General features: G+C 41.5%; 1 protein-coding gene across 3 annotated transcripts; it reads left to right on the top strand.

Annotated features, from left to right (window-relative positions):
• Positions 1-3,781: 3,781 nt before the first annotated feature.
• Positions 3,782-168,852, top strand: SAMD12 (sterile alpha motif domain containing 12). Of its 3 annotated transcripts, none has more exons than XM_027684347.1 (5): positions 3,782-3,824; positions 17,595-17,770; positions 45,222-45,351; positions 85,224-85,364; positions 89,463-89,795. In XM_027684347.1, exons 1-5 carry the CDS (start codon positions 3,797-3,799, stop codon positions 89,549-89,551), a joined length of 564 nt encoding a protein of 187 aa, XP_027540148.1. In that variant the 5' UTR covers positions 3,782-3,796; the 3' UTR covers positions 89,552-89,795. The 3 variants fall into 3 exon arrangements, with proteins under 3 accessions (XP_027540148.1, XP_027540149.1, XP_027540150.1); XM_027684348.1 differs by lacking the exons at positions 3,782-3,824; positions 89,463-89,795 and adding exons at positions 11,424-11,470; positions 167,886-168,852; XM_027684349.1 differs by lacking the exons at positions 3,782-3,824; positions 89,463-89,795 and adding exons at positions 11,424-11,470; positions 113,960-113,979.
• The last annotated feature ends 34,010 nt before the right edge of the window (positions 168,853-202,862 follow it).

Here is a 202,862-nt window from a genome sequence, read left to right as displayed (position 1 = left end):
CTCGGGGCCGGGCCGCGGCTGCCGCCCCCGCCCGCGGCGGGGGAGGCGGCGGGGGCTGCACGGAGGCTTCGGTCGGCAACTTCCCGACGGGCCCGGAGGTGCCGCCTCTCCCGGCACGGGCGGCCGACCTGCGCCGCCTCCCTCCGGAGCGGCCCCGGCGGCCGCGCTCAGCCCCGGGCGCCTCCCCCCGCCCCGCCGCCGGCCGGTTCCCGCGGCCGCCGCCGTCCCTCGCTGTCGCCCCGGTCCCCGAAGTGCCCTGAGGCCGCGGTGCCCACGAAGCTCCCGCGGCCCCCGATCGCTCCCGCGTGGGCGCAGAGCTGTGCCCGAGGGCCGAGGTGTTCAGCTCCTGGGCATGCGGGAGCTGTGAGGTGTTCGCGAGGTGTGCCCGGCTCCCAGGAAAGTACCCAGTGACTGAGACGATGCCTACCAAGACCTGGAAAGGTGGATGGTTTGCGGAGGTCTTCCGGTTGATGCTGGGCTCCTGCAGCCGTCTGACATTGGCTATGTATTCCCTTTCCCTGGAGCTTTTGGGAAGTTGGAGGAGAGAGGTATCTAGGTGTATGGGAAAAAGCAGATCCGCTTTGCTGCTGTCTGCTTCCAAAATTCACTCAGTTTTCTAGTGCTTTAGAGCAAGGTATTGACAATTTTGGGTTTTGTGCCTCCTCTTGCTTTATTTGGTGCCCTTGGGAAAGTTTAAGAATTCCACAGTGTGTAACCTAGCCATATCACCTTTCTCCTGTGCTTAATGTGGAGTGTGTAGATATTTTTGGGATGTTCATCTTGAGACTACCATGAGCTTTGTTTCTCAGTTATGATGAGATTACAGTTCCATGAGAAGCACTTGCTTTATTGCTGAAAATTGTGCTGAAGCTGTCTTTTGCTGGGTACTCAAGTGAACAGTGCAAATGATAGTCCAGCAAAAACTTGGGCTTCCTTAACGCAGTGTAGAGCTTAACATCTCTGAAAACCAGCTTCCTATGCAATTTCAAATAAAGGTGAACAAGACCACTATGTCTCAAAACATATCTGTGTACCTCTCAAGTTGTTCATACTGAGCTTCTCCATGAAGCAGATTTCTTATGCACAGGCTGCTTTACTGAATGGCAGTTGAAGACTGGAATGATACAAAGGAGGAAGGTAGCGAGTGGTCCTGAGTAAAAGCATTACTTCTTTGGTGGCAAAAGCATAGTGACAAGAACTGGGCATGCGTGCCCAGTAGTGGGTAAGTAAGTAAATGAAATGGACTGCCAGATGGTTCATATGCCAGCAGCAACCCCTATTTCAGCGTGCTCACTAATGTCATCCTCCTTTATTTACTTGAAGTCCTTCTCAGTCTGTTTGCTAGATCTTTTCAGGTCTGTAATAATTCCTGTCATATCTGCAGTGCCCTCCATCTGAGAATCTCTAAAAGCTTTGTAAATATTAATGAAGAAAAGCTCTGCTAAAGCTTTGGGAAGCAGTGCTTTTTCCCTTCTCCTGAGATGGGATTTTTTTCTTTAACTCCTTCTTCCCATTTCCTTCCCTCAGGATGCATCCTGCTGTGGTGTCTCAGAACAGGCTTTCTTGTCTGTATGTTCTGCATTCCTCCCATTTTGTTTTTTTCTCTCTGAACTTTCTGGCCTTTGCATAATTCTCTTGCCCTTACACTTACCCAGGAATATGACTATTTCAGCACAGGTAGCCATGTGGCTGTGACTACTTTGTATCAACATAGTGCATGCCCATTTCAGGCCTTTTATTATCCATCGTTTTCTGTTGGAACTATGTTTCTTTGTGTGACTGTGCTTAAAAGTCTGCTTTTATCTTAATGCATCTTCTGCCGTATTGGAGCCCTGGGAGCGAGCTGTGTTCTGTTCCTGAACTGTGACTTTTGGCAGGGAACGTGGCATTACGGCTTGTATTTGGGAAGCTGAGAGGTTACTTGTTCCTCATGGCTCTCATCACCACAGTGTACAGATCCTACTTCAGTCAGAAGTAAAGTTGCCATCAAATCTTCTTCTAAATAGATAGTTTTGTAGAAAAATGGCAGTTTGCTGAACTCAAAATGTCTCCAACTCAGGAAGCACAGACAGTTGAGGTTTTTTATTCTTCTGTTTGATTTGTTTGTTTTAATTGGAAAAAACGTTTTCCTGGTTTGCGGCTTGGGATCTCAAGAGCATAACCTGTACATCGGCTCTGGACGTTTGCAAATAAGGAAAGCCCTGAAAACCTGGTTTAAGCTGAGGTTGTCTGTCCTTCCAGTTCCTGTAGTAGTCAGCTGGGAGCTTGGCTAGGATGGGCTTCCAGGGTTTTTGGAATTTTTAATAGAGTGTTGAATGGATGGGCCAACTGGCTCCTTGTGCAAACTTGCAAGTGGCTGGCTTTATGATGCAACTGGCAGGGAGTGGAAAGGTCCCTGGGGCACAAGGGAGCCTTGGATTCTGGAGCATGGGAGTTCCTGGCTGAAGCCAACATCCGCTGCCCCACCAGCTCCACCACGGCTATTGTTCTGTGGAAACTGCCTGTTTGTCAGCTTCAGCCACAAACCCAGAGAGTTTCTTTTGTTTCTCCTTTCACAAATGCTCTGTGTGGCTAAGGTGAAAATGTTTTGTAGCTTAAGCTTTGTGGAGAATCTGAGAAATTTGTTCATTTCACCAAAAAAATTGTTGAAATCTTACTCGAATTATTTTTATCCTGTCTTAGTATGGAGTGCTGGGGTCTAGTTATGGAAACAAATCTTCATCAGTTTACTTAAGGAAAATATCCAAAAATTTTTACTGGGTTATCTGACAGAGATGGACTAGCAAATATGAAGTAGGAATTTGGAGGGTACTACAGTTCCTTGCCAGTTATATATAATATGTATTTGAGTGTCGCAGAAGATTGTGTGGACTGGGAGGTCCTTTGGGCTGCATAGTGCCAGTGCTTCCAGATTGATGAAAGGATTGGTGTGTGTATGGGGAAAGTGAGTTTGCACTCCTTAATATGAGCCCATCTAGATGGGAGCACTGCCAAGGTAAGTCTATTTTTAGAGCTAACAGTTTTGACAATGTTCCTTTAAGTGGTTTTTTTCCCTCTAGTAAGAATGAAAGAACTAGGTCAGAGCCAGTAGAAAAAGGCTTTTGATCTCTGCAACAGTGTTCTCAAATTTTTTTTTTTTTCATTTTGCTCTTGTGCAGCAGAGGTAAAGAGGAAGAGAGAGAAATGATTTCTTTTCCCCACAGTGTTTATTGCATAGGAGAGTGAGAGACTGACAGCACTCACCAGATGATGTATACGCGCAGGTGATCCCACACAGTTCTGTTGGATCCCCTGCAGCTCTGACCTGTGGTATCTTTGAGATTCCTGAGCAAAAAAGTGCTGATTATATCATAGAGTTCTTTCATAATGTTTAATGAAGTTTGGTCTAACACCTTTCTTGCTGTGTACAGGCTTTGGAAAGTGCACACATACATTTGTTGCAGGTCTCCCCCTGAAAGTTTATATATAAACTTCCACTCTCCTATGGCTCTTCTGTAGTGGGCTCATGCTATTCAGACCCTGGATCTTCCTAAAGGGTAATATATTTTACTAAGAAGTGGAGCCTTGCTGACATAAAATTACAATGGCTGGTCTTACCCCTTAGTAATCCTCAAGGGGATTAAGACTTAGAGGTTAGGGCATTCTGGGGGGTGGTATCAAGGTTAATTGTTGCAGGACAGAAGTTGCTTGCAGCTTGTAACCAACCATCAAAGTGATCCTCTGAATTTCAGCAATGTGATGCACCTGGGTGGAATGCCTTCAGTGCCTAGCAACTCCATGGATATTGAATGGTGCCATGTGTTTCCTCAGAGATTGGAGATATGGTGAGCTCATAGATATGCTATGCCAACTCTGCCAGGAATGTTAAAGTGAGTTCAGGATCGCCCAAAGGACAGCTTTGGAGCAGCTTTCAGTGTAGGTACCTATCATGCTGTTCCAGGGTGTGCCCAGAAGTGCAACTCTTTTGACAGGTATTCATTTATTCAGCTTTGTCTTAGTCCTACACCCACTTCAATCTCAGACTAGATGTCTCCAAGTTTCCAGGGAACGTGATCTAATAGATAGTGTTTCAGCACACTTAACTTGCCCATGGAACAAAGAAGTAACAAACCCTCTGACTCAAAAATAGCACATGCTTCCATCATTGTTTTTGTTTTCTTCAGTAATTTCTAACCACTTCTTAGCTAGAGAGACTCCAACATGTGGCTTGGAAAGATCTGCCAATTGGAAGCTGGACTGAGAGACACATCTCATTTCAACTTTCCAGCTGAAACAGTCACATTGGGTCATAGCAGAGGAGATGATTAAGACCACTGCTGGAAGTGCACACAGGACAGCAAGGCATAAGATTTAGATGTTAGTCTTTGGTCTTGTGTTCTGTATGTTATTTTGTGACCATTTATTGCAAAAATGCATCAGCAATTATGGGATACCAGACTGGAACATAGGTCTTCTCCTACCCACATTCATGTGGCAGCTTTCTTGTTGGGCTGTGACATCTACACCCTTATTTCTTGATCAGCAACAGCACAACCTCTCTTCCACCCCTGCAGTGTGCATACAGCCTGGTGACAGTGTGTGCTTCTCTGCTTCGAACCACTGCTTAGAGCTTTCCAATGTATGTTGCTGCACTTGAAAGTCACAGTTCATGATCCCTCTCCAAAGGAGTAATGTAGCTGTTTAAGTCCAGGAGTCTGTTTTGTGTTACCAGGTTCTCATTTTGAACACCATGCTTCTCAGCCATCATGTAGGGAGACTGTGAGCTGAAGTTCAGAAGATGCATTCCATGGTGGGAATTAGAGATCTCAAAATGAAGCTGTGGCAACGAAGAACGTCACTGCATTGGAGTCTCTTTGGGTGTATTCAGACTGAGTAAAAAGTGGATATGATTGCAGTTATTTGATCATTTCCCCCTCTCTGCCTTTAGAAATGAACCTGTATTAGGTAGGAATCAAGGTATAGTATAGACTTGGTGTCACGCTGTGTTTTCCTTGGATGAAATTTCGTTGTAGGATAAGAGTGTTCCTGGAAACTCAGAAGTACTTTCAGATCAATCGATTTAGGTAGAGTTCCTTGAGTGTTTGACCTTATTCTTTAAAATACATGGAAGACTTAGAAGCACAAAGAGGACATTGATTAATATAAATTTACTATTTCAGTACAACTGAATCCCATCATGACGATAAAACTTGTCAGGTGATGGTAATACATAGTCAAAGGAATGATGCTTTGAAAGTTCATGTGTTTTTCCATCAAGATGGGAATGCAAGTGAGCAAATGACAAAAGTTAGACATTGGATGCATTTCCTAAAGTACTTCTGGAAAGTACTGACAAAACCTGTAGCAACATTGTAAGATCTCATGTTCACTGTTTAAATGGAAATTATAAAATAGAACTGTTCTCAAGAGGTTTCTTTTGTTCTTCTGTGATGTCCAAGCATGGCTGGCAACATCCAAGGAGGTTGTGTAGCTTTGTTCCTCTGTTTATAGCTCAGTATATGAGGCCAGGGCAAGCTCCTTGGAGCCGGTCTCTAGTGCTTCCCAGTAGTGCTATGTCACGAGGGTTATGGCAGGACAGCAGCAGTGACAAGCTAGAAGTAAAGCATGGTAGCTGGGTGGTGTGAGAGTTGCAGGCTGGTGCTGGTTGTTGAGTTGATAACCCTGGGGATGTTTCTGTCCAAAACATCCTCTCTGTAGGCTTGCGAGTGCAGACCTACGTATCTGTGGAGCACCATAAGTTTTTGTTTTGCCCATTGGTCTGTGAAAGTAGTACTACTAGTTTGCAGAGGTAGTAGAGCTGTTAGAAGGCTACTTTTTAGTGCACTGAGTATTGAGTTTCTGAGTCTGGTAGGGATACTGTGTCTGGTTCTGGAGCCAACTTTCTTTGCTGTCCTGGCTGAGACAGAACCACTTGTGCCCGGTTTCATCTCTTTGGTGTCTCTCTTTTTGTCCAGACTGTGTCATCTTTGATGCAAGGACGCCCCTTTCTGTGAACAAGAGATATTCAGAGTTTGGAACTGAACAATCCTATTTTGGGTTATTTCTCATGAAAGCTGTTGCCTTTGAAGGGATACAGGTATTTACCCTTGCAGGTTAACAATTGAAGGACTCAGCCCTCACTTGTCTGCTCAAAACATGCAAAAAATGTGGAGGGAGTAGTTCTGAAAGGTGGCAAAAGTAAAGGTGGAGAAAAGGGATAGAAAATTGAGAAATTTTGAAGTCTTCTGCAACGTGGCTGGTAGGTGCTGGTTAAAATAGCAAATAAGACTTCAGTAACTATGAAGAGAGCTCAAAACAAGGCAAGGAAGATCTCTGTTTCTGTATCATGGCATACTGCTCTTATATTTTTAATGCTGCCTACAATTTTTGCTTGCCACACCCCAAAAGAGGGAAAGAATACAGAAAAGGGCAGTTGGCTGGTCAGAGACAGATGTGTTCTCTGAAGGCAGGTTACAATGTTTGTCATTCTTTAACTTGGAAAGAGATGGGCAGGTTACAAAGATTCTGATTCTTTAGCTTGGAATAGAGATGATCATGAAGAGAATCCTTAGGCCTTGAGGAATGGTCTGGATGAATGGTTTGGAGGAGGTGGAAAAAGGAACTGGGTCACAAGGCAGAGCAATTAAACTGTAGGGTTTTGTGCTTTAAATAAAAAAAGGAAATAGTCTTTCATATAACACAGAGTTCCCCAGGTGCACTTTCAACCTTGGGTTATTCCTAACCTGCCGAGGCACGATCAGTTCATATATGCCCTGCTCTCACACCATTTTCTTAAGCAGTGGCATAAAGACCAAGACTTTTAGTCTGACCCAGCCTAATGACTTTTATGACAAAAGTCTAGCTCACCTGTTGTGTGTCCAGAACAATTCCCCTCACCACAAGAGCTTGATTTGCATTGAGTAACTGAGAGGAAAATTTGGCCAGGACAACCCAGAAACAGAGAGGAGATGGGGAATTAGGCACTGAGCTATAAAAATGTTAACAGACAGTCGTGATGCATAAGATATGTAGATCTCTTTTTCCCAGTGTATGAGAACTGATACTGTAAGAGGAACTGTCTGCTATGTCAGGTCAATGGGACTGGGGGGAAGGAGGGGCCCTGCATTAGGCTGCAGCTGTAGAAATGCCATCCTGGAAAATACTGATTCCCCACAGCAGCTAGGGTTGGAAACACTGGTACTGACCTGCATAAATTAGGTGAAATATGGTCTGAGAAAGACCTCCAGGAAAGCCTGAAGCAGATTAGATCTACAGATCTACCCTTAGTGGCTTCTTGGGTGGGTTATATGTTCCCTCACCTTTTTCTCTCTCCAGAAGTGCCCTGTGGCAAAAGGACTGCAAAGAGGGTAAGGGACTTGCTGTCAGTAGCTGTATGTTCTCTGTGCAGCATGAGCTAAACTTGGCATTAATGAGCAGGTTCATTACTTGAAACAAGAGTTCACTCTAGTATGTGCTGCTCCTGGATGAAGCAAGCAGGTGTGCAGGGAGCTGAACTTGAGCTGAAGTGAATACCACGTTCAATTACAGGATCTAATATGCTTGCAGGGACTATGTGACTGACCAGGAAAAGGGCGTGAGGAAGACATTTGGTGTGAATTTTAGCCTGCCTGTAGTGCAGCCCTATCCATGTGGCACTTTGCTTGCTGAACATTCAGGTCATTACTTCCCTTCATTTCCCCTCTCATTTGCTCTCCTCTGCCCTGTCTTTGTGGCTTTTTTTTTTTTAAGTTTTATTTTCTTCTGCCGGAGGGGATTTTAGTTGAGTTGATTTGCTTCTCTACAAATAAACTAGTAAAAGCAAGAAAGAGACTTTTAGTAATGCTGTTTCATAAACATAAAGAAAGAGAATTGTAATGTGTGTCAATAGAACCTTTCTCTTGGATTGTCCTCTGCATGTTCTTGGCTAAGGGTTTGTTGCTACACAAATCATCTGGGGTACTAGAGCGAGTAGGATACAGTGGTATGAGTAAGCAGTAGGAGGTGAAGAATTTTACTGGGGGAAGGAAAGAAGGCATTTCCCGACTCTTCAGTTAAATGTGCAAGGGAAGGGGCAACCTCGAACAATGATAAAGGAGGTAACTTTTAAGCAGTTGAGAGAAAACCAGGACTGGAAACAAGTCAACTGCCAGACTGCATGCTAGTTATGCCAGTGAGAATGAATATTTTCCTTTGCATTTTGATGACTGTGCATCATTCATGTGACAGGGAATAAAGCCTGGGTCCTTGGCTGAATTGCAGCCATTTCTGTGCCATGTGTTCAGCAGATACCAGCTTTCCTGGAGAAAGCAGGGTGAAGGCAGAGATCTGTGATACATGTGTGAGTCAGTGCACCTCTGGTAACATAATAAAGACTTAACCTGTGTGTATCTGAGCTGTTCTTTATGTGCTGGACAGGCTCACTAGTGTTTAAAAAAGGTTTTTGATGTAATGCTGGCTGGTCATAGAATTGAATAATAGTGCCGTTAGGACTTGAGAAGAAGTATTCTCAGAAATATAATTTGTAGTGAAGCATGACTAGCTAATTTCCTAAGCAGTCATTGCAAGACAAGTTTCTTCCAGGACTAGTGGAACTAATGAAGACTTGTTGCATACCCAAGTGTGTTAATTCTCTTTTCTATCTCTCCATATTCTCTGTGAAATCTTGAAGGCAACAGTAATACCTAGTCTGGAGTTTGCCTAAGTTGGCTGGTGACTGGCAATTGTAATGTGTGGTGAATAGTTTTCCTTGTGAGAGAGAATTATTTTAGGTCTTTTCCTCTCTATCTACCAATTCATTTACTTTGTTTTTCATACTTTTACTTCTTATCTCTTGTAGCACCCTCTTTAATTGCAAGTCTGTGCATCTCTCAGTCTTGAAATCCAGAATTCCTCACTTTTCAAGAGAAGCTCTGTAGATGCTCACACAAGCCTTCTTATTAACAGAGGATGCAATTAGTTTGCAAAACAAATTACCAACTATTTTGTACTTTAATCCGTTGCTCAAATTATGTTCTAGTGTACCTGTGATGCATGTAACTTAGTGACCTTTTTTACTTTATTCACTAAGATCCATTTTGCTCTAATCTAGTTGCATAGCTCACTAGGTCCCCTTCCGTGCCAGTATTCTCCTCTTCATCTATACCTGTACAGGATTTGTGGTAGTCTGGCCTTATTTATTCACTGACTTGGTTCATTTTTCAGTGAGCCTCTATTGCTTGTGGGAATTCAAGAACTGCTTGTACCCACTGTACCTTTATTAAAATGGAATGAGAAAATGCTTCAGAAATAATTTGGCTGTCCAATCACTGTGCCTGCTTTTTATCATGAAATCCCGTGGCTGTTGCAAAGGCTGAACTTTGCATCGCTGAGGCTTCAAGGTCTGTCTGTCATAGTGATGACATGCAGTCTGTCTTCTGAAGAGCAGGTGTAACAGAAACTGTCTTTTATGTTTACAGCATTTACTAAAGTCTGTGAGATAAGAGATAGCAAGTGGATATGGCCATACATAAAATAAGTAGCTTCCCTTAGGAAAATTGTAAAAAATGTACAAGGACATTTTTTAGCTGAAGAAACCTAAGTCCATACGTATCATGGTGGGATGAGGGTCTTAGAAGTCAAACTCAACCCATACAAGAAGAGGATTTTTTTTATTCCGGGCTTAGTGTTTCTGTTCTATAGAGAACTAAGGAGTTCTTCTTTCTCTACACTCAAAATTTGTGTGGCCTTCATCCAAATTATTAGTTTAGTTTGATTCTAGATATGAAACTGCTAAGTTACTCATTCTGGTTTCTTGATATACTCCTGATGCTGTACAAGACTTTATACCATTTTATAGCTGAAGTGTGTTTGGGAGATGTATGTGAAGTGTAGTAGATTTTCTCGGAAAACACACTTTTTCTGTGTTATTCTTTGGCTTAGTTTTGGGTACTTTTTCGTTGTTTCTGGAGAGAGCGAGTGGCTTGTAGTAGTAATTGGTTGATGACTACCCAGTTGTCTAGCTAGAGATGTTCTAGGATAGTTGCATCAGGAATGCAGTTAACTTTAAATTTTCCTGCTGATGATAATTCTAAAGGGGTAAAAAAGGCAAAAGCCCCACAACTCACAGTTACAAACTAAAATGAACACTCCTCTTGTGAACACTTTATCCCCTTCTGCCTCTGTCCTCTTCCTACACCTGTCTCCCCCTTGCTCTGCCCTCCCTGCCCATCTTGACCTGGTTCAATGTCCACTTCTTTTCTGCTGAGCTGTCTCTTGCCCTTCAAGATACCTCTCAGCTGTTGAGCAGGTCCCACTGCTTGAACCAAGTCTTGATTGTAAAATTCATATCTTGTAAGAAAGAAGCTTATTGTTTGTTAAATTGATTAATCCAGTAGATGATTAGTAGTTATGATTGAGAGGCTAGAAAGACAAGCAACTCTCTGAAGGGATCTGCAGGTACAGCAGTGTGTGTCTCTGTCTGCTAAGCCTTGCTGCCTGTGTCTGTCTGAGCTTTGGGCTCAAAGCTCCAGGCACAGCTCATCAGTAGCAGCAGTTTATAATGCACTCCACAGCTCAGCACTGGCCTGCCTTTTGGCACAGCCTGTTTGCAATTGCTTAATGCTGATTTTTGATGCTGACCAACAGAAGCAGATAGCTAGACACCAATATTACTTCAGTTAAGTACTTTGGGATTTCAGCCTAGAGGAGGTTTCTCATAAATTCATATTATCTGTACTGTAGTAGAAAACATCCTGACTGATTTGCTGGGCTTCTTTGCTCTGTGTGAATGCTGCTGATTTGGTGGCCATTAGATAGGCAGGTTTGAGAAACAGAGTGGGCAAAATCTTGAAGCTGCTTGCTCAGCAGGTTGCCAGCAGTATATACTAGGTGGCAACATAAGCAGCAGGTTGTATTCATGTGAAACCTTGACTGCAATTTCAGCTGGTCCAAAGTGATGGATTGAGGGAACTGTGCCAGTTTACATGAGGTAGAGATAGGACTGTATGGAGAAGTAATTCAAAACTAGAACCTTATTGGTGAGACAAATGGACCATCCATAGGAGTTATGGAAACTGATGACTGGGGAAAAAACTTTCTGCCAGACAAAGTAGTCAAAAAAATTCTAAATTTTATAGTACAAATTAAAGCCATCTTTATTAGCTGATTTTAATCTTGTTTTTTAGTATTGTAGCAGTGGTACTAACTGCTCAGATCAGATATAATCTTTGAAATAATCCCATGTTTTCTAGGGATATTAAGAGTTACTAATGAAGTACAAGCTTTGGGAAATACAGGAAGGGCCTGGCAGTGCAGATCTCTCTTGCTCATTTGGTCCGTGTGAGGAGTCATCTCAATCTGAATGGAGACCTCAGTGTTCTCAATGTAAATGTCTCCTCTCTGATCAACCCAGTTAAAGCAGTTTGTGAATTTGCAAGCAAAAACCTCAGGGATGCTTTTTGACTGCTTGGTATTGAAATGCAGCATCTGGAAGTGTGTAGAAATCTGATTGAAGGTGCTGACTGCAAAATTTGACGTGGTTGGAGATTTGCTTTGCTTTTGACAAATAAATGGGCAGAGATGGAAGGAATGGGTCCAGAGCTGCTGTCCAAAGATCTTTTTCCCTGAAAATACCTTGTAAATCTTCATGACCTTTGTGACTACTGAGATGACTGAAAAGATATTTGGACCCTGTTTATAAGGTCCCTGCTATGTCCAATCTGAATTTGTTAATGCTCAAACTATAGGGATGAACTTCTGTTTGTCCTTTTCACCAATGTGGCATTTTATGGTGGGAGTAGCAGGTGCACTGTATGGACTTACCTCTTAGTATTGTGCAGCTAAGTCTGTGAAATGAACACAATGAAGCTTGCAAGGTTGCCAGTATTTGACACATGAAAGTTTTCTAAGGATTGTTAGAGGTTGGATGAGTGTCTCCTGTGCCTGCTTTTTGTCTCCAAATAGCAAAAGCAAGCATATGACTATGATGCACAGAGAACAGGGCACATGAGTAAGATGATGCTATTTTTACTCGATCACTCTTTAGAATAGAACAATTGTTATTTCATGTAACTCAAGTACTTGCCAAATATGCTTTAATGTAGCCTTAATTGATCTGTTTAAAATTTTAAGCAGCCAGCAGTATTCCCACTGAAACAAGTACTTATGAAATGTTTGACACAGTAGGCAGTAGAGTGCACAGAGGTAGCAATTGATCATAGATTTATCTGCTAAGCCTTGAGCCTACAGATGGAGAGACAAAGACTTTCCATCTGCCCATGCAAAACTTTGGATGTATCAAGGCTGTGTTTTAAATGGTGCCTTCAGGCTTTTTTCCAGACAGGATTCACAGAGTACCCTCCAGGAAAAGACAAGGCTTGCCCCCAGATGCCAGTAACTTACTATGGCTCTTGGTGACTTCTGTGTACCATCAAGCGTGCTCAGACAAGCTGTCTCTTGGCTGCTTGCCACCTGGGAGGCAGGCACGTATGGGAGGGAAGGTAGGGAGGGGAGCAGAGCATTCACGTTGCCCTGCATGCTCTCCTTTCAAACTGCCTGCACGTGTTGTAAGGGATCTGTGTGGGCACGGAGCTCGGCTCACATGTATCGGGCAGCTCCTGCAGGGCAACAAATTCTCTTGCTCTTTATGCATGGAAAGGACTTGGGTTTGTGTTCCACCATGTGGATAAAAATACACTGTGTATTGCATTAATTTTGTTCCTTCCCTATTTTTTTAGGACAGACGTGGGGTCATTTTTACAATTTGGGTGCTCCACTCACTAGTTTTCTTGCAGAGCTGTTGACTCTCATAACTTGGCAGATCTCAGCAGTCTTTTCTTTAATTTCTGGAAAAGTGGATATTTTCCAGTAGATTCAGCTCTACCATTGAGTTAGGAGTACAAGAACACTTAAGTACCTTTGTTTTAAATAATAGTTTTTTTCATAAATGTAATCTGTGGATCTGTGTTGTTGTGTCTGCCAGCACCATTCATCATGTGCTTGTTGCTGTGCAGTCAGAGCTCTACAGAACATCCACCCTCCCTCTCCAAATGGAAACAAGTTCCCACCACAGAAAGCTTTCAACCCAAGTTAAATGACAATTGTTGGGGAGCATGAAGAAAGACATGGCATTAATCAACTGTGAGGTGGGGTTTTCAGCAGGGAAAGGAGAATATAAATGATCTGAAACTGGATGAAGAATTGTATTGCTGGGACATATGGATGATATATGAATATTGAGATTGTATGGAAGAATATTGGAAGAGGTTCTGTTTCAAAACCTAATTATACTGCTATCTAGTGGTATTAGGCTGATACTTTCAGCTGATTTGGAGGCTGTTTGTTGTCTTGATGGACTTTTAAAGTCTGGGACTGATGAGATGGATGTAGTTTGGTAGAATGAAGAGGTTCTGAGGCAGTAGAAATATTGTCAAAGCAGTGATGTGAGGAAATGGTCTGAATACAGAGGGTGGGATGAGCGGGTGTTAGCCAATACCAGGGTAATGACAAGTAAGGATCTGGACAATATTGTAGCAAGAAACTACTTTGTCTGTAGGTAGAATATTTTCCAGACAAATGTCATTAAGTTCTGAAAGAGATTTAAGAAGTGTCAGCTAAGAGGGTCAGAGTACTTTTGCTGTGGTAAAGTTAGTGATTTGTGATTATTTTCTGAGAGCTATTTAAACTCAGTTCTACAGAGTGTTAACCCTGGGTACTGTTAGCCCCCCAAGCCCCATTAGGTTTGATAGTTGATCCTGAGTTTACAGCTGACCTTATCTAGTTAAAATTATATAAGGTGCTGATTTAAGAGGAGAACATCGACCTCTTTCCCTACTTTTAACAAATTTTTAAAGGGAGCAATTTTGGTTTGTGCTGACATTTAAAAGGAGGTAAGAGCTCCACCTCTGTCTGCCACAGAGATGGATCTGTGTATTTCTGTGTGATAACAGGAAATAACAGACCCATGCAAGGAAATATTCTTTGCTTCCTATCCCCTGTGTAGCTGAGGGTTGGAGACAGGATTAGAAGACAACAATAGAGCTGGCCACCTGAAGATGTGTCATGACAAAGAGAGATTAGCTTTGCCAAGTGACTGAGATACTTATTCTCTTTAGGAAATAGATACCCCTAGGAAATTAAAAGAAGTTTTCTCTCCCCAGTATTCACAACTCTGCAAAGGTCTCCTGAGGCAGCCTGTGTTTCTTTTAACCAGTCACCTGTTTTCAATTAAAAGGTAATGGCCATGTATTTAATTGCTAGCAGCCTCTTCCGTTTTTTCTCTTTTGTATCCTGAAGGAGTCCAATAAAAAGCATTGCTGAAACAGCACTAACATTCATTACTCTTGAAAGAATGATGGACAGCATCTTGCCAAGTGATTCATTTTAATTTTTAAGCCATTCAGGTGATGTTATAGAATTATAGAATCATTTAAAATGAAAATGACCTTTGAGATCAAGTCCAACCCTTAACCCAGCACTGGCAAGTCCATTACTAAACCAAGTTCCCAAGTGCCACCTCTACATGTCTTTTAAATACTTAGAGGGATGGTGACTCCACCACTTCCCTGGGCAGCCTGTTCCAATGCTTGACAACCTTTCCATGAAGAAAGTTTTCCTAAAATCCAACCTAAACCTACCAACCTGAGGCCATTTCCTCTTGTCCTATTGCTTATTACTTGGGAGAAGAGACCGATCCCCACCTGGCTACAGCCTCCTTTCAGGTAGTTGTAGAGAGTGATAAGGTCCCCCTGAGCCTCCTTTTCTCCAGGCTACAGAACCCCAGCTCCTCAGCTGCTCCTTTGCTGCTTTGTTGCCCTTCTCTGGACACATTCCAAGCCCTCAATGTCTTTCTTGTAGTGAGGGGCCCAAAACTGGACACAGGATTCAAGGTGTGGCTTCACCAGTGCTGAGCACAGGGGGACAATCACTGCCCAGGTCCCACTGGCCACACTGTTTCTGATACAGGCCAGAATGCCATTGGACTTCTTGGCCTCCTGGGCACAATGATGGCTCATGTTCAGCTGCTGTCAACCAACACCCGCGGGTCCTTTTCTGCTGGGCAGCTTTCCAGCCACTGTTTCCCCAGACTTTAGTGCTGCCTTCGGTTGTTGTCACCCAAGTGCAGGACCCAGCACTTCACCTTATTGAACCTCATACAGCTGGGCTCAGCCCATTGATTCGGCCTGTCCAGATCGCTCTGTAGAGCCTTGCTAACCTCCAGCAGATCAACACTCCTGCCTAACTTGGTGTCATCTGCAAACTTTTTGAGGATGCCCTTGATCCCCTCATCCAGATCACTGATAGATATTAAACAGACGTGGCCCCAATACTGAGCCTTGGGGAACCCCACTAGTGATCGGCCACCAAGTGGATGTACTCCATTCACCACCGCTGCCTGGGCCTGGCCATCCAGCCAGCTTTATACCCAGTGAACAGAACACCCATCTGAGCCATAAGAAGCCAGTTTCTCCAGGAGAATGCTGTGGGAGACAGTATCAAAGGTTTTACTGAAGTTCCAAGTAGACAAAATCCACAGCCTTTCCCTCATCCATTAAGCAGATCACCTGGTCATATGTAGAAGGAGATAAGGTTAGTCATGTTACCATATTATCAGAAACCTCTATCATTTATAGCTTCCTGTAATGCGTGTTAAATGAGTGCTGTAACCCAGAAGGATTTCCTTGTTCATTCCCTACCACCCTCCTCCCTAATCCCTATTGTTTGGGGGCACTGGGAAGGGAGGAGTTGCAATTCACAGGAAGCTTGCTGCTGGCAGTGTTCTTCTAGGCAGGGTTAAGTCCTGCTGTGCTTTGTCATTTCTCTCATTGTCTGTTTCTGGGTGTTGCTGGGGTCTGTTAGCATTTCAAAGGTGTGTGCAGGAATCTTCAGCTAGGCAAGATCCTTGGAGAAGACAGTTGGAGGGATTTTTATGGACCACATTCCATACCAAGTGTCTTCTACTGGTAATTTCCAGCCCTTGCTGGAGCAGGGTGTACAGGGAGTACTTTTACAGGTTGGTTTGAATATCTCTCACTTTTTGTGAAGGAGTGAATTAGTTTGGCTACTAAAAGAACAGTTTCCATCCTCACTGGACTGTGAAAAAAATCTGTCTTGTTAGATCACATCCATCTTTTCTGTGGTCAAGAGGATAATCAAAGTAATTGTTAGTAATTGTTTCTTTCTTTTACGTAGGTAAATATGTTCTAGAGGAGTTAGATAATAGTAGGTGGATATGATCTAGGAAAGAGAATTTTTTTGGTGTCTTAAGACACTGATATAAATATAAAGCACAGAATCATTTCTGATTTTTAAGTTCCTATAATCTGTCCTGACTTGCAGATGTAGGTATTGTGGTGCTTGCAGAGATCACTTATCTTTTACAAATATTTGGATGTTTTTAAAAATCCCAAGGGAAAGAGGCCAACTTTTTGGCCTTTACTTTAATTCTGTACCAAGGAATTGCTGTAACTTAGGCTCAAAGTTTTCAATTAAGACTCTGGAGTATAAGGTGAATGAATTTTCAAAAGGTGTTGTGGTTAAAGAACCCTTTGCCTTCTCTGGGAGCTTGAGCGAGTTTCCCCTGAGAGGCTTTGCAGGGCTGATCTGTAGCTGGTAGAAACTGGCAGTTCTGATTCCTTCCCTGGCTCCCCACCCTTTCCTTCTAAGCCAAGCAAGGGTAAAAGGGCAGCTTTTATTTTAACTTTACATTGTGGTTTAGGTTTCTATTCAGGTCTGTCAAACATTACATCACAGTATCTGAGCAAAGTTCTTTTGCACATGGGAACTTGGGACCATTAATTACAAGTAGCACTAAAAGTAGCACAGTTACACAAGAATATAAATGCAAAAGTGGGCTAGTCCCATGAAGGGGAAGTTGCCTCAGGATCCACACATTTTAAAATTGCCATGCATGCCAAGAAGGTTGTTAAGGTTACTGTCTGTGTGAGTGCTGAAACTGTAAAAATTTGGGCAGAAAACAAACTACTGCTGTAGTTCTAAATGGGCATTTCTGTGGTATAGTTTGTATTAGTTTTATTTTTTTCTCTGGATGCTTTTCTTATTCCGCTGTCATTAGTCCACATCTCATTATATACTCACAGAGAGTACATTCTTCTTGCTTGTTAGGATGGTGTAGGTGGTAACTTGCAGTGGTACAAAGGGCTGAAGGAGAGATAATCAGCTGGATAAGTCATTACCCTGTGCAGAGAATGACTTGCTGACTTGCTGCATACAGCTTACTTATCCCACATTCTTTAGGACATAAAATGTTGTAGGGATTGAAAATGTAATAGAAAAACTTCAACTTGCTTGCCTAGAAAGGAAAAAAAGGTATGGTGGAATGATGAATACCTGATAAAAACTGTTAAGTTGAGGGTCTTGGATGGTGCAGTGAGTCTGGTGGAGCACAATTCAACACAGTAGCCTGAACTAAATAGTCTTATACAGTGCTGCATTTCTCTCATTTTCTTTCTCAATTATCTCACCCTGAATCCACATCAAGGTACAGATGGTTCATTTGCTATGGTCTGACATAGCTCTGGTTACCACATGGCACTTCTTAGCAGTTTGTGCTAAATGTTTGAAACATTGAGTACTTCTTTCCTAAGCAGTGTTTCTCTTTCTTATGTTTTATTTCCCAGCTATCCATTGCAATCTGAATCCAAATGGTATTGATCATCCTGTCCCCACAGAAGGTATTAATCTGCAACTTGAAGGTGAAGGAGTTGAATCGCCCTCAGTTAAGAACACTAGTGCTCCAAAAGGGCCTGAGTCAAAAGAGACACCTAAGAGACAAGTGGAGCCAGAAATATCTAAGGTAGGTAGGACTGGATTCTTTTTTATTTTGGTGAGTCTTAAAGAATCCAGGCTTCTCGAAGTCCTGGCTGCTGCTTAAAAAGCATTTATAATTCTGTTAAAGACATAAAAAGGTGCAAAAGTAACAGTCTGAGGAAGTGGGTGTTACAGAAGCAAAGTATTGCCATGGAGTTCTAGCACACACACATCTTGGACATTGCACCATTTTATTTTTCTCTAAATGAAGATAATTAAAATACTGCAATCGCTCTTTTTCAGCCACTAGGGAGACTTTTTTTTCCAAATGACTTGGGTAACAATCAACATGGGAACAGATATGTTTTTCTTGAGTGGTTTTTTTTTTTGTTTGCTTATTTACTTTTTCCTAGGGCAGGTAAAGGAAGAAAAAGGTTCTGTGGATATATGAGAATTTTTATAGGGGTGACTGATTTTAATAAACTGTTAACTTATTTTAGGTAAAATACTAGTCCTGTTCTTCTGTGTCTGATATGATGGTGAACAAACATAGTTCAGAGGTGAATTCCTAAAAACAAATGTAGCATCTGTTCTTATGAATAAGCTGCTGCTTTTTGTTTGAGTGCAGCAGACATGACTACCAAGTGCAGGTGAATGTGTGTGCTCCAGATACTTTGGGTATAGGACAAAAATTTGTCATATTAGATACGTTTTTTAACTAGAATGAAAAGTAGGAGAATGTTATAAAAATTATTGTGAGAGATTCTTTAAAAGCTTTATCAGCCTTTTTGATCTTGAAAAGCTTAAAACCTTTTGGTTTCGGGGTGATTTCTGCACAGTGGAAAATCGAATTTTTACTGAATCTGACACTTTGAGAGTTAATAGAGCAAATAAAATGAATGTCTTTTTTTAAGTTCAAAAAAGGCAGTAGAAACTATTTCAATGACTGAACAAGTAGAAGTATTTCCTAATGCCAACAGTACAATAAATCTAACAAGTAATACACATATGGTTGTGATGTATTTCACTTTTGAAATAAAATGTTTTGAGCAGTAGCCTTGACAATAAAGGCTTGGTATGAATTCTCCATTCTGATTTTTATCTAAAATATCTAGTTTTAAATTAATACAATTTACACTCATTCATTCTGACTTAATTCATCCAACTAGATCCACTACAGTTTGGCAATGATTAAAATCACTGCTACTTTTGCAGTGTATTTGGTGGCCATTATGAAGCATGTTGCTGACTTCTCTTGAACCCTTGGAGAACAGGTCTGTGCTTATGTGCTTTGAGTTATCCAACAAGACCACCAAATTTTGGATGGGCTTTGAGACAAAGCTCAGCTAAAAATTTGTTTACCCAGCTTTTCACAGAGAAAGACAAGCTAACCCTGCTCATGTTTTAACATCAGCAGATGAAAATAGGCCCTGTATTGAAAGCTGAGGAGGTGTGTTAAACTTGAAGCAGATCTTACAAGCTTGGGAGTGAAGAAGCTAAATGATGCAATTGGAAATGGGCTCATGTGTAGTTGATGTGGAACACAGTCATATCAACTTGTCTTTGCTTGCAAAAGACTTATCCTAATGAAAAATCAGGATGAAATATATCAGTGATTTAATGTTATGGAGCATGTTTTCCACTGTCTGAGCTGTAATCATTGGACTGATGAATAGAAAACAGGTTGTCCTTGGTTTGAGACAGCTGGGGAAGAGGGGAAGCATAGTGCTCTCAAGGTAGTGAAATCCATTATTGGTTTCCCACATTTAATTGCAGTAGCTTTATTGAGAAAATTGGGCATGCTTGACATTTAAAAACAAACAAACCAACTGAATTTTTGCTTGATGGAATAAGCTTGGCATACTAGTATCAAGCTGGTGGAATGGACTATTTTTCTGAATGTATTGCTGCCTTGTTAGTAACTTTGTCTTTTATGTGTTGTATTAATTTAGTGATGTTTTTCATCTGAATTCATATGTTATAGCCTGAGGTGGCCTGTCTTTTCTGGCTAGCTCTGCCTTAAATTTAAAAATTGTATTGCTTTATCCTCTAAAATGTAAATAAAGAGTTGGATTTTAACTTGTGTGGCTTTAAGAGTTGAATTAAGCTGTCATTATGAAACTTTATCCATGCAATCATATCTGTGCAGTGGAAAGATGAGCAGGAATAGAGGAAAGTATTGTAAATAAAACATCGTGGGCAGAGCCATTTGTTTTATAATTCCTCATTGCTCAGATGATTTTTAAAAAGATTTCTTTGCAATCCTAGGTATCCAAATAATATTAACACATATCTCATATCCGCAGTAGTGAGACTTACATTGCACAAAGCAATGCAATATATTGAATATAATTTAAGATGCCTTCTAGACCCTCTTCGCTGCTTTCAGCTTTCTGATTTGTCTTCATGGAGAACACTTCCAGCACTTTCAACAATGAATGGTTTTGCTGTCCAAAGAAACAAACAAAATCTCCTTTATAATGAAATGTGTCCTACTTTTTCTGTCCTCAGGTATAGAATTACAGAACAGTAGTAACTCATGGGTTACAGATAGATTTAAATTTCCTTTTTATGCATCTACTGTAATGTAAATATGGGAGTAAAAGTATTTGTTTCTATATTTGGGATGCAGACAACAGAAGGTGTAGTGTGAGTGAAGGATCACTCATTTATAAGTTCCTGATGAGTATGGAATCTAAGTTTTATAGGCTGACTGAGGTAGAATTTTAATGGAAAATGGAACAGTGATCTTAGCCTCCCTCAGCTGGTTCTCTAAGGAACCACCTTGTTAAAAATATAAGCAAGTCCAGAAAAGGCCAAGGTTATTATTATCTAAACTGATGTGCATAATCCAGTCAGTCTGATAATGTACAGGATATAATACAAATTAGGAAAACAGATGAAGTGTAAAAATACTTCTGTTTTTATTTCTATATATCAATATACACATTTTCTTGGTCAGTAATTGATTTTTCAGCATTTATGGTATATAAAAACAGGCAGTTGAGTGGTTACTTTTAGAGTGGAAAAAATCATTGTACAAGGCAAGGATGGTTTCTAATATAGAAATATATTCTAATATATTTTAAAATATAAATTATTTCTTTAACACCACCTACATCTAACCTCTGTTATGTGTGTTTTGTGGAATTCTTATCTTTTTTTCATTAAAATTCTACTTCTAGCTCTATGTGTGCTCTGTTTGGTTTTAATATCATAGTTACAGAGTAGACTTCTGTTAAAAACAAAAAAACAAAAAGTTTTGTTATACTTTTGGAGTCCTGTACTTCTCTGAGTATGGCTTTAACAGAAGGTGACTTTTCTAACAAGGTTCAGAAAATGATCTCTTATGGAAGTATTAACTTTTATCAAGGCCTCCCACATGTTGCACTCACAAAGCCCTCACAAAGTTCATTGTGAGCGTGAGACCCAAACCTGGTCTGTCACTTGTTAGAAGATTATTTATTCAGGGAGTTTTGAGTTCTAAGTAGGGTGTACATATCTGGTGACACACTTTGTCTCATTATGTGGTAGCAGTAGTAGCAAGTAATAAAGGCTTTCTAATGGCAACCACAGCAGTTAGACTTTTTATGTTTTATTGCAGGTTTTTTTATCCAGCTCAGGACAAATTAACAGTCCTTTAAAATGTTCATGAAAACTATGAAAAGTAAAAAAAAAAAAATGGTAAAAGAAGTGAGAAGCTTTTATCTTGTCTTCTATTTCTAAGTGCTATATAGACACAAGTAGACTATATTTTTTGTTGCAGGGTAGCTCATTAATTCTTCTGGTTGCTTTTGCTTTCTTAAAAAAAATACTTTTTTTCAAACTGACACTGAACAACACTAAAGGGCTGATGAACTCAGTAACAAGAGGAGGAGAATTTATCTCATCTTACTGGTCCCAGTTCAGCACTGACTGGGGTGGAAACAGCTCCTATGGCTTCCCCAGGAGTGGAGCTGTGCTCTGATTGGAAAGTATTTGGGATATGTGTGTTAAGTGTGTGATGAAACGTCCAAGCACAAAAGAGTGAGGCTTTTAAATAATAAGGGTGTTACAGAATTCTTAGAAATATAAAAGTTTTGTCAGTTATTTAAAGAAAAAATGTCCTGGTGCTGTTCTCTGACAAGAGACTAGAAAAAGTAATTTTCTAGAAGAATTCTGTAGGGTTTTTAATCAATGGCTTCTGTTTCACAATGTTTATCCTTATTGGTCAAGCTTATAAAATGGGTTGGATGAGAAGGACGGTATTATGCCAGACTGGATGAGGCTTTGAGGAACCTGGTCCAGCAGGAGTGTCCCTCCTCATGGCAGGGGGCTTGGAACTAGATGGTTTTTAGGATCCCTTCCATTCCAAATCATTCTACACCCCCTTCTTTTTCCTTTTTTCCTTTTTTTTGGTGGTTTGTTAAGAAACACCAATGCCCACGGAACTGGGGCAAAGATGTTTTACCATTTTGTGTTGTCTTCCTACTATCCTCATCCTCTGGTGGCCACAGGATGTGGGAACAAGAACGCAGATTGGACTGACTGAAGTTAACAAACATTTTACCTATTGAAGTGAAAGTTCAGCAAAACCCCAGCTGGGCTGTTCCACTCCTCCAGATTTTGCTGTAAAATGGTGTGACGGGGGGGAGGGTGTTTGAATTGCAGACCTCTGCGTGTTTCCCAGTGGAGGTGCTCACCCTAGATGGTGAAATGTTAGTTTACTGACAGAGTTTCCTTTTCTGAGTTGATTTTTTTTGGAGCAGTAGTTAACAGATTACCAATGTCCACATCAGCTCACCACAACGAAAGTCAATAGATATGGTGTGTGATTTATTTTTTTTCCCAATTTTTTTTCCTCTCCCCACTCTTTGACTGCAACAGTGACAAAACACCACTTATTGCATTGGGTCTTCTTTAATATGAGCAAAAATGGGTACAGAATCTGAGCATACAGTATGTCTGAAGTGGATTTAAAAATATTTGTTAAATGTTACTATCACATAGCTGAAATAATTACACTTCAGGGCAATGTGCCTTTCTAATGCCTCATTCTGTGATTATTAGTAATGCACAATAATTAGTGTGCTTGCTTCTATCTTCATTTTCAATAGACTCTTCCTTTCATGTGTTGCATAGTTAGAAGTATCCATGCTGTCTTGTTTCAGGTGTCTAAATATGGTGGTGAAACGTTTGATGTGTATGTATCTCTTCTTCTCTCAGCCTGTCATTCACAATTGTGACCTCTGGCTGAAGCCTGACGTTTCAGAACCGTGCAGCGAATAAACCTCTTATCCTGAGCTGTGAAACAGGAGTGCTGGGTGACTCTGTACATTTCAAGCAGCTGCGACTGATGTTTTGTTTATCGCTCAGGGATTTCACTGGTGTGAATGAAGTGCTGGAGTAACCCTCCCTGTAGTGCAAAATATAGCTGCTTAGTTCAGAATCCACATTCTCATGAGCCAGAAAAACAAGAAACATCTCTCTCTGTTGGGGTCCTGTAAACCAGCTTATCACAGGAGGACAAATGTCTGATTTGGAATCCAAGTGTGTTCTTGCTGTAGCATGTTTTTCACCATTGCTGTATCATCCATTATGTTATAAATAGTGTAATATGAAAGCCCACATTCTTGCAGCGAGGTTTCTACATTCAGCATAAAAGATCTGGCTTCTCCTGTTCATCCTGTTCACCTTGACTGCGTGTTGGGGGGTTCTGAAAAATATCTGCCCTGACAGCAGCCGCATGGAAGTGGGAGATCTTGCCCAACTTAGTTTGTAGCGCTCTGTCCAGGACAGTGAGGGGAAAGAAAGGCAGTTGCAAAGGACCATTATTCGTGTGCTTCTCCTTTGCCCCCCATCACCAAGTGGTATTATTTTCCTGTTGCTTTTCTCCCCATAAGAAGTCAAAATAATTAGTTCAGTGGAATACTTAGCTTTTTAGATGGGTATAAGTAGAACAGGTGAAATTTACTCACAAAGACAGTATTGATTGACCTAAAGGGATCCTTTATGAAATTCACCTGTTGTACAGGTGCTCTATCTATGCGTGTTCTACCTATCACTTCAGTCCATCAGGTGGTAACAGGAAGAGGAATTTCTCTTTTTACAGCTGGACTATGACTTTCAGAAAAAAACAAAGGATGAGAACATTTTCAGTAGCTGCTGGACACAGTGCTTGCATGTGGAGCATGTCAAGGTGTTGACCTGTGGGAAGAGGTGCAGTCTTCCTGTGACCCTGCAGTGTGCTCGGGGCTGCACAAATGCACAGCAGTGCAGTGGCTTCTGCTGCAGGGAGTGACTGCAGTCCTTGTATAGGGCTGGCCTGAGCAGATGGTTACAAAGAGGCAGCTGAGAGAGCATAAGGAGGGAAGCATAGTCTGATCTGGCTCCTGTCGTCCTGTGAAAGCTATCAATTTGTGTTCTTTCCCATTACACTAGTGTGAAAAGGAGCAGCAATTGCAGTACATATTAGCAAACATAAGCAGTAAAAAGCCATGGTAGTACTCTAGAAATAAGTGGGATGTCAATACTATAGACACATATAGACAGTTACCTTATTTAAAAGAACTTCTCTTCAGGGAAAAAGAAATATAGATAAAAAGATGGAGCAGCTTTTAGAGGAAAAAGCAATTCCATACTACGTGTGGATGCATAATGTACTTACAGTGCCAGTTCTGCTGCTTGCCTCATTGTGAAACTGCTCAACAAAGCCATCCAAACTCTCCGCTTCCACTTTGAAGCTACTTTAAGGGCTTCATAGAGATTGCTTCAAAAATAAAGCAGTATTATATCCCCAACACAGCTAGCTTGTTGAGAAAGGAAAAGTATAGAATTGCCTGGTCAAGAAAATAATAGCATTGTGATTAGAGGGATTACAAAATGTTCTATAGAACCAATTTAACCTTTAAAATGGGAAAGCAGTTTAATGCTCCACTGCTGGCACTGCAGGTCTGCAAATGGTGCATCTCACCTGAGTTATAACAATAATTGCATTAATCTGCCACATGTGATTGCCACTTCTGCCAAACTGATGGGCATTTTCTGTAGTCATCATAGAATCATGGAATGATTTGGGTTGTAAGGGACCTTTAAAGATCATCTAGTTCCAACCCACATGCCATGAGCAGGGACACTTTCCACTAGACCAGGTTGCTCAGAGCTCCATCCAACCTGACCTTGAACACTTCTGGGGATGGGGCATCCACAACTTCTATTGGCCACCTGTGCTAGTGCCTCACCACCCTCACAGTAAAGAATTTCTTCCTAATATCTAATCTAAACCTACTCTCAGTTTGTAAGCCATTCCCCCTTGTCCTATCACTACATGTCCTTGAAAAAGTTCCTCTCCATCTTCCTTGTAGGCTTCCTTCAGGTACTGGCAGGCTACAATTAAGTCACCCAGAGCCTTCTCTTTTCCAGGCTGAACAATTCCAATTCTCTCAGCCTTTCCTCATAGGAGGGGTGCTCCATCCTGCTAATCATCAGCCCTCCTCTGGACTCGCTCCAACAGGTCCATGTGCTTCCCGTGCTGGGGACCCTAGAGCTGGATGCAGTAACCAAGGTGGGGGTCTCACAAGAGTGGAGTAGAGGGGCAGAATGACCTCTGCCCTTTTCTTTAGAAGTGGGAACTTTTTTCCTTTCCACTTTGAAAAATAATATAATTGTGGAGCACTGGGAGCGAGAAGTGTCACAGTCATGAAAGGGGTTATCGGACTGTAGTAGCCTTGATAATGTCTGAAAGGAGTTTCTTGTATTATCAGTGCTAAGGAGGGAAAGGATTTCATTAGAAGTCTGGAAAAGGGTGGCCAGGGCAGAGTGGAGTCTGTCTTTCCCTGAGTTACTATGGGTAGAGTTCAGTTTGCTACTTAAATTACAAGTAGCTAGGTGTGTAAACTCCTCTTACATTTGGTGGAGATCTAGTCAGTGTGCTCAGAGGAGCATAGAGAGGGATCAGACTCCATCTGAAGTGAGCACCGCTCAGCTGAACCTGTCTGCACTTTGGGGACTGCTTTGACACTTGAATTTCAGTATTTGGATCTGGAACTCGGTTCTTTCCTCTACCCTCTACTAGCTAACCAGCCTCTGCATTTGATGTCGAAATGGTTATCCATGTCTGATAGAGGTGAGACCTTGCATTAGGAGACTGTGTTTCAGAAGCTGCATTTACCTCAAAAATCATACTTGGAACAATTAGGATAGACTCCTCCCATATATGTGGCTATGTTCAAAATTATATTCTGGCAAGCAAATACTGTGTAATCTGAAAAAAAAAAAGAGTCTGTCTTTTGGATTAAAAGGAAATGTTTGGAGTGTGTGTGTTTCGTTTTTCTCCCTTTCCTTTAATTGGACTTCAGAACCTTGTTGCTCTTCAATAGAAGTGAAGTTCTTGCTCTCTGGCTAAGTTTACCCAAATGTAGAAGGATGTTGATAATTAGGACCAGTTAAAACTGTTCTTTCAATAGAAATCTGAGATTTGGAATAAATTTGCTGACAAAATTTTGTCTTTTGCATGTGTATGTATGTAAAATTGATTGTCCAGGTCAGGGTGTCCAAGAATGACAAACGCAGCAGTACATTTGCTGCCTGTTCCCGTTCCTCTCCATGGGACAGATTCTCCAGCTGTTTTCCATGGGTAGTCGTAAGAGCCTGCACTGATGTCTGTGTTATGCCTCTGATTTTGATTGGAAGCATTTGGTGGATGGAGACTGAAGTGAACTGGGGTTTGGCTCTGAGCGGCCTCTAGGCACTGCAAGAAACACCAACAATAATGACCTCTGAAATCAAGGAGACTTTTCTGTATTCTTTCATTTCATACTATGCAAATACCAGTTCTTTTTAGCTGTTTCTGAGTGTGGACTTCAGTCAGAAGTGTTTTGGTTTTATCTCTGTTCTACAGTCAGGTGTAGATTACTGTGTAGCTGATGTGCCACTGCAGGGAGCAGGGAAACAACTCCCAGATGTTAAAGCAGATATTTTATATGATGCTGTGTATCATCCGCAGGGCAAGCAGAAGGTAAGGTGAATGTTCTGTTTAATGAGAGACAATTCTTCCCTTTTTCTCTTCAGTTTTTTTGACCAACTCATTTGTAAGTAGCATGGGGTTTCCTTGGCTGTGATGCCATTAAGTGAAACTCTGATATAGTGATTCAGCCTGGGGATGGCTTTTAGTGCTTGTGTCCTACTTTTAGTACTTTTATGCTTCTAGTTATGTTGATGAGGTGCTTTTATATTGTCATTAATCGCTCTGGGCATTTGCAGAGTTAGTTCAAAACTAAGAATGATGTCCAAGTGTGACAGACTCTTAAAGTGTTGCAAGTTTGCAATGAGAGGGCAGAGGGAGTGGGGAAGCAGTACAACAGCATGTTTCTTTGAGTTTGGGAGGTGTTAATGTGCAGCTGAGGCCTTTGGCACTTGTGTTAAGGAAACTTTCCTGTCTGACCATCCAGGACCCACTCTGTCAGTCATACTTGCACCACCTGAGCTGAGACTGAGGCCCTTTCGCAGCTACGCTCACCACACACACAGTCAGACAAGGTTTTCTTATGGGCTCGACCCCAGGTTTCCCATAACAGAGTCTCAGATGTCTGGATCTTTAAAATAACTTCATTATAGTGCAGTAACAGACTAACAGCTTGAGCTGGTGCCTACAAGGAGGGATCCTGAACAAAGGAACACCTGGGCTTTTATACCCTCACAGTCTAAGCCTGAGACAGTTGGGTCCTCAGATCCTGCTGTGTCTCTGAGTGTCTGGTCACCTGGAGGGTTCCACAGGTCCGTGTGCCCTTTGTTGGGCAAAGGGTTGGTGCCAGTTCTCAGCCTCTTGCCTCTGGCTCCCACTGCCGAGAGCTCAACCTGCAGCTCTCACTGCAGCTGCACCCCAAGCTACTGGCACTGAACACTTGGAAAAGACAAATACTGCTGGTGATAGTGGCATGAAACCTCACAAGTAAATTCCCTTTAAGAGATTATGTAATGTGAATCCAATTCTGTCAACAAATCAACAGTTTAAGAAGAGAAAATAGATTACTTTCTGGTTTTAGGCTGTTTACTTATTTTAGCTTTTGAACTAGTTTGTCTTCTGTTTGTGGAAACTTGTGATGTTTTCCTATTCTCTATGTATTCCAACTGCCATCTTCATTATGCCTTCCCTGTGAGACCCTGCAGACCAACACATAGCCATCTTCTGCCCACCAGCTCAGTCTTCCCTAGAGCCTCTATCTTTTCTCCTCATCTACACCCTTACGGAGAGCAAAGAGTTCTCTACAGTCGGAGGTAACTGACCAGTTAAGACTGATGTAATATTCAATCTTTGTAAAGTGTTGCCTGAAATGGGAGATGCTCGTCTTGGTCCCTATGCTGGAGTGCTACTAAAGCCCACCACCTATACCTGTTTCAGACTGAATAACAAGCAGAATCTGCTTAGTGCTTCCTATCAGTGTGACTGCAAGTGTGCAGTGGAAAAGCTCAACATGGGTTTGAGGCAGCCATGCCCATCTTATGTCCCTCAACAGCTCACAGGTGTGACCCTTCTTGCAACCTCAAGAGCTGCAACACTAGAAGCAGGTGGAGTGTGCAGCCCGGGCTGCTGGGGAGAGGGAGCAAGGCCACCATTTTGGGTTACAGGAAGCTGTTATATTGGACGTTATTGCCAACATGAACATTGCATTTCCTGCTCACACAACTGCTAGCAATCACTAACATGGTCTGAAGCATCAATTCTTTCATCTCCCTAACCTCCTAGTTTCATACCCAGAGATCGTAGTTGTTACTGGTAGGGGCTGTTGTCAGCAGATGTACTTGGTGGAAAGAATATTTCTAATTCTACCAATGTCTAGGAATTAATATTGTGATGACACATCAAGCTGCACTTCTAGGGTTAAATGTGTCCTTGACATGCATATCTAAAAATAGAAAACCTTCAGCACCGAACAAGGTAGAGTTACTGCATATCTTGAGGCCTTTTTTTGGTTCTTAACATAGAGAATCTCATAAGTGGGTATTATGTTCTGCCAATTTTCCTTTTTTCTCTAATGTCTGTAAGTGCATCCATCAACTACTGATGACTTTGCTGACCTAGACACCCTCTACTTTTTTTGTCTTTTTTTCCTTGCTTTAAACAAAAGCGTGACAATAGAGTCTGTACCTAATGGTTTTAGAACTGCTATTAATTCATCTTTCATTCAAGGCTGATTGCTTTCAATCTTAGCAGTATGCTTTAGATTGCAAAAAGATTTTGTGAATGTGTTTTCATTATTAAAGGGTAGATGTGACTGAACTTCAGCACACCTATGCTGAAAATATAGTCTTTTGTCTAAACAAAGCTTGTGTATAGGTTTGAAGATGTATTTTTAAATAATCAATTTTTTTTTATTGACTAAATAGAAAGACTGTTTCTGGAGATAAAGACTATCACAATCATGTGTTCTCATTCAGATATAAGGCTATCTCATACTTAGTTATCTTTTAGTAAGTCGGAATTCTTGCTTTTTTTCAGGTTTGTTTTAAAAACCAAATAGCTTAATTGTCAACATTTCAGCATTAGGTGGTAATATGTGAAGTTGATGAGGAAAACTGAGATTGTTATTCCAGGTACTAAGCTTTCCTGAAACCTTTATTGTTGACTGCAGAAGAAGAATCTGAAGTGCTTGTTAAGGTTCATGCTTATTAAACTGTCACCATGGTTTTATTTCTCTGTAGGGAAGGCTACTTTGTGGCTTGCAAACTGTAGTTAATTGTCCATACTAACAGATTATTTTGGAAAAGTTTTTTTCCTGAATAATTATCAACTTTGTTTTCTATACCTGTTGTTTCATGTTCCCTTACTGTCTGTTGAAATAATTATTGAAATACTAAATTATTGGAAGGACCTAATTTTTAAAGAATTTTTGAAGTGGAGAAAAAAATAAAGAACAGTGCCAAATGAAATGCTCAGATCAGGTCAGGGTTCAGCATGTTGAATTAAACTGTCAAATTCAGATGAAATTCAATTAGTTATGTGTGTCCATTGTACGTATTGTGCCTTCTGCCTTTTGCTGGGAGGAAAACAGTATAAGATACTACCTCTTCTGTTTGGTTTTAGTTGGATTTTTGTTTGTTTTGGTTTTTTTCCCTGTTGACCTTTTCTTTCCTGCCCTTGTTTCCAGGTTCCAAAGGACACAAAAATGCTGATATAAGCCAAAAAGAAGTATAATTGGGATGGAAGTTGTCTTAGCTTTTGATTCCAAATAGAATACTGTACAATGAGCAGGGCTGACTTTTGGAGGGAAAAACCCACACCAAGAGTGCATGCCATTATTGTGTTCTAAAATATTTTATGCAAAATGTGATTCTAAAAACACAAAATAAACTGAGCAGATGAAATTGAACTTGAAAATTAAGGTAGCTTCTCTATCTGTGGCAAAGGGATGACAAATATAACTGGGTCATTGTTGATGAAATTCTTACTTAACTCTTTTCTTCATGTTTATAATCATCTTTCTCCCATATCCCTCTGCCCTGGTTAGGTTTTTGTTCTGGATTTGTGGATTTTCATCTGTTGTTGTGTTGCCATCCTCCCCACTGTTTTTTTTTTTTTTTGTCTTACAAACCTGGTTCCCATCAGGATCTTACAAAGACTTCTACAAGGCTGGAGGGGAGATGGTATGCAGTGGAATTGGAAGTGTGTCCTAGCTGAACTGAGCTGATGATGGAGCACCGCAGTTAATGCAGTAGCACATTTCAGTCCCCAGCCCCTACCTGCTCTCATTTTATTGAGTTGACAGCTCAGCTCTGACTTGATCAATTTATCATCCACCTGAATTATTTCACTCTGGCTTTCATTAGCAATGTACTAGTTGGTCAAGAGCAACTAGTGAGAACTGTCCTCTTTGGCAGTGTTTCCTTGTTAATTTGGCTTATTTTAAACACTTTGCCATGCTGGCAGTAGTTAAGGAGAGTATTGCTTTGCTGCTTTTGTGCTGAGACAAAACTCTGTGGAAGTGCAGTCTGAATAGAGCTGGAGGGACACTAAATCAGATTAGGAGGAAGAACAGGGGATATCAATCAAAGAGTAGTAACGTAAATAACCAAGCTTTACCAAATGCTTTGGTTTGTCCTAATGCATAAGAGATGAGAATTGGGTGATCTTACAGTGAAATGTTACGAACAGTTTTTGTTCAGAGAAATGTAGCAACCCTTTGCATCCAGTGATACAATCATCTGAACAATATAATGGGGAGCAGTGAAATTATCCATCTCATAGCCTTCAATATATGATTGAGCTCCAAGTATCAAAAGAAAAAAACAAGGAAAGCGTAGGCTGCCTGCAGGGATAGTAGGTGAATGATGGAGATCAGACAAGGGAACAGAGTATGTGCAGCAAAAGGAAATTTGCAGAGGATGAAATATAGTGCAAAGGAAGAATAATTTCTAGGACAAGTCTGAATGTCCCACTGTATTTATAAATCTTAGAATTGAGAAGGAGGTAAAAACAGGAAATTGTTGCTGCTGCATGCAAATACACCAGAAGAATAAAACTGCTGTGCTGACATAAGCAAGTAGGACTATGAAACAAGACAGAACTTGAAACTTTCCTACCAAAGTGAAAGTTCCTCTCATAATTTTATTAGTGGGTATTAATCTGCCACATGTATAAACAGATTGACTGAAACCTCTCCCTTAGCAAAGCTCCTATCCGTTGTTTTTCTTTTAATCCTGGTCTAAATAGATTGACAAGGATTATTGTGTAAGAACAGTAAATTGAATTTCAGTGACCTTTGGAATCACCATGAAATGTAAAAATATAAGTGATGAACTTAGGTGTGTTACTGATGTTTGAATCAGTGAAGCAACACAAAGCATACATGAATACATGAATATTTCTTCTCTGCTTTCACTTTTGAGACTAATTATCATGTGTGGTTTTTATGATTGTTAGTGAAAGCCTGTAAGACCCGTGAATTTTGACCAATTTGTTAGAAAAGTTATTTTGATTTACTATTTTTTATCCTCTTGAAGCATGTATATATATAAAAAATTTTTGCTCTTACTGTGTTGCAACACAAATCTTGCACAGTAAGAAATTGTGATAGTGCTAGCAAGTACTTTCAAACAACATGCCAGAGTAGTTCAGTGCATCTCTATTGTGTGTGATGCCTGGGTTCAGAAGTGATTAAGATGTTATATAGCATTTGCAAAGGTTATTTCTGATAATACTAGCCAAGAGAATTTGTGGATATTGATAATATTTTGTTGTCTGTCAGGAAACAGCCTTTTCTTATGTGCACTTGCTAATAATTTTGTGTAGTACAATAATAAAAGGTTATAGTACTGTGTTCAAAGAAATAAAACAGCAGCAGGATAAAAGTGAGGAAGAAACCTCCACCTCCATGTAATGTCCTCCATGAGAACACAAAGATATTTCATCATATTAAGTAAGCCTTGAAGGAAGTTATTGTTTCTCATCTAGGGACAGCTCAAAAGTGTTTGACTTCAGTGAAAAATCCTTGTTGACTAAGGAGGTTTTAGAAATATCTTCATAAACAGCTGTAATTGTAAGGTGGTGGTACAGTAGATTTGTACAAGAGGTGAGCAGCTCCGTGTGGGAAGCTTCAGTCACAAAGTGAAGTGAGAGAGAAATGGGAAGGTGGAGGGGCTGACTGCTGGAACTGTGCTACTGCATCTTGGAGCAATTGGGCTGTCTGGTGAGCCATGAGCAGGAGAGCAGCTTAAATGGCATAGCTGAGACAGGGCAAGTGAGAAAAAGAATGTGAAAAGTATTACCCACCTCTAAGAGAAAGCTGAATTCCTTAAAAGCTAGATTATCTGGAAGGCCCATGCAGTACCTTGCAAAACTGTCTGGGGCTGTCAAAGTGCTGCCTGTCAGTAGATGGTGCTCTTTATATCAGATAATTACTCATGCTGCCTGTGTTTGGCCGTGTTTTCATGTAAAAGGTCTGGTAACATTCTTTAACAGTTCATTTCGCTGAATTCTGATGTCTGGGAGATTAGAAAACGGAGGCTTTTGAGGGACTGCCAAAAAAACAAAAAAGGAAAGAAAAAAGTGTTGAGTAGGTTCCTTTGAAAACATCTTCCATCCTGGAATTTTTTTCAACAACTTCTTTTTCTTGTGTACGTGTACTGTTTTGACTTTGTACAAATTCAGAAGCTTCTAGCATAAAAACCTTGAACAGACTTTGTGGATTGGAGAATATATAGCAGACTAATTCAATTTGGCAATTGACCTGTAAAGCACTGCAATAGCGTGGTCTAAAATAAAACTGCAAAGCTGATTTGTCATTTGCGATTTTTAAATTTTCTTTTGCATATTAACTTCGTAGTTTTACCTGCTGTTTCTGGATAGATAGGAATGAGCTTATTTCTAAATGTAATGCTTCTTAGAAAGGCTTAAATGAATCAATGCAATTGTGAGTTTTACCTGGAGTCATTTATTCATCAGTAGTTGAATGGATATAAAAAGCTGCATAAAAATGATTTCTTTATTAATGTGATTGGAGTATTACTGGACCTGTCTGCATTTTTTATTATTCAGAAAATATGCCAGCTCTGAAGGAAAAGAAGTTAAATGTGTTAATTGTGTAAAAATATCACGTGCCAAAGGCTGCTTTGAGCCAAAAGCCCTGATCTGGGCAGCAGAACAGCATGGCAGACCTAACAGGGAATTTGAGATGCTTAAAGTTATGTGTGGTTTTATGTCGTGGTCTTATGGAACATCAACTACTTAACCAAGAGTTAAATTTTGGCTTGTGAGATGAATTTGCCCCTGGAGTGAATCTTGAGAACTGCCTGCTGTTCACTGCCTGACACTACTGGTCTTTGCAAACAGAAACTGAAGGATTTTTCATGTAATCTTCAACTGCAAGAAAATGGTCCAGGAAAGAGAAGGGAACCAAGTTCCTTTAAGAAATCTAATTAAAATATTTCTAGTTCTTATTCAGGGCCAGTTTGTCTTCCCAGCACATTGATTTAGTTATCCCTTCACAGATCTCTCTCCAGAAAGGATATATATTGTATGCACTCAACACATTACGGCAGATGAATATCGTTCCTCACTATGCTTACTTTACCTTCTCTCAGCCCTTCTCTCACATTCATCTTATGACCTAAGTTCCTTGTATTTAGGCCAGGTGGGCATAATATTTTTATTGAAAGCCTGAATGCCACATTTCTGCATTCTCACATCTCATAGGAAGATGTTGCTGGGACATTTTGGGCTGTAATTGGGGTGTATTTTTTAGTGATACTTGGAACTGAAGATGCAAATCTTCACGGGCATTCTTGCCCTGCTTAGCCTCCCTGTGGTGCCTGCTGGACATTCCTGGGAAGGTCCTATTTTCCCATGAATGGCCTGATCTAGGAGGTAGATTCCCCCCCCTCATCCCTTTTGCCCCTACCCTTGAATCAAGTCCCACCTGTGTGTGCTTTATAGCTCCAAATCTTCAGATTTTTGAGCAGAGACAGTGCTGCTGTTACCTCCTTCTGTTTCCTTTTATAGGACAGGCTTCTGACCCTTTTTTTGCTTTCAAGTTTATTTGCTGTACTACAAGTAGAGATGCTTCCTATGACTGAGAAGAGATGTCTCCTGCTGGCCTGGGCTGGCCTCGATATGAATATGGAACTTGTGCTCTGTGGCTTTTTTCTGTATCTTCTTGTTGGCTAACTTGGGCTGCTTCCTAGGCAGGAGGGGCTGGCCTTTGTGGATCTCAGTTTGAGGCCTTTTTGCTTTCTCTAAGAAAGGGGATAAATGGGCATTGTAGTGCTTAAGTTCTTTTTATGAATATAGGACTTCATAAGGATGATAAGTGAATACAGGAATTCCTTTATTAGGGGGAAAAGACTAGTTTCTCAAAAGTAATTAGCAAGAAATTACATTGACGTCAAAAGCGCCCTGCTTGTTTTGAAAAGTAATGGATCTACTGTCTAGATATTTATTTGAGAAATAACTTATGACTTTCTGCATACAGGCATTGCAGTGCTATTGCATGAATCTGATGGTTGGGCTAATCTGCCTCTTCTATCAACATTTACCTTTTTTCTCTTGCTTTTGCTGAAAGTGGAAGCAATGTCTTCTTGGGAAGCAAGAGGCTGACCTGTCAGCTGAGGCTCAGAGACCTTTTCTTACTCATACTCATGTACACGTCTGGCCTATGAAGTTGTTCTCAAAATGTACTTGGCTCAAGAGAACATAGTTAAGAGTCAACTGGCAAAGATATCTAGAAAACTTTGATTGCTGTTAAGGTATAAAATGCTTTGGCTGCTGCACTTGCCTTCTGCATATGAATGAGCCTATCCATAAAGACTGAAAGTTGGCATGGAAAGGTTATACTACTTCTTACACTACAAGCCTCTTAATTGGCACATCTGCTGGAAACAAAGGTGCCAAAAATGTGATTCACTTGGAAGGAGTAAACCTTGTAAGAAAGCAACCTGTCATTATTTAATAGGGATTAAGATCCTCTCAGGATGTTAGATGTTCTCCTTGTACAAATGTACTGTTGTTGATCTAATGGTGGAATTAACCTCACTACTTGCTAATGCTGAAGTAACAGTTTCTTTTATAGCTCTTATCATATAGAAGTGCTTCACTATCTGTGTCTTTAAGATGAAAAAATGGACTGTACCTTTCACCTCTTGACATACAGCAGCTATTAAAAAATACATAGGGAGTACTCAAACCCGAGGTTGTGATGTGTCGAGTATCTTCTCAGCAGAATACTGTAATTAGAAATGGAAGGATTGAGGTGTGGTCTGTGCTGGACAGATTTACTATGTCAGGGTAACTCCATCAGTAAGTACCAAGAATAAAAAAAAACCATCTACCAGTATCATTAATGGCAAGAGAAAGGTACACTGCCTCAGCAAAAGCCATACTATGCCACAGATGTGTATTTCTTTAAAAAGCATGTCACAGAAAAATCACATAACCCCTACCGACACTCATAGGTACATGTTTCTGAGGTCAGGCTTAGCCTGTATTTGAACAGTCTTTTTATTAGAATATCCTGAATATTTAGAAACATTTGTGTTGCTACTAATGTTACCTAAAATCTCTAGAAATAGTACTGCTCTCTGCAACCTTGGTTGCATTTTTCCAGTCTAGTTTGGCTATTGGATTCTATTACTGCTACAGGCTGTATTTTAGGTAATAAATTCTTCTATTATGGCCATTTTTAAATAAGTACATGAGAAATTCCAAGAAAATCAGTGTACCTACTTATATACCTGCTTTGTATTTATATTAATGGAATTCCAGGTAAACAGTCTCAATTTAGTTCAACTGTAGATGTAGCTGCCTAAGATGTAACTTGCAGAGGTGCCAGGATTGGTTTAAAAAAAAAGGCAAAAGTGGGAATGGAGACTCATTTGTAATTGTTGATTTTATACTACAGGTAGGTTTTGGTTTATTTTTTTAATTTTTATTTTAATCTAGATGTGAAGAAAATATTTTTTTACAAATACTGAACTCTCAAATTGCAATTTCAATTGCTCTGACAGGATTTCTGAGTTCAGGAGAAACTATTGGGAAACAGGGAGCTATGTTTCATCACTGTTTTAGTTATTACATGTTCCTATTTGCTTTCCTGTATGTACCTGAATGGATTTGAACTTACAGCTTTCTCCAAGATGGGGCACTCTCTTGTGGCTACTACCAGTCTGAACAGAGTATTCTGTGATGAAGACTTATGCTATAAATCTTCTTCATAGTGGGTGTAGTACTTAGTCCTTGAGACAGGATAAAAGATGAGCTAACCTGCAAGTTATGTGTAGCACGTCAAAGGCGAATGTCTTGAATTTTTATTTTTGCTGAGATGGATGGTTAAGTGCAGTAAACATGTGCTAGTAGTAAAGTGTAGTTAATTACTTGTTGTAAGTTGCTATTAATCCAGCACTTTTCATTAAAATTCATTCCATTTCTTCTTTGCCTGAGTAGCAGTAAGAAGCAGGCTAGAGAAGTTCAAGGAGGAACCTTTTCTCTTCATAGCTGCACAAGGCACCTGCTGTGTGAACTGAAATTATTCTCCAGATCTATACAGGATAACAGAGTAAGTTTCTGTTTGTAAAACCAGGAGGATTTGTGTTTACTTGTGACAACTGTAGCCTGTGATATAAGATAGTGAGCCAGACTTGGACAGGTTTGAATTGTCTCAGGTAGAGAAGGGGAATCAGACCTGCATCAATGAAGAAGTATAAAACAGCTGACATATCTTGTGAAATAGGAACCCTCACCCTGACAAAGCAACTCTCCCTCTCTGCATTTTCTTGGGAAATATCCAAAAGCACATATTTAATTTTTGGACTGGAAGGAGTCTTTTGCGGTGAGTGAAATGGATCTTTAGTTTGGCAAGATTAAAAATGCAGTTTTTTTAGATGAAGTGAATTTTAAAAGGTTACACTCTTTGATTTGGATTTGGCTGTCAAAACCTAAAATTGATGGTGCTCCTGGACCTATTTGTGATTTTATTGTTGGCCTGTCTGTTCCAGTTGTGGCTTTCATGATTTTTGATAGCAATTAGAATGATGTCAGGCAGGATTCTTGACAATGCTGAGGAATGCTCTGTCTTCTCCTTTCTCATTCTGACACTTCAGTTCTTCACAGTTTGCTCATAGTGCCACTGCCATTTGTATCAACATCGGCATCTGCCAGTCACGATTCTTGCTTTCAGAGTGGGATATCTCATTGAAAGAGAGTACTCTCGTGTGAAACGTCACCTTATTTATCTTTGCTTGGTGTTTTGATACTGTCTTTATCCTGATTAGGACAATGCTCAGTGATATTTTTTTGGACAACTTTATCCTTTCCTGTTGATGGTTATACTTGTGACAGCCTTAAGAGGGAGTTAACTCCCTCTAACAACCTCCTTTCAGATGAATCTCATTATATTTCATAATTTGTTTCTCCTATCCCCCACCTTCCCCTTGCAGTCTGTTTGCAGTACACCTCTGTGGCACTGGTACAGAAGGTACTGGATTGGGTCAATCCCAAAGTTGCTTGAAAGCCAGGTAAAACCTCCCTCTTTGTTCATCAGTCTTTAAGCAAGTGGTGGTGCTACACTGATTTGAGACCCTGGGGTAGAATTTCTGCTTATGCAGAACTGTCTTTAAACACTGTCAGAACATTGTCTTGGCAGGGTCAGCCATTTATAGCAGTGCATTGGAGGCAACAAAGAGCAGCCACTGACTGATTGAGGCCTTGGCAGTGTGAAAAGGAGGAAACTATTAGTGAGAGATGGGAGGCTGTGGAACGCTCCTGCTACCATAGGGGGGAGGCTCTTGTAGAAGCAGCATTTGTTCCTCTCCTTTTTCTCCAGGAAGTGGAAGGATAGGAGTAGAAAATCTACTTTACAGGAACTTTTCCACTTCTTTTGTACCTTCCATGACATCCCTGCCAGTCTCCAGTCTTTCCCTTTCCTGATCCTGTTCACCTTGTGCTTGGAGCCCTGAGCTGGTGCTGCTCAGGTGTCCTCATCTCCTCTAACTCTCTTCTCTCCCTCACAATGTCAGAAGTCTGTCCCTATCTGTGCAGTGACTGAATTGAGGGGGCAGTGATATCTCTGCGGATCCACTTTCTCTCCTGGGACTTCAAGGATGTTTGAATAAAGTCAGAGTCATTGAGGATGTGGTTCTCCTGGATCCTTGGGTACCTTTTCTGGACTTCATTTGTGCTCCTGCGAGAGACGGCGAGCTGGCTGTACTGAGTTGCTTCTCTTAAAAACCCAATATATTCTTAGAATGTGGATTTAGGTAAACCAGAAGGCATTACAGCTCCAATCCTTCTGCTGACCAGTGGTGGGAAATAATACCCTCTTGTGTGTACTTGTAGCTGATCTTGTCTTTTGTGGGATCCTGTGTGTGGACCCTGATGTGAGGCAGCACAATGGGCCAGCAGACCAAACCACATGTAGGACGGCACGCGTGGGAGAGACGAGGGAAGGACTGGAACTGTGGGCTCTGTGCTGCTTCCAGCACCAGCTCTGGTGGCAACGCTCTGAGTGTCAGGCTGCATTGATAGATGTGAGTGCCCTGGGAGCTGCACAGCTTCCAAGTCTTGCTCATGCTCTCTGCTATGCTCAGGAGGTAACAGGTTATGCCGACAAGTTGCATTTTGCATCTTGCCACATGGAACAAGTAAGTTTGGACTGCAAATGTGAGACACAAGCTTGCAACTCAGGGAATGCAGGGTGCTAGCTGATCACACCAGCACAATTTGAGAGTTTTGTTAGGTCTCCCATGTCTCTATAGGTTTCATTTAAAACGGACATTGAGTGCTGATGAGTCATAGGTGTATGATTTGCATGATAGCTGCTGTAGTGTCTCTCTTTTAGTCCTTTCTGGGTGGCATTAGGGTTTACGTCTGGACTAAATCAAAGTTGGTGGAAAGTTGGCCTTTAAAGTGTGCTTTAAACTAAATTGCAATGATTTTTTTAAATTATATCATATTTGCCATGCTGAATTTTTGCTTTTCACAGTGACTTAAGTAATAAATTAGAATGGATCTGTTTGAATTTCTGATCCAATTAAAGTTTTAAACATTTAATCTCTTATCAACATAAAAGAGTTATTTTATCAACATAAAATCCTACAGTATTTCCCTTAGTTTGTTTTGTTTTTTTTTTAATAAACACATTTCCTTTGGTTTGTCACTTTCATCTCTTCTTAGTATTACAATTCTCAGCATCACAGATGGGAACCCAATACAACAGAGGTTTCAGGTTTTTTATGGTATGTCTGCTTATTACTGTAATTCTCATTTGTCTTTGCTGCAAAAATCTGTAAGTATAAACTATTTGACTACCTGAAAAAGTGTATTTCTAAACCAAAATGTGTCCTTTCCAGATTTTTCAATATTTTAAGATAACACATTCACAAGCCTGGTTCTTCTCTTCTTTCCAGAACTCAAAGCCAGCATTTATGTTAGCCATTGATTCTGAATTCTGTATAGTCACTTTAGTGTTGGAGAAGTAATTTGGAATATATGAAAAATATTCTTATTTTCTCAGCTTTAGAAATATAACCCAAGCATGTTTTAAAAGAATCATGTTTTTGAAATTCTTACTGGGCATTCCTGTTCCAGCTGCTTCTTGGCATAAAACGATGAAGATGATGCTGTTAGTCTTGCTTCCAAAGCAGCCTGAAAAATTTGATAATAATTTAGATGGCTCTTGGAACTGTGTAGTTTAAGTTCCCTGCTTTATGTATCTGTATTGGATACACATAAAATTTTATTTTTCTAGTTTTTAAATATATCATTGGCCCTTTATACTTTGCTTGCAGAAGACATTATGTTTTGATTTGACAAATATTTCCTTCTCAACTTCATGCGTGAAACAATCCCATTTTATACCTTCCAGTCTCTCTGGTCACAGACACATCAATGGTTTTCTGACACATTTTAATGTTTCCTGCCCCAGCTGACTCTATTATTCTCGGGGTGACAGCCACTCATCTTGCTCTCTCTGTCCCTGCTAGGTGACAACAATCTTACTGCTTCCCTCCTTTGTTCTTCTCATACCTCCCCTTGCAGCTCTCAGCCCCCTTTTCCCTTGAAGTGCCTGACTGATTTAACATAATGGTTCAACACTAATCAGTTGTACCCACATCTACTCTGTACGAAGATTTCTGTGTCTGAAACACAGCAGGCAGAGCCCACACTGTTGGTCTAATAAATGATGGTGCTTTTCCTTGCAGCCTTGCCTTGTTTGTGTCCTGTCCTGATTTTCACTGGAATAGACTTAGTTTTCTTCTTAGTAGCTGGTACAGTGCTGTGATTTGGATTTAATATGAAAATAATGTTGGTCACAAACTGATGTTTTGGTTGTTGTGAAGCTGTGCTTACCGCAAGTCAAGGACTTTTAAGTGTCTCATGCTCTGTCTCTGAGGAGCTGCACCAGAAACTTGGAGGGAGCACAGCCAGGAGAGCTGACCCAAACTGGCCAAAGGAATATTCCATACTGTAGGATGTCATGTTCAGTATGAAAACTAGGGTGGATGTTGGCCAGAAGGGGCTGATCACTGCTCAGGGGTGGGATGGGCATTGGTGAGCAGGTGGTGAGCAATTGTTTTGGGCATCACTTGTTGTACTGGGGGTTTATTTCTCTCTCTTTCTCCCCTTCTTTTTAATTACTATTATTATTTTTATCGATACTGTTATCATTAGCTTTATCATATTTACTGTGTTTCACTTATTAAACTGTTCTTATATCTTATCAGGAGTTTAACTTTTTGTCCTAATTCTCCTCCCCATCCCACTGGGAGAGGGAGTGAATGAGCTGCTTTGTGGTATTTACTTGCCAGCTGAGATTAAACCATGACAGTCCTTTGTCCAACACCACTATAACAAAATTGGTTCTGCTTCGTCTTTTTCTAGTTAAACTGGAAACTCCAGAGCAGAGACTCCCAAAATGTATGTGGGAGCAGAATCTGCCTTAATGCTTTTAGCAGTGCCTCTTTTATCCGTCTGTTTCATACAGAAACTGTAAGGTCTGACTTTGGGTAAATTTGAATGCAAATATTCATTGACTTTGCTTATATGTCAGGATCAGTATGCTGGCAAACTGGATGTTACAAATAATATGAGGCAGCCTTCTTCTAGCAGACCTGTAGCCCTGTTTGACTGAGGACCCTAATCTCCACAATCCCTGGATTTTGTACTCTGAGCACACTTGTAAATACACAAAATGTTACAGTTAGAGAAACTCTTTTAAATAACTTGTCTCATAGTATGTAAAATAGTTTTAATAATGAGGTTGAACTCTTTGTCACTCAAAAATACAGAAGCCTTTCTTTCTTTCTGGAGTAAAATATGATAAATAAAGACAAAGAAATTCTGGTGAATAAATTGACCTTCAAAACTGGCAGGCTTGGTAAACTGCATCTGAAAGGCTGAAGAGATAACTTGTACGTCATTGCTTAGGAATAGCAGGGCTTGGTTGCTAATGCTCTTCTAAACACTGAAATACACTCTCTTGTAATACACAGGCCGTAGTTTCAATTTATTTATTTATTTATTTTTGGGTTGGTGCTTTTAAATACTGTCTTCTCTGCACCATGGAACAAGGAGAGTGTGAAATTTTGTCATGGTAGTAAATACAGTAGTTTTTTTTTCTTCTTGGGCGTCATTTTTATACTTTCAGATACACATAGTAAAAGCTGGGCTCAGCAATTTTGAAGAGTTTGTCACAAAATCCTGAAGAAACAGGGTTTCCTTCAAATATACAAGATGAGAATACTGAAGACTTATTCTCATTAGATCTGGATCTTGCACATGAGTTGGCATGGTGTTTGGCAGGATTAAAACTATTAAAGGGTTGCCAGCAAAGGTGATCTTATGATGTGTTTATGCCAGGAAAATGGAAGGGAAGGCCAGTCTAAAGATAATTTTTGATGTATTATTTTGTTTTAATCAGTTTAGGCCTATTGTTTGACTGAGCTGGTAAACAGAAATAAAGAAAAACATAGTGTGTTTTCCACCTGTCTAGGTAGTTTACATATAGTTAATGGCAGAGGACTCATTTAGTAGGTATGTTTATAGTAAGGGTAATTTTCCTTGGTTTACTGGGATTTTGTTTTTGTATGGGATCTAGCTTTAGAGCAGGGAAGAAACTATGAAATTAATTTTGTGGGAGGGACGCATATTTTTGATAGCTTTTCATTTAGAGGAGCTGATTGGAAAATAATTTTGGGTATGATGTTCCAAAAATGAAAGTGATGACAATATACTTTCTGGAACCATTGCTTTTAAACACATGTATTCCTCTAGCTCATTAAGTCCTTATGAATTAGAAAATTAAACCTAATATTTGATGGTGTCAATGTAAAAATGTACTCTTTGGACTGCATTTATAAGCTTAAGTGCAACATGTTTCTATCATAATTCTGAACACTGGACAGTAAGAAGTCAGCATGTATGTTTGCAGTGCAGTGTATATTGCACAGCATAAAAGCTACATTTGAAACCATCTTTCAGTTCCACGGCCACAGAGGGATGTTAAATTTGTACTGTAATTGTTGATAAACTTGTTCTTCAGCTATTTAACATGATGGTGCTTATACCTTTTAAGAGGACAATAGTTGCTGAACTGAAAAGAGCAGCCTCTCAGTTAAAACAAACATAGGCACTGCTTGTGTACTTTCAGCTCAGAATAAATAGCTTGTAAATCTATTGCTAGTTATACATATTTGTATACAAATATTTGTCATTTAAGTATTTTTATGATGTACAAGAAAAGCCCATTAACAATTTATTTTTCAAGGGCTGACAGACTTTTCTCTAGTCTTCAGAAATTCCAATGCTCAAGAAATATCTTTAAGCAGTAACTCATATAAAGATAGACATATAAGTCTTGACCCTGTTGTTCAGGGATTTCTATGAAATCAGAGAGACTGTTAGTGTTATATGGCTATTTTTACTTGTTTATTCCTTTGATGTATTTGTGAAGGACACGCATTTATATATGCATGCAATAAAAATCAGCTAACTGATACCGTAAGACTGGGCTCTTCATTGAAATTCAGTTTCTTCTCTGGCTCAAATGGCACTAACAAGCAGGCCAGAGAAGTTCAAAGATGGGCCTTTGATCTTCCAAGTTGCGTGAGGTGCTTGGAGGAGTTACAGGGCACTTGCTCTCCCTACAGAGGTTGCCCCTTCTCCAGACCTATGTGGGTTCCTGTATGTGTAGAAGACTGATGAGCTCATCAGAAAGGGCAGAGGAAGAGCAAGGGCTGTCTTGGTTATAGTGCACCCTCAACACCTCTGGAAGGTTCTTTTTCTGTGGATGCCAAGTCTGTCAAGCTTCTGCCTGCTGTTATGTTAGTGGGTGGCAGCAAGAGATCAGAATGATTATTTGGAGTGGTTTTTTGCATTATTGTGATACCTCTAAATGTGGATGATGCCTATTAGTGTTTCTGATGAGTTTGTTTCTTCAAATCAAAAAAAGCTGAGCTAGAGGATGTGCATTGTGTTATATATTCAACCATAATTTTCCTGCTGTTTATCTAACTTCTGCATAGGCAATAAGAAAGAGATACGGACAATTGGACATGAGAAATTCAAGACACGTTTTCCTGCTGGATTTTTAGGTCTGCCATATTCCCTGGCCCTAAACTTAGTATCTTTGCATGACGTGCTTTATAGACTTGATAGGGCTTCCAGTAATGAAAAATTTCAAAGCAACTTTGAAAAGGTCTGTCTGACAGAGTGCATTTGTGTAAAGGCTGGGATAAACCCTGGCTGGCAATATTGAAGGAATCTGCCCTGAGTCCTAATGGAGAAGATGGGTTGGGATGACATTCCTCTTCACCTCAAATTTGCATAGTAAAACTTCTCTTGAACCTTCTACACCACCAGGGAGCTGGAGGACAGTATTCTGCATGCATAGCGTGGAGACAGACACTTTGATTTATTCCCTGGAGTCAGTTCCTTGACAAAATAATGAAGTAAATGAATACATTGATGTTCACACCCACTTACATCAGCAATGTCCAGTGTTAAACATTTATTGTTGGCAATAACCACCCATCTGTTTAAGATTTTCTTAGTCTCCTAGGCAGGCTGTGTTGCAAAAAAAAGATTAAATCACTTAGAATATATTTTCTTTTTTTGTTGTTTTGCCTGCTTTAACAAGAGGTTTTAAGTCCCTGCAGTTCAGATTGCTTAGAACTCAGCATTCTTGTAGGGTTAAAAAAAGTGTATGTAGAAAGGTGAATTGTTTGATTAAATGAAATGTGACTTTGTACATATAATAATGCAATCAATTTATGAATGTTTATTCATCTATTATAAAACTGAATTTTCAGAAAAGTATTGAACAGAGTTCTTTTTTAAATTATTATTTATTATAAAGGAGCAACTGTTTTAAGCAGGAATCCTATTTATTTCATATAAAGGTGATTGTAGGAGGGTTAAAGGTAAAAAAAAGCGGAAAAACTGTAGCTGCTTGTAAACATCACTCAAACTATGTCAGCTGAAATGCTCACTATGAACCAATATCCCCAGCTCTACCTCCATTGGCCTTTTCCCAGGCAGAACCAGTCTTTAGGCTTGTTTGCACTAAAGGCCTTTGTTGCAAGGTCTTTCCTAATTGTAACTGAGGACCATGCGTGGCTTGAGGATATTTCTGGTCTTCCATGGTTATATCCAAGTTGGGGCACAAATGGACATCCCTCTTGTGAGTTTTAAGGCTTCAAAGTGTGCATCTATTGCCCTTCGACTGTTGTCACTTGGTCACTCTTTAAGCTGTAGTTCAAGTAAGACATGGTGCAGTGTGTTTCTGTGATGCAAGGAACGTGTATGCAATGCAAAATAATCTTTAAGGACCTTGCGCTGTGTGTGATTCCTGTGTGATGTATTTGAATAACTGGGTCTTGTGTAACGTGCTGGTGATTATTGGATATCTGCCAGTCAGAGCAGCTCCTGTCTTGCATTTATTATTTTAATATTGTATATGGATGTCACAGATAAATATTTCTGAAACTTGTGTGCAGACTAAACATAATTTCTATTCTTCATTCTATGTTTCTAGTCCGGGACTGTGAAGCTGACCAAGCCTGTGGCATTATGGACCCAGCAGGATGTCTGCAAATGGCTGAAGAAACATTGCCCTAATCAGTATCAAATCTACAGTGAGTCATTCAAACAGCATGACATAACTGGTAAAGTATGCACTATCAGAAATATTTCACTTACTTAAAATGTGGCAAATTGTTTTGCTTTGCTGTTAATAGATTGTGACTGTGCACTGAGGGCTTTTTGTTGATTGGATGACTAGAGAGTTGAAAGGTTTAGAGTAGGGGGAATATTCCAGCTTTCTTGGGATGTGGTAAGTGATTTCCCCATCTCTCTAAAACATAAGTTTCACATTATTCAGGGTCAATATAACAAGGAAAGAAGTCAATCTGTATGCAGGTAAAGGCCCCATCCTGTTCATTCCAAATAAATAAAAAAACTCCAAACCCAAACATTAAGAAACATCCTATGGGGAAAAATGTAATTTATGTAAATTTTCTTTTTCATTGAGGTGTTTCACCTTGATTTCATACTCTTCATACTCTTTTTTGTGTCCCCCCCTCCCTTTAAAAAAGAATAAAAATTAACTTTACAGTCCTCAACACGTAGGATGGGAAGGAAGCCGAACTGAGCCCCTCTCTAGGCCTGAAGTAGGATCAATACAGCAAGTTCATTTCTGGCAGATGTTTGTCTAACTTTGTTCTGGAAAATTTACAATGGAGGAGATTTTTGCATCTCTCTGTTCCAATATTTTATGACCTTTAAAGCTGGTATTTCCTAGTATCAATCTACACTATTATTTCCAGCAAACAAAACTGATTCCTGTCCCAAATGTGGCTCAAGTACAACCAACCATTCTTTCTCACAGCCTTTCCTTCCCTGGATAGAGTGCTTCCCAGTTGCACATACTTTCCTTGTCTAGTCTAAAAAATATTTGTTTGTTCTATCATGGTTTCCCCCAAATACATGCAGGACCTCCAAACCTTCAAAACTTGGTGTCTTTTTCTTAAAAGAATGTATTAAAAGCATAGTTGTATTTTATTTTCCTTTTTTCTTTAGAAGTTGATATTGATTTTGTTGATCTGCTTGACTTGTCAACTCCTACTCAGTTTGCTGTAGTTGTCTTTTAGCTGACCACTTTGAACAGACATCAGTTTAGCAAATATAACTTGGAAGTTAAATAGGACTTTTACTCATATACCAGACAGTAATTAATCTGTAAAAAATTTAATGTGGTACACTAATTTGTTCTCTGAAGTGGTAGTATACCAAACTGGGAATTGGAATTCAGATATTTAATGTTAAGCAGAGATTTGAATTTTACATAAAATTTCAGTCTTAACACTAATGCATTGTTAACATTGTGTGTTTCAGTCAGTGTCTGTTTGCATATGTGCACTTGTGTTTCAAATTTTACCTTGATTCCTGTTGCTATTTTCTTCCTGGTAACATATGAATGATTGCAAACATGGCAAACTAAACTGCCAGTATTTGTTTACTATGTAGCCATGAGTACCTATACACACTTACATGTGAGAGCTGGTTTGTACTGGTTTGGTAAGTGTTGAGATTTAGTACATAACCATTGTGCCTATTTCCTATCAGTCACCATCTGCTGAATGCAGTCTGTAGGAATGTAGTCTGTGTCTCCACCCATGTGTACAGAGCTGACTCAATCCAGAGCACTACCAGAAGAAATTGAAGCTATTTTAAAATATTTTCTAATACTGTTTTACTATCATGTTGTCTGTTTCTAGAATTAAGGGAGAAGTTATTTTCATTTCAACATAAACATAGATGGAAACCTTGTAGTTTCCTTGCAGATGTGCAAAACTTTGAACTTTATACATTTCTGTGAAAAAGAAGAATTGAGATCAATCTTTCTTACTTTAGACAAAAGAGGAAAAAGGAAAATATCCATATGAGTCTTAGAAAGTAAATCTACAGGAAAGAAAATAACTTCAATTCAGCAACTATGAAATAAGAAACATGATCGATATTTGTATAGATTTTATAAAAGTATATTGTGATAGTATTATGAGTGAAATCATTAACTCAGGAGGATCTTTCCAGTGCTGTTGGTCCCCATGACTCTGATTATTTGAAATCTAATAAAGGGATAGAACAATGGATTTCTATCTCAGAAAGGAGCATGGAAACTAATATGAAGATGAAGCCAAGATAGTGTAACTGTTCCCAGGTATGGCTACAGAAAAATAATGTGATTTTTGAAAATTTCTCTGGAATTAATATGACTTTACAGGCTATTTTGATATGGAAAAATAGGATGGAAAATAGGATGGAAAAGAACTGGAAGAAAGTTCTTATGAAAAGGATATTTAAACTTTATTTGAAGATGAAATCTAACGCATGGTCATAAGCCAGGAAAATAATCTTGGGCAAACATATCTAACAATTGTTAACCATAGATGTTGAAAAATGTGGCATTTACTTGAGACTGTTAGTTGCTGATTACAGTTTATTGAGTTGGGGACAAAAATGCAACCCAAAATGACCTTTTCTTTGCAGAGATTTTATACCTTTTATTTCTGACAAAGAGCAGCTTCAGATATATAAGAAAAAATGCTTCATCTTGAAACTTACCTAGTAAGAAAAAAAATCTTCATATTAACAGTGATCTTGAGGATGTCATGGGATAGAGTGTACTCTCATCAGATTTGCAGATGACAGCAAATTGGAATTAACAGTCTATAGACTCAAAGAGTAAGGACCATCCATAGAGGTTTAGGCATAGGGACCAGACACAGGCTGGAAGAGTGTGTCAACCTTATGAAATTCAACAAGGACAATTGCAAAGTCTTGCAGCTGGGAAGGCTGAGCCTCTTGCACCCCACTTAGCCTGGGGCTGACTGGCGGAGAAGTGGCTTTGGTGAAAAGGACCCGTGGTCTTGACAGTGAGGAAGATGAAATGAACCAGTGTTGTGCCTTAGCAGCAAAGAATGCTGGCAGAATCATAGGCACTGTTAACAGGAACATAGTCCTGATCCAACACAGTCATTATTCCCTTTTACTCTGCATTTTTTAGACTACAGTCCTTGGATCTCCAGTGCAAGTTAAGGTGAGGACCAACAAGATGCTCAGGGCTGGAGCACTTGCCCTGTGACCATTGAGGCAACTATCAGTTAGACAATAGGGCATGGTCTTAAGCTCTGCCAGGGGAGGTTTAGGTTAGATATTAGGAAGAAATTCTTTACAGAGAGGGAAATCAGACACTGGAATGGGCTACCCAGGGAAGTGGTGGATTCTCTGTCCCTGGAGGTTTTTAAGATGAGACTGGATGTGGCACTTAGTGCCATGGTCTAGTAACCATGGCAGTAGTGGATCAAGGGTTGGACTTGATGATCCCTTCCAACCCGGCTGATTCTATGATTCTATGAGGGAGCTGGGCTTGTTCAGTCTGGGGAAGAGGCAGCTTGCCAGGGTGGGATGGGGGGACTGGCAGCAGCCCCCAGTGTGTAGAAGAAGGTTGTCAAAAACATAGAACCTGACCCTTCGCAGTGATATGTGAGAGACACCAGACTTGAGCTGAAACAAGAGGCTGAGCCTGAACATCAGGAGAAACTTTTTCCCCATGAGAACAGTCAAGCATTGGAACAGGTTGCTCAGTTTCTGTCCTGGGAAGGTTTCAAGCCCTAGCTAGATAAAACCTTGAGAAACCTGATCTGATCGCATAGCTGACCTTGTTTTAAGAAGGCAGTTGGGCCAGAAATCTGCTGGGGTCCTTTCCCATCTAAATTCTTCTGTGGTCCCTTCCCATCTAAATTCTTCCGTGGTCCTATGATTTGCTGAGTACTTGCTGAGTACCTCAGAACCAGTGAAATGCATTTTGCAGCCAGTTAGGCATAATTAAATATGGAAAGATCTAATAAGAAATGGGCAGATTTCTTATATATCCAAGCATATAACATGCTTGGATTCAGGGAGTAGAACATTTGGTTGTCTTATTCAGCAACAGGTCAGAAGTACTCTTCATGGTGTTGGACCCAGAGAAAGAACCAAAATAATTTGAAGGAGTAATGCTGAGTGAGATCTAAGGGCATTTGATAGGAATTAGCAGTGATGGGAAAAATAAGACTGTGAAAAGGGAGGAACAAAGATGACAGTGGCCTGTACAACCAAGAAGGCAATGTCATGGTAGGGCCATGTCACTGGAAGCTCTATAGCTGGTGTTGGAGTTTACACCAGTAGGAGGAGAAATAAAAAGTTGCACTGATTTGCCAGTGTTTCACACTGATTTTATACTAATGAGTTCCAGGGGATAAACCCGAAAAAGGAGCTTACTTTGTTTGCATTTGTGGCTTTGAATTTGCTGGGCAGCAATGCTTTTAAATGACTGGGGAGTTCTAGAGAGATGGGTTGTTCTTTAATGGTCTTATTCTGTACCATTGGAACAAATGAAGATTTTTGCAATGTCTCACAATTAACAGAAACAAGACTGGGCATAGAATGACCAAGGAATAACCATTTTGGGGCAAATGATCCATTGACAAAGTAATAAAGATGATGTCTAAGGAACGGCTTATGGATGTGTACTGGAAGGGAGGAAAGGGAAGGGAAAGTAGGAAAGGAAGGGAGGGAAGGAGAAAAGGAGGGAGGAAGGAAGGAAACCTTGCTTCACCTTTTATTTCTACACCATGTTCCCCAGTGTGCTACTGCATGTCTTCAGAGCACGAGGTTTTAATGCTATGATCATTAAACAAACCTCATTCTGTCAGAGTAATACCCAAGAGGTACTTCGGTCCAATTGAAAGAATTTGATAGGAGGTACTTGAAAGGACTCAAACCTTTTTAAATTAAACTTTTAAGGAGGAAAGGAACAGGACTCAAGAAAACCTCATTTTAGTTTTAGAAGGGGCCAGAACTTCTGAATAACCATTAAATACCAAACAGCAGCTCAGAAAGTGAAATATGAACTGCTACTGAAAATCTGCTGCAAATAGTCTTAAAATCTGGCTAATTCTATAACCTCTAAAGATGCTTGCATTAAATCAGCTTTATTGACATATTTTTATGAAATTTATATAAAATCATGCTTTTAAAATCTTGATTGATTAATTTTTTTCACTTCAGTAATATCTTTGTAGATGTTAGAGTTTATCATATCAGATAGAATGCTCAAGTTATTTAGCATGTTGGTGAAGGGATGGTCTTGTGGTTTAAGATACTACACTGGAATTTGGAGACATCTTGGCTCTGTTTCAGGTTACTCTGACATTCTTTGGAAGCACACTAAATCCTCAGGGTCTAAGTTACTCACTCCATACAGAGAAAGTTTGGGGGTTTTTTTAATAAAATTTTCAGAACATATATAGTTTAATTCCGCCCTTTATTTCATGGAACTCAGACGAGTTTTGTGGTGCAACCAGTGCAGTGACTTTGGGATAAAAGGTGTGCAGTGGAGCACTAGAGGCCTAGGTTTCACTCCTTGCTCTGGGACAGGAAGGGTGACCAAAACCAGGTGGGTTTATTCACTGTGTTGTGACCTCTTGATTGTGTTCAAACTTTGCCATATGTTTTGCTATCAATACAACAGAGATAAAGATTCCAGTGTTGTCAAATGCATTGTGATATGTATATAAAAGGTGTCTCTTGAGGCAGCTGAGACTTCTTGTTAACAGTCTATTTCATTTGGAACAAGTTCTGCTCATTTCCTGATCCTTCCCTTGGCAAATGATTCCACTATTGTTATCCTTCTTCCTTCCATTATTAATGCGTATCACACTGATCCAAAATATCTCTTGTGCCAGTGATATAATGCACCTAATGTGAGGACTGATGCAAGAAGCAAAATGCAATGTTCTATAAAGTGGCCTCTCTAGGTGTTCTCTTACCTAACACCTGTCCCATAAGTCTTCTCACAAATCCTACTGTAGTTACAGTAGGAGACTACACAAACTGGCACCTTTTCTTAGATTATTTTATTGAACATCATTTTATTGTCCCTTTTAAACAGGTCACAACCTACCCTCTAGGCTGTTATTGGTAGAACAGTCTTTATGGTCAGGTGTAGGACTGGTACCAAGCAAAGAAAGTTCTGGGTCAGGTCAGGGTGTTGTAGGAAGTACTTAAGCCTCCTTTAAAGCACTGTTAAAGTTTTGCTTACCGTGTTTTTCTTTGATTGGTCCCAAACCTGTAGCAAGTTTTGAACATTGTTCAGCACTGTCATATATCTCAGAAAGCATCTTCATTGTGTCCAAATTGAGGTAATTTCCAATAAAGTATTCATTATTTTCCTTGTTTTGCATGTGAGAGTGCTCTTCAGCACAATAGATGTCTTCTGCCAAGCAGTGTTCGTCTGACAGTGGATAGCAGAAGCAACTTCCATCTCCAGTAATCTCTGTGAAGCCCTTCCCTTCTCTGTGGTGCAAAGCTTAAGCCACCCTTACCCTCAATCCTTATTTATGCCACTTTTCCGTGCTCTTTCTGTGAGGTCTTAATAGCAATGTTGGTTGGTGGGCTGTCAGATCAATCCTGACTACATCCATCTTCAGTTTAAAAAATAAAATAAAATCACTGCTTCACCCTGGAGAGAGCTTTTATTCTGCTGCCTGGATAAGGTCAGACCTATTTGCAGCATTCTTTGTGGAACTGTGATGCTCATGTTGAAAAATGTAAGGGACTAAAGAGTTTTCCTTGTTTCATACTTGGCTGCTCTCAAATTTTTAACATGTAGAACACGTCAAAGAGTGATAGGTGCTGGGATAAGGCTCCTGTTTGCATAATATGTAGCAACTGTTCTTTTTGCATGGAAAATAATATCAGAAATATATTAATGTAACCCTGTGTTTATATAGTGGAGAATTGAAAGAAGTTGGAAAAGTGGAAATCTTCTTTTCATTATTCAGCCTCCTACTGATACAGAAAATTTTGTATGAAAGTAATCTTCTCTCATGTCTCAGCAATGGTTTCTGGCTTTTGCTTTGTGATCAGATTGTAGCTCATGTAATATGTAGCGAAATTCCACAACAGGACACAAGACTATAATGGCTCATGAGAGATCTGGTTTGACCAGGAAGACTCATCTGCAGTCAAGAAGGGGACAATGAGGCACTCGAACACTTTATGGGAGTTGTAACTTAAGTATTAACATAGTTGATTATTTTCTGATCAATTGTCTTTTCTGTGAAAACTAATCTGTGGAGTTTATCAATTAGTAATGAAATGGAGCTATTTTCTTCTCTGTGCGCAAACCAGTGGGGAGTGTTTGATACTATTATTTGTTACATAAAATCATGTGTGGAAGAAGTGATAATATCATCTGTTCTGTTTGATAGGAAAGGGAAATTGAGAACGTGCGATTGAGGCATTTTTGGCCTTGCTTGCCAATGACATACTAAATTCTATATCTACTAAATTCAGAATGAAACTTCCACTCTCCCGCTTCATTATCAGCTGTGAGATCTGCTGTGCAAGTAGCTGATGAATGTTTAACACCATTTTCTGTCTTGCTGTATATTTTTTGGGTCTGGTTGCTTTTCCTGGGAGGCTCTCTCCACTGTTAACTACCTGGAAAGATCTCTCATGGTCTCAGTAAAAAATTGCTCTACAGCATACTCAAAAGTGAATTGCAGTCTAGCTGCCTCTTTTTCCTTCGTCTGTCACTATATAAGGATTCAGTAAGAGCCGTGGTAGCCAGGTTTGCTATAGCTGTTATTCCTGCCTGATGTAGAGCACAGAATTCAAATTGTCTTTGAACTGAAAAATATAATTCCTGTCCTTTAGCTTCAAATATGAAATTCCCTGTCAACTTAGCTTAGATGAGTTCTTCTGTACTCTTACAGTATGAGTATTAAGGGGACAGAAGAAAGAGGTATACTGCACTTCATTTGAAGCAGTGTTTACTTGCTCCTCGGTACTTACTCCTCATGTGCTGCCAGTTGTTGGGGAAATAATGTTTCATAATTATACATGCAATGATAATTGGATTATTCCTTCCCTCTAACACAAGGTTTTTTTCATTTTTAATTTAATCTTGTTCTATTTATTGTAGCAATTTTTTCCTAACTAGAGATCATATCATATTTTACCATTCCACTTGGAAAGATCTTTGTTGTACAGTTTTCGTAAACCTGATCCACTCTATTCTCTACAGAACTCTGATTCACATCAATATCGTGTAAAATGCACCGCCAGAACCTCTCACCATGGCAGCCAGTTTCAAAATCAGTTTCTGTTTCTTACTCAGAAGGGATCTAAAAATGTGAATTAGGGTAAAATAGGGAAAACTGTATCAAATGTCTTAGCAAAGCCTATTTCAGGAATTCTCAATCCATATTGTAGAGCTTTGTGATATTTCCTAGTTTGCTGATAAGGCTGCACAGTGGATGAGCAAGAAGAACTGAACACTGATTGTGATCCACTGACAGAGCCAAAAACCTTATGAGCTACTGATTTAATCTTTGGGTGCTTACCCGTCTATCTTAGGTGATTCAGGCATCCAGCTTAAGTGGGATTTCTAAAACCAAGGGTAAGAGAGTAAACTGATGAAGTAATCAGTGGAGAGGCAAAGGATGCCTCCAAACAGATGAATTTAATGGACTTAGTATAGCCAAGAGAAGATGTTATGAAAACACCCCTTTTGTGTTCACCTTTGTCTTTGTCCGCCTTTTGTTTTGTGACCCTTCACATGATCTTGACAAAGCATGCTTTTTATCAACTATTTTTTCTTTAGCAGCTTTATAGGGGGGTTGATTACTTTATTATAAGTTCTAGCATTTTGCCCAATATCGAAGCTCTACCCTCTCATTTAATTTCTTAGGATGTTCTTCTTCTATGCATTTTTGGATCATCACTAACTGTTAGTGATTACATTATTACATTACCATGTTCCTTGATCAATCACTAGGTTATGGGATCCCTTTATCCAGAAGCTAGGCAAGGTGAAGCACCTTGTTGTTACTTTGAAGACCTTCAAGAAGTAGCCTGAAGCCACAGAATGCAGTGTTGTTAACCCTGATGGCCCTTCTTTATTTCCTTTTTTTTTATTTCCTCACTTGATTAATGCTGATGAACTACTTCAGTATAGTGGATAATGGTCTGAAATCCTTCCACTCAAAGGATGAGGTCCATAGTTTAGAACTGGCCATTGAATATTTAGGGCTTCTCATGAATTGTGTTGGTTCCAAGTGTTGTGCCCTGACTGAAGTCTCATTAGGTTGAATTCTGGGTTGCTGTTTTAAAACTTCTGCTGTATCTCTGGAGTCTGGAACTTACTTTTCCAGCTTGGTTAAACTGATGGTTAGTACTGCTGAGCTCTCATTTCCCATCAAGTCAGGCTTTCCTGCAGCGCTTCAGAAGTTCTGGATCCCACTCTGGTGGGAACCAGGACAAAAATGGGAGATATTGCAGGGTCTCCTTTCGAGTTACTTGTGCTATTGATGGGGAAGGAGTATTTGTCACCTTTGCTCTGCAGCTATGAAGTCAATCTTAAGGCTCAGTTGTAGGTAAGGAAAACTTAGATGAGGAAAACTAGAGTGATTAAGTGGAGGAGTTGTTAGAGGACCTTACAGTTCTTCACTTCGAAAAAGTGAATTAATTTACTGCTTAGTGGGTGTGTGTTTGTGATATCAGCGAGCAGCTAGAGCTGATTCTTTTTATTTCAGCTTATTACTTGCCAGCGTGTGCTATTCATGATATGGGGATTTAGTCTTAGTGTAATCTTATAATTATTTGGCAGTGTTCCTCAGTCTAATAACACAGCTAACCTCACGGTGAAATGCAGAAGGAAGCCCTCCTGAAATCTGAACCTGAATGAAGCCATGGGTGAGAGTTTGACTTCTGTTTTGGACATCAGGAAGAATTTATTCACTGAAAGGGTGGTCAGGTATTGGAATGAGCTGCCAGGGAGGCAGTGGAGTCACCATCCCTGGAAGGCAGTGAAGTCACCATCCCTGGAAATGTTCAATAAACAACTGGACATGGCTTAGATGACTTGTCGATGTTTGGTCAAAGATTGAACTCGATGATCTTGGAGGTCTTTTTCAACCTTAATGATTCTGTGATTCTAATGTGTATTTTATCTCTCTCATCTGGTCAGTCTGCAATAAGTTGTGTCCTTCTCTCACCCCTGTGTGTCGTCGTTGCCTGATACCCTGTGACTCTTCCCAAGCCAGATGCCCTCCATCAGTTATGCTGTGATTCCACCTTCTTTATGGTCTCCGTTTTTTAATAGATATGTAGACAACAACTCTGCTCTTGCACCAAGTCTCTGACAAATGGATTAACCCCATCTGTCGCAGCCCTGTGTTCTCAGCTGTGTTCTCATTCCACTCCCCAGACCCTTCGGATGAGCTTGGCTCCTTCAGCTGACCCCTCCCAAATTCCCCTGCTGTGGCTGGACAAACAGCCGCCTTCAGCCTCCAGGACTTTCCTACAGTACCTCAACACTTCAGTGGCTCCGAGCGGGTGTTTGGAAAGGCCTGTTGGATGCCCTTGCATCTTGCCCTTGCACTCTGGCCTCCAATCGGGAGGTCTGGAGATACACTATCTATAACGCTGCTGATGCCTTTGAGAAAACACACAGGTTCACTCTCGAGGAGAAAAGACAACGCAGAAAGAATCGTGCCCTGCAGAATTTACCAAGGAAGAATTTACCTGCAGAATTTACTAAGGAGTCTTTCTGCTGTGCCTTTTGCAACGGACATGCCTGTCTCGTATTGGCCTTTTTAGCCACCAGCGCGCTTGTAACAAACGTGGGTAGAGACCTTTCCCAAATCTTCGTTCGCGAAGCCTAGCCATGATGATGGATGCCCTTGGGAAAGCTGCGGGTTTCCCCTCTTCCCTCTGCACAGCCCGCAGAGCCCCGCGGTTGCAGTACCGGACGCTGCCTCGAGGGGGCGCCGGCGCACCGGCTACAGCCCCGCCGGTACCGGGATGTGCCCGGCGATGCGGGGGTTCGATCCCGGCGGGATCCCGGCGTTTGTGCCCTCCCCTGCCATCGGCGACCACAGCGCTCTGGAGGGCGCAGACCTGCGGTCCTCATCCCCAGCTTCCCCGCTCTGCTAATGAGCTGTCAGCGCCTCGTTTGTCATGTCCCTCTTTGAAAATGATTCTGTTTGTGGAAATACCAGCCCAGACAGCTGAGCCTTTTGCAGAGAGCAAAGAGGCTGGGGGAGAAAGGGTTTATCCCTTCCCTACCTCCCCCATATTACAATAAAAATAAAATCCAAAGCTGCCTTTTTTTTTTTTTTCACTACTCAAGTGCTAAAGCAGATGCCCTCCACTGCTCAGGGTTTGCCAGGGGAATAGCCTTCACTAAAAAAGAAGTGCCTCCCTGTGCTCCAGTGGAAATCGTTTGATTTGATATAGTTAATTGAACAGGTTGAAAACCTGACAGGGTCCGGTGCAGTGCACTTGGCATAGAGCTTTGTCCTTGTTACTGTAGAATGCACAGTGGAGGAAAATACCTCGCTCTTTCAGCAAAGATGCGAGGACCCAGCTCCAGCATTTTCCTGTGAATTTAGTGGAAGGAGCTCTTGGAACAAAAAAAAAAAAAAAGAGACTGGATTCTGTTCAAGCCCTTACTGCATTCAGGAATTGACTTTCATCCCTTCACACAGCAAGGATCTGTGCACCCTGTGAAGTGTTTATCTGGTTCCTCAGATCCTACTGGTGATCAACACTGAACTGATGCAGGAGAAGGCTCCCTGTCCTTCTGTGTGCATCCAGATGAATGCTTGCTGCTCAAACAGGAATCAACTGTGAGAAACCTGTATCTTTTAATTGATTTTTTTATCTGTGCATGTGGAAACCCTAGACTTAGAAATGTGAGCCTAGAGACACAAAAAACTAGGATCTTAATAAGCGATTTTGGTCTGAAACATGGACATGTGGATTAATCCATGAACTTTTTTAAAAAGGTGCACAAAAGACATGACTCCTTAAGGAAAAACACGACAAAATACAGTCTTTCCTCCCCTGAGATTTCATTAAGGTATGTGTCTGAGCCCCAAAGTGCTTACTAGAGGCAAACTCTTGTTATTCAGCAATCAACAGTAAGTGGCTGGCCTTGGGTAAAACTGGGGCACTCCTGTTCTGATGCCTTATTATTAACTACAGGTACTATCGAACATAATCCAATATGTGAATGCTTATATTTGTTGGCTGTGTTTCTGCTGAAAATCAGGTGCTCTGTTCTTCAGTGGCTGCAATCTGCTGTGGATTCTAGTCTTTCTTTAGTCTTTAGTCTTTTAGCCTTGCAGAAAAGGTTGAAAAAAAACCTAACCCAAACAAAGCCAAATAAAAAAAAACAACAAAGGAATCCAGAAGTAATGTCAGAACATGAGCTGTCCCACCAAAGTTTTCAGAACCTCAAGAGCCTGCAACCCATCAGGCTGCACAGACCTCAACCTGCTCCCCAGTACTTCTGCTTGAAGCATGAGGAATTCCTGCCTATTGGGTTGGTAGGAGAAGCCTCCGAGTTCCACACACAAAAGTGTTGCTTCTTGATAACTGACTAAAAATCCCAGATCTTCCCCATGGGGAATTAGAGGTTTTGTTCTGTTTTGTGAAATGCCAAACAATGATACCCTTGAGGAAATGTGTATCTTTTGTCAGTATGCCATGTCTTTGAAACAAGCTGTCAATGTAATCCCAGTCCTGTCAGCTGTACTGACATGGCACCTACGTTGCACAGGGCCTGGTGACGTTGTGCTGTGATTAGAGGGAAGTGTTGGATCCCTCAAACAAGTTTATGTGCATACAACCAAGCCACTTTCTCTGCAGGTTCTATTGGGTGCAGTGAATTGCAGAATTGAGATAATTTACCTGTTTGCATGTCAAAAATCATCAGATCCTGGAGTTATTTTGGTTGGAAAGGTCTTTTTGAAACCATCTAGTCCAACCTCCCTGCTCAAGCAGGGTCAGCTGGAACAGATTGTCCAGGACTATGTCCAATTTGGTTTTGAATGTTGGCACAGTTGTTCTATTTAGTCAAGGTTTTCCTAGACTGTAATTTTGAATGTACACTTTTTAATGTTTATTTTGCATAAGTTATGTAGATTTTATCTTGCAGTACGTGTTTTTGATCTAAATATAACAGCTCAGAACCTGAAGATAGATTAATAAGGTTATTCAAAAAACAGTGCCAAATGTGGAATAATCCCAAATGGCCTATAAGGAAATGTTTGTTACATGTTCTAATATTTTGTTGCTGTTTATAAACAGTCTAAACACTGTCTGGAGAAATGCCAGGAATGTGACAATCTGTTATGAGCATATCAACCCTACGAAGTACTGCAATCCAATCCGCTGTCAAGCACTGGCTGAATTGCCATGCAAAATTGCTTGTGTCCATTGGTTTATGGATGCTATATGCATATAGATAAAGCTTGTCATATACTGGCTTATCAAAAGCAAGCAAAAGACAGCTTGATTTTGATGAATGTCACCTGTAGCCATTATCCTAGGCTAATCTACTGCTGAATTTGCCATTCACAGATGTGTACAGTCCTTTTTTATGCCACATTAAACCGTATTCAGACCCATATCATACTGACTCATTCCAAGTCTATCTCATGGAGATAGCTTCTTTCTGTTAATAAATGATTGTTTGGGATTTTTTTTGTTACTCTCAACACAAGGAGCTACAGACCTGTTAGCCTCTTGCCAATTCTGCCAAAAGAATGGAACAGTTAATTTGGGTTTCTGTCAACAAAGAATTGCATTGTATAGGTAATACTGGTTATCTTGATGCTCAGCCTGTCAGACTAACCTGGTACTTTTTTCTTTGTTTCCTGGTTTTTTTTTCCCATTGGCAAGGGTACAAGTTGAGTATTTAACAGCTACCATGTGGAATACAGTACCTTTTTTTGCAAGGCAAGCATACAGCTTAGGATCACATGACATCTTAATTAAACATGTGCCTTTTAATTCCTTATGCTGTGTGCTGGAATCATGTTGGTTCATTGACAGATGCCCATACACAGTAGGGAGGCACTAATGAAAAGGGCCTTTATTGGTGTCCCCTGGTTTAGCTGGTTGTGCAGCATCTTTCAGCCTTCCTGTGTTGGTTGCCTAAGTGTAGCAGTTGACGTGATAACACAATCAGCAAGATGGGTTAATGGTACAGGTGTGATATAAGTAATCTAGCTAAATGATTCTGAGAAAATTTGTTTAATTGCAGCCAAATGTAGTGCAGTATATAAAAAACCTCTTCATCCTGCAGATATGGTCTCTTCTCCCTTGGAAAGCAGGCTGTCAAGGAAGAAGATGAGTTGGGAGTTAGTGTAGGTAGCCACGTTACATGTACTCTAAATGAAAAGCTAATGGGACTAATGTAATCTCTTGTTATTAAAGTTGTATTGAATAGCAGGGATTGTTGTAACATACACAGGTCAGACTGCTTAAGTCTACAAGGAAACCGAGTCCAGTTGTGATGTTTTAATTCTAAGAATAGTGTAGAAGTAGATGGAAGGCAGAGCACAGCCTTTTCCCAAGCCTGGAGGGTGAGCCTTCTGTTGTCATGTTACAGGAGATGAAGCTGCTGAAAGGAAGGTTGATAGGTGACTTGATAACTGGATATAGGGACTTAGCAGGACAACAGCGTGTGTTCAAAAGCTGAAATTGGAAGCTTGAGTGATTCAGTAATCAGAAAATGAATCCTGGCTTTGCAGGTCATTCAGCAGTGGAAGCGCTTACTAGGAAAAAGGGTAGACTTTGTCAAAATCGAGTTTTCAAAAGGTGAGAAAGGTGGATGGAAAAATACAGGGTAAGCATGTGTGCACGCAGTACCCAGACTGCATGGTCACACTGGTCCTTTAGCAGCAATGTCTGCAGTCTCTAGATTCTGGTGCACTCTGCAACCTCATTGTGTGAATTTGACTTTGTATTTGTGGCTTTATTTTATTGCTGCTTGAGAAGCAAACACCCCTCGGAAGCTCACAAGTCTTGAATTAGGCACCCCACATAGCAGAAGAAACTAATTAGCAAAACTACAGATAAGATGATCTGCCAGTTGTTCTTCTGGTGCTCTACATATGTTTTTTCCCACTTGTTCAATCAGTATGTCAGACTGGGTCTAGGGTAATACTTGTGATATACAGGCATTGCCACTTCAAGTTGGATGTGAGTAGTCCTGCATGCTACTAGATGTACCCCTGTTGTAAACATTCCATTTGGAGTAAGAACTTGTACTTAGGAAACTATGTGGTAAAACCAGTTAGTAATTTATATATGTAATGTGTGTTTTCCCAACAGGTCTCCTAGGTTTGAAACTATTATATTTTCCCGTGTTTGACCGGAGAGCATGCTAGGCTAGGTACACGTCGTATGGAAAATCTGACTCTGAGATTTAAAGTCCTCCTCTGTCTTCTTTCTGAATTCCCCCTTGGCCTGAATTTTGCAAATGTACCAAATGTGATATGCAAAGATGACATTTGTAAACAATCTATTACACGTTTCTCATGAGTCCAGTGGGATGCTGATACATGCTCACATACCTGCCATTCTTTTAATTCTCTTCTTAGGCATCATTTTTGTACAGGATTCCCCACATAACCTGTTAATACCATCTGTTTTCCATGTCTATGTACACATTGTTTCTAGATCAGATAAAAATTTGCTGCTGAAGCTGCAGGTGATGCTCTTTTGCTGAGATAGGTACCAGAACCTGCAACCTGGTAGGAGACTGACTTCTACAGCTGTTGCCTTGGAACTTCCTTACATTTGCCACTTCAGAAGTGACTCTTGCGCTGTCCTAAAAATGATGATGAATGTAACCATTTCTTCCAAAAGCATAACTCTTCAAGTATATATTATATACCTCAACTTATGTAGCCTGGATCAGATCAATAGAAGAACTTCATCTATGGAACTATCTTTGGCCTCCATATGCTACATACAGTAGTGCCAGAAGGTTTGCTGATCTAACTGTATTGCTGGGATTGGATTTACAGCTGCAAAGTGCAGACATCAAATCAGTCTGACAGAAAGCAGGGTTCACACTGTTTGTCCCATTTCTAGGCAAGAGTATATTCTACTTGTGCAAATGCCATTGCTTCTTTCTTTCTGGGTTTACAGCTTCTTTGGGTTTAAATAGTCTAGCTAATCTCAGGGTTTGAGATTTTGCAAAACCACTTGAGTGATTTGGATTGTGAAGTTCAGGTGTTATCTGATGTCCATTCAGAAAAGTAGTTCAGTGACTGTAAGCTTTCAGAACATTTTATTTTAGTGCATGAATTCTCTTTAACAAAAGCAGAAACAGTCACCTACTCGGGTCAGAAGAATACATTGGCTGTAAAACTGTACAGGATTTTAAAATTTTTTTTATAAGGCTAAATCTTGAACTACTGCATGAATGGTTCAGAGAGAAACTGAATAGTCTGAATCTTAATTTCCGTGAGCAGGGTGGAGCCTTATGAGGGAATTGTCCATGATATTGCAGTGGAGGAATACATTCTTCAATGCATATACACCTGCAGACTGCAACTTTAACTCACAGTGCTGAACTGCATTGCTCATTATCAGAGCTGAATTCAGTGGAGCTGTCCCTGACCTCTTATGGCATGTATGTGATGGTTTCTAATTTTCTACAGGGACTAGTCCCTGGAGGACAATGAGCTTCATTTTACCAGTGAATTTCACAGCAACTGGCTGACAGTAGAGGAAGTCTTGAGTGTCTTCTGTTTCAGGTACTGATTAATGTCCGTTCAAAGCACTGCAAATTCAGGCTCTGTTTTGGTCATACCTAACTGGGACCTTCCAGCATTTCCTTGTCCTAGTCTCTTTTTATTTCTGTCTCCAGATTTTTTGTCCTTCTGTTGAATGGTCTTCTTTTCCAGTAGTGGAAACCTTTAGAAGGACAGTTTTCTCATTGTATCCGGCTCCATGAAAGCACTACCTGGCACTACTCTGTCCCATAGCCTGGGGTTGGAGCATGCACAGTCTCTTGAAATGACTCTTTGAGTGGGTCTGTTAAGTGGTTGCAGACAACACACTGGCTCAAAGGCTTACTATCAAGTTGTGCTTTCCAACTAGAAACTGTGGGGTATTTTTCTTCTTCCCAACAGTTATTTAAGTCCTTTAACTGAAATGTGAGTATACACCCTGACCTTTTATTGAAAACTATTGAAATTTTGGCAAAAACAATAAAGCCTAAAAAATCAGTCTGATGCTAATTAACTGACATGGAAATTTTCAGCCTCAGTGGTTGTGTTTCAGCAGCACTTGATGATTATGAAAGATGTCAAGTGGCTATAATCATAGTCATCAACACCTGTGCCGTATGTGTGTACCAAAACATGTATTTGGTCTCCTTTGTTAGGAATATATGCAATATCTCATTTTTACAAGTCTCTCTATTGGCTGCATTGCACATTTCTGTCTGTACAGGGAATGCCCGTTTAGAGGGGCTGCTGCTATTCGGCGAATCAAGGGTATACTTTTATGGAAGCTTTAATTTTCTTCTCATATTGCTTTATTCAAAAATGAATTTTTCAAACTAGTAATACACTGTCATTCCTTCTATACAAAATAATTGTCAGTAAGTTTTGTTTTTTATGCGTAATATGTTGTGTATGCAATTTCCACATGTTGTAATGATTTTCATGGATTCTCGCTCAAAACCAAGTATACGAATACTTTTATGTCCAGAAAATGCAACCTAAATGAGCACATATATGCTCATGTGAGTCTGTGTTTTCATAAACAATCCAAATTTGTGGTGCTTGATTCATAGAACAGTTTTGTTTGGAAGGGAGCTTTAAAGGTCATTTAGTCCAACCCCCTGGCCATGGGAAAGGACATCTTCAACTCGATTAGGTTGCTCAGAGCCCTGTCCAGCCTAATCTTAAATGTTTCCAGGAATGGGGCATCTACAGCCTCACTGGGCAGCCTGTTCCACTATTTCACCACCCTCATCTTAAAATTATTATATCTAATCTGAATCTACACTGTTTTAGGTTAAAAACCAGGCCTTACTAAAAAGTTTGATCCCATCTTTCTTATAGGCCCCCTTTAAGTACTGAAAGGCTGCAGTAAGGTCTCCCTGGAGCCTTCTCTTCTACAGACTGAACAACCACAGATTGAGATATTTCTGTCAACACTGATGGAAGTTAGCTTTGAAGAACTTGCAGTATTTACTTACAGATCCCTACTGTTGCAATACAGTTCTGACCTTCAGAGACACCACTTCTGAAGAACTCACAGAGCCTTTTTATTTTGTTGGATTTGATGAATGATGCCTGGCTTTCATTTCCCTGACAGACTGTTTATTTTCACCAGGTGTACTTCAGGGCTGACTCTTTGTTTGTTTGTTTTTCCCCTTTATTAGAGAGCTAGTTAGTTGTCAGCAAAATAACAATTACAGTATCTGAGCATTTTTTGCTTTTTCTGGAATGCCAGATGTCAGAATAAATCTTACAGAAAAAGATGGAAACTTTATCTCTTTTTAGTCATAGTAGTCTTGAAAATTTAAGCCAAAGTAGAATATGTTTTTCTACATTCCATCTGAGTGAATCCTTCAGTAGTAAACAAGTATTTGCATACTCTTTAAGTAAGCAAGCTCTAGCTAAACAGCATCCACTAAATCTTGTGCAGTCTATTGCTGACTTGCAAGAATTGCTGGGAACTGTTACACCAATATGATCATCCATCTGGGAGAAAAAAGCGCTGTAAAGTGCAGTGCCGTTAACACTTTTGTATGGTGAAAGCTTTGATGTGCTGGATCCATTCTGCACTTCAATGAATTACCCACAGTAAAAGAACAGTATAAACAATTGTAGTCTGAAACACTCCCCTGTACAAACCTGCAGTTATAATTGGTAGCTGTGGGAAGGAGTATCTTTTGATACTATCTCTCAAAAATTTATCAAAATAATTAAACAGATTTTCCAAAGAATTTGAGGACTTGCTAATTCGAGACTGATATGTGATTTAAAAAAAATACGCAGCTTGCTGTTTTTCAATAATTAATGGCTTTCTTGCTTGCAGAAAAATGAAGTTGCCAAATTTGACCTTGGACCAAAATTGTAGCTGGAATATTGAACTTTTTTTATTTTATGAAAACCACAGTGACAAGTCATGTAATTGTCCTCTGCAGGAGGTTATTGAGAAGCCCTGAAACTGATTGCAACTGCAGTGACCCAACACGGCAACAAATTAGTTTGACTCAACTTCAAATTGTTTTGCTCTAACATGCCCTGTGTCCATACACTTTGTATGCCATCTGGTTGTCAAACCACGTTGGATATGGGTTAACTTAGAAGTGGGTTGGATTTGCCCTCAACAAAGTAGGCATGGATGCCTCTTGCAATTCTAGCAAGCAAAGTTTTGTTAGTAGTTCTGTATAACTCCTACAGCCAGTAAAGCAGTATCTCTTTACAGACTGATGTGTTCTCTCCTGCTCCAGGAGCATCCAGGCAGGATTTCATCTCTAGTTTTAAATGTTGGTGTGTGGATGTGACCATCCTGTGCAATTCAGGTTTGTGGGGAGATCACATATCTTTGTCCTGATTAGTCTGCAGTCATGTGTCAGGCAACTGTACTGTGGTCATGTACTGGAAATGCTCAGTGTAACTGACCCCTGGAGAAGGGAGCTTTATCTTTGCTGTCTGTCAGGCAGTAGTTTAACACAGCTATAAAGGCAGGAGTCAAGCAGGTTCCAAGTAAGGGGGCAGCCAGGGCTCTCTCAAGTTCCTTTGTAAAATGGAATAGCTGTGGTCGAACTATATTGTATTGACTATTGCCTCTCAACAATGTGATGAGAGGTGTGATGCTGTAACTTAAAAATCTTCTGCATCTCTTGTTAGATGAGCCATATTGCTTTCAAACCTTGTGGTGGTATGAATAGTATAACTCATATCCAAATTCATGTGCTGTAACCCACTGAACTAGGTGGAGTCAGAGAAATCTTCAGTTAGTCCAAGTTAGAGCAAGAGGAACCTGGACCATAGATCTGTACCTCAACTGATCATGTTTCCAATTCCTGTAAGTATTTAAGACCATGTAGAAATAGAACTTAATGGAAGGAGAAATTATGTACTTACTGCCTTCCTGCCACACCACCACTGGACTGAATGTAGCAGTTAGAGGTGATGAAAATTCTTTATTCCTCTTTTAGGGTGATAGGAAAGCTCAGAAAAGTTATACTTATTTGTCTTTCCACTTGTGTGGGTTTTTACCACAATCCGAAAATAATAATAAAGGATAAAAAATAACAATATCACCTGACTAAAAGAGTTTTAAGAAAGGCATCAGAGACAAAGCACTCGTGTGCTTTATTTTCATTGTAGTATCAGTATGAGAAAATAGAAATATAATTAGTAGAAAACCAATTTAGCCCCCTTAAGCAAATGCTGTTCTAGCTTTGGACACCATTAGGACTCTGCAATAAAAATTCTTTAATGTGAACAACTATTGAGTTTTTATAATTAAAAATAATAAATAATATCCTGAAATGTCATTGCGTTTGTCATTTGATGGCTTTACTCCTATCTTTCTGTTTTGAAGCATAACTGTCATAACATCCAAGCAGGCCCTATACCAAATATAGAACAAGAACTATGTGAAAGTGAGTTTATAAGTAGCATCTGATTAAAATTGAAGCTGTAAAATATGAATGAGAGCATGAATGCCTCAGTTATGAGTAACACTTCGCATGAGTTCACTCTCAAGTAGGTAAGTGTTGTCCTGGTTTTGGCTGGGTTAAAGTTCATTTTCCTTTTAGGTACTGGTACAGGGCTGTGATTTGGATTCATTGTGAGGATAAAGTTAACACAGAGATGTTTTGGTTGTTCCTAGCTGTGCTTACCCTGAGTCAAGGACTTTTCAGTGTCTTGTGCTCTGCCTCTGAGGAGCTACACAAGAAGCTGGGAAGAAGCATAGCCAGGAGAGCTGAGCTGAACTGGCTAAAGGGATATTCCATACCATAGAACATCATGCCCAGTATATAAACGAGGGGAATTGGCCAGGAGGGTCTGATTGCTGCTGGGGGACAGGCAGGGCATCGGTCAGCGGTTGTGAGCAACTGTGCTGTGCATCACTTGTTTTTCCTGGGTTTTGTTTTTCCCATTACAAGTGTTGTCATCAGTAGTAGTATATTTTACTATCATTACTATTATTATATTTTACTTTGTTCCAGTTACTAAACTGTTCTTGTCTCAACCCATGAGCTTTTTCCTTTCCTGATTCTCCTCCCTGTCCCCTGGCTGTGTGGTACTGAGCTGCCAGCTGGGGTTAAACCATGACAGTGTATGTGGAGCAATATTTTACTTTATCACACAAGTAAAATTTCTTATCTAAGGACATTGATTTTCCATTAACCCCTCTTGGATTTGAAATAAGAGTCTCTCTCTCTCTTTTTAAAATCACTTCATTTCATAGTGGGTGTTTCATGTAACTGAGATTATCTGATACTGCATATTAAAGTGCAGGTCTCTCTTGCTTTCAGAAAACTCTTGATTGCATTGCAGAAGTCAGTCATAACAAGAAATATTTCTATGTTAAGAGCCTGGTTAGCTGCATGCTGATTTGTTCTTCTACTCTCTAAAAACCGTTTCTCCCAGTTATTCTGGGACTTCCTAAGGCAGACTTGAATTGATTCTCTTTTCTAGGTAAGGTTCAGTGAAAGGTTTTGCAAACTTGGGGAGTGCATTGAATGACTGGCAATTCCAAAAAGCTGCGAATCAGGACGCATCTCAGCAGATGCTCCTCTCTCTGTAGATGCAAATGTTCTTGTTGTCAGCATGTGTGTGGGTGTAAGTCACAACCTTTCTAAACTCATGGTACTGTGTTTCTTTCTAACCTCTTTCATCACCTCTTCAGGTAAACCTTTTGCAGTGGTCAATGTCGTGCTTTAAAGCTTGATGAAAATATCTGTGGTGAGTCTCAAAACTTAGAGTGGGAAGTGACAATGTTTCTTATTAACAACTTTGTAACATTCAGGAATCCTGACAGAACAAACCATTAGGAGCTGTCTTTGTATTGACCACTTCGGTGACAGCAGAGTAGTTTTCTGGTCCGTTACAGCAGTCCTGGAGCAGCTCTGCTGGGACCCAGCCACTCTGTAATAGCAGGACCTTCATGGCTAGCAGTGAACAGGTGCTTTCCATGCTGGGGAAGTTAGTTCACAGAAGGTGTTCAGTCTGCAGAGTTGTAGGGAGGTGATTTACTTTTATCACGTGGTGAATATCCCAAGTCTGGAATGATACTCCATTAATTACTGTGCTTAGGTAACTGGTAACTGGCTTTAGAAGTAACAGATTTTTGTCAGTCTCCCTTACTCTCTCAGATCTTTTATTGCCCTTGCTTTAAAGCTGTTCCTGTGGAGTCTGTGCTAGTGGTCTAATTGTACTTGCAGGTGGGAGGACACCAACAGCAGTTTTTCCATGTGGCCTGACAGTGCTTCAGAAGCAGTATTGGCTTAGAGATCAGGATCGCAGAACACATTAAGGGTGTTCCCCAGAATTGCAAGTGAACTGACACAGGCATACCCTACAACTATAATTAATGGTCCCTGTGAATCAGTCAGAATGTGTAAAAAAATCCTTGACAACTCTTCTGACTTGTGCAATGTGACATGCAGCTTGTTGCCCTTCAGAAGTAATCCAAAATTGGACTTGACATTGCTGCTTTTTGGGCTCTTTTTCACACATTGTCTCTTACAGGACTTCACAGAAACAGCATTCCTTGGACAAATGTGTTGCTTTCCTCAAATGCAGTATCCAATTCGTTTATACCTCTTCTCTTTCTCCTTCTCATTTCCGATATTTGGAAATGTTGGAACAACTTTCTCATAAGTAAGAGCTGAGACAGGCCTAAAGCCAGCAGAACCTGTAAAATGCCTAAAAGTGAAAATTAAATCTAAATCAAATTGCCGTAGTCATTAAAAACTTAACCAAACAACTCTTTCCCATTGCTTTTCCTCATTTCCACTGCTGAGAGAACCAAGTCATTTAAAAGTTTAGAACAAGTAAGAAACAGCAGAGGAAATCCTTTCCAGCTGCTCTGGCTTGTGCCAATAAACACACAGACTTCAGGAGGGAGGAAGTAATTTTGTCTCACCTCTGAATCTCTGATTTCTGAGAAACCAGCTTATGCTTTTACTTTTCAGGAAGAGAGAATGAATCCTGGAAGTCTTCCTTACTAATATGAAACAGTCCCTTATGCAACAGATGTACTATGTTAGTAGAGCTGTTTGGGTTTTGCCAAGAGAACTTGTGACTCTGTAATATTGCTGTGTTGATGTCAGTGATGTTTCTTCAAACATCATTTAGCACTGAGGCTAAATACTAAGGAATGACAACTTGTGCCCATATGGCTAAGGGCTCTTACTCTTAAGAACAGGATGGCTGTGTTCATGCCATCTGTGGGGAACACCTCTGACTCTCTGCTCATCCTGAACTATACCTGGGAGTTTCTGGGAAAGTATTAAGTGGCCCAGGCCAGTATCATCCCAGGAAACATTGGGGTGATTTGATAGAGCAAACAATGGAGTTCCAGTGCCTGGACCTTAGTGGCACCGGTTAATTTGGTGGAATGGATGGCAGTGGAGAATGGATATTCTTAGAACCAACCACGGCCCTCTTTTCAGAGCATGTGACATCAGATGAGCTTCAAAGGACTGAAAAATCCTCCATGTTTTACATGCGTACTAGTCCCCATCCTTCTGCCTTTCTAACAGTGCTACTTATAGCATTTCCTTTAGAGAAATCCAATGTCTGGATGCTGCTATTGAGGGATTCTGCAGGTGGTGTACGCCTGTATCTGAAAAATTTTGAGGGAGGTTCCATGTAGGTAGGAATTTTTTCACCTGACTCCTTGGTTTGCACATTTTAATCGAATGTATTGATATACAAATTATGTAAGACTCTTGTATTCAGTAGCTACTAGTTGTGACCTTGCTAACTCAATTGAATCAGGCAGCCTGATTTGCTGCTCTGTATCTTCATGGAGTAGAATCACAGACAGTGAGGTTGGAACTCATCTCTGGAGGTCATCTTGTCCAAATCCCTGCTCAGAGCAGGGTCGGCTAGAACAGGTTGTCCAGGGCTGTGCCATGTCGGTTGTGAATATCTCCAAGAATGGAAACTCTACAACTTTTCTGAACATTTGTTCTAGTGTTCAAGCACGTTCATAATAGAAAAGGTTCTTTACATTTAAGTAGAATTTCCTGTTTCAGTTTGTGGCCGTTGTCTCTTTATTCCTCCTGTCAGTTATATACACATGTTGGAAAGCTCCCCCTGAGCCTTCTCTTCTCCTGGCTGAGCAATCTCAACTCTCTCCACCTTTCCTTATCTTACAGATGCTCCAATCCATTAATCAACTTCGTGGTCCTTTGCTGGACTTGCTCCAGTATGTTCAGGTCTCTCTTGTGCTAGGGATTCCAGGACTGGATACAGTATTCCAGATGTGGCTTCAGCAGGGTCAAGTAGAGGGAAAGGATCATCTCCCTCGATGTGCTCTGCCCTACTGCAGCCCAGGAGACTGCTGGCCTTCTTTTCTGAAAGGGCACATTGCTGGCTTTTGTTCAGCTTGGTATTCACCAGAACCCCAGGTGCTTTTCTTGCTCACTGAACATCAAAAATGTTTCTTACACCACAATGAGTGGATTTTATGTAATCTCATCCTTATCATCTAAGTAGTACATGGCTGCTGAGAACATATACGAGGTCTTGAGGCCATGTCTGGCAGTGCCCATGTCCTGCTGTATATTGCAGAAAGAATTTTGGCCTATCCATCTTCAAGGGTCACCAGAAAATTGCCTGGGAGCAGGGTAGAGATAACTTGATTTAGATCAGCTTCTTATGCATCTGTGCATAATTGTTTGCAATTGATACTTCAATCTATAGACAGCTGTGATCCTGCTTACCATCCAGCTGATTTAATTCTGGGGTATGAACAGAAGTTCATACTGTCAGTGCTTACATGGTGCACAACATATGGCTTAACTAGAGAAGCTTTGCAGTCTGAGAAAACTGCAGAAAAGAACTTGTTTCAGTTGGAAGAAAACAGAAAAACACTGGTGAAGAAAACCAAGCACAATGTGTATCAAAAAGAGAACTCAAAGGAGAACATTACAGAAGAAATAGAAGTGAATTGAGTGAAGAGTATTTACAGATCTGGATATTTGGTTTAGAATTTTAATTATACACTGGAAGATTAAGTAAATAATTTCTTAGTATCTGTTGTTGTTTTTTGGGGTTGTATTGCTGCTATTCAGATCTTGCTATGTGAATACCATTGCTTGCTGGAGTTTCACAAGACATGCATCTACAACACTGGAAAGAGTGTTAAGCCTAAATGTTTATTTATTAAGTAGAAGCAAGAAATTGTGTTTTGTGCATAACCAGAATTACATTTGAGACTAACCCTAAAATAATTTTGCTTTTGTATTGAAGACTGAGTGCAAGCTAATGAATGGAGATGAAGATAAACAATTTAGTACTTGACTGAGGATTAAATTTGTGGCTCAGTGTTAGAAAACATTCTCTAGGCTCTTGTGGTTTAGGAAAGTTTTTGGCAGTTTCTACTAATCACAGAACATGCTGAATTGTAAGGGACCCCCAAGGATCATTGAGTCCAACTCCTGGGCCTGCACAGGACTCTCCGCAAGAGTCACACCATGTCCCTGAGAGTATCATCCAGGCACTTCTTGAACTCTGTCAGGCTTGGTGCTGTGACCACTCCCCCGGGGAGCCTGTTCCAGTGCCCAACCACCCTCTGGGTGAACCTAAGCCTCCCCTGACACAACTTCAGGCCATTCCCTCAGTCCTCTCACTGGTCACCATAGAGAAGAGATCAGTGCCTTCCCCTCCTCTTCCCCTCACAAGGAAGTTGTAACTGCAGTAAGGTCTCCCCTCAGTCTCCTCAGGCTGAACAGACCAAGTGACCTCAGCTGCTCCTCATAATGCCTTCCTCTCAAGGCCCTTCACCATCTTTGCTACCCTCCTTTGGACACTGTTTAACAGCTTAATATCTTTCTTATATTGCAGTGCCCAAAACTGCCACAATATTCAAGGTGATGCTGCCCCAGTGTGGAGCAGAGCGGGACAATCCCCTCCCTCGACCGGCTGATGCTGCTTTGCCTGATGCCCCCCAGGACATGGTTGGCCCTCCTGGCTGCCAGGGCACTGCTGACTCATATTCAACTTGCAATTGATCAGGACCCCCAGATCCCTTTCCATGGCACTACCTTCCAGCATCTCTTTCCCCAGTCTGTATGAACATCTGGGGTTGCCCCATCCCAGGTGCAGAATCTGGCACTTTCCCTTATTGACTGATGTTTTTCTTTTCTTTGTTCTTTTGTGTGTGTGCGTGTAAACCAGTGGAAGAAATTATTTTGTGTATTTGTGTCTGAGCTCTGATACGAGTGAAAGCACCTGTCAGAATAGTCTGTCTTTGCATCAGGAAAGTGTCTCACCCTAGACTTAACCAGTGTGTCACTGGTACCTAATGCATATTCTGTAAGTAAAAGCACCGTGCAGTGTGTCATCTGCTCTTGGGGTCTGCTTAGAGAATTAGTCTTCAGTATTACTGTAAAAAATTTCTGTGATGATAGTTTCCAGTCTTCTTCCTCTGTATAAATTATTATATGCAAATTATCTATAAGGTTTGTAATACATTCACTAGCCACAGCTGTTGTTTTTTCTCTAATCTGATTTTATTAGTTGATTAGTGTTTGTTCAATTCAGTGCCTCTTTAACAAAAAGACTTAAAGGTGGATCATGCCGTGTGTTCAAGGTGTCCTCTCCATATAGTCTTTTTTAAAAACAAGGTGTAACTGAAAATTCATATGTAATACAGTGCTTTAATGTTTGCTGTTCTCTCTGAAAGGAAAAATTTAATTTATAGTAGAAAGAAAAGCCACTGAAGCTATCAGAAAGACAACATAAAGAAAAAAACCCCAAAACTATTTCCTCTGGTTTGGGAGTTTGCTGATACTTGTTTGGTTTATATAAATTTCTTTTTCTTCCTTTTACTCTTTCCCACACTTTTTTTTCAAGGCCTTTTGGAATGCTGGATCTCACCCCCCCTAGTCCTGCTGCCTCCCTCTTGTGCAGACCCCAATAACCTGAGCTCTTCTGAACACTCTCTTTCAAAAATTTCATTTCAAAACCACAAGGACCTGAGAATCACACATTTCACTGCTAGATGGCTCTGATTGTGAATTAGCCTCGATTATTTACAGCCTGGGGAGTGAGGGCAGCAAAGATGGTGAAAGGCCTTGAGGGGAAGCTGTAGCGTCTGAGGTCACTCGGTCTGTTCAGCCTGGAGAAGACTGAGGGGAGACCTCATTGTAGTTACAACTTCCTTATGAGGGGGAGAGGAGGGGTAGGCACTGATCCCTTCTCTGTGGTGACCAGTGAGAGGACCGAGGGAATGGCCTGAAGTTGTGTCAGGGGAGGTTTATGTTGGATTTTAGAAGAAGATTCTTCACCCAGAGGGTGGTTGGGCACTGGAACAGGCTCCCCAGGGGAGTGGTCACAGCACCAAGCCTGACAGAGTTCAAGAAGTGCCTGGATGATACTCTCAGGGACATGGTGTGACTCTTGCGGAGAGTCCTGTGCAGGCCCAGGAGTTGGACTCTAATCCTTGTGGGTCCCTTCCAACTCAGAATATTCTGTGATTCTATAATTTAACTGATTTCTTATTTTAATTAGTTTGGGTTTACCTTGCAGCGCTTGTTTCTTGTTTTGCTCCTTCCTGCTAGGTCAAATCACATTGGAAATGGCAAAATTATTCTTCCATTTTAAAATGTTGATGAGATTCCTCTCACAAGCAGCTCTCTATTGCTACACTCACGGGAAGCCATCCACTGACCTTAGGCTCAGCTGTAGCTCAAATTAGCCAACTCTGTTTTTGTTAATTAGTCTCTAAAATACAAGCTTTAGGAGTATGAGAGTGTTATTATAGCCCTGCTTTGCTCCCAAGCTCTTCTTTTAGGAATCTGCTGCTGAACAGCCAGAGTGAGTGGCACAGACAGATCCCATTATGCCTATCTCAGGACCTAGGTGTGATGATCTCTATTGAAAAGTGAATTTCTAAATTATCACCCAGAACAGGCCCTTATGTGGTTTCTGAAAAAACCTGTAGGCACCTGAACATCCTATTTGCCTTTTTATTTTAGCCATGAATTTACCTCAGTGCCTGCAGTTGCTTCCTTACGCATGCCCAAAATTATCCCAATCTGAGCAGAAAAGCATAAGGAAAAATAAGTCTGGCTTCTCCTTTGGGCTGAGGGCTGTCAAATCCTGCCTCCAAAATATCTGCCTGCCTGGGGACGTTGGTGCTTTCCCTGGCATGCAGGAAAGGGAGGGCTGTGTAACACCACTGCTGCCAGTGGGATGCTCCCCTGAGGACTGGAGTGGGTTCTCTGTGTCTGTCTTGGAAAGAGGCTGGAAGTTGACAGATGTTTGAGCTCTTGCACCTTGCGTACATGTTCCCGAGTGCATTGCAGCAAGGTCAGTGCAGCCTTACCTCAGGAGTATTGGGACCCCCTGGCCTGAAGGAGGAACTGGAATTCAGCATGTTCCCCTGGTAGTTTGAAGGTGAGCTGTCTCCCTCTTTTAAGGAGAGCTCCCTTGCTCCTAGCTATAGCAGTTATTTTTATAAAGAAGGCCACACAACATTTTTCTGTACTTTGTAGTGGAAAATGAGCTTTTATTTTTGTTTGGGAGAATGAGACCCAAAGCCAGAGCGGGGAGCTGGGCTGCATGTTCCGTTTTCACCACAGTGCCGGGCTGCAGCCTCTGATAAGGCTCCTGCATGTTACTGTTGTATCATTATTATTAATATTAATAATATTGTTATTGTTGAGTCAAATGGGTACAGAAGGCAGAATTTCTAAAGGTCTGGATTCTGTTACAGGGATGAGTTGCTTACAAACTAAGTACAGTAAGTCATTGCTTAGGTATCTGGTTCTTTTCTGATCCAAAATGACTGTTGTCTCACAGTGTTCTACAGGTCAAGTGTAAGTATTAAATAGGAGGAATAGGCCAGCAGAATAAAATCCTTATGTCCTGATTCTCCTCACAGCTACAGTAATAAAGGCTGGAAGAAACGCAAAGGAACTCTGCAAAGTGTGTTGTGCTACTGAGCCAGCAATGCAGCAACAGATTAGTGCCTGTGTCTGTAAGACTGTGCATATAATTGAGTAGAGGTAGCTTTTACAACAGGAAAATTATCTTCCCCTAGGTTATAAAATGGGCAGCATAAATTGTAAGTTCAGGGCCCACCAGGGGTATTGTGTGCAGCTTGACAGGTGCTAGGCTTCTAATTAAAGCCCACAAAAAGAAATGCTAGAGCAAAAAATGCATCAGGAGAGATGTGGCTGGTTCATCCTTCAGGTTAGGAGAGTTGAAGCAGTCTACGGTACTTAACCTATGAGCATGCTGCTTTTAATTTTCCATTTTTATTGATATGAATTATTAACATCATGAATATTAACATGAAACCTTTCTCAATTTCATTTTTTATTAAAAAATTGAAGGATGAAACTGCTATGGGTGTGGAAGAAAGCACCACTGAAAGCTGCTTGCAGATAACAATGTGGAGCAGTAGAGGGCTAGGGATACAGAACTGGGAAGCATTTTAATACTGTATGTACCTCAGCACTGGGATATGAAAGCTTATATTAATATTTAATAAAAATTTAATTTTGCTCTTTTTCTTTTAAACAAAGCAGTGATTGGAAAATCCTATTAGAAAATTTAAGTTTTCAGATTCTGGTCTGCTGCAACCTCTGATGGCCCACAGACCTTTTGCAATGCAGTACAGTAAGCTGTCTGGTCATGTTATGTTGGTCCTTCTTACTTCCCATGAGTTTGACATTAAAAGAAACTCAGAAAATTAATTAAGCATTTTTCAAATAGTTCTTCTTTGTGTAGGGGTTTTTCCTAAATGCTTTATGGCAGTAATGGTAATCAGGAGGAAGAAGGCATGGCTTTCCCAGCATCACAGAATGAGTGAGATCGCCCCCAAGATCGCTTTCTGAGGTGTGACTGTGGTGGGTTGACCTTGAATGGACACCAGGTGCCCACCGAGCTGCTCTATTACTCCTCCCTTCAGCAAGAGAAGAAGATGGAAGAAAAGAAGATGGAAAAAACTTGTAGGTTGAGATGTAGGCAGTTTACTAAAGTAAAAGGTCACACTCAAGCAAAGGAAAAACCTAGAAGATTTTATTCTCAACTTCCCACCAGCAAGTGATGTCCCCTAATTCCTGGGAAGCAGGGCTCCAGCACATGTAGCAGTTGCTCTGGAAGGCAAACAGTTTAAAATAATGAATGCCCTTCCTTCCTCTTCCTTTTTCTTAGCTTTTATATCTGAGCAGATGTCATATGGTATGGAATATGCCTTTGCTCAGTTTGGGTCAGCTGTCCTGGTTGTGTCCCCTCCCAAGATTTTGCCCACCCCAAGCCTACTGCTGTGGGGGAAAATGTTGGAGAGACAGTCTGGATGCCATGGGAGCACTGCTCAGCAGTAGCCAAATCACTGGTGTGTTCTCTAGGTACAGCACAGCTCTATGGGGGCTGCTGTGGGGAAAATGAACTCTGGCTCAGCCAGACTCTACACATGAAAATCATGAAAGATTTACGTATAAAGGGATCATTTTTCTGCATCCTTCAGTATATTTCATACTGAAGAATCATGTCCTTGTTATGTATTTAGTGGCCTAGCACCTTTGGCTTATTGCTTGGATTGATGAGTAACAAATTAGAGCAAGCAACAATATTGACTGACAGTTTCTGTCCCATGGATGGGGGAGGCAGGCTCACAGACCCTGGTCTTCAGCCACGTGAGTGTTTCATACCAGTGCAGTTCAGAGCTTAGTGGGTACATTTGTCTGAGATAGGAGCAGATGTTCTTCCTCACTTAATTAAGCTTTTTTTGAGTTCACATGTGTACTTCACAGAGCTTGCCCACTTCTCTGGATGCTCACACCAGCTCTATTCTAGGCAGAAGTCCAGAACCTCTTTTGCTTTGGAAATATCAGTAGGTAAGATAGTCTTTAGCAATATCAGTAGGTAAGATAGATAGTCTTCTGTGTGATTTCAGGGATTTCTCAGTTCCAATTGGGTTGGGCACTCAAGAATGAGTGTGGGGTTTGTTTTGTGTGCATGTGTGTATGTTTATTTTTCTTGTGGTAGTAAATGATCCTTTTTTTCTGGAAGAAATCTGATTTTTGTGAGGTCTGCCATTGGGAGTTACAGGAAAGGCTCATTTGAATTTGCTGTAAAGACTTAGTCGATTCTAATGCTTTCCAAATTGTCTCCCTTTCCTTTTCTGTGTAGAGGCTGTATATTATAATGTATGAATGTATGTTTACTCCTGAATAAATTAACAGGAGTTTTGCAGACGTGTTCTAATGTGATTTTTTTTAATTAACAAAGAAATGGGGTATATAATGCGTAACGGGTTGCACACTGAGCAACATTAGATTAACTAGGAATAGAAGAATTGTGTGTCCTGCTGATGGTGGACAAAGTCAAAGGTGTTGACAAATTCACTTACTTCTTCACAAACAAAAAAGACCTTGGGGTTGTTTATTTGAATAGGGGGACCATAAATCTGGTACACAGATACCAACAAACAATAGTCCTGGATTTTTTTATTAAAAAGTACAATGTGCAATATAATAGAAGCTCATTATTATATGTCTGTATATAGTTATATTTAGCTGTAGGTAATATATAATTTTGTATGTCCAGGAAGTAGATTGGCAAATGTATATACAACAAACAATGTGGATTTATAGACTGCCTGCTAAAGGTTTACATTTATCCTTAATTTACTTTGTGGGTCCTATCAAGTCCTTCCTGAGAGCACTAAAAATGGTTGTCTCACATTTTACAGTACACTTGAAAAGTGGTGTAATATGATTTGTGCCTGAATTTATATTTCAGAGGGGAATTCAAGTTATTACTATTTCCTCCTATTACAATCATCAGGTCCTGAATATGTTCATCTGAAAACAGGACTGTCTAACAGTCTTTTACTCAAGACTTGTAAAGAATCAATATAGTTCCCATCAGTACAGTAAATTACTAACTGAACCACTTCCAGTAATTGTGATGCACAGTCTCTCATTAACCCCTTCTCTTCTCTGTATTGAGATTTGTATTCTAATTTTGTCTCAGAATAAAGTTATTTTGGAATGTATCTGTAAATCATTAGACACTAGAGTACTTAATTCAAAATTTGATAGCTAAGGCTGTTATTTATCTGTAACAGTTCTGTTTAATCTTTATTGATGATCTAAACAAAAGGATTGAGTGTGCTCTCAGTAAGTTTGCAGACAATACCAAGTTGGGTAGGAGTTGGGTAGGAGTGTTGATCCTCTGGAGGGCAGGAAGGCTCTACAGAGGAATCTGGACCAAGCCCAAACGTGTGAGGTTCAACAAGGCAAAATGCCAGGTCCCACATTGGGTCACAACAACCCCACCAGGAAAGATTTAGATTGGATATTAGGAAAAATTTCTTCACGGAAAGGGTTGTTAAGCAGTAGAACAGGCTGTCCAGGGAAGTGGTGGAGTCACCTTCCCTGGAGATGTTTATAAGATATGTAGATGTGGCACTTGGAGACATAGTTTAGTGGTGGACTTGCCAGTGCTGGGTTAATGGTTGGACTTGATGATCCTTAGAGGTTTTTTCCAACCTAAGTGATTCTATGATTCCATGATATAAGGATATGTGGTACTCCCACACAATTAAAGTATACAATTAAATACTTCCTTGAAAATGTGTGGGTGAGCCAAGAACTAGGAATTGTTTGCTTTATTTATGGGAGGGGTTGGGAGTCAGGAGACTCTCACTTCTAGAGAGGGATTTTACCTTCAGCATTAATTTTCAAGGCACTTGGACTCTTTCGAGCTGCTTGGCCAGAAGAAAGTGTTTACCAGGGAGAGGGTAAGGGTACTTTTAAAATGTTGTTCCTAAAATGAGTATTCAAGATCCATGCTCTGTTAACTCACTGTCTTTCAGCATTTGTGCATGACTTCTCCATTACTGTAGGTTTGTTGGTATTTTCAATAGCATAAATCCAGCATTGCTGTGTCTGAGCTGAGCCAGACATGCTTGAGCCTGTGTAGCAGGGCATAGGATCCCCCAAGGCAGTGATGGCTGTGGAGAAACAGCTGGGGGTAGCTAGCTGGGAGACATCCTTGGGAAGAGTCAAGGAAAACCTGAATGTGAGAAAGACATCTCCTAACCTGGTACAATTTCAGAGACCATCACCGAACAGGTGGTGTATAGCTCAAAGGACTGTGTCAAAATAAGGAGACTAGAAAATAACAGTGATATTTGATGAAATATGGAGGGAATTGGGAAAGGCAGCATTAAGGTGAGAGGAAGTTGTACCAAACTAAATAATTTGAGTTAAATAGCTTCACAGAGGCAACACTGACATCTTAATCCATTCATCAGAAACAGACAAATTTAGAAACAAAGTCATGTCTTGGTTGTTGCTAATTATGTATTTGATAATGCAGCTAAGTTAAAGATTATGTTGAATTACTTTTCTTTTGTGTCCTGTTAATGTTAATGGTTCTGAAGTGTGGAGGAAGGACAGAATTGTGCAAGAGAACTGTGACCTAAGAGGGTTTTTTTGGAAATAAACCCATTTTATTGTAGACTTATTGGCAGCAGTAACAATAGTCATTGCTTCCTCTTGTCAGAACTATAAACAGAACTATGCTGAGACAAAGGATGCAGATAATTTTCAAAAAGTGCCTTTGTTTACATAGCTGCTTTTCTGACTTTGATGAGACATTTATTGACCAGTATGACAGTGTTTTCTTTGAGAGACTTTATTATAGAGCTGGTCTTATCCAGATCCAGCAAATAATGAATGAGAAAAAGCCAGAGAATCATCTTTGATGATGCTAACAAATAAAAGCATCTCCAAAGCTAACTTCATACATGAGAATATGCCTTCGTATGCTTCCATTGGAGACATACTAGAGTCATGCTTTTCCCATTCATGTGTCTTAGCAGAAAATAAATCCTACAGCTTCATGCTGGTTTGCTACTTTTTTTAAATGGGATGAGAAAGCACAAGAATGCTGGATCTGATGTTGGAGAACTTCCTCAGTTCTCTGATATTCATCAAGGTTAAATAATTTCCTTTGTTCCTCCTGGTCCCTATCATTAGAAACTATTTTTCCTTCTGCTTTATTTCTGTACCAGTATCCCTTGTGTCTCCTCTCTATTGAAGCTGATTGCCAGTTGAGAGTTGCTCATCACATCAGAAGTACCAGGCACCTACCAATAGCAATTTTGGGGGCTAAATCTCCTTTGCCCAGGCTGGCAGCTGCCATTATGCTGGCAGTGGATCAGTAATGTATTTGCTGCTATAGTAAGTCTGATGAAAAATGAATCCATTCTTACTTTTAAAGCAAGTAAGTCTTCCCTGATTAGTGACATACTGGATAGCTGAAGTGGGGCAAAGAGGGTAGTAATGCAAGCTGCAGTTTATCCAGAGTCTGCATTAGTCTTATGGCTAAAATCATTAGTAAGACAAACCAGATCTAACTGCCTTTGCAGGAAAAGCTGTGGATTTACCACCAGACATTGATGACAAAGTGATTTGTCTAGTTGACTAGGGATGAGACAGACATGAGAAGGAGAGATGTGCTCTTAAATTCTCATGTAGAGAGCAGAAAATACAGGACTGTAGAAGATCCGATTGGTTATCAAGAAAAGCATCATGAAGTCATATCAAGTTTGCTCTGAAAATTGGATTGATTTCTGATTTATGCTGCTTCTTTTACAAGATGTTTCTGAACCCAGGATCCTCAATTATATCTATATCCATTTGTTCACTCTTCAAGTCAGTTCCCAAGTTTATTAGTTCTTCTTTTTTCCCAGTGTTCATCTCCCTCCACTGCCATCGTGAGGCCATTAATGACTGTTCTTTTCCTCACCTACTCTCATAATTTCACCATTCCTCATGATGAAGTCATAGCCTCTCTCTTGCCCATTCTTGTTTGCATTCTTTCCTGATTATGTGATGAGAGTTTTATCCTTGTGTCTCACCAGCACCTGAACGGTGATAGTAATGTCTGTGTCTCTGTCATGGAAATTTCTTACTTGATATGTTCAGCAAGGCTTGTTTTTAAGCACTGAAGTCAAGAGAAGCCAACATTCAGCCTATATAAGCAAGAGGAAAGCTGTGACCAGGCTATTTCAAGTAAACACAAAAGCAACATGTTTGTAAAACCAGAGAAGCACACTGTTAATCCATTAACTAAGAATAAAATGGCATTTGTGACATTAAAGTATAAAAGATGAAAAAGTTTTCATCTTGCATAATTTAGAGGTTTAGGGAATCTTATGTTCCTATTTTTTCAGGTTTTCTAGGTTTGTCAGCTGAATCCGTCAGAAATATGACCAAAAGGCATGTGACTGAAGTTTACAGACCATAGAATCAACAGCTGAATGTTGACCTGTTAACCAAATCCTGCAGTGCAAGACCTAGCGAACACTGGGAGCAATTAGTAGGAAATCAATATAAGACAGACAAAAATGGGCAGTGAGCTTCTGGAATTTGTACCCCAGGAGGCTACAGAAGCAGACAGTATCAGGAAGATCAAAAAAAGAAATTTAGGGACATCAGGACAGTAAGTAGGTGTTAAAATTATGTGCTCTCTAATAACCCTAGTATAATAGTTCTGAATGTTGTTGTGGTATAAAGGGAATAACTTCAGAAACTAGCCCTCGCAGTAGCTCTCCCAGAATGCATCTCCTACTGACACTATTGACACTGAACACAGGCTGTTGGTCTGGCACTGGGGCCTTCTTTAGTGTCCTTGGAATCTCCAGGAAACTTCATTTCCTGGGTTCTGTGCCCCATGGTAAGTAAACCGAACATCTTGTCTTGATAATCAGGTATACCTATCATATTGTACTCAGGAGACAAGATCACCTTTCCTGGCCATACTTCACACACATCATTTGTTCCCACTAGTGGTTTATCGTTTTCATCCACTTTAAATTACTCATAGTTTTTTTCAGTGTTTTGTGTGAGATCAGCCTCTTACTAACTATCTGCTCTCATTTCCCTGTACTCCTTTGGTTCTTTCTACATGTTTAATAAGTCCTTTCTTACCTGTCCATTCTCCTGCATCACAAGTGTTCTTTCAAGGCTTCTTGCGAGGTGTCCCTCCATGTGTCTGTGAACTGGCAGCTGTGTGAAGAGCAATAGGCTATACCAGTGCAGGGAGGTACGAGCATTTCTGATTAGGTACAGCAGACTGTGCCATGTTCCTTGCTCTAGGGCCAGTGCCAGCCTCATTGGACCAATGCTTATATTCATGCTAATCTTCTGTGGCATGCAATGTTTCTCCCTCCATTCAAATTTTCATCTAGTCCCAGCTTCATCAAATGAGATCTGCAGCAGCTAAGTCATATTAGAAAAAATTAGGCCATCAATCCATTATTAAACTGGAAAGTGTTTTATATTTTGTGTCTGCCCTCGGGGTGTCTCCAAACATTCCACAGCTGATCTGCCCTGAGTAGGAGAGGGCTGGGGTTTATGTGCTAAAAATGTGTACAGACACTAAGGGAATTGTGGGGTTTTGTGTAAAACATTTGATTTCCAGCCTTGCAACTAGCTAGAGCCAAGGCCTAGATGTTTGTCACTGCAATCTTTATGGTTCTGTTGGTCAAGGTGCTTTTGAAAAAAAATGTCCTGTTCTCTTTTAGGCAGGTAGCTGCTACATCTAAGAGGTAGTGCCAGTTTTGTAGTGTTGGGAAATTTTCCTGTGATGGTAATCAAGTTCCTTTTACTTGTGTTTGAGCAAAGACCAGCGTACAATTTTAGAAAATGTTACTTTTGTCACATGTTCTGCTCTTGACAATATATTCTATCCAGCACTCTCTGAAAATTAAAAATCTATCCTGAATTTTTATTGTATAGCGGTCTCTCTGTTTTAACCATGATGCTTGACAAAATGACCATCTTTTGTGTATTTTTATTAATTTCCTTTGTTAATCTTAGCTTTTTCAAAGAAAATAGATCTTTAGATTGAGATCCTTCATGCAGGTTATTTCACAGGACAGATGATGTTGGAAGGTGTGTCTGGCAATCATCTAATCCAACCCCCTACTCAAAGCAGGGGCAAGTACAGCTCAGGACCTTGTCAGACAGGCTTTGAATGCTTCTTAAGACAGAGATTCTACAAATTCTCTGGATAATTGGTTTCAATGTTCAATAACGCAGAGTTCTTAGCACCAAATCATTACTCTTTCAGATAGGTACAGTACAGGAAGCAAGACAGTAATGCATCCAAAATCATTAACTGATTGTCAGGATCTTGGCCTTGGTAACTAATTGGCTTTAGTGACTGATCCAGGCATTAGGAATATCTTTTCAAAGAACATGATTTACTATCAGAATGAAAAATTATTCCGGTTCTGGCTTTGATGTTGTTGTTCTAAGTGCTGAGGGGAAAGAAAGTATGGGGAGGATTGAATTTTCACACTTCAGATCACTTATTGCATTCTTGAAATACCACATTTGAATGTTTACTTTCTTGCCTCATCACTGCCTCAACATGTCACTTTGGATTTGGTGCAAGAAAGAGTTAATTTAAGGCAACTTGTGCAAACTGCTGCAGCTTAGGCTCAAAGCACAATGCCATTGGAAAAAATTGTCTTTGACTCATACTATCTGCAGCAGTTTGCACAAGTTGCCTTAAATTAACTCTTTCTTGCACCAAATCCAAAGTGACATGTTGAGGCAGTGATGAGGCAAGAAAGAGTTAATTTAAGGCAACTTGTGCAAACTGCTGCAGATAGTATGAGTCAAAGACAATTTTTTCCAATGGCATTGTGCTTTGAGCCTAAGCTGCAGAGGAACTGGCGTGCCAAGAGTTGAAAATAGACGTTTCTGTTTTGTGCACACTCAGCTTCCAAAGGCAGTGACTGGGGTAGAAAACCGATTTGAACATGAAATAAAGAGTTGCGCCGAGGAAGGAAAGAGTAATGACTATCCATGGCCAAAAACAGGTGGAGGGCACTGGATAAGATGCATGGCCTCTGTCTGTCCTTTCATGTTACTGTTGCTGACTCTCTGCCCTAAGATGACGTGTGTTGCCGCTCTTTAAATGGATGATTTGTTTTTTTATTTGCTTTCAGTTGCTAGATTGACATTACAGACGATACTCCTGAACTGTTGTACATCCTTTATAAATTGCTTTAAGATGTTTTAGTGAGATAAGACAAATAAAAATTGAAGTAATTATTGCTGCCTTTATCACCAGGGGAATTGGACAGCTGGCATTGATCTGTAAGAGACTAATTTCCATATTTTGTTATTACATTAACCCTTAGAATTCTTCTTGTTAATGATTTCAAAAAAAGTTTTCCTAATCAAAAGGTCATCCTCTGTAGTATGTAGTGCTTGAGAGACACAGAAGGGCAGAAGATCTATGAACACTGTCATTTTTATCTGATCAATAACATCTTACTTTATTAATAGTAATATCCCAGTATTTTACATTGCATCATATCAAGATTTTACTAACCACTTCAGAGACCTGCTTCTGAGTGAAATCTAGCAGTTAGTGAAGGGCATACCCGTAACTGCTTGGTTTGGGGCAAAAATTATGCACCCCTTTAAACCCTTGGCATTTATCTTAAATTTTTTAATTAAAATAATTATAAAAATTCTGTACTCATTGCTGTTTTGTAAGGAAAGAGATTGAATAAGGGCCTTATCTTGCTGTGTTGAGTGATACTTTCTGATGAGCTAAATTGTACCATTCGTCCAAAAGCCACAGTAATGGTAGCACAGAGACTGCTGTATTGCAGAGGGAATAACCTACTCTTTGCTATCTTCTTCTGGTTTCAGAATAAAGCCTGAGAAATCAAAGAAGGAATTTTTAACAATTAAAAAGAACTAGAGGAGGTAAAAAGTTGAATTTGTTTAAAAAAGTGTACCAAACAACATGTCATTTTCAAGGTAGTATCAATGCACCTCCAGTTTGATTTGTTGGTATTGGCCAGGGCACCTTTAGATAACAAATGTATATACTGGGAATCAAGAGTCAGTGTAAGGCTACTAAAAGACTCTTCTCTTGGTGAAGTGGTGCAGTGATGAAGACCAAAAAAAGTAAGTTTTGGGTTTCTTCCTCAGGTAAAGCACTGCTCAATGCTTTGTTTCTCTGCTTGATCCAAATACTTCCTTAGTGTTGGCTCAGCCAGTGTACAGCCTTCCTCCTGTTTATTTATAGTATAGTGATGCCCAAAAGATGGAGTTAGAGTTCCACTAGCAGAATCTGGGGAATGTAGATTGATTGATTTTTTAGCATCTACAATCTGCCTTGGACTCTAGTTCAACATTAACCTAAGAGTAAAGATAAGTCACAAACTGGGAGTAATAGCCTGCAAAGACCATAGGCTCCTTATAGTGGAGTAGATGTCTTTTTATAGTTGGACAAAATATTTTTCAGGAATGATTCAGATATCATTGATAAAAATCTCTGGCTTTTTTTTTTCTTCTGTTTTGCTGTGATAGTTTACTGTTGAGAGGGATTTGGAAGGCTGAACCATAAAGTAGAGAACCATATTGGGGAATGATGCTGTTACACTATAGATATATCTGAATTGCAACAATATTCATCCTCGGTATATCTGAAATTGATTTAATTTGTGAAGTCTACTGTTACTGGTTTCTTGACAGTAATACAGCTGATTGAATAGAGATGAGGGTCTTCTTAGGCACCTGTGTCAATTGTAGACTTATAGGGGATATCCTGCCTGTGGGAAACCAACTGACACTGAAGAACAGCAATTGGTTGTCCCAAATGGCATAAGTTACCTATTTTAAATGCCTGTATCTCTCAAAAAAACACCAAAACAATACAGAAAATTGAAAGAAAAGGCAGGAGTGGTGTACGGATCTCTAACAATAAGGAAGTATCTAACTGATGAAACAGTATCTTCTCAGGCTGAGGTCCTTCAGGGTTGAGAATCTTTTCTGTAGTAAATTATATTGTCAGAGTGAGACTATTGCATTAATGGAAATCCTTGGGTGATTTTTCATTCTATCTTTTGCACCCAGGCCGTGCTTTGCTGAGACTTACTGACAAAAAGCTTGAACGAATGGGTATTGCCCAGGAAAGCCTGCGACAGCACATTCTGCAGCAAGTCCTTCAGCTGAAGGTGAGAGAAGAAGTCCGAAACCTCCAGCTGCTTACACAAGGTATGAAAAACAATTTTGATACAGACAGTTACTGAGATCAGGTAGGAGACATTTGCCTGAGGGCATAAAAGGTGACTTGACGTTCTCCTGCAAGCAATGGTGCATGAAAATGTCTCATGGATTCCACATGCTTTCCAAGGGGGGAACAAAAGGTAAAATAATGCACAAATAAATAGAGATGTTCAGCTGCCTGTTTTGCATGATCAATAGGCTTGATGGTAGTCACTTAACTGTCTGCTTACTCAGGTGAAAGTAATTACATATAAAGGGCACAGGCAGTGAACATACTGTCTTTAAAAACATTGCACATTTTGCATTAATTGTTTACTTTAAGTGTTAGATAAAAAGTAATTTCTGTAACCTATTTTATGGTAAGAGTTGTCAGTGGAAAATTACCTGTTAGACTCTGTTTTTTTGCAGAGGACTGATTCCTTCTTCAGGAAGGAGTAATTTTATTGACTTGAATAGAGTTGCTTGTAATGTATGCTGCTAAGAAAATGGAAAACTGGGCTCAGTATGGAGTCTAGATTAGAAGGCAGGGAAGGAGAAGTAACAGAAAGGTTGTACATATTTTCCAAATGAGGTTAAGATGTTTTATGATGACTTGTGTTGCTAGCTCTCTATAAAGGCTTTTAAATGGCTGTGGTAACATGGAAGAAAAGCAATTATTGTGGTAGTACTGTAAAGGAACATTTAGAGATCCTCTACTATATGTCTGCAATACTTTCTCAATGTTAAATGTTGTTTGGTAGTCCAGTGAGATAGCATAAACCACATACTTCTGTGGTGTTTTGGTTCGGTGCCCGTTATATGTCACATCATATGAAAAAAATAGAGTTCTCCAGAACATGCAGTGTATTTTTAACAAAATGTCCTTCACACATGACATTATGTTCCTAATTAAGCCTTGCTCACTGTTTGGGGAAAAAACTCTCTGATTAGTTGAGTAAGCTGCATTTTATCTGAAAGAGCTGATGTCTCAACTGAATTGTTCCTTCAGGCTTGGTGTCTTGTGGATTGTGATGAGGAGTTCTAGGGCTCCTTCATCTTGCCATGAGCTGTAAATATGAGCTCACCTCATCTTATGTCATTTCAAAGGCAGTACACCTGCTGAAGCATAATGTCCTCCCCAAATGTTTAGAACTGTTCTTTTTCCTTTTATCCATTATTCCTCCTCTTCAGAGCTGGCCAGGTTTTCTCTTCCCCTGCATCTGGAGGGTTTGATGGACTGTGTGAAGTTCTGGTCACCCACCGGCACTGTTATTGGCCTGCTTATGAAAGTTGGGATTTGACTGATATGGGACAATGAAGACCCACTAGCTATAAATTTGGATCAGTTGATCACTGCAGTCCAGATAAACCTGTAGCTGGCATTGAGAACTACATGTTTCCTGGCTTCTCCTTTATTGTTCCTCTCTGGTTCTCCTATGGACACATCAACTGGTGTATGACTTATGATCAAGTCAGACAGTGGTGACTGCCATTTCAAGGACTTTGTGGCAGCATCATGTAAGATCTATTCCTTGCTTATGCAGTTGAGGATACAAGTTTGGACTTTGGTAAAAGGATGCTGGACTATGAAGGATGGGCTAGGGATAGATGCATGGATGTGTGTTTAATGTAGTCTCTCTCTTCCATGTAGAAGGAACATTGTTATTAAGTTTGATCCCATAAAGGCAAGCCATCATATGCTTTATGAAAGGCAGTACAAGCTTAACAAAAAGCCAGTGGTGTGCAGCTCTAGCTGTCTTCCCCCACAGTGGTGCTAGCTGTTGTGCTGTACTTCAGTGTCACTCCAATATATCCTTGGTGAAATTGCTTGAATTGAGAATTTCTGTCAAAAGAATTTAATCCTCTCTTTGTAGTTTGTTGTAGCTTAACCATGTGAGCAAGTACCCACAGCTGGTAATGGAGCGGGTGAGTTAAGTGAGACAAAACACACTGCATTCAGAGCTATGGTTTTTAGGGCTGGGTGGCTGCTGGTGTAACCACCAGCCACAAGAGCTTGTTGTTGCCCTGTGTTTCAGAGCTCAGCTGGGAGTGGCTGTGTGAGTGAGCATGAGCAACCTGTCCTTGAGAGGAAGAAAACAGTACAAAACAATAGAAATACAATTTTAATAAACAAATCTGTGAATGGACCTCATGGACTGTAAAACCTCGTCTGAAAGTCAGAAGCCAGCCATCTTCATGTGCTATTGGTCCACCAAAGATGGTATGAGAGCAGACACCTTTCAGGTGTATAAAAATAGAGTAAGCAGAGTGTTTTAAAACTCTTTTAAAAAACCAGAAGAACCAAAATTGTGTTTATTTTCATCTTAAATAGAGCTGAAGTTATGGGGCAGAACAACAGTTTGTAAGAACGTTCCTCTGTGCATCAAAGCTGTGTTGATTGTATGGTTCCAGAGTGGGGGGACAATTAAGTGACAGGATAACAGCAGTATTCCTGCCCCTTATTGCTTCATTTACACCAAGTTGGAGCATGTGTCTGTTGAAAATACTTGCTTAAAAGTACTAAGGTTGGAATGTTATTTCTCCACTGTAGTGCAGTCTGTAAAGCTGCTTGTATGTCAGTTGTTCTCCAAAACTGGTTCTGTCCCTTTTGCTGGTTTCTTCAGACTGTGTCCACTCATATCCTTATTATGATTTATATGTTCCCAATCCAGGTTGTTACTGGAATAGGTTTCTGTAAGTGGTTTTTTGGTTTGGGGAACACTTGGAGAACATTTTTTCTCTGAAAAGCAGTTTCTGCCTTCTGGAAATTCCACTTGCAAAGTGGAGGTCACACTGTAGCTATTGCTGCACTGTGCTTTACTGTCCTCTAAAAAGTCCTCCAAAAAGAGGGGGAAAAAAAGCCCTCTGTCTGTCTCTCAGTGCACAGCTCAGGAGATTGTTAGGTGAAAGAAGCTGTTAAAACCCATTTCTGAATTAATGTAGCACACAAGCTGGGTTGCAAGCAATGAGGTCCTAATTCAGAGCCCATTGATGTCAGCAAAAAGACTTCCACTGACTTTAGTTCATACCCCAGTTGAAACTGGAGCAAGCAGGGAAAGTTTTTAAAAAGCATTATATAATACTTACCAGATACTTTAAGTGGTTTTGTATTCTGTTGTCTGTAGAGAAAGTTAAACTCATTTTAAAAACGCAATAGCATTCTTTTCTATTCCTATTGCAGAAAATGACTTAAAACTGTTTCATTCTTCTTCATTCAAGATACCATCCAGTCTGTTCTGGGGATCTTAAAGCCAGAATACTATGTGATTGTGTGTTTGAAGTCTTGTCTTCAGTTTTAGGAAGACTTTTCTTTGGAGCAAGAACTGCCTGATTGAGGCTATTATTGGCAGAAACACTATCCAGCCTCCACTAGGATAGAAGGGCACAGGCCTAACTACTGATCTGTGCTTTTTTTCTCTGACTTAGTGATGTTGAGGAACTAATTTGACAAAATATCTTCCAGTGTCTCTTGGGGAGAGCTGCACACTGTTGGAAACACCATTATTATACTGTTATCACTGTAAGCCTGAGTTGAAAGATTTTTTTTAAAAAAAAACATTACATAACTACACAGAGAAGGAAGAAGTTATTTTGAGATTTCTCAATGCAAGTCCTGCTTTGGGCTAACATAGAAGAGACTGTCCTCAAAGTGGTAGAGCAGTGCTGTGTGATTCTGAGCAAAGTATCCACAGACAGCAATCTGCTCAAAGGGCTGAGCTGGAGAAGCATTTTTGGATTTGGACTATATGATGTCTGCATTTAAGATGATGTTGGGCCCCTAAGCTCCTCTGTGAGTTTCATGTAGGGCAAAGTGCTACATGAATATATTGCCAGGCCATTATTTCTCCTGCTAGCAAAATGTGTTTGAATAAAGCTTTGTGCTCCATTGAAAATCATCTCAGCAGTTGATACCTGTTGAAATTATTTCCTCAGTAAGTTTTCTGCTCATTCTGCACTGATGCTCAGCTGCTGAAATACATATGTGCCCAATGGTAGTCACAATAAGATCCTTCCCGCCTTCCTGCCTTCCTCCCTCCCTTTCTTCTTATTTCCAACATACTTCCATTCAAAACCTGTAAAGGTAACCCTAGCACTGTATTCTTCCAGGAAAGGAACTCAAGGACCATCAAAGTTGCATCTCATCTTCCTCTAAGCTCAAGAGCAATGCATCCCAACAAAGAGGAAGTCAGACATGAACCTGTTGGAGTGAGTACAGATGAGGGCCATGATGATGATCAGAGGGGTGGAGCACCTCTTCTGTGAAGAGAGGCTGAGAGAGTTGGGCTTCTTCAGCCTGGAGAAGAGAAGGCTCCAGGAAGACCTTATAGCAGCCTTCTAGTACCCAAAGGGCACCTACAAGGAGCTGGAGAGGGACTTTTAGGGACACATGGTGATAAGGCAAGGGCTAATGGCTTCAAAAGGAAAGAGGGTGGGTTTAGGTAGGACACAAGGAAGAAATTCTTTACTGTGAGGGTGGTGAGGCACTGGTGCAGGTTGTCCAGAGAGCTGTGGCTGCCCCATCCCTGGAAGTGTTCAAGGCCAGATTGGATGGGGCTTTGAGCAACCTGGTCTAGTGCAAGATGTTCTTGCCTAGGTCAGGAGTGTTGGATCTAGATGATCTTTAAGGTTCCTTCCAACCCAAACCATTCTATGATTCTATAACTCTGAGCAAAGAACAAGTAAGAGCCGTTTATTCTAGTGATGGATCATTCACTTGGTTTTAGAGGAACTTTTTAACAGAAACATTGTCTTCAGGGCGCGTGTGGTGAGTAAGTCAGGACCATGAAACCCTCCCTAGTCAAAGTGTTTTACAAGGATTTTGAGAGCATTATCAGCCTGTTAATACTAAAGGCAGGCTTCATGAAAATTTGAGCTATTTGGCACTGAACTCTCCCAGTCTGTCAGAAATGTAATGCTACTTCCTGTTCACCTTATCCACTTTTACCTTCTGAATGTAAAGTTGGGAGGAACCTGAGCACTGTCATTCCAGCTTGCATCACTGCATGTGAGATTTGTTGTCATTTTCCATAATCAAAGCTTTAATGTACTAGGCTCACTCCCATCTTCCAAATTCCCACATATCAAGACCTTCCCTGCTGTGGTGGCTCCAGTACACAGCATGAATGATTTGGAGTTTCACACCTGCTTGAAAAGGGACTTGAGTGGTCAGAAATTTTGAGAACGTAGGACCTTGCAAAGTGCAAAACTGAAAGGTCAACTGGAGCTAAGAGAAAGCAATTGCAGGTTGCTGGTTCTGTGCTGTGTAGGCTTTATGGATCCTGTGGCATCTAAACTGTTGTTGCTTACTGTCCTTCATGTCCCTTGAAGAATTCTTGTTTGAGATCAGCCCGTTTCTTTGTCATCCCTGTAAAGAAGTCAGTGCAACTGAGGTTTGCGATAGAGAGCCATCCTGTTACACTTCCAGGATGTACTATTTTCTTCCTTGCGTACATTCTGGACCCAAGGTTTTGCTACCTGAAGGACATGAGTTCCTTCCATCAAAAATGTTCTTTCTTGTCTGTAAAAAACAGCAGATGTTGCCTCTGTGAGTGCTCCAGGTAGGCAGTGTGTTTGTCTTTCCAGACAGCTGGGAAGAAGTGTGTTACACTTGAGGAACCTTGGTTTCATGTCTCTTGTATTCCGAGGCCTGCAGTAATTGAAATCTTGACTGTCCTCTTACCAGAGACACATTCTTTTGTTTTCATTGTGTTGACCTCACCGTTTTCATTTCCCTAACCCTGGAGCTTCCAGCTAGTCAGGAAGGGCCTTTCTTCTTAGAGCACAGATTACTTATGCAAATGTTTTGTGCATAGGTTGCATATATGGCATCTATTCAAGGCACAGAAAAAAACCACTTGATATTTCGGAAAAGCTCCAGCAAGCTTAATTCCCAGCTGATTTCCTTTACTCTGTGCTCCTGTTATGCTCCAAAATGTCTGAGAGACCTTGTGAGTTGAACACAAAGTGTATCATGGAAACACTGTCAGAAATTACCCAGTAGTGGTAGTTTATCCCTTATCATAGCATGAAAACTGTGTTCCAGGACTCAGCATGCTAAATTGTCTGATTATAGGTAAAGAAATCTTAACCTTTTTCTCAATATGGGTTTATTTGTATGTCCTTTTTTCCTGTACGACCGTAGGAACCATTGCATTTGTACTTAACACCACTTTCCAAGAATGTAAAACAACTTTGTTACCATCTACTAGCCTACAAAAGAGCGGTCTTCGTTGTATTTGTCCCACTTCCAGTCGAGGACAGTTTCAACACTTAACAGAGGACGTAGGCTCTGGAGTCAGAAGCTGTGGTTGTTCCTGAGAGGCTTTTCAGACTTTAGGCACTGTTAAGACTTCGGAAAATAATTTTTTTTCAGGTTACAAGTATGCACTTAGGGGTTCTGTATGGTTTTCATTTGTTTTAGCTGAAACACAATATTGTATGTGGAGTGTGTATCTGAGCGCAGATAAAATGTCTAAAATACATGCATCAGTGGCGATAAATATCAAATTCCATCTATGGCATCAGTTATTTGAATTTCATGTGGCTGGTTTCTAACCTGAAGAATATACTTTGCAGTGCAATCAATGGTCCCTGGCAGACCATTGAATTACTGTGGTACTGTTAGTTACCTTTTAGCTATTGCTGTGATGCTAATACATATTCATATTGAATAACTGAGTGATTCAGCTGACAGGTAAAATAAGTTCCAATACACTGGACAATACATTGTAATGCACTCTGGATAGGTTTAGCACAGAATCGTCCTTCAGTATGTGTAGTATATTAGTTTGCAATGTGAATAAGGAAACATGTAGCAACTATGAAATTTGTATTGATGAACTTCTGGCAAGAATTTAGCACATTATGATTTGCTTGCATTTTTATGTGTTTCTATAAATAATATTGCAATTCAGTCTACTGGGAATGTTGTATTAGCTGTTTTGTATGATTACAAGAACATGATTGCAGTTGTCTGGTTTTCTTATTTTATTAATGTTGATTTTTTTTTTCATTCCTGCTTTTCAAATTTCTCAGAAGTCAGTCTACTGGAAAATTTGGTCTGGGAAGTTTAGTCCTTCTGACCTAATGCATACCCAAAGCTGTCTTACATGTTTAGTGAATATGTATTACATATATATAAACACGGGACCCCTGGTGGCCTAGTGGTTAGGATGCGGCACTCTCACCGCTGTGACCCAGGTTCGATTCCAGGTCCCCCGGGCAGATGGAGCTCGTTAGCCCTGTGAGGCCATCCATCTATGAGAAGGTCACTCTAAACAAACCTACGTCCTGAGGACCTCACTGCCATTGTCCAAGCTTGCTTGGCCCCGGCAGATGAACCTTAGGATTAAAGGGTGGGCTCAGTTCAGCGCATGCTGTGTCTCACCTAAAAAATCCATTGCGCAGGCTGGAAAGGTAAAAGACCTTTCCCAAAATCTTCGTTCGCGAAGACAGGCCATTATTATATATAAACACACACATATATATGTATGTATTCCCCCACTCATGTGTAAATTGGAAAGAGAAAAAACAATTTTTCTCAAAGTTTAAGAAAAACAAGTAAAATATTGCTGCTTATGCTGCAGCCAGTCATGAAAGACTAAATAGGAAAGTTTTCAGCAAAGTCTGTTATTTAACAACAGCTGTTTGTGATCAGTGCCAGTGGAAATCACTTGTTTTTACTCAGCTGAAAAGAACAGACTGGTAAAAAGGATTCCAGGAATAGGTACAGTCTTTCACACAGAGTTTAAATAAATCAAGTTTACATATTGTAAGATGATACCATTTACAATGAAACGCATTTCTCATTTCTAATAAGATTTTTCCAGAAATTGGACATAGAATAAAGTTAGGGTTGATCATAGAATGGTTTGGGTTGGAAGGGACCTTTAGGCCATCTAGTTCCAACCCCTCTGCAACACAGGGACATCTTCCACTAGACCAGGTTGCTCAAAGCCCCATCCAGCCTGGCTTTGAACATTTCCAGGGATGGGGCATCCACAGCCTCTCTGGGCAACCTCTTCCAGTGCTTCACCACCCTCACAGTAAAGAATTTCTTCCTTATGTTCAATTTAAACCTACCCTCATTCAGTCTAAAGCCATCCCCCCTTGTTTTGTTACTACATGCCCTTGACAGTTGCTTTATAAAAGAACTGAGGAAATCAGAGCCCTAACTATACTCCTGACCCCTTAGGAAGTACATAAAAATTTTCACTGCTGGGCTTCTGTTTCAAACCTGACTGTCTTCATCAACTAACACTTTTATTGTCAAACTGAGTGGATAACATCAGAAATAAGAAGATAAGAAGTGCCATTCTCAGTTGGATCCAGCATCCCTCTGTCCCAGTACTGAGCGTCTAGTAGTAGCAGATGCTGTTTAGGCAGAGCCCAGAACCCTGGCCCCTCTCTGTGGTTCCATTCACTTGGGCTCCCCAGCACTCAGAATTGCTGCATTTGGAAGACTATCGCCCTGCCTAATTCTTTTAGTGTCCATTGGGAATCTGTCTCATGCTTGTATGAAACAAGTTGTTCACAAGAAGTTTTTTACAAACTAAAATTTAGTCACTGGCAGCCTCAGTGGTGCCAAAATTGCCAAAGCCTAATTTGGCACGCCTTCAGCTGGATATCTTCTGCCTTCCACAGACGATCTAAGCAACCCTACTGTCATGTGCACACTGCAGTAGCTAGACATCCTCTGTATTTCAGATCCATCAGTCACACCTCAGAGGCATCAGATGAATTATACCTGTTGTTCTTCATTGATTATTACAGATGCTTGAGATGGTTGGCAGATGTATTTGTCTGCACGGTAGATGACTAAAGGTGGGTGAGATAAATTCCCACTTGCTAAGCCTAGATGTAAACTCCCACGCTAAAAAAAAAATTGGTCTGAAAGTTGGACGAATTGCCCTCTGCTCAGATGAGTTTTGGTGACACCATCTTTGTGATTTTATGAAACTGGTATTGCTGGCGCCTGCATGAATGTGTCTTGTTTGTAAAGTGTTTCACTATATTGGCACTTCTAACAAACATGAAAGTCACTTAAAGTCTTTTTGAAAACATAAAATGAAGTTTTGCTGGTTTGAATCCCTAAAGGTGAACGTTGCCAAAGAGTTCAAAAGCATTTTTCTTCCTGTTGTTGCTGGAGTTTATGGCCATTGCAATAAAAATTTCTAATTACTGGAAAGATTCAAGGGAGGCAGGAAAAAACCTTCTCTTTTTTATGCCTTTGTAAAAGTTGCTTTTCTATGTGTATAAAAAGAACCTGTTTTATTTAAAAGCTTCTCTTATTTTCATTCACATTCTTTAAAAGCCTTTCTGTACTGTAATTTTAAAAATGAATGTGGTTCTATTCAAATAAAAGTTTACTCTTAATGGCATTTATGCTTCATATGATAGAGCACCTTCATTTACTTAGTTATACATAGGCAGTCAGCAGTGTTATGAACTGCTTCTTTATTACTTAGCAGTATGCAGATCTCTGGCATCTTCCACAAAGGAAAGGTTGGGTTATTTTAAAGCCTTTATTTGACTTGATCATAAAACATGGGTACTAGCCTAGTGTTTTATGACATGCTCAAGTATGATTAATAATTTTAACTATGCTGGTTCCTCCATAAGATCAATATTATAGAATTTTTTTCAGTCACTATTTCAATGGATTTTAATTGAAATTGATTCCCTATAAAATAATAAATTGAAGTGTATTAACAATGATCTTGTGGTCCTTGGTGTTCAAGTTCTGAATTCTAACAAAATTCTGAAAAGTTTTCAAAGAAATGTGTGATTTACCTCTATACGGCCTATGTACTCATGAAGCATCTATAAATTTTTTAAGTGTTAATTCCAGCAGATGACAGCATAAATACAGCAGCCTTAATTTGCAACATGAATGTGAATGGAAATGTGTCAGGGAATTGTTGTTTTAAAAAACTGTATTTCTCAGCTTGCAGTTCAGCTACAGTTGTATTGTATCATCCTAAAATTGAAAAATACTTGCATCAGTAAAAATGCCTCCTAGTCAGCTGAATTGTTAGAAGTTACCTGAACAAAGAAAAGATACATTGAGAAAATCTGCAGTGAGTTGCTCTGTAAGAACTTCAGTGTTTTTCCAAAGGTATCACCTGTAATGGCATTGAGTCAGTCTTTGACTATTTTTCTCCATGTTAGTGATGAGTTGAGTTTTAGGCAGTATGTGCTTGGCAATACCGAAGTTCTGAAGCTCCTCAACTACAGTTTTCATCCACATCTTACAGCTTATACTCAGTTAAGCTTAACCACATTGTTAGAATAGTTGGTTTACATACATTTGGCTTATACAATGACTTCGATCTGAAGACAACCTGATTGGAAAATAGCCAGACTCAGAAATGGCACTGCATTTTACATCCACACAGCCTGGTACAATATGTCAGGACTCTGACTTGGCATACTTGTTCAACTATAAAAGAGGGCTGGAGCTATTATCCTCAGGAACTGTAGGGATAAGCAAGTTATAGACTTTTTTATGTGAACAAAAAAGCGTGTCGAGGTTCCCCTTCAAGCTTGAGCGCAGTCTGAAGGCACATACATTGACATGGTCTTAGAGTTCTGAGTCCTCTCCACTAGAAATAGGATTCACATCTTCCCAGTCTATTTGTCTGGCACAAGCAGTGGCCATCAGGTGGCATTTGATGAAATGAGGTGGAGTTGAAGCAACTCCAACACGTGGGCCTTGAAACAAGTAATTTTGTCATATTCTTTCATTCTTCAGTGAGACCAGTTGAGAGGCTTACTGCTGGTAGTGTCAGCCAGCAGACTCTGAAGTTCAGTTCTCGTTTTGCTGCACTGAAAGAGTGCTGTTGTGTAGGACTTTCAGGAGCTGGATTGTGAGAGAAAGACATGAAAGAAAAAAAGGTCTTGACAGCAAGAAGATGAGGTTTTTACTAACTGATTTTACCTTTTTCAGTAATGCAAAGCTTCTGTTCTTAAAATTTACTCTCCAAAATCCTCTAAGCTGTATGGGTTTTGTTTTCTTTGCACTTCAGCATATTTCAGATGTAGAGATGGAGAGGGAATGGTAATCACATTTCCTTCATTTTTTGAAGTGTTAGGTCATTCCAGTCTTCTTGAGGAATAAAGAGGAAAGCATTCTTTCTTACCCTTATTTCTTTTGACTTTCATTCCTTTAAGAAGTCCTGAGGTACTGAGGATTGTTGTTAAAGTTGGGCCAAGAGATTATTATCTCCCAGGTTTCTTTTGTTGATTTCCCTTTAGCCTGAATGTTTTAAAGGGCTGATTAGACTACAGTTGTCTGGTGAGGAATTTCTTTACCATGTTCCAGAGAGTGTAGCTATGTGAAACACTTTTCAGCAGTTCCTTGTGATTTTCTGTCATAAGGTGCCAAGATGGTCCAGCCGTATTTAAAGACTATTTAAAGAATGTCGGAAGGAGCAATCAGCATCATCTTAGGCTTTTAAAAGTGTCAGGCAATTAAGGATGAAGAAAAACCTTTGAAAATTCCCTACACTGATCGCTCCCAGAGTCATGGCAGTTATAATTCTCAGTGCAAACTTGAAAGACCTTGAAGCAAACAAACTGTATTTCAGATGAAAGGGACAGGAAAGAGGAAGGGGAGGATAGTTCTACCTCTAAAGCTCCACTGACAAATCAGTTGTCACCTGGGTAGTTTGTGAACAGACCTTTTGCTAGACTCAGGAGCTGCTTTACTGTCCAGCAGTGTGGCTGCCATCCATTGTTACAGCTGTTGACTGTGACGCTGAGCAATAATATTGTTGAATTTTTTACATCTTTGCTTAAACCTGGAGCATCTTTATTTGAGGGTCATAGAAAGGCAACCAGTCCTTACAGCCCATCAAGCTAATGAATGTCTTTTTGCTGGGAGGTAACTTCATACAATAAGTCATCTATGAGCATTTTTTGTCTTTTTCTAGAAATGTTTCATTTAGGTGTGGAGGTTTTTCTCACATACCATAATAAATATTGTGTTTTCTTTTCTTCTAATCCTAATAAGCTCTTTCCATGCGCTTTATTATTTTTTACTGATATTTGCATACTAGATTTGTTGATAAATTTTATTTCTCCCTTCTTAAATATCAGCTGCTGTGATAAGCACTAAAATGGGTGACTGTTGCTTTGTCAGCAACTCGTGTTTTCCGTTATTATACTGTTACTGCTGTTCCTGACATCTTTTTGGTTCTCTCTAGTAATGGGAATGTCACTGTGGGAATTTTACTTTACTTCTATATGGCTTTGCTGATCACATGATAATTCTGGTATGAGAATATATGCTTTACTAATTTCTTCAGTGTTTTCTTATGATCGAGATGATCAGAACACAGGCTATTTAGGTAAGGAATGCAAACAGATTCTGGGACTAGAAGAAAGAAATCCTTTTATTAAGGGTGTCTCTAGAAATTAGGAGCCCCTAAAGGTAGTGTCTTCCTTAAGTTTCACCTGCTTATGATTAATTTGGATAAAGTCTTTGAAAAAACCTTTAGTTGACTTAAAACTGATCCTTATTCTTCCTGCACACATTCTGTATCAATTCAAATAGCAAGAGTAGCTACTCTAGTAAGAAGAATCTAAATTTATGTCTACTGGCAGCTACAAACTGGTTATATCCCAATTATCTCCTATTAAAAATCGGAGACCTCAAATTTGCTGTTGGTTCTGTAAGTGCAGATGAAGGAGTAATGCTCCATTGGTTGCAGTGAGATGTGAAACTAGTAAGAATGAGAACAGGATCAACCCCATTTTTCCTGTGCAGCATGAGACTATGAAGCCCATTCAAATCAATGAAGGGTACCAATGACTTTGCTGACCTTTGGATCAAATCCATAAACCTTTTTAGTAACTTAATTAAAACCACAAATAGAGAAACATAAGTGTTCTGTTCTCTAACCCACCATAGGTCTCTCTAAAATTGAAAAATACAATCCCTTGCATTTTGTTGTATCAAAAATACAATTTTTATATTTTACTATCTTTACAACTTTTTTCTTAATTATATAAAACCTATTTTTCGTTTGATCTCAAAATCTCTTTTGATGATGTGCACTGCCTGTGTTATTTGCAATCCTAATTTCATAATCACTGCTGGAAATGAAACCCAAAAGCTGCTTTTATCTTACTCTTTTTAGTCATGCTCTATACTCAAATGGCATAATCAAAGATAAAAACAATTATACTGTCTTTTAGCTTGAGCAGTTTGAAGAGTCTTTGTCACATCATATATTATCCAGCTAAAACTTTGGTGTCTAGTTGAACTCATTGCTTGCATTGAGTTGCTCATCATTATGCTCAAATAACCAACAAATAAGCAACAGCCACCCCCGGAGATAATCTGTGCCCTTCTAGAACAGGTGTTAATGATAGGTGCAATATACTGCCCTCTGGAACTTCCTGCCTCTGTCAGCTGGAGGACTCGTCATCTAATTTGGGATACCTAAATTTAATAGAGGAAAAGTAGGCAGTAGCTTTTCCTCCGTTTTGCTTTCCAGCATGAAACATATAACAAGTGAGGTTACCCACTGTTAATTTGACACCAAACTTTCACTGCCTTAGTGTAGTAATTTTATTGTCTTTATCTGTACCTGTTAGCAATATCTGGGTATTCTGTGCTGTTAAATTGCACCTTTTTTTCTGCACCTTTTTTTTTAACTGAGCCTAACTACTGCTCACTGGTAGTAAAATTAAAGCAACATTTAGGTGCTTTAAAGAGTTGCAAGTTCTGGTTTAAGGATTTTGAGATTGTTTTCTTACTTGTAGTTTAAATGATCCTTTAGTCTAAAGTGGACAAGAACACATTTTATATATTGTCTTGGGATAGGTTTATAACTTACCTGCACTTCAGCAATTTTTCTCAGACATGAGTGTTTTAATAACTCCAGTTAAACAGATCTTAGTCCTCTGAGTTCTTCTTTCATCTGGATGTGGTTGAGCCTGATACAAATATTAAACTATTTTTATTATTTTTTTATGACTGTGGATTTTGTTGCCTCTGTTGAGCTGGATCCAGTCTTAGACAGGAAGGCCAGGACCAGGCGGAGAGCCCCAGATGAAATGTTCACTGTAACTGAACTATACCTTGTAATTCAGAAAACTTAATGAAAACTTTTTCCCTTTCATATAATTAATTAGTATGAGCGGTGAAGTTGTAAGTCTGTTGAAAACCATGAATTGCATAGTTTCAATTAAATAGAAAAGCTGGTAGAAAAAAACCCTACCCAAAAATGAAATAATAACACAGAAGAGTGACGGAAAAAAACAAGCTTCTTATGCCTTTTGTTTGGTCTTTCTGTGTCTCCCTTAAAGCTCTTTTGCATTCTCACACAGCTTATTTGTTTTATTGAATACTTAAAGCCTTTTACCATCTGCCAAAAGGTTTTATTTTGGGGTTTCCTCTTATGTGGGAGGGTGGTTTCCTCCTTCCCTTCGTGCTAGTTTCCTTGCTATCTTTAGGACTCGGAGCCTACTGGAGACCTTCCTGTCTCCTTTTTATTACACAGTCTCCTCCTTCCTTGCTGCAAGTTCCTGCTCCCGGGGGCAAAGAAGAAAACAAGAGCTGAAGCTGCCTTTTTGAGCTGCCTGACTGATGCCGACAGCTTTTGTTTTAAACACAGGAGCCCAGTTCCTGGAGTGCAGGGCTGTGTGTACTCGGCAGCGATTGCTGGGGGTGGGTGTTTTTAGGAACAGTTCCTGCGTGAGGGCCGTGTGTGACTGCCCAGTGCTCTCGCTACAGAGTGCAGTGGCTTCTGAAAAGGTGTACTGTAATCTGTAGCATTTACTCTAAAAGCAGTTTATTTCTGTCTATTTGTTTGTTTTTTACCTCAGCACAATTGTTTTGCCCCTGTTAGGACATCTATAGCCATAGCCCTGTAGTTTCTTCCTTTTATGGGAATTTTAGATGGTTTTTTTTTTCTATGAATGTATTGATTTCCTATCTTTACCTTTCTTGTGCTGGAGAGAAAACAAAGTGAAATTGGAGGTGTTATATTTTCAGAGGGAGAGAATTGCATCTTTTTTTATTCTTCCTGAAAACAAAATAGAGTAAATGGCAGTCTGGGTTTCTCAGCATAGCTCTCAAGGATGCAAGGAATGCATGTGCAGTGGGATGTGAGTATTCAGGTGTCAAGCCATGAACACAGCAGGAGAAGGCTGTGAGCCCTGGTCAGGTACCTCCATTTAAATCTTTGCTGTGGAGGTCTTCAGGTACCTGTCATCATCTCCTTGAAGTAGATGCTACATGGGGGAAACAAAGAGTCCGGCCTTTTCCCTTTGGCCTCTGCCTGCTGGGAGTGAGAGCAGTCCCTGTCTGAGGAGCGTGCAGTCCTGTTACTGCCTGTCCTAATTTGCTGTACAGCTGCGCCTGTGACCGGAGGCAGTCTGAATGTGGAAGGCACAGGAACAGGGGTTGTGCTGGGTGTCAGATCACCTCCTGAGAGCTCTGCCAGGATCCATATCCACCACATTATGCCTCTGCTGAGTGCATTTCTGGCTCTCCTTTTTTGATTCTTTTTTTAATCTCAGGCATTACACCAAACAGCATGTCAGGTAGTAATATTATTTTATTTGTGATTAGCTCATCTCTTGGGCTCTGAGATGTTCTAATCACTATCCTTCCATCACCACCCAATTCTCTCTGAAGCTCTATCCTTTGGTTTATTTACTCTCCTTCTGTAATTGTTACTGTTGATCACCATGAAAAATTTTCAGTGCTTAAAAATAAGCATCCCTTCAGTGCATCTACTGTTATGACTATAGGAAACTAATGGAAGGTTAAAATGTGGATGAGGAGGAGGAGGGTGACCCAGGGGTGTTACCTAAATGCCTGATCTACAGATGAAAAGTGATGCTGGGATTTCTGTTCAGGAAAGTGCCAGTAAAACTGTCCATTTCTTAGCCGTGGCTATTTTAATGACATTCAATTCCTAACTCCAGGTATAGCATTGCACAGAGAGGTCAGTGGTGCCCATTTCTGGCAGCAGAATGATGCAACATAACACAACAGCCTGAGATGGCATTCTCCTGAAAAATAAGAGGGCTACGTGAAAAAAATTCAAGCAGGAGACACATGTATCTCCTCATTTAGAGAGCAAGGCATTGTGCTTCTTAAATAAACACAGGTTTCCATGTTCTCCCTGTCTCAGACACACACACATGTTGTGTGTGTCTAATTGGCTAAAAATGTAAACAGTAAATTAGGGGTATGATTAAAAATTAAACAGCCGCTGCAGAAACCATCAGTAGTAAATGCTTATTAACTTACGTATAACAGCATGCTGGTGTGGTAGCTTTAAATTGGCTGCTGAAACTGATTTACAGCAAATAAGGCCAACTTTCCAAAAGGATATTTCTGGGGTTCAGTAATCAGACCCTCAGCTCTGATTGCTTGTTTTTTTCCTTCACAATTTTTGTCAGCCTTTTTTAAGTAACTGATAATGTACATGCCTTCTTGAACTACAATGGGTGATATACTTAATCCCTTGCCTCTGCTGCTTAGCAGAATGAGTCAGTATGGGTCCGATCCAGCGTTGTCCTCTCTCATGCATTGCAAGACTTCTGTGGTTTTCTCCTTTTTCTGCAGGGCTTCACCAGAGCCCCTATCCATTCTGTGACCCCCCCTTTCTCACTCTATACATACGTGCTGCATGATAAGTTGAAGGGTAAAGATGTTTATACAAATTCACCTGCCCATCTGAATGCCACATCCACGCATGCCCACCTGTGATCTCCAGACCAGCTTCATCTGGCAATGCATGGCAGAGACTACAGTTTCTGGGAAGGGCACCCCCCAACTCCATGGGCCCTTTTCATCCCATCTCATAACATTTATGCCCTACTCTTGTGTGTCCTGCACTTGGAGTCCAGTGTATTAGAGGAAAAGTTGTTTGGCTGTCTTGCTTTGTGAGAGTTAGGATGGTTTCCAGCTACAGCAAGTGATTCTCAGAGGAACTGTTACAGCCTGGGTTCAACACCAGCAACTCAGCGTTAGCTTTAAATATTTAGGGGGAAGTTGAAACAAGATGTAAAAACCTCTCAAAATTGGGACTAATCTGGAAGGACTGAGCAAAGCAGGATCTTTTCTAGTGAGCTCTGACTTACTGGATATTTGCTTTTCAGGTAGGTTGGATAATATGGATATTTGACTAGTATACGGTACAAACAGGCTTTTGTATATTTTTTTCTTACCTCCCTATGGCCAAAACTGAGGGCTGCTCCCTCCAGAAAGCATCTGAACTTTATGCATGTTATCTAGGCCTCCTGTGTTGATTTAGCCTGGAGATCTCCTTCCCTCTTTCGTCCTGCCAGTCAAAAGCAGAAAAGGATGGGTGTTACTTGATTTAAAGATAATTATAGTCAGCCCATTATCAGAGGTATATCCTGTAAGAAAGCCCTTAATTCTACCTTCCTGTGAGAAAGTAGCACATCCCCTGAACGACTGCCAAACTCTTTGAATGTGGCTGCAGGTGGCTCAAATGTGGTTTTTGTTAAAACCCTGCTGGAAGATGATTTCTGTCATGAACACCTCAGTCCTGTCAGCTGTTTCTATGCTTGTTCTGCTCCAGCTGGTGTGGTCCGTGTTGGAGCCATGCAGTGGGAGGCTCTTTGGTAGCTGCCAGTGTTGCAGTTCAGTGTTGGCCACAGCTGCACTTTGGGGAGCTGGACAAATGGTGGCACGTTGTGTTGTTGTCTGCAACTGTTGTCTGCTCAAGGTCACCTTCAGATGCTTAGCCCACTGTCTTGTGTTTTAAGAGGTATAAAGGCGTATTCACAGTGGAAGTTTCCTGATGTAGCACGGAAATAGTATGAGAAGGGATGTTGTAACTCTAAGAAAGTGGAGGACGTAATGTGTGTGAACCAGGTCTGAGATGCAGAGCAGAGTGAGGTGCCTGCAGCTGCTGAGAGCCACTGTGGGAGCCACCCTGGGTTGGATGGACTGAGTATGGATTTCACTCTTTTTTCTGGGTTTTGTTTCCTGACTTTGCCAAAGCCTTTCCAATATAGTTACATCCCTGTCCCATCAACCAATTCTCAGACTGTGGAGAGTAGGGAGAGGAAGCCACAGGTACACAACGTGCCCAGGTAGAAGACATGGAACAAGGCTGGAAACCACTGGCTTAGGGTGGTAGAGCTGAATTGCTGTCAGCAGCAGAGGGAAACCTCTCTGAAGTGGTCTCAAGTGTACAGAATACCACAGGGAGCAATTCCTTTTCTTCTCGATGTCCTGAAGAACAGATGGATCTGACAAGTTTATTGCCATGAGCTGTCTTGTTTTATCAGCACATCAGATCTCAGTACTTGACAGATGTGCCAAACAGAGAATAAAATTCATCCATGCCCAGCGTTATGGATTTTAGCATCTCTAGTTTCTATTTAGAACTGTTCTCTTTATTGTCCAACCTAGCCTGGGCATAAATTAGGAAGAATTTTCATTTATAATTAAGGGAAGTAAAGTATTACAAGTGCACACCAATTTTTGAGCTTTAAAAGTATTGTTTGGCATGTTCAGCTCTTTGGTTCAGAGCTGTGTCTGAGATAGCAAAAAATGTCAAACAATACAAAGAGGCCAGAACAGTACTGGCAGTAGTGAAGCAAATTATTTTACATACAGCTTGAATAGCTTGATATTTTACAATTGCAAAAGCATGAAATAAAAGCTTTTTGAAGCCAGCAACATGTTTGCTTGAAAATTATTTCAACACTGTTCTGAATATCAAAAGATGATTTTATTCACATCTTCCCCATTCCTGTTTCTTCCCCCAGCGCACACTTGGGTTCTATGGGGGATGAGGCAGCAAGTGCTTCTGTGTCTCTTTTCACAGCAAGGTCTCTGTCATAGGTTAATTTTTTTCTTCCTCTTAAAAAAAAATCAAAAAACTAAAAATTGATTAATATATTGCAATATTTCCAACAGTTGCAAACTGTGCAGTGCAAAGTGGGTATGAAATATTTAATGTCATTTTAAATTAAAACTGTGCTACATATTTACTTTTTAAAGAAAAGTACATTGGATTTATTTGAACCGAAACAGCAGACTAAAGTTGGATCTTACAGGTTTTTGTAATTACCTAAATTCATATTTTTCTACGTATAGCAGTGACTGCCGCTGAAATGCAGCGGAAGTCGGACAACAGAATTGGTGAAAGCCACTGGTTAAACACCTGTTGTTGAAGAGCTAAACTTTTTTTACTTCTGCAGGTGCAGAGATAATATCTTTTTCATGTTCGTTCAGCTATTTCAATTCAGTGACTAGTGCATTAAAAAATAAGAAACCACTTGGGAGGAAAAATAAAAACTGAAAAGCTTGTTTTCCTCTTTGAATCTATAAACAAAATCTGTGTGGTAGAGGATGAGATCTACCAGTTCTATGCTCTTGAGAAATATGGCAACCAGAACTGACATTCAGTTCACCAATGGAATGCTTCCTTGCTTAATGAGACTGATTATTTAAAAATAAAATGAGAAGCTTCTTTTTTGCCTTGATTTTATAGCTTATTTGTAAAATACTGTTCTTCAGCATTTTCATTGCATTTCACTTTTATACCAAGTTCTATTTTATAACTAGAACTTAACAGAAATCCCAAATAATAAAAAAAATTACCTTGCATAAGCTATCATACTCATGCCCAAATATAATGAGAATGTAAGGAATGGAAATCAATCAAGAGTTGTGTATAAAAGTGCAAATCATGTAAATAAGTGTGTGTTGTGTTAACTGTCAGAAATGCCATATGTATTTATATATGCTGTCTTTAAATTTATGTCAACAAGCTGACAAATTTACTAACATATGGAATCTACTGCCCACAAGCTTAAGTTTTTGTATTTTTCGAATAACTAACAGAAGTATTGATAGAAAGGGTCGAAGGGGTAAGGAGTGTTTTAACTATCAAGAACTATTAACAGACGGCCATTGTATGGATGACACAGAGGAGCAATTAATCTTTTCTGGTTTAGAGGTCCAGGCACACAATAAACAAGGAGGTAGCTAACATGGATACCTTAGTAGCTAACATTAGCTACTACGAGAAGCTAACATGAATTTACTAATGGCAAAATACCCTGATTGCAAGGGATAAGCAGTGCGTGTTGTATACCTTGACTTTAAAAACACTTTTGATGTGGTCTTCCACAGTGTCCCTGTAACCAAATTGCTGATTTATGGAACACATGGAGACAAGAAGTGGATGGAGAACCTAGTGGCATCCCTAAGGGATTGATGAAGGGGACAACAGTGGCCAAATGTCTTTGTTGGTGACTGTGGTGAGGAGACAGAGTGCGCTCTCTGCAAATTTGTGGGATGATACCAAATTGGAGACAGGGCTCGATGTGCTGGAGGGCAGCATTGTCACTCAGAGGGATCTGGACAGACTGGAGAAGTGGGTTTGACAGAGGCTTGGAAAGTTCAACAAACACAGAATCCTGCATCTGTAATGGAATAACCCCCTACACCAGTATAGGCTGGGGGCTGGCTGGCTGGGTAGTGCTTTGCTGAAAACTGTCTTGATAAACAACAATTAAATATGAACAAGCAGTACCCCCACTACAAAGGAGGACAGGAACATCCTGAGCTGTACAAGCAGCAGTGTAGCCAGCAGGTCAAGGGAACCCATCATTCCCTTCCCGTTGGCAGTAGCACAATGACATCTTGAGCAGTCTGTGCAGTCAGCATAGGAAAGACAATGACAAAATGTAGTGGCTCTGTGGATAGGTCACCAAGGCGGTCAGGGGCTGGAGCACATGATGCAGAAAAGGGGGTGAGGGCTGGGTTTGAAGACAAGGTTAAGGGGGTGTTACTGCTGTCTGTTTGTAGCTGCCTGTTGGGAGAGCGCAGAAAAGACAGAACCAGATTCTTCCCAGATGTGCATGAGATCAGAACAAGAGGCAATGGCCACAAATTGTAATGCAGAACATTCTAACTAAATATAAGGAAGGGGGAAAGGGTGGTGGAACGGGCCCAGAGAAGGTGTGGATTTCCTTCCTTGTAGATATTTCAGACTCAACTGGACACAACCCAGGGCAACTTGCTCTAACACTACTCCTGCTCTGAGCAGGAAGTTGGACTAGAGGCCTCCATCTGGCAAAGTTCTGTGATTCATAGGTGCCAGTGTGTGAGCTAATTGTCAGAGCTTCCCATTGTGGTTCACTCTAGGAAAAATATGAACCATCGGAGATGTTTGATGTGATTTGCCTTGGGCATTTACTATGGTATAAGTTGAATCTCACTCTGGGAGAGCCTGATGTCTGGGGTGACAAGGTGAATAGATGCCTATCCTTGGTCAAGTGAATCTTGTCTAGGCTGTCAGATAAGAGTTAAAATCGAAAGAGGGTTACTTTTGTTTCTGAGAACAAAGGAAATTAGTGAAGAAATTTACTTTATCCTTTATTCTGAGTCATCAGAGGAAAGTGGTTGAGAATTTGAAGACAAGACTGTGAGTGAAAATGATCACAGAAGGATTTCTGATCTGAAGGAAAGGAAGGAATGAGTGAAAGCAGCTGAATAATGTCAAATGACTTTAAAAGAGCTGGTTTCTTTGAACTTTGGAAGTGATAGGTAAGAGCTAGGAAAGGAGGGAAAAAAAGTCCAAGGGAGCTGACAGGCTTTTGGAAGACAAGATACTACAGACACAGCAGCAGACCATCCCACTGAAGGAGGAAAACACAAAATATCACAAGTACTTCAGGCCCTCTGCAATTACCTGAAAATCAGGAATACTATTACTAATGACAAGAGGATAATGCATTGGTAATGGACAAATTTAAAAAGTAGCAGAAACACCTAGTTTAATGAGTGGCAACTACAAGGGGTATTAAAATTCAGTTTTTTCAATACTACAGAAATAGGGGAGAGATATAGGAAATTAGAGTTTGTTACTTTGTGGACAAGGAAGGGAAAGTTGGACACAATGAGGAGGGTGAACACCAGCCTTTCTTGGATTCATTTTTCCCAAACAAGTTAGTTGTCATGGGGGTTCCTGGAGCAGTTTAAGTTAACTTAAACAGTGGGGAAAGAACAAGCTGGAATGGGGGACAGAGATGAAGTAATGGAGGGGAGCTGGACACAGTCAAATGACTGGGGTCTCTCGAAATTGACCCCTGTGTGCCTGGCAGTCAGATGAGACCAGCCCTGAACTTTAGCTTTCATCTTTCAGAACTTGTGAAGGATGAGGAAGGGCAAATTTAAACACGAAAATGAGGAAGCCTGTCAGCTTAACTTTGATACATGATGAAATGCTCCTGAAAATTGTTAATCAATTTGTAAACACCTAGAGGATAATAAGCTGATAGAAAAACAGCCAGTGTGGATTTATTAAGAAAAAAAATGTGTCAAACCTCTCTAATTTCCTTTTTGAGTGGAATAAGACGTGTAGGAGATAAAAGTAATAGATATGTCTTTAGTACAGCTTTTTGCAGTGTTTTGAAAGCCATGTAACCTTCTTAAAAGTAAACAGGTTAAAAAGTCATCTAGATGAGATTACTGTAAGGCAGGTGAAGGACTCGTTGAAGTACTATGTTCAAGAAACAGTAATTGTTTGCTTGGCAGGTGGGGAGGGAGCCTGAAGTGCAATGCTGTTAGATTCTGCCCCAAGTCAGTACTGCCCATGGTTTTCATTAGTGTCTTGAACAATGGACTAGAGAATGCAGTGTGTGATGGACTAAAAGCTCCAATAGGCCTTGGATATAGTGGAGGGCAGGTTTAGTCCCAAGTGAAAAAATGGAGAAATGGTTAAAATGAGTAAGAAGGAAATTCAGCAAATGTGAGTAAGGCCTGCAGTGAAATGGTTTCCCCAGGAAGGGAAAACAAATGTATGTATGCAGACTAGGGATATCTGAGTAAGTAACAGTGAGAGAGCATGTGGTATTGGGATATCACAAGCTGAATATGAGTCACACTGGGATATGGCTGGTGGAGAAAATGGAGTAGACACCAGACTTTAATGTAAGTGTGTGTCTTGTGTGTAAGCCATAGGATATCCTTCACTCTTTTTTGTTGGCTGTCACTCTGCTGGGATAGTGTCCAGAGCTGGCTTCACACCATGAAACAGTATAGACAAACTGGAGAATGCCAGAAAAAGAGCTGTAAGAGTGAGCAGAGATTTAGAAAAGACCAGTGAGGAAATATTGAAAGAGTTAGATCCAGGATGCAAGGACAAAGATAGAAAGAGAGACAATCTTTGGAGTATATTAAAGGATTTGTGATACAGAATCACAGTGGTGTGTAACCATGCCCTCTTCACCTACCCAAAGGTAAGAGGGAGAGTAATTAGTTCCGTTTGCACCTAAGGAGGTTTAGTTTGGGTATTAGAAACATATTGTAAGCATATTGCAATGGAGTGTTTGGGGGAACTGAAGTAGAGCAGGTTTGTATGTGCAAGGAATAGGTAAGAGTCAGCTGTGTGGATATTTGCCTTTGCCTCAAGTGAAGGGGTAGACTAGATGATTTTTTAAAGTTCATTTCAGTTCTGTCTTTGATTCTGTCCACTAAAGGAAAACACTTATTAAAAATGTAAAACAAGAATAAAACTTTGTTAATATGAACTGTGATTATATTGAGCATTTTAAACATCCCTGGTTTAAATTAAACCCTTGTGTTGCAGTGTTAGCATCTTCTGTTTATGAAGGTCTTTTTTATTTATTAAAAAAATGCTCCTTGGTGTGATAATCTCTCTGAGTATGAGTTATACAAGTAATGATGAAGAGACTATAATGTTCTTAAAATTGTTCCGAGGTATTTACTTTAATGCCTTAGTATTTCAGTAAATTGGCTGAATCCATACTGTAAAAATTAGACATCTCGTGAGGCAGTATTGTCCAAATAAATATCAATTTCTTAAACAAGTAACACTTGCATGTAGAAATTTCTACCCTCTAAAAATGAACTACTTTCCAAACACACAGCTCATCCAGACAATAGCCTTGTATATCTTACTTTGTCCGGTGTCACACTGGTGACATTAATTCAATGAGGAGACCAGAATGTAGGCCCAATAGTTATTTTTCATGTTTGATTTTCTTCTCGATGAATTTAATATAAAGATGTTTATGTTAAGCTAATCATACCTTGGCTTTTTGTTTTCTGCTGCTGAATGAAATAATGTAGAAGGATTATTTTTTTTCCTTTTCCCCAAAGAATGGAACATTTGACCACAATTGCTATTTTTCACATTAGATAGAGCACCTTACTGTCTATTACCACAAGTGATTTATTAGTACATAGGGCACACTGAGGAACAGTGTCTGACTAGCCAATGAGACATAGTAATCACACCGTGCAATGCCCGCAGAATCAAATTATGTTTGATATTTAATATTAACCCAAACTGCAAAATAAGACTTAAAACAAACAAACAAAAATCTTAAAAAAAGAAAAGCCCAAAAGAAAACAGAAACCAGGGAATTGCTGGGATAAATTTTCTTCTTACAGGAAATCTGTGCTAAGCAGAGCGTCCAAAGCAAGGGAAGAGCTGCTTTCTGCCCTTTTGCATTCTGCTGTTCCCAGCTGTCCTGCTTCCTCTGACTGTCTCTCTGCACATATGTGCCACCCACCCAAGGAAACAAATAGAAACGACTGGTCCCAGTGTGGCACTTCAATCGTTCAAGTTGATTCTGACCAGGAAGATTTGTTTTGTGTAATAATAGCTTGTTCGCACACCTAAGACCTGTGCTTCTCTCAGTGTGGAGGGCACACACTCACCTGCTGGCACAGGAGCCCTGCCATCCACTGAGCTCCGTTTAGTCAGATGCTGAGCACCTTTCATCTGAGAAAAAAGAATCTTTAACAGCCACTGCTAAAGACGTTTCTGACTAGAATAACGTATTAACAGCAGGGATGAAAGAGTTAATTCATTTTTCCAACGATAATTTTTTTCTTTGTAGAACTGATTTGACACAGTCTAGCAGGCTGCTGTTACTGAAAAATTGAAGCACCAGGTGTGATTAAATAAGATCACATGTTTCATTCCCTCTTTAATTTCACATCATCCTTCAGCAGCTGTATCCCTTTGCTTTCTGAGAGTTGGAGAACGCATTGCTTTTGCAGCAGGCAGGTTGCTGCATTGGTAGCGTGCATCATTGGGCTGTCATCAATCAAATCTATCTGTGCACACAAATTATTTATTGTTTGATGGACCAAACTTATTAATCTGTTTATTTCTCAAGAGTAGAAAATACAGAGTGTATTTGGGTAATGGAGACAAACCTAGCCTGGCTCCTAGTATTTCCAGAGGTTCATGTATGCAGCAGAACACGTTTCCGCTTCAAAGAGAGTAAAAAAGGTAAAGACAGTTTGGACTTGGGATCTTCTTTCCGTTCTTACAAAGCATAGCTCTATAGGATCTGATGAAGTCCCCTGCTTTGCTGAGAGTCTGTGGCCTGCCACTGACACAAAGAGTGTGAACCACAGCCCTCCTGGACACTCTCGGGCAGTAGTACTGGCACAGTGCACAGACCTGTCCCTTGTCCCTTCGCTGCTGGGTCAGAAAGGTAGCGCTGAGGCCACAATGGCTATTTGCAGTTAGAACATGATACCACAAAAAGAAAACAATTGGGTTTTAGCTGTCCTTTGCTTTAGAATAGTGTTCCTATGTAAAACTGAATTGGACTCCTGCTGGTAGTTATTCCAGGCAATGTTTCCACCTCCAAACTTTGACTGGCTCACTTGTCATGCAAAAGCAGCTCCAACCAAAAAAAGATGTATATTTTTGTTTTTTCCAGAAGAAGAGGGGGTTTGTTCGCAATACTTTGACACTGTTACCTGCAGTAAAAAAGGTTGTGCAGAAGTGACAGTGCCCTGGTCTCTGCCATAATTAATCCAAAGAACAGAACTCTGTGCACCAGTATATGATCTGATGAATTGCTGTGCTGTGGTGTAAGCTCCAAGGCCTACAGGTCCTGGGAATATGGGTTTGGGGGTTTCTGAACAGGTCTGCTGCTGTAGCTTTGGCTCTGTGTTCTCCTCCTGCACCTCTGGTGCCGCTCTCCGTTGATTTCCTGCTACACTCAGTGGTAGTATTTATACAGCTATGGTGTTCATGACACAATGTGCTAACCCTTCTCAGCAATTTTGAGCAGCATTTGGCTGTTGCCTATTTATGTATGCAAGTGTGCAGCAGCCTTGCCTGTCCTCCAGCACCCTTAGCCCCCTGTGTAAACCAGCCAGTTTTGCTTACTGAAGACTTGTCAAAAATGCATCCATCAAAATTGAACAGATGAACTAAACAAGTGAAAGGGTACCTAAATACCCCAGCTCTTTCATTCGTAAGCAAACAGGGTCTTATTTGCTGTGGCATCATTCCCACATAAAAGAAAAAAGATGCCAGGGGAGGGTGACAGGAGAATTTTGGAGGTTCTAGGATTGCATCTGGGCCTGCATTTCAGTATAAATAATGCCTATGAACACCTGTCCCTTCTTAAATTTAATCTTGGAAGCAGCATTGGGAACAGCTCATTTGATGTCTCCTTTTTTTTTTTAAATTGAGCTCTGCAGATAAAACTGGCTGCCTGTAATGCAGGGGTGTCCTTAAAAGTGAGCTGACATTTATGCAAACATGACTTAATTCATGCAGGGGAAGATACTCTTTGATCTGTGAGAGAACAAAAATTAAATATTTTTTTCTTTACATTAGTAGACCGGTCTTCATGGAGATGGAGAAAGCTGCTCTGACCTTTTTCCCCTGTGTGATAGAGACTGACCGTCACTGTTTCATCCTAAGTGAGGCCAGTACCAAGAGGATGGAACTAACTGTGCCAGTTTCTGTGTAATTATTGCCATATGCAATGGGCTGTGCTTCTGTAGTGACTCTGAGTTGTCTAATATTTACTGGTGTTAGCACAAACATTATTATTTCTTAACTGGTGTTCACATATACACAAAGGAAGTGTTTCAAAAGGTGAAATTATATTTTCAGTAATTGTTTCTTATTATGCTGGGGAATTTTTAAAATTATTTTTTGAGGTCACAGTGAAGGTTTAGGAGATCTTTCAGGTTGTAAAAGTTACCCAATAATGTCAACCTAAATTCTTAAAAAGGCCAGTGTTGACCTCCAGCAGAAATAATGAGGTTTAAAAGGAACCCACATTTTGCTATGGTTGTTTTGGGAGGTGGAGTCTGTAGGCTATTCCTTGTTTGAGGCTGAAGCATTAAAGCTTTTATAAAACCAAAGTAGACATTTTCATGCCATTCTTTGTTGTGTATAACTGTTGCTTTAAGGGAAATGCTAGATTAATATTGGGAAAGTTGGCAGTAGCCCTTGCTCCTCCTGCCAATGCAAAGCAGGGTGTTATTTTCCCTACCGCTTTCTCCATATCCCTTCTTTTCTTTAGGCGAATGAACTTCTCTTTCTAACTCAAAAGAACAAATGCTTTTGCTATCAGTTTTGCTTTTCCAGCAAGATCCTTTAATGCGGTTCTTTCTCTCCACACGCAAAGCAGCCTTTGCTCACACCTGCTGTGTGATAGGATCCTTCTCCCTGAGGAGACCACAACATCTGTTTTGTTTCCTCCATGGAGAAAGAGAGAGACATTCTCAAGAAATTCTCCTCCTTTCCTGCTTGCTAAAAACAAAAGAGGTTTTAAAACATTTGGTGTTTCTGGAGAGAGGAAAAAACAGTAGAGTGCTAGACAGGAAAAAAACAGCCATGGAAAAATAAATTGAACATAATTTGAACTATAATTAAAAGTCTTAAAAAGAAGTCAAACTGCCAAGTTGGAAAGAAAAATGTGCATCTTGAAACAAAGTACCTTTATGGAAGGATGTGCTTGGGGTTACAGTGCAGGACTGCCGTTCAGGACATGTTGCCTCTATTTCTGCTCTCAGCTTCTGGTGATACCAGACCAGAAACTTAACCCTTTTTTGCCTTGATATGTAAAATTTGGTGGTATTGTGAGTCTTGGTATTTCAGAGTGCTTGAAAACAAGGAGATGATTGAAGTTGCTTAAATACAAGCGGCTATGCCATTGCAATGATGGAAGCTTTTTGTTTATGACACTAAAAAGAGTTTATATCCTTTAAAGTATGGGAAGCATTGTGAAATGGTGTATAACTGCATCCCCAGGGAATCAGTTTGTTGTTAGCATAGTGTAACCTGCAGCTTCAGTAAGGGGCCTACTTCAGAAGGAGTTAAAAGGTAAAGAGGCTGATGCACAGAACTTCACAGAGAAGGACTTTGTGCTCGGCCGCTGATGCCGTCTGTGCACATTGCACAGACTTTGAAAGCAGCAGATTTTGTTGCATACAATCCGCTTGCTGGTTAGAAGCCAGACTGAAACCAAAGGCTCTGAGCTGTCTGTTTGTGGTCTGGATGGGGGAAGATTTCACATCTGTGAGGGTACTTCTTCTGCTGTGGCATACAATAAGATATGTGATCAGTGGGAGATACGGCACTCCTGCTGCTGCCTGAAAAATCCACATGTGCAGCTTTAAGCTACTAAATAAGCATTGCAACTTACCAGTGCTCCCATTTGTGATATGGTCAGAGCTGGTGTCATACAAATGTCTGGTTCCATCATTCATAAATTCTTAAACCTATGTGAATAAATTCAAATATTTTTGTTTTTTAAAGGTGATCAACAACTCTTTGAACTCTCTTTTTTGTTTACAGTTTAATACTTCAGCCACTCTGACAATATTACCAATTTGAACTCAGCACATCTGGATTTTGTGAGTCAAATGAAAAGTCTATAACGTGCTGTGACTTCCTTCTGCAGTACCAATCAAAATAAATCAAATATATTCTCTTCTGTTCTCACTACTGGTATCAAAACTCCAAGTCAGTATGGAAATGTGCTAAGAATCTGCAAGCTATACTGCCACCAGTTCTGTCCCCCTCCAGTGCTCATTGTGATATCTATATACATTTCCCAAACCTACCACTCACTTCCATTGTTAGCTCTGTTTGTTACTAGAGGAAACCACCACACTTCCACCGTCACCATCCACATGTCCGTCGAGAGGACAGTACAGCTTGTGGACAAATGACAAATAACTTGGGAGCAGAAGCACCTGAAAAAAAAAGTAACAACCAAAGAAACCCTGACTGCTGGAAACAGAAGATTCAGAACTTAACATTGGTTGAGTTGCAGCAGAAGTAATGAAGTGTGAAATGTGCTTTTCCCAACCAGTACGCCATGCTGCTTTAATTTACAGAATATATAATTATATAACATTAACATTCTGATACATCAGCCTTTGACAAAAATTGAAATGAAAACAGAAAAATCCATGAATCTATTTTTAAGAGAATTACTGTAATAGCAGTGGATAAGAATACAAACGTAAATAATTTTCATCATTTTAAGATTACGTCTTTAAGATCCTCTGATTTTGTGCCCTGGTAAATATTTGCATGCTGGTGCAAACAAACTTAGTTTAGTAAACCTTGACTAAACACTTGTGGAAGTCCTTCCAGCATACTTCAAACTGTGTCTGAGTCCTGTGAGCATAAGACCAGGGATCTGCTTAGAGAACTGCTTTTGAACTTCAGGGATAAACTACATTTGAGGTTGGTTTTCCCAGTCAGACCATGGTCCATTCAGACCAACATTCAGCCTTCGACAGTGGCACAAATGATCTGGTTCAGCAGATGCACAGTGCTATAGCAATTACAATGAAAAGCACCACATCCCATCACTCCAGTCATCTGTGTTAACCACCGTTGTTAGGAGAAGCCTGTTTATTTCATTTGCAAAGAAATGACAAATGTTTACTATTAATGGTTCGCACTACATGATTACAGAGGAAGAGGAGAGAATCCTTTCCTAATCTGCAGGCAAATTTCTCTTCTGAGACACTGTTAGGTCCCAAATTGTCCCAGTGTTCTTGTGGTGTAGTCCAAATATCTTTTATTTAAACTATTTTTGAGAAAATCCACTGAGTCTGGGTTGCTCGGGAGACTCTTGGCGGTCTCTGTTGTCATTTGCTTCCATGTAGCTCAGACCAGAAGTAAACAGATTATTAAAATCAGATTGGATGGTTTAGGAAACGTGCCCACTAACAGGCAAGTCTCCCCATCACAAACCTGCCACAAGGGCAAATGAATGGCCAAGTAACTCACTTTCCAAGGTAAGTCAACCTCTCCTCCTCCTTAGATATGATGCTTCCTCTTAGGGTCACTTTAGGAGGCTAGGAATTACATTGTTTGGGGTTCTTTTTTCGCTCATACCTCACAGGATTTTTTTCACTGGAGAATAAGTAAGTCTCCAGGCCTTGGGGTTTTTTGTGGGTTTTTGGTTATTTTCTGGTTTGGGTTGCTGTTTTTTCTCCACCTCCTGCCCCTCCCCTCCCCTGCCCCAGAAGATGTGTTTTAAAATTCAGATTCACTTTTGTCTTTCTACTAACTGATAATGATTTATAGTCAGCCCATAGACAACCTAGGGGATACAGAGTGCATATGCACAGCCTGGTTGGGTCAAGAGATGACCTTTCTGAGTTCCTGTCTCCAGAGGAAGCAGAATTGTTTAGTCTCTGCGATGCTAGCAGGGTGGTGCTGAGAGACAAACTAATTTTGGTAGCTTCATGCAGAAAAAAAGCCCCTCTGAAACTTAATGACCTTCTGTAGGGGAAAAAGGCTTTAGGCATGAAGATACAAGCAGAAATCAACAAGGCTGTCACCTGGGAGAGAATACAGAAAAGAAACCCAACTGAAATAAACTGTATGTTCGAGTTAACCAAAAGTTATTATTTTGACATAGAAGCACAGTTGACAGAGTAGGTAAGGTACAGCATACCACATTACTGTATTTAAAACACAGCTCTTCATCCTTAACAAGGAATGAAGCAGGATTTTTATTAATGAATGCCCAATGGCTAGATACGTTGCATGCACATGATCAAAGGCATTGAATCGATGCAGCACTAAATTCTCAGAATCATGAAGTGGTATATTGTATGCAGGGGGAAACTGGGGAGCATAGCAGGAAATGGTACTGAATTTGAGGAAGAGGGATACGTTTCTGATAGGAACAAGAAACTCATGTTACTGAGATTGTTTTGAGGAAGATCGCCAGACTTGTACGCTTTTGTGGGTATAATACTTAAAGAGGTGGACTTTTTAGAACAGCTATTCTAAAACTGTTTGGAATATTTTTATGAGCAAATAGTTTTCTTACATGTACAGATTATACCAGCACTCATACAAGAGTCAATGGGAACAGAATTGTTCCCTCTTACCTTGGACCACTCAGTTTCTTAGGGAAAAACATATGGAAAACATATCTAAGTTTCAGAGATCATGTAGTCCAACCCTTTGCACTAAAACAATATCAGTGCATAGAATTTGTAGTGCTATCTGGAAAATGGATAGAGTTATTTTTAGTTGGCAATATTAATGGTTTGATAGCATATCACAAATGTCAATTATACAATGACCTATCATAATACTAAATGGACATATCATGTAGCAACCTTGTAGTTGCTGAAGGACATGATAATGACATGGTAACTTACTCAAATTAATTTGTATGTCACCAGCTCCTGGCCATGCACTTTGGTGGTGACCAAGAGAAATAAGTTCATTCTTACAGTGATGGTAAGGCTGCAGATCTTCAAGAGTACTGATCCTGTGTTTGATTCGGTGACATTGTTCCTGTACCACTGGAGGGACTCCGATATTGGAAGCTGTCTTAATGCAAAGATTGGGATATTGTGCCAAAGCCATGACTCAGAGAATGAGTTTCTGTGGGACTTCTCTAGGTGGTATTCCACATATTAGACAGGTGGTGCGAGGTCTCGCTGAAGCTCTCACTGTGCAAAAGGTTGACAGATGCTTTGGACTGACACAACAATAATACCGGCTTCTTATAATACATGTACCAGAGGAATTCAACATATCCCTGACCTAGCTCAAGTCTTTCTATGTCCCATTTAAGGAATATTGACAAAACAGGCCACGCTATCACTCAAGCCATTAGTATATAACCTATAAAAGGACCTGGACAAAAAGAATAAATAGAGGGAAAACTCTAAACCAAACCTATTTTCTGCTCCTATGCTTCCACTTGCTGGTTATGCAGAAGCAGTAAACAAGCCCTATTCCCAGAGCTGTGCTGACAGCACTGATGATGGTGGTGCACAAATTAGGAGGTAAACAAAAAAGCCGTGTTAATTTCAAGCTCCATTAGAAACACAGGCGGTTAAAAAAAAATCAATGTCTCCCAAACAGAAAAGGTCAAAATTGGTAGGGAAAGAAAGTTGGTTTTCTGGTAGGTGCAAGACTTTTTAATTATTATTTATTTTAAATTGGGTGTAAGCAAGAAGAAGCTACTGATCAGTGTCACATTAATGACTAATACATTGAAAATAAACAACTAGCAAAAATTGTTTTTAAAGGAAAATATGCTCATCTTTGGTTCAAGTCATTCTTGTATTCAAAGGCTGGTTTCTATTTTAAATTTTGCCTGTAGGTTCTGTGGATATTTGGTTACATTTATAATCTTGGCATGACACATTTGAGGGATCATTCTTTTGAAAAGTGTAATCATCAGATTTCACTGTTTTCTCTTGGCAAAGTCTATTCTTGGATTCAAATCCTTGGGGCCTGCTAGTTTAAATTTTAGGTTTTGTCGTGCATCCAGATTAAGTCTGGAAATACATGTATGTCATTTTGTTATCAAGTTGTCTAGCAGAGGATGACAGGAAGAACAAATACTGCTTTATATGTTTTCGTTTTATGGTAGTGTGTCACCTTCAACTCCACTCACATTAAATGTTTATCACTTCATGTGTTCTTTGCTTTGCATATTAAACTAAGTTTCACATGGCCATGTTAAATTATGTATGGAGATGGAGTTTTGCGGTATGGTGTTGGGAACCAGTTCTTCAAATGTGAATACATATGCAAAGACCTTGGCATATAAATACCCAAGAGTGTGACCTTACAGAGCAAAGTTATTGCCTGTCTAAGTGTTTGAGGAGCCACAGATTTTCTGAAAATTATTATTCTTATGCTTATTAATTATAGAACCGCTATAGTTATATGTATTTAGGGTAATCTCTTTTGATCAAGAGCAATGTCGGAAACAAGACTGTTAATGCTGCTTCATTCTGCAGCACCACCTTGTCACAGCATTTTACTTACGCTTATGGGTGTTAATCCTTGTGTAGTAGGCAATATTCCCTTCTACAGAATATGACCAAGATGCCGAGACTTCAAAGACCATGTTTTATGTACAAAAATGTATTTGTGTGATATTTAGATTGTTTTTAAACAATCTTCCACAAAAGTGCAGTCAATATTTCTGTAGCAGAGTCAGGATCTCAGAGATAGAGAGCACAGATAAGTTCCCAGCTCAACACATTTCCTTTCAAAAAACTGAATCTCCTCACTGTCTCTTCATCTCATCCCTAAGACACAGCTTGCTCTTCTAATTATCATTCCCTTCAGTGAACATTAGCATACTTGTTAAATTGGCCATTTGTGTCCCTGAACTCCCCTGCCTGTCCGGTGACTCACTCAGACCCGCATTTTGCACGCCCTGGGGAAGCATGGAACAAGTTATCCCCATACTTTCAGCTCCTGGTCCTAAAACTGTTTGGTATCAAGTTCAGTCCTCCCTATTGCTTCATTAACTGTAGCTGTGAGAAGAAAAGAGGCTTTTAAAGAGGAAGATGTCTAAAAGGATGTGTTCTCTCCTATGGATTATTTCAACATCTTTGTTTTCTTTTGTTTTCACAACTTACCAGTTGCCTTTTTCCTCCCTGACTGTGATGTCCTACCAACCTTACCTGCCTGCCTCCCTCATGTTTCTTAACGTAATCACCACCAAAGGAGACTTACTCTCTCTGGCAGTGTTGTAATTAAGGCATGAAGGTAGCATATAGAAGTTCATCCATCCATAGTTGCACTGCGAGTATATTGCTAAGAGCAGTCAAGTCTTGTTTGTCCAGGAAAGTAAGCAGCAGTGATTTGAGGGTGTGTAGAAATCTGAGATGTTGAGTACCAGCTTTTAAAAGTTTCCCTGTTTACTTTCATGTTTGTTTTAGCTCTTTAGGTTAATGATCGCCCGTTTAGAGAACATGACATTCGTACTTGTTTCCGAAAATGATGTGTTTGTCGCTCTAGAGGAGACAATCTTGTGTTCCATCAAAACTTCAGTTACAGAGAGCCTCCTGTCCACCAGTCTGAGGCCAAATACTGCCCTTTGGAATCATGAAAAGCTAACATCAGTGAGTCTTGGGTCTGGCTAGCTGGTTTTTGTGACTGTCTGAAAATAAATTATGAACATCGTGTTGAAAAAGACTTTGTGAAACTACCTTCGTGACATCTGAGTAGTAATGACTTCAGTGCAGCTTGAGGGCATGCAAAGCGCTCACCGTTTACTACCACAGTGAATTCTTTCACAAGGCTTTCCTCTCTTGCAGCACAATTAATTTTACATTTCATTTACTGACATTGGCATGCACTTAGCTTTATAATATTAGTTAAAATTGGTTTATGATGTCAGTCTTATTTTTAGCACACTAAAAGCAGAGGAATAATTGAAGTGTGCTATTGTACAATTTAGAGGTTGTGGTGGACTTGGAGAGATGAGGATGTGCCATTCCTGCTTCAGCTGGCCTAGAGGGAATGACTCTTCCCTTTACCATTTCATTGTAATCTTTCTGATGATACCTCAGAATGACAGCTTGTGCCTCATAGTTTAAGTTAAGGTCCCAAAATAACTTCTGATGTACCTCAGAAGTTTAAAAATTAAGTCTCAGCAATGTACACCAATAAAATTTTAATCTGAAAGGCAGTTGAAGTTCAGTATATTGTTTATTTTGGTTTAGTTCTTTTTTTCAGTTCAAAGCTGTCTCTTAGAACTTAAGTTCTAAGTTGTGTCTTGTATGTTAATATCAACAAGTTGGCTTTATAGGCTGGCACAGGGTACTGTGCTGGTCAAGCTAAAAATCTTTACTAGGTTGTGGTGTTGTATTCTAGTGAAGTCTGAGTAACTTTCCAAGATGAAATGGAATTAAGAAGTATTTTGTCTGGAGTTTTCTTGCTTGCTTTATACATTGCCTCCTGAAATACTAGTGCTTTGGTTCTCCAATGCCTGTTTTTCTAATGAAAGTAATTTTTAGCTTTTCTATAAAGAAATGAATGCATTAGGAGATCAGTCGAGTACTGATTAAAATCTGGTTTGGGGCTCACACTGACTTCCACAACCTTTCTTAAATCTTGTGATGGCCTGGAGAAAGGGGCATTCATAAATGTTTCCGATCTGGAGTGATGTCTCATCAGGAGTTTGAAGGAGGAAGAACACTCTGAGACATCTACGTGTGAAAGGCATCCTATTTTGACTTGCCTTCAGGGAAAATAATGCGTGTAGATCATAAGGTTGGCTCTGTCTTTGGAGTTTATGGAACATTTGCCACTGTGTTTGCTTTTCCCCATGAGGTAAAGCAACCACCAGGAAGCTTTGACACTCTGTGTATTAGGATGCACAACACACAGAGCTCAAAGAACAGCAAGACCTTTATCAGCCAAACAAGTCAGTCCACGTGCTGACCTGACCTTACTCTCACTTTTTCTGTTAGAAGAGCAGGTTATTTGCCAGAGTCATTCTGAACTCTCACTGTGAAACATAGTTTTTCTACAGTGCTCATATCTAAAAGCTATCTACTTTTATTGCTGACCCCATCTGAAATATTTCAGGCTAATGAAACAATATGATTGTTTTTATCTCCAAAGTATTTCATTTCTACTGACGAATGCCATACAGAAGAATTCAAATCTAAATCTGAGTGGTTATCTCTGCTAAGCTGCTTTTAAAAAATGAATTGGCTTGGTAAAGAGCTGGCAAACACAAGCTGAACATTTTGTGAGGATCGGTGATTGTGAAGTTTTGTTAAACTGTGCTTTTTCCAAGCATGTACAAAAATAGCAACTTTGGAAATCATGAAGCTGAGTCTTTTTCACAACTGACACTATTATGAGACTGCAGGTAGCATTCTTTTTCCTTCTTTTCCCTTTGAAAGCTGAACATCATCTTGGAAGTGTGAGGGAGAAGTAACTTGATGCTTAATGTGACTCACTGCTCAAGAAATACGTACTATTTGCTGTTTTAAGCATTAGCCAGCAATTAGGGTTTTCATTAATGAGGTTGTTAGCAAAGATATGATACAGTCTTTTCATCCTGTTACACATGTAACTCAAACAAGTGAAGATTTCAAATATTTAGAGGCCAATATTAGTCTTTATAAACCTGCTTCTGTGATGCCTATCAGCACGAGCAAAGTGAGCTTCTGCAATCTTTGGGAAACTGCCACCCAGAGAGATTGGGAATCGTTTTCAGGCCTGACTCTTGTGTACATATTAAACCTAAGCTTCTTCTCCTTTGTTCCAGCCCTTCTTAAGCTCCCTCTCTCCCTGGCAGCTTTATGGACTAGTGAGGTCATTCCCCATTGCTGCAATTCCACCTGTGTCTAAATGATGGTATCACCTATGCTCTTCCGTGGGAAGAGCTCCCTATCACAAAGTCACCCCATGGTCTCCTTCAGATCCCACCTGATGACTGTACCTTGCTGGCTGAAAGCTTGCCAGCGTTTGAGCTGCTGAAGCGTGCTGACTGCTTGCTGTCTTGCCGACCGGTGGCTCACTGTTTCCATGTGTCTCTGCATCTGCTCTGTTTGTTTTGTCTTTGAGTACGTCTTTACTGCCTTCTGCAGCATGTCATGGAGAAACATAACCCAGCCAGGGAGCTCAGAGGAGTCTACATATAGGAAGAAAAGCTTTGTGCTCTGCTGCCGTAGCTCCTTTTCTTGAGCCACCTCATTTAAACTTGGATCACTATACTGTACATTACACTCTAGTGCACAGACTTTCTGTTTATTTTGCATTGGGAATGCACTTTACATGAAGAGTAGGGGGATGTTTTCATTATTAATAGATAAATATATTTTCACATGAATTAGCAAGCCATATATTTGTATGAATTACAGAGATGGCTTATAATGACAGAAAAAACCACAGAATCATAGAATAACAGGTTGGAAGAGACCTCAAGGATCATTTGGTCCAACCTTTCTTGGCAAAAGCCTCGTCTAGACAAGATGACCCAGCACCCTGTCCAGCTGAATCTTAAATGTGTCCAATGTTGGGGAATTCACTGTTTCCCTGGGGAGATTATTCCAATGGCTGATTGTTCTCATTGTGAAATATTTTCCTCTTGTGTCCAGTCAGATTTTCCCCAGGAGTAATATGTATCCATTACCTCTCCCCTTTCCCCTGTGACTCTTTGTAAAAAAGTAGCCACCTTACAAAGGTACGTCACCTTTGTAGCTACCCTTTAAATACTGGAACATGATGATAAGGTTTGACCTGAGCCTTCTTTTCTCAAGACTGAACAAACTCAGTTCTCTCAGCCTTTCCTTTTTTGTGGCCCTTCTCTGGACCCTGTCCAGCCTGTCCCCACCTTTTTTGTATAGCTGTGACTGAAAGTGAATGCAGTATTTCAGGTGTCCTAAAAAGCACTGAGTAGGACAGGGTATGACTTCTTTATCTCTGCTGAGGATGCACACATTCATGCAGGTCGTCATTCTGTGAGCTTTCTTTGCCCAGCAGCACACTGTTCACTCATATTGAGCTTGTTGTCCACTAGGACCACCAGTTCCCTTTCCACAGAGCTGCTCCCCAGCCAGGTAGATCCCAGCCTGTGCTGCACTCCTGGATTCTGTTTTTCCAGGTGCAAGACCTTAGACCTGTCCTTGTTTAACTTCATAAGGTTCTTGTTAGCCCACTATTCCAGCCTATGCAGTCCTCATGCAGGCTGGCTCTCCCTTCCAAAGTGTCCACTTGCCCACTCAGTTTGGTATCGTTAGAAAATTGTACATTTTATCCCATCTTCCAGATCGCTTATGAAGATACTAAACATTGGACTGCTGGGGTTTTTTCACTGGTGTTCTTCTTGTGCCCCATCTGATTTGTCTTCCCAGGCTTCAGATTAGCTCAGTTGGTTAGTGCTTCGTGCTAATAACACCACGGTTGTGGGTTTGATCCCCACATGGTTCATTCACTTAAGACTTGGACTTGGTGATCCTTATGGGTCCCTTTCAACTCAGAATATTCTGTGGTACTCTTCTGTGATATTGTAAGTGTAGGCTCCCAGCCTCTCTTGCGTTTCTTTCAATAATACATTTATTAAGAGTATCAAGTAAGAATTTTAATTTATCCTCTGATTTTGCTGCCCAAAGACCATTACAGGACGATCTCTTAAGGAAACTGCTGGTTTGGCATTTCCCTGTCTCTTGAGTGTTTTGATAAATATATTATTTTATAGAACATTTATACTTTTTTCTCCTTGATGCTGTTCCCATTGGACCTAAGAAATGCCTAACTGCTCTGCGACGTTGATTCTTCCTATTCGCTGGCTAGAAAAGTGAAGGAGAGGGACAGAATGCAATAACTTGATATTTGAAGATATTTTCCTTCTCTTTTAGCTATTGTTTTTCATTGCTGTTGTACCTGCCACCCCCAGTGAGAATGGCTGCCTATCTGTGGTAGAAGGGAGTGGCTGTCCTGAGAGCTTGCCTACTAACCAAGACAAATGGTAGGAAGTGTCACCTGAGGCTTGCTCCTTGGAAGATGAGGATTAGAGGCACCAAGCCAGATGTTTTAGGTGCTGGGACCAGAACAGAATGGCAGCTAGAGGTACCTCCAACTTCCATTCCTGAGAAAATCCTCCTTTTGATTGTTTTCAAAACCCCATCAGCAAAACCAATTCTCTGAGAGTCCATATGGGTAAAAGCAAAAGCAGTGCTGAGCCTAGTGGTTTCTACCTCTGTGCCACTTTCAGGAGGCACTAAAGAGACCTCCCAGCCTTTTTCATCCAACATATCTGCTGAAAACCAGAGGAAGATGTGATTTATTAGCTAGGGCCAGGATGGATAGCATCATAAATCTTCTCTAGACATCAACAATTAAAGTTGCCAGGCCTTTCTCCATTGCTACATGGAGTCCATGCAACTCTGACCAGATTTGACTGGCTTATTTTGCTAAATGAGGGTGTTGAAATGACCGTCTGGATTTTATTAATAAGTGTATAAATCTGAACTATAAGGGGAAAGAAGATGAACTGGTGCTAGTATATCTGTGACATATACTTAATAATAAAACTTAAACTCTTATACAGCGTGATACAAATTACTTGCTCTACTGCGCCAGTTCTGCCACAGCTACACATTTCATTTTTGTGATATGCTCTGCGACCGCTCCGCTAGTAAGTGCTGAGAAGGGAGAGAAATAGATAGATAGATGCATCTGGTATTTATAGAGGACTGTTTTAATGGTGCTAAAAAACTGATGTGCTCAGCGTTCCTTGCAGCTGCAGTTGCGTTCGTGTCAGTAATCCTATCAGGAGGGTTGCTGGTTTCCAGAGTAATTAGAACCCTGAAGCAAATAAACAGCAAATGAATTCTCTTCTTTTGAAGTTATCTTCTTTTTTTTCCTCTTTTAAATAGCCCTTCTCTGGTATAATTATGTACCAGTCATTATAACATTAAAAATAATTTTAAGTGAATGAATGCTATTTTTGTTGTTGTTGTTCATTGCTAATTATTATGAACTAATTGTAATTTAGGATAGTCTTCTAAAAATCTCATTTCATTACAGAATGGCTACTGACTTAAATTGCTTGCCTCCTTGATCCCGGGGAGAGGCAGGAGCTCCAGGTTGGATTCATCTAAGCAGGTCTGGTGGCTTGTAGCACATGTGGGTGGAGCACAAGTTGTTGCTCAAAGCCTTTTTGATAAACTCCTGCCCTTCTAGTGCTTAAACCATAGGTTAAATATAAATTCACAATACTGTATGCTTGCCACCAGGGAAGCGATGACAGAGATACTACATGATAATGTAGGGAGGTAATAGCCCTCCTATGTGGCTTTTAGTGACTTTGTCTAGGATAATACATTGAGCCCCGTGCACTCGTTCCTGAAAAGATACTGGCAGGAGTTCAGAGGACAGTAACAACCCACGCAGTCATCTGGGGAGAGTCTGACTCTAAACAATGGTACCTTCACCATTTATCTGGGTTATTAGTTTTGCAACATTTGTGACTTTTTGTCAGACGTTTTCAATTTGTGCTCAGGTATGCTGAGTTACGGTGTATAGGCACTGGGTCATCATTGTGTAAACTCTGTAGTCTGGTTTGCATTTTTTGGCTCTTGTATTCAAATGGGTTTCAAGATTAAAAAATAGAATAATAAGGATCAGTTACAGCTGCATAAGCAAATATATATTAATTGATGTTTCCTGGTAATGAGGTATGAGAATGAAAAGCCCACCCCACCTCTCTGATCCCAGCTTGAGTTTTTAAGATTGGCTGTTAGAAGAAAAATGTCTTTGTACTCACAAATTGCACACATTCAGCCAAGAGTTACTAGCACATAATAAACATGGAAACATCTAGTGACACTTTCTTTAATGGACTCATTCTTTAGACTAGAACCACAGCTTTTACAGTTCAGATTCTTAAAATGCCTTTTATAATGTTGTTTCTTAACTAGACTTAGCTTCTACTGTCCTGTAATGGCAATTCTCTCCTACCAAGAGGACCAAGACATCGCAGTGCTCTGGCTGTAACCTGGCCTGCAGAAATACCTGAGAAGGATGATACGGAGATACTAGAGCTTCAGAGGGTTCAAATATTTCTATTTGACTCAAAGTGGAGTTCAGGAGATACTTCTATAGCACTGGCTGTGCTCAGGACTTCCCTTCTTTCCTCACCCCTCCTGCAGTTATTTTTGGGTGAGAGAGATTTATAGCAACAGAGCAAATTGCCGTGTTAAATCTGAGCTCAACTTTCAAATCAGTCATCACCGAGCAGGGCCATATATACCCAAATACATAGGGGAAAGATAAGCCAAATCTGCTAATGCTTTAAGTCAATGCATCTGTGATAGAGCTCATAAAATCCTCCAAGGAGAATTATGACATTGAGAGTTACGATTACTTTATGCTTGAACGAAAGCATCTACTTGTAGGTTTGAGGGACACAACCTCCTACACAGTGACTTCATTCTTTAGGGTGATTTACCTTAAGTTTCCTCAGTGTTTCCATGTTTTGGATTGGAGCTCATGTGTGCTGAATTATAGTGTATAGACCTTGGGTCATCTTTTTCTGAACTCTATATTTTATCATGCCTTTTTTACCTCTTGGCTTTGAAAGGCATCTCCTGAGGAAAGAATGTGGTTTTGTGCTTGTGACACATCTCAGGGGCTATTTAGATAATGATTTCTTGACAAGGACATGCTTATGGGGGTTTTTGCTAAGTCTTTTTATTACACTTGTGATAAATTTGTGCTGTATAACAGTGAAAATAAACCCCCCATAGTTTCTTTTGAAATGAGCTTAGGAGGGTACCATCCAAATGCCTCATGCTGTCAGAGAAACCCTTAACATCTACAGTTGCACACACTTCTGCTGATCCAGGAGTTTTAAAGCAAGGAAAGCAAGATATGCTTCATAGATGTGTATCAGCCCCAAAAGGAAGAGGGAATACATTTAGAGGAAAAAATTCGCTTTCAAGGAAAAAAATTAAATTACTGCAGAAGGTCTTAAAATCTTGCAGTGGTCTGCCAGGCAGCAAATCCTGGAAAGATATCTGATCACAAATGGCACTGATATGTCTGGTACAGGTTTCTGAGTGATATTTCAGTGAGCTAGATAGAAGTGAAGATAGAAGTGAAGCAGAGGTAAAGAATCTAATCATTCAAAAAACACACGGTCACACAACATTATCTCTCTTCTGAGAGAAAATGAACATAGCAGTTCGCTTAGACTCATGACAGGCATGAGAAACTAGTTTCCTAGTTCAGAAAAAAGTTAACAATATAGAAGAAGATGCTCTTAATAATTTTTACTCTCAACAACACATTAAAATTTGAACAATTCAGATACAATTAATGGGACAAGTAAATAAAAAGAAAATAGCCAGACTGTGATACTGTGCTCCTTGCAATTATTTCTTAATGCTAAATAAACACACTGGTAAAAAAATTGTAATTATTGCACAGTACTAGAAAGAGCAGTATGATAGCCAGTGCCAGGTAAGCCCTCAGTGAATAAAAAAGTTATTTATTGCATTGTGCAATGCTGCATTCTGACAGTGTATAAAAGGAGTGAATTTCAGTGGTCATGTAGATTCAGTAAAAGACCATCGTGCCAACCTGTTCCGGATAGGTTTTTGGAAGATGGAGAAATGAGAGGGGAGGGATAGCAATGTCTATCACAGAGAAAAAAAGGCAATGAAATGTGACCCTCTTTTAATTAAAGGCTCCCGCAAAGTAATTTCCCCCTTTAACTTGTGATAATATGGTTTTGGCAGGAGGAGTAATGTGAACAAAACACTCTTCCTTATAAGCAAAATCAAGGAGGGCAGGCAAATTGTATTCAGTAGCAATTTGCTGGGGAATTTGTCATTTGTTTTTGAAGAGCGCTTGGAAATGGACAGCGGGAGCGGGGTGTTTTGCTTGTGCCTTGTGAATGGCAGCAGCAGTGGGGTTTGAAAAGCTTTTAGAGGAGTCAGGGGATAGTTTCCCATGGGAAATTATCGAAAATACCTGTCAGTTTTAATGGCAGCTCATCATTCCAAAAGGAGACTAATGTGCTCTTTGGAAGTATATTTTATCAGCTCTAAGTCCTCTTTGTGGTAACATAAAATAGGGTAAATATATTTAAGGCAGTGAAATCTTATAAACGTCACTCCAGCTTGGGAAATTTAAAGAAAGAGTTACACAGGTTCCCTCTGGATATATGAACAGGGTGTAAATAAGTACAAAAATTATCTTTTTTCCCATATTTTGATAATGTCTCATACATTAATCCCTTATTATCTGCCCATTTATGGTCAGACTGAACCAATATGCCTTATTTTCATTTCCCAGCCTAACAGTGTTTTCCTTGTGAAAGGACCTGTTAAGGATATATTGCCAGAATAGATGGGGACCTTTCTTTTCCCCCACTGGTTGGTTACACTTTATCTATACCCTTAGAGGTTTTAGAGAAGTGCACCATTCTTTTATATGGGATGTGAGAAAATATACAGCTGATGCAACTTAATTAGTATATCATGTCTCTCAGTGTAGGGTCTGCTGTGTACTGTGCCCCAGGAAGGGTTTTTTGTAAAGGTGAAGTGCAGCATCCTGTTGAGCAGAGGCTGAATGACCCTGAAGTGGGTCTGCAATTAGTGAGCAATAGCCAGGAGAAATTGTGCTGCATCTGACACACAATGCAGTGCTTTCCAGCCAGAAGAGACACATGCACAGTGCTAGGGAACAGCTGACAGCAAGCCTTTCTGGAAGAACAAGCTGTAACACAGAAAAACTTAATCAGTGCTGTCCTCCCTCTTTCCTGCTCTGTATGTCTTTATTTCTGCCTTGTGCATCTGCTGCTTCTATTGAAGACATTATTTTAGACGTTAATGTCTAAAACAGGAATCCTACAGAGGACTTTTGCAGTATGATGGGTTTAGGTGAAGGCACAGGCTTTAGGAAATGGCCAGAGGTCAGAGATGCAATAGTTGTTGTTACTGGCAAATCTATTAAAACTAGAGGAAACTGGAAATGTAAAGACATGAAGAAAGGCTAAAATGCCATGCTGGCACCAAATTTTACTATCATAATTATAATGGTAGGGTTAGGTTCAGTGTGATGGACTACCTTGAAATAAGTGACAACAGAGTCCTTCCCTTTGATCTGCTGATCCATTTTGGCCATTTTCTTGAGTAATCTTACCATTAAAAAGAAAAAAAAAAAGTTAAAATTGCTGTTCTTAATCCAGTGATTCCAGAGCAGGTGAGTTGCTGTCATTGGGTTTGTCCTCCAGCCAAGTCAGAGAAGCAGCACTCACTTGCACATGAAAAGCAGGGGAGACGAAGGCTGGTTCTTAGAGCAGCTGTAATAAGGCACTTCATCTTTCTGAGCCACAGCTCTAACAGTACTTAAGCAGTGGATGTGTCCCACAGTAGTACCAGCTGGGGTTTTCTAGCATTCTAGATAGATTTTCAGTGTAGAATTAGCTTGAGATGCTCTTCTTTAGCATAGCTCAAGCAAGAGTGGTCCTAGTGCAGACAAGACCTGCGGTGCTTGTGTCCGTGTTCTAACTTCTAGGGTCACACAAAAGCATCCTTTGTGCTCCTATAAATGCTCAGATAACCCTGATGGAAGGTGTACATCACTATCTAGTTGTTTGCATGTGTTGCAAGCTGATGGTAGGGATTTTGTTAAATTTTAAGGGACTGCTGCAGTTCTGGGAGGCTGCTTCCAGAGGATACCCAATCATGCTGCCAGACTGAACTGGGAAACAGCTGTTAAGGCAGAGGTTGATGGAGTTTTGTAGACATTCTCTCTCTCCCCAGTCCTCCAAATGCACACAGTCTGACAGTGAGGTGGCTGCATGTTTGATGGAGAGCAAACCAACCCTGAAGAACCTCTTCAAGCAACAGTTCCTGCTGCTTTCAGTGCTGCCCTGAGACTGGTGATCCCTTTGTGAATCGTTAATACCGATCCACAGTACTCAGTGGGGAGGTGTGGGGGGGGGGTGGGCAGAGGCTGTGGTTCTGTTGCATCAAGACATATTCTGACCCTCCTTCCCTTTCAAGGGGAGAGAGGACAGGCGGCATCTGAACCTTCTTCCCATTTGTTGCCTGTAGCTCTTTCATCCTACTGCTGCAGCTGGACTTCTGGCCTGGTGCCCTTGACTTATGAGTCATCTGTCCATCAGAAGCCGTTACCTGATTCAGTATTACCATGTCCATCAGCTGGCATCTCCCACAGTTTCTCCACTTTTAAGGACATTTGGCTTGCATCTGTGTTTGGGAAAGGTATTTCTGTTCTGCCTTCTGTTCATATTTGAAATGTTCCTGAGGCTGCTTCTCCTCACAGGTCCGCTGGTTCCTCTGACAGGGTCAGAGGCATTTCTGACCATCTATCAGAAATACCAGAGTAGCGAGGCAGAGGGTATCCTCTCCACCTGAACATCATCTTGCACATTCTAAAAGTCCTTTTAGTAGAATATCTTCCCTTTTTATTTTATTTAATGAGCCTCACTGCACCTAATTTGTTCAGCTTTTTGTGAGCCACCATATGGCACCAATGGAAACCTGGTGAAAATGTATTTATCATCTCACAAAATGTATATAAAGATGTCAAACACACAAAATTAAAAGCATTTTCTTTAAGATATATTCTTACCAATTAGTCATTTGGAGCCCTAGACTAAGTCTTATCGTCTGTCTGGCAGGGGATGTCTTGAAGATATATGTTATGAGTCAGAATGAGATATAAAGGAAGCGTATCAGTAGTGCTATTTCAGGTATCACAAACTAATTCTGTGTTCTTTAAGATTTTGAGTGAAATGTTTCATTCTTATCACTTAGGAAAATCTCTCTTCATATAAAGTAGCAAACAAGGCACAATGGAGAAGTGTTTCTTTCCTTGGTACTGGAAGTATGTGGCCGTGACATAGTACAGCCTGGGTTTTTCCCACCAAACTTACATTATACACCTGGAGTTCAGAGACAAGAAACCCCTTTTAAGCCACCAATTCAGATAGGCTTCCAGAGAGCAGTTCAAATTTGAGGCAGTATTCTTCCTCCAGTGAATATAAAGTAATCAGGTTCTGAACTTATGAAGGCATTTATTTAAATGCTTTCAGTTTATTGGGAAGAAGTGAGCCTGTAAGGTCTAGCTCTGCAGCCTGGCTGAATTTGCTTGGACAAGAATTTGGCTTCCAGGGAGTGAAGAGTTATGTGGAGAAGCCAGGCAGAGCTATCTATAGAAGAAGAGAGCTTGCTCCACAGCTCTCACTTTATGAAAATGTTTGATACTACTACTCCTTTGCCTGAGACTTAGGTCAGTTGTTTCTCTGGTTAAACACTCTTCCTAAAAATCAATCACATCATTAATTGTCCAGTCATTAAATAAGGAAACTAACATCTATTTTTTGTTTCCTTTGCTGTGAATGTTACATAAATTCATCTGTGAGTCCAGGCTTGGAGTCAGTCTAGTCAGCATCTGTTTTCAAGTGCTGTGCACCTACTGCCATCGACATGCCTACGACAGCAGCAAGATCCCCATCACAACGTTCCACCTAAGAAAGCAATGGGAATATTTAGTAGAATGGCTCCATTGTTGAGATGTTTCTGTAGCTTTTTAATGTCATCTGGTACAGGCTGCTACAGCTTATCCTCCCCAGCTTCTTGCAAGTTCCTAACTCCTCTCTTGGAACTCTTGCAGCAGTGTGGAAAACTCATTTACTGACTTGGCCACTGTAAAGACTAATGACTACCAAAGCATTAGGGGATTTGTGTACTGAAACGTTCATTGTTCACATTAGCACTCTTTGCATCATGCAAGTATGTTCTCACCTTCTACCTGCACACAAGCTTGTTCATGTTCCATTTGGAGTATGGAACTGCAGCGTTTCTAGTCCATGTTTCCACCTTACTCTGAGAGACAGTACTGCCAAAAGTGGAAGAACCTGTTCTTTTTGAAAAGTGGCACCTTTTGCATTTGAGCTTTCAGGAATTGCTGCAAAAATTCCAGCTCTGTTTCCAGACAAACCTGCTGCATGTGTAGGGTACCAGTGTGGGAATTGTGTGTGCTGGATTTGGCCTTCTCAAAAATCTATGCCAAAACACTTGCTATGGGACTGACCTTATTTTGGGTCTAGTGGATCCGACTCTACCACTCAGTGGTAGAGTTGTTTACCCATATAAACCAGGAGCTCTGTCACTTCGGTTTGCTCCCCAAAAGTCCTCCGTATCTTGTTCCTGAGGCAGACAGGGTGGATCAGCTGCAGGTTCTGTCTGTGGAGAAACAGGTGTAGGTCTCTTCCCAGAGGACAGCTGGGCAGTTCAGTGGTTCCCTCCATCTGTGGAGAGCTCTGTCAGGTGGTGGGGATGAGAGATGGGCAAGTGGGCAGAAGGAGGAATGAGATAACCTTAGGGCAGGTCACCAGACAACACCGACCTCATCGTCATGTGGGCCTCTTTTTGCACACTTAGAAGACAAATAGGCAAAAGGTCCTTCCTTGTATATTTAGCAATTGTTTGCTGGTGATAAGAGGACATTTCAGGGAGGGGAATGCTTTCCTGTACCCATCCCCCTCATACCAAAGCCCTCACTATGACTTTAGTAATGACTATTCACCATTAGAGAGTACCTTTTCTCTTTGGTGATGTTATTTATTTAGCGCAGTCTTCAATTAAAAGCAAACCGGGGAAAATAGGGGGTGGTTGCCTAGTAACTAATTGCCTTGGGATCTGGAAACATACAGCAGAATTAAGGGTTAATTTTTGCAGGTGAATGTAGAAATGTCCAGGGATGTGGGTGGTGGATGTTTTAAGCTAAAAAGATCTAGGACACGGTTCAGAGAAGTATAGTTCCCACTGGGTTCTCTCTCCAAATAACTACACAAGATGAACGGTGTTTGTTTAGTCAGAATCTATGATGATGGAAATTTAGAGAGAACACAAACAAGATCACTGAGAGTGCTTCCTTGTGTGTGATATTTACATAATTTGCCATAGTGTTGCAAGGTCTTCTATCTCTGCATCTCCTTCAGAGTTCAAAGCTTGCCTTAAACAAGCAGCTGCACATGGCCACATAGTCTACAAAAAATAGTGACTGCTTTTGTACACATGTTCCCTGGGGTAGCCTGGTTTCTACAAGGTACCCTCAGGTATCAAAGGTTCAGCATTAAATACTTTAAGGTTTTTGAGAGAGTCAAGACCTGCAAAGAGCTTCTGGTAGCTTTGCATCTCTGAAAATCAAGCAGCAACCATGCTCAAAACTTCCTAGTCTGCCTTATTGGGTGCATATTTTCCTTTCTTTAATGTATTTTATGTAGTTTTAGTATAGGATAAATAGAGAAGAAAGATGGTTTGTGTGACAGTGCATGCTACTCATGAAAATATCCTTGACATATGCTTCTAAACAATCTTGAGCCAAAGAGCATGAATCTAGTGAGTCGCCTTTTGGGATACCTGTGTTTGCACCCCCAGTAAAGAGAACTGCAGTGAAGGACCCAAGAACAAGGCAAATCAGACATGAGGGTACCTAAGTGTACTTCAGCCTGGACTCTCTTTTACGGTGTCATCAAGCAGTATGAAACTCCTCTGCAGATCTGCACACTGATTCCCTGTGAAAGCAGTCATGAGGCATCCTGTGAAATCCTTCTTTGTACATTAACTGGTACATGTGTTCTGTGTGCAATATGCACTGGTTATTTTCTGTCTGAATATTAGAGCCTTCTTTTTCTTACTGGTGAAAGCAGAGGGGGAAATTAATCCTTTCCACATGCTGTTGTTATTTCTTTGCACTTATTTGTATTATGTCAGCATTTCAGAAGCTCTCCTTGTGGTCCAGCACCTTGCTGCACTCGGTGCTTTATGAATATGGACTGCAAAGACTGCAGAAGATTGCATGCTGACTATGTCAGAAAGCAGCAGGTGAATGCAACAAATAGATATGGGAGAAAAATAAGACAGTAGGTCTCTCTTAAAGTAAACCAGAATCCAAACAAATTTGTCAATTTTTTTGTAGACATCATGCTAAAGGGAAGTCTCTAGTTTTCTTATAAGATTTTTCAATATGACAGTAAGGAGTAGCCTCTCAGGTGTTTTGAACAAACTCTGCCCAGAAGTGGAAGCCTCTTGGGAGAAAATCTTATTGTCTTTGGAGATTTTTCTGACTGGTAGTAGAGGGAGGTGTCCCTGGCAGAGTTAGGATCAATAGCTCAGTAACAAATAAGAAATGATGGGTAAAGATGAGCTCTGCTCAGAGGGACCTTGAGAGTCTTCTGACATTTCAGAATCTACTGTTGCAAATACGAATCCATTATCATCAAAGCAAGGAAACAAAAAATAGTCTCCATGGCAGCATTTTGAATGGAGGCAAAGCAGGACCAGGAGAATCCGTGAAGGGTTACAACCCACAGTTGGTGGACCCTACCTCTCAAGATAGCCATGAGCTTAGACAAATTTCCATTTGGAAATGAAAAATATTATAAGCATAAGAGGGAAATTTGGTGGAGCACTGTTTGAACTGTTACATTTTAAACTGATGACTGGATTGTTGTGCACCAGATTTGGCATCCTTTGGGCCAGCTACGGGTACCTAAAGACATCCTAACACTACCAGCTTTGTATTAGGTGCACCTTGGAGAAGAGGAATGCATGCGTTTGGAATTTTTTCAGTGTTTTGTACTAAAATCCTTTGAAGTATAATTTAAAATACTGTATCCCTTCACTCCTGTTCCCACTCAGAAAAGGATGTATGCTGGGCTTCCGTGCAGGATCCCACTTGCTCCTAAACCACCCCTCTGTACAGAAGCATTTTCCTATGGGACATCTGTATTTTGTGTTGGGATTTACCCATGGCAAAGTATTTCCCTATTTCCCCATTTCTAGTAATTGAGCTTTATAAGTAATCAGCTTGTTCCTGAGCAAGGAGGCAACTTTGTTGGTGATCATACAAGCTCCAAGCACAAGGTGTGCTCAATGCTGTTTATGTAGGACCTACAGGCAATAAGTTTTTTTAATTAAATTACTTCGACCTAGAATGAGGTTTAATTAAATACCATATTAAACAGACTTAAACAAAAAGGCATTTAGTAAACCACTATGCAAATTTAAAGGTAATTAAAATTTGAAATCTGTCGACTTTACATTATCTCTTTAATTGATGCTAAATGTGAACAGATCAAATACACTTTTTTATTGTGTTTCTTTACTCTGTGCAAGCTAAGATTGCTAATGATTCCTTTGAATTATTTCTCTATCTATCTGATCTGTTGGATTCATCATTAGAGTGAGTGTCTTTGGGTTGGTAGTTATTGGTTGGTTTGGATGCACCAAAGAAGTCTTGCATAATACAGAGGTGACAGGGCACTCATTAGAGAAAATAAGCTAAAATATTAACAAGACAATGATAAGGAAAGGACTTCTAATCAGAAATGTTGACTACTGGGCTTTCCTAGTTGGGCTGAAAAGAGAGGCTCAAATGTAAAGAGTACATGAAATCAATAAAATAGAAAAATGACCTCCAAGAGTTTGTAGAGTTGGAACTGGATCAACTCCAGTAGAGCAGGACTGTGTTCAGTGCACCAAGACAGCTGACTAACTTAATCTTTGAGACTAAGGTCAAGAAAATATTGAGCAATATTCCTAATTTCCTAGCCAAGAATGACTGACCTGTGCTCTGAGTGATAAATGATCAGTATGCTGATGTTGAGAGCATTTAATAAATGCCTGTAGTTTAGGCAAAATGGCCCCAAATATTGAGAAAACTGGTTCTGCTCTTTGAACCAGCAGATAAAATGGGTGGTGAAGGGAGGCCCTCTGCACCCAAACCTCACAGGGATTAAAAAACGAGCAGGACATGCAGGACCAATCTGTGTCTGCCTCTGCAAAACCCAAGGCTTTACAAAGCCAACATATTTCTGTACTGGTGACATCTGTTACTACCACTCCTGCTCTGCAGCAGCTGATCAGCACCTGTGGATCAGCATTTATGAAGGAGCTGAGGATTATGTGCTCAATATCTTTTCAATACATCCTGCTGCAAACTCCACTGATTTCCAGGGCAACCTCTAGAGAGCAATCCAAATGTTCAGAAAGCTGCCAGCTCTCCCTCTAGTTGTCCTTCCCATTGTTCTCCTCTCCTGCTCCCCTGCCTGGCCCCCCTTACCTTGGGAATTGATCCATCCCCAACCACCTCAAGAAATTATTGTGGTTTTTGCTTTCAGAGTTGCAGTCTGTGTCTCAGAAAATCATAAAATACCCACAGCCAGTTGAACAGGCCAGATTTAAGATGACCTGCAGAAATCTGGAGAGAACAGAATATAACCAGAGATAAAAATGACAATTAAACTCCTTTTTTCTGAAAAAGAAAAACCACGTGAAAACGATGGGCTCTCCCATTTACCCTCCAGATTACAAAGTAACAGAAATCAGCTCTTATTGTATTGAGTCCTTAAAAAAGATCTGCCTTTCTCAGCATATTTATAAATTAGTCTGACTTTGAAATTGTGGCACGTGGATGGTTTCAGAGGTGAAAAGAGGAGCATTATTTGCATAATAAAATCACAAAAGGAGTGAGTATGCAAAATGTAATTTATTTAAAATTCACCCATCCAACATGCTGGGCACAGGTGCAGAAGATTAATAATAAAAATAGTCACCTATGGCATATAAATTAATGGCAGTGTCCAGAACTAAGAGCTTCCTTCCCTACACTCAGGAAAACCTTTGAAGAAGGGATATGCAGCATGATCTGACTGTGGTAGATCCTGTTAGAGCAGGGAGGGTGAGGACAGGCAGCCCCATGCTCCCCTGTGCCAGCAGCAGACTTGCTGCAATACCCTGCAGTGCTCCGAGCAGGAGCTGCTGTGGGCCCGGGTGGCTCAACAAGCAGGTCTGAGTGCAGCAGTGCCTCTGTCAAATGAAGGACATTATAAGTATCATAAAGGTTCTGCTCTTGTGTTCCAGAGACATAAGTTTGTCACTTCTTTTCCTCAGTCAATGTCTGTGCAGTTGGTTGATGCAAAATGGGTGACAGGAGGGTATTTGGTAGTCCTGGGATCTTGTTAAAAATAACTTTTATTTTCTTTTACAAGCATCAGTGACTGTAAGGTTTACAACAATGCCACTACGTTTCTGACAAAAACTTACTGAAGAGATTGGGCTTTATTATAGTTTTTATGTTAAATGGTTAGTGATGTGTTACACTTAAAAGCCCTGACCAAGACATCCTAAATTTTTCCTGTGTGTCCTGTATTTCCTAGTAGATGGTTTCTGAAGCTCTTACTCAACAGGGACTATTTGGCCAAGGCACAGGGAAGGACGTTTGAGCTTGGATCTGACAAAGAGTAAGTTGGGGCTCTTCTCTCCTAACTGTAGACCTAATGATGTGACCTACATCTTGCCTAGTTTAAATGTCTGCCTCCAGATGGGATGAGATGAGCTGTTCACCAGAAATGTCTGTTCCTCTCCATTGTTGAAGAAAGGAAGGTAGCCATTGACCTCTTGGCTGTTCTGCTCTGTAGAGAGCTGCTGTTGGTTAGATAAAACTTTTCCTACGGGGATTGAATGGTGGCCTGGAAATGTTCAATAAATATCCATACTCATGGTGTTGAAAATAAGGAGATGTCCTAGAAGGTTTCATAACAGAGTTTAAAGCATCTGAATATTGAAGTGTATGCGAAGAACTGTTAGATTTTAAATGGTTTTATGCTTTGAATATATGATTTGCAAATATTACTGGGTTTATTTCAGCTGATTTTTTTTTAAATCAAGTCCATGCCAAAAAGCACATCTGAAAACTCCACAAGCAGGTTGAAATAGACAGGGGTTGTCTGTTATTTACCATTTTGCTTTCTTTACTGCTATGTGATCCATTGATATGAACTCCTCTGCTCACTGATAATGCTGATTGTGTCCATAGCGCATTCATACTGTGGAATCTAGTACTGCTCTCCACACCTGGATCTAGCTACTTCTCATCTCCACAGTGATGGAAGGCTCACATGTTCCCTCTTTTCAATACACCCAAACACCCAGTTTACATACAGAGAAAGCCCAAGTAGCAGAGCATCACAGGATGCTCCAGAGGAATCCTCAGAGGGGAATAATAATAATAGTAATCATTGAATCATAGAATTGTTTAGGTTGGAAAAGACCTTTAATATTGTCAAGTCCAACCATTAACCCAACACTGCCAAGTTCATTACTAAACCATGTCCCTAAGTGCCACATCTACACATCTTTTAAATACCTCCAGGGATGGTGACTCCACCACTGCCCTGGGCAGCCTGTTCCAATGTTTGACAGCTCTTTTCCTAGTATCCAATCTAAACCCTAGTGCAACTTGAGACTGTTCTCCTCTTGTCCTGTCACTTGTTACTTGGAAGAAGAGGCTGACCCTCACCTGGCTACAGCCTCCTTTCAAGTAGTTGTAGAGAGCAATGAGGTCTCCTCTGAGCCCCCTTTACTCCAGGCTGAACACCCCCAGCTCCCTCAGCTGCTCTTCATAAGACTTTTGCTCCAGATGCTTTGTTGTTCTTCTCTGGACTCAGTCCAGCCCTTCATTTGCCATAAACCTTCTCCTTTTGGCCTAACTTTCTCTTCCCCAAGCCAGTGGTATAACAGAAGATTATCTCCTGAGAGCATTCCCTTTACCAGCTTTTTAGAAAGTGCAGAACAACTATGTTCACTGTGAAGTACAAAATGTGGCTGATGCCATTTGTAGAGGAAAATAGTTGAGGGTGGATTTGAGCTTCAGTAGTTCTAAAAATACATAGTATGCAATGCTGCCCAGATGTGGAGAGTGCCTTCTTACTTATTCTTGATCTGGAAAAAGTATGAATGATAGTAAATAGTCTGCTTCTGAAGAGATTTATGGCATGAGCTTAGTGTGGGCTTCTCAAGAAGGTATGAGAGGAGAATATATAATGAAACATGGCTGTTTATAATTGAAGAACATTCTCCCCAGGGGATCATATTACTTTTTTTTTTAATGAAAATTCAGTCAACTAGATATTTAGTTAGCCCAAGGAAATGTTTTCAGTTATCAATTAAAGGTAGTATGTGTGTTCTGTTGTTTGAAGATGCCATATCTTACAATGAATCAGGATACTGGATAATTATCACTTTATTCTTTATTAAATTGCTTCTTTTCCTCCAGCAGTGGTTGTAGCAGCTGTTCAGCCACATTCATTATACTTGTAGAGTAAAAATCTTTATTTTAACCACAAATACTAGGACTAAGTATGATTTCACATAAAAGCAAATTTCTAAATATGTGTTAAGTTTGGGATGGACTTAATTATAAAGTTGCTTTCAGTGCTGTTGTAAAGATCTGCATTTTGAGAGTTTACATTAAAAATGCAAAATGGTTTGCTGGCTGTTTAAGCAAGTGAATTAGAAAAAAGCATTTGTAAATGAAAAATGCTTTTCCCTGAATATTAATAAGTCAAGGCTCAAAAACAATTTTTCATTTATCGAGCATTCACTCATAATTTAAGCCAAAGTACAGTTATGATGTAGATGAAAAGATGTTTAAATGCACTGGTCAAGGTGAGATTTCGTTGATATTTATGATTGCAGAATGTTTCGAAACTCGGTGGTCATGGAGCAGTGCACAGAAATAATGCTGCAGAAGAGTGAGGAGCTACACACACACACACACACACACAAAAGTATTTAACTGTGATATTTGCCAGTATCTCTGTGTGGTAAGGGCTGAGACAAATTTGTATGCGTAGCTTTTGCAGGGGCTGGGGCTGGGCTGTAGTTCTGGTCACTGTATTCCACATTCACACGCTGACTCATGGCCATCTTTTCTCTCAGGTCTTGACCTAAGCCTCCTATGGGTCTCATAAGGTGTGCAAGTTTTATTTCTGAAGTTTTTTGAGAACATTGCTTAGCAATTTCAGATCTGTAGATTGAGGACAAGGTGTTGATTTGGATGCCTACACGCTCTAGATGATGAAATTGAAGGATGATACATAAAGAATAAGGATTTGAGGAAACTGGAAACGTAAGCGCACAATAGGGGTACTGATGAGTTAGCATTAAATTTACTTCTGCTTTATTCCTAAAGTGTTACACTGTTTTACTTAAAAAATTAGAGGCTTTCAAGTATAGTACAGCCACAAATCTAAAATTAACTTGCATTGTTGGAAAAACCAGTTACAGGAGAGAATAGCTGTGGTGGGAAGGGACCTCTTGAGATTGTTCAGTCCAAGCCCCCTGCACAAAACAGGGTCTTCTAGAGCAGGGTGCTCAGTACTGTACCCAGTCAGATTTTGAATATTTCCAAGCATACAGACTCCATAACTACTTCAGGCAACCTGTTCCAGTGTTCAAACAGTAAAAAAGTCTCTTCTTATGTTAAATGGAATTTCCCTTATGTCATATTCATGTGCATTGCCTCTTGACTGGGCACTGCCTAAAAGAGCCTGGCTTCATCTTCTTTACTTCTTCCATCACATGTTTTACACACAGACACAAGCTTGCCTCAAGCCTCCTCTTCACCAGAGCTGAAGAGGTGCAGGTTTCAGACTCTCCTTGTGTGACAGAAAGTCCAGTCCCTAAATAATTTTCGTAGCCTTTTGTTGGAAGTGCTCCATTAAATCCAGGTCTCTCTTGTACCGGGGAGCCCAGCACTGGATGCAGCAACCCTGACCTTGATGTCCACTGGTGCTGAGCAAAAGGAAGGATGACCTCCCTTGCCCTGCTGGCAGCGCTGCCCAGTGCAGCCTAGGAGGCTGCTGGCCACCTTTGCTGCAAGGACCCATTGCTGCCTCATGGTCAGCCTTGTGTCCACCAGGACCTCCAGGGCCTTTTCTGCAAAGCTGCTTTGCTGACATTTGGCTGAGTTGTGTCCTGGTGCCTGGGGTTATTCCTCCCTGGAAGCAGCTTTCCTTTGCTGAATTTCACAGAATCACAGAATGAACTAGGTTGGAAAAGACCTCTGAGATCATCAAGTCCAACCTATGACCCAACACCACATTGTCAACTAGACTATGGCACTTAGTGCCACATCCAGTCTTTTCTTACACACCTCCAGATATAGTGACTCTGCCACCTCCCTGGGCAGCCCATTCCAATGCCCATTCACTCTTTCTGTGTAGAACTTCTTCCTAATGTCCAACCTAAACCTCCCCTGGCACAGCTTAAGACTGTGCACTCTTGTCCTATTGCTGGTTCCCTGGGAGAAGAGACCGTTGCCCACCTGGCTACAACCTCCTTTCAGGTAGTTGTAGAGAGTGATGAGGTCTCCCCTGAGCCTCCTCTTCTCCAGGCTAAACAATCCCAGCTCTCTCAGCTGTTCCTCATAGGACCTGTGCCCGAGACCCTTCACCAGCCTCATTGCTCTTCTCTGCACCTACTCTAGCACCTCAATATCCTTCCTAAATTGAGGGACCCAGAGTTGGACACAGTACTCGAGGTGCAGCCTCACCAGTGCCGAGCAAAGGGGAAGAATCACTGCCCTGGTCCTGCTGATTCCTGATACAGGCCAGGATGCCACTGGCCTTCTTGGCCACCTGGGCACACTGCTGAGCCTGCTGTCAATCAGTACTCCTCTCGGCCTGGCTACTCTCCAGCCACTCTGTCCCCAGCCTGTAGTGCTGCAGGGGCTTGTTGTGGCCAAAGTGCAGGACCTGGCACTTGGTCTTGTTGAACCTCATCCCGTTGGATTTGGCCCATCTATCTAGACTATCCAAGTCCCTCTGCAGAGCCCTCCTACCTTCCAGCAGATCAACACTCCCCCCCAGCTAGGAGTCATCTGCAAATTGCAAATAGCAGATTCAAACCCCTTGTCCAGGTCATCAGTAAAGATATTAAACAGAACTGGGCCCAACACTGATCCCTGGGGGACACCAATGACCGGCTGCCAACTGGATGCAGCCCCGTTCACCACTGCTCTCTGGGCCCAGCCATCAGCCAGTTCCTAACCCAGCAGGGGGTGCACCTGTCCAAGCCATGGGCTGCAAGCTTTTCCGGAAGTTCATGGGAATGACATTAAAACAACAGGTCATGAGACTCCCTGGAGCTCAAGTTTGTTTCCTAAGGAGGGGTAGACAGAGTACATTGAATGTTAGGTTGAATGAAAGGATCCACTTGTTTCCCATGGTACAGTTGAACCTTGTCATTCTCTAGACTGGCAGACCAGGAACTTGTTTGCTGAACTGCCGGCATTTGGCTCCCATAGTCAGATGGAAGTTTCTGATTAAGAAGCCTAAGGCTAGAAGTGCTGCAAATCTGGTGCATGGGTGCCATCCATGAGGTGGAATGTGGGAGTGATCCATCCTTGTTAATTCTGGGTCATTTTTAGATGCAAAAATAGGGTGGTTGCGTACCTAATTTTCACCTCCTCTTTCTGCAAGCTTTTTCTTTCAAGAAGCTTAAAGAACACTTTTTGGCTGATACATGTTCATACCCAGATAAGCCCAAATGTACTGCAGCTTTCCCAAAAACTGCAATCTCAACGTTCCAGCTTTCCTGGCGTTCATAGCCAGTGCTTGAAGGCAGTCTGACATGTTCAGTCCAAGTGAAGGTGTTGTGCATACAATGAAAGACCTCTCATTGTTTTTAACCTTAGCTGCAAAATAGTATCAAGCAAGTGCAGGCAGGTTTTCTTTTGTATGTTTTCAGATTAACTGAAGTTTGAAAACAGATGAACTGAATTGCAGTGTAGAGGAGGAGTTAAAAAAAAAACAGGAAAGGAGTCAAAAGGGTTATGAATAAGTATCTGCACAATATTTAAGATCATTATTGTCAAAGATATTAAAACATATAGACATTGTATGCTAATAAGTATTTAAATATTGATGTTAATAGTAGTAGGGCCAGATGTTTTTCTGAGAATATCTGCTCTCCAAGAAAACTGTTTGGCAAGGGTAAAAGCAGTCCCTTTTTCAGACTTGTCTAAATGCACTCAGTAGTTTGCCTTCTGAAAGTGTGATGAAGGAATGCCTGCTACTAAAGGAAGGTCTCATGATGAAATAGCTCAAAATCACTCACAGTTTCAGTATGCCTTCATCTTTGTCCAAAGTTAGTCTAGGAAAATAGCATGATAGATCAAGAGTTTATTTTTGCCTGTCCCAGGTAATTTCAGTTAAAATCAGATTTGTATCTTGTGTCACCTTCTGTTTACAAACCCCCCAAAATTACACATCAAGTCCATCACAGTGTTGACAAGCTAGTTGTGTTTTCTGTTGGGTCTCCTTGAAATAAAACCCATGATAAATTTTTATATATCAATTCTACTGTAAATGAAAGAGTGCATGCACTGCTGACTGTCCTATGACCAGTGTTGCTGTGTATTATTTTGAAATGTAACACAAAGCCCAAAGAATCAAGATTACTTGACATGATAATGTATATTAAAAAAAAAATTGGCTGATGTCAGGACTTGTTTTTAACTGTTTGTAAGGGGCTGGTGGAAGGAGACGGGGAGCATACGGGGGATGGCTATCTTTCCCAGACAGTTGACTGACGCTGTGAAAAACCCAGTTCACACACAGGAGGCACGACTTCACAGCTCTGCTTTTCACATGTTGCTGTCAGCAAGTCTTTCAGAAAGAATTAGCACAGAAATAGTCAGGTTTGGTGCTCGCCACCAATCCCACCCTAACACCATCTGGTGAAAACAAGAAATCCTGGGAGCAGTTTTGCAAGTGGGTTTCGCAAATCGGTTATAACCTGACCTGCAGTGTCTGTAAAATGCTGCCTGGTGTCATTTTGCCAAAGGATAAAGAGGAAAGGGAAAATATCTTGATACTACAAAAAGTATATTCTTGTGCAAATGTGCAACCTCACATTTAGATCAAGCTCTTCTTATCCGGTGAGTTTTTGATTAAATGAGTTATACAATCCCTAGGCAAAGCAAATGAGTGTTTAAGCTTTGAAATTGTATGTGGTTTAGCATACATTTTGGCTAACTTCATTTCTGTTCTCTGGAAAAACAAGGAATAATTTAGATTCTATTAGGAAGAAATTCTTTACTGTTAGGGTGGTGAGGCACTGGAACAGGTTGCCCAGAGAAGTTGTGGATGTCCCATCCCTGGAAGTGTTCAAGGCCAGGTTGGATGGGGCCCTGAGCAGCCTGGTCTAAGTGGAAGGTTCCCTGCCCATGGTGGGGAACGAGACAATCTTTAAGCTCCCTTCCAACACAAACCATTCTGTGATTCTCTTAGGTTGAGATCAGTATGATTCGAACATCACAGGCCCTTTTTGAGCAGACCTGGCACAGGCTGTGGAAACCGAATGAGTCTGAACTTCTGTATTGAGTTATTTTCAGTCATTTGCTGTCACCAAAATTGCAGTCTATAGAAGAGGTGTTTGAATGCATTGTTTTTTGTGCAAAATAATGTAAAGCAGCTGCTGCATTGCAGGAAACAGAGGGCCTTTGTATCAGCGAAAAATATGTTTTAGCAAAAACATTTTTATAATTAGATTTTTCATGTTTTCTAGAATTTCTTTGTAATTCAGTTTGCTTAGCAGAGCAAACACTGGGGGATATGTAGTGAAATCCTTTTGCTTTTTCTCTGAGATGAGAAGGTAATTTTTGGACAGCAGTTCTGGTTTTATTTTTCTACTTTCAGATTCACTGCTAGCAGTTTAATTCAAGCTTAGCAGTAAATGAACATATGACTCGTTCTCTAGATAGCAGTTTGAGAGGCAAATCTTTACATGTCTCACTTGTTTTTGTTTTACTTTTTAATATTTCAAAATTTGCTTTCAATATTAAAATAGTCTGTAAGAGAAACATGGTACTTTTCCAAAACTGACCAGTCATTAGTATTGACCTAAAAGTCATTTTTGTGAATAGAAGCATCTGCTGATCTTTCAAAAGTATTGACATTTTTAGTAAATTTTTCATTGCATAGTTGTGGAAAGGCTCTTTCTCTTCTCTTATTGCAAATATTTTGTACAAATTTTCAGTTTAGAAGAGGAAATTTTAAAAAGTTCAAGAAAAGCATTAGTCTGGAAAACAGTAGAAAAAGCCCTAGAGGGCAAATAGAATCATAGGAGGGGTTTAATTTTTTTTAGTTCTAAATACCTGGTATTGTTGTGTTACTTCTCTGAAACAGTCATTTATTACAGTGGAAGAAAAATTAAGCCAAGTGCTTTTGAAAGTAACCCCACTACTCTCCATGTATTTTAAGCTCTCTAATCAGAACAGCAGTTTAAATATTGTTAAGTTTACTGACTTAATTATAAAATGTTGCGATACAGTAGCAAATGCAATCAAGAACAAGGAAGTACATCTGATTCCATGGAAGAACATGGGATATCAGATGCATTACTTTCGTCCAAGAGAAATCTTCTACCTGAAAATATTTCTACATGTACTGGGTTAAAGCAGGTGAATTTAAAAATAAATTGTGATTGCTGCAGTCCCTGCAGAAAAGTTTATAAAATATCCATGCTATATTGGAGTTCTTTATAGAATAGCAATATTATGTCTTTTCTCTTATGAAAAAATTATTTTCCAGATTTTTTTTACATCGCATTACTTGCTTAAAAGTCTGTCTGCATGACTTGCTGCTGAAGGCAGCATTTCAACCCTCAAAATCTTAAAACTGTGACCAATCATATGGTTTATCATGACTGTGACAATATTTGTTATTTCTCTATGAGCTACTGCTTCTGAAGTCATGTGAAATTATGAGTTTTCAGCTTTCATTAAGCAATAAAAAAGAAAGTTTTGGCCCTTCATGGTCTATAGAGAACAGCTTGGAAATGTAACTCTAACAACTGAAAAATCAGAAAGCGGGTCAATCTCTCAGATTGATTTTTCACCCAGCCTTATGGTTTTGTGGAGGGGAGTCTGACTCTCATCTTCTGCCGAGACTGACAATATTGTCAATATTCTATGTTGTCAGGCAGTGTATTTTATCGTTTCTATCGTCAAGATCAGAGTCTCAAATTTTATACAAAAACAAAACTATTGATAGACAAAGTGACAGTAGAAATATGGAAAAAAGTGAATACTTTGAAAAGTAACTGTGCTTCTATTTTTAGCCATGCCCAGAAAGTTCCTTTTCTGCAGGGTTATTTATCTGTATATATGTACATATAAGAATGCATATATGTAGATATGTACATATATATATGTACATGCGCGTGTGTGTGTTTGTACGCACTTATAAATGGTCTTGCAGAAGAAGAGACAAATCTGCACTGTCCTGGATAAGGCTTTATGGAGTTTATCTCAAGACCTCTGATAGCTCAGACACTTCTAAGATTCTTGTCCTTTTGATATTCCCTGCTCGGTTTCACATGGTGCATCCAAACTTGTCTCCTCCAGCCAGGAGAGAAAAGTACAGGGCAAAGTTTTGCCGTAATTATAGATGTAATAAACCACTTTTATATTTCTTCAGGAGCAGTTAACTGAGAACATCCAAATGCTTAGATCCAGCAATCTACTATTTTAAGATTGCCCAGAACAAGTTAATTTTAGGTTTAGTGCTTTGTAATTTAACTAGGGAACTGCACCTAAAATTTTAAGATTGGGTTTTGCAAACCTTAAGAAGATTTGCTTCTTTGAGTTTATTCGTATTTATAGTTGAAGTGTGTTTAATAATTTGCTGTTATGTGCACAAAACTACTACTACTACAATCCCAGGTTGACTAATGGTAGTTGACAGCGTTTTTGTTTTTTCTCTGGGCTGTTTCAGAGACTCTGTAGTGTGATCTCACCCTGATCTTAACGAGATCCAGCCAGAAGCTAAAAAAGCAATTCCCTCTCCATGCACACACACGCACACTCCAGAAATGTTGATGTGGTTGTTTTATTGTTCAAAGCAGGGATTTGGAAAGTGACTGCAGCCTCTGGGCGCTGGTGTTTGTTGCAAGGGACTGGTGAGACATAACCAAGTCAAGACCGACTGTAGTCAGCAGGATTCCAGGCATCATACAAGACCCACGCCTCCAGAGGACAGATGCTTCTGAGAGGGCTACAGACTTGAGTTTCCAGCTAAATCTGGAGGAAAACATCAGTCCATGGCCCAAGACTAATCTGATAGTCCCCACTAGTAACAGCTCTGCCTTCAGCACTGTTTTGAGAGGACTCAGTCTCTGTACATGTCCTGCTCCTACAGGAGAGGTGCCACCCGGGGAAGCAAACAGCTCTGAGAGATCCCCAGCTGTCTCAGCCCATCCAGCAGAGTGTATGTTATCTAAAAAGTAGTCAGTGAATTGCATTTATTTGCACATCTGAAGAGAGCAGAGGAAGAGACAGGGGAACATTAACTGTTGAGGGTTTTGTTGTAAATGGCACAGAAATGTGATTCACGCCTGAGCAGCACATTCATGAGGCTGATCTCAGTTTGATGTGGAAATCCAACTTGTTTCCAGCAGGCTTTCCTGCAGCCATCCGCAGGCTGTTAAATTTAACTCTCCTGCTTGGAAAACTGTGTATCTGAAAGTGGCTTTCCACACAAAAAAATCAGGCTGAATGGAATGCATGGTACAGACTTGCTTCATCTGCCTATGGGTGCCCTTCAGACAGGTTACATCCAAGAGGAAACTCTCTGGTTAAGTTTCCATAGATCCAGAGAGACAGAAAAAAGTGGGAGAAGAAAATGAACAAGATGACGGCCTGGGTGTCTTTGACTGCATCTTACCATATTAAGTAGAGAAAGGTTTATACCACTAAAAAAACCTACCCAAAATCAAAACTAAAAAAAAAAAAAAAAACCAACAAAAAGAGACAAGGAAAAAGTCCAAAGAAACACGTTTAAACAGCTAAGGGTGAGTCAGCATATAGGCAGCTAATGCACATGACTGGTGAGATTATCCATAAATCTTCTTTCCCACCTTTTCTCTCCCCCTCTTTCCCTAAATTACAGTTTAATGACTCTGCTTTTTAAAGCTTGTTGCTTTCCTGAAGCCTGAAATTTCCCTGTGTCCTGCAGAGAGGTCAGCTCTCTTCCCCTGCAGCCACTGAGACACAGAGCCACGTGCCTGTGTGCTGGAGTCGGATTTTGAAGTCCCAAACACATGTTAAACCTCATTTGCTAATGATTAGGTTCAGGAGAGAATAACTTTGATTGCACAATAAGCATTTTCAAGGCCATTTTTTTAACCTTGCACAGAAAGGATATTCAGTACCTTTGGTCATGAGCGTGTTTAAGTGAGAAGAGAATACTGCAGGGCCTGGACTTGTAGCATCTGCTGACGCACTGAATGCCAAGGATAACCACTCTTCTAATTGAGAAGCACCATCATTAATTCAGGTATCTCATGTAACTAAGGGTAACTAATAAGCATTATTAGTTAAGGTATCAATTATGTGGGGTGAATGCAGTTGTAAGGTCAGACACTGGTTGACCCGATTTTTGTAAGTAACAGGGGAAAGGGGTCTCAAGAAGTTCTCCAGCTCCCTTCCAAAGATCTCCTGTAATGTATGTTGCTTAATTAGTGATGCCAAAACCCCTCACAAACCCCTCACATCCCTAATTCAGGCTGTCAGTCCAGCATCTTTCACAATAGTTAATCTTTTACTGGGGAGCCGGGGTTCGTTGGGTTTTTTTCTTCCTTCTTCAGAGTTGCAATCCCTGCTAGAACGGATGGAAGCACATGCACTGGCAAGCCTGCTGCGCTAATCCTCATGGGATGCCCAACTGCCTTGTTTCCTGAGTACATGGTGTTCATAAGCGTAGGTTGTCTGTGATGCAACTCCAGCCAACACCCTGAGTGTTTCATAGTCTTGACACAACTTGATTCCAGGAATGACTAGAGCCAAATCTGCTTTAACTTTTCTCCTTCCTCCTTTGCACTTACTCACCTCGATTTTGTGCCCATGATCCAAGTTTGTAAATTCAAACCACAACTCAGGAGAGGAAGGTGTGGCTTCCTCCTTTGTTCCTCCAGATAGACTTGAAACAAGAACAGGGAGAAGGCAAAGTTTCTCTTCCTTTAAAGAAATGCATCAATTCAAAGCAGTAGGTACTCAGTAATGTTCATCAGCCTGTTCAAGCAAAGCTCCTACTGACTGATTTCATGTTTAGAACCTTGTTCCTGGGCACTGATGGAAATTTCCAGGGCAGGAATCCTAGTACCACATTAATAAGCCTTTAAATAAGGTACTTAAAGAAGTAGCCTCGCTTCTATCAACGTTTCAATACAAACGTTTGAAACAGTAGTAGCTGCTGTAGGTTTAGCGTTGTCTTAAACAAAAAACCAAAACCCAAGAACCCCCACCACCGCCCTTTTCTGAAACCCTGTTTGTGCCTGCAAGGCACAAAATGCTGGTTTCTACTCACCTCCAAGCAAAGGGTAATAGTGGATGTTGTGTTACTCTGATCTCACCGATGACTATTTTTACAAAACAGGCTACAGTACATTTACTAGTACATGATGGAAGGGCATAAATAATTTAAATAACAGTTGTCAAAATAAATGAGCAAAGTGCATTTTGTCATAAATTGCACTTGCTTTTTAAATGTGTTTCTCGCTTAGTTGCAAAATTCAGAAATTTGCAGTGGATCTCCCAATCCTTAACGTGAATTAGCAAGCCTCTACTCTCTTAGCCATAAGTTTAATCTTAACTAGAAGGGAATTATTTAGTATTACTTTTGCAAGTGTTCCTCCTTAATATTCTTTTACAGCCACAGTCTTACAGTGTAATGTAAGTTATGCATGTATCCTGGTGACTTGGATTTTAGAGCTGAAAGCTGATTATAGACAGTAAAGAATTTCAGCTAGCATAAATATATAATTGTTTTAAATAGAGTTTTAACTACAATTCATATCACTGGCTGCTTCATTCCTTCCATTCCTTCCATTGGCATGCAGATGCCAAATTTATAGTTGCTTAAGGAGTATGTAATGGGAAATTATTTTGTAGGGGTGTAATACCAACATTAATGTGTACACAGAGAATACATCTGCTTAATTTGTCTACTTGCTTGGTTTTGGGTATAATTTAAGTGATGGAACTCTATTGTCACCGATCTGCTTTTTACCATATATATACAGCTGTGTTTGTTCTCCTTTATAGTTGGGGTTGTTTTTTTCACTTCCTTTCTCCTGAAGCTAAAGGAGGCTGCCACAGTTGAGCATCTCTGCAAATCAGAAGTCAAGTCCTTTTTCCCTACCATTCTGTGGGTGCCTGTGATGTCTTTTTCCTTTGTTTAGAGACTGGCCTATTTAAAGAGAAAAAACATGGCAGAAAACCTACAAAAACTGGCAGTAGGTTTCAGGTGCACTAGTAATAACCAAAGTATTTTTTTAAAGCATTTAGCTTGCATGGAGTTATGGAGATGACAGTATGTTTTTAAATAAATCATCCCTGGGTAAGTATCACTGTGAATCCATTTTAGTCTGACCTTGAAATCAAAGAGCAAATTTCCTACATGTTACTCAGAATAAAGAGAGACAAAACAGAAACACTTAAATACAGACTTCTAGAGGTAAATCTGGCATGCATGGTGACACACCAAGGATGAACTGGAATAGTTAAAAATATTTTTGTTTGGAGCTGCGGGTGTATGCAGTAATCAGTGCCAACACAGAGAGACAAGATAAAAATCTGATATCCAGATAGATAGATAGATAGATGTCAATAAGAGGTAGATGTGATTGTCTGTACAAGTACAATGTCTTTTCCATAGGCCCAGGTGTTGTCTTCAGAGGTGTTTTGTCCCGATTCTGGACCTTTCATCTGGGCCATCAGTGATTCAAATTGGGGCAAATCATCAGCATTAAAAAGGCCTTTGTTTTGGGGAATAAACCTCAAAAAGAAGCCTTTCATGTAAGGGTACAAATGGGATCTTCCCCAGTTTAGATATCGTACCTTTAAATCAAGTTTAATGTTTCTACCAGAGTGAGACTGGCTGTTTACATAATTTGATTTCACATTCCATATTAAGTTTGCAGACAGTTCCAAAACTGTAACATGAGGAAAGGGTGTCATATGACACTAGAAACCAACTACTGGCAATTCTCTGATGCAGCAGGGTTACTTGGGATGCTTGTAGATCCCCAAGCAAGAAGTGCTGGAGAAGAAGATGCTAATTCCTCATTCCTAGTATATGTATATGCACAAATACAGTTCTGTAGATTAGTTTTATCCCTTTCTCTCATTAAGTAAGTGCTATGGCATGGGGAGGCAAGATTATAAAGTCCAAAAAACTAAAAGGTTTGGGAGCTAATGTCCATTTAGGATGGATGTGCTTCTGGGTGAAGGGAGTTCCATCAGCACCAGTCAGAATAGACTGAGGTGATTTGCTGTGCAGTCACAGCAGGACATTTAACTGCTGGCAGATAGCTGGTGTCAGACTTTCACAGACTTTTATTTAGGGAAAGGGGAGGTCCAACAGTCAAGACACCTGTATGGAATTAACAGGGAAACCAGTCAACAGGGCACAACTTCCATTCCAGTCTTCTAAATCCTTTGTCTGGTCTTTAAAGTCTAAAATAAAATTTTAACACAATTTGTAGCCAGCACTACAGTTAACAGCGATTTATCACAACTTGGTATTTAAGCAAGGAACCTTAGCTGTTCCCAGCAAAGTCAATAATTCTGCTGCCATGCAGAGAAATGAGCACCAGCCAAACTACTATCAGAAACCTCCATAGAAATGATCCAGGGAGACTGTTTTTCACCTTTCTAGTGGTTGTCATGGTCTTCAAAAGGCACAGTTCCCAAACTAATTGTGTCTCTCACAATATCTCCTATAAAACATTTTTAGAATGCGTTATTACACATCAGTAAGTAAAAATGCCTTACTCAAAAAAAATCTGTTCCCTGTGCGTATTCAGATTCATGCATTCAGTCTTGGTTAACTAAAATAGTTTCATTGCTTGTTTTTCCCCTCAGCTCTGTAGATGCAGCACAGCTCACAGTTCATTTTCTCATGTGTTACCTGAGGTTGGACAGGTCAAGCACTTGGACTAGATGATCACTGTGGGTCCCTTCCAACGGAACTGTGCTTTCAGTGAAAACCTTGCTCTTCTGCATTACTAATCGAACTTTGAGGTCCCATATACCTGCAGGTACCTCCCAGGTTTCTTGGTATTCCCACTGTAGCCAGCAGTAAGGATCTCTTGAGAGCAATCAGGCTTGGGGCTGGTGTCCAGAGGCAGGGGCCTGGCTCTGCACTGCGTAGACAGTCTGCAGACATAAAATAGGTAACAGCAGTACGTGTCTAAAAATAGTTGGATTAATCTGGGCCACACTTTCATTTGCAAGACCTTTGCTGGTACAGCAGCCCAAAAATACCATGCATGGTAGGTAGACTTTGGGTTGCATGTGTTATATAATGTAAGTAGCTCATGTTGTGTGATGGGGAACAGATATTTCAAACAATTAGCTGCCATCACCTTCAGTGGTACTTCTGTCTTGGTCTTTGGTAGATGACTCAGTGTGGTTTCAGAATTGATCCAGATCCTTACCACAGATTTTAAAGACCATTTGGAGAGATCCAATTGTACTTTCAGCTGTGAGAAGCACATAAGACTGTGTCTTCACCTTGGCTTTAGTGGAGAAAGTTACCAAGCTTTCCAAAAACCTCTTAGAGGCTGCTACAGAGGTTTCGGAAACAGAATTTTGGAACAGGGGGCAAAAACATGGTCTCAAAACTGTTTTCCTCATTAAATCACATGAACTGGAGTTGTGTAAAGATATTAGCCACTCAATCATGAGCTAATATCCTAGACACTTGTCCTGCAGGCAGTCTGCTCTCTGGGAATAGGGGTCATCTTCTTTAAAGGTCGTTGCAAATGATATCTCAGCATGGTGGTATGGATGAGTTGCTGGATTTGCAGAATGTAGGTATTTAGTCATAATCATTTGTGGTTATTTTATATATATAGTCGTGATTGGTAGATTTTGTGTGAGATACATATATACACACACATATATAGGTGCGTTTCTCGTGACATTTTAGCCTGTCTTGATTCCAGACACAAAACCTGTCTATATTTTGCATTTATTGTGCGAAAGTGTTTCTAAAGTGTTGTGCATGCTTCCGAGCACCTCACGCTGTCACAGCAGAGATGATGGCTGTCTAGTGATAGACACGGGGAGCTCCTTTGTTCGCGGGCAAATGAGTGTGCAATTGTGCACTTGGTTTGTGGAGCATGCCTGGATGAACTGCACCCCATAGAAGCAAGATAACCACTGTTCATTAAAATTTGTTTTAAGATCATATACACATACAGACTTTAATTTCTGTATGTTCTGCTTTGACTTCAAATCAGTATCATTAATGAAACTGAGTAATTTGCTGTTAGCTGACAGTATGTTTTTCGAGTATCTAAATTCAAATATCAGGACTATAACTGCAGTGCATATTTTTCCCATGTAGTTTCTTTACAAATGGCATATGCCTCATTTGTTTAATCCCTACTTCTCTGATTACAAAATAGCCAGGTTGCATAAAAACAACTAAATTATATATTTGCATACAATACTGCTGTGGCTCTGCAGAAGCCATTTTGGGCTGTTCAATGCTAATAATTTCTTTCATTAAAAAGGCTTGTTATTTCACTAGCAGTACTGCAGAGTTCTTCCAGTCTTTTGCCTGAAAACATTTTTTTCATCATTCTACTCCAATTCCTGCAAATTAAGTAAATAATATTTAGTAAAATAAGTAATAAAAAACAATAAACCAAAGTACTGCTACTGTAGTTCTTTCTGCCATTTAAACCTATGGGATTTTTGCAAATTGGATTTCAGAGTCTTTGGGTAGAAACCAGCCTTTATTTAAGTGTTTGAATAGCACAGTGGGACCCCAATTCATGGCTGGGCACTGACAAAGTAATGGTACTAAAAATAGTTTGCAGAGCTGGGCCCTCCAGTAGCAAAAGAAAAGTCAGAGAATGCATAATTTCAAGAAATGCTCTGGCTGTTGCCAGTGGGTCTGCTGTCCCTATTGTTATTTAAAACCAGAATTAGCTGTGCCTGTTATCTACAGCACAGTCTATCCATTCGCAGCCTGCTGGCTTCATTCTTTATTACCTTTCTAAATCGAGTTAAACATCGATGTTCTTTGAGAGACCACAGTCAGCATTTGGGGAGACACAAACTAGGACTCCACGTTATGAATACTTCAGTTGCAGAGATGACTGAAGAGACTCCTGCTGCTCCCCATGGCCATTCCTCCTGCTCCCTGCCAGGATCACTCTAGCTGTGATGGAGCTCTGAAGCAGATCTGGGAAAGGAATTGGTTTAAAGCTTTGATCTGGCTTTTCTCATGGGCTTAATTCACAGGTCCATTGTACTCTGCAGAGTTGGCCCAGCAGCAGGGCAGTGGAAGAAGGGAAGGAAAAATTGGAGAACCGTCTCCACCACTGTATGATTCATCACATAGAATTGTGCTCCCAGTATTGTGTGCATGCTGGAAGCAGAGCCTTGGTCTTCAGCTCACAGGCAGAAGGGGAATCTCTCCATTGCTGTAGAGTGTGAAGAGAAAGATGGTTTGGCAGTGAACAGAGATGCCTAAGGCATCCTGAAGGGACACTGAATGTGCATACTCCGCCAGCAGATACCCAAAATGCCATGTGGAGTTTGCATAGGTAGGCATATTCCCAATCCCAGCATTGCATAAACTGTGCACCTTAGCATAAGAGGCTAGAACACAAATTAAAACTTGCTTTCCAGGGGAGAAGAGTAGAACTATTGGATCACTATTTTTATATACCAGATTCACAAGTCTTACCTTTTTACCAGGTTATTTACTGGTGAAATTCTTGAGACTGAACCAGAAGCAAAACTTTTTTTTAAAAGGTTTTTTTTTTACTTTCTACATAAAGCCATTAGTATCTGCAAGACGAAAATCTGGGGTGGATTTGTAGCAGTGGATTTAGAAGTGCTCACTGGAGTGCTCAGGTCTGTGTAATAGCAACGAACAATATTCCTATGCAATGAAGAAACACCTTTCAGCTATATCAGATGTAATTTCCTGAGATATTAGAATGAATTTCTCATCTGGAATCTGGGCCAAGAGGTTAGAGACAAAAGTTCTTGTTGGCAGGGAGTGCCCAATGATGACAGAGACATCTCCAGGATGCTCCATTGGGCCCACAGATACAGTAATCTTATAGGATTCTCTAACCAGAGAAAGCCGGAAAAAACAGGGAGGCCTGAGCTGCAGCAGCATGTTGTAGTTACACCCTGATGAGGTGAGATCATTTCTCTTTGTAATCTCAGAATGGAAAGTAGAAGCTGAATGATAGTGTCATTAAGAAGTTGATATTTAACACATTTACAGCTCTTCCTGGTGCCCATATCCTTCGGGACCAGTCCTGAAATCTGGGACTTTTCCAGAGAAAACCCCTTCATTAGTGGGGCAAACCAAGTGGCTGTTCCTGAATGTCTCACACTGCTTTTCTGTCAAGGCTACTGTTCAGTTTTTCAGTCTCTGCCACATAGCTTCCTTTTTTTCCATTTAGGCATTTTATGTGTACATAAAATACTGCCTGTCCAGGAACCTAGGGCATGGATCCTCTTAGCTAACCTCTTAGTCAACCAGTGCCAGCATCCATTTCTTCATGATGCACCCAGCCTGGTGCAGCCTAAGTGGGGATGAGCACCAAATACAAAATCCTTGAAGGGTGGGTTGGAGGTAACAGTGAACAGGTTAAAAATAGCTTAGTGAAAGATGTTCTGTCTGTATTTGTTCTTGGGCAGTGTGTGATGGTGGCTGGGCTTGTGAAACAAATCTGACACTGTGGCCACCTGAGCCAGGTAACAGTGAGGCAGGTGAAAGGTGGAGTGTGAATGCTGGACATGCGTTGCATGCTCCTCTTCAGTGACCGTGCGCGGAGCTGCCCTGCGCTTACCGCGGGGTGAGGGCACACACGGACGGCTCCGGCAGAGCATCTGTTCTGCTGTAAATCCAGACGCCCATTCCCTCGCAGTAATGTGTTCACAGAGGCATGCCCTTAATTACCCTAAATAGACAAATGCACGATGCAGACTGAAGATTCCAGACATATGGACATGCCAGAAGTTTTGTGTCTCTTGTGGGTGAGGCTTTAAAAATGTCTTGAGGGGTTACCAAAACTTGTTGCTACTCTAGATCTGCTTTTGAATGATGTGTCAGCACTTGTTTAAGATAAATATTGAAAGACTTGTAGGAATCATCAGAGAAAATTTTCACAAGTAACTCGGAAATCAAAGTCTTGTTGACTTCTAATGAGACTTTGGTGTGCAAATCACTTGGGGGTTTTTGAAAATCTTGTCCATCTTCTTTCTAGCCAAAATGCTCCAGTAGCAGAATTCTTTCTTTTTTTTTCTTTCTCTTCCTCTCTTTCTTTCTTTCTTTTTCTTTCTTGCTTTCTTTCTTTTTCTTTCTTTCTTTCTCTCTCTTTCTTTCTTTCCTTCTTTCTTTCTTAATTTCTTTCTTTCTTTCTTTCTCTCTCTCTCTCCCTCTTTTTCTTCCTTCCTTCCTTCTTTCCTTTTTTCTTCCTTTCTTCCAGCAAAAATGTAATTGGGATCCTTACTTTTCAGGCACTGGAAGTGAAATACCACATCCCATTAGATATTTTTCCCTTATTTTTGAGGCACAGAAGTTTGTCTGCACATGAATTGTGATAACTGTTTGGCCTGAGATAAAATGGTAGAACTTTTCCAGTTACAAATTCTTACCAACCTAATTTACTACCACAGATAAAATATCATGGATGTTTAATAATAAACAAACCATTATTTTTTGTTTACTCAAATTTTACTTACCCATGTGAATTTCTTGACTGTTATGTCCATTTGTTGGTATATTGCAAGTGGAAATGAAAAGCAAATCAGTGGCAAATCGAAACAATTTGGCAGCATAGACACAATAAATTATCCAGCTACAAAATGATACCAATAGTGCTAAGTAAATAATTCCTCTAGGAAACTTCATTACTTTGTGGATTGTTTGCAGGAAACATCTCATTATCTCAGTTATGTGTATGAATTTCTAAGAAGATTATTTGGTGTGTAATTTCCTTGTCAAATTCCAATATCCAAGGCCTCAAAGGAATTTAGGGCTCTTATCCCTTACCAGAATCTATATCATTCTTTATATCAGTAGAAACGTAAGCATTAAACGTGCTAATCCTGAACATTGTGGTACCTACATTTCACATGCTAATTGGAAATTGTAACAATCAAATTAAGCATGAAGTTGCAATTCCTGTCACCTCTTGTTTGCCATTTAATTGCTGGATACCTACTCTGAGCTCATCATTCATCTTTCTTGGTAATCAGTGAAGAGAGGAGCTGCCAAAGAATCATTTATCCAATATGACAAGTAAATAGGTGGGTCACTCTTCTAAGAGCCCTGTCTTTCTCTACTGCTTGTTGAAGGAGCCTAGATAACAGTGTAGGCTGGTTGTCTGTCTGGGATGGGTGAAATGAATTTGTCTGTGCAGCCACCACACAAACTTCAGAGCCAAGTGAGCTGATGCTCTGCCCAGGGAGTTACTTCTCGTAGCTCAGCACAGGCAGATATGGACTCTCCCTTGCCACTTCTCTCTGTGATTTGCATTTATCTGCGATTACAGTCTGCAATTATGTGTGGAAGTACCCAGCTAGCTTTAATCAAGTTATCTGTAGAAGTTCAAGAATCATCTGAGAATCGTCTCAGAAATCCACACAAGCTTATTTATTTACATCTCTAACCTTAAAGACGAGCTTCTGGGTGGGAAAGAGCTAAGTTCTATGTCTTTTTTTTTATGCTGTTCTACTTTGTGCAGAACAATTACATATTTATATAACTAGACAGCAAAGGGAAGTCTAGGAGTCTGTGATATGGCAGATAAGGCCTTCACCTTAACCACTGAGTTGCTGCTCTGCTGCATATTTCACTTCCTTGCACCCATCAGTCCATACTGGTGTGTTCTGCAAGCAAAGAATCTGAATGATGAATGAAAGTATTTTTCCTTGATATGACATTTAGCCCAAAGCCCCTCTCTTTAAAGTGATGTGATGCCCTTCTGTCTGACTTTTAAAGGTCAACTTTTACCTGGTATTGAATTATTTTCTGCCACTAAGTACATTGGTTCCATCCTTGACTTCCACTGGGTATGCCCCTGCTACAGCACCTGAGAGCATGTCCCATCCCAGGGTGCTGGATGCCCAGCCTGGCTGCTGATGACTGCACATGAGATTGAGGATGGAGAGTGCACCATCTTCCAGGCATGGGCTTCCTTTGGAAGGAAAACTGGTTTTACAGGCAGCCAGGGAGATGTGGAGCACTCCAGCAGGTTCTGTAAACTTCCCCACAGGACATGGTTGATATCACTTAGTTTTGACAAAGGGGAACTGTGGAGAAACCAGAATCCGATTGGGAAAGATACAAAGCGTGGAGGGAGCTCTACAGAAATTGAATGGACTGTGGATATACCTGATGGACTTTTCACCAGACTGACTGTTACTCCCCAGTTTATATTGTGTTATGTGTTTCTACTGTTGTACCCCTGTTTGCTGCTGGTTTTTTATGAAATTTTGATGTACCCCCATATTAGCCCTTCTTCTCCCTCAGACTTTCCCGCCTAAAGTTGTTTACTCCCTTGTTCTCCCCTGCTTTCCCGCTCCTCTGACACTGATTGGCTGAAATTTGCCGCAGTGCAGAGTGAGCTCCCATTGGCCCTTTCCCCTGGATACCCCAGAGTTACACCTACCTCTCCCTTATCTCCCAATCCTGACTCTCCCTGGGCTGTCAATCCCAAGCTCCTCCCCAGTTCTAAATCCTCCCCTCAGACCTACCCTATTTAAGTCCCTGCATCCCCTCAATAAATTGGCATTGCTCCTTCACCCTTCACCTGTGTCCGGACCCTCTTTGCAGTGCCGCGTCCCATTCCCTTTCCCCCTCGGACCGTGGCAGGGAACATTAAACAACATCTTGCTTGGGATGGCAGCAACCACATACGGCATCATCTCCACAGCACGTGGTGTGCTCTGTCACCATTTGTGTACATTTCTATGCAATCATATTTTCAGGAACATGTATGTGATGCAAAATGAGACAGAAAAATATGCAAGTGCTTTGGATAGCCTCCAAATTAAAATGAGAGGAAAGGGGCAAATCAGAGTAAAGCACAATTTGCAACCCATCAGAGAGTTTCTGTGCCGAGCAGGAACTCCCCAAAACCCTGAATGACTGAATAGCTCATGCATTCTGAACACTGGCTAGATATTCTTTGTTTCATACCTGTCATGTTTTCATGCCTGACTTGTTTTCTTCGCTCTGTGGTCAATACGGCCCACTTAATTTCAGTACTTGGACTTCATGCCTGACTTAAGAACTTACTTGTTGCAATCTGCCCATCCTTCATTTATCAAGCCCTTCTGACGAGGCAGCATTACTGGTATTTAGGGTCTCTGGTGGGTATACATCCAGGTACAGTCTTAATAATCACCTAGGGGCCTCTTCAAATGTGGTAACTTGTTCTGATCTCTGTAGTTCACTTTCCAGCTGCTCAGAGAGAGTCATGAAGCCTGATGTGCAGAGTGGTGAGCCGTCTCTGCTGCCTCCCTTGTCACAGCATCAGTCGCAGGGTGGAAGAGGATCCCTGCCTCAGATGGGGCCTGCCCTCACTGCAGCTGTCTCCCTGAGATTGGTCCTGCAGCTGGGAGAATTATACCACGGGCCTTTGATTTGATTTGATTTTTAAAACAGTAGTGGTGTATGCACCATGCTAATTTTTCTGTAGATCTTTCTGTGGGTGCTTGGGAAGACTTGGTCACAACCAGATTGATGAGGATAAAATGGTGACTGTTTTTTTCCTGCACAACCCAGTGGCCGTGGAGGGCCATGCTGGATTGTAACTTTGATGATCCAGAAATTTCTCCTTCAGACAACAATCAGTAAGGGACAATTTCCAGATAAAATCAGACTTTCAGCCAGATTTGGAGAAGGCATCATTGGAAGCATATTGAGAAGTCTGCACAGATGAAAAAACCCACACTTTGCCATCTTTATGGCCCTGCTTATACCCCACTTGGAGCTCCAGCTTCTACACCTAGAGGGTGTATTCCAGAAGCCTCCTCAAACCCCCTTTCTTTCATAGTGTTTCACCTGACTCAGGAGCCCCACATGGCTCTGACAGCTTGAAGCTCTTGTTGGGAATACAGGAGCTGGACAAACAGCATCAGTGCAGCCTTGTAACTCTCTTTGTGCCTAACTGGGAACTGTAAAACAAGGCTGTGTCTTCTCACTGATGTATTTTGAAATTGAGGTCTTCTTTTGTGTGTGAAATAGTTAGACACTGTGTCCATGAGAATAGCAATAGTTATTTTCCAGATGGAGGCTGGACACTGTGCATTAAATGAAGTGGTTGGGCACATGCTGAACTGCAAGAATAAAGCAAGTACCAAGTGGTACAGACAGAATGCCCTTTCTCTGCATTCTGTCTGTTTGTGCTCAGCACAGTGCAAGGGTCCTGGGGAAAACACGACAATAACATGATGTGATAGTACAGGTAAAGGGTACATATTGATTCATTCCTGCACAAACCTATTAAATAAAGTTGCTTGTTCAACAAAGTAAGGGGTTAGAACTGGTTTTGTAGGCTTCATGGTGTGTATTTGCTTTGTTTTGTGGTAACTCTGTGTGTGTGCATATGTGCAGTCTTTTAGGTGGTTTTAGTAGGTATAATTTCCCTTTTCGCTTGGTTAATCAATTCACAGAATGGAAATTTTTGAGGAAACTCACAGTGAATATCTCCCTAAAGGTGGATAGTTTGTTCCACCTATTAATCCTGCATAAGCTCTGCATAACCAGCAAGGGAGTTGTAGCTCCAGAGAGTTTCCAAACCCTTTTGTTCTAATACTTTGATTTTTCTAGTGAAGTCTTTGGTTTCATCTGAGTATGTTTCTTAACTTATTGCATATTTGACTGAGGATCCTAAAGCCAGTAATAGGATGATATAATGTACAGAACTAATTCCCAAATGCTGCTGCACATTTATGAAGAGGGTTGGCTTGAAAGTACCCTGCAGAATCTGCAGAAGAAATGCAAATACAAGTTCCAGGTGATGATCAGAGCAGCCACCAAACCACTTTGAGCCACTGGGGACTGTGTGGTTGAGCACCTTATGTGCATGCTGAAGATACCACTAAAGGCTGTGTCTTTTTTAAGTTCACTCAGTTTGTGCGGTTCCTGGTGCTTCATATTAAACCCCAGTCTCTGGAGACGAAAGCAATAGATATGCGAAGTCTCACAATGCAGTGCAAATGGCTGTACAGAGCCACAGCATGTGGAATGCCATTCATCTGTGACAACCTTTTTCACTTCCTGCAGAGCACCCCACAAGGACTTGTGAGGCCAAGAACTGATTACAAGCAGTCAGTGAGAGACATGCATGATAAGGCATAAAATCAGCAATCTCATATGCATTTTCAGTTTCAGACAGCACCAGCTGAGACTATCAGACTCCTTAGCATTACATTCTTTAAAATCTTTCTGCTTGCTACGGTTTAAGTCTCTAGAGCAGGATGCTGCTGGACAGCCAGTTCACTGTTCACAGTGAAGGGTAAGTGTGCAGTAGATCAAGAGAATTCTTTGAAAGAACCTATAAGCACTAAGGAAGCAGTTACATACACTTTTTCAAAATATTTTAACTGCTTGTTAGTTCAAGGAAGTCATTATGATCCGTTGAATGCAAAAGCGTTTTTTCTATTTTCTTTGAATGCTTGCATAAGCAGGTGGGTGGTGGGGTATATGAAGCATCTTGGGTTGAGATGAATTAACCACTTTGAAAGAAGAAAGAGTGTCTCCTAGGATTTTTCCTGATTTTTGAATCAAACTTCTAAACTTGGGAAATTTTCACATGCTGGTTAGGCACAGGCGTAAAAAGGACATAATTTCTTGGGACAGATTTTTATTCTGAGGTTTCCAGATTGCACTGTAAAATCAAATTCAGAAGGTGTAAAAGGCTTTTAAGATATTTTTTGGAACAAGGCTAGAGTGTGAACTCAAGCCCTTTAGAGAGTTGTCCACCAAGAAGTCTAATTTTTGAAGGAAGAGGCAAGGAACTGAAATTCCTGCATAAATCATCTGTACATGGAATCAATGTGTCTTCATTTTGTTTAACTTAGTAAAGTTGCTGAGAGATTTGCTTTGGTAGGGAAGCTGGGGTTGTGTGTGACTTGTGAAGAGACTCTTGGCTAATATGACAATTTGAGGGCGTTGAATAGCTTAGTGAAACACATTTTGGACAACTACATTTTCAACCCATCCTGTGTGAACCAACTGTGTTCCACAGAGCAGCTGTGATAACCTCTGACTAATTGGCTTTTCAGAAGGTTACCTGCTGAGAGCATCTGCCATGACATCCATTCTCCCAGAAATGTTTCATCTCAGAATTGCCTGATGGAGGCTGTAGAGCCCAGCATCATAGGCAGGAAGTGAGTTATCTCTTGAGTCAGAATACAGAGGAAAGGATTTGCCTGACCTTGTTGAATGTTCATCATCTGTCTTTAAGCTCTGAGCATCCTGCCTAAGTCTTTTGAAGGCCACCCTGAAGCCTTCCCTGAGATGTGCCATTGATCCAGACAGTGAATCTGTGAGCGAGCCAGGATTCCACATACCCACGTCCTCAATGACTTATTGTGGCTTTCCCACAGAGCCAGGCAGTGCCAGGCCCAGGCAGGCTGTGCACAAGCTGAATGCCAGCTGCCACCTCAAAGCCCTTGTGTGGACCTGGGACCGCTCAGAGTGAGCAAGGTAGCAATACATAAATAACACCGAGGAGTTTATTGCATGTAAAGTCATTCTCTCTCCCCTAGATCTCATACAGGAATATTTATTCAGGAGCATATTTGTGGTGATGGTATCAACAGATATTAAAACTATATCCAGGAGGATTAAGAGTACCTGCTTGTGGGACCAAGTTGTCCAGAAGAAGAAAAAGAAATCTTGAATTTATCCTTGCAGAAATAGCAATTCATGTGTTGGCTGCTGTTTGTTTTAAAGACTCTATATTTTCAGCTTTTATAATTATTTTGCATGGCCTCGTTAATGAGTATTGAATGCTTGGGATTAGGATTACTGTGTTTGATGCTCTAGGTCTTGTGCTCATAGATCCACCTTTTCTGTCAAGCTACTCCAAAACCAAAATCTTGGTTTCCTGCTTGGCAATCAAATTAAAAAATCAAAGTAAGAAGAGACTTCCTTCCTTTCCCCCTTGGTATTTTTCCACCGTATTGACAACTGCATTTGACAAACAACATTAAATAACCTTCAAGACTGTGTCAGCTACCTGTTCTTAATAATGAGGGGAAAATCAGGCAAGTCAGACCAAGACATGACTGGTTGGGAATCAAAACAAAATTGACGGTCTTATCAAAAACCATCCACAGCTCTGTATTCTCTCTTGGCTGCTGGGTGTTGCATTCAGTCCACTGATTAATGTGTCACCGCTTAACATGGGCTGCTGGGCTGTGACACGTGCAGGGAAGCAGTTTACTGTCTCTGTGCAGCCCTGAGGCCTGACTTGGTGCCGGTACAGGACGGAGCTGCTCCGATGGGAGGAGGCGGCTGGAGGTGGATGGAGCAGGCTTCTCTGTGCTGGCTCCAGCTACATGCCTGCAATAGTTTGAGGTAACCTTGGATCTCTGGCATTGTTGACTCTGGTTATCAGTGACCTTGTTGGGTAATAAGGATGTGCAGCAATAGCTGCATTTACCTTCAGGTTAAAAGAACTGGTGCTATTCTCCACCCAGAACAGTAATGGGAAGGTTTAGTGATAGAGTGAAACCAAACGCTGGTACAGTTTCAGTCTCATCTGACCTGGGGTAAATGGTTCATGGCCTTGCCAAGGCTGCCCCATGGCAGCACTTCCCAGCTGCTGCTAATCACCATGGTGACTGATTGGGATCAGTTCCCCAAGCAGGGATTTTGCTTTTACAGTAACTTCCATAAGTCTCAGAGAGACATCTCATGCTCTCATACCTCAGTGATAATAATTCAATGCACAATAAAGAAAAGGGTAAATCTACAAATGGGCTGCCAGGCATTTTCTTTTATCAGTGTACAAAATTCTTCAAAGGTAGCAGTATCTGTTGGGGGCCCCACAGCGGGACACAGACACAACCTGGAGTATTGTGTCCAGCTCTGGAGTCCCCAGTACAAGAAAGACCTGGACCTGTTGGAATGAGTCCAGAGGAGGGCCATTAAGTTGATCACAGGGCTGAAACACCTCTCCTGTGAAGACAAGCTGAGTTGGGCTGTTCAGCCTGGAAAAGAGAAGGCTCTAGGGAGACCTTATAACACCTTCCAGTACCTCAAAGGGGGCCTATGGTGATGCTGGAAAGGGACTTTTCACGGGGTCATGTAGTGACAGGACAAAGGGGAATGGCCTTAAGCTGTAAAGGGCAGGTTTAAGTCACATATTAGGAAGAAGTTCTATACTATAAGGGTGGTGAGACACTGGAACAGATTGCCCAAAGTTGTGGCTCCCCCATCCCTGGAAGTGTTCAAGGCCAGGCTGGATGGCACTCTGAGTAACCTGGTCTAGTGGAATATTCGAATTCCCTGCCCACAGAAGGGGGTTTGGAACTAGACGATCTTTAAGGTCCCTTCCAACCCCAACCCCTCGATGATTCTGTGAACTCTAATTAGGAAATAGCAAGATGCAGCAAGTCTGCAGTAATGTACAGCATATTATAATGTCTTAAGTGACAGGAGACACATGAAATGAGATACCTGTGGCCTTTCTAACACAGGAAAAATACTACTAAATGTAGCTGTGAATGCAGTTTTTCACAGACTCCAAGGAATAGTTGGTAGATGGATGTTTGGAAGTAGGCATTTTTCATTATAATCCCATGTTTGAAATGTGCTGACTTTAGAAATATAGTATAAAATTAGTTTCAGGAGAATAAACCTAGCAAAGATAATAGACACTTGTTTTCTTTATCAGAATCCCTCAATTATGAAAATGTGACAAATAGGTAATACCTCTAGGTTGACTTGAATTAACATATGTTTAAAATGAATGTAAAATATGTCCCTTTCTCAGTTAGACAAAAATCACACAGTACAGGTACTCAAACACTAAAATACATCTCTGGCTTTGAAATTATTGTTGTCTTTCTACAGCAGCTTCTTGAAAATGTCATGTGAGATTAGATCTGTACTCCGTTGTGTTGGTAAGCGTACAAACCCCCTGCAAAGGGCGGTCTTTGTTCCAAGAGCTCAGGCAAGGTTTTCAAAGACAACTGCTCATTTGTGATACCTTTTATAAAGATCTTACTTTCAGAAAGAGCTGGATATGTACTGTTAGAAGATTGGAGTCCTTAGAGGAGTGTCCAGCTGGGCACCCAAAATTATATAGGTAATGAGGAAGAATAAGTGCTTCTAAAATGCTGTCCTCAAAAGACAAAGTGAAAGGAGTAGAAACAGGATAGATGACCACTAAATCCTCAGTTTGCTTGCTCTAAATAAAGAGCCTGACAGAATTGCCACTATTCCCTTGCTCAGTGTTGCCAGTTGTATCCAGACACCTCTGCTATGTGTCCTGCACGGCTCAAAGTGGTTGTGCTCCCTCTGCAGTGTGGACAGAGCTCAGGTTGGGATCGTCCCATTTCTCCTCATTCATGAGTTTCTATCTGAAGGGCCAGCTGACTCATTTCAAACTTAAGTACAAGTACAAGCTGATGGCTGAGACAATGTGGATGATTGGAGAATTTCAGCGTGAGTGCAATCCTGAGGCCTGACCTGATATAATGAGCCAGTTCACCCATTTTATTTTAGTCTTGCAACTCTGTGGCTAGGCAAGGTATTTTCCATTGCTTGGGAGAGCTTTTCAAATTTTCCCTTCTTTGCAGCAGATGAGCTCAAAAAAAGTCCTGTTTCTCCTTTGTGAGACGGGTCTCTGTTGATGCTACATAGATAGGAGACATCCTGTAGTTCACCTGGAATCAAACAAATTTGAGCTGAGGTACCAGTTTGCTTCTCTCCAAGTTTAAAACCTCCCCACAGATTTTCCCTTTACCTTCAAACCTGCTTAATGTCACCATTACTTTCTTTTCTGTCCTGAAGGACACAGTCAGTTATCTGTCTAGAGCAGCTGAAGGCTCAAAACCTTCGCTTTATTCCACGGAATTAAATCATTGCTTGGTCCCAAATGTGAGTTTTTCTCAGATACCTACTGACATGGGTATCTCATGTAGAAGGTGGCAGTAGGTGATGGTGGGAACATTGCCCTAGAGAACCTGGAGAATAAAAGCAAGGCAGCTATAAAAACAGAAATGAAGAATAGCACTGTAATCAGGTAAATATGCCTACATAAGGAGGGAAATAACTGAGCAGACTGGTTGTTATTGCTCCTCTATTTCATAGGGCATATTTACACTGAGGGGTCAAGTGTTCATGGCAGGGTGTGGGTGGGTTTTTTTGGTCTTATGCAACACCTACTGATTTATCATCCCATCCTTTGCCTCCTTGATCAGACCTTCATGTCCACTGCTACAAGAGTTTGGGGTTGGGAGAGGCAAATATGGGCAAAGTGACAGCTTGGCAGAGCCAGTCAGCCCACACTACACAGAGAAGAGCCCACCAGGCATGACTTTGAAGGAGTGAGAAGCAGAAATCCACTGCCAGCCTGAGTTTCAGCTGACGTGAATGCTGCCTTGGCAGCATCAGTATCCCATTAGCTTCACAATTTGGAATCTGTCCCAAAAACCAGCTCTTCCCACAGATACAGACATATACTTTCATGAAAGAAGCAAGATATCAGCTGGAAAGGGTGCAAAAACCCACCCTGGTGAGTCCCATCCCAGCACTGCCCTGGTCAGAGATGGGGCCCATGAAACTGGCAATGGGCGAGGGCTGTGTAAGAAACAAAGCTGCATCCCAGAACATTTTACTGGTGGACTTGGCAGTGCTGGGTTAAGGGTTGGACTCGATAATTGTGAAGGTCTTTTCCAACATAAATGATTCCATGATTCTATGAAATAACACAGTGAACTTGTCTCTGCATGGCTCCTTGGCCCCAGAGGCCTGAGCCTGTGATGGGTTTACATGCATTTACGTGCTACGGAGTGAATAAACAACTGAATGTGCTTCAGCCTGAGCAGTCCTGCATGGGCACTTGTCTCCTGTTCAGAGAGGCAGAACGGGGAGCACAAATCCCCATCAGAAAAAATGTACAATCATAAAAATATTTAGGTTGGGAGAGGCTTCAGGAGATGGTTTCAGTCAACTGTCCTCAGAGCAGGGCCACGTTAGGTTGTGTGGGGCCTCATCTGGTTGAGTTGCAAATATCTCCATAGGTGGAGGTCCCACAGCCTGGTCAGGTAACTCGTTCCAAAATTTAACCACTCTTACTAGGAAGATTTTTTCCTTGCATCTGACTGGAATCTCTCTTGTTGCATCTTATGTCCCTTGTCCTTTTGCTGTACTCCTCAAAGAAAAGTTTGGGTGAAGAGGAGGAGAAATTACAAGTAACCTCCACATTCTCTTCCTTTATGGTGTGATCATGTTACACCTTTGCAAGGGCTTTCAGCATGGAATAGCAGCCACCAACATTGAATGTACTGAACTGCTTTTAGCAGAGAACAAAGAAACTCTCTGCAACCCCCCTCATTATCTTATGGGTTCTGAAGGGAGGAAGGATATGAGGGAGTTGTTTTCACGTCTTGTACACACCAATGGCCAATTCTCACCATCCTGGCCAGCAGAAATGGTCAGGGAATATTAAATCCTACTTGGGCATTTGACAGAGCCTTTCTAGCATTTGGCTATCAAGCCTTCAGTAGTTAATGCAAATCCAACCAAACAGAAGAGCCTGCTCTCTGGGACTTGGACTACAGGAAGAGTAAGCAGTGCTTTCACATGAGGCAATAAAATTCAAGTAGGATTTGTTAAATCATGCAAATGATTGCTGGTCTGCACTTTATATTTATCTAAAAAATTGATTAAGCACTGAGTTTTTTGGTTGGTGAGTAAAGTTGATTAAAAAAAAGTACTAGGGTCACAGTATATATTCTAGGAGTACATTTACTGAGCTCAAACCTGACTTTTTTAATTTTAGGTGAAATACATGATAATGTTCTATACTCACTGTCTGGTTTTGAATTCCTCTTTTGTTTCTTACAGCCCCAGCAGAGAGCTCTCCATAAACATTTCCAGCCTCTAAAGCTGCTGTCCTGCCACTTGATATGAAAGTGAACTTTCCTTCATGAAAAAACCACAATAAATGGCGCTGCCAGAAAATGACCGTGGAGGATTGAAGACAAACTTGAAGTAAAATCAGCAGACTCAGATGATGCATTCTGGGAAGACCTGGTTTGCTGTGGAGTAAAAACGTGGTGCAAAATATCCAGTGCTAATTTGTTGAAAATGGTCATTTACAGACCTTTAGCTGGAAAATTTCTTCCAGTTTTCATCACTGTGCATAACTTTTGAGTTCCCTTTAGGGGACTGTCTATGCCCTTCACTAGAAGTCCTGTTTTAGCATGGCAACTACTGGATTCTTTTATTATGTATGCAGATGGCATGATGTTTTAGGAAAAACAGCAATTCTCCAATCTCAGTGGATATGTTCACAATATTACACCCTGATAGGAATGTAAACGTCTTGTATGTGTTAGTTTTGCAGTCTAATGGTATTCTGTTAAACAATATCAGCACTTCATATGTGCTTTCCTCACAGAACTAGCACAGTCCATATATATATAAAATGGTCTTTTTTTAAAATACTGAGGATATGTTTCAGTATTTGTGCTGAGACTGCATCCAAACTGAAGCCCACTACTATCATCCCTTCACCAATTCACATTAGATTGTGTAGATAGATTTGCACGTGGCAGAGATGTGACTTCTTTTATCAAGACTTAGAGAACAGCTGTCACAGAGGTAGCCAAGAACAGGGTAGGTTGAATGAGCTGTAGGACGCTGTGTCTGCTCTCCCTCTCATCCACCAAATATCAAAGGTTCTCATTTCTAGTGTGCCAATGTGTTTTCTTACTCAGAGAGGGAGAGGCAAGGGAGAGAGCCTTTCTCAGAAGTGTGTGTGACCCTGGGTTTGGTCTAGAGTAAAACTAGAATAAACTGGAAGAATTCAGGTTCTTTATGCTGGCTACCATTTATGTTTTGGGCAGGGCTGGGGAATCATAGTCCAAACCAAACTCTCTGAAAAAGGTAAAGTGTAAGATTATACTTCTGAGGAGCAAGACACTCCCTTTGGAGAGGGCAGACTTCTTCATTAACTTTTTCCACTTTCTATCCAAAACAGTATTTTGGTAGGAACTGGGAATAAGCAAATGGTTCCAATAAGCCTTTCAATATACTGTAGCAGGCTCAAGACTGTTGCATTCAATCTGAACATTGTTTTTTGTTCAGTCTCTGAATGGCTGGCCTCATCACTGGTTGTATCACAGCTGGCTGTGGTACTGTTTCTTCAATGGGGACTCAGTTGAATTAATGTCTGTCCCTCACATCAGGACCTTCTTGACACACTCTTTATAATGAACTGATGTCATCAACATACTGAGGGGCTTACCTATTTGTTCCTTCTTTCTTTGAAATCAAAAGTAGCTTTATTTAAAGACTGTCACTCTCTCCAGCCTGATAGACAGGTACTATACAGTTGCTGTTAGCATTTATTCCAAATTGGGTGAGACACAATACTGGTGTGAAGATGCAGTGATGGAGAGAGTGTCCAGCTAGAGTGAATCAAAGGCAACTTTCTAGAGGAAGCTCCTGTGTTAAAATTCTTAAAAACTGTTGTGCAGTTCATTGCTAGAGAATGGAAGGTCAACCACTGAGGGTGCCTGTACAACAAACAGATAATTATCTTCAGGGTTTAATTTTTTTCAGATGGTTATGGGCTTAGGTTTCAGCTCTCCACCCATCTCAGATTCAGCATGTTGGATACTGCTACAGTATTCAGTCCAAAAGAAAATTATTTTTACTGATGACCAGGATTTTCAGAAAGAGAATGTAGAAGTTTACTGCTTTGTAATTCTTGGGAGCTCCATTTAAGAACCCATGGAAAGACCCAAACCATTAGAAATCACTAATGACTTCTGAAAATCCTGGTCCCTAATTTTAAATTAATTGGTGTAAAAAGTCTCCTTAAGACATGAGAATCTTTGCCAACAGCGACACTTGCACTTTTTAGAACTTTTCATAGGGTTGCAGGTTGGAATCTGATACCAATAGAGCCAGTCATGCACATGGCACAGGTCCACTGTAAGCTTCAGCAAATTTTACAGCTCTTTCTGCTACAGGTTTTAAAAATGCACTCTGGCAACTGACATCAATTTCATGTTGGTACAGCAATTAAAAAATAAAACATTTTGATTGATACGTTGTATTAAAAGGAGAATGCTTTACTTCCACAGTAGGAATTCTCTTATTTTACTACCCAGTGAAAAAATCCAGAATAATTAGAATGATAAAAGAAGAGTTTATCAGAGAGTGTTATCTTAAAAGGGCATATGAGAAGAAGTTGCGTTAGGCAGAGAGCCACTAGAAGCTTTTTTTGTATCAATGTTAGTTTTGAACATCTTCCAATATATGGGCATGAATTTAGATGTGTGCACTTCTCCTGTTAAAACAGTTTGTTTTAAAAGCTTCCCAGGATTTTAGCTATGGTGACCTAGAAAAGCAGTGTTATAGGCCCTGAAAAATGTGAAAATGAGTACCAGACTCGGTGAGAAGTCTGCTGTAGGTGCCTATCGGACAAATCTTTTTTGAAGCTGGTGTAGGTCTCCATCCTGCAGCCAGCCTATGCATGTGGATAACTGCAAGAATAGTTCCCCCCAGCCCCGTGACACTTCTCATGTGTGTAACTGTCTGCCAGAGCCATAAGGAAATAACTGTACTTTTTGGCTTGTATTTAACTATTCATTGTGTTTGGATTTTTTTAATCACTGTTATTCTCCCAAAGTAGGCCATGCTTCCTCAGGGATATTTATGGAATTGTTCTACATCTCCTGAACAACTATCTGGATCCTAGCATATTCTTCTGAAAACTTTTTAACATAAATAAACACGTGGGAGAGATTTTTGTTGTTATGAATGGGGGCAGGTACTGTGTTCTCGGAAAGGCTGTTGAGTGCAGACAATCAAGTCTATTGCATTTTTTATGCTGAACACCTTATTAATAGCAGACATATCCGCTTTTGCCTGGGTCATAGGAACAGTTCAGGGGAAAGAATGCTTTATCTCCAGTCAATAAATCATTTATGTCGAGAGTGCCAAAGACCAAGTCAACATGAAAGGGAGCAAATAAGTTATTCCGGCAAAGGAAGTCAATTTAAATATGTTCAGAGCCATTAGTTCAGTGCGAAAGAGTGGGAGACTAATGCTATTTTCATCAAGCAGCCATTATCAGCCCTGTGGAGATAGATAAATTTGCAAAGGCCAGTGCTGCTGTTACATTGATCACTAGTTATTATCTCTGAGACAAGGCAGTGCTGCCATCAGAACACTGTTCCCCTGTGCAGACCTGCAGCCTCCTCCTCTCCGTGGCGCCACGCTCGCCTGGTTTTTTTTGTGTCCAGAAAGGTTGCAGCATCAGACCCCACTACGAATCCCTGACAGAAGCGCAGCCTTTCCAAGTGCTTCGAACCATGAGAAGTCCTCCACCAGAAACCTGAAGGAATTGCTCACTCCAGAAAGCATGCTGCAGCTGAAGGCATCCTTTGCACTGTTTTGTTCCTTGGTTTTTTTCATCTGTGTGGCTTTCTGTGCCTGAACACCCACTGTTTATTCTGTTAAGGGAAATGCAGGCTTCAAGGAGGGGAGTTTGAAAAAGCTCCACAAGCTCTTTGATTTTGCTTGCCCAGATGCATGGTAATGCTCTACCAGTGAGTTCATCCCTCCCTGTCTGTTCTTTAAGGGTAAGCGTTGTCACTCGGCAACAGATGTAACGTTATTGAGGAAGTGAAACCATTAAAAATTATACAATTCTGGTTTGGTTTTGCCCTTAACTTTCAGAAGACCCCAGGCCAGGCCCCAGTGGACTCACATTGGTGCTACTCCATCAGTGTCTCCACAAATGTGTCTATCAGTGCCAGCCATGGATCCAGGACTGGGGTGGGGTTTTTTGTCATTGCCAAAATGAACCTCCTTCCAGCAGCCACAGAGCCACAAAATCTGTGTTATTCAAAGTAAAGCAAAGTAAAACCCTGAATCTTTCACATCGGTCCCCTTTAACTGTTGCCATCTCTGCCACCAGAGTCTCCTTGAACAGTCCCGCTGCAGGACTGTGCTGCAATTGACCCTGGTATATATAGGCTGTGGTCAATAAGATTTTAATTTAAAAAGAGAAGGTCCGTTGCTATAATTAAAATTGATGGGTTAGGGGAAATTATTACCAGCATTACCTGCAACCTCCTATAGTAAAATTCAGGAGAGTAATCTGGAGTGCATAAAAAGCCACTAACATAATGTATGGGTGATTAGGCAGGCTCATGAGGATAAATCAGCAAGGAAGAAAAGTAGATGTTTAATGAAGGAAGCCAAAAAAAGTATGGGAAGTCAGTGGCAAATAGGTTAGGGTTGGTTAGGCCAAAGGCTTTACATATATACTAATAAATACCATCATAGCAAAGCTAAGTCTGATGTTAGACAGGCCCAGCACAGTGATTGTTCACAGTACATTGAAAACCCAACAAATAGTCTTGTTTTGTATTTGAAAGCAGTAGAAGGAAGGAGTCAAATTACCCATTAAAATGTAATTCCTCCTACTCCATCAGTAATTATGGGTAATATTAAGCAGCAACTATCCAAACATAATTTTAAATTTGTAGAATCATTAGCTGAATCCAAAAGTGAAGGAAAACTTGGCTAAGACTCTTCAGAACCAGAAAGCATAAAAAAACCTTCAAATGACACCAAAACCACAATAATTTAAAAGAATGAGAGGTTTGATCCAGAAAACTATAGGCTCATTAACTTCCTATCAGTCTTAGGCAAAATCATGGAAAAGTTGATATAGCATAATCATTAAAGCAATTAAAACTTGATAAAACCCCCTCCAAATTGAGAAGCCTGGGAAGTATATCTGGAATGATACAATGGCTGCAAAGGTGCAGTAAGTAATCTGTTCAACATCAGCCCCAGAGATGTTCTTGCCAGCTGGGATATAGGACCTGGCAATAGTGATGCTATTTCAGTTCATTTGGTTACTGTCAGTCTTTCAAAAAGGGTATTGACAACTTGGAAAGATTATTTTCAATAGCTCCCAGTGTCATTCAAGGGCAGGAAAACAGGTCTTATTATAGTGTCAGACTAATGAAGCTCAAGCTATTAATTTATCAGAGGCAATTTGAAGAGGTGACTTGATCTCTGTCTGTAATCACAATCTTCTACCTGGGCAGGGAAGTGCTGTCTGAGGGCAGGTACCTCTTCTGTTTGGAAGAAAAGGGAATGATGTGCTCTACTGGTTGGAAACTGATTTCAGGCTAGAAATTAAGTGCAAATACTCAACAGGGAGGATAATTACTCATGGAGACAACTTACTTAGTTATCTGGCATGTTCTCCATCACATAAAGTCTTTAAATGTATGCAAAGTATTTTTCTAAGTCAATAAGCTCTACCTCAAACTGAAATCCAGGCTCAGTGCGGCAATTACTGGATGAAGTCATTAGGCATGTGTTATGCAAGGATTAGACTAGATCATCAGATGTAATTTATGAATTAAAAATACCTTGAAGTTTCCAATATTACAAGAAGGCAGGGCAACCTATATCAGGTTTTTGGGGTTTTTTTCACAAAATGGTCTTAATTTAAACAGCTTTTATGAAAAGCTGCCCTTGCTAACATTTGGTACGAGCATGAGTAGGTCTGCTCACAGTTTTAAGGTTCTGCTGCACATAATTAAAGGAAAAGAACTGGACAAGAAAGGACAACAGAATCCTTGGACACACTGAGAAAGTCTGTTGCCTTTCATTAATAGCAGCCTGGGATAAAATGCTGCATGCAAATGATGAGGCCATGTGGATGTGTACTCTGAGCAAGCAATAACACCTGTGGGTTTGCCTCTTAAGGAGGTAGGATCTTGCTGGCAAGAAACAGATTTTCCTGCCTTCAACGACTGGCAGAGAAGCTGCAGTGCTGATTGAGAGGGTGATTGTATCTCTGTGCAGCTGAGCATGGTACACAAGTTCCTTGCTTCAAACACAGCAAACTGTTCTGCTCTCATGACGAGCCCCATTGGAGCTGGTTAATAAAGCCCTGGAAGTGAAATGACATCAGTGGGATTACCAAGAATAATGACAGCTGCTCCCAGCAGTGGGTTTTTGCAAGATTGGGCCCTATTACCATCAGCTGGTTTGAATGTTGTACTTTAGAAATAAGCACTGGACTACTCAGTGTCTGATTCCGGTTTCACAAAACCGCTGTCAATAGGTGCAAGTGTGAAACTCTGGAGCATCTTCCAAGTTCTTCACCAATCAGTGGGGAACAGCACGAACAGGGATGTGCAGTATGAAGAGTAAACAGTTCACACAAACAAGAGAAACTATAAAAGCAATACTTACTGCAGATTGGTATTGAATCAACATCAAGAAGCTAAAACAAGAATGAGCTAGCTACGGCCATAGCTAAGCAGGTAAAGATCTTTGGGGATTCTTGCTCTAATCCAGTGTGAAATCCTAAGAAAATGAGTTTGGGCTAGATTTATTGTTTAAAGAACATCAGTACATGCTTGCTGCCTGTCAAATAAATTCTGAAGAGTCACTGGCTTCGGTGTGTGATGGCTTATGAGTGTCCTCACGCTGCTGAGACACTGTGCAGCTCTGGAGGGGAGCATTCCATAACCCACATGGCTGGGATCCGGCTGGGCAGGGAGGAAGCTGAACTTGCACATGAGTGGAATTGCCAGCATTATTATAACACGAGCAGGCTTAGTCTGAGAATGAGATGGAAATCTCCTTTCTGATACTAATTCCAAATATATCTAAATAGTTTTTCAGAAGAAAAAATCCTCTGTAGCTTCTGTTACATCTCTAATCACATTCTTTCTGTTAAGTAACTTGCCTTGAATTTATCTATTCAATATCATAAGTCACTAAATTAAATGGCAAAATACACGGTTTTCTTTTTAAAGCAGGGAAATTGGTATTGCAGCAAAACAGCTTGTAAGCAATAAGAAGCTGTGCGGGGGAGGAAAAACACAACAATTTGTCCCATCAGATGCTTAGGGGACTTGATTGGTTGGTTGACTTTGTTTCGATATTGAGAGCAAGGTTTTATATCTAGACAGAGGTTTCCTTACTGAACCAGACTTTGTTAAAGAAACAATGGGAGTCCTCTTAGCACTTCTTCTGCATCCCTTGTATTCAAGATGCTCCTTCTCTGTGCTTCTTTTGAGAAAGGTAGAAAAGAGATTAAGTGACAGTAGAGAAAACACAGAGGGACAAGAGCTTCCATCCTATGCAAAGCACCTCAGCATGAGACCCAGTCTCAGCCTTCTGCCCTGACTCCAACACTGCTGATGGAGGGGAGGAATGGGGCCATGCTGGGCTAACCTGCGAGTGCAGCCTGGTGTCCTTTTCCACGCTGCTCTCTTGCAGCCATTGCAGGAGACATTACCTGGCAGAACTGGACAATGCTCTGGCAGTGGGAATGACCAGCATTTCCACAAAGAGGCTGCATGCTCTCAGGAGAAGACTCCTTTGCTTTGCACTGAGCTGCTTGGCTGCTTGTCAGAGCTAAAGAGGCATATTTTTAAATTTCTCAGAGTTATTGCAGAATCTGAAAGTGTCAGGGCCATGCTTTTGGATGTTCTGGGCTTTGCTTTCAGCTTTGCAGCTATCTGGACCTACCCCACAATGATTATTTCTTTTTCACAAGTGGCAGTAAGATGTGAGGAGTGCCTGCCTGGCTCTGCACATCTTAAACCAACAAATGGGACTCTAAATTTGGGGTACTCTATTTTGGAGAGTTGAATTTAAGGTTGTTTGAACGTGACCCTGAGGAAAGCAGGTAACTGACAGCTGGAATTGCGGCCACACCTGAGTTGTCTCCAAAGGTTGCCCTCAAATGAGCAGCCCCTGGACAGAATCAGATGCCAGGCTGTGCTGGTGCATCAGCATCGGCCGCTGATGATGGACATGAGCTGCAGGGAGCAAGCGATGCTGGGATCAAGGTCCTGGGAGACCTGATCCAGGACAGCTGGATGCAGAAGTCTTACTGCACGCCCATGGTTATGCTGTCTGGTCTAAACAGTCTCCTGAAGCCAGCAAGTTGTGTCTGGTCCTGCTGCCTTTGGAGTCAGTTCTGGTTTACTTTCACTAAAGAAATATTCTAAGCCAGTTATCTCCTTTTAATATTAACTTAGTTGATAATCCAGGAAGATGCCAGCACTCTAATGCTTAAGAAGTGACACACTGTTACTCCCAGTACATCTATGACTGAACTTTTTAATAATGGAGCCAAATGAGGTGGCATGAAACAAAAGTGTGCCTTTTTGTTTGATGTACTCTGCATTTCCCCAGGCATCCAAGGTGTTCACCTGCACAGCAGTGCTTTTTTCCGAAAACAGAATTTATCATGCAATCTAATTTTTAGTATATGAAGTGGCCATCACTGTTAATTCCACCTTACAGTTTTTATATTTAGTCTTTAATTCCTTCTGTTTTCAAAAATCAACAAAAAATAAAACCCAGGTGGGAGGGAGGAATTCTTTTAAACAATAAAATTAAAATCAATATCAAAGTTTTTGGTATCTTTGGGCAGAATCTCTGGAAGCTTTGGGTATCTGCTTTACCATTTTGTATATTTGACAATTTTGTACTCTGCATTGTTTGACTTCATTTGTGCATGGCGATGTATTAAAACATGGAATTTTTATTATACAGTAAAAGCATTTTGTTTGATTTAAACAAGGTAAGGGATTGATCCAGTTCACAAACAGGAGAGGAAAAAAACTAGAGGTTTTTGCCAGCAACAACTCTCACCTGACAGTCCAACCAGTCTCATTCGGGCAGTTTCCAGCACCTGAAGGTGGGCAGAGCTTTTTGCCCACCTTCAAGTCTCCTTCCCCAGCTGCAGTCCTTGGGTCTGTGCAGTGGTTTGCAGTGTGGGGTGCAGGTGCTACCTAAATGCAGCACAAGACAGATATTACAGAAGTTGTTAACCACGCAAAGGGCTCTGCTCTGCTGGGCATGGCTTGGGTGTAAATCCAGACCAGTTCTACTGATCTTGCCTGATTTACCCTGCATTTGGTGCAGTGCAATGGCAAGCAGACACTGCACAGGGTGAGGAAGAATCCTCCTTCACTGCCTTTATTTCTTGAGGCTCGGGGAATGCCCTTGTCAGCAGTGAAGCATCCTCTAAGGGGACCAAATTGCCAAAGGAGCAGGTACTAGACTGTTTATGGTGCAAGGCATTTCACTTCCATCCCACCTGCCCCCATTTATTCTTAGCATTTATGGCATGTGAGTGATTTAAAAGTCAGTGGATTAGGTAGTTTTTGGAAAAATGCTGAAGTGCTGCAATTCCAGCATGATATTATGCTCTCCATATATGTGGGTTTTTTTCTTTTCAGACATAATTCTGAATGCTCTTGCATTTGTAAGGCAGAGACTAATGACATGTTTTGGTCAAACACAAAATACTGGGCTTAATACAAAATAACAGAACAAAATTATATAGTGTGAGCTATAACTGACAAAGTCAAGATAAATTGTCATCTAAAAAAATCATAAATCATGCTTTTTATTGTGATAGGGCTGCAATTTACTGAATTCTGTTTATATCTTTAAAAAGCTTTCTACTCCATAAACTTTGTCAGCGAGAAGAATATGTTAGCAGGAAAAACTCTGGTTTTGATCAGATCTGTGCACGTTACCTCTCAGGCTGAAGAAAATTAGAACCATCATACAAGAAAAGAAAAAGTTGCTATGTCACATACCTTTTTCACCATCAGGGTCTTCGTAGGGGTTACAGTGGCGCCATACTATTATTACACCTCTGTGTGCTGCACACTAAGATTATTTCCATTATAAACAATATGCCACCTAAATCAGATGCAATATTCCTCCCTGGAGACAGAGAAAATAGTTACTGAAGCTGTGGAGGAGTTTCCATGTGTGCTTGTATGGGTTTTGCATTACAAATCTCAGTGAATGAAGTGCAACCCTAGAAACACAAGTGATGTTCACAGTCCCACTGTTGATCTGTTATATATGTGAAAGAACAAGTTCCCTCACATTGTCTCTTCATGTCCCACCTCCTTATCTGTAAAACTGGAACTACATTTACCTGTCACTGTTAAACCTTGAAACTCAACAGAGGAACTGTAAGTCTTCCGAGAAGATTGTGTTTCAAGTCGGATTGATTTGAACAGACCAGGCACTTTGGTGCAAAAGAGACACCTTATTTGGGAGACAAGAAGATGCCATCCACAACTCATGCTTATCTGACATTTCTCTCTCACTGCACCCAGGCACTGATCTGTCAGAGTCTCAGTGCACGGTGTGACACTTTCACGGGTGAGGTATCGTATCATTCCAGTGTTGGTTTGTCTGAGGTCTCTTCCTCTTTTGTGCATTCCTTCATCTCATTCACGTCACTGCCTTGTCATTTCTGCACCTGACATGATTTCTTGCCTTCGACTGTTGTTAGCATCACATGGGAAATACACTGAAGTACTGCATGTGAAAAACACGCTGCCAAATAAAAGAGTTTTCTTTAAAATAAATGGCACCAGGGCACTGGCCTTAGGAGATAAAGTAGAGGACAGATTGCTACAGATTTCGTTTAGGGCACCATGGGGATTAACCTCATCTCCACATCAGTGTTGGAGTGAGAGACTGAAATGGAAACAAGAAGGATGCACACTGTACGCTAGAAAAAGCTTTCTAGGAAGAGGGATACTGAAGCAGTAGTGACTACCTAAAGAGGTGGAGAACAGCTTTGACCAGCATCACTCAGCAATCCTGACTCTGTGGGAGGGCAGGAGGACAGACCTGTTGTTTACCAAAATCTCTTAGTTCAATTTCCTGCAGGTAAGACTTGAACGGGAAGCAAAGAGTTACCTCTGTTAATTATCATCACTTTATATTTCGAGTTCAACAAGGGAAAGTGCCGGATGCTGCGCCTGGGATGGGGCAACCCTGGATGTTCATTGTCTCGATTTGAGACAATTTGGAGGGGCAGAGACCTCAGACAGAAGTCTCTTCCCTTGGATTGAATGTGCCTGGTTTCTCCTATACAGAGAGGGAGACCAAATACGCCCAGATGTAAGTGAAAAAAATAACTCTTTACCAAGAAGAATGCTGATAACAATACTGATAAAACTGGGTTAAACCAACTGATGAGGAGAAGCCCCGCCCACCAGACCCAATTGAGATGGCAGCTGGCCTTTTCCACTGGAACAAAACACATGGCCACAGGACAGAGACAAGATGGCCACCTTTCCACATGGTTCACCTCCCCCATGCCTGGAAGACCTGACTGGAGCTGTTGGAGAGTCGCTGGCAGGATTAGATACCGGCAGACACCAGCGTGGCACTGGAGTGAGGCTGCAGTGCTGGTACAGGCAGTCGGAGCAGGGCTGCGGACCCCTCGGCCACTGGAGGGATCCACGAAACCCACTGGATTTGAGACTTCGTTGTTGCAATTTCAATGTTGGTTGGTCAAAGTGGTGGTCACAGTCCTGTCAATGTGGTGTTCACAGTCCAGATCCATTGAGGTGGTGGCGGAAGCCCCATCTGGTAAGAAAAGTCCTGTGGGGTGCGGGAAGAACAACCCATGTGAAGTGGTTTTGGTGAAGTCCAAGTGTGGCTTAAGCTTGGTGGGAACACCCCCAGTACCTCCCTCGGGGTGGGAATTTCTATGCTGGATGATGTACTACCGGATCATGGCACATTTCAGGAGTCTGAAGATGTCTTCTAAGATGTTATAGCTGCCTGTTACATCTGCACAGGTGGATCCATTACGGCCCATCAGCAGAGATGAATATCTTCAGGCCACGTGTGTGAATTGAACTGGTTCTTCTCTGGAGGGGAGTTATCACAGCTGAGTCATTTGTGTAAGGACAGGATTTGACTCTCTCCTTATCTTGTTCCAACACCCAGCCTGTAGCCTGAGGTGGCAGGTGTGCACGCCCTCAGCACGTGGGTGGCCCCTCTGCACATTGTTAACAAAGCTCACTGTTGCTGATTGAGCCTTTAGCACCAGTAGTCCAGGCTCTAACAGCAGGTGGTCAAATGTTTGAGTCATTAATCACTATCAGTTCGGTCTCTTTAGAAAGACAAAACAACAAAAAGTCAAAAAGACATAAAGACATATTTGGAAAAAAAAGAAAAGGAAAGGTGGATACCAGAATTTTTGTGTAACCCACGTCATTCGTACAGACCGGGAAACAAGAGGCTGGAGAGCAGAGCTCCGGAAAGCAACGGCAAGTTGAATATGAGTCAGCAGTGCCCTGGCAGCCAGGAGGGACAATCGTGTCCTGGGGGGCATCCGGCACAGCAGCACCAGCCAGTCGAGGGAGGGGATTGTCCCGCTCTGCTCTGCACTGGAGCGGCCTCACCTTGAATATTGTGGCAGTTTTGGGCACTGCAATATAAGAAAGATATTAAGCTGTTAAACAGTGTCCAAAGGAGGGCAGTGAAGATGGTGAAGGGCCTTGAGGGGAAGCTGTATGACGAGCAGCTGAGGGCACTTGGTCGGTTCAGCCTGGAGAAGACAAGACTGAGGGGAGAAGCCATTGTAGTTACAACTTCCTTGTGAGGGGAAGAGGAGGGGCAGGCACTGATCTCTATGGTGACCAGTGACAGGACCTGAGGGAAGGGTCTGAAGTTGTGTCAGGGGAGGTTTAGGTTGGATATTATAAAAAGGTTCTTCACCCAGAGAGTGGTTGGGCACTGGAACAGGCTCCCCAGGGAAGTAGTCACAGCACCAAGCCTGACAGAGTTCAAGAAGCATTTGGACGATACTCTTGGGCACTCGGTGTGACTCTTGCAGAGAGTCCTGTGCAGGGCCAGGAGTTGGACTCAATGATCCTTGTGGGTCCTTTCCAACTTGGCATATTCTGTGAATTTAGCTCTTCTTTTTCTAACTCTTCAAGGTAAAAACCTGCTCTAAGTCCAGACTCATTTAAGTCAGTACGTCCCAGCTGAGAAACTGGGATATGTCCCCTGCCGTGGCCAGTCCAGATGCAGAGCCAGAGCCCAGGGTGACAGAAGGGTCCAGGCCCACCTTCTCATCCAAAATGAGAATCCACACTTAGCGAGAGCCCAATTCCTGTGCTGTACAGTGACAAACAGCAGTAGTGAGACTGAAGAACACAAAATGGGTGGTGCCCTTCAGGGCCAGGGTCAGCCCATTTCTGACACCCAGGCTTTCATCTCTGGTCTTTACTAGGTACCAGCAGGGTATTAGGGCTTGGTGGAGAAAAGCCTTGGAATGAGGGTTAAAACAACAAAAGTCATATTGAGCCCAATTATGAGCTGAGGAGAGGCAGCATTTTATAGCCAGCTGGCAGAAGCCTCGAGAGCTTCATCCATCCATTACAGAGGGCAGGCTGACACGGCCACCTCTGGCCTCCACCAACAGCTCTAGGCAGATTAGGTAAACTGCTTTTCCTACGCTGGGGAGTTTTACTGCAGAGAAGTGAAGCACTTTAGGTCACATCATAAGTCTCAGCTTGAAGACTCGACTCTGCCACTCTTCAGGCTAGGTGGGAGAGCGTGGTTGGTGCTGAGTGCCGGATGCTCAGCCTGAGGGGCGCTTTGACTCTCCTCCGTGCTGTGAAATGGGTGGAGACACAGACCATGTGGGAGGTAAATTGTTTTATGGAAAATATGGGGAACCATTGTACTAAGCTGATTTTAACAATTTTATTTAGCTGCAAGAGTTGCCCCACATGAAAAGTGCAGCTGCAAGCATTTGCACAAGAAAATGCTCCCATATGCAGGAGAGCCAGATAAGCCTGTTGTCATTACAACAAGAAATTTTAGTACTTTGGGGACATTGCAGGGTTATTTTTGCCTCTGTTTAAGTTTTATCTCAGAGCATGAAGGGTACTGTTATGCTAACTGGTTTTGTACATGTTCCTCGTGTCCAAGACTCAGACCAGTTTAGGCAATTCTTGGAAGGTAAAACTTTGTCAGAAACATGAGAAATTGCAGGAACCAGGGCTCCCACTGCTTAATTCCACCTGGAGACAACAGCTGCTTGTTTTACCCTGAGGCAATATCCTTCTGCCCTCCTCCACTTTCCTGAGTTGTACAGTATTAGGCAGGGGAAATGAGGCTTTCTTCAGGCTTCCCTTCTTTCTCCGTGTTATTAGTCCCATAACAAGCTGCCTCTTAATCCCAAAATATGGACCTTTTGGACAGTGTTCTGCTAATCCCATGAGGGACTTGGCGACCAACAGGAAAACCAAGATTGTCTGGAATATTAACCAAACACGTCGGACCAAGGACCACCCTCAGCATTTCTCCTGGGTCACCAGTCGCACTCTCCTCTGCGTTAAATTAAAACCATTCTAAAAGCAGTGTGGTTTCAAGCACTAGCAGCAGGGTATTTATATGGGATTTCCAGACTGATACTTCTCCACGGGCCAGTTTGGGATCCCCTGAGTGTAGGATATTGTCTCAAAATATTCCCTGAAAACCATCAAGAAGCATTGGTATCTGAGCACATGAGTAACAGTTCTGCCAGCTCTGAAAGCATGAGCTGCAAATCAGTTCTACCCTCTCTAGATATTTTGGAGCTCACGGCTGGTGCTTCTGCTCCAATTTCCTATGCTCCCCATCAGAGACTTGAAGCAGCAGCAGACCTCCCATCAGAAACAGGAGTTGGGGTGGCTGCACGTTCACTCGCTGTCAGCCAAGGCACAGAGCTGCCTGGGCTACAATGTAGCCAACCAGAAACTGTGGGCACTCATCTCCTTGGAAATAGGTACTTAGGAAGATCGGAGCAATGCTGGGCATTACATTCTGCCATTCATTTTGTTCTGAATGGTAACACTGTAAAAATCAATATGGCAGTTTTAAAATGGATTAGGAGACAGTTAAATGACTGGTCTCCCAAGAGGAATTGCAAATAAAGAATGATCCCATGGTAGTTTTTATAGAGGGAATATTCAGGAAGCTGTTCTTGGCTGTTTACCTAATAGGTAAAAATAGATAAACAATTGAATATGAGTTCCACGTGTGATGCTCTTGTTAAAGGGGCTAATATGACCTTAGGATGTATAAATGGGAATATTGAGTCGTAGGGGAAACATATTAACTCTATACATGACATTAATGAGACAAAACCAGTCCAGTTCAGCTGTCAACACTTAAAAATTGTGTTGTAAAACTGAGGATGGTTGGGAGAAGAGCTATAAGACTGATTGAAAGCATATTGTACAATGACCCAAAGGAGCACAGTCCATTTATATTATCAAAGAGGAGTATAAGAGATGAATTGATCTGTAAGTATCTATACATGGGGGAGGAATACAGTATCAGAGCTTGCTTAACCTAACAGACAAAGGCATATAAACCAGGAAGACTGGAGCTAAAAAAAAAATCAAGTTAAAAGTGAGGCACATTTTTCTCCTTAATGGCCTTGTAATTAACCACTGGAGGAGCTGACATGGGATATGGTAGGTTCTCCATCACCCCAAAAGATATTTAAATTAAGCGTGGATGTCTTTCTACATGATGTAGCTCATGTATCGGTGTGGGAATTGTTGGGCAAAACTCCATTGTCTGCATTATGCAGGAGGGCAGAGGAAACGACCATGGTGGTGCTTTCTGGCTGTGAAATCTATGAAACTATCAAAGTGATGACATCTGTATATCACATCCCAGCAGCATCCTGTTTGTTTATGCAACACATGTTACGAAAAGACTCTTTTAGGGATATTTAGAGGGCTTTAAATATTTTATTAGAGGTTTTTTTATATACTCTGCCTGCAAAACCAGGTAGATGAAATAAACCTTAAAAAAATAATACCCCCCCCCGAAATAGACTTCCTATACCCCCAAATTCCAGTCTTAAAATCGATATCTCAGGATGCTCTGGGCTTTCAATGTGATGCTCCAAGGATTCAGCCCTTTATCATGCTTTAAAGCTTCTATTTCACAGATTTATAGGTGCTAAACTCAGGAAGGACTACTGTGAACATCTAATCTGGCCTTGTACATAACGGAGGCTACAGGGCATCCCTCAATTACTTCTAGGCCACACTGAAGCCTTCCAGACTCTTCCTTCATAGCATAGCTGAGACAGCCTTCCCCTCCATCCACGTGGCTAAACTTCACATCATCTCATGTCTCACCGCAACATCCTTCCTTCCATCCCTGACAAATTAAATCTTTCCTGGCACATGTCCATTCAAATTGCTGCTACAACGATCATTTGCCATTCCTATGCCTCCTTGCTGGCTCTCCCTTTTGCCTTTCCACCACCACATCTCCTGTTCCCCACAGCCTTTTCTCTACCCCTGCCTCTTCATTACACATTCATTCCTGCCTCTTACAGCACACTTTGCTACCTTTTTTTTACCCATTTCTTTTTTCCTGAACAAGCCTCATCTGGTGTAGCACCAGCCTGTGGGGAGGGACCCTAAGTTACATCAGTGCTGCTAAATAAAAATATTCTGGGAGCATTTGCATCCATCAGGGGGATGGGGAATGGAGGTTGTGGTCTTTTCATCACACATTGTCTCTGCTGCTTCTTCCTCCTCAGGAGGGGGGCTCATCACTGTTCCAGTGTGAGGTCCCTCCTATGGGAGACAGTTCTCCATGAACTTCTCCAACATGAGTACTTCCCACGAGCTGCAGTTCTTCACACACTGCTCCAGTGTGGATCCCTTACGGGGTCACAAGTCCTGCCATCAAACCTTCTCCAGCATAGGCTCCTCTCTCCATGGATCTGCAGGTCCTGACAGGAGCCTGCTCCAGCACAGGTTTCACATGGGGTCCCAGCCTTCTTTGGGCATCCACCTGCTCCAGTGAGGGCTCCTCCAGGGGCTGTAGGTGGATCTCTGCTCCCTTGTGGACCTCCATGGGCTGCAGGGGCACAGCTGCCTCACCATGGGCTGCACCACAGGCTGCAGAGGAATCTCTACTCTGGTGCCTGGAGCACCTCCTCCCCCTCCTTCCTCACTGACCTTGGTGTCTATAGAGGTGACACATATTATGTGTCAGTCCTCTTCCACTGCTCTTATTCTGAACTGAACAGGATTTTTTCTCTTTCTTGAATAAGTTATCCCAGAAGTGCTACCACTGTGGCTGTTGGGCTCGGCCTTGGCCAGCATTGGGTCCATCTCAGAGCCAGCTTGTGTTGGCTCTGTCAGACATAGGGAAAGCTTCTGGTAGTTTCTCACAGAAGCCACCCCTGTAGTGCCTTGCCACACAAATCCAATACCGTGTGTCAGTGACTGACCTGGATTCTTGTGCAGGGAGAAATCATTCATGTCAATTATTAAATGCCTGTGTATCATTCTAAGACAGTGTGGTACAGTTTGCATCTAGAAAAAGCCTGTATTTTAATGCTCCTCATCCTTCTAAAAGAACCCAGCTTGATAAACTTGAGTGCAGGAGACCAGCATCATGGAACTGTGAGCAAGGGTGAGCTGAGGCAAGGGACAGGAGGTGCCATAGCAGGAGAGCAGGCTGTGCACTAGGAAAAGTCAGACCACGGATAAGCTCATCCCAGACTTTGCTTTTTAGAGAAGAGCTTCTTGCCTTCTGTGTGTGAGTGGTGCTCTGTCTGGGGTGACAGGTAAGTGAGGAGAAAGGATGCACAGTAGCAATCTACTGCCTTCACTGTTTCTACTCTATGAAAACTGACAAATATCCGCTTTACAAAGCCTCGGTGCACAGATTTTTTTTTTAATCTAATACTGCTCTACACAATTGCACAAGGTTGCCTTACTTTGTGTTACAGCAGAGTTTAATCCTTCTGGAGCCAAACTGCGTAAAATTGCCAAAAGCTGACACACGTCTCTGCTCAGCGTTGCCTATTGACAAGCAGGCACCTCTGGCCAAACTGAGAGGAAAACATCTGTCAGTAGGTGTTAATGAGACCATCACATGTAGCAGGCAACACCCAACCAGCTCAGCAAGATCCAAGAAAATTCATGTTCTCATCGGGTGATCACAGCTACCTACGGTTGCACTCAGCTGTCAGGGGCCCACTGGCACACATCCATCCTTCCTCACACAGATATTTTATGAATTTTAGAGTTAGCAGGATGCAAATTGCCCTTTGAGGCTCATCTATCAAAAGCAGAGCTTTGACCAGTACCTTGCAGAAGCTTCTGCAGGAAAACAAAGTGATATTAAAGCATGTTGCAAGTGTCCATCTCTCTGAGCCAGCACAGTTGAAGCCTGGGGCGGGAAGTATGTTTTTTAGCAGAGATGTAAAATTAAATGCCCCATTGCTTTGTAACTAGTCCTGATACCATGTTGTTTTTGCAGAAAGTCATGGGCAGCTTCAATCTTTGTATCTGCTAGTGGTCCTGAATGAAATGCTGGCATGTTTTCAGGTTGTCAGGCAATGGCATCATGGCTTTGAACACTGGTGAGTTAAAGCAGAAGGAAGGGAAGGGGGGGAAGGGAGAGAGGGAAGGCAGTAGTTCACAGAGAATATTTTCATTTAATTCACTGATTATTTACATCTCACTGTACAAATCAGAGCTAAGTATATCCATCCAAGCCAATGTATATGACTCACAGTTTGTCAAATAGATATTCTGGAAGTGAGAAGTTACAGAAATAAAAGTCATGAATTATCAGTTGTTCTTTTATGCTTGTGGACAGCATCTTTTATTACACATAAATTCCATTTATAACCATTGCAAACAGGAAAAAATTGCTAAAGTCAAGTTCGCATGAATAGAAAAATGACACAAGAAGAAACTGAGTCTAAAGATGGATTTTGCCCTGTTGTTTCAGTGGATCCACGTGACCAGCAGTAAGCACCTGCAATGTCTGTTTATGGGTTCTACTTGGGAGTTCTCCATCCCAGTCTAAAACAGGCAGCTGCTATGCCAAAGCGCACCCTAAAAGCTGCTGTTTCCCTCTGTTGACCATCAGAGGAAGGTCAGCTAGAGATTGTAATTTACTAAAGTTAATAAGACACAGATGAAGCCTACTTGCTGATGCTTCTTGAAGCCAAGTTCATAGACAAGTTCCTAAAAATTTTGAGAACTTCCAATGAGATACCTGGATTGATGCATGAACCCTTCTCTGAAGTATGCTGAACTCTTGCCATACTACCAACAAAGATAAAAGCAGCAAGTGTCTCTCCACACACGTGTTTAAAAGCCACATTGCAGAATCTGAGCTGAACAGCCAAAAAAAGGCTCATTTTTAATGTGAGGTCCATGTAAGGTTCACTGTGGGCATAACTCAGCCCTGTCCTCCTCTTGAGAGCCAACGTGGGCTTTTGCCATGGCTTGTTGGGAGGACACATGGTTCATCTGCAGAGGTAGTAAGCTTATTTCTCAATGTTTCTTTAACATCTCAAGGGTGTGCAGAGTGGGAAAAGGAGCCCCATCCCAAAATGTCTCAGGTGAGGCACCCCTGTCAAGGCAGATCCTGCCCCATGTCACTCTTTTCTAAAGATGCATCAAACAGGAAGATTACACTGTGTACTTCTTTTGTTATCTCTGGGGCACATCTATCAAGTCAACAAACGGGTGGATATAAAGTTAGCTGTTTAACTGACTCAACTGTTTAGAAGTTTAACAAATGAATATACCACTAGGTATCTGGGAACTAGTGTTTTCTGTCTGAGACAGAACACTGAAAATCAGCAGACGAGGGACAAAAATATATCAGTTGCTAGGAGATGGCATTTAATCTGGAATTTTAGGCAATAAATAAAAATTAAGTTACAAGAAGAAATATTGTTTAGGGCAGAAATCAACTTGAAGCAAACGGTTGTTTATGAGAGGGAGCAAAGCAAGGATGCTGCCACACAACACGCTGCGGGGACAGAGGTGAATGGGAAGGTTATTGTCTTGACTGTGGGAACAAAACTCCTGCCAGTGAAAGACAGCAAGGACAAAACTCTTTCCTAGTTAAGCTGCTGGGAGATGTGGCACTAAAGTAAATAAAGGCTGTACTTCAACCTGCAAATATCACCTTTGCCTGCGATGAAAGCCCAACCAGAACCTAAAATGCTGTGAAATTCAGCTCGTTATCTCTGGTCATGAAAATTACAGGAAAAAGAGGAAAAGTTCATTGCTTGTGAAGTTAGATCCACCAAAATCTGCTGGTTTCTTTCCCCACTAAAGAAAGTCCTACTTTCTTAATAGTATTAGAATTGATAAATGCTGGCGTTTAAGACTGGAGTGTCTTGTGAAGCCATACAGGCTTCAACAGCAAGGCTAGCAGGGAGTGGGTTTGGCTGCTCCTTACAGCAGCTTAGCCCTTGGTGGGAATTGTCAAAGTGCAATTTTAGTCCTGTTGAAATCAAGGGAAAAGTGGCAACAGATCTCAAAAGGTCATTTTCTCCCACGCACGCACAGGTAAAGGTTTGCACGTAATGCAGTCCAGCACATGGTAATCACCTACAGCTTTTGGTGTAGGTAATCATCTACACCTCTCCTGGTTCCTGTAACTGTGAGTATATGCAGGTATTAGAAGCAGCGTTTGCCTCAGCACCACCCCTGGGTAATTTCCATCTCAGACATCCCTTTGACCTAGGCTGGTAAGCATTTCTACAATATTTGGTCATGGTGATTACATTCATTATTCAGATCAAACCATTGAGATCCCGAGGCCAAGATGGAAATTCAGACCTTTCACAGCTTTAATACTACCTGTAATCCTGACACTGGAGCACTACTTGTTTAGACTTGCTTACTTGCTTAGGACAGTGCTTGTCAAAGTGATTAATAATTTTCTCTGGGCAGCAGCCAAAGATCAGAGTCCATGTTATGTCTGCAATCTGCCAGAAGGCTTTGATATTGTCAACACGGGTATGGTCAAGCCTAAATAACCACTGGTTGAGGGGCTGTATTCTCCTTGCTCAGAAATCCAAAGGACTGTCCTCTCTGCTGGCCCAGCTTGTCTTGCAAAGGATAACTGCTGATTGCAGGCATTACTGGCTGCTTCACTGGCCTCTGTAGGACAAAGTTGCTGGGAGAAAGGCAGTAACATGTGCTGTTACATCAGTGATGCTGATGGCACTGGCATGTCCTCTTCATACAACCTGGAGAGCAGAGATGGTAGCATCACATCTGGATCTGCATACTTGCCAGGGTCCTCTGCAGTGAGGAAGGGCTGGGCAAGAACTTGGTTGTTGTTCAATCCCTCTGATTGATCCCACTGGTTGGGTGGAAGAGTATCAGCCAGTGAGGGCTGGCTGAATTTTTGTCATTACCTGTGGTTAAGAGCCCAACCACCACAGGCACTGACTGCATCTCTCTTACTTTATCATCTGTAGATGACTCTGCTTGAGTGGGAGGACTGGACCAGATGCCCTCCAGAGACCCTTTTCAACCTCAATCATTCTGTGATTCTCTGATTTTTATGCCAGCAATGATTGCTGAATTTATGGAGCTCAGTGTAAAGCCCTGTCAATGAGAGACCTCACCTTTGGGAACATGCTCCTTCCACACCTGTGAAAGGCCCAGCCTGTGCTGTAAGGATTTCCATTTGCACTGGAGGGACCTCCAGGAGGTACCTGGAGGATGCTCTAAGGTAAGATAATAATGGTGATGTACCCCTAGTGCAGGAAAGCATGGGCCCTTGCAATAGTGTGGTGATGCACTTGGGTCACAACAACCCCATGCAATACTCCAGGCTTGGGACAGAGTAGCTGGAAAGCTGTCCAGTGGGAAAAGACTGGGAGTGATGTTTGATAGCGACTGAGAATGAGACAGCCTAGGTAGCCAAGAAGTCCAATGGCATCTTGACTTGTATCAGAAATAGTGTGACCATCAGGACCAGGGCAGCGATTGTCCCCCTGTATTCTGCACTGTTGAGGCTGCACCTCAAATCCTGGGTTCAGTTTTAGGCTGCTCATTACAAAAAGGACATTGAGGTGCTGAAGCATGTCCAGAGAAGGGCAAAGAAGCTGATGAAGGGTCTGGAGCACAAGTCTTATAAGGAGCAGCTCAGGTCACTTGATTTGTTCATCCTGGAGAAGAGGGGGCTCAGGGGTAACTGTATCACTCTCTACAACCACCTTCTCCCAAGTAAAAAGTGACAGGACAAGAGAAAATAACCTCGAGTTGTGCCAGGGGAGGTTTCGTTTGGATATTGGGAAAACTTTCTTCACTGAAAGGTCTGTTAAGCATTGGAACAGGCTACCCAAGGAAGTGGTATTTAAAAGACATGTAGATGTGGCACTTAGGGACATGATTTAGTGGTGAACTTGTCAGTGCTCAGTTAACAGTGGGACTTGATGATCTTAGAGGTCTTTTCCAACCTAAATGATTCTCCAGTTCCATGATGGCATGGCCACTCTAGGCTGCAGTGGGCTTTTCTCCCAAAATGACTGGAACTGCCTTTGCTTCTGCTGGCAGCAAGCACAGATCTATCAGCGGGTGATGGAGGCAGTAACTTCCATCCCTGCCGTGTCAGGTGGGAAGGGCCAGCTGCTCACACTGTCCATCTGTCCACACTGTGGTCGTGCCTGGGGCTGCTTTCAGCCCAACATGGGGTTTGAATGAAGATGAGAAAGAAAGAGAAACATAAAAGAGGCTTGTGGGAAGTGCATGATTTTTTAAAGGAATATGTTCCTGGGCTTCCAAGGCCCAGCGAGAGGATCTTGTCCATATGAAGTTCATAATGTGAAAGAGGATCCCAGAATATCCTTACTCTTCAGCATGTAATTATTTGCAGTGATTACAAGCTGGCAAAGTGTGCCAAGTAAATCATATCCTGGGCTACATAAGAAGTGTGGCCATCAGGTGATGTAGGAGGTGATGCTCCCTTTCTATTCTGCTCTTATAAGACCTCACATGGAGCACTGCATCCATCTCTGAGATCTCAAGTAATGGAAAGGCATGGACCTGTTGGAGAAAGTACAGAGGAGGGCCATGAAGATGAACAGAGGGGTGGTGCACCTCTCCTTTGAAGACAGGATGAGAGAGTTGGGCTGTTCAGCCTGGAGAAGAGAAGGCTCCAGTGAGACCTTTCAGCAGCCTTCCAGTACCTAAAGGAGTTTCATAAGAAAGACAGAGACTTTTTACCAGGGCCTATAGTGACAGAACAAGGGGTAACGGTTTTAAACTGAAAAATTGGTAGATTTAGATTAGATATGTGGTGACTTGACCTGGGCTGGATGCCAGGTGCCCACCAAAGCCGCTCTGTGATTCTCCTCCTCCCTCAGACAGGGGAGAGAAAATATAATAAAAGGCTCGTGGGTTGCATCAGGCAAAGCATTGCCAGCCAGTCAAGGGAGGGGATTGACCCGCTCTGCTCTGCACTGGGGCAGCCTCACCTTGAATATTGTGTGAAGTTTTGTCATCACAATATAAGAAAGATATTAAGCTCTTAGAGACTGTCCAAAGGAGGACAATGAGGGTGGTGAAGGGACTTGAGGGGAAGCTGTATGACGAGCAGCTGAGGGCACTTGGTCGGTTCAGCTGGAGAAGATGAGACTGAGGGGAAACCTCTTTGCAGTTACAACTTCCTTGTGAGGGGAAGAGGAGGGGCAGGCACTGATTTCTTCTCTGTGGTGACCAGTGACAGGACCTGAGGGAAGGGTCTGAAGTTGTGTCAGGGGAGGTTTAGGTTGGATATTATAAAAAGGTTCTTCACCCAGAGAGTGGTTGGGCACTGGAACAGGCTCCCCAGGGAAGTAGTCACAGCACCAAGCCTGACAGAGTTCAAGAAGCATTTGGACGATAATCTTGGGCACTTGGTGTGACTCTTGGGGATGGTCCTGTGCAGGGCCAGGAGTTGGACTCAATGATCCTTGTGGGTCCTTTCCAACTCAGTATATTCTGTGATTCCATGATTCTGTAAAATAGAACAGGGAGAGATCACTCAGCAAGTACCATCATGGGGAAAACAGACTCAACTTGGGAAAATTAGTTGAATTTATTACCAATCAAAATCCAGGCAGGATAATGAGAAGTAAACCAGTTCTTAAAAAACCTTCCCCCCACACACACACTTCTTGGGCTTAACTTTATTCTCCATTCTCTACCTCTTTCCCCCCAGGAGTGCAGGGAGATGGGAGATGGGAGTTATGGTCAGTTCATCACACATTTCTCCCACTCCTTTCTCCTCAGGAAAAGGAGTCCTTCCCCTGCTCCAGCATGGGGTCCCTTCCACGAGAGACAGTCTTCCATGAACTTCTCCAAGGTGAGTCTTTCCTATGGGCTGCAGTTCTCTGCAAATTGCTTCAGTTCTCCACAAACTCCTTCAGTGTGGGTTCCTTCCACAGGAGTCAGTCCTTCAGGAACAGGCTGCTCCAATCTGGGTTCCCCACAGGGCTGCAAGTCCTACCAGCAAACCTGCTCCAGTGTGGACTCCCCTCTCCATGGGGCTTCTCTCCTGACAGGAGCCTGCTCCGGCACAGGCTTTCCATGGAATCACAATCTTCTTTGGGCATCCACCTGCTCTGGCATGGGGTTCTCCATGGACTGCAGGTAGATTTCTGCACCCTCATGGACCTCCACGGGCTGCAGGGGTACAACCTGCCTGAACATGGTCTGCACCACAGGCTGCAGGGGAATCTCTGCTCCGGCACCTGGAGCATCTCCTCCCCTCCTTTTTTTACTGACTTTGGTGTCTGTAGGGCTGTTTCTCTCACATATTCTCACTCTTCTCTTCTCTGGCTGTAGTTACTTCTGTGCAAAAACTTTTTGTTGCCCTTCTAAAATATGTTATCACAGAGGCTCATGGGCTTGGCCTTGGCTAGTGGAAGGTCCATCCTGGAGTTGTCTGGCAGAGCCAATGGGAGAGCTTCTAGCAGCTTCTCAGAGAAGCCACCTCTATAGCCCCCCTGCTCCCACAGTCTTGCCACACAAGCCCAATACAGATATTAGGAAGAAAGTCTTTACTGTGAGGGTGCTGAGATAATAGAAGTAGTTGCCTGGAGAAGTTGTGATGCTCCATCCCTGTAAATGTTTAAGGTCAATCAGGATGGGGCTTTGAGCTTTCGAGCAACCTGATCTAGTGCAAGGTGACCCCCCCACCACGGCATGGGGTTGGACTAGATATTTGTTGAAGGTCCCTTCCATCCCAAACCAAGATGGCACAATCTTAAGCTCTACCAGGGGAGGTTTAGGTTGGATATTAGGAAGAAATTTTTTACAGAGAGAGTAATCAGACATTGGAATGGGCTGCCCAGGGAGGTGGTGGATTCACCGTCTCTGGAGGTTTTTAAGATGAGACTGGATGTGGCATGGTCTGGTAACAACAGTGGTGTTGGATCAAGGGTTGGACTTGATGATCTTGGAGGTCTTTTCCAACCCAGTTGATTCTATGATTCTGTGGTTCCATGATTTGACTTTTAAGCCCTGTGTATTGGGGGCTTTGCAAACATTTATGTCAGCAACACAACTCCTAAGAGGTCTGGGAAGAGACCTTTGTTTCTTTTCTGGTATCTAGGGCTGAAAATAAAGAACCACTTGATGAGATAAGTACTCTCCAAATCCAAGGATGGTACACAGACCAGTCAGTGAAACCAGCAGCCACAGGTCTTCTCTGTTGCAGCTCACCTCTGAGCTCACTGCTAAGCAGCAGCTCCCAAACATTAAAGTGATGTCTATCTGCCTTCAGTGAAGCTCACTCAGTGTATGGACTGTGGGCCAGTTGGGCCTGCTTAACTTGGATACCATTGAAATGCAAAGCCTGATACAATCTGGTGCCCTGTGTGAGCTTAGCAAAGCCAGAGTAAGTGCTGCTGTTCCAATAACAGCTGGAGACGGAAGCACAGGGCACTGCCAGGGTCCGATGCCAGCACCACGTGAATTGAAAAAAGTATGAAAGGGGATTAGATTCTGTTACCACTTTCCCTCAAGTTTCCTATTTCTCTTCTTCTAAGATTGAATGTTGAGGAGATGTGTCCTGCTGTAACCCCAACTGTAAATCAATGTGCAGGTTTGGGGAACTGAGGGGAGAGAGGGAGAGGTTGGTGTGCTTTTCAAGTGTGAAAAAGGACAAAGGAACCCAGGGCAAAATATTTCTGAGGTCCACTCAAGGCTTAGTGGGGATCCCAAACACCACCTATCTCATTGGTTTAACACCACAGAAGCCAGCTGTGCACACCCTGAAGGGACTGAGGTCATGACAGTGAATAGAAGTGACTGCTAAAGGCTCCCTCTCCACAGCAGCATGGCTCACAGAACTGGGGAGCCTGGAGAGCTGAGCTCAGCCCAGCCTAGCACAAGGATTCTCTACTTCTCTGGCTAAGCATAAGGAGTCTTCTTATTTCCTCAGCAGATGCTTTGGGTTTACATTCACCACCTACCTATGGAAAATGGGGATGGGGACTCACACCCACTTACTCCATGCAGCAGAGCAAGCTGTGTGGAGAAGATGGATTACTTTCATCTTTGTGATTGCATTTTACCTTTTGATGCCCTGGATGTTTATTCCTTTATCATGTATTAATTATTGGCATTCTCTAGGCTTCCTTCTGTCTTAATCTGATTTAAAACAGACATTTGCATTTGAAAAGTAGCTAGCATGTATAGCAAATCCTTTCCCTTGGTTTGCTATTAGTGCAGCCAGCTTTGATGTATTATATTAATGCTGTTTGCCAGGGGTGAAATCAGCACACCACCTATGGAGAGGCACTTCATGGTGAACCTACTGCTTTTACCCACAGGCAAAGCATCTACCTCCCCTGGTGCAAAATCTGGATGCTGACTGCAGCAGCATGGTCACACAACTGCTCCTCTCCCTGATGCCATCAACTAGGTTTTGGAAGGCCCAGGGCTCTGCACCATGCCCATGGCACGAGGTGCCTCATGCAAACCCCAGCCTGCTGACCTGCCACCAGAGAAGGGTGAATTTACAGGAGATGGATTAGACATCCATTGCAACGGAGGAAGCGAGAGCTAAACACACTACAGTGCACCAAACCAGCAGCTGAGGGTTGTGCAGGGAATGAAGCAGGTGAGCTGTAGAGGAACTCATGGCAAGAAGAGGATGAGGTCAGAATTTGCCTAATGGTCTTCCCAAGGGTTATAAGCATAGAGGCTGAAATACACATGTGCTTCAAAACTTTTTTGTGCCAGTTGAGAAATCAGTCCTCTGATGAGTTCAATACCAGCATTTCCTTTTATCCTTTTTTTTTTTGATTGCACTGTATCGCTTACATAATTTAGGGCTTTTGGGAAGTTGCTCTGAACCCGATTGATCTGTTTGAACTGGTGCAAAGGGCACGTGGAGCCACTGCTGTAACTCACCCCGGCTGGGTTAACTGCAGTGGCGAGTGGTGGGCACAGGACCAGATGACCAAAGGTGCAGTGCCCAGCTCGCTGATGTGACCGTAGCAGAACTGGCTCAAGTCACCAACCTCAACCCACCATGGCTGCTTGTGCAGGCTTTCCTCTGCTCTGTTGAGGCCTGGCAGTAAAACTGCATGGAACAGCCTCTCTTCACTCTGCTCCAACACAGTATTCCAGATCAGCTGTGACTCCTTGAATGGGAGGGTTTGCTCACCTGGCTCCTGCTGTCAGGACTGGGTGAAAAGCAGTATTTCTGTGTGGCAGAGCTGGGGAGGGGATGGCCTTTGGCAAGAGGCAGGGCCGAGCAGCAGGGGCTAGAAACCAGGCTCTCCCAGAATAGCATGTCTGATCACAGCATTAGTTGATGAAGAACAGCTCAAAGTGAACTTGTTTCTTCCTAAATACTCACATAGAGTTTTGTACCAGGTTGACTTGGTTTTAAAAGCATTTAAGTTAAATTATTACAATTTCTGCTCCTGGACAAGATTTAAAGCAGCTTCCAGAACTCATTTACCAAAGGGGTTGGAAAAGTTATTTCAAGTTAACAGCCTACATTACAGTAGTAGTTATTTGAACAGGTGGGGACCGGGGGAAGTAGGGACATTAGCCAAATCATGAATCATAAGCTAATCAGATTGCCACCCATGTTTGCACCAAAAGGAAAAAAAGCCATGCATGAAAATACACATAACTGCCAGCTAGAGAACTGATTTAGCAAGGACCCAAACTTTTGCTGGGGATTTTTGGGGTGAGTGGCTACACTTCCACTTGGTAGGGCAGGAGGTCTCTCTGGAAGCCACCAGGGAGGCTGGTTCTCCTCTGACTCTACCAACTCTGAAGGCCTGGGACTCCTTCGTACTCTTTGCTCCTCACAGCATTCCTGCTCCATCCAAGCAGGGAGTTTGGGGCCTTGCATTCTTTACCTTTACCCTTCACTGGGTCTATTCTGCCAGCCCTTGGATTTGAAGCTCTTTCCACAGGTGAGCAGGCAAAACAAAGGCCCCAACTTCAGATGTCCCAAGAGGGCACCCCAAGAACACCCATAGCCTCCACCTCCTCCAGGGAAGCTCCTCTCTCTCTGGTGCAACAGGATGTGCTTGGCTGTCTGGGAAGAAGTGGGTCACAGAGCTGTTCCTTGACCTGTCCAAAACCCAGGTGAAGGGCTGTGCAGAACCATGCCATGGCCCAGCTATGCTGGGCAGCAAGGGCTGCAGCAGGTCTGCACTATCCATGCACTGGGGTAGGGGTTCGTCTCCTAAAGCACAGTCACTGAGAAGTCCCTGGGGTAAAAAAAATACGGAGATTTAACTGTATTTAAAATAAAATAAAACTACACTATTGAAACTCTGTTGATGTTAGTGGAATTCCTTGTGTCTTACACCAGCAGGCAGAAAATCAGATCTAAAGTGCTGAAGCTGCTGGCAGATACTTGCCTGTTTGTGTGTGCAGTGGAGAAAAGTGCTTGTTTGGTGCTGATTGCAGACTACGGAATAAGAGCAATTTCTCATCCCACCTCCACAGAAGCTATTTAAATAGTTCTACACCCACTTTGAAATATGCTCAGTTAAAAAAGGAGTAAATCTGGAAGTTATTACTCCTCAAAGAAAGAAGCACCAATAAATAGGCTTTGCTAAGACTGCCGGTGCTCTCGGGGATAGCACCCGCCTAAGAGCTTTCCCTCCGCCAGCCTGCCTTTGCTGTGAAACAGTTTTTATTAGGCAGCCTGCAGAGAAAACACACGCTGCAGGAAAGAGCCCTGTGGCTCGTGTCTGAGGAGCCCTTGGAGCCGACCCTTTGTCCCAGTGAGGCTTGGGGCCAAAGCCCAGCTGGCTACATGCAGACTTGCAGGCTGCACAAGCCCCCACGTGCTCCCCATCCAGCACAGGAGGGGAGGGAACAATCAGCAAAACGAAAGGACATGCCAGACAAAGCAATAGCAGAGCACTAATTAAAAAAGCCCTTAGGAAATACTGGGGATAGAGTGGCATCATGTGCAGTCATTCAATGCCTCCCTTTCCCCTCCTTGGGGACTCCCAGCCATGGGAGCATTTGCCAACTCTTTCCCAATACTGGTTGTGGAGATTTAACCCATGGCACAGCACCTCTGTAGGGCTTCTGGCAGGATGCTGCCCACCACCTGGCCACTCTTCCAGTGCCCATGTTTAACGAGATGATGCAAAAAAGGAGCTCCAGAGTCAAAGACACTTCCTCATGGAGGTATAGTCAATGCTCCGTTTATTGCAAAAATCACACACAGTATATAGGGTCCTACAGGGTTCACACGCTCTATCCTAACTCTCTATTGGTTACATCCATTTTCACACACTATAGCTCTAACTTTATTGGCTCACCCATCCAAGGCACACACCCTGACAGCTCCAGGCCCTCCCATCCTCTGGTTTCTAACACCCTGGATAATATTCTTTCTTCTTGTTTACCTCCATGCAGCTTTCTCATATCTGCTGCTCAAGGACACACATCTGCTCAAGGCACATGGTTCTCATCATTCTGCATGTAGGCTGGATTGCGCAGGCAGGCCTGAAGCAACATGTTATGTCCTGTATTGTTCAACATATTCTCAACACCCATGTCCCATGTCTCACTCCCTCTTTGCCAGCCCTCCTGCCCAGCAAGACAGTGTAGGGGGACACCCTTCCCCAGAGCAGTTCCTGGCCAAGTGTCTTCCCAGGGGCTATGAAGGCAAAAGTTAAACTCAGGTGGGGAACTGGGCCACCAGCTCTGTGCAGGAGAGTCAGCTGGGACCTGGGGGCCTTGCTGCTTGTCACCCCCAAGCTACCTGCAATGCTGGTCACACCTGAGAGCACGTATTTGGGCAGCCCGGGAGCCTTCCCAACCCCACCACATTAGATGTTCGTGGATTTAAGGTGTTTCCAAGTTAGGCTGCACCCAAAGAGAGAGTTTTGTGAATTGATTGCACTCAAAATAGCCACAGAGTGCTAAGTCCTCTGATGAATCTCATACAAAGCCACTGTCAGAGCCAGCTGCTGGTATTCAGACCCACTCAGCACAGTCATCTTGCTTCCGTAACGCAGCACACCGGGGCCCTGACCCTAGAGCGAGTTACAGGCAAAGCCTTGTTTGTCTCTGGCTTTCCCCAGCAGAGCTCTGCTGTGAGATTAAGATCTTAATATTTATAAGTCTCTGGTTTTACTATCTGTTTAATGTCATAGTAAATCAGGTGCCTACACTGCTATCCCTCCATCCCACCTGAAACTCTGACCTTCTTAGCAAGGGGCAGTTATGTGCTTCCTTAAAAATAAACTAATTATAAACCCACTGATTTTCTCACATTTAAACTGCCTCTGTAACAGCCAGTTATTTCCGAGGACATGAGAAAAAGCTGTTACAATGTCAAAGCTTGAACAGTTACATATCTGCTATTTCAATGGATAAGACTTGATATTTTTATTCCCATGTGATATTACCAAGACATGATAAACAACCACAGCATTAGTCTTAATTTGTGGAGCAAAGATCATTTTAATCTGCTCCAAGATGAGGAATAATTTTATCAGAGTATTACCATTCCACAAACAACTATTCGAAAGCCTGTTCTGTCCTTCCCTCCTTTCCCTCCTTCCTGCTTCCTTTTTTTTTTTATAATAAAGCAACACTGACCAAGGGCTATTTGAAGGCAGAGACAGTTTGTAAGCCAGCCTTAAGTCCTTCCAGATTGGTGAGTGGGCTTCAAAAATGCTTTCCAAAATTTAACCTGGCCTTGTCATTACTGAATAAAAGGAGAACACTGACTTTGCCTCCCGGGGACCTGCTTGGCTCCCACCAGAAGGTGAGCAAACATCACACAGGAGTCAGATTCTCTCCCCCAGCCTTCGGGTGATGACTTCTGTTAAAAGCTTTGCTCTTTAATCTGCGTATAATCACCCAAATCAAAGTGGCATTTGCAGGTCCTCAGCATCTGTGGAAACCAGGCTCACAAACACGGAGCCAAGCCTGGAGCTCCAGGCTGCCAGCTCTGCAAGGTTTTGCTTAGTTCTTTGGAACTTCTTATTGCACTTTACCATGGAAAAGCACACTGTGGTGCAAAGAATGGTGGTTTGAGCTAATTAAGCAACAGAGTATCAATTTTTAACTGCACATGTGCCTGTCAATAAGTCCTTCCAAACATCTTTGCTCCACTGTGTTTTTATGCTTCTTTTTTCCCTAGGATCATGACAGACTTGACAATGGTGATAAATCAGCTCTCGAGCCGTCCTATTAGCCAGGAAAGCATTATCAAGCTCATTTAGCTGGAAATGTGAGGCCCACAAGTAATCTAATAGGGTGATTGCCCCAGGTAGTTACCTATAACAAGCCAGTCTCAGGAGGGGGAGTTCCACTCCACCCATTCTGGGAGGATGCTCCCCTGGAAGGCATGAGGGTGATTCTAGGCCCCCTACTTGGGGAAACATCTTAAGCACAGAGTTACCAGAATAAAAAAAAAAAAAAAGGGGGGGGGGGGGGGTTGGTACAGGTGAGCAAGAGACAGCGTTTCAGCATTTTCCTCTTATGGTTTGAATGGATTTCAATCCAAGAAGCAAGTTTTTATATTCGGGTTTCAACCTGATAGAGAAATATCCAACATCCAGTCAAGGGCATTACTCAACAGCATCAAAACTAACATGCATTCAAGTGGGCCAAGCAGCAGGAAGTTTTTCACATTAAAAAAGAGGAAGGTACCACCAGATTTAGGTGGCAACTGAGCCAGGAACTCTGAGGAATTAAATTCTGAAAGCATCTAAAGCTACAGCTGGACACCAAGAGAAAGGCTCAAAATGAGGAGTACACACTAACCCATCTCTCTAAGAATTTGGCCCCAAGTGACTTGCCACAGATTGGGCACGTGTTAAGTTGCAAAGCCAGAAATAGAAAACCAATTCCCTCTCCTGGCCTTTCATTTGAAGGCTTGGACAGGTTCCCAGACAACTGCCAGACATATGAAGATATAAATTATTTGGAAGAGTGCAAAGGGTAAAGAACCAGGGTCAAAAGGCACCTGCAACCTTGCAGATCCTTAGCAGGCAGCACTGACCAGAGCAAACCTGTGGGTTGTGACTAGTGTACTTGCCGCGTGGATACACTGAAATACCCTTTCACCACCGAATCTTCCTTTTCTCCAGGCATGATATGCATTATAGACTGGTTTGTGCTCCACCATCCACCTGCCTGGTAGCAGATGCAGACAGATTTATTACCACAGAGAAAGGTAGGCTTCCATTTCTGGAGCACTCTGCCTCTAGCTGCTGCCCAGGCTGTGGATAACTCTCCACTGAAGAGCCAAAGGCAGGCAGTGTGATTCCTGCTGCCTGCCGCATTGCCCACAGGGCCCAAGCTGCAGCAATGAAATGGGCTGGAGGCAGGCTGATTTCAGTCTGTTACATAGGAGAATTACAAACAGTGGGTGACGGCTTAGAAAGGTCTTCAAAAAGGCAAGCGATCTCCATAGCCGCTCTCAACCCAGTTACAGGCATGCACATACCTCCCTAGGTAGGTCTTGCCTGCCACAATGGGATCCAGATCTCTCTGGGGTGATGATACTGCAACTCAGGAATCCTATGGATAAAGCCTGCAGAGATTTATTTCTCTGTAGTCTAAAATGACAAACTCACTGCCCTTTTCCAGATCCAAGTATTTTAAAGCCGAAGTATTCACTGGTGCTGCAAAGTGGGCAACAGCCTGGGTACCTGAAGGGCAGGGCAGTTCAGCTGGAAACCCAACAGCTTTCACTTCCCTCCTACACTTCCCTATTGTGGGAAGCAGCGCTTTGGTATCACAGGCTCACGATCACCCCATCTTCAAAATCTATTTGTAACAGCTACTGTCCTTGGCACAGGCTGCAAAGCTCACAGCCTTCCTTTTCTGTTTGAAACTGGTCCCCAGTGGCTTAATTTGCAGACAGTAATGGGATTCTACCTTCCTGTGCCTGACAGAAGGTGCCTCTGTGAGCAGCCTTGGTTCACCTTTCAAGAAGCTGACCTCGTTTTTTTTCCTGAACAGCATCCCAGTTCTTGTATGTGGGCTGTGACAAGTGTTTCAGAGAAGGATTACAGGGTTAACAAATAGATGAATATTTAATCCCACTTCCCCACTTAGGTCATTGTCAGAAACTTCTACCTCCTGCACCTAAATCTACTCTGGCCGTAGATATGATTTCTTCTCAGAATCTGACTTTCTTCTTATTATTCCCAACTTCTTTCTTCAACTGTCCTCCCTCCAATCAAATTATTTTGGAAGAGAATTATCTTCTCTTGGCTCCAACTACAGGATTGACCCTCATTTTCTATCAGTAATGCACCCTTCCGTAGTAGGCTCTCACCTCCTTCACTGAAGAGGCACACTGTCTTCACTCACATTACCTCACATTTCTCCTCCTCAATTCACCATTAAGCGCAGGGATAAGAGGAAAGGACACAACAGGAGCCTCAGCTCATTCCTGGGACATGCATGGAAGAGCACAAGGATGGGGAAGCTTTTGGCCAATATGGGGTTTCTGTCCCTCAGGTGGCGTAAGACCCTTCTGTATCCGGCAGCAGGAGAGGGGGATTGCAACTCAGAGCAGGTAAATCCGTTAGTTTTAGTGCTGGATACAAGTAACAAGGAAAGGACGTTGGGACAGGTTGGGATAGTTTAGTGATATCTAGGATCTTGTGCAAGCACCTTGAAGCCCATCGCAGTTAATCTCCCAAGTATTATTTGTGAGCTAGCAGGACTGCAACACGTACGCTCACCCGCGGTGCAATCACCCCTTCCAGCAATTTGAGGCTCCCAGCTGCGCTCCTGCCACCCTCTCCAGCCTGGGTTCACCACACAGACCAACCTGACAGACGAGGGCTCTCCCAGTAACAGAGACTGGCGATGAACTGAACGCAAAGGAGCGAGTGAGGTTCGGCACAAATAGGTCGCTGCAGGGATGGTTGGGTGCTGAGACAGCTCCCTACAGACCCCTCGTTCATCAGCATCGTTTCACCGCCTGCCAGCCCCGAGGAGCCGCCCCAGGGGAGCGCAGGGCCTGCTCCTGGGGGACATCGACTCAACGCACCCCGGCCAGGGCCGGCGATGGCGGAAGCGCCTGGAGCCCCGGCAGCACCAGCATGGGCAGCAGAGCCGCGTCCCCCCCCTCCCTGCCTTCCCCGCCGGGGAGAGCGGCCGCGACCGCGGCTCCGGGCCCTGCCCGCGCCACACAGGGCGCCTGTTCTCAGGCCCCTCGCGACTGGGTTTCTGGGTCTCAGCCACGGGTTTGTGCCCGCTCCCCCGGCGCGCAGCCGAGCCCCGGGGCGGCTCCAGCGCAGCGGCGGCGCCGCGCTCGGCAGGGGGCGGCAGCGGCGGCGCCGGCACTGCTGGCGGAGAGCGGGGTCGGGCCGCCCCCGGCCGGGGGCTGCACCGGCGGGGAGGCGGAGCGGACCGGGAGCGAAGGGCCGCCCTGGCGCTGGACCGCGGCTCACCGGGTGCTGGCCCGCGGGGGCGGCGCGGAGTACGCCAGTCCCAGCGCCCCCCACACTGACCCCCGTTGGCAAAACCACTCCCGCCCCAGCAGCGGCGCCCCCCGCCCGCGGGTTATGAATGGGCGAGGCGGAAGCCCCGCCCCCCCGGACGTGACGCCCGCCAATGGGGGCGCGGGGAGCGCGGCGGGGTGAGGTCAGCGCGCGGGGCGGGGGCGGTGCGGGCCGGGCGCGGCGGGCGGGGGTCGCGGCCCCGGGCGGGCGGATCGGGGCGCAGGGCT

Source organism: Neopelma chrysocephalum, unplaced genomic scaffold (assembly GCF_003984885.1).
Source record: "Neopelma chrysocephalum unplaced genomic scaffold, ASM398488v2 Primary Assembly neopelma1_66, whole genome shotgun sequence".
Lineage (NCBI taxonomy): Eukaryota > Metazoa > Chordata > Aves > Passeriformes > Pipridae > Neopelma > Neopelma chrysocephalum.
This window is presented reverse-complemented; position numbering and strand designations above follow the sequence as displayed.

Excerpts from the sequence above, each read along its gene's own strand:
- SAMD12 (XM_027684347.1), top strand. The coding sequence starts at position 3,797 with ATGTGTTTCCTCAGAGATTGGAGATATG. Across the intron at positions 17,771-45,221 it reads TGGAGCCAGAAATATCTAAG|TCCGGGACTGTGAAGCTGAC; the intron begins GTAGGTAGGACT and ends CTATGTTTCTAG. Across the intron at positions 45,352-85,223 it reads CAAACAGCATGACATAACTG|GCCGTGCTTTGCTGAGACTT; the intron begins GTAAAGTATGCA and ends TTTTGCACCCAG.